The sequence below is a fragment of the Podarcis vaucheri genome, assembly GCF_965113315.1.
Source record: "Podarcis vaucheri genome assembly, chromosome: 2".
Lineage (NCBI taxonomy): Eukaryota > Metazoa > Chordata > Lepidosauria > Squamata > Lacertidae > Podarcis > Podarcis vaucheri.
Genome location: NC_138760.1, coordinates 39,969,366 through 40,216,934, shown reverse-complemented (window position 1 = coordinate 40,216,934; position 247,569 = coordinate 39,969,366). Strand labels below are relative to the sequence as shown.

Below are 247,569 nucleotides of genomic sequence, written 5' to 3'. Positions count from 1 at the left end.
GAAAATGGTACAACGGTTGTTAGATATGTTTCATACAGCTATCTCTAGGTTTCCATTCATTTAATGTATACACTTTATTTTGTTCAGAAACAGGGCCAGTGTCAGCACCTGGAATAGCTGAACTACCATTAAAAAAAAAAAAAATGGCCCAGCATTCAACTGTCCCAAGCTAGTGGGTCTATCCACCATTTACATTTCCCACAAGCCTGACATTTAATTATTTATGCTTATATACCACCCTTCCTTCAAAATGAGCCCAGGATGGTGAACAGCATGGTAATACAGTATACAACACATAGGGTAGGCCAAGGGTGCTGAGAAATTTAAATGTTGGCTACATCCAAGTTCTCAGTGTTATTCGATAAAACTGTTGCCAGGTTAAGCCTGGCCTCATAAAAGCAGAGAGAAAATACAGGCGATACTTTCCACTAGAAATGAAGCTTCCTGAAGCATCTGGCAAGCATTTAATGGACTTGCACAACATGCTACAAAGTAATGGTAACACAAGATATACATACTGGTGAGGCCTTTCGTACAGAAGATACTGGTTATTGACTCTGGATCAAATTATTGGCTGAGCTAGGACAATTTCCTACCTGCAGGTCTTCATGGATGCATTTGATGATGAACAGAATACTGTATTACATAGGCTTTCCAACAGCTCTCGCCATACCCCTGTTGAGATTTGAAGATGGGATAAAATAGCTAAATAGGATTCCTGTGTGCCTAACACTAAAGTGGATTGCTGTCCTGGCGAGCCAACTCATTGCCCTCAATTCCAACATGCTCAGATTAAGGAGACATTATCTGATAACTCTGGGTTATTTTACACACCAAGAAACAGAGTATGCACCAAAAGATTCATTGGGCTAAATTTCAGGACATGTGCCATCAGTAAACAAGTAGCAAGCAGGCAATGAAATGAAATGAATAGTTTGTACTTGATTTCCCAGATGCATCGGACATTTACAACAATAGACATTGTAGTGTTTGATTTTTAAATGCTTTTTATTTGGGGTTAAGTGGAAACATATCAGGTCTGCTTGAAACAATGGTAAAACGTAAGACTTTAGGATGACCTCTGTCCTGCCTATCATGTAGCAGTCAAACATTGTTCTCACTAAGTGAGATCTTGTTGTCTAATTTTGGGAAGGGGAAAATAAATCTGGTGGCTTTCAAGCCAGTTCCCACTATCCCTGTGCTCTTACATTATGGTTTTTTTGTTTTATGGCTGACCCTTTGGGTATTCTTTGTTTGCTAGCTCTTTAAAGCGTTAGATAATGGAATGCTACTTAAGATGTAAATAAATGTTAAAATGCCCCATGTATAAATTATGATTACATGCTGACAAATCTCAGACACTTATGTTTAAATTGCCATTAGCAAAGCAATATTACAAAGATCCCATTATACTAAAACTACACCCATTAATGACCTTATTTGTATTTTTTGTCTAGAAGGAAGCAGCATCTCAATTAAAGTAGCAGTAATCTTATCTAACTTTTGGCTGAATTGCATTGCCCCTTTATAGAATTACTGATTTAGGGCACATACTCATAATCATATATTATTTAGATTGCATCAAATATGCACTAGGCACTGTACAGAAATAATATACAGGACATACAATACCCTATCTTTGCAATTCAGAATAATGGCCTCTGAACTAAAACTGCCTGGTTTTGTCGAGCAATCATTAATGCCATTTCAAGTTACATCCTATTGCTGGGAATGCAATGAAGGCTGGAGCAGCAGTTTATTATGATGGTTACATTGTGTTGAGACACCCAAGCATGGATTAGTTAAGAGTTGACTAAGGTCAATGTAGTCTCCTTTGGAAAGAATAGATTAAGAGTTGCTGTTTGGGTCTTTTATTGAACAGTTGTTATGGTGAGGGCCCTGGGCCCTCCTAGTAGTTAAAAACTACAGGAACGTGGGTGGCACTGTGGTCTAAACCATTGAGTCTCTTGGGCTTGCTGATCAGAGAAGGTCAGCAGTTCGAATCCACGTGACAGAGGGAGCTCCCATTGCTGTTCAGAGCTTCTGCCAACATAGCTGTTCGAAAGCAAAGCAGGGCAAGTAGATAAATAGGTATCACTGCAGCAGGAAGGTAAACGGCATTTCCATGCGCTCTGGCTTGTGTCACGGTGTTCCGTTGCACCAGAAGTGGTTTAGTCAGTCATGCTGTCCACATGACCTGGAAAGCTGTCTGCGGACAAACACTGGCTCCCTCGGCCTGAAAGCGAGATGAGTGCCGCAACCCCATAGTTGCCTTTGAGTGGACTTAATTGTACCTCTTCACCTACCTAGTTAGAGGAAGATAAATGGAGGAAGATAAATAAGTTAAAGCAGAAACAGTGCTAGATCGTTCAACATCAGCCAAACACCACCATGGAGCTGTAATCCCCACTATGAAGCAGAGTTACCGAAGAGGAAGCAAAAGGAACATCTCCACATGGTCCAGCTCAGCAATTTTAGACTCCGGGCTTAATGGTTTTGCAGGAAGGAGGTAGCGGGGCTTCTCCTTAGATTGCAGTACATTCAGTATGTGGTTTGCCCGCCCTGCTCATTCTGTTAACAAGGGCCCTGGACTTCTTCCTCCAAGTATTACTATTATATACTGATTTATACCCCTGACTTTTTCCTCTGATGGGACTCAAGGCGGTTTAGCCGGTATAGCAGACCCTTCCCTTCTTTTTTTTTGTTTTTTTTTTTTTTTTAAAGACTAGCAAATTTATTTATGGCATAGCTTTCAGGTCTCCAGTTCCCTTCATCAGACATGACAAGTTTTATCTTGAGTTACAGGGGTGAACATGGGGGGTGGGGGTGGAGAAGAGGAGAGTTACAGATTGTAAGATCAGAAGGAAATTAATTGTTGAAAAAAGGAGCTTCAAAGGAAGATTACATCATGAAACCATTGAATTACAATGAATCTACCAAAAGATTCATTGCTATCACTTGTGGCCTGAATTTTAAAAAAGAAAATCACACAGCATGAATTAATTAGTTTACCAATGCCAGGATGTCTGTGTTTTTTTGTTTTTTTTAAATGTTTTATTAAGGATTTTCTTGTTTTACAGAAGTGTAGTGCCTCATATATATTTTTTCCCCACAGACCCTTCCCTTCTACAGTGGTACCTTGAGTTACATATGCTTCAGGTTACTGTACACACTCCACTAAGCCAGAAATAGTGCTTCAGGTTAAGAACTTTGCTTCAGGATAAGAACAAAAATCGGGCTCTGGCAGCACGGCGGCAGCAGGAGGCCCCATTAGCTAGAGTGGTGCTTCAGGTTAAGAACAGTTTCAGGTTAAGAACGGACCTCCGGAACGAATTAAGTACTTAACCCAAGGTACCGCTGTATACTCTTTGCCTTTAAGCGAACAACTCCCTCTTGCCTCCAGGTTTCTTATTAAGTTAATTCCCTCTCTCTCTCTCGAAGTCTTATAGCACAATCTATGCATGTACACTATACTCTGGCGTAAGTTCCACCGAGTTCAAGTTCCACGTGGGTCTTCTTATTCCCACGTAAGTAAGCGCAGGACTGCAGCCTCAGAGACTGAAGCGTAACCTTTCTCTGCACTCCTCCTCTGTCGCTTTCTGCTCGCGACCTCTCCGGCCCTACTTGACGATGGCTCCGCCCCCTTCCTTTGAAGCCGAGAGGGAGACTCATTCTAGAACTTCCCACTTGGCCGTTGGTCGGGCTCTCCCCCTCCCTTCAGGAAGCAGCCATCTTTGTTTCGGGAAAACTCTTCACGGTCTTAAGGAAGAGGCGAAGCGCTTCCCAGCTAAGCGGCAGTGGGATTTCTTTTCTTTCCCCCCCTTTTAAGACAGTCAACCGAAACATCCCCGCGGGAGGGAAAGTGGTGAGTATTGAGCACGCTCTTCCCTCCTGCCCTCACTCAACATGTCTGCGTGACACCGGCGAGGACTGCATATCTTTCTTTCAACAGCCGGGCGGGAGAGAGAGAGGGGGGAAGAGGCCTTGCTTGCGCAAAATGGCCGCCGAGAGCAGAAGGTGGCGCTCTAGGGCGGCGTCTCTATGACCGGGCATACTGGTGGAGTTGACTCTTCGCTTGGGTTGGGGGGCTGGAGAGCGAGCGGGCCCGAAAGAGTCCCGACGAGGAAGGGACCAGTAGCTGCAAGAGAGTCGAGCGTGTGGGCTCCTGCCTGGAGCTGCCCTCCTCCTGCATCTTTAACCGCCTCGCAGTTCTGCTAAATCCGCCCTCATCTCACCCCCCCCCATTCTCCACCTTACTCCATTTCCACCCTCAAAGCCCCTCCCCCCTCATTTTTAGACCCCCAACCTTCCCCCCCCCCCGTCCCTTCCAGCTGCCCACCCCAGCCTAGTTTCCTCTGGGTGGCCTGAGAGGGTCTGATCCTTCTGCACCTTCATCGTTTTCCATATTCCAACCAACCGACCCCCCACCCTCTTTCAAAATCCGCTTCTCCTTATTCCGAAAGTTCCCGTCTCGTAGCTCCGCGCCTCTGATTCCCTTTCATTCCTCGGGAAGGCACTCGCCTCCTTTTTTTAATTGCTAATATTAAAGTAAGGTGTTCCCTGCTTCCTCTGCCCCATATCTCCCAGTAAGACTTTGCCCTGCCTACTTCCAGTGCAACTTTTCCTCTGGTGCTGGCCGCGTGTGTGGCCAAGCCCTCTCTCTCCGCCACTACTCCTGTTGTCTTGAGAAACCCTCTTTCCCGAGTCTGCCTACCCCATCTTTCTTCTTGTATGTAAACAAGTTTTGTTGCTGTACTCCTTGTTGCCCTTCCTCTCATTTTTTGCATTGCATACTTACTTTGCTTTTAAATTTCAACCCTCACACCTAAGCTTTCTGCATGCTAGTTCTTAGGGGCTTGACCTGTTTATGCAAATAGTATCTCCTCTTCTATATGTAGTATTTTAAGGGGACATGTAAAGACCAGTAACACTGATCTGACTTGTTGGGCTTCTTTACTTCTTTGAAATACTCCTTTCTGGTGGTTGTAATAATTCTGGTCTGCTGTATTAATTGGGTTGGGGAAGATCTTGCGTAAACTGCTTTCCTCCCCCCCTCTCCAAACCTGCTCTGGTAGTCTTGAGGCTGAAGAGGAGGATGCCAAGGAAATTGCTGTTACCTTATAGATCTGTGTTTTCTCACCCTCGAGCTCCAAGGGGTTTGCATGGTTCCTTGGCAATGAACGCAGCCAGAAGTGGCTACCGGGTCTTCTCGGCAAACTCCACAGCAGCCTGCACAGAGCTGGCGAAGAAAATCACTGAGTGAGTGTCTCACGTTTTTATGCATCTTGTTCTCCTGTATTCATGAGTTGCAATTAAACAGTATATGAACTGGAAAGTAAGCCATATTTCCTAAAATAGGCTTTTTGCCACATGCCTGAGTTTACATATTTCACTTCAGCCTAGTACTTCAAGAATGCGTGACCCACCCAAGTGCTTAGCATTACTTTTGGTGAGCCCAATTTTTAAGACTCTTTATTTTCACTTTAAAACGCTGGGGCTTTAAGCGACAATTTAATCAGATTTAAATATTTTAAATTGAGTTTTACTGAGCCTTTTGTAAAGTAAGCATTCGTGGTGTGTTATAAACAATGTGTGCACATTTGTTGATTCCATTTGTTGCTTTATTAAAGAGAGTTTGTAGTTTTCAACTGTTTTATGTGGTATAGCCATATTTTATTTGGGAATCTTGACAGTTTTTCTTCTTAGTACACTGTTAACTACCTTATCTCCTGTAGGTTGGAGAATTTGAAACTGAAACAAAATAATAATTACCCTTTTGTTCATGGGTCTGCAATATTTGTCTGGTATTGATGGACTGCTGAAATCTGTTCTTGCCTCAACCCTGTCTCTCCCTGACTTGGGAGAGGGGTGTTGCCTTGTGTCTGATGTTGGTCTGAATTTTGCAGACAGTTGGAAGGAGTAAGGAGGGTCTCTGCTTTGGAGTGCCTCTGAAGTTTAGCAGTACAGTACTAACATAATTGATTTACTAGAACAGGCCTGTGGCTCGTCTAGTTCAGCATCCTCTTATCACATTGGCCAACTAGAAGCCCATAAGAAGAACATGAGCACAACAACACACTCTCTCCTTCTGTGGTTTCCAGCAACTGGTATTCAGAAGCATATTGCCTCTGAATGTGGAGGCAAAGTAGTCATTGTGACTACAGGGTTAGGGACTACAGGGGCAAGCCTCTGCTTCTGAAGCCATGCACAAATTGGGAAACAAATATTTGTTGGGCATCACAAATGCCAGAATAAGAAATATACCCATCACTGGAGAAAGCATTTGTGGTCCCGTTTCTGCAGATCAAGCGTTAGTTCAATCCAAAAGATGGTATCCTATGGCAACCCATTTGCACAGCTGACATCTGCTTGTGCATGGAACTTCCCCTTCTCTCCCCCTCCCCAATCCTCCCAAATCTGCTCTGGACGGTTGGGGAACCCTGTGGAGCAGGTGGACACCTGTTAAGATGGGTGTGGCAGGGAGGTGAGGAATAGGAATTCTGTTATATTCACTGGCACAACATTGGAGATCTCCCAAAGTTGGGCAAACCCCTTTGGTTAGTCCAGTTAGCATCTCAAGGGTACTTAGAGTGAAAAAAAGAGACATTCATTCTGTGTTGCTGTTGTCACTTTCAGGATAACTGTGCTCCAAATCTGTGACCTTTTAAACAGCAGTAAAGCATAATTTAGTTAGCCTCTTATTCTATATTTATAATAATAATAATCTCATACTTTTTGAAAATGAAAAACTGGAAAGCTTATGAACCTTAACTTTCTATTTTGGATTTGTCCTAAGCTCAGAAATGTGTGCTCATGCTTTTCCCCATCTCAGAAAGGTTTAGGATCAGTATGTCCCACAAAGGCTATAAAAAAGAAACCGTAAAGCTGATTAAAGGGGTAGCCTTCTAATGTGTTGTGTGAAATATCAAAAACAAATAAGCTAACTGGCTTTTGGTTTGATGTTTATGTTCCAACAAATCTCTGATTATATCTTGAAGCATAAACAGCTTTTCAGTGTAACTTGAAAGAGCCTGTGAAGTTGAAATGTACTATATTAAGTAACTGCTTATCTTGTAAATAATGCACACATGCTTGCTAAAATATTTGCTTAGTGATGACTTCTAATTAATAGCTGGTTCTTTTAAATTTATTTAAGATGTTTATAACTTGTCCTTCATCTCTTCATCCTAGGGAGAGTTACAACATAACAAAAAAAAGTAGGAATAAAAATTCCAGCGCACCAATAGCAGCAACAGAACATCCCATAAATGCCCAAGCAAACAGATGGAACATAACCTAGTTCTGCCCTTGTCAGCAATGTTGGCATTAATAGTACTTCTAGAAGGAAAGCATTCTATAATTGGGATAGCACCACCAATAAGATCCTATCCCATGTCACCATCTGATGAACTTCCCCTGCTAGTGGGACAGCTAGAAGCTAACTGAATACATTTTCTACCTGTATACCTTAGTATCTCTCTTTGTTCCTAGAACGTTTGAGCCACCTGAGGCCTATTTCAGTTTCCCCCAGTTAAATTTCTATTGCCTGAATTATGTAAGATCCAATATCCTAGGAAGAGTTAGACCAGGTGATGCAGACTGAAATGCTTTTCAGTCCCTTCTTTTTAATGGGAAATTTGCTTTAAGAATCCTGCAGCCCTGGCTTTAGTTTTAAAATTCTACTTAAACTAGCTGTAAAACTCAGGGTAGATATCCTAAGCCACTTGGATATGTGTGAGTGTTTGCTCTTACTGTGATGATAGTTGCTTCAGGAGTGTTGTTTTGACCAACAAGCAGGATTGAAACTTTGTTGTGGCAGGCAGCAGTTTGTCAGTAAGCCCTGTCTTTTAGTGCTGAGTTTAGCTTTGCTGTTCTAGAATTGCATGGTGAGGAATCCTATGTTAGTAAGCTATTGTTGAGAATCTCTCTCTATGTGTGTCTCTCTTTCTAGGCGACTTGGGGCTGAGCTCGGAAAATCTGTGGTATATCAGGAAACCAATGGAGGCAAGTCAGGTTTTTCTTTTTCTTCTAGAGCATTTACTGAAGAACAGACTATAGATATTCCAAAATTGAAAAAAATCCCACGGGGGAAGTTATCATTTTTTAAAAGTCTCAAGGCCATTTCCCCAATGATTATTCTCCTATTTTCAGAACCCAGAGATGAGCCCTTTGATTTTCTAGCTGTTTCCACAACACTTAAATAAAATTGCTAAGACTTGTTTGTCAATGGCTGAGTGAGCCTTTGACAAACCTATTCAATATGGGTATTAAAGACTCATTGTGCTTTTTTTTACCCTTGCAAAAACAGCTGTTTTTTAAATTACATTTATACCCCACCTTTCCTCTAACGAGCTCTAGGTGGCAAACATTGTCCCCCACAACACATTTTTTTCATTCCTGGAACCACATTTGTACCACTGTGGAGTGATAATTCTGTTCAGATTCCACCTCTTGTACCTAGTTTTGTGACCTTGGCCAAGTCCCTTGCCCCTATCTTGCCTATTACTGTGTTTCCAGCTTTGGCCAACCAAATGTCTCTGGGAAGCTAATGAGCAGGGCACGAGGACAACAGTGTTTCCCTGTTTGTCCCCAGCACCTGGTTTTCAAAAAAGTATACTGCCTTTCAACATGGATGATTAACTTTGTTCTTTCAGCTGATGAGGAGGGGCATCCATTGGCAGAGCTTAGGTGGAATGGTTTGGAAGAGTTTTGGAAAAGTTGCGCTGATGGACGGTGGGAATGGCTTGGCAGGGTCGGACCTGCAGTCCTCCCACCTGTTTGGATGCACTAGTAATCCCTTCCCATGCTCACCACATCTAAACCGCATGCCCCTGTCCACTGATCACAACACGGATATTCCTCCAGCCAGCTTTAAATTGTGAATGCATTAGAATGCAACTTGAACCCTAGGAAGGCTAAAAGAAAAAAGAAAGTTTAAAAACACAGCAATGCATCAGGCAGGCTCAAGCTATCAGACAGACTCTAAAGATCCATTATCTCAAATACACACTTGGAAGGCATTTTATTACTTTAATTTGGTGAAGTCTTTATGCTGGTCTACAACCATAAGTTGTTGTTGTTAAGTCTTTAAACCCACCCGGCCCATTCCAGCCATGCTACTTATACGTAGGTACTACTAGGATTATTTTCAAATATCTGTGCTTCCTTTACAGAGACAAGGGTTGAAATAAAAGAATCTGTTCGAGGTCAGGATGTGTTCATTATTCAGACAATACCCAGGTAAGGTTTTGTGAGGTTTGTGTGTGTGTGTGTGTGCGCGTGTGCGTGCATATGTACTTTAGGGAAGTTTTTAATATTTAATGCTGTATTGTTTTTAACACTTGATTGGGAACTGCCCAGAGTGGCTGGGGAAACTCAGCCAGATGGGCGGGGTATAAATAATAAATTATTATTATTATGTGTGGATTGAATTCTGAATTTTATAAACCCACATCCTTGGATATGTCGGAACTCTGGTTGAGTGGATTTGTTCTGGAGTCTTTCCTTTCTATTTATATGTGTAAATATACTTCTGCCATCCCTACTACCCATTCACCATCATTAACAAGAGAGCCTATGATGTTATTAATGCTAGTTAATCTTTTACACCAACAGTGTGGACTTTAAATCCGACACCTTAATGTGGCACTTAAAAGTGACAGTAAATGAAACACGATGCAATGCCTCAGTCTGCAAAACTCTCCTGAAGACTCTATTAGTTACTCTTCCATTTACTTGCTATTTTGGGATCTTCTTTTTTTTTAAAAAGGTTCTTGCTCCTTTAACTAGATTAATCTTTATAGCAGAACTCTATAATAAAATGCCTCTTGCCAGTAATGTGTCTGCTTGATAGCTTTTAGTGCTGTTTAGTTACAGCATATCTGCCCAGGAGTTCCCTGCCTATCTGGCTGTGTGCTGTAGCTTCAAAAAATGATCCTATCTTGCCTAGGATTTGGTTTTATCCTTTCCCCATGTGGAGTGTATCAGCTGCCGCTCTCTTTATCTGCTATGCAGACAACCTGCCCTAGTCAACTTTGGGAGAAAGGGCAGGATAGAAATTTAATCAATAATAATATCCAAGGAGCAGCAAGGGCAGTTCATGGGTGTTGTTTAAGTTTGTGGTGTTGGGAAGGTCTGAATCGCAGCAAAGCTGCGACTCAACATCTCTGATGTATATGTATAAGGCACCCTTTCAAATCAATTTATAAAAGCAGTTTTCTTCTTCTTCCTGCCTCCCAGATATGGTGTAGCTTGCTTGCCTGCACATATCTAGGTTAGTGGCTTGGGGTGCAGAAATAGCCTTAAAGAATAAAAAAAGAACTATTCTGTTCTAGTTCGCACAAACCTCTCTGTCTGGTAAGAGCTTAATGCCCCAGATGATGAGGCGCGTTATGGGGCTGGGATGATGGCTCTTGAACCAGCACTGCAGTAGACGTGAATGGTGAGTAAGAATAGATAGGAGTAACATAGTTGGTATCCTACCACGTACCGTATTTACTCAAATGTAATGGGCACCTTTTGGGGCCAAATTACATCACAAAAATTAGGGTGCTCATTAGATTTGATGGCAATTTTACATTTGCCAGCAAATACTGTTTTATTTCAAAGTTTTGAAAATCGAGGCGCGCTTTAGATTCAATGGTGCATTAGATTTGTGTAAGTACTGTATATCTATGATGCTGGAAAGACCTTGTGTTCTTTCTCTCTCCCACTCCCCGTTTTTCCTGCCTTGAGACTTCTGAACAGTTTTAACCTAGGCCTATTTCCTTAACATGTACATGTGCCTGAAGCATTGGGGCTGTTGTTGTTCATACTTGGTCATTATGAATCTTAGTTTAAAATCATAAGCATAAGTTGACAGCTTGTGAAATGCATAATCCTAGGAAACAATGACTGTCCTTCCTTAGCCTCTGCCACCTTAAGCCACAGAAGGGGGAAATTATGCACTGTTAACTTTTTGTCTTAATTGCTTGGGGGATGGAGTGGTTTTATGTAATTCTTGGCTACTTCCTTGATGGTGAACAAAGCTTTTTTGTGTATATAAACAGTGCAGTGTGGTGGAGATAGGAGGCAGAACAAACCAATTTGGAGAACGTTGGCAAATGTGTCAAGATAAATGGGGGTTTAATTTTCCGAGGGAAAGCTTACAGTGGAAGAAATGAGAGCAGCTGGCTAAAACACAGACTTAATCAGTCACATGTCTTTGAGAGCCAAAAGACTCCTAAGGGTATCATCTCAGATGATCAGGAAAGACTGTGGTCCAAATCTGGTGGAACGCCAAGTGCAGATGAAAGAAGGGTTGCAGCATGAATGTTCACTGTGCTTCAGAGAGTGTGCTCCTAGAGTGCTTCCCGGTCCAGAGTTCCCCTAATACCTTCAGCAAGTGATTAGGCATGTTTAGGCCTTTTCACCTTCTGCCAACACTGTTTAGCTCCCTGTTGCAAAAGGCTACTGCTAACATCCCTCCCACATACATTCTTTTTTGAAACTGGTGATCAGTGGGTCTGTCAGGCACTATGTAAAAAGGAAAAGCTATAGCTGGTGCAAAGGAACTTTTGATACATGTTGACATGGTGAACATTAACACTGCCACAGATGCCACAATACCCTGTATTTGGAAGGAATTGATCTTTTAGTGCAGTGGTTTTCAACCAGTGTGCCTTGGCACCATGGTCTGCTTTGAATGATGCTCAGGGGTGCCGCAGGCAACACTGGCCTCTGTCCCTCTTCCTTCCTTCCTTCCTTCCCTCCCACCCTCCCTCCCTCCCACCCTCCCTCCTCTGATGCCCTCTTGCGCCTTTGCCTCCCAAAGGCTTTCACAGCTGTTTGTTGCAGCAGCCCTGGCTACAAGCTCTGCAGGTGACATGAATTTTAATCTGGATTTTAGTTTATCATTGATTTTAATCATTTGGTTAAACGCTAAAATAGTTGTGTTTAACTGAGTTTTTATGGATAATGTCATTTTTGTAAACTGCTTTGAGGTTGTTTGAAAAAAAAATTCAAGCTGTATTTTATGGAATAAAGAAATAAGATTGGTAATGGTGCACAAGCAGTTTACTGGGCAGTGTCTCCACCATTTCTGATATTTGCATTCAGAAACCCCTGGCAAGTTTCTGCAAAACCCCAGAGATTCTGTGAATACTACTTTGAAAACTTTTAGGTTAGGTTTAAAAATTAATTTGTTTGCTGTGGCCTAAGAAATGAAATAAATGCCTTTTAAAAATCTGGTCACATTATTTTGGCTGACATTGCTTTCTTCTTAGAAGATGCTGTTTCTAGAATTTGATTGGCAGATGGATTACTGATTAATATTTTTGAACAATTTCAGAGATGTGAACACTGCGGTGATGGAACTGTTAATCATGGCTTATGCACTGAGGACATCCTGTGCCAAAAATATCATTGGGGTAATTCCCTACTTCCCCTACAGCAAACAAAGCAAGATGAGGAAGAGAGGCTCTATAGTCTGCAAACTCCTTGCTTCCATGTTGGCCAAAGCAGGTGAGTGAGCTGACCAGAAGCAGCAAGATTTTACTTCCCACAATAGATCTGACCCTGAAGAAGTGAGTGGCTGTTTTTGCAGAGAGAGACTTTCCTGCTATAAGAATACATTTCTTTTTTTGCAGAAAGAATAGCCAAAAATAATCCTAAAACAAGCCACATATTTGGGATGGCATTTGTAATACTAACAGTGATTTCTATTCAGAAAAAAACTAGAAATAGCTACCCTCAAACTAATAGTTTGATTTTATATAATAGAACAAGAAACTCTTTTGGTGCCCTTGAAACAGTGGTTGAATTTCACCACACCTTTCTCCCAGGGTGTTTGTTAGGATAAAATAGAGGGTAAAAAACATACATATATGTTTTTTCTTAGACGAAGGGTGAACTAGAAATGGAATCCTTAAAATTCCTGGCTTTGCTCACTGTAGGAAGGAGACCAGGCCTCTTTTTGAGAGACATAAGTTTGCGAAGGCTGAAGCAGCAAAGGTGACCACTAAAGTAACAAAGTTCACAAGAAGGACTGTTGCTGGGGCCGACTGAACCTTGGATGAAACCCTGTCTGGCTCTTTTTAAAAAAAAAAAAAAAGCCCTGTTCTAAATATTGCACAAAAACATTGGCATAAAGCAGTTGGGGGTTTTTAGTCTTGTTCTTGCTCTACGTGTTACTACTGTTTCAGTGCCAAAGTCCGTTGTGAGTCAACATCCGGTACATCCATCTAAGGTTCAACGGTCCCTGTCACCTATAATGCAGAAATGTGTGTAGCAATAATCATGATGGGATACTCAAACCCAAGAGATCAGTTACCTGTTTGGAGTCAAATTTGTGAATGAGATTCTTTAAACCAGTGTTTCTCAAACTATGTGATGTGGTGGACTGGCAAGCCCTGCCCTCCTCACCATGTGCCAGGGACTGGTGCCATATTTAGTTCCTGAAGCATCCTGCTCAACCTTGGCTGTGATGGAGCCACCATGGACTGGCAGCCAATGACTAGTGAACCAGCAGTGGTCTGCAGACTGCCTCTTTGAGCAGAAGTGCTTTAAACCCATGTTACCTGACTGATACCCTACTGCATTTCTTAAGTGAGTTTAATGGACTAACCTTTTTTTTTTTCTTTTCCTGAGGGTCACATTCAACCTTTGCTAAACCCCAGGGTGGAAGTGGCCAAAAGGGAGCTGGTTACCTCGCTTGCACACAGACTTTGCACATGTTCCCTCTTCTCAGCTGATCCATTCATCTGCATTAGGCCACTGGGCAGTGGGGTGGGGAAGGAAAGAAGCTTACACCATTTCACCCACCTCAGCACCATGTCCACTTTACTTTCTTTCCCCCATCAGCTCTTGCTGTCAGATTTAGTGAGGTCTTGCGAGGGTGGGTTGGGTGTGCATCAGGCCCCTAGGCTGGCAGTTAGCACCCTGGTGTAACGTATGTTCTTTCTTTGTTATAGGCTTGACACACATCATCACTATGGATCTTCATCAAAAAGAAATCCAGGGATTTTTCAGCTTTCCTGTTGATAACCTGAGGGCTTCCCCTTTCTTGCTTCAGTATATACAAGAAGAGGTGAAGTTACTTTGATCCATCAATAGTTATAATCTCAGCTTGATTAGAACACTGTTTAGTGCTGGTCTTTTTTAGACTTGTATATTGCTTATGCTTGCTATAGGCAACTAATCTTTGCTGTTAAAGGGGATCCCAGTAATGTATCTTAACAGCCTCCTTGCTAAAAGTGCAAGCTGCTTGGCATGTTGGGAAGCATTTGCTGATAGCTTGGTTAATACTGGCGGAAATTTTCTTCATAGATTTTCTTCTGACTTTGCCTCTACCTGCTTGTGGTGGTTGTTAATGAATTTTCATGTTTCATGTTTTAGTGTGGCCCTGAGCTAAGGCTAGTCAAATATATATATATGGATGGGGTCTAATTACTTAAAACATCCTGCAGCAATGAAAGTAAAAACTGTGTAGAACTATTTAAAAGCCAATTTTAGTTGAATGTCTCCCAGTGTTTTGAGAATGATGATAGCATTGCTCTCAGCTGTCACCCTATGTAATAAAAGAGCAATTTTATTTATGAAAAAAACCTAATTAATTTTGTGTCAGAGTTTTAACTGCTTTAAAGTCTCACCATGGTTTCAATGTGCTCCAGATTCCTGATTACAGAAATGCAGTAATTGTAGCAAAGAGTCCTGATGCTGCTAAGAGGTAAATACAGTTTAATTTTGATGTGAATAGACCCTACAAAATCAGCTTGTACAGGCAATGTTTAAGGATGCCTTAGCGCTAGAGATTAAATGGTTGATATGTGAGGAATTGGGAAAAGAAAATCAAAAGGTGATTGGTTTCTGTTTTCTCTCTTGCTGGAGAAAGTGACAGGCTCTGCTAGGAAACAGTTTATTTTTATCAGAAGTATAGCAAGGAGATGCACCAAGAACATGTGGGAAATGCTGAAATGCTCTTCTTCATATTCTTCTACTGCATACCTTAAAACACCAGCGAGAAACCCTAAAATAGATTTTAAAGATATATGATAAATTCATCCCCCTCTGAGCTGTGAAAAGTTCATCTGTGGAAGGATAGTGTGGGCAAAGATCTTCTTAATATAATTTAATAGGCATGAACCTAGGACAATTTTTAAATATAAGATGGCCACTGGAAAACTGCATCAATGTGGCAGATACAGTGTTTAAAAGATGCATAGCTCAATGCATTTCTGGACCACCACCTATATTTGGAGAGCTTTATTCAGTATCTAGCTCAAGAGCAACTGACATGTCTCCCTTAGTTTTCCTGAATTGAAGTGGTAATTCTCTCTTTATAAAAATCGAAATGGAGTGACAGTTGATGCAACTGCAGCATCTTCAACCTGTTTGGATCTGGTGCATGCACAGTCTTCATCCCTTCCCATATCTGTTTACCGTTCAATAACTTAGCTGTATTACTCTTTATGTGACTATTCTGGTGTGGCCCCATAGACCATCTGAAGGAAACCAAGAATATATGTAAACTGCTTAGGGGTTTTTCTTGATTTTTTTTTTTTAAGGCTTGGGATCAGTCCATCCATGCCAGTAGAAAAATAGTTTGTGTGTACTGATCCTTCTTGTTCAATTACATCAGCTTTCAGTGAATACCAATACAAATATTTTTGAACCTTTGGAGACACTATTTCTGGAATACTTTGAACAGCTGATACTTTGAGACACTTTCCTCTTTTCCCTTTTGAGTGGAATGTAAAGTAATGCTAAGGAGATCACTCCCATCAACACAAGGATTTCTGCCTTCCAGATGGAATGGTCTCCCCTCTCCTCCTGCATGCTGTTCTGGAGGAATTTTCCAACCTTCCAGGGCTGATCTGAGTGTGGGGTGGGGGGAGCCCCGTTGTGTTAGTGGTACTTGTTGCCCTGGCTTCTGCCAGCACAGCTATTTAGATTAAGCCAGACCTAGGTTATATCTTCATTTCAACATTTGAAATTATTACTGAGACAGAGGAAAGGAGCATCATGTTTTGGAAGTGTTTGACACACTTCCAAAATAAAAAGCACCTGCTTTTCATATTAAAGTGGCGGAAGGTGATTGTGCATGGAGTCTATTTTGTTAAAAGGAAATTGAAAAACAATAGTGAAAAGCAACATTCTTAAGCATTAACTACTTACTGTTAGTTGAAAAAGCAAACTCCTATCCCAAGCTGAATCCTGTTTAAATGAAGCAGATGGAAATGAGCTAAAGCAGAGGACTTTTCAAAAGTGAATGTATTTCACCCCACTAATATCTTGTTGCTTTTATGTAGGGCCCAGTCTTATGCAGAGCGGCTACGGCTAGGACTAGCGGTTATCCACGGGGAGGCTCAGTGCACAGAGCAAGACATGGATGATGGACGCCACTCTCCTCCAACAGTAAAAAATACTACTCTGCACACTGGTCTGGAGCTACCCTGTATGTTGTTGCATTTTTCTTTACTTTTATTTTCCTTTGGTTTGATGTGCAAGGCATTTCAACGTAAGAGCAATCTGAATTCTCTGCTGAGGAAACAAACTCTGCACACATAATAAGTTGTAGCTATCTAAAGGGAGATAAGGAACCAAGCAAAATTAAGTTGCTTTTAAATCAGAGGTCATGCACACATCCAGGAATAATCTGCAATCAGTTGTTTAATGGCAACACCAGAAATCTCTCTCCCTGCATTAACTTTCTAAAATGAAAACTGGGTGATTTGTGATTTGAGTGCGAAAGGACTGGTCCTGAAAACCTGGGCTGAGCATGTGCTCAAATAAGGTTGCCATATTTCAAAAAGTAAAACCCTAAATACCAGTAAGTTTCACCACCACAACCACCACCCCTCCTCCCCCCCTCCCCTTTGAGGAGTATTTAAAGATGACCTTTTAAAGGGTGGCTGAAATCAGTGCTGTGAGACATAATTTTTGTGCCTCAACACAGTTCATTCAGAATTGCTTAAATGTGACAAGGTTTGTTTATGTTCAGTAATAATAACAGCTGCTATTTGAACTGTCTTTCATTTAAGTGAAACAAAATGTCCAGTATCAGGTCTCTTTCATACAAAGCATGAAAGATGAATATGCATATTACAATGAAGCTGTGATTCTGATATTGGGTTTTTTATTCCTTAGTTATGATGGCCAAAGAGAAGCCACCAATAACAGTAGTTGGAGATGTTGGAGGTAGAATTGCCATCATTGTGGTAAGGAACTAAAAGGCCATGATGACAAATGGGATTTTTTCCCTAGGTTTCATTACATCTCAAATATTTATGCTTGGATGCAGTTGGGATTTCAGGACTGGGCTAGAAGCCATGCAGGAAAACTAAACAGTCACATTGCATTTTCTGGTTTCACTTTTTTCCCCTACTAATTAAATAAGGAAGCTATCCTCCAGTATTAAATGGCCTTATGAGGCTGTGGTATAAATTCCTGTTAGTTTTCTATCTGGAAAGAAAATCCAACTCTGATAGACAGTGACACCTCACTGAGTGAAGCTTTGGGGTTCATTGCTAACCTCCTGGACAAAAGTCTAGGTACAGTAGCCTTTCCATTTGGAGGGATGATTGTTTTAAGATGCAAGACTAGACATCCTGGCCTATCCAAGCTTGTATCGTGTACATGTTGCCACTGTGTCATAGAACTCCATATGAACAAGCTTTCCAGAACCTCCTACCCAAAGGTCCCTATTCTGGTTTCTCAAACAGTCAACAAAATTGACAGGGCCTTGTGCCAAACCAGTGCACTTTGTGTAGCCTGTGTGACTAGCTTCCTAGTGCCTGCCTTTCCACAAGACACTTCTTGGGTTTGTAACCAGGAGCATGGGCAGCTTGCATTCTGTACCTCTCCTTGAGAGAGAGCTAGCTAAAGCCATTTTTGTATTTTCAAATATATCTTTGCCCAAAGAAGCATTTTCATGTATGTTTTCCAAACAGCACTCCTTTATAAATCTTTGGAAAATTTGTGCCTGTCATGTGCTCATTATAGGAACTTAGCCCTGCCCAGGAAGCAGACTCATACCATGCTGGTATAAATACCTGCTACTGAAATACTTATTGGCAATGTACCAAAAGTTCATATGTAACTTTATGTTAGACACTGAAGCATCTTCAGATTATTCTAGATTTGCCAAAGTGGTTACATACTGCTTGTGGGACAGTGGAGCAGTTTGTGCTTGCTAATAACTTCCAGATTTTAACTGGGATTTGTTTTGCTTCTCAGGATGACATCATTGATGATGTGGAAAGCTTTGTGGCAGCTGCAGAAATCCTGAAAGAGCGTGGTGCTTATAAGATCTTCATCATGGCAACTCATGGGCTTTTGTCTGCTGATGCTCCACGTCTAATTGAAGAGTCATCAATTGATGAGGCAAGTCTTGGTATATTGCTCTACGGGCAAGATTCCCTCTTATTTGTGTATTAGTGTTGTTTTAAATAGCAAATGATGGATTTAGATTGATCAGTAAGTTGACAGATTTGTATATGAAGTACAAGACTGTTGCATATACTGAATATATAAACACACAGCATCAGTTGGCTTCTGCATGAATCTAGCTGTTGCTGGACTAGGATTCCCATCAGCCCCATGCAGAATAATCCATTTTCAGGAATGACAGGAATTGTAGTACAGCATCTTGAGGACTAGCCTCCTGCCCTGCTGCAGCATATTTTTTTCAGTAGATGGTAAACTAACTTGAGTTAAAGAGTTTTGCTGAGATTGAGACCAAATGCTACTGGTTCATTACTCCAAGAAAAAGAATGGCTGGTTTAAACAAGAACCTTACAAACAGGGATTCCCATTCTCCCACTGCTATAGCTCAGCACTTAAATGTTTTCTGACTACAGAAACACAGAGCTGTGCTGTGGTAGCTGCCCTTCTCAGAAATCTCATACTTCAGACCAGAGGAAGGCAACCTAAGGCCTGTGGTCCGGGTGCGGCCCAATCGCCTTCTCAATCCAGCCCGTGAACGGTCCGGGAATCAGCGTGTTTTGACATGAGTAGAATGTGTGCTTTTATTTAAAATGCATCTCTGGGTTATTTATGGGGCATAGGAATTTGTTCATATTTTTTTTTCAAAATATAGTCTGGCCCACCACATGGTCTGAGGGACAGTGGACCAGCCCTGAAAAAGGTTGCTGACCCCTGCTTCAGACCATAACATTTTTCCCACCAAGAGGAATGCTGTGCTGTAGTGCCTCCTTGTCTTACTGCTTAAGAAAGAAGGATGAAGCATTGTGGAAACTTGAAGCTGCAACAATGTGGCTGCATTTTTCCAAGCAGGAAAATGCAGCAGATTGCTACAGTGGCAATACTTGTGGTGCATTTTGTCTTCTGGCCTGGAGGTTTACAGTCAAGAGCCATTAACACAGTGCCCATCTATGCAAAACACTGAGTTGTACTCAGATTACACCTACTGAAATTAATGGACCTAACTTAACCACTCCTTTCAGGGGGTCTACTCTGAGTAAAACTTAGTTGAATACCACTCAATATGCTTTCCCCATGACCAGATATCATGGGAAATTGTAGGTCTAAGTGTCTAGGATTTTAGCACTATTTAAATAAAACTGCAGCTGTACTGCTAGATTTGTCTTAAATCCTAGGTTTTAAATTTAGGCAGACAGGCATTGAACGCCCCAGCCCCCTTTGATCCAGGTGAATTGTTGCTTTTTCAGTGAATGGGTGCTGCTGAGCTTATTACTTGACACTTCATACTAGGACTAGTGTTTCAGCTTGCTTGCTTGCTCGCTCACTCACTCACTCACTCACAACTCTCCTTTCTCTGGCCCATCTGTTTATCTCAAGCAGTTCAGGCAACAGCAGCTGCTTCTGAGGAGCAGAGACACCAGGTGTTGCTTTCAGCTGCCTCTCCTGTGCTCCTTATTACCAGTTGCCCCATTCTCTTGCAGCTTTATAGTTTTCTTTGTGGTTCTTGCAATAATTATATTAATGACACCTCCAACTATTGCGGGGCATCAAATGCAAATACCTTACACAGTCTCAAAACTTTGGCTGCAACCTCTATTTACATTAAGGAATTTAAATGCAAATGCACGCTGTTTGTGTTTGGTGACCCATCAAGGAACTTCTGGTTTGATTTTATTTTTTAAAAGTTAGATTCTTTGAATTATATTTCAGCCACATTTCTAAATTTAATCTTTTTACTTCCCTGTGCACTGCTAGGTGGTGGTCACCAATACAGTTCCTCATGAAGTGCAGAAACTGCAGTGTCCCAAGATAAAGACTGTGGATATCAGTTTGATCCTCTCTGAAGCCATCCGCCGAATCCACAATGGGGAATCCATGGCTTACCTCTTCCGCAACATTACCATGGATGATTAGATTCTCTTTATCATTCCCACATCCTCATTCCTTAAATAGAAGGGAGAAAAGAAATGTGCAAGGAAATATGCATGAATCGGCAGTGCCATAAAGTTGATGCTATTTGGTTGGGGGAAGCATTATTATGGGTCTGGGTGTCAAGAGACTGATGCCGTGAGGCCCAGGTATTTCAATTTCACTGGCCAACAGTCCTCAGAGCCAGCTAGATCAGGGTGCAAATAGGCATTGCAGTCTGTTTTAAAAACTGGTACTAGTGGTGGCCTTCTGTTCTTGTTCAGCAGATCTTGTGTATTCAATTGCTTACAGAGATTTGACTTCATAAATTCTCTAGTCATGCATGTCTTCAAGCTGTTTGGAAGGAGGTGTGATTCTTCTTGCACTGCTGGAATGTGTGATGCCCTCTTACTGCCTTTGGAGCCATTCTTAATATGGGTGCAGCAGAGCTTCCTCTTGTGAAACCATCTACACATAGGTACATTTCATTGCAGTCTAGGTAATTTTATCAGCAATAACATAGCATGATGCTAAGGGGTTCCAAAGTCATGGTAGAAACTAGAATGTGCTACCTCTCCTCCTCTATAGAGCCCTAGGTTCCAGTTCTGCCTAGCTGGCCATGTAACAAGAGTATATAACGTTTTAAGACTCTTGCTACAGTTTGTGAGTAAATTTGTAAGATTAAGTACGGTCTAATGGGATTTGCTTCTGGTGGTATTCTGTGTTCCTTCATGGCCAAAAATTAAAGCACATCGGCCAGAAAGTATAGAAACATCCATGTAATACCTTCCTGTGTGTTTTACACAGCTGTACTCTTGATGCAGAATGGTAAATCTAGAACAGTTTTTTATCTGTTGCGTCCCTAAGAGATAATTCTATAGTGCTATCTATTAACATATAGGGTGATTCTGCCTGCTGCCCAGTGCAGTGTTTCTTAAAACATTTTACTGAGAAGGTATGCAAAATTCAAATCTGTTTGAGACAATCCCATTATATGGCAGCCTCCAGCTAACAGTAAAACTGCCTACCCCTTGTGCTGTGTTCTCCTAGGGTGCTAGTGTTTGACCTGTAAGATTCCTGCAACTGTCTAGCATCACCTTTTCTTTGCACCTTTCGGTTGTTGAGGTCCAATGACTCCCAGCCTCCCTGATCATTGAGCCATGGTGGCTGGGGTTGATGAAGCTGTAGTCCAGTAACACCTGGAGGGCCCTAAGTTCCCCATTCCTGATCTAAGCAATAGAACGCTTGGTCATTAGTAAGAATGAATAGCATACTTATATGACAAATTACCAACTTCTTTAAGGTCTGCTAAGTAACAAAACACTCCCTTCAAGACAGCTCACAAAAGCAGCTAGTGTTAATTGTATTTACTCTGATAACTGTTTGATTGAAAGCAAGAATGTTGCATTTCCCAACTACCGGAGGCCTAAGGCTGTCATTCCACTCTGACTGGGCAATTGGGATGAGAGATGACTAGGTGCAAGCCACAGTCACTGCTTGCCTGCCTGGTGGCTGCTCCTCAAAAGCCCACTCAGTGTTACTAGCTAGCATAGAGATGGAGAAAAGGGAAGCAAGCCTGATGCTGCCCACCATACTAATCTGGCAGTTCCTTTTGAGGGAGCCCCTGAAACATGACCCAGTCCTTTGCTCTGCCGTGGCTACGCCTGGTCCAATCCATTTAGCCCTGCTTCCCCGCTTTGGGCCCAGTTGTCCCCTTACATTTTCTAGGACCAGACCCTATTTCTTTTTAACAGTTCAGCTGAAGGAAGATTTAGATCAAGGTAGCTTTTTCCTTACCACGTGTGATGGTGTAACAGGAGAAAAACTGCACCTGATGAAATATTTATTCCTGAGAGTGGACATAAAGGGATTGAAGGTCTAAGAAACTCTACACCTCTGGCCATAGTTCTTCTCAGCTTCCAAAACCCCCTCTCTTGGCCACCTTGTTATTTTAACAACTCAAATCACCATGTGAGGGGGTTTCCCCAAGTCCCACTTTATCAACTCCACCAGCTCTTTGCTTCAGTCTATGATTGAACCTGTAGTAAACCTTTGTCTCAGTTCACGGCCCCTCAGCTTCCTACTGAGAGTGGCTCTGACCATTACAAATTATACAGGCTCCTCCTACAGTGTAATGACTAAAGCAGTGAGGGGGTGTGTGAATTCCAGATACCCACTGCCACTGTGGACATGAAGCACCAGAAGCTTAGAAAGGATGTGCAACTCATCCTTTTAGCACGCTCTGTAGCAGCCAAACCACTTAGGTCCTTGGCTCATAACAGCTCTTCTTATCTCAGCCTCTTGCAGAGGACCTTTTCCCAGTCAAACTGAAGACAGATACTGTATACTATGTTCTGTTCTGGAAATTTCATGTCTCAAGCTGTTGCCTGGCCTGAGCATTGGGCTTGCTTTCAATAAGTCAGCTTTCATTACCTCAGCAGTTAGAACACTAATTAACACTCCATGGTGTCATAGCTGCTCAGCCAATTGCTGTCAGAAGCTTTACTACCGTGGAGTATTTTTTTGTTTACTGCATTACAATAGAGAATACACAGGGGCAGCCAACATATACCCTTCACATTTTGTTAGAATAGCTGTAATGGGTGGAGGTTGGTGTCTAGCAACTTATTGAGTGCATCCCATTGGCTACACCTGGATTATAGGATCTTGAGAGCGCGTTCAAATACTTGCATTGAAAGATGAGAAAACAAAAACCTGCTATGGGCTAAACAACCCATTTGTTAACTAATTATCAACAGCCACATTCTAAGAGTTGTTGACGCCAAACCATAAATGGTCCCAATAGCCATGGCAACAGGATGCTAAAACAGCAACATTTCACCAGCCATGCAAGCAGATATTCAGGCACACCCAGGCACGGTTTAAGTGCCTTAGGGGTGAAATGGCAATTCTAATTCACACTTGAGGTTGTAAGAACAGAGCCCTAGCATACAGTATCTTCTAGACTGATAAAAATGGAAACAACTTGTAGTGTTGAAACTCTCCCTTAAGAGCCTGAGTTATCAAAAACACAGGCGAGGCTTTCAAAAGTACCATGCAGAGTGTCGTCTTCACTTATCTTTGGGGGGGAGGGTTGTTCTTCACCTTTCCCCAACATATTTTCCCTCCAACTCAAGCACATTTTAAAATGTATATCATTCCATATTAAATTACAGACAAGAAAACTGCAAGTCCAGGACAGGCTTTTAACTGGTCAGCAAGTAAAGTTTCCTCCATTTATGTATGCAAAAATGCACACAACTTAACTACCTTTCTGTCTCATCACAGCTACCTAGGTATGCACATCTTGTTGAGATGCTGTCTTTTAAAAGCCCTCCCAGATGGTTTTAAACATAAGCAATACCTTGGGATAGGTTTACTATGAATGCTGAGCATTAGAGCAAAGTTACTCTCATCCATTGCTGTGATTTTTATGAACTCTGATTCGAATTTGTCTGAGAAACTTCTAATGTTAACAGTTAAAGTATTAGCGGCATTGTGTAAAGTTGTGGGTAAAGTCCCAAACATCGTGAGGTCTCCTTTGCTCTCAAGCAGTTCAAATATTCATGATGGATTACTGTTGCCAGTTTTACAACGATGAAAACCACCTATATTCATGTTGGAGGGTTAAAGTGTTCATCTGTGCATTATCATACTGCTTTGTTTGAACACTATATTGGTCCTTAATGTTCTAAGCAATTTGGCAGGGACAATCGATATGTCAAGACCCTGGACTACAACAAGAGGGATGGTGGATGAGAATTAAAGTGATGTAAAAGTGTTACACATGGCATTTGAATTTTGTTTCTGTCCACACTAATCCTAGAGGGTTTTCTTTACATATTCCAGTTGTTGCAGCATTTTCCCTTTAGACTTGTAGGTTTTAGAAAGAAAGCCCATAACCTCTCCCGTTCCATCACCTCCAGCTCCTGGGGAAGACTTGAAGAGGTTATTTTTGCTAGTTTAAGTTAGAGCTTTTGGAGGGAGCTGGCTTTTGGTTTTAAATGGGAAATCACTTCTTTTTCAGATATTTAGAATATTTTTTTCCAGATGCATAATTTTTTTAACTGCTTTGAGATTTTAACATTTATCCCCCTCATTCTCATTTTGTTCTGTTTTGCTTTTTTTCATGCTTTTTAATTAGGGTGACAGGGTGATGCAACAAACCCACTTACTAGTGCAGACAGTTGCAACCTCCATCTCAAGTAAATTGCCTGCCTCAAGCTGAAGCTATGGGAGAAGGGAGTATATTTTATACCTTAGCTTTCTGAGATTCTAAGACAAAAGAAGTTCTGTCATGCCACATCATGCAACTGGTCACAAAACAGCACACAGAACATGATCCAAGTTTCACAGAGGAGGCAAACCATACAACTGAGAAATGGGCAAATGTCCAGTAGCCTTCTTGCGTGATCAGAAAAAGCATGCTTCCATTGCATATTATCTTTTTCAAATTTGATTATGTTTATAACCATGCAGAGTCTTAATCAGAGCTGTCAAAATAAGAGTGGAATTTTGCCACTTGCTGTGGACATGCAAAACAAACAAAAAAACCCTAGATACTTCAGAAAGAACCTTGGTGTGCTTTTGAGAAACAGGGCTGAAACTGGTCCTGATCTGATGCACTGCCTAATAGATCCTGATCCTTGTTGAACCAGAAGGCAGTTTGATCAGGGCTTATATGCCTTAGCCTGTACACCATGGTAGGATCTCTGGCCTCTGTTTTGAACATTCTAGGTGTACTATTCCTTTGTGCAAGCTGTGAAGATTGCCGTCTGGAGCAGAAATTTTATAATGTATCCAAAGAAGAGGTGATTTATTCAGAATATTCCTGTAGTGTTTAACATCTATGAACCCTTTGTGCATTTCTCAGAGATACTGATGGTGCAGTGGGTAGTATGAAAAGCCTGCTGTCATGCACATGCAGTCAGTTGTTTTTAGCCTTCCAAATCAGGGTGAAGTGGGGAAAAAAATCTAAGCATCTACTTTTTGTCAAGCCTGCTTGCTAGAGCCTGTTCTCAACTGCTATGATTGCTGCTAGGAATCCCAAACAAAAATCCTTTTCAACCATTGGAATGGGAACTTTGTTATCTTAAACCTGCATTTCTTGACTTCCATACTAACCTGAGAAAGGAACTTAGCATGATGGAGCTTTGTGGGTTGGCATAAGGAGGCAGCCACAGTAACGCTTTAAATTAAACTTGCAGTGACTGTCACTTCTTGACAATGGTGTGCTTTGCGCCTTGTTTTTCTTTTCAGTTTTCCTTTCTGTTTGGGATTGATTTTTAATAATGTTTGCTTTGTCATGAGCAAACCTGCAGGCAAAGCCTAGAGGGAGGTGCACAGAAAAATCTATGTGCATGCTCTTGCCTTTGGGTATCTCACAGGACACAGCCTTCCACTTGCATGCATTTTTATGATAACCTGGAAGGCTCTTCCACACTAAGGGCTCATCCAGACTGCCTTTTGTGCTGTGTTTCTAGACACAGGTTGGGGTTTTAAAGCTCTGTGTCCAAGTATTGTTTTTTTGCCAAAGCATTTTCCCCAGGGAAATCTGTTTTACTGCTGAATTGGAGAAAATGGCAATTGGATTCTCTGTAGATTTGCTCAGATTCAGCAATAAACATGGGTTTCCCTGAGGAAAGGGCTGGCACCCAAAACAAAACAAAACCCCACAACACAGAGCTTTAAAGTGTGTGCCCGTGTCTGGAAAGCACAGCTCAAAAGGAAATCAGATGAGCCTTAAGAGACCAAGGTTCCTTTTCAGTGTATGAACAGTGCCAATCAAATGCTAAACATGCCCTGGGAATAATTTCCGATAATAGAAGGCTTAAAGGGGGTTAAGTGAGTATCCTTAAAGAATTATCACATGCAAAATTACACCTTTTAGGTGTAATCTTACACATTTCCCTGCATAAATTTCTCCTGGGAAGAGAGGTGTTTTTGAATATATCATATGATCAGTAGGACTCGTGAGGTTTAAATTTTGCTCCTGAAATGAAGATCCGCCTGAGGTTTTATAGAATATAAATACAGTATAAGGTTTAGAAGGGATTCCTGCATTTTGTAGTGATACAAAATAACTGAATTAGGCTTGTACATCAGTAACAGCTTCAACAAGACATGGGGAATTCCACATGATGCACTATTTTACAGGCGGAAAATCTGTTGCAGAGTTTCAGATCCATACTTATGATAGAATTGGTGCTGCTAGCTAAGGACCTTGTGAAGGATGCAGTGGGTGAATCATTCTGTTAAAACGAAAAGCAAATCAAAGTATCATTCTAGAGGGTCTTTAATTCTTGTAATTTGAAGGTCCTTGTTTAATAACTCAGTATTTGGATTTAGCAATGCCAGGGCTTAATGAGTGCCAGCAACTGAAAGAGAAAGTGACATTTCTTCCCTTACATACCTGGAATTGTTTATACAACCAATGGGGCAAACTGTGATTGGGGTTATGAATGAAGGCTTGTTATAACAATGAGATCAGAGAAAATGGTCACAGATTCCCTTTCCAGCTGTTGTCTTCAAAATATCCCAAGAGCTGCTGGTACTTATCTCTAAACTGGAAACAGCAATTAAGTTGTGCCAGCAATTATGAGGAGTCAATTGCAGATTATGTATAAACAGTGCACACATAGCAGCTGCGGCCCTCTGACTTGTTATATACATCATTAGTGAGCAGAGATCTCCAGTAAGCGAAGCTGACCACCCGCTTTCCTGAGAAGACTGAAGGAACACAAAAAGGATACAGAGGATGAATTAAACAAAGGATGCTGTACTGTAACCCACAGCTTTGGAGCTGTTAACAGTAAATAAGTCGACAGTTGTGCTTCTTCAAAGTATATGCCAAGAACTGTCTGCGTCCAAGTAAGCACTTGAGGAAGCTTATAAACACATGATTTTAAATCTACAGCTATATGTCTTAAGAGTTTCTAGTGTGAGTAAGGTAAAGGGGACCCCTGACCATTAGGTCCAGTCGTGACCAACTCTGGGGTTGCGGCGCTCATCTCGCTTTATTGGCTGAGGGAGCTGGCGTACAGCTTTTGGGTCATGTGGCCAGCATGACTAAGCCGCTTCTGGCGAACCAGAGCAGCGCATGGAAACGCTGGGTGGGCAGCAGCAGGGACCGAGCAACAGGAGCTCACCCCGTTGCGGGGATTCGAACCCCCGACCTTCTGATAGGCAAGTCCTAGGCTCTATGGTTTAACCCACAGTGCCACCCACGTCCCTCTGATGGAAATAGGGACATCCTATTCCATAATAATAAGAAGGACTTTTCTATTTATACCCCACCCATGTGACTGGGTTGACACTCTGCGTGGCTTCTAGCATCTAGATAAACATAGTGAAACATTAAACATTTTTTAAAAAATCCTTCCCAATACAGGAGTTGGATAACTCCATACCCTCCAGCATTTCTCTGATGAAGATAAGAACATCCTACAATATGCTCCAACATTTATCGAATGGAAATAGGAATGTCCTAAGAAAAAGCAGAGGGACGCAAGTGGCGCTGTGGGTAAAACCTCAGTGCCTAGGACTTGCCGATTGTAAGGTCAGTGGTTCGAATCCCCGCGGCGGGGTGAGCTCCCGTCGTTCGGTCCCAGCTCCTGTCAACCTAGCAGTTCGAAAGCACTCCTAAGTGCAAGTAGATAAATAGGGACCACTTTATAGTGGGAAGGTAAACGGCGTTTCCGTGTGCGGTGCTGGCTCGCCAGATGCAGCTTCGTCACGTTGGCCACGTGACCCGGAAGTGTCTTCGGACAGCACCGGCTCCCGGCCTCTTGAGCGAGATGAGCGCGCAACCCTAGAGTCGGTCACGACTGGCCTTCGGGCAGGGGTACCTTTACCTTTACCTTTAAGAAAAAGCAGGGCATTCTTTCAAGGAGTTAAATCACCCCTGGGATGCATTGAGATGAAGGGCGGGTTATAAATATTATAAATATTATTCTTAACAAAATAGAATAAAATATGAGGGGGAAATGTGAAGGATGTATCTGGACAAAATTCAAATTTAAGCAGCAGCAGTGATTGTGATTCTTTAGCTAGACCAGATTTGCTTGTGGTCAAAAGAAAAGGAAAAGAGATCTGATCTGGGTGATACAGGCATACTTGAAGATATGGGTCACATCCACAACACAGAAAGTGTGCAGTGTGTAAGCAGAATATTTTCTCAGTAGACACTCATACAAGGCTTTGTCAATAGCTGCCTACGTCCTATTTCATGTGATATGCTGCCACCTGCAGGAGGCTTGCACACATCTGTCTTATTATTGGTTGTATATTTAAGGGTCAGGGTACGGCCAGAGACTCATGCAGCTTGGTAGTTGCTTCGTGGAATGTCAGCATTTGTTTGCAGGTGAAGCCAGTGCATGTCAGAAGGGTAGAGAAATCATATTGAACTCTGTGGAACTTACATCAGAGTAGACACATATAGGATTCTTCTGCTGTTCTTGCTAGGCTGCCTATTGTTTCCCCACCCCCCTCTCTGCTTCGTTCTTTCACTATTCCCAGCCTATAGGAAACTGGGGATGCACTAGAATGGATTGATAGCTATGAATTCCATGCAAAAATGCCAAGAACAGCTTGGAAATGTAAGATGCTGCCTTATATACTGCAGTGGTTCTCCAGGGTTTCAGGCAGGGGACATTCCCAGCGCTACCTAGAGACACTGGGGATTGAACCTGGGACCTTCTGTATGTAAAACACCACTGAGCTGTGGCCCATAAACTAGATAGACTGGAGGAGGTTTAGGCAGGGAGATGCAGACAAGGGTTTGATGATAAATTATTGTTTAAATGATCGTATAAGTAGTTGCATTGGCTTGTCAATTACACGGAAGAGCTTGTGTAGTTCAAGAACTATGTATTTGTGCAGTTATTTGAACTTAAAACATTTACTGCTATTCTTGTTCTGAGCATTGTATATCAACAAACCAGTCAATTTGTTTCACTTACAATCATGAGTCTGTGATTCTTGTCCTGGATTCAGTTTTATCTACTGGGGTTCACATATGGACCAAAATGAATCCTGATTTGGGACTTCCGGGGTGGCGCCATCGGCAATGGCGGACTCCCTCTGAACTGGAGGGACTAGCTCTGCGTGAAACGGGTCTTTTCCGCTACGGCGAAGCGGGGACCCTGCTAAAAATCACAGGCGGATGAAGCCTGTGACCATGGGACTCGGCGGGCACCCTTAGCACCCCCCCAACCCGCAAAGGAACCCACTGATGGGCTCCGAAGTGAAGAGGGGGAAGTGGCGCGGTGCTGTGAGTCAACTGCTATTTCCGTGGAGCGAAGCCGCACAGCCGTTGCCGGAGAGCGCTGCCTTTTTCCTGGGACAATTTGGCTTTAAAGGAACAAATATTGACAAAATATCTCAAAAAAGATACTTTGTTGCAAGAACAAATAGAAGTTATCCCCCTAGAGGGAGACTGTGAAACTGTAACTAATTCCAGGGAGCTTGCAGCTGTCTCAGATTACAATCGTGGGAATGGACTTGTGACCTTGTAGGACAATGTATTCAGAGGCTCTGTTGTGTGCTCTCTGTAAAACAAGTGCCCTACTGGAACAGTTAAGTGAGAAGATGGATTTGATGACTAATGCGGCCAGAATTTTTGAACAGGCAGTGGGAAACTATGTGGAGCCCACCCAGGAATTAAATCAGGAGTGTGTCCTGACAGAGCAGATGAGAGAAGAGGATGTTGCTGAATCTTGGGCGCCAGAGATGGAGGGAGCTGCGGCCTTGCAGGAACAAGAGCTTTTGGACTTGACAAATGAACTCGGAAAAAGCCAGATTTGGAAAGATAAAGTTTGGATTGGTTTGGAAATGGGGGGGTTGGATAGACCCCCCTATGCAGGGATGTTTGGACTTTCCGAGTCTGGCAATGGGCCGTGAGATGCTTGGAGCTGTGGGGGCTCTCAATTTTGGAGGGATTCTGAAACATCTTCTTAAATACCACATGGAGTTGAGTCTGGACTATGGAAAAGGGGCTGATTTGTTGAAAAGGGTCAAAAACATCACCAAGCTGGAGTTCCCATGAGTGAAAGGAGAATATGAAGAAGAGCTGTGGAAGGGACATGGAAGAGATTTAAGGGCCTCGGATATAAGGTTACCAGGTTAATGCGCTAGATTAATGGGATAAAAAGGACTAACAAAACCCGGGACCAGGAGGAAGGGACGCTGGATGAAGATTGGATTGTTTTTATTTCTCTTTTTATTTATAAAATTGATGAAAGTTAGAAAAATGTTGGAATGAAATTACTTGGCTCTAGCAAAAATGTTTAAAGAATTAGGTAAGAATATTATGGTTGTGAGAAGTCGGTAAAAATAAGATTTAAGTTTTAAGTTTTTAAGGTTTTCTATAAGATAAGATGAAAATAGATCAAGGTAATGTAATGTCAGAATACTATGAAATATGGAAAGGATTTGCTGCGGTAATTATTAACTAGGATACAAAAAAAGGGAAGAGGAGGAGGTCAAAGAAAGAAGGTAATGAGAGTTGAGGATTTGAGAATGATGGATTTATTTTTGTCTGTTTGTGGTGTATTTTTGTTTTTTGAATTCGTATTGTTTGATGTGGTTTGTTTTTTCTTTGTTTTTTCCTTTTCCTTTTTCTGCTTTGTTTTTTCTTTGTAATTTCAAAAATTTTCAATAAATATCATATAAAAAAAACAACAAAATGAATCCTGATTTTTCTATCTAGCTTCACTCACATATACAAAAAAATATATAGCTGCAGCATCCTACCATACCTAATGTAAGGCTCCCCTGATTTCATTGCACAGTAAGTGGGTCTTGAAATTTCCTACTTTGTTTAGAGAAGGGCACTTGGGCACTATCCAGACCACCTCCCTCCCTCCCTCCCTCCCTCCCTCTCTCTCTCACACACATGCACACACACACACACACAACTAACATGGACATACACCCCTTTAACCATATGTTTCTTGTTCTGTTTGCATCTCAGATCTGAGAGCATTACAGTGCCCATCCGTGCAGTGCACCTTTAAAAGTGGTCCCTGGGTATATTACAAACTATATATAGAATATCATTTCACCTCCACTGCAATGCAGTCAGGTCAGAAGTAGAACACCGCTATCTAGCCCAACACTTAGGAGAAGCAGAAAATACTGCAAAGATATATTCTTGATCATGGTTTTAGAGAAGCTGTCCCTGTTGCTGTTGCTGCTACATATTTCTTAATTTTCCTTCAACAGCCAGTCTTAGGATGGGTTGCAATTTGTAAAGACACAATTAAAACAGCAATAAAAATAAACAACCCCATGCATAACCTTAAAACAGTAATTCCATAGTGATCTGTATTAGAATTCAGCCAGGATTCCTTACACTTATGAATCAAATGTTGAGCATTAATTTCATGTGCAGACTGTAAAGCAGGGGTAGCCAATGTGCCCTTCAGATGTTTAGAGGTGCTCATGAGCCCCAGCCATCAAGTCCAAAACTAGAACTGGAGCTGTGGTCACTAATGTGTTGGCTACCCCTGCTCTACAGTAGGTCCCTAAGGGCATTTTCTCATCTGTAAATACAATTGGCTTGGGTGAGAGGAACTGAGCACAGCCACCAGCTCTCATCACATGATCAGGGCATCTAATCATAGATAAGAGACTCTGCAAAGAATCTGCTATTTTTTTTCCAGATTCAGGGTGCTAGTCCTCATGGTAATATGGCCTGCACTCCATAAATGGAGAAGTTGACCTTTCAGTACACACAGAGAGCTGTTCTGAGCTGATGTTACAAATATACATCATTTTATTTGAATTCCGCCTTTCCATAGCTAAAACCATGCTCAAGTTGGCTTAGAACATGAAAAAAAAATCGCATAGTTACAAATATAACCATAGTAGTAAAAAACTACTGTATGAAGGTATTTGTTCACTAGTCAGCATACCATGAAAACATGATTAGGTCCTACAAAGTCAATTCACATTGTTCTAGAGTAGCTGACATGAGTAGACTGATCCTATGCATTTCACTCAGAGATACATCCAACTCTGTTCTGTGGTGGTTTACTCCCAAGTGTCTGCCACAGAAATTTTGGCTCTGCTGATAGGGAAATTGCCAACACTGTTAAGAATATAGAAATTCATCATTCCTGGCCCTCAGCCAAGCTGCCTGGGACTAATGAGAGCCAGAGTTCCCCATCCCGGCCCTACATCTGTTTCACTTTTGCCCCTTTTTTCACTCCATCCCAGTTATGAGAAATCAAGGACCAGTTTCTCTTTTGTGCTACTGTGGAGAAGACAGGAGCAAAGGAGCTCAAACTGCAATTAAACAGCGGAAGTGAGATGTTAAGAAGAGCCTTCCAATTGCGAGAGAGGCAAAACATGGGGATATTTCAGTTGAGATGTGACAGGCAGCTACTGCTTGTTGGAAGTCACTGTTGTAGGTGAATATTTGCTTTGAAATTTGGGAGAGAGCAAGAGAGAGATCAGGGCTGCAGGGATAAGGACCCTGTGGTCCTCCAGATGTTGGACTGCAACTCTCTTCCTGTGCTGTCTTGGCACTGATGGGAGTCCAACTGCACTTAGAAGGCCACAAAGTCTGCTGTACTCAGTGTCGCATGGGAACTTTGTAGTTGCCCATTGTTGGAGGAAACATGCTTTGGAGTAGAGGGCATCACAAATATTTATTTTTTATTTTTTTAAATGATATTTATTGAAACGGGCATCACAAATATTTAAAAGACCTGGGCCACAAGCCCATTGGACATAAATCTGCTTGAAATGTGCATAGGTTTTTATATCTGTATCTATAGCTATATATAAAAATAGAATGACTATATAAATTTAATAAATAATAATAATATTTAGATTTCACAAATCAATGCAAAACTAACCATTAAATAGAGTGTTAGCTGGGCATGTTTAGCCTGGAGAGGAGGAGGTTAAGGGGTGATATGATAGCCATGTTCAAATATATAAAAGGATGTCACATAGAGGAGGGAGAAAGGTTGTTTTCTGCTGCTCCGGAGAAGCGGACACGGAGCAATGGATCCAAACTCCAAGAAAGAAGATTCCACCTAAACATTAGGAAGAACTTCCTGACAGTAAGAGCTGTTCGACAGTGGAATTTGCTGCCAAGGAGTGTGGTGGAGTCTCCTACTTTGGAGGTCTTTAAGCAGAGGCTTGACAACCATATGTCAGGAGTGCTCTGATGGTGTTTCCTGCTTGGCAGGGGGTTGGACTCGATGGCCCTTGTGGTCTCTTCCAACTCTATGATTCTATGATTCTATGATTCTATGAGTTTGGCGAGATGAACCTTGAGATACCTTCCAACTCTACGATTCTATGATACACAGAGCCTGTTTTTCTCACCACTGAGCTATTTCCCCCACTTGCCGCTGTCCACAGTTCATCTGTTTCCAGTATCTTGAACACTGAAAACAAAGCTGGTACAAACTAAGCCGTACCTGAGACTCGTCGCTTTCCACCATCCAAGGCCTTTGGCTGCAAGGAGAGCTTTTGCAGGAGTCTTGCTTCTGGCAAACAGTTGGACCAGATGACCTTAGGGCTAAATCACGCTTACGTGGTTCTGCACAGTATTTCAGCACTTTTTCCTTTATTTCAGGAAAACCTACGAGGTGATTTAAATGTTTAATGTAAACAGATCTACGAATGCCACCAACAGCCCCCCCCCTTTAAAAAAAATCTCTGTGTTTGGCGTCTAAATTTTATTTTATACTTTTTGAATCTGCTGCTCGGAAACTCTTGGGAAAGAAATAGCTTAATTAAACTGGGAATATATTAAACTGGCTAACAAACCTCCCCGATTCCTTCGGCTCCCGCCCATTCCTCTCTGTTTAGCAAGGGCGAGGAGTCATAATTCGCGCGGCGCCGCGAGTCCCGGAACGGCGGAGGGCGGTCGCCCCCGTTGCGTAGCAACCACAAACGCCGGCTCGCAATCAGCCGGCAGCCGGCGAGGTAAACAAAAGCACACGAGCAGTTCTCGAAGCCAATCCGGGAACGAGAAGGTTTGTGAGGCAACCAATGGAACGCAAGGATTCGAACGGGGCCGGATTGTCCGCGGCGGAGGCGGCTTCTTTTCCGAGCTTCGGCGGGGAGCTGCTCGCCAGTCCGTCGCTCGCCCGAGCTGCGAGCTGCGCTGGGGGCGGGTGCTGCTTAGGCTGAGGGGAGCTTTGAAAAAGCCCTTTAAATAGGGGTGGTCGTTTTGAGGGGGGCGGGTAGGAAAAGGATAGGCAAAAAGAGCAAAAAGATAAAGCGAGATAGAGGCGCTGCTCATCCCTTTATGGCGCGAGCCTGCTCACTTTTAGGAATGGGCTTACAATAAATTGGGCTTAAATATATATATATATACTCCAGACAGATATTCCTTGTTTTTAAAAAAGGGAAGAGCTTTTATTTATTGAACTGCCTTCCCACCCCAGCGTTATATTTTCATAGGAGTTAATAAAAGATTGGGACCGGGGTGTGTTTTTTTTGTTTTGTTATTTCTTAAAAGAAGATTTTATTTTATTTTTCTTAAATAAGGCAGCTGGCGGTTGTCGCAAAGCGAAGGGTGGGTCGAAAGGGGTGCAGACATGTCTCTGAAAGTCACCTTGTACGAGTTGGCGGACATCTCCATAGGGACTCCCGAAGTTGGCCATGTCAATTTCAATGCCCTCCACACCCTCCTCCATGCCATCCTCAGGTACCTCAAAATCCAGGATGCCATGACGGAGGTCAAGGTGGATCGGGGCCCGCCACCCAAGCCAGACATGCCGGTGGCTATTGAGACGGGGGTTGGGGAGATACTGTCCGATGAAGAGTTACTGAAGGGCAAGGATGGCAGGGCAGGCAAGGAGGGCCAGGAAGGCAGGGCAGGCAAGGAAGGCAGGGCAGGCAAGGAAGGCAGGGCAGGCAAGGAAGGCTTGAAGGGCAAGGAAGGCCTGGAGGGCAAGGAAGGCCTGGAAGGCAAGGAAGGCCTGGAGGGCAAGGAAGGCAAAGAAGGCCTGGAGGGCAAGGAAGGCAAAGAAGGCAGGCCCAGGAAGGAAAAGGGGGTTTCAGACAAAGACATAGAATCTCGCCTTGACGACTTGGAAAATAAAATGTTTGCGCTGCAGGCTAACCTCCAAGGGATGGCAGATCAGGTGCAAGGGGTGGAAGATCAGGTCCAAGGAGTGCAAGATCAAGTGCAGGGAGTCCAGGGGAAAGTGCAGGGGTTGGGAAAGCGGGTCAAAGGGTTTGAACAGCAAATGTCTGGCCTAGAGAAGCTGCCTTCTGGTACCGACTTGATGGATAAAGCCAGGAGTGGCTCTGTGGCCGATCTATGGCAAGCGATGCAGTTGCAGAAGAAAGTTGAAGCCAACGAAGAGGGCATCAACAAGGTATGTGAACGATTAAAAAACCACACCCAGATTGTAGAAATTTCAGGGGCATGCAAAGGTTACATCGGAATTGAGTTAAGAGTGCCCTTTATAGCGATTGCGAACAATATTAATTTTAGACTAGTTTTTGAAGGAGGCATGATGGGCATGCGGACTGTTTTGGTTTGGTTTTTTTCCTTTAAAGGCCTAGCTCGCTGCAGGGATACGGTACAGCAAGCTGTCAATCATTCCTTTCTGAAAGTTTCACCCCGCTCCAAAGATGTTTAACTGTCAACTTGTGTTGGAGTGAAGAGACAAAGAGAACTATTATGCATTGTTATGTTGTGTTGGCAAACACCATAAACTGCTGCACCGTGATTCTAGATCTGTTGTGCAGATCTCGGCAGTACCTGAAGCTTCACACGTATTCCTCTGTGGAGGTGATGCCTCCTGGAATTATGAACAGAAGCATAAATAAATGTTTCCCCATGGAATCATTTAGTAACCCTTAAGAAAATGCACCAAGTATGCACTTGGTATTTACATCTAGGTACCTTGTCAATACAAGCTTCACCTTCAAATTTCCAGAATTAGTATTAATTCCTGTTTTACGTTTTTGACTTAAGAGTTTGAATACTCTTTCAAGCGACTGATTATTAAAATGTTGGTTCATACATTTCAAAAACTGTGCATGCCAAAGCTTTCGTTACTTGTAGTGCTTCGTAAAGTCATTGGCAACAGAGAAATCATTGTTTTGCTAAAGTTCTGAGAAATCCAGAGGATTTGCTAAGTTACACCAGACAGGCATTGATTTACCTGTCAAAGGAGCACTGGGACTGGCTAAAGTGGAAAGCTGGATGGATGCCAGTAACACTGTGTGCCCCCACCCTCTGCCCTGAACATCTTTCCCTGCATTAGAATTGGTGAACCAAAGGCAGCACAGTTTGTGAACTGTAAGGTATGCTATGCGAAGACTGTCTCCCAGCAGAGCTAAGCTTTGCAACAGACAACTGAAGGAGCAGTTGAAATATCTTGCATTCCTTAAGTTTCCATTAGTTCTAGATGCTCCAGTGAGTTGGACATGTAGAGACTCATCTCTTGCTATTTAGAAGCTGGCTTATTCTGGCTTGTGCTGAGACCCCAGCTGGGTGGGCAGGAGTCCATTCCCTGTATTCCGTGCATAGGAATAACATTAAATAGAGCAGAGACATGGAATATTTTTCAGCCTGAGGGCCACGTTCCTATCTGGGCAGTCTTCCAGGAACCACATGCCACTAGTGGATGGGACCAGTCCAGAACAAAATGTTGGTGGAGCAATTACAGTGGTACCTCAGGTTACATATGCTTCAGGTTACATACGCTTCAGTTTACAGACTCCGCTAACCCAGAAATATTACCTCGGGTTAAGAACTTTGCTTCAGGATGAGAACAGAAATCATGCAGTGGTGGCGCAGTGGGAGGCCCCATAGCTAAAGTAGTGCTTCAGGTTAAAAACAGTTTCAGGTTAACAACAGACCTCCAGAACAAATTAAGTTCTTAACCTGAGGTACCACTGCAATGTAAATCTCATCTTTGTACAGTACACTAGTTTCTACACATGCTCCCACACTCTTCTCTATCCCCTCTATCTAGGCAAGCAAGAGGCATTATCAGAGTTCAAGGACACAGACCAGCAAGGCAAAAACAGTCAAGGAAGGAGCACAGCAGGGGCAGGGAGGGTTGGGGCCTAGGGAGAAAGGGTGTGGCATGGAGAGAGTCCTGAGGACCAGACAGTGAATTCTAGAAGGCCACATTTGGTCCCTGAGACTGAGCTTTTCCACCTCTGTGGCAGAGTGAGGGAGCTTTTGGGGGCAGTAACGGCACACCACCCCAAGTCCTGCCATGCAGTCTGTCCTGTGCCCCCTAAGCTAACCTGCTGCTCTCAGGATGCTGTTGCTGTCTCTGTCAACCAGCACTGGAGTAAGTTTCAGCCGCCAGTTGAATGGCCTTTTGTATGTGGAAAAGGGGAGCACCATCTTCTCCCTCACCTCAGGCAACAAAATGTCTTGGCCTGGCTTTGGCCTGTTAGTTCTAGCCATCTCTTGATGCACACACCAGGATGTTTTAAATCAGGCAGCCTTCCAGTTAGTTAGGTCTGGTTATCGTCTGTATAGTGCTGATAACAAATTAATATGAATGCAGTTTTGGTAGGAGAGGTGGTGTGTGTGTGTGGGGTGTGTGTGTGTGTGTGTGTGTGTGTGTGATGAGCTCCAATCCCCACTGGGATCACTGAAGGCTCCACTTTCCGTTTTCGCCATCTGGGACTGAATTCCAGTCCTTCTGGACACAGACATACACTCATATACAGACATTTGCTAGTGAGTGAGGTGGTTTCCATCTCTACTATCCGCCACTATGGGGCCTTCTGAGGACCATCTTTCCCTGAAGGGAGGAGAGACTAAAGACAAACTGGCCTGGAGAGCTGCCTACATACAACCTGGTTCCCAGTATTGGAGTTGAGGTGACCTCTCCCTCCCTAACCGCCACCCCAGGGCTACTCAAAGAACCTCTTTACCTGTGGGAAGGGGAGATGTAGCTTTCAAAAAATATCCCTCTTGTAGATTATCTTGGCTGGCTTATTCTATAGATTTCATAGAATCATAGAATCATAGAGTTGGAAGAGACCACAAGGGCCATCGAGTCCAACCCCCTGCCAAGCAGGAAACACCATCAGAGCACGATTTAATTGTTTTAAGATTTTAATGTAAACTGCTTTGTGAGAGTCAACTGAAAAGTGGTATATTAAATTGAATTAATAAGCGTATATAATATTTATCAGATTTCTATGTTTCATTAGATAAGCAGAACAGGAGCATTTTGCAGTATAGAGTCCCCCCAGACAACATGCTATAGCAATAAGTACATGCTCATAAGTATTCCAGATTCAGAGTGGATAGTGATGACAGGGCAAGCTCTGTGTGAAACTGCCTATGAGTTAATGAGCAGCAAATTGTTATGTCCAGTCGCATCTGGCAAAGGCCTGGGACAAGTCTATACTTGAATTCTTAGTGAGATAGCTGCTATTCTGATTTTCAACTAACCTCCTGGTGTCTAGTGCATTGAAGAGGGTGGTAGGAAATGTAATCATTTAGTGAATTTGAACTACAGTACTATTTCCTGGTTCCTGTTTGGGGAGGCTTCCACAACAAAGCAAGACAGAGACTTGATTATTTCCTTTAGTAGATGATTCATTGCCTAGGCCTTATCAGATTAGTCAAGACAACCAATACCAGGACATAAAAGCTCCTCACCGTGGACTTGTGTGTGAATGAACTTGAGGGACATTAATGACAGCACATATTGCAAGCACATTTTATGGTTGGTTTGTTTTTGTAGCCAACAGGAGAACTAGAAACTTACTTTGAGAATGTTGCCTTTATTCTGTTCATGTCCTGGTGAGCAAGGTAGCAGACTATTTCCCCCCCCCCCACCATCCACATAATCCTACTGGAATCTTAAGACTGCTCTGTTGGGTTTTCTTCTGGCGCCAAACCAACTTTCTAAGAATCACCATGCATCTCCTGTGGTGCAAGTGAAAGCTATGCTGTTTTCCTTATGCATGGCTTTAAGTACATAGGGAATAGCTACCGTAAATGTGACTCTTCATAACACCAGAATCAAGAGGCGCATACAACTTGAGGCAGGTAAACTATTTAGGGAGGAAGCAGGGTTGAAGAAAACCAGTACAGTGGTACCTCAGGTTAAGAACTTAATTCGTTCCAGAGGTCCGTACTTAACCTGAAACTGTTCTTAACTTGAAGCACCACTTTATAATAACAATAATAACAACAACAACAATAATAATATTTATTATTTAGACCCCGCCCATCTGGCTGAGTTTCCCCAGCCATTCTGGGTGGCTCCCAATTAAGTATTAAAAACAATACAGCGTTAAATATTAAAAACTTCCCTGAACAGGGCTTCCTTCAGATGTCTTTTAAAGATAGGATAGCTACTTATTTCCTTCACATCTGAAGGGAGGGTGTTCCACAGGGTGGGCGCCACTACCGAGAAGGCCCTCTGTCTGGTTCCCTGTAGCCTCACTTCTCGCAATGAGGGAACCGCCAGAAGGCCCTCGGCGCTGGATCTCAGTGTGCGGGCTGAACGATGGGGGTGGAGACGCTCCTTCAGGTATTGAGGACTGAGGCCGTTTAGGGCTTTAAAGGTCAGCACCAACACTTTGAATTGTGCTCGGAACGTACTGGGAGCCAATGCAGATCTCTCAGAACCGGTGTTATGTGGTCCCGGTGGCCACTCCCAGTCACCAGTCTAGCTGCCGCATTCTGGATTAATTGCAGTTTCCGGGTCACCTTCAAAGGTAGCCCCACGTAGAGCACATTGCAGTAGTCCAAGCGGGAGATAACTAGAGCATGCACCACTCTGGTGAGACAGTCTGTGGGCAAGTAGGGTCTTAGCCTGCGTACCAGGTGGAGCTGGTAGACAGCTGCCCTGGACACAGAATTAACCTGCGCCTCCATGGACAGCTGTGAGTCCAAAATGACTCCCAGGCTGCGCACCTGGTCCTTCAGGGGCACAGTTACCCCATTCAGGACCAGGAAATCCCCCACACCTGCCTGTCCTCCCAAAACAGTACTTCTGTCTTGTCAGGATTCAACCTCAATCTTTATCTAATGGGGCCTTCTGCTGCTGTCGCGCCGCCGGAGCATGATTTCTGTTCTCATCCTGAAGCATTATTTCTGGGTTAGCAGAGTCTGTAACCTGAAGCGTATGTAACCTGAAGCGTATGTAACCTGAGGTACCACTGTATCTTTATTCCACAACCACCACATCATTCCTATGAGGCTATTAAGCTATTTAGGGAAAGTGTAGCAGTCCTGCTGGAAAGCTGTCCTGGTTCTAGGTTTCATTTTTGGAAGGGCTTGGGCAAGATCTCTGACGGCACCCACTTCCTTCTTATCACTGCCCATTCACTTGTCTCTTCCTCCAGACCTAATCTGCACCACTTCCCAGAGGGACAAGAGAAAGCTTGTGGAAGTCACTGCTCCTTCTCCTTACTTTACTCACTTGGAGAGCAAGGCTGAATGGGCAGTAGTGGCCAGGACCAGACGGCTCCAGAGTATAGTCAGATGTCTAATGCCAATCCCCTATGTTAATCCTGGAGTACAGATCTAGTCGGGTGTTTGTGTGCAAATCTGAAGGTGCTGGGATAGGATCTGACAAGTATTATAGATAGGGTTGCCCTATTTCAAAAAGTAAGAACCAGGTCCCCCTGAAAGTTGTTTTTCTACAAAAATGCCAAAGAAACACAATCTTTTTTTAATGACTTGCCAGAACAAAGCGCCGCCTTTCAGAAATCCCCCTGGACGTCAATTCTGCCTTTTAAATCCCAGATGTATGGCAGCCCTATTTTAGACGCCTAAGGTGCTCCTGTGCATCAGCACTCTTTCAAAGGCAATAACATCTGAATTTCAAGATAAAGAGTTTGTACCTGCTTGAAGATAGTTGACTTTCTTATACTGAAGTTTAGAAAAATATTGTTGCCTCTGCAGAAAAGCGAATGGTTAAAACATATTGGGCATAAAAAAATTGTTGGAGGACCCCCTTGCCCTTGCTCAATATGTTCTGTCCTACCACCTTGCAGTAGGTAGTGGGCTTTTGGGGAGCTATATTGATGCTGTTCCCTCTTTTCCTCTTTTGGATGTAGTTTATCCTGGGGAAACAGCTCCTCTCCAGCGTAGGCTGCTTAGAGTAAAGTGGGAATGGGCTCTGTAAGACCTGAAAATAGGTTTCCTCCAGCATGTCTTCTGTCTTTGGCAGTCAGAGACATTAGGAAACACATGGTAGCTTCTTGTCAGTTGGAAATTATATTTAGGCTGATATTTAGAGGAGTCCATGCATTCATTCCTTTCACTGATATTGTATCTCTTTTTGTATTCTAGGCCATATCTTTGTTGCAGGATGTCATAGACGAGGCTGGCAAAATGAAGGCAGCCACAGCCAATTTAGAGGATGAAGTACAAAAAATCAAGGATCACTTAGCATTGGTAAACTAGTCCACCCCTTATTTCCTTCTATTTAACCACTTTTCCTGTTGGGTCCACCTAACCCCTCAGAGTTCAGGAGGAAAGCAACACTGAGAGGATGAGAGGTTCAGCAGTCTGACCCACATGTTCAGTATGTTTGTCAAACTGGAACTTCGCTCCCATTTTGATTGGGGAGACCTACTGTTAAAGAGATGGGCTGATTGTCATTGTGTATTATTTGCCCCAGGCCTAGCAATAGGTCTGGAAGTGTTGGAAGAAGCCGTTCTCAGCCTTGGCAATCTAAAACTCAACCTGGCATATTCATAGCAGGCACTGGGATGCTATGCTTAATACTGTGTATTTTTGAGCAATATTGAATACCCAGATACATCCCCAGAGGCTATCCCATGAGAGCAATTCAGGTTTCTGGGCTGTGCTTTTGTTTCTTTGTTCTCTTGGAAACGTGATGTTTGCTTCTGTCCCCAAAGGCTTGTTGGGAGGGAAAATGGCCCCCTGTGCTATGCATTTGCTGTGAACTGGGCATGCATAAAGGTGCTTGAGTTTTATTTTCCCTGCAAGGCTTTTCCCCAGGTGCTCACCTCTTGTATTCTAAAAGTGTGGGGAAAACAAGCTCACTTTTGCAGTGCTCCTTTTACAATATTAGAACATGTTTGCACTCATACATTATTCCTGAGCAGCCTGGGGAAATCCTAAATTATCTTTTCCTTCCTTTCGCAGTTGGACCCCCATGCATTTGACGATCGACTGAAGACTTGCTTAAGTGATCAGATAAGTTTGGATAATGAAGTGGTATGTTCCTACACAGCTCCTCTACAGAACACCAGTCTCCATGCAGATAGCAACCTCTTCCTGCTGTGTGCTAGTTTTGCAGAGGATCAGATGTAAATTCAGTGTCCTATCTGATTGCCATGGTCAATAGGCATTGGCAAATTCCATCCACACTGGTCCCAAGCCTACTTCCCCACCCTGCCTGTTCCAGCACATCTGCAGTGTCAGACTAGCATACAGTGTTCAATTTGTCCATAGAGGGGAACCCAGCCACTCGCTGGCACATGATTTGTTCATTTTCTGTACTCCCAGCTTTATGCTAATGTATCAGATTCATAGCATCAGAAGCCGCCTTGAAGATGTACCCTCACTGGTTAGTTCAAGCAGCACCTGCTAATCCCCATGTGTGTGTCTTGCAACATTCAGCACCTTCCCATCCCTGCCCTGTTGACACTTCTCCAAAAAGGGTTGTCCCATAGTTTGATGTACCCACTAGCTCTTCGCTGGTATGTATCCTAGTCATCTGATACCTCTACACAGCCAGGGTTCCTAATGAAGAATAAATGAAGGTGGCTGCAATGGCCTCTTCCATACTATTCATGGGGAATAAAGTGTGACCTCTTTAATGTTTTTGTTTGTCTGTAGAAAGACTTAGAGAAGAGGCTGAGCCAGTTTCCTTCCCCAGAGGAGATGAGCAATATGGTGCGGTGGGACGTTCTAGAGGACGTCCTTGTGAAAGGGAAGAGGAGCCCATCTCCCGTGAGTATGATTTGTGTAGCAAAATGAAGATTGGAGGATAAAAGGTTTGCACATGAACGTTTTCTTCATGAAAAATACCAAGACAATGCATGCATCCTTTATATGTTGAATTTCATGTCCTATTTATCCCCTTCACTTAGACCTATATTATTGTGTACAAAAAGAGTTTTCTACGTACAATCTGTGCACCATGAAGCACATTTCTTCATCACCACCTTATGGCCAGTTCCAGGGGTGGGAGTAACATTTATTTTGTGCTAATTTTCAGTGGCCTCTGATCAGCCCAATGTGGGGCTTCGTTTTCTGCCTTTTGTATTTAATAAGCATGCAACAAAGTTGATGACGAGCTAGTGTATGGCTCACATAGATTGTTCTGGACCTTTCCATTGACCTCCACTGCTTGCCATCTGTCTGGTCACTATCTTGGCAGATGCTGGATGAAGATACTACAGGGCTTTATTTGTTCTGCCAGGACTCAGCCACAGAATCTGCCAGCAGCTCAGCTACAGTTTCAAGCCCAGAATACAAAAAGTAAAGCTAAATGAAAGTGCCCTTAAGCCAGATGCAGGGTGCATTCCCCTTGCTACTGAATAACTGCAGAGTATTTTCACACATCAGGAATATTGTTGGGCGGGGTACAAGGAAAGCCTTCGGAACAGAAAGTGATGTTTCCAAACAGACTTGAGCCCCAACATCTCTCTTTTTTTAGAAAAAAGAAACGCACTGAATGCATGACATAAAAATGCCACTTTTAAAGTATAAAAATGGGCAGATACAGAGTGCTCTCATGAGGATGGAAATCACAAGTTAATCTAGCTTCAAGTGTTCAAAGATTGGTCTTTCTGGACATTATATGTTTTCCTGTCAGGCATCACTAATCCATCCTGGTGACATCATCTCAGCCTGGCAGCCTATTTGTCCATACATTTGGCCCAGCATTCAGAAAGCTAATCACACTTGCAGAAAAATAGCAGATATTATACCCCAATATGGGTATTTTCTGTGAAGTTGGTAATTGCCTATTGGAAGGTGGCCATGTCATCATTTTCTGGTGCGTCATGGTGAAGCCTGTATCCACGTGGTTTTAAATTGGGGACAGTGTGGGAGGTGGAGGATATCACTGTTTTCCTCATAGGAGGTTGACTTTGCTTATACTCTCCAGTGCTTGAGCACATGCCGCTTATACTTCTAAAACCTCAGAAACCAACCCATCCCCTTGAACAATGCTAGTTCTACCCCCTCCCCTTTGACTGCATCCCATGGCTGACATGAATGTGTGACTGACATGGGTGCTTTATTCTCCCACTGCCACCAAAAGAAGGTAAGTGTTTAGAAAGGGTCCTATGTTAGAAGCACAAAGCTGTTTGCACATTTTTCTGCCTGAGGCAGAACAACAAACAATGCTTTCCCCCACTGGTCAAGGTTAGTATTTATCTTGTGTATGTTTTTAGCCTGGAACCTGGAGCAGACAATGATGGTATCAGGTGTGGGGAGAGCATTCCTCACATGGGGAGCCACCATTCTCATAAGGCCCATTCTCATGTTGCCACCCTCCGCACCTCTCTTTGTTGAAGGCACACAACAAAGTTTTTCTGATGATGGCTGTGTCCGGGTAGGTTCATGTGCGAAGAGGCAGTCCAAGAGGTATTGGAGTCTTTAGTTGCATAAGGCTTCATTAGGTCAAAATCAGCACTCAACAAAATCAGAGTTGAGCCCAGAAACTAATTGGTAGCTAGTGTAGTCATGCCATAATTGGTGTTAAATGCTTAGGTCGTCTTGCTTCATGAAGAGTCTGATGAAGCGAACTCTAGTCTGTAAAAGCTTGTGCCATAATAAATTTGTTAGTTATTAAGGTGTCACAAGGCTCTTTGTTGTTTTTATTTGCACTTGGTTCTCTTGTGCATAGTGCATTTCCTGGATGGGTATCTTGAAGAAAAATCTGTGTCCTGAGCATAACCGTGTTGCAGTGTTATAAAGACTATGCAAGTTTGTATTTCTTTCACTTGAGAGCAAAGGCATGCAGGAGTTTGAGAGAGAAAAATGCAATTTAGCACCTAAGCAATAATGTGAGAACACCTATGGGCTATTGTTTCGGCCCCTGAAGAACATTTAAAACAGTGCAGCTCCAAAGCACTCATTTAGAAATGTCGTAAGCATCATTAATTTCACATTTCCATAGAGTCACAGAGCAGCTAGTGTCCCATAAGGCCAGTTAGGGCAAAACTTGCATGCATGTTAAATGCCTGCATTTGGATATATAGCCCGTTTCCACAAAATAATGAACTGTTTTAAAGTGGCACGATAGATTCATCACTGTAGATCATCTGTGCATGTGCAAAGTACAGATCTAAAAAAGATACCACTTCACTGTAGCAACTTTCCATGGCTTAATGATTGGTTTGAGGCCAGGCTTTGGGCTCTGGACCCAGCCGTTTCTTACCTCCAGACTTAAAAGAATTCAGTGAACAGCAAAATGAAATATTTAGGATTCCTGACAATAGCAGGAATTCTAGAAAATCTACCAAGCTACTTGCTTTCTTACCATTTGGGAAACTCAGCACTTGGTTGGTCTATTCTGAAATGTGCATAGAAATTGTTTCTGGCCAGTGTAATTCTTTGTTCTACATCAGAATCTCAATAGAAGGAAATCACTGCAGTGAAATATTCCCTCTTGGTTTATATGTACTCTGATTCCATGACTGAGTCTTTCCAGTCTCTCAGTCAACATGGTATAATTTAGTGAAGCAGAGTGTTACTTTTCAGGCTGTTTCTATGTCCAAAAGCAAGTCTTCATGATGGAGAATCAGCTGTAATCCATGGGCGCCTGCTTTTTTCCTTTTTCTTATTAAGTGCAGGATCAGGTGTCAGTTTCTGCTTTTTGATCTGAACAGCAATAATATTTCAGGAAAAAAAGTAGTTCTGACTGAGTGTATGATGGCTCTTATGCATTCCTGCATAATTTCCCTGTAGATCTTGGACAGAGGTAGCATAAGCTAACAACTGCAGAACCAGAGGGATACAGGCTAGGGATTCAAGTATTTGAGGAAAAAGGACTGGTTTATGCCATTCAGTTCTGGTCCTTATTTTCAATACCAGCCTAGACCCCTTGAACATGGCAAGTAATAGTAATGAAAGGTTGCCTCTGAGCACATGCAGATTGTCTTCCTCTCATCAGTGAGTTAACCACAGTTAACTCCCAATGTGGACAAAGGAGAAGCTCTGAAGCTTATGAATGAAATTGCCCAGCCGCTGCTCCTATACAAAGGAGGGTTTATGAGCTTTTCAGTAGCGACACTGGATCATTCAAATTTCAGCAGCGCCTTGTGACACTTAGAATGCCATTTCCTATCAAAGGCCTCCTAGATCTGAATCCAGCAATCTTACCTGTTGCACCACACTGTCCTTGGACACTTAGGAAACTTCAAAAGGCCATTTCTTGTGGCCTTACCCAACTAAGGGCAATCCAGTCAACACCTCAGATTGTGCAGCATGTATTGTTAGTTTGAATTAAGGATGATCCAAAACCAGTTGACCTGCTTCCAAAGTGACAACGCCCTTGGATTTGCTGAGGGGTTGTGGCATGGGTGCTGGCCGCCATCTTGGATTTGCTCTGGCGCAGCCCTGCAGTTGAAGGTGGTGGTAGTGTTCCTGATACACAGTGGACATGCGATGTTCTTATGAAGTCAACTGCAAGATGTGAGATGCCTGCGATAATGCCCTGAGCTAAAGCCACCCCTGCTTTTGTCACTCTTCTCTATATGTTTCTAGGTGACAAGTCCAGTCCAACACTCTCCAACTGATTCTGCCACCTCTCCAGAAAGCAGAGCCACTCCTGGATCTCCAGGAACTTTGCCTGGCACTCACAGAAGAGAAGGAACACCAGCTGGTGCACCAGGGGCTCCAAGAAGTGCTCTAGCAGGCATTCCTGGAGCTCAGCCAGGCCAGCCTGGTGTTGCTGGTGCTCCAGGGACCCAGCCAGGAGCTCCTGGGGCCCAGGCACCCTATCCCGGGGCACCTGGGGCCTATCCCGGAGCCCCTGGAGCCCAAGCACCCTATCCTGGGGCACCCGGGGCCTATCCTGGAGCACCCTATCCTGGGGCACCCGGGGCCTATCCCGGAGCACCCTACCCTGGGGCACCTGGGGCCTATCCCGGAGCCCCTGGAGCCCAAGGACCCTATCCTGGAGCACCTGGGGCTTATCCTGGAGCACCTGGGGCTTATCCTGGAGCACCTGGGGCCTATCCTGGGGCTCCTGGAGCCCAGCCTGGTGCTCCTGGAGCCCAAGCACCCTATCCCGGAGCCCCTGGAGCCCAAGCACCCTATCCCGGAGCACCTGGGGCCTATCCCGGAGCCCCTGGAGCCCAAGCACCCTATCCCGGAGCACCCGGGGCCTATCCCGGAGCCCCTGGAGCCCAAGCACCCTATCCCGGAGCACCTGGGGCCTATCCTGGGGCTCCTGGAGCCCAGCCTGGTGCACCTGGAGCCCAAGCTCCATACCCTGGGGCACCTGGAGCCCAGCCTGGAGCACCTGGGGCTCAACCTGGAGCACCTGGGGCCCAGCCTGGCGCACCTGGGGCTCAACCTGGCGCACCTGGAGATGAAACAGCCTACCCTGGAGGCCTGGCACCCTATGCCGGAGCCTATCCCGGAGCCTATCCTGGAGTCCTTGGCGCCCAGCCTGGTGAAGCCTTCCCCGGAGGCGCTGTCATTCCATGGATACAAGCTGGATTTCCCGGACCTCCTCCATTCTATCCTGGTTCTCCTGATGCCCAAGCTGGGTACCTTGGTCAGCCTGGGATTCTTTGGCCCAGTCCTCTTGGTTACCAGCCTGGTGAGGGGGCTGGTGCGCAGCCTGGAATGCAGCTTGTATTGCCCCCTGGGCCTGTCCTTGGAGCTACGCCTCCAGCATCTCCGCTGCTCTCCGCCCCAACCCCCATGCCATTGTCCGAGTCTGGCTCCACTTTGGCTCCAGCCCGCTACTCTGAGACTGTGGATGCCCTGCGGTCTCTCGCTCAACTGACGGACTTGTACTATGCTCTGCGAGATCAGATCAGTCTCCTAGATCAATTCAAGTGTGGCTACGCCGATCTCCGCAGGCTGCAAGACTTCCTCACAGATGCACGTATGTATCGCATGTGTACCGGTTTTCTGGGTTTCTGTTTTAAATGGCAAATATCTGGAACCTGCTTCAGCAAATTTCCAACAGGTTGGGCTACCATTTTTTTTCTGGGAAGGAAAATCTAAAAATGTAAGCCCACCCAAATGTTTGGAGGGTTGATTTGGGGGTTAGAGCTAACCAGGAACATGGAACCTGTTGGACGTTTCCTGGCAGCATTTCTTGGGCAGTATGGCCAGTGATGATGGGCATAATGTCTGGAGGGTCAAAGTCCACCTATCCATATGAGGAATGAGCATGTTCAGTGGGCACATTGCAGGGAGGCTAAATGGAGAAGCATTGAGTAATCTGGAAGGTAGCTTGGCAGGAATAGGAGCCTTCCATGTTTTAATTCCTACTTGTATACAGTCATACCTTGGTTCTCGAACGTGATCCATTCCGGAAGTCCATTTGACTTCCAAAAACATTAGAAAACCAAGGCTCAGCTTCCCATTGGCTGCAGGAGCTTCCTGCACTCAGTCGGAAGCTGTGTCAGACGTTCAGCTTCCAAAAAACATTTGCAAACCAGAACACTTACTTCCGGGTTTGCAGTGTTCGGGAGCCAAAATGGATGAGTACCAAGGCATTCAAGAACAAAGGTACAACTGTATGTACTAACAGCGAACATTCGGTCTGTGAGTGCTGAATCTTATTTAACTAAACTGGCATCATCTACCCACAAGAGGGAGCTGTAGGCTTGTTTGTGGGGAAGGGGGACCCCAAAGTTTGCAACAACAACAACAACAACAAAAACTGAAACCCCAAAACAGTATGCACTGATACTGTTCAATGCAGTTGGAATGGACTGTCCCTAAAGAAGTGGGGAGGGGATGGGATGGACTATACCTACAGAGGGCATGGCTGTTTGGCTGGAGCCCTGAATTGGGCACTACATTGTTTTGTCACCTGATGGCTCACTTGTATATATTTATAATTCTACTGTGTTTTTGCTGGATAGTTTACCGGAACATTGCTCTCATCCCACCTGATCTTCCTGAAAAGCTGGCTGCACTCCAGGCCATGGAAGAAGACATGAAAACTGAGAAAGAGAAGGTAGGGGACTGTCAGGGAGAGAATATGCTGCCTTATTTGCAGCAAGAATGTTTTCAATCAGGTTTTCATATAAGAGGTAATTTGCCCAGTCCCAAGAAGCATCCTGTTCTTAGAAGCCATCAAAACATATCCAAAACATAAAGTTCACTGTATCAGCACTCAACCATTAAAGCGTTATGAATGGAATATATTTTGACCAACATCCTAAACACCAAGGTGGGGGGGGGGACTTTCTTGAAGTTGCACAGTCAATTGGCCACCATTGACAACACCCTACTACAGACATCCCGAAACTCAGCCCTCCAAACGTTTTGGGACTACAACTCCCATCATCCCTAGCTAACAGGACCAGTGGTCAGGGTTGATGGGAATTGTAGTCCCAAAACATCTGGAGAGCCAAGTTTGGGGATGCCCGCCCTACTACTTGAAACAATCTTCTGAGCATCAGAAATCCAAGCCACTTAAACTGAAAGCTGAGATTTTGAGAACTGTAAGCTAGTTTGCATGCTACTTTAATGGCAGAACTTGTAGAAATGATTTTATATTTCTGATTTCCTGCAATTCATCATTTCTGAATTACAGTGATATTTGTTAGCTACAGGAGGTATCAGGTGCTCACAATTCCTACCTGGATGAGATCAGTGAGACGCACTTTAGTTGTTATTTTTCTGTGCTTCTGCAAACTGCAATTTAAAATGTGCACTAGCTGCTTGAAGCTGAGTGGAGTATTTGGGTGGTCCTAGTGTGGTTCCCCTGTTTGTCTGAGTCACAGTGACCACCTAACTTCACCAGGCTTAGTTTGATCCTGCATCCTGCTGTTGTCATTTCCTTGAGTCTCCTGTTGACGCTTGGTCAATTGCTCAGGGTCTAGTTTTGCCTGGTTGTAGCAGTAAACATGAAAATAAATCTGCCTTTAGGATCATTAAAGGGGATTGTTATTTAATTATAATTGCTCCCCCCTTTTTCTTTTTTTCTAAATATGATGACAGTATTCCCAGTGTCAAGCTCAAGTTTTCTCTCCTTTTTTGTAATTAATAATTCTTAGTTCCTTTAACAGGGAAATTCATTGCTCAACTATTTTCCCTTTACAACGTTACTATTGCTCATGATCTTTATTTAATGAACGTATAACCTTTTCAGTATATTCACAATGTAGTCATATAGTTTACTTTTTGTTGCTGTTGTTGAGGTGTCTTTAAGGATCTTTAAAAGACATGCTCTGTTTTATTTGAACTGCTATGGGTGGTGGTTAATCTTCAGCCTGATTTTGTGACTCTAAACTTGAAACACAACCAGTAGAACCCCAACGTTGTGAATCATGATGATGCTCCGTTACCAATGAATCAGTTTAACATTTCTTATAGGAAGCACTTTCTTAATCTCTAGACCTGAACTCTGGTATATGTGGATGTATAAACTATCTATTGTTTACAACATGGGGAGGTAAGGATGTGCCCCTTTCTCCCAGGGACTTTCCATAAAGGAAAATTAGTGTTTCATGACCAAAGTTCTTCAAGGCAAGTATGGCTTTTGATCCCCCTACCCCAATTGTGATTCTAGTTAAACAAGATCCAGAATGTACTTGAAGGAGAGCTGGCAGAAACAGATGACAAACTGGAAGGAGCTGGTCAGATCAACATGCAGATAGGTTTTCTGAGGTAAATAAGTAGCCACTAGACTAGAGGAAGCCACCAAGTAGGCAAGTCCAGTCTCAGTCTTATCAGCCAAAACATTGGCCTGTCATGTTTGGTGTCACCACAACCAACTTAATTGTGGAGTTATGTAATTGTTTGCTGTACAGTGGGAAGCCAGAATGGGATTTTTACCAGTTAATAGTTCCATGGAAGTTGAGGGGTCTTTCTCAAAAGTGCAGCTGAAATAAGATGCCACAAAGAATTTCTCAGTGAAAATTAGAAGTGGTTTGAAATTTCACTGGCTTTCTAGCATATACACGCTTTAAGGGGGGGGGGAGGATTCAATTGAATTTTTTTCAATCATATTTGGAATGTCATCGGTATTCTTTTCCCCTAGGCAGATTAAGTAGAAAACTCTCTGTGTGGAGCAGCTTTCTCTGACCTGGTGCCTTCCAGATGTTTTGGACTATAACTTCCACTAGCCCCAGCTAGAATGGCAAGTGATCAATGCCCAAAAATTGGAGTCGTAGTCCAGCAACATCTGGAAGGCAGAAGGTTAGCAAAGTGGCTCCTTCGCTTTATAGCACCAATGTACACACAGAAGAGATTTCAAACACAACCACCCAAGCGCGTTAATTTGTAACATAGTTAGAAATTACTTAAAACATTTTTATGCTGCCATTATATATATAACAAAATAGTATAAAATGTGAATGTGCAGAAATGAGTTTTGAGAGGTATTGTGACAAGGCCAAACTCTTAAAAGGTGTGAGTACACCATAGAAAGGTCTTGCACCCCCCAAATAAATCATGTGTGGGGAGATAGGGAGGCCTAAGCAGCTGCTTAAGACTGGACCCAGTAGATGGAGCTGAGGCTTGGCAGAGGTCAGCATGGGAGCCCCTTTTCCAGTTCTTGCATCCCTTCTGTAAAAGCACACCATACAGTTAAAGCTCCAGTATACCACTTTAACCGTTGTGGCAGGCTTCTCCCAAGGAATCATGGGAGTTGTAGTTTGCTAAGAGTGCTGTGAGTTTTGAGCATACCCCTCGCACAGCCACAGTTCCAGCACTCTCTTAATAAACGTCAGCGACCAGCGACCAGTATATGAGTGCTTGTGAGAAGATCACGGATGCTACTGGCATGCAGTCCCTCGAGTAGTGTGTCTCTGGGCATGAGGAAGTGTGATGCGATTTCATTGTTTTTGGGGCTTCCTTTGCTTTATTGACTGGCACCTTCTGAGGACAGGAAAAATGATCACCTCACTTCACTCTGCCCCCACATGTAACTAGGATGACCAGTTATTGTTTGGCAGTGTCTGCATCTATCCCTTGGGTGCCAGGAAGGAAGGAAGGACTCAAATGATGGACTTGGTCCATATTGTTCCTCTCGTCAGGGGCTTAATTACAATTGTGTGGGAAATGGCTCCCATGCCTCTAATTGTAAGTGTGAATGTGCTGAGGAGCCCAGCACTCCTGGGTCAGAATCTCTGAAAGAAGGAACACTGTGTAGATATATTGTGAGTCTTATAAATTTTGATGGATTCGCCGTGTTCTGAAATATGGAACATCCTTTATGTTTTATTGTACTCACAGTTTTCTCATGTTAATTTAAAAAAGTATTACAGGTTTTTCACAATGCAGTAAGGTAACAACCACAAAAACTACAAACAGAACAAGTAGAATATGGAGAGTGAACTTGCAGTTTTCTAAGGGACAATTGCTGTAAGAAACACCTGGCATTCCTAGGAGACAGGTGTCATTTGTAAACCTTAGAAAGAGATATTTTAAGCTCCACATCCCCAAACTTAAAGTTCTCTAATTCACAGCCGTGAAGGCCCCTGCAAGTGGTCTGTCTTCCTCAAATTGATTCTACATTTCTGGAAAAAAGTAGCTAGAAGTTGAATTGCCAGGATGATTTCACATATCGTTGGGGCATTTTGCAGTGCAATGTGACTTGATTACAAATAAATATGCCAAAGCAAACCCCCTACCCTTGAAAGCTGGCCAAGAAGGTGCATTTAGGGAGTCTAGTTCAGTGACCCCAGTTTACCCCAGAACTGTGTTGTGAGTGTTTCTGATTTCCTAGAGACCCACACTCCAAAAACTACTTTCTTTTTCCTGTTTGGTAAGTAACTCCTCTCTATTGTTGTTGGCTTTGCGGTACAGAGCAACAGTGCAGGATATAGAGAAAGAGCTAAAGGAGCTCAGAAACAAGCAGGATACGGGGAAAGCCAAGCTGGAGCAGTCAGTGACCGACACTGCCATCTACCTGCAAGAACAGGTCAGCGAGTGGAAATGTGAGGTCTTTCTTCCTGGCTGCCAAGAATCAGTCACATGGTTTCCCCTGGCCATTAGTTTGGTTTCAGGTCCCTTGCCTGTCAGATCTCCTCTTGAAACATATGTGCTCTGCAAAGGCTCTGTGGAGGTGGCTCTTTCACAGTGAGAAGAAAAACATGAGGCTTTCTAAGGCAGGAGCCAGACAGGGCCAAATATGCTTAGAAATTCTAGGAAAGACGATTGGTCCAAGTTCTTCTGCTGACGCCTTAAGCTGACAGCCACCTTGTAGTTAGCCAGGAGGAGTAACAGTAAAGAGGGAGTAAGAATCCCTTGCCAGTGATCAGCTTGCCAGATACGCTTCTTCAGGTTGCCCCGAAGAAGTACACTCCTAAAATTGTAACTTTCTTGTACTGTTGGGTTCAGCTGTGTCATTGGGTTTCCTAATCGGGAGTTTGCAATGTTGCTGTCCTCGATTTAATAAGCATGCCCTGCTGTGATGTGGGGAAGCCCACAACCCTAGGAACAGTTTTGATCTAATTTGGGAGGACTGATTCCACTTTTACAAGTAGATAGGTAGCTGAGAGTTATCTGGGCTGGATTAGGATATATGTCCCTGCAGGATCCCCACAGTTGGTACATGGACAGCTGCCTGTTTTTATTTTTAATGAAAAGCTCCCTTCCTAATCCTCCAGATAAGGGAGGCTGACTCAAGCTCTGGCTGCTTCTGCTCAGTGGGGCAGACTCTGGTTGCCTTGCTTTCCTGCTGCCTTTTGCTCTGGAGTTGCCAGTGTTCTGAACCGGCCCCTGTAGCTTTCTGCTTTTAACAGCTATTTGTTTTGCAGCTATGGGCAGGTGTTAATCTTTGGCTCCATGTCATGTAAAGCATCACCTGCTGTTTCCCTCATACCAAACCTCTTCTAGAGGTATAGAGAAGGAGGCCACACTGCCCTGTTCCTCTCCTCCAATGGTAACCCTGTTTCTTTCCCATGGCCATCCAGCTTAGGCTTCTTGGAATGCTCACTTTCTGCTGTTGTGGATTTGTAAGGGAAGTCCCACCCACCCCTAACCTCTTATTGGCTTCCCACTGACAGTCAGATGAGAAGCGTGACTTTTGACCATTCAGCATCAAAGGTGATTAAATTAGTTCATTTGTCCCCACCACCACCACCAAGCAGCCCCTAAATCATCTATGCAAGCCCAAATGTGGGAATTCCCAAATAAAGTGATGGAGGAACCATGTCATCAACAGGCCAAATCCCAAAGGAGGTTTTTCCCAAAGAGAAATGGGGTTCTCTAAGCCTCTGTCTGCTCCTGCACACTTCCACATTTGAGGAAGCTGTGGGAGCTCAGACCCTGTGGTGCTCCCTACATTTCATGCTGTTGGCTTAAGACAACCTGGGATACTTTTAAAACTGAAGGGCAAGGTGCTAAAATGCCCCAGGTTGCTTCCAATTAGCGATTGCAACAATGAAACTGTAAAGAAGTTACCAAATAATTCCTAAAACATCCACTGCATTAAGCAGATTGAAGAGGCATGGGCTAGTAAAACGGTATTTGCTTGGGGAACAGAAAGGTTCAGCAGGAATAGATCCTTGGTGGAGCAAGCATTCCACAGATGGGGTGCCACCATGAAAAAAGCCCTTTCCCCCAGCCAGCCACCTTCACTTCTAAAGTCAGGAATACCCAGGGAAGGGCTTCAGAAGGAGATCTTTGGGCAGGTTCCTGCCGCACTCCCCAGGAAACCCACTCCTGCCATGCATTCTCAGGGAGCTTCAGAGCAGCTGCAGCAGCCAAGGGCCTCATGTTTCTGACACCTCTACGATACCCATTTGTAAACAGATGCAACTTTGCCATGAGCCACACCCGATGGGAAAGAGTGAAGTGCAGAAGGGTGGCAGTGTAGCCACAGCCTGATCCTGAAGGGGTCCGCGTTAGCTAAAATGGCATCAACAGTGGCACAGATATCCCAGGCAAATGCCCTTGGCAGTAAGAGATATTTGTGAGCAACTGTGTAGAGGCAGGGGGAAAGGGAGGGGACTGTAGAGTGTCCTGTGTTGGGCAGTGAACCGACACATGATGAAATAAGTGCCACTCCTTGGCCACCGAAACCTCCATCCCCTCCCCTTTGGCAGCCTGAGAGCTAAACCAGAGATTGCGCTAAATGCATCTGTTCAAATTGCAAGGGGGCAAGGACCAATTTTCATTGGACTGCAGACTGGTTTAACTCTCCAAACCCCCATAGTCCTAACAAAAATCATTTTCACAAATATTGCTATTAACTCTGTGTGTGGAAGAGCTCCCACTGGCACCAGTGAAAGCTTCCCTTCCAGAATAAATAGAAACTTTGCGGGCAGGCTGGGGTATATGTCATGTCCACATTGGCCCTTGAGAGTTTAGCAGACCTGCTTTCTAAAACTTCCACCCCACCTCTAGTCATGCGCTCTAGAAACTTTATCTCTTAAGTGGCCACTGGGATTCTTGGCATTACGGTTGTGTTGCCAGACCCTGCCTGCTCCTCTTGCCTCTGCCTGAAAATATTGTAATAAATTGTTGGCGTCCATCTTTCTTGAGAGACAATGGAGTGGGCCAATTAGAGCAGCACGATATAGCTGTCGCCACCTGCACTCGGCCCCAGTTCTGTGGAAGATAAGAAAGATCTTGTCGTCTGGCTCCCTTGTCTAAAGCTGGACTCCTCCTTCTCTCCCTTGCCCACAGTTAGACAAGCTTAGAGGTGTCATAGAGAACATGATGGCTTCCTCGTCCACGCTGCTGTCCATGAGCATGCCACCTACCCCGGAGCCTGGAGTGGCTCAGGTCCAGAGCACATGTGCAGCTTGCAGCTTAGATGTCAGTGAGAAGGTTAGCCAGCTGTTCAAGCGCTATGAGCAGCTGCAGGACCTGATTAACAACTTCATGTTAAGGCAGGCAGAAGGCAAACTAGCCAAGAAACCCAAGCACCGCCAGGTAAGGCCGGCGCAAGAACGTGACCTCAGGTTTCCAGGCGGAGGGCAGAGGGAGGACTTCAGGGGGCTCTGTGTGGATGCTGAGGCCTGATCTGAGACTTAGTGGTAAGGCCTGAAGAAGGCTCATTTGGCGAGTTACGTGCTGGGAAGCCGCGGCACACTGAGGCTTGGAAGCAGAAGCTACAGAATCGTAGAAGGGCTCTCCTAATGCATGAGTCAACCTGCTGTCCTCAGACGGCATTATGTGTGCATCTGTATTCATATCATTTATTATCCTGCCCATCCCTAGAGACGGGATCTCTGAATCCCTCTCCCATCCTCCAAAGATTCTTGTCCTAGGTAACATAAGCAAGGAATTAAGAAGGATTGAACAGGCCACCCTATCATAGATAATGGTTATGTCCATGGCTTTTTTGTGATTCTGTTTTCTCATATGGCATCTTTTTGTTCTTTGTGCTCTGTGACAAAGTGCCAGGATTTGTGCTTTCTTTTGTATGCTGAAAGTGCATTAATATCAGCACCTAGGGGCAGAATGGAAGTACAGTGCAACATCAATGATAACCAGGGGCAGGGGTGAGAACAACACACGTGCTTCCATCCAGAGAGGAGACACATGCAAAGGCAGAACCCACAGGTGTCTGCTCCTAAATACAAAGTTTTTGCTTGATGGTGTACTGTCATCTTCAGGCTGTAGTTCTGATCCAATGTAGATAAAATATGCATTGCACCAAAACGAAAGGGAATTGACACACTTGGGGAGGGATTTAATTAAGGAGACCCATGTCAATGTTGGCTTTCATTACTTTGTTGCCTTTGCAATTAGGATGAAGAGATGCTTAACCAGATCCAAAGCACCATCCTGCAAGTTCAGGATGACTGTGAGAAGCTGAACGCCACCGCAGGCACTCTTGTAGAAGATCATCGCCAGAAGCAGAAGGAGATCAGTGTAGGTGATCTTGACGCCAGGTTAGAGGGTCAAATGACATGGGACATTCCCAATGTTGTTGCTTCACAAGGATTCGTGGTGCTTCCTCCAGGGGGAAGCAGCTGACTCTCCTCCCTCTGCTTACTGTCAAGAGACAAAGCAGGTGACTGAGGCCATGAGACTATAGCTGTGGTGGCAGTACTGGATATCCAGCTGGGTTTGTTGGCATTTGGTACAAGCAGCTACAATTCAATCAGCATCAGCAAATCACCTCTTACAGCAGATGTGCCAACATTTGGTATTTGGGCAGGACGGCAGCCTGTTCTCCAGGGGCCATCATGTTCCCTGCCACCCAGACCCCTCATGGGAGAACAAGCTGTATAATAAGCCACCAAGTAGCTGCCAGCCAGATTGTCCAAAGAAAAAGGTGTGATGCTAAGATTTGCAGTATCTTGGCTCCTTGCTGCTGTTGAGAACAACTGTGAGTTTTTCTTACAAGTGGGTAAGAGTTCTACCTGATGTTCACTAAACTTTGGTAGGGTTGCCAGGGGCCCCATCAAATCACCCTGTTGCCCTCCTTGGCAAGTGAGCGTCCTCCCACCCCCACTCTGCCCCCAGTATCGATTCCCAAAATGTTGAGCTAGTTGACCTAAAGCATGCTTTGTCAATACACTAGCCTACAGTCTGTTATCACTCATGAGATAGAAGCACAAGACGGCTCACTTTGGAATGAGAGTTGTGTGCTTTGCAGTATTTGGATGCAATGAGACCTCGCAGAACATGTGCTAGTAAATGAATATATATATATATATAATTTTAAATAAAAGTGTAGTGGGAATGAAGAACTCTGTAGCCTTCCAGATGATGTTGGACTACAAACAACTCCCATCATCTCTGATCATAGGCCATGCTGCCTGGACTGATGGGAGATGAAGTTGGAAACATCTGAAGGGCACCAGATTCCTCTACCCTGCTGAGTAGGAATGTGAGTCTCTGGGGTAACCACCTTTGATTATTTTGCTTTGTGCTCTTTACAGATGTTGTTCAAGTCCCTGGAGAGACTAGAAAATGTAAAAGCGGACAAAGACAGCCTAGTGATGGAAATCGATGTGGTGAGGAGTTGTACTTGATAACACATCACAGTTGTCCCATGGGCATCGAGCCATGGCTAGGTGCTCCTGCATAAGCCCTACCTGCAGAGGGAGCTAGTGTATGAAGTAGATGGGGCCTGGATTCTGCTCCCAGCTCTGCAGCCAACCTGCAGGGCAGTCATTAGCAGTTTGAACGGGGATTCTGGTGCTTGCCATCCTTATAGATTGGAGGGAGATGCTCTCTGGACATGCACACTCAGAGCTACTGATGGGAAGGGCAGGGGTGTTCTTTGCGATGCAGATCTTAGCAATGATATGCCCCCATCTTTCCCCCTACTTTTCCAGAAAGCAGATAAGGCTGCCCTTGCTGCGAAGGTCAGCCGTAGCCAGTTCGATGCCACCACGGAGCAGTTGCATAAGATGATGCAGGAGCTGTTGAACAAGATGGCTGGGCAAGAACAAGATTGGCAGAAGATGCTTGACAAACTCTTGATTGAAATGGACTCCAAGGTGAGCAAGGCTCTTGCCTTGCCCATGATTCACAGCCAGGCCAATGAGGGCATCCCAAAGTGTCGAGAGCTTCCCATGTTTGCGGTTCAGTTCTGTGGTATGTGGCTGGGAGTACCCAGTGACTCATGCAGAAACACATCCCTTTCTGCCCTGTTCCCAACACTTACTGTAAGTGCTTATGCTGGTGTGCCAGCCATGCATGTCTCATTGCTCGTGCCTGTCTCTGACAATCAGGTGAGCCAGGGTAGACTGAAGGGTAGGAATACACATGATTCCTGCCTCTAAATACTGGCTTCCACTTTGTTTCAGGACACGATTTGAAATGCCAGCTTTTACCAGTAAATCTCTGTAAACAGGATGTCTGAAGTAGGGATGGACAGGCCAGTCTAATTGCCAATCAATGTGTGTTTTACACATGTTCACTCATGGGTCCCATTCTATCCCATTTCTGCATCAATCTTTTTAATGCATTTTTTAAAAAAAAAATCTGTTTAATGTGTTTGATCACATAAAATACATATTTGTGTATGAACTTTGTCCTTAAATACACATTTTTGAATGCATTTTAGTATTTTTATTATCTTTTACCTGAGAACTATATTGCAAAAATAATAAGGGTGCAAAAAGTGGGGGGTAATTGTGTTCTAATCTGCTGTCCAGGAATGCAAATCAGACTAGGTCACTTGAAAATGACAGGCCAAGTGAAATAGTTGGGCATCCCTAGGCCGAAGGCTTGCCTTCTCCTATAGAAACCTGCCTGTTCATACCAATTGTCATCTGAGGCTCTTCTCTGCTAACCTGCCTTCAGAACCTGGACCTTTTTCTTCTTTCCCTTTTAAGTTTCTTTTAATTCAAACATACAAAACATATGAACATTTCCAGTCTTTACACACCATACAATTATCTTAAATGTTCTAACTCACTCCCTCTCTAAAACAATGCAGTGTAAGTTAATATGCGTTTTTGTATGCTAATATTGCCATCCAGCCATTAATTATTTAATATAGCTTTTATGGTCTTTCATACTGTTTTCAAAGTATCTGATTTCAGCAGTGAGAAAGCGTTAAATGACCCTCGGTTAAATCTTTGCTTCATTTAATTGGTAAAGGGGGAACAAAATATTTCAATTTGGTCTTCTGTCTCTCCACACCCCCTGCCCATCACAGGGTCTACCTTGTGGTGGCACCTTACCTTTTGAAATGCTCTGCCGGGGTATCTCCTCCATATCTAGGCCTTTACCACTTAGGCACTGATTAATGACGGTGCCATTTTCCCAGCTTGTGTTGAAATGGATGCACGACTTTTCTGCTGCAAGCTGCCTTGAGCACCAGAAAGGTGGGCTGAACAATATTTTGAATGGCAGCGACTCACTCAAAGGGGCGGAGCTTCAGTGCTAGCTTCCCAGCAGTACCGCTTCCAGGATTGGTAGCGTTGCAGCTCTACCCTACCGCGCCAGTGCCTTGAACATGCAGCTCTCTCCAGAACCGTTCTGTCCCTTTCTGTGCAGCTGGACCGCTTGGAACTGGACCCTTTCCGACAGCAGCTGGAGGAGCGCTGGAAGGATATCCGGAAACAGCTGAAGGAGAGGATGCCACAAGAAATAGGAGACGAAGCTGCTGGGATCAGGAGGTAAGAAGGTCTGAAAACAGACAACTCTTATCTTCTGGAAGACGTATGATAACAGCGGGCAGGTGTCAAGCCAAACCTGATGCACGTTGCCACACGTGTCTCCCGTTTGTGGGTGTGGTGTGAAAACGAAAGCCTCCAGCATGCCAATGCACACTGCCTACAACATGCTCCTTGGAACCGTGTGCTGGTTTTATAGTTGAAGGGTCTTAAGTAGAGGAGCAGAATGCTGAGACGCTGTCTGTCAGGATAAGATGTGTCGGATAGACTATGGCCCTTTGGCCTGGCCTGGCCTCAGCGCACTTTGTATATCTAGTATGAGTTCCTGAAAGAAAGGACTTTGGAGTAGCTTGCACCCTAACCTAGCACTTTGAAGAGAATGGTTATTCTCCAGCAAGCTGGGGTCCATATGTCCTACTTCTCTACTGTACTCTTTGGGCTCCGGGTATTTGTTTTTGACACTTACGCTGGGAACAGTGAGCCCTGTTGCAACACCGAAAGCCTTGCCAAAGATGCTTTCTCTACACCGGGTAGGCAACCTAAGGCCTGTGGGCCGGATGCAGCCCAATCGCCTTCTCAATCCAGCCCACGGACGGTCCAGGAATCAGCGTATTTTTACATGAGTAGACTGTGTCCGTTGATTTAAAACTCATCTCTGGGTTACTTGTGGGGCCTGCCTGGTGTTTTTACATGAGTAGAATGTGTGCTTTTATTTAAACTGCATCTCTGGGTTACTTGTGCGGCACAGGAATTCATTCATCCCCCCCTCCCCCCAAAAAATACAATCTGGCCCACCACATGGTCTGAGGGATGGTGGACCGGCCCATGAGCTAAAAAGGTTGCTGGCCCCTGTTCTACACCATCCTTGGCTTTTCTTAGTTCTTTCTGCTCAAACTCTTTTCAGAAGTCAAAATAAAAAAATTCCTTCCTGTAGCACCTTAAAGACCAACTGAGTTAGTTCTTGGTATAAGCTTTCGTGTGCATGCACACTTCTTCAGATACACAGAGTGTCTTTTCAGAAGTGTTTACTGCTTCTAGGCATAGTTAGCAGTTTGTGGAACAATACACCCTTGGCTTGAAGGAGTATACCTTGCCTATCTGCCTATATATCTATTCTCCCATGCCATTAGGTTGCCTAGAAACCTCTGCTTTCAAAGAGTAGAAGTTATGATTGGGGTGCGGTGGGGAGTGCTTAAAAAAAAAACTGCTTTGGAAGACTGGAAGTCTTTCACGTTTACTATTGCAGTATGATTAGAGTAGGCCTGGGGTCAAGTGTGTCCCTCCAAGCCTCTCTGTCTTACTCTCTTTACTCTCCCCATAGGACACCCTCTCTTCTCCCTGGTTCCAGGCAAGTCAAAGGAGTGGTTGAATTGATAGCTCAGTTGGTTAGAGTATGGTGCTAATAACACCAAGGTTGCAGGTTCGACCCCCCCTATGGGACAGTGGCATATTCCTGCATTGCAGGGGGTTGGACTAAATCATGGGTAGGCAAACTAAGGCTCAGGGGCCGGATCCGGCCCAATCGCCTTCCAAATCCGGCTCGCAGACAGTCTGGGAATCAGCGTGTTTTTACATTATTAGAACGTGTGCTTTTATTTAAAATGCATCTCTGGGTTATTTGTGGGGCATAGGCATTCGTTCATTCCCCCCCCCCAAAAAAAAAATATAGTCTGGCTCCCCACAAGGTCTGAGGGACAGTGGACTGGCCCACTGCTGAAAAAGTTTGCTGACCCCTGGACTAAATGATCCTCAGGGTCCCTTCCAACACTACAGTTCTATGATTCAGCCCCCCCCACCCCAAGTCTGCTGATCTTCCTTCAGTGTTTTTGCAATGCATTTCTCCAGTTAAAAAAAAAATACACACAAAATTGTGTATGTTAGAGTACAAAAATGCATTGTGTTATGGAAAATTGCCAGCAGAAATGTGTGTGTTAGGTAAATTTACATATAACGTGCACATCTACAGAGAAATATACACAAAATTGCAAACAATTTTTTGCCTGGACCTTCCCCCCTTCCCCTTTTTTTAATGCAAACTAATGTGGAAAAGGGGCAAACTGAACTTTTAAGACTGGAAAAGTGAGAAACCGAAACTGATAATTTTGTTCAGATGGGGCTCTGAATCTTGGATGTTCCCTTGCCTATGGGCATCTCATTCTACTCTGCTGCATAGCTTTTTTGGGGGTTTTGTTTTTTTTAAGTCTTTTGGAAGGAGTGGCCCAGTTGGCCAGCTGGCACTCTCTCATCCCTCCACCTTGTTGTCAATGGATGCTCTTTCCTTCACTGCTGCAAGCTGCACCACGCATGTGTCACCACCAGAGGGTGGTGGTGTTTGCGTCGCATGGGGACATGGGGCACAGCTCACTCAACTCGAAGAAGGGAGAGCAAATAGCCTCAGCGATGGAAACTGGCAATTACGAATGCATTCTGCTGGGCGGAGGGTGGTGGCACAGTGAGTAGCCCCCATACTGTGTGCCCGTTATGTAAGAAGATAGAGACTGGATCCAACAGCCAGGCAAGCCGCCTCCCAGGCCTTGCTCGTTGCTTCCCTCCACATCCATTGACGGAACGAAACAGTGACTGTACTTGAAAGAGTGGGGGATTAAGGCGCCAGCAAATGCTTTCCGACAAGAAGCATGCTATCCCCAGGCGAAGTTGTGTGTGCGCAGTTAATTCCAGCTCTTCCTCCAGGGCGATCTTCAAGGAACAGAGAGGCTTGAAGCTGCTCAAATCCTGCCCCATGCACCAAGTACTCTTTCCCAGCAGTAGCTGGTGGTGCCAAATCCTGACTCATAACCCCGCTCACCTCTGCTTCCTTAACGTCAGTCAGTGGGATTAGGTAAAGGTGTGTCATGTTTGGGAGGGAAGGATCTCCATAGCTACCTGATCTCCACCGGAGGAATCTGCTTCCCTCGAAGAAGGAAAAGGGGGGTAGGGAATAGAAGTATAGTACAAAGTGCAACTGAAGTGCAGTTTTGAAGAGGGAAGTACAGTGGTACCTCGGGTTAAGTACTTACCGTATTTTTCGCTCTATAACACGCAGATTTTTTCTCCTAAAAAGGAAGGGGAAATGTCTGTGCGTGTTATCCAGCGAATGTTTGGTCCCTGGAGCCGAAAAATAAGGCAAAAATCAAACCGCGCTTCAGGGAGAAGGGAGCTCCGTGAGACAGGAAGTTGCTGCTTTCCTGCATTCTGCCTCAGGGTCTTACTGCCCTCCCTGCTCTGTTTCGTTGCTGTGTTTGCTCAAACGGAACAAAGAGCAGGGAAAGCCCCTCCCCTCCAGGCAAGTAGAGGGGAAAGCAGAGCGTCGCTCTATCCTGTCCCTGCTCCGGAGGGAACAATGTTTGTGAAGGGAAGAGAGATTACAGGTTCGGCTTAAAATTCTGATTTGACTTCCTGCTTTTTGTTTTTGGAGACACACAGCATTCAAATATGCTTTCTTCCATTTAAAAGGATGAAATCCTTAAACAGTGGCTGGCTTGTGTGGGTGGGTGGGGGGAAACTTTTGCCTTCCTTTCCTCACGTTATAGCCCTCTCCTGCATTCTTAGCCTTCTGTGTTTTTCCTTCCCTCCCCACTTAAAATGTGGTTACAAAGCATGGATCCACATGGATCCTCAGGATCTTTGCATTGGGTCACCCCAAATTCACCATCATATCACACAGCATGTCCATGGCTACAGCCTGTCCCCCCCCAAAAAAATCACGCACCCACTGTTGCCTGGGGCTGCAATGGTGCAAAAACGTGGTTACAAAGCATGGATCCACAGGGATTCTCAGGATTTTTGCATTGGGTCACCCCAAATTCACCATCAGATCACATGTCTGTGGCCACAGCATGAAACACAAAAATGATACGTCCACTGTTTCATTCAGAATATTTTTTCCCTTGTTTTCCTCCTCTAAAAACGATGTGCGTGTTATGGTCAGGTGCGTGTTATAGAGCGAAAAATACGGTAATTCGTTCTGGAGGTCCGTTCTTAACTTAACATCCTGAAGCAAAGTTCTTAACCCGAGGTACTATTTCTGGGTTAGTGGAGTCTGTAACCTGAAGCGTCTGTAACCTGAAACGTATGTAACCCGAGGTACCACTGTACTTGTTTTCTAAAGCAGGTTGTTGACATTCTTTTTTAAAAACAACTCCCAACGTTTTCGCATGCAATTTGACATTTAGATTTTGAAAATGTGTTGTTCTAAATTATCAAGAATGATCTCCTGTTGCTCTCTGACAGCTCCCCAGGTGGTCAGTTTTAAATAGGAGGCACCCATGCTGAGTGTTAGGATGCCCAAGTTAATTCCACACTGTTATATTGCTACCCAGGCAATCAGAAACTACATAGGAACGGGGTAAGAAGGCAGCAGGTGAATGTGCCTGGCCTGCTTGTGCTGCAGTGTGCGAAAAGTGCCTTCTGCATCTCCTCCTCATCCACGGAGAGATCTGTGGGTGCCTGGTGTTCCCAAGCACGTAAGGAGCTCCCTAGACACAACTTGTGCTGCTTCTTCCTCTGCTGTTGTGAGCCCACAAACCTTTCAACTCCAGGGCATCTCCCCCTTCATGAAAACGTGTGTACAAACTATCATTTTACTCTCCTTCGCACGGACCGTTCAGGCAAACATTTGCACATCCTGTATCTCCCATCCCCAACCAGCGCTATACTCCCATTGCCGTAATTCCTTTATTTGGCCTAAGCATCTCTTTTTCTACCCAAACAGGAGACTCCTGGCCCATTTCCACTGCATCTCTTGCGATCGACCTTTGGAAATGGTGGTTCCTGGCCCGTAAGTCCATGTTTGGAACTCTTATGGTGCTTTTGTGCTTATGCTGCTGTCCTGGGCTCCTTTGGGAGGAAGGATAGAAAATGAACAATAAATATTTATAGGGGTATGTGGTGGTTTAAAAATTGGTGCAGAACAGGACTTGGAAGCCGGGCGATTTGGATTTGAGTCCTCCTTGCTCATCCATGATGGGGCAACCACAGCCTCCAACTGGTAGCTTGGGAAAAACACATCCCATCAGCAGTGGCGTAGCGTGGGTTGTCAGCACCCGGGGCAAGGCAAGTAATTTGCGCCCCCTAACCCGTGGATTTGCGCCCCCTAACCCTAACCCCCAGATGTTGCGCCCGGTGCGGCCGGCCCCCCCTGCACCCCCCACGCTACACCACTGCCCATCAGCCAGCCCAGGGCCATGCATGGCCTGCCCTTCCGTGACAAGCAGATGTTAGCAGCTGACCCAGGGACGACTTCCTTGTCCTGTAGCTGCTTCGTTCTCCCACCCCTCCCTTTGCTTAACCTGCCTGCTTCTTGTCTTGGCAGACACATCACGACACTCCCTGCTGTGCCAGGTTTACCTGCTCACCAATCCCTCCGGCCATACATGGTTTATGAATTGGAACAAATCAGGCAGCTGAACCGCAGGTACTCAGAGGACAAGGGGCTTTGGAGGGTTTTTTTTCTGGTTCCCAGCTTGTGTGTATTTTAAGAGGCAGGTCAGGTGGGAATTGGACGGGGCACAGATTTGGAAATAGGGGGCCTGCTGGGGAGAATGAAACTGAGAAGAGAGCAGATGCAAAGTGCCTCTGGCCTTGGTGATATTGCTATCGTTCTGTTGGGGGAAGGCAGGAGTGGTAGGAAAATAGCTTGCAGCCCAAATACTCCTGCCTAGCAAAACAAGATTTTTCACTGACAGGTTGGACAGAGGGAGCTCCCCCATTTCCTCTGCCCCATTTGCATGTGACAAGAATGGGGCAATCATTTCAGCAAATTGGCAGGTAGGGGAGCAGGACAGGGAATTAGTCTCTGTTGGTGTGGCGAGGGCTTTCCTGGCAGCTAGTGGATGCCATTGTTTGTTTCCTACAGTTCTCTTGCAAACAATATTCTGTTACCGTGTAGCAAAAAATTACAGTGGCATCTGTTAACCAGAGGCTAGAAGAAAGAGCCCAAGTGCCAAAGTTAGGAAACTGGTGGTGGAAGGGAAACGGGGACATAAGGGGGTAGGTGGGGGTGAATCCCTCCCTTTCCTCCAACCATCCCTCTCAAAAATTGGCTGAAAGTTTCCTTTGGGCAATCTCTGAGATAGAAGTGTCGCTGGATGGGGCAGTAGGCCTCAGCAACCCCTCCATTTGTTACACCCAGAGGATCTTCTGTAGAAAATGTGTCCCATTGAACATGTGTCCTTTGCTTTTTAGATTCTTCATAGCTGTCAGTTTAAGTGAATCTGGTTAGGTCCTCCCGGGTAGCATAGCTCCATGTAAATGTTCTCACTAGTTCCTGCTTTCTCACAAAAGGAGTGTAAAATGCGAGCAAGGCATGCTGGAAGCAACAGCCCCGCTTAACAGTATGATTTCTCTTTTCCGTTCTCTTTCTGTGGCTGTTTGCCGTCTCCTTGCTCTCTGGCTTGTGCTGCTGCACCCCACCTTTCCCCTTCCCATCCTATTGTACCCCACCCTAGTCTGAAGTTAGGACCTGGTGTCCGTTTCGATGCACTGGAGAAGAGTGCGAGTCTCAATAAGCTGCGCCGCATCCATTCCAAGATGCTCATGGATATACAGAAGGTGCAGAGCCATTACAGTGGTGGAGCAGCGAAGGTCAACGCTCAGATGATCAGGGAGATGCTGCAGGCCCAGTGTCTTGGCTCAACCCCGTATGGCAAACGGTAGGAGAAAAGGTCTCGAGCAGTTGAAGTTCATAGCTCCAAAGCAACGAGAAGCAAAGTAGGGCTGGCACTCAGTTTGAAGGCACCTGGGACAGATCAACCTCCACGCCCCACCCAATTGCGGCTTCCTGGCCTCACCCACCGTACCCCACTTCTGCCACCACGCCCCACTTCTTGCCGAACCTGGTGCGAGCCAGGGTGCTCCTCTGAGTGTTGCTCCCCCAGGGGAAAACCAAGCAGCAGCCAGCACACAGGAACACCCTGGCTCTTGCCAAACTTGGCAGGAACCAGGGCACTCCCCCAAATAATGCTGCTTCCTTGGCTTCTCCACTTGGAGGCTGGGAAAACGAGCAGCAACGCTGCACACTGGAATGCCTCCTCCTGGTGGCAGAAGTGGTGGAGAGGGCAGAGTGCTGCCTCTTGCACTTCCACCACCTGAGGCAGGAGCTGTTCTGGGGTTTCTGGGCCCAGACATTTACCCCATCCTTTCAGGTGCTGTTGCTGGGCTTGAAGTAATGCTTCATTACACAGCCATCCTAGGGATTTCAGGGCATGGACACAACAGAACTCCGCCACCTGTTCAGAAATCCCTGAAAGTCAGATTTATAAAACAGTCATTAATACTTAGCTAAATCTCTGGGTCGAGCTCCTAGTTAATTCTTTTTATCCAGGTGGATATTCCAAATAGGGTGTGAACAATATCAGCTTTGCAAGAAATCAGCCACGAGAAGAGTAGGAGCAGCTAACTATTTGCTGAGCCTTCTCACTTACCAATGTGGAACTTCTTCACTTTGTTTCACACATGGGTGGAAATTCCTATACACAGAATCCACTTTTTGGAACAAGTTTCTGTGTGGTAAGAAGCCACAAACTCCTCACATGCTCTTAGTCTTACCACATTGGATACCTGACATGCAGGATTTATGCAGATTCTTATGCAGAACCAACTTCAGTGTAGGAATTTCGTCATGCCTGAAGCAACCCCTTAAGGTGCTTCTCCTTAGCGTACATTTAGCTCTGTGAATGGAAAGAATGCACATATTTAGTGGTCAGACTTGCTGCTGTTGCTGCACGGTAATAAAATCTGGAATTCCAAAGCAAACTCTGAGCTTGAGATGTCTGTTGAACAAGTCGGACCTGACTGTTACAGCTTCACAATTGAACAAGTCGGACCTGACTGTTACAGCTTCACAATATATTTACTGATGTCTGCAGGCCGACTCCTTTACCTGCAGAACCAAAGAAGTAACATGCAAACAAACACTAACCTTGTACTGCAGGTCAGGTACAAGGTTCCCAACAGCAAAGTTCCACCAAGACTTCAGAAACCCCTCCCATCAAGACTGGCAATGTAGCTTGCATTTTTATTTCTGCTTCATTGTTAGCTTGCTAGTTGCTGCTAGTTGCTGCTCCACCTATTGCTTCCATGCCTGAAATTCTACTTTCTGTCTAGGAAGCTCCCTCCTTGTCTACATACTGACTTGTGACAAGATCTACTCTTTCATTCTGTTTTGTGTGTGTGTGTTGCTGCTTGATGAAGTGCAGGCCAGGGAGACAAAGCCAGGAGCAGGTTGTTGTTGTGCACTGAGTATGCACCTAATATTTCAATTTTCCCTTCCACCGTGACCTCTCTGGAGTGGCTTAGTGTTTTCTGCTTTATTTGGGAAATGAATCAGTTTTGACATTCTGAAAATGTTCAGTGTAATTGTGAGTGGTGTTTTGTGGGACAATTAAGGACAGCGGTGCTAAATTGTGACAAAGACACAATTGTGGCAAACCCCCCCCCCCAAAAAAAAGTGCTTTCTGAAGTTAGCATTTCAAAATATCCTTGGGCAGGACTTGACCCTAAACAACCTGGGAGAGGCATTTGGCTGGCTCTCTCATATTTATCTTATTTACTTGTCTGTTCCCACCTTTCTCCCTCCAAAAGGAGACTCAAGGTAGCTGCTAAAGTGTACCATAAAAAATCAAGCACAGCATTACTGTGCCATATAACACATGTACACTCAACGCAAGCCCCACTGAGTTCAATGGGGCTTACTGTGGAGTAAGCAAGTGTACGATTGCAACCTAATATTTTTTTAACATTCGGCACTGAAACCAAATTACTATTGCACCTGGAAAGAAGACCTTTCCTGTTCCTTTTAACCTCTCTGCAGCCACAACAGAAGGTGGTGCCACAGACCTTCCACCTTGCTCATTTCCTGTTCCCTCTTGACCACCTTCTCCCCAGCTATAATGTCCAAAAGGGAAGTCCTGCCTGGTCTAGCTCAAGGGTAGCCTCCAGAAGAAGCTGGACTCCAACTCCCTTCAGCCCCAGCCAACATGGCCATCAGTCTTTAATGGAGCTGCAAGCCAACAGCATCCTGTTGGTTATCACTGGTCTAGCTAGTAAGCCGTGATTGTGGCTGATGGATGGGATCCCCAGTTGGGTAAGAGGACAGGGTGGGTGGGTGCTGTACTTTTATGAGCTGCTTAGAAGACGGGATTTCCACATGCAAGGCTTACTGGCTGAGATTCTCGTCTTCTGCACAGTTTAAAGATGTGGTAGCTCACCCTGGTCCCCCTTTTCACCTGGCCACTGTAGTGAGGTGAGAAAATAAAGAATCAGGCAGGAGGAGTTGTGGCTGTGTGTTGGGACATCTGGTCTGTTAAAGAATTGCTGCAGCATGGAGAAGCAAAGCCAGCACTAGCAGTTGGACGAGTATACAGATTTTGTCACAATCCCCCAGGTACCTATGTATGGTTTGGGGTGTTGTCCTCCAGAAACCAGGTTAGTGTAGTTGGTTCGGCTTCAGACTCACTGGTAGTGGGGAGCCAGGGGAGCAAGAAGACAGAGCACCTGTGCCTTTGACAGTTGTGTAAAGGATGGTGCAGTTTGTGTTACAAGCTATACTTGCTGAAACTCCACCTCCTACAAACTATTCAAGGTTCAAGAGCCTGCTCTTTTGCATTTGGGCCCCTTACACACCGGGTTTCCCCACTTTGACCTGTTGACCCTTGATTCCTAACAGCGACAGGCTTGCTGATATGTCAGACTTCAGCTACATAAGCGTTCCTCGGCACTGCGGAGGCAGCCACACCCTCACTTACCCGTACCGGCGTTACGGACGGCTGCAGCAGTTTGCACAGTCTATGGCACCAGTCCAACCAGACGAAAACGCCATGTTGGCAGTGATGAAGGTATCAAGAACTGGGGGTGGGGAGGAAGACGGAAGGTGGGGCGTGGAAGTCAGGCTGGACTCATAGCTGACCTGTAGGTTTTGGAGCCTACAAGGGATGCACAGGCCTGCACTTACTTTGCATGATCCACTTCACATAAGAGGGAGACATACAGTCTGGATTGCACTGAGTATTTGCTCATCCTCTGTCCATTTGGTTTCTTCACATGTAACTTTGAACCTCATCAAATTTATTTGATTTAAAAAAACAACACCACCACTACTGCACCTTGCATTGGATGATCCTTAGCACCTAGTAATAACACAGAGAAAATTTTCCTTCAATCAGTTTTGGCAATACTATGCCTAATTTTATAAACCTCAGGCATGTTTTTCCTGGTCTGCTCCCTGCCCCCCCCCAAAAAGCTCCAGTGCTTTCTTTTGTTGCAAGGGGAGTGCTGCAGCTCCTTGCAACCTTTTTCACCTCTACAATATCCTTTTGGAGATGTGGCGGCCATACTTCTATATAGCATCTCAACTAGATTGATATGAAGGCCCTGTGATATCTACAGTCTCTTCCCTATTAATCCCTAGTAAGGAATTTGTCTCCTTCGCAGCTGCCACAATCTGGGTTAACACTGAGCTTTTTCTTCCAAGATCCGGAGACCTCTTCCATGTCACCGCCAGTTCAGGCTGATCAAACTATATCTGAAGTTGGGATAATTTTTGCTTTTGCCCCAAGGTGCATCTTTACGTACACTGAGCTTCCACCTCCCATTTTGTTGCCTACCTACCCCATTTGGAAAGATCCTTTTGCCTCAGCCAATAAGGAGGTTGACCCTCTGCCACCTGCACACACAGTACCTGCGTGCATCAGTGCCTGTGGAGAGCCCTTTCCCACACTGAATGTGTGAGGGAGCATTTCCTTCCTGCTTGCTGTCAGCAGCAGACATGACTGTGGTTGTCAATGGAAAGGGCCCCAGAACCCCATTCCCTTGTCATTTTTAACATGGGGGAGAGGGCTTATATGAACTTCCCTACTGAACTTAATAGGCAGGTTCATATAGGAAATTGAAGAGAAACGAATTTTACTGCTCTTGGTCTTAAGAGAAACCACATACTTTCTTTTTCCTGACCATGGTCTAACCCTTCTTTCAGTATTAGAGACTTGACTTTCCTTTATAAATTTGCGCTCGTTAACATAGGCTCTATGCTACTATTTTCTGCTAATTTATTTTAGTAGAAACTGAAACGGGCCAATTTTAGGTTCCCATTTCAAGGCTCTTCTACTCTTGCATGTGGGCGGGGGACACACATTTAAGGTGGTTTTCAGAAACGCAAATGTTATAAAACCCAAGCCCACAATTCTGAGTCCTGTGTAAAGGCTGAGTACTGGAACGGCAACAATAAATGGAAGGCAACACAATTATTGGTCTGGACACACTTGTTGACCTTGAGGAAGTTGCTGTATAGGCTTATTTCAGACCCTGCAAAAAGGGAATAATGTATTATCTAAATGAGAATGAGAACAAGATCACCGTGTGTAGAAAACACTCCTTTCTAGCTGACATTACAATTTTCTCTTAATGGCAGGACTAATGGCTTGGTATTGTTCCTGCGATACACATTCCACCTGCCACCAGCTTATCTCTCTCTGAATTATGTAACATAAAGATAACTGAAAAACAAATTTCCTTTTGACCACACTCTCCTGATTTCTTTTTTTATTATCTTTTGTTAGCAAAAAAGTTAATTTAGATTGCAAAATGTTTTGTTCATCCTTGCTAGCTCAAACCAGTGCTAGTTCTAGGCCAGTATCCCAATTCTCATAGTGCTTGTTGCTAGAAGCCATGCAAGAAATACAATGACTAAAAGGTTTGGAGGCTTCTTGTGCATCAGGATACATGTCCTGATTGTGGGGGCTCAAAAAGCCATATATTTGTTTAGTTCCTTTTTTTATCTCAAATGTTCTTCTCCCCCAGATACCCAATCAGATGCCCACCATCCAAAGTGCAGCCTCTATCTTGGTTTCCGCAGCCTTGGCCTCCTTTACTTCCACATTTCCCTGACGTAAAACATGCACCCCACCTCTCTCCCATGAATGGCACTCAAAATAGTTAACCACAAGAAATTAAAACAACTGGAAAGTAAAAACATTGAACAGTAGAATTCTCCCTTCTCCAGCTTTCAATTATCCCCCCCCCCAAAAAAAAAATATTGCTCAAGCTCCTCCTACTGCTTGGAAATTTAAATGCCACACATAAACAATACAGTATTCAAGTAGTCATTCTGCCTGTAATCCAAACCTGCACGATGGACCTGCTTTTAATTTAAAACATACTTGTTAATCTTTTATTCCCTCTGCTTAGAAAAATGTAAACATATAGCTCTCTTGTTCTGACCTTACCATAGTACAGAGCCCAGTACAGTTGTGGGTTACAGACCATTAGTTCCTGTTCTCCCTTTTCTGAGGGCAAAGTATAGAATTCCTCACCAGTGGGTGCAACTGGGCTCTTTCATTAACTTTTCTAATTCTTGAGGTTTTTAAGACAATATTATATTGTTGCATTTTTAAGTTGACAACCATGGCGTGTTGGATTTACATGAAAGCTGCCAGTCTAGAAGATGAGAGCTTATCTTCCGCTTCGGCTGAAATCTTACACATATATGCACTGGGAGACTACTTCGGATGTCAGAGTTTTAAACCAGTAGATGGAAACCAATGTGATAAAGGGTTGGGACAAATTCATCTTAAAATCCAAGTTGCCTGTTACATCATTGACAGTCTATATCTGTTTACTGCAGAGCAGGGATTCCAGCGTTTCCCACTCTTTCTCAGTCAATGGAACCACCAACAAGTTGCAACCTAGAGATGAAGTTTCTACCTTTGTAAACTCCTTGGTAGAGTAGGGCAGTCTTCTGCAACAATGTATGCCCTCCAGATGTTTTTGGACTCCCATCTCCCATCAGCTGCAGTCAGAATGGCCAGTGGTTAGGGCTGATGGGAGTTGTAGTCCGACAAAAGCTGGAGGTTGGAGGTAACATGCAAACAGGTGTGAGTGGACAACAGTACTAAGGCAGACATGGGCAGGGAAGCTGTCACTGGATCAGGGAATTTAAAAGGCAAAGCAGGGATCACTAGATTCCAGCCTGGCCACCCTACTGTCAAAGTGAGAAAGCTTTTCAAGCTCCACCGTAAGTGTTGAGACTGATGGAGTGAAACTGCAGGACTGGTTTGTAATGGATTTTTAATGTTTGCCCTTGGGGCTAAATTGAAATCTGCCCTGTGCTTGCATTGATTCCTAGCATGAAGAGGTAGATATACTGGGTCTTGATGGTCATATCTACAAAGGACGGATGGACGCACAACTCCCATCAATAACTGGAAAGGACGGTAAGTGTTACATTCCATGTGCAGATGCTTTGGGTACATTTTGTTAACCCTTTCATGAACACTGTTCAGGTTATTAAGTGTTAATATGCAGAGCTGGCTTTACCTTGCATGGAACAATGTGAAACATTTGCCTTCAGCTGCAGAATGCAAAGCCAGCACCGTTTTCCTGCTGCCAGTTTCTATGGATAGGGGTGATTAAGGGGAAAAAAGAGCTCTAGTCTATCTCTTGATTGACCCTTACTCCAGTCTCAGAGCTGGGAGATGTACAGCAATTGCCAAATGGTTTACTGCAGGGATGGGGAACCTGTGACCCTTCAGATGTTCCCGGTCTACCATCTCTATCACCTCTGGCCATTGGCAGGCTGACTTTGGTTGATGGGAGTTGCAGTCGAGCAACATCTTGGCAGATCAGATTGCAGGATCCTTGCCCCTGGTTTACTGAATAAGCACATCTGTAAGAGATCTGATGCATGTAAAAGGATGACTCTTGTTTGGCTTCTTTAAATCACTACATCACTATTTGTATGTGTGTAGCAGAAATACTGAAGTGTCCTTCCACCCTCTGTGCTTTTCCCACCAGGTGTTTTAAAACCGAGAAACAAGCTCATTCGGTCGTCCTCACAAAGGCATCATCCCACGCTCAGTGACATTGCCAATCTTCCAGTTCGTCCCCACACTGCCAAAGTGTCTTTGCGCAGCATGTCAGGTAAGTTCCGAGCCAGGTCAGGATCCAGAAAGGATGAAACCCACTCAGATAAGATAGTGAGGTTTCCTTAATTTATATACTCACTCTGGGATTAATATAGGACAGTCCACACAAGTGGAGCATCTGTGAGACAAACTCTGCTTTTATATTGGTTTTATACTGTAACTAGGGCCCCTGCAGACATCCTTTTTATGCATTCATGATTATTTGTGCTAATGATGACATTGGGACAGTTATATGTGATTTCCGTTATCATTGGCATCTACATTGGACATAGAGTTTTGTTTCCAAACGTTGCATGTCCTATAATCTCCTGCTGAAATCTGGTAACTTTTCATGCCCAGAATGTTTGGGGTGGTGTTGGATGGTCAAGTTTAAATACACTACTAATCCATTGTTAATTGCACCTGCAAAAAAACCCAAAACCCACTAGTCTGGTCGGCCTTAAAACTGTTGTGGCTTTCCCCAAATAATCCTGGGAATTGTAGTATATAGAGGGAATCTTGTTAAGAGAGCTGTAGTTTGCGCACACTCTTTGCAGAACTATGTTTCCCATAATCCCTTGAGCAGGGGAGATTTCAGTTAAGCCAGTTTTAAGGCTTTAGAGTGGGCATTTCCTCTGTACGTTCTATAGGCCAGTTCCATTGTACATCTTTGCAGATTTTGTGCTCAGGGAAGTAGCTTCAAGTCAGAATCATGCAGGTTCTTTAAATTTAAAAAAAGGGGGGGGCAGCAAAGGCTTCTAGTGAGAGGACTGTCACTGGTTCACTGATTCTAGGTCTGCTTGCAATCTCCACGCCTGCCAATCCATCTGTCCATTATAGAGAGCTCCCTTCTGGTAGCACCGTGGTGCTGAACGCTCACATCTGAGATGTAATTGCAAACACAGTCAGTTAGAACAATTGGACTGTGTGCCAGACTGATTGAAGAGCACTGCAGGAAATCATGGGGCTGCTTAGCATAGACCAAGAGCACTGTTTACTTAGCAGCGCACCTAAGTTGTGGAAATGTACAGAACCCGTCGGTGAACTTTGCCTGCCCTGTGCGGCGAAGGTGGGGGAAGAGTGGAAGGAGCAAGGCTGAGGGTGAAAGGGAAAGGAAAGAGCCAGTGGCTGCTGGAGAAATTTTAACCACCTGGATAAAATTCTCTCTCTGCTCAAAGCCGGCCGTCATTTTGCATATAGGAATGACAAGAAGGGCTTGATGCTCAACCCCATTACACCTCGGCTTGAGGGCTGCTTTACATGTTACAAAATTGGCAGTACACTAAATGTACCCGTGAAGTATTCTGTAACACATGAAAGGCAAATATACTTTTTTAAAACTGAATGTGGGAAAACAAGTATACATTGTGAGAAGACTGGACCGATAAAGGCTCTCCACAGCCTTAAAGGTGTAGGGATGTGGGTGTGTGAGAGAGGGGGGAGTGATGTGTTTCCTTGGGTGGAGTACATATGATGCAGCAGGTATATTCTGTTCTGTGCATAACAATAGAAAAGTTGCTAACAGGATCTGGAAGATCATTCCTCTCCTCTTTAGCAGGAGATAGAGAATTGCAAATGCCATATTTCATTTTCCATAGTGACTTCTAGCACTGAAAACTAATCCTGGGGTTAAATGCTTCAGTCAAATTAACCCTGCCTCTATTCAACTACTGACTGTTTGAGATGCTGCTATCTTTTTAAAACCTAGATCTATCGTCACAACCCCATGAGTCTAAAATGTTTGTCACGGTAAATGGGCCAGTGTACATAATATGCCAATTTTGTGCATCACTTTCACTTGCAAAATAATTTTTAAAAATAAAATTGGAAGCCTTCAAACTCCATGCAAGGAGGCATGGGTCTTGAGCCTTCTGTTGGTGAAAATTCATGCCTCTAGCAATCAAAGTCTGGCTAGGTGAAGCATCAGGCTTTCTGCATGGGAGCTACATCTTCACTTTTCTAGCAGAACCAAAGCCATGTAAAAAACTAATAAATTCGTCATAGTGCTGGACCGACCTCTTATCCTCTGCCCTGTTGCTGTCATGTAAGACAACAGGTGGGAGAGTGCTGCTGCACAGAGGCTCCTACTTTTGGGCTTTCCACAGGTATCTGGTTGGTTACTGTGAGAAGAGAATGCTGGATGACATGGGCTACTGGCCTGATCCAGCAGCCTCGTCTTCCATTCTTCACAAGATGATCTGAAGCTCTCAAGGCTACTTCCCACATTATAAAATAAGCCGGCACAACCATATATGCAAGGAATTGTGAACCTGGTGCCTGCTAGATGTTGTTGGAATACAAACCTCATTATCCCCAACCATGTTAGCTGGGGCAGATGGTAGCTGTAGGCCAGGCATAGGCAAACTCAGCCCTCCAGATGTTTTGAGACTACCATTCCCATCATCCCTGACCACTGGTCCTGTTAGCTAGGGATAGTGGGAGTTGTAGTCCCAAAACATATGGAGGGCCAAGTTTGCCTATGCCTGCTGTAGTCCAGTGGATAAAATATTGGTTAATAAGTTTCTTATACTCATAATAATTAGATCTGGGCTCGTAGTCCATTCCAGTTCTACAATTCTATGATTCTGTCTATGGCTGTTGTTCTGTGTTGCAGCTAAGTCTGCAGGGGACAAATCCACAACCCATTTGCGGATCACGGAAGAGCCTGGGATGCAGGACAGAGAAACCATTGAGCTACGAATGACGATTCCCTCAAGACACTCAGATGAGCAGTCAACATAAGCAGAGACCCACCAGCTTTGTGCCCCAATGAAAGCATGGTTCTTACAGATGAAAGCAAGACAATAAAGAGTGAACAAAATATGAAGAAGATCATGCAGACATACTGCTGCCACAGGAACACAGCCTTCTTGCTGTGCTTTGCCTACAGCAGGTGCAGTCTCTGTGGTTCTTCCATACAGTGATGTTCGCAAGGGCTGGGCTGGGCTGGGCTGGTATGGGCTTGGGACCAAATGTGTTTGGGGGGGGGGTAGAAACCAGTTTTACTGGGTCAGCGGCCATTCATTTTATTTGTCCAAGGAAATTGGTTCTTCAATACAAATTCTTCTGTTCAAAACAGTTAAAGAGACAGCTGATTTCAAGTCTCAACATCTTCAACTTCCTCCTTTTCCTCTTGTTGTTTCTTATTCCAGAGCCAGGCACACATTGGCCACTGAAATAAAAAAAGTTGCTGTGACATAAAGGGGCAATCTGGTTTGGGGTTCAGCTAATTGCTGCACCTGTTGACTTTAGGGAAGGTGGGGGGGAAAGATACAAGACTGCAGTGGCTGAGTGGAGCACTGCATGTTGGGCTTTGTATTCTTTAGTTGTTGCAGTTTTATCTTATGAAGTTAATACAGTTGCTTTTGGGTTCAGCGCGTATAACTCATGACAAAATTTATCACTCCTACGTTCATTAATAAATATGGAATTCATAGCTTTCACCAGAGTCAGTAATTCAGATCTGTTTCCAGAGTGGAACTATTTACTGTTCAAAATTTAGATGGCCATTTTTGTTTGTTTTGATGCAATGCACACCAGTAAGGATACCTGTGAGCAAAAAACTAGTTCTCATTAGGGATTGAACATGCTCAGCAGGTTCCTGCTTAAAATGTCTACCTCTTAAACCGACCAGGCCATGCTAATTGGAATGTATGTAGTATGAAAAGATATGTGTTCAGTTATTTGGCAACCAATGTAACATTTAAATGGGTTTATGTTGTTGGCTGGCATGCCGTGGTCATCTTAGTCCTCTGATATGACTGGGCAAGTAAAATAGAAACTTCATACAACCCAAAAATAGCAGAGGAACTGTGGGGAAATACACGTGGGTTTCACGAGGTGAAAATTTATTTTCTTCGTCTCAAGTATGGGTTTGAACTGATCAGTGAGTTGAGCAAGCCGCTAACTAAATTCCACTTCTGTGTGGCCAAAACTTTCACCCCCTTGCAAATCTTAAATCATCACTTTGGAATTCCAAAAGCTTTCCAAACCAAATAAGCTTTGGGTGGAAAACATAACATTTGGTTCCCCAGTATGGCTGCGGATCTTTCAGTGCCTAGTTACATCATGCAGAATGCAAGCAGACTGGGAAAATATCACAGGCTGTCTCATAAGACAACAGAAGGGCGATATCGAACTGTTCACGCGGAGGTGCTAACACGCAGTAGAATGAGAGGGATATTGGCCGAATTGTTCTTGGAGGTCAGCATGGGTAAGTTACCAAGAACTGTGTTTTAGCAACATCTGTGCACCTATTCAGTCTTCGCCCTGATGGCACAGCTGGCACCAGAGACTGACAGTATCAGGCTTTTGCAAGGGCTCAGGGAACAGTAGCAGGGCCACTGCATCCATTGCACCCACGTTCTTGCTGTCTTTTATTTTATGCAGGACATTCAAGAAGCTTAAGTAGCCGTGAGAAAGAAAAAACCTCCGGCCACACTCCTGCCTAAACACACCACACAAAGCAAGAGGCTTTACCTACCCTTCCTCCAGAGTTCTCTGAAGGACCAGAGGAGATAGGATTGATCTCTTGTGTCGCACCAAGGCCTGCAGTGTCACAGTATTTTCTGCCCACTGTAGATCACAGGTGTCTCCCCACTATACATTATTGGGAAATGCTTCATAGGGACTGAGTGCTTGTGGGAGTCACACCTTGGAACTCTTGGTGACCATGGCAGGTGGGTTATCAGCCCATGTGCCAGCTCCCTCAAAATGGGCAGAATATAATAGAAGTAGAATCCTTACAGATGGGAGAATCGTTAATCCAGAGGTGGGGAACTTGGGACCCTCCAGATGTTGCTGGAATACAATTCCCTTCTTCCCTGACCACTTGCCATGCTGACTAGGGATGATGGGAGCTGGAGTCCAGTAACCTCATGGGCTCCCCACCCTACCCCCTGCTTTTTTCCACCATCATGTGGGGGGATTTAACTTAAGAATTTGTGAATAAATGTGACAAAATTACATTAGTTTGTGCAAGAACCACCCATAGGGCTGAAATTAGGACTCATCGAATATAGGCTACACCTGAGGCTGTGGAGTTAAAATACCATGATGCTGTCAACGAACTAAAGAAAGGTGTGTGAGACAAACATTCCTCAATGTCAAGCTGTTTCAAAAGCAATCCATCTAACATACAGCATACTTGGGAGGGGTTTAGTATTCAAGCAACAAGACCTGCACACTGCCTGTACCTGGCTCCATCTTCGTACATCCTCCCCAAACCAGAACGGTCAGTCTTTTGACAAAAGTCTCTCTCAAAAACATTGCCAGTTTATTTTAATTTATTTAATAAAATTTATGTGGCTTGACTGTAGAAAAACCTCTGAACAGTTTATATATTATCAATAAAAAATGTATCAATAAAGTACCTTCCATGTATGTACAGGAGGCATGTCGGAGATGCACACCAAGAAATGTTTGACATAATAGTCCTCAGGCTTTTTTGCTGCAATCCATCCTATTGTGTCTGTGATTCAGGAAATCTTTTACATTTGGTTACAAACAACAGAAAAACATGCTGCTACTCCCCAGACACATTCCTGGACCCAAAGAACTCTGCCCACTTCAACTGCTCCTGCCAATACCATTTGTATTAAGTAGTCAAAGATCCAAAAACCATAGGTATACATGATCCTTCAAGTATGAGACTAGATTTAGTATTTGGTCAAGATAGCCTTCAAAATTCGCTGGGGACTGCACAGTCTACTATGCATTTCCCCCCAGAAGCAAGCATGGGCTGTTGTATTTTATGCATGCTCCTTTTTATTTGTAGCACTTTCTCCATCCCTAGCATGCATTTGGGCAGCACACACTTCCCCTCATCTCTACACCCCCCCATGCCTCCTGTACTTCTCCCTCCCCCCCCCCCAAAAAAACCCCAAACCATAAGGCTTTCTTTCCCTCCCATGCTGCATCCTGCCTGCTTTCGCTATACTCTCTCAAATGGTTCTTCCTTAAGTTAATGTGCTGGTCTCACAAGCATGGGCATGAGGACTCTCTGTTCTGCCCTCCACAGTTTGGGCTCCATCATATTGCAAGTCAAACAGATGCCCACATGCCAATGAAAGGGATCCTTCTAGCATAGCACAACCTAGCTTAAAAACGACACCCTTGTCCAACAGAAATGCAAGGAGGGAGGCAGAATGCCCAGGGCACTTGTGGTCCTCAGCTATTTACACCCCACGGTCACTCCCTTGACACTCAGAACATGTCCCCACTGCAACCCTATCTCCATTTCTTTGTACTGTGGGCAGAACCTAAGCCAGTAGCTTGCATGCTTGGAGTGTTGAAGTGAGGGAACAAACAGCCAAGCTGTGGACAACCATCCACATTTTATATTCCATGTGATGAAAGTGGAGGAGGGAAATGCATTTAATCACCACTTCCTACTGTGCTTGGCTCCTCAAAACGCACTTCCAATGAATTTAGTGGGACCTACCCCCAGGTGTGTGCAGGATTGCAGTCTAAGTGTGACAACGAATGCTGTGACAAAGAAGAGGTGTTAGTGTCCACCATCATACCAGAGGTAATATGATAGTTTAGGGGGACCTGCACAGGCAGAATGGCATACAGAGCTCTGCTTCCAAGAGAGAGGAATGGTCACCCCCACCCAGCAGCTGCTGCCTGAGGCGGTCATCTCCGCCCCGTCTAACAGTAGGGCCAGCCCAGCATGTTAAGCAGCAAGAAATTACAAGCTCTCTTATCCTCCCTCCATACTGTGGCATCTCTAAGCAGAAGCTCCTTTGGTTTCAAAAGTGAGTTATCTTCTCAGAACGACCAGAGCTGTGGCCTACAAAGTCATCTGCCTTTCACAATATGGTATCCTGTCTCCGGAAGCAGAAGCATCATTCATAACCCCTTCCTTGGCCTGTTCTCTGGGACTGGAGATAGAAGAGCAAGAGCCGGAGACACTATCACTTCCGTATACCCTCCTCCTCGCCTCTTATTTGCCCTCACAAGCTGCTTCCCATTCACCAGCAGCCCTTTCCACTCATTTCAAAAGAGCTCCTGAGGGGCTGTTGCAACACTCAAGACTGGAACACCATGTCACTGAGGGGAAACCACAGAGACCTTAGGGCTTTTTATTTGCACATTAAAAAGGAAGTTGCAACAGCAGCTTGTGCTTTCTTTTAGACATTGTGAAGGGAGAAACTCCCTTGTTTGCACCACCCTGCACTGAGAGGCGTAGGGGCTAGGCCCACATCTGGAACTGGGGCGGCGGGGAAGAGACCCACAAATTCCCCCTCTCCGTGTCGTTTTGCAGCCCATCTTTCTTTCAAGGACTTCAGGCCAACATACATAAATATGGGCTACAAATGGAAATGGGATGGGCCATAGGACTTGTTTTCAATTCTGTTGTTTTGTCTAGTCGTGTAAAGAGCCATAATATAAAGTGCAAATGATGCCTGCCCTTGTATCTGCATGGAAAATGTAAGATAGAAGGAAAAGGCTACATGGGCTTTATCTCACTAACCTCACAATATAGCCCTGAATGGAAATTAGGCTAGACTCGAGATGAGAATTACCTAAGGCCAACCCCAGTGAACTTCAACAAAGATTTGAACCTAGGTCTCCCTGGGTCAACTACACTACACAATATAATAAAGCATGTGATGTGGCATCTTTCATCACCTCCTGTAATGTGCAACATGAGTTTGAGGAACATTGTGACGGCAGTTCTCTGTCCAGCCAACTGTCCAGCCTCCTGCAAAACAGAAAGCCGGCGAAGATGCTTTAGCTGTACCTTCTAACATTGGACTAAAGAAAAGCCATGTACAGTGGTACCTCGGGTTAAGAACTTAATTTGTTCTGGGCGCCTGTTCTTAACCTGAAACTGTTCTTAACCTGAAGCACCACTTTAGCTAATGGGGCCTTCCACTGCTGCCACACCGCTGCTGTGCAATTTCTGTTCTCATCCTAAAGCAAAGTTCTTAACCTGAGGTACTATTTCTGGGTTAGCGGAGTCTGTCACCTGAAACGTATGTAACCTGAAGCGTATGTAACCCGAGGTACCACTGTAATCTAAACACACTGGGTACAATGGCGCCCAGATTTTCCCCCTGGACTTTCCACAAAGCATGCAAAGCTGAAGGTGCACAAGTTAAATGTATGTAAGATGTGCGCTTACTATACTGCATACCGCACACAAAAGAACTTCCTAGCATGTAGTGAGCTACTTGGCGTGTTATACAAAGTTTTTCTTTTTAAAGGACTGTAGATTGGATTGAAAGGGGTCTGGTCAATTTCCTGCACTGATCCAGTTTGTATAGAACCCTAAGCCTAAGAAATAGATGAATAACCGAGTGAACACTATTCCCTCCTGCACTTAGCACTCTGACGGTAAATTTTCGAAGGAGAGAGACATCAAGGCGGCATTCTAAAGAGAAAATGTTTTAATAAGTGATTTTAGCTTACTCTCACATCGACTTGAGTGTTCATGTTGAGGAGACAAAATTTCTCGATGTGATAAATTACTGTGACCCAGAGAAGCAGGTCAAACTCACACAGCTAACTAGAGGGGAGGCAACCCCTGACTTAATCACGAAGGCGCTCAGATCTGGGGCATGTTATTTGCTCCTTTATGTGTCATGCGCACAATGAGGAGTTTATGAGAAGGTGAAGCAGGGGTGCACCCTTGTGTGCCTCCCCCTTTCAAGCCCCTAATATCTACACGCAGGTGGCAGGGGGTCATGCAACAACAACTGCAGTGCCAGTGGCAAGGTTTTGCTTCCCTCACAGATACTTATTAATTTGTGTCATGAAGTAGTGATTCTGTGAGCAAGTATTGGTTAGTGGCTTGGAGGGAAGACTCGGGAAATTGACCCCCTCCTTGACAATGTGTACAATGGTAAGGGAGACTTGTGTTACTGAACTGCTTGGGGACAGCCACACATTTATATGAGTGGTAAGATGCTCCAAAAATTCAATACATTTAACAATGAAAAATGAACTCTGTAATAGAAGATTACTTGCAATGGGAGATTCAAAAACGGTCAGATATATTGAAGATGCTCAAAGGTTAGTTAAAACTGTCGTATTAGGAACTCGAAAAGAGAACGTTTATCTTAAAATTGGAAAGTTACAACAATCCAAAGAATGCACCACTGTGGTAGACGAGTTGAGTCAAAGAAACTATAAAAGGAAACACCACGAGACAACTTCCTTTAAAAAGTGGAAGTCCTGCCCAAACGAGATAAAACATGAAATAAGCTGATAAGACAAGCAAAAAGATGTCAAGAAACATAATGCAGCGGAGATGTTGGAAAGCATAATAAAAGCCAGAATGAAGAAGCCTTGCTGAGGAAGTGTCAGCAGAACTTCTGCCAAGTCCTGATTCTCCAAACTTTTAGAATTCTTTTGGTGGGCTCAACATGTTAGGGTTGCCATATTTCAAAAAGTAAAAACCAGGACACCCCAAAAGTTGTTGAGCGTTTTTTAGACAAACCCCAAAGCTTTTGAGGCTGACTTCCCAGGTATGTGGTTGCACTTTGCTAGCAAAGTAGCCCAATAAAACAACCAGCACATAAATGTAACTGATATAATATTGCAAAAAAAAAAAGTCATTTGCACTTAACATATGATCCACACAGACTCTCAAGGAAGGTTTGCAGCATGGTTGTGCACACTGCAAAGCTGGTGCTATCACGGCAAAGAAATGTTTCGGAAACCTTTTAAAAACACAACTTGATCACAGTTGACCAGCTGACTGTTGTACCTGGTACCTAAATCAAAGCAAATTAGCAGAAACGCTCAGGAAGGGAGGCACTTGCTCTTATCAGTCTCTTAGTGCCCAGATATAAAAAGCTGGAAGCTACATATGGTGCTTCATAGCAGTCACTGTTCACAAATGATGAACAAGTCTAACTCTGGTCTCAGACCACCACACTGTTGGTATTTTTTTGTACAACCGATGTGTGTGAGAGGGAAACTGCTTTTTCATCATACTTCTGGCAAGCCTTGAAGTACTTCTCGCAACCGCCTCTTCCTCTCTCTCTCCTGCCCCACGCTTTATGTCTTAAACAACGCAGGAGTGGGGAGGAAATCCAAGTCTGGGTAGAGTGTAGCAGGGCATGCCAGGAGGAAGCACACTCCCCCCAACCCACAGTTCCAGCAAAGGCAGCAAAGCTGGAGAGGTATTTTTATTCCAGAAACCAAGCCACTTGCTTGTCTTGTGGATGAAAGGAGATAAGACGCTTCCTTGAAGCCACTCGCTGCGCAACACGTACGGGAATATGGCATTGGCTCTCCCTATGGCTTCCCTGCCCTTACTTGGCCTCTGTCCAACAACACTGGTCGAGAGTGTTAAAATAAACCTGTTGCAAAAGAATGGTTTTGTATACATACATAGGGGACCTTTAAGGGGAGTTTAGCGGGTGTGGAAGGCCTCAGTCCTGAGTGAAGCAAGAATGTGCTTGCACTCCTAGAACAGGAATTGTTTTGAGCAGCCAGCGGGTACAGTTATCAGTAACAAGGCCAGTCTTTAGCCTTTGTTTTGCAGCCTTGGTTCGCCATGAACCCAGCCTCCTGTTTCACCCGTAAGGAGTGGAAGGGAAAGGAGGCAGAACTGTGAAACGCTACCAGTGCTTTTACTCTAGGGGGGAAAAGCTGCTGGTAAAAAAAAAAACAACTTGTTTGTAGCTCAACAACTTTGGCCAAAAAATAACTTTTGTGTCTGGATTTTCACTTTTTAAAATATGGCAACCCTAGCTAAAAGCGCCTTGTTTTGTGGTTGTGGGTTGTTTTAAATTGTTTCTAATGGTTTAAACCCACCCTGGGACCACAAGGTGAAGGCCGGCTAATAAATTTCACAACAACAACAATATAAAAGAGGCAGTGTTCAAAAACATGTGATACAGATAAAGCTCCTGACTGGCTGAAGGAACCCACAGGAAAGAAGTACAGCTTTTTTCCATATTGGGGGGTGGGCGGGGAGTACAGCTCCTATGCACAACATGAAGAAGCACTTGCGAAACCTGCATCTGGAGTCCCTGAAGTATTTTGTGTTGTTGAGTTTGCGGTGTTTGCTGCGTTTTCCTTGGCCGCAATGCCAGAATGCAGCTTGAACCAGTTGAGAAGTCAGGTGTGCCTCAGGTTCAGGGAGCCACAGAGTGCAGGGCTAGATTGGTTTTCAATTTTTAATGAGGAACTTTCCCCCATACAACTCATTTAAGGCTTTAGAGCTGGACCGCTGACAGAGCAATCAGACAATTTGCCCCGCAGCCAGCTTTAATGCACACCCTGGTTCTGTGACTGAAATATCAACAGACTTAAAAAACTAATTCAGAATTCCTGTCATCCATGAGGAAGCACAAAAACCTGCCAGGGTATGGTGGTGGCAGCAGGGAGATCCAGTTTAACCACCCTGACAGGGTGATTAATGGACAGTTAATTCACAGAATCATAGAATCGTAGAGTTGAAAGGGATCCAAGGGTCATCTAGTTCAACCCTCCTGCAGTGCAGGAATCTCAGCTAAAGCATCCATGACAGGTGGCCATCCAACCTCTGCTTAGAAACCTCCAAGGAAGGAGAGTCCACCACCTATCATGGGAGCCTGTTCCACTGCTGAACAGCTGGTTGCAATTTAAGGACCGCGTAAACTAATTTATTATAGCATAAGCTTTTGTGGTCTAGAGTTCACGTCATGTGTAAGTTGCTTGACTGACCTCAAATACCTGCCAACTGAGGTAACACTTCATGAATCTGATGGCCTCTGGACCATGAAAGTTTTGAGTCATTAAAAAAAAATGCATTCATCTTTAATATACTGTACCAGGACTCTTTTGAGAGACCAGAGGTATAGCAGGTGGGCACCACCTTCCCTTTGCAACACAGTTTATTCAGCTTTCCAGTACTTTAATTTACATTACGGTGTAAACCCTACTGCCCCCTCTGGTGGTCTGAGAGAAGGCATTCTTGGCTTCTTACAGGTATTGCCGTTTCAACTCCCTTTAATACAGGAGTATGCAAACCATAGGCCTACGATATTTGGCCTAACTAAAGAGAAAGCAAGCAACCCAAAGCAAACCAAAGAGAAAGCAAGGAAAGAAAGAAAAAGTCCTGCGTGTGTGTGTGTGTTAGTGCCATAACATGGTCTACATAAAGTACAGTACTTCCATTTCCGACTGGCAGTCGCACGAGAGCCTCAGTCTAACTAAAAGTCTGCACAGGGCAACTTAAAAAATGGTGATACTGTATAAATCAACCCTAATTGAATATAAAAGGGTAAAGCTTCGCTACCCACCGTAGACAGCTTTTATACCCAAGACGACCTGTACTGCACAGCAAGGCCGAAGATATACCTCATTCCTACTCTTAAGGCCTTAATGCTATGAACAAGACAGGCCCAATAAAATGGCCGTTGCGGAGGGGTGGTGTGGAGTCGACTGCATATGGGTTAATCCGTTGTCAACACACACAGCGCTTATGAATGAGCCCAGCGCTCTGGCCCTTCCTGCTGTCAGCCTCCATTTCTCCCTGAACAGAGCAAGCATTCAGTATGTTGCGGGTGGAAAGGGGGCAAAGGAGCCCTGTGAACTAGCCTATTCATTGCAGCTCTCCATATTTCCCACAGTGTCGGTACATTAAATACACGAGCACATTCAGTCCCGAAGCGAGAGAAAAGAATAGGCACCGTAGAGTCAAAACAAATTCTAGCCAATGAAAGGCCAACCAAGCAGGCCTGGAGCTGCTAGGATGAGAGCAGCAAATGCTTTCCATACGTGTGTGTTTGCAAAAATTATTTCTTAGCAAGGTGGATGAATGGCCGCAGTTTATCCACGCTGCTGCTGCTGCTACATGCTACAGGGATCTTAAGTTTATTCTGTGGGCGTATCCAAACTACCAGTGAATACATGCCCCCAAAGAAATTTCAGCATTCATGCAACAGACCTCCTCTATTTAAAGATGAGGACATATTTTGGAGGGGTGGGCGGGCAATTCATTTTACACAATGACCTGAATGTGTGCTGGAGGCGGGGAGGGAGGGAAAACAGTACAGCTTTCGAAAAGACGGAAACACAAACTTAAAAAGCAAAAGTTTGTGAGACGGCAAGGTGTTGATGCATGGGAAGGGGGGTTGCTACTTAGGAATAGGATGAGTCCTTCCAGGCTTGAATGGGTACAGAGAATGGCCTAGTCCGCATGCCGTATTAAACTATAGTTTTTTTTAAAAAAATATATATGGTTGAATGTGAACAAGCAGTGTGCTCACGCATGCTGCTCAAAAGGCTCCTCCCACTCCTTTTGCTCCTACACTGTCAACAAAACAAGCTGGCGTCTACTTTGTTGTGATGTTCGAATCTGGGCTTGTGGGTTTGTTTCCTCTAAACATGCGACAAGCAGTAAGTCAAGAATAAAGCACGGTTACTGCTTGTGGCTGGTTTGAAGAACGATGAACCACAAGCCAGATACCACAATAAGCCAGACTCTACCTAGTTTCCCAGTGGTGCAACAACATCAGGAGCAGCGCTTATGGGTGGGGAGCAAGAACTTGCTGCACATTCACATTAATGTTGTATTTTAATCTTGTTTTTTAAAGCTGTATTTCAATCAGTTGTTTTTGTATTTGGTGTCAGCTGCCCTGAGCCCGGTCTTGGCTGGGGAGGGTGGGGTATAACTAAATTTATTATTATTATTATTATTATTATTATTATTATTATTAAACCATAGTTTGTTTCAAAAATTTGGTTTAATGTGATGTAAGAATACATCCCAGTAGTGATGTATGGAAGTGAGAGCTGGACCATAAAGAAGGCTGATCGCCGAAGAATTGATGCTTTTGAATTATGGTGCTGGAGGAGACTCTTGAGAGTCCCATGGACTGCAAGAAGATCAAACCTATCCATTCTGAAGGAAATCAGCCCTGAGTGCTCACTGGAAGGACAGATCGTGAAGCGGAGGCTCCAATACTTTGGCCACCTCAAGAGAAGAGAAGAATCCCTGGAAAAGACCCTGATGTTGGGAAAGATGGAGGACACAAGAAGGGGACGACAGAGGACGAGATGGTTGGACAGTGTTCTCGAAGCTACCAGCATGAGTTTGACCAAACTGCGGGAGGCAGTGGAAGACAGAAGTGCCTGGCGTGCTCTGGTCATGGGGTCACGAAGAGTCGGACACGACTAAACAACAACAACAAAGAACCAGGGCCAATGCATGTAACTCTGCTTCTACAGTGGGGGGGGGGGGACTTGGGGTGGTATTCATCCAAGCTTTACTCACAGCAATCGCACTCAAATTAAAGATCATGACTAAGTTAGGTCCATTAATTTCAATGGGTCTATTCTGAATAAAACTTAGTTGACCACCACCCTTTATGTCACACACATAAAGAGGAAGAAAGCTGTTAGATGGCACAGGGCCCCCCATAAATGGGGCCATGATTCTTAGCCACATTCTACAGAGCAGTCCCTTGTGCTTGCTCAGATTCATGTGTTAGTTGCAAGTCTCATCCATTATGTGTCCCAGTTTGCTATAGTAATAGCTGATGTGCCTGAAATTTTACAAGTGGGAATTCAGAACAGCATACTAGGCGACTGGATTATTGCACAATTTACATGCCATTTGCCAGAATGCTAAGGCGTTTAATGAGCAAAAAGCTTTGTTGCTGCCATTGCATGAAACTGGAGGTGGGAGGGGTAGGGTCCAACTATGGCAAGTTTTAACTAATGCAAAGTACACAGCAGAACATAGGAAGAAGACCACTGGTTCATCTAACTCAGTACTCAGATAATCTGCCTCTCCAGATTTCAGTTAATCAAAGGAAAGATGTACACTTGATTCACTGATAACTCGCAGCTGAATGTATATGGATTCATTGCCCGGCATAGTGTTTGAGGAGACTCAGGCTCTGTAATGTTTAGTTTCAAATGCCTCATTCAGCACCTGGAAGATGCCAAGTTTCAAACTTGCATGTGTGAACCAATACTAATGAGAGATATTTGATTGGAGGAGGGTCGGGGGGGGGTGCAGGGAGAAGAAGCAACACGTAGTTTAGAGCCTAATGAGTAGTTCCCATAAATGTAGACAGAGGGGGGAAACTGCTGTTTAGAGCTTTGGGCATTCTAAACCTTCAGCGCCACACTGTGCAAAATACAGAATCCGTGGCCAGGTACAAAATGCATCTTCCTTCAGCAGAATGATGGCTTATGGCTACAGCAGAAGCCGTTAGATGCTAAACATTCAGCATGTGGCTTATTCTGTCTCTTAGTGCACTGTATATTGGCATTATCATACCACATGTTCCTGTGGTACACACAATGAGCAGCAGATATATATAATTGCTTCAACCATTATTTAGAAGAACCAGGGCCTATCTAACATAGGACTGGGGAACCTGTGACCATTGGGGCCATGTTAACTGGGGCTGATGGGAGTTGGGAGTCCAGCAACATCTGGAGAGCCATAGGTTGCCCTTACAGCTGTGAAGAAAATAACAAAACAGGCAGGCAGGCTGAATCCCTTTGCAATGCTCAGGAAGGGTAAGATTCTGTACACAGCATAGTCTTTTTGTCCATCTCCATAACTAGAAGCAGCAGGCAAACTAATGCAAAACAGGCATGTACAGTCAAAGCATTAATGATAGCAGCAAGCTTAAAAAGCACAGTAAACGTGCCTGACAAGACTAAGGGTCTGTTTAGTCCTATGTTTTGTTTCTAGCAGTTAGATGCTCCCGGGGAGCTCACAAACAGGGCATGGAATCGTCCTCTTTTGCTTCCCCCCCAGTATACTGCCTCTGGCCAGACAGTCTTCATTTAGTTATCATGGCTGATTCTTATGGGTTCCTTCCTGCATTTGTCCAATCCCCAGCTTTTAAAAGCCATTTCATGGAGGTTTGCTCCTCCTGGAGCTTCACCAGAGCCCTTTCTGCAGAAAAGAAACATTATACAGTGGTACCTCGGGTTACATACGCTTCAGGTTATAGACTCCGCTAACCCAGAAATATTACCTCAGATTAAGAACTTTGCTTCAGGATGAGAACAGAAATCGTGCTTCGGCGGTGTGGCAGCAGCGGGAGGCCCCATTAGCTAAAGTGGTGCTTCAGGTTAAGAACGGACCTCCGGAACGAATTAAGTACTTAACCCGAGGTACCACTGCACACAGAGAAGACATTTTTGATGGTTAATTAGGGGTGGGTGTGGATTTTTTAAAAAACCATTTGCTCTTTTTAATCAGCATTGTTACTGACTTTAAATCTCTGATAGAGGATAAGATATAAACTCACACCACTGAACCCTTTTGCCTGGTGCAAGGAAGCGAATTCATGTGCATTTTCAGGAATCTGCCACGTGTTGCAAGAAGAGCGGAGTACACACAACCCGGTGGGGAGGCTTACGCAAGAGGGCAACTCTCGCTCATAAAAGGGCACAGACAGCAGCACCTGCCAAGCAACTCTCAAGCCGGGATGACACCAGATCCCTAGGCTACCCCAGCCAACTAGGACTGGGTTTCTGAGGTCCTGTGGAAGTGATAGCATTTGGTGACAAGAGTCAACAGTGTCACTGGCTCCATCACTTAAGTCACTGGTTGCTTCACCCTTCTCCAACTTCCCATTGGTTGACATTCTGCAAGGCTATTTTCGGATTTGTTCCCAAAGCACAGCCAAGACATTAGCTTGTTATTGTTCAGCTTCTCTCTCTGCCTTTGTGCAAGATTTAGTAAGTGTAACACAGCCAAGGTTTTTAACAACATTACAGCATTCAAGGCAGCTTCAGTTACTACTGGAAGAAAAACAGCAAAGCTTTTCTCCAAACCACAAAGCTATCAAGCTAACTGCGACTACGGCCAGGCATTCTGGGGGGGGGAACCCCCAATCGCCTACTTCTGAAGCAACCCTTTCACAGTTGTGGCATGCAAAAACCCCACACAAATTGGTGGTCTGTCCCAGTCCCAGGCGATGAAAGCAACAATCGAAACACATGTGTGCTTTGTAGCACTTTAGAAGTCGAAGCACCTCTCTTATCTTCTCAGGAACCCCTATATAAGAATCTTGAAAAAGGTGAGTCAACACCACCATCATCCTTGCACAACAAGGCACCTACTGAGGTCGGGTCAGATAGATTTGAGTAGAGAACTTCCTGGCTCGCTGCTCAGTTGCTTAACCGCTACATGGCACCACCTCTTAGCTTTGGACTATGTTTCTCTGTGCCCAAACAGTGCCCCTCCTACAGCATGAGTCAACAAATCTAGAAGCAGTTTTTGTGTTGCACGATCTAGCTGCCAACAACTTTTACTTCAAATTAACATACAGAATCAATCCTGATTAGGGCACCCAAAGCACTATGTCTGTACACTTTATCCCTGCCAGTCTATAACGTCAGCCAGGTCAAGCTGCATAACGTGCCTGATCCTTATCTGTATTGACAATGCCTGCGACTGTGGCGCCATCAGCAAACTTAATTAAAAACACTCCTACTGCCATTACCCAGGTTACTACCCAAAGTATTTCCTAACATGGGTCCCATGACTCACCCTTGAGGAATGCTACTTGGTACTTATCTCTAGCATGGAAGCGCTTTGTTCTCACCACTAATTCCTTACCCACTGCATGATACCTGCACAAAACGTTAAGTTAAAGGAGGATAACATGAGCTTCCTGTGCCTTATCGTATCAATGGTTTGCTGAACCAGAGAGGCATAGGTTTTATTTGACCAACTGATGTTCACGTTGCTGAACCCGAGTTTTGATTTACTGAAATCTAGAGAATTGGTTCGGACCACATTTCCCTAATTAAGGAAAATCAGCAGCAATTTTTAAAAGATATCATATTAGGGTGCATCGATCAATTCTACATTCCGTTACCTACCAAAAGCGTTTTAACACTCACACAGAATCTACTCCGTCACCTTTAGAAGTCTCGCTTTTACAGTTTGGTCCGGGCCTTGTTTACCTCTGAAATTAAACTAACAGGTCTGCAGTTACCTAGGCAACTTATTCCCTCTTGTTACATATAGGCAACATATATAACCATCAAGTGGCAGCCATCAGGTTCCGTGTCAATCTTCTATTTTACATACCAGCTCCTTTGACACTCTCAGTGGTAGATCAGTATAGGAGTTCACAGAGCGATATATTGAACATAAACTTAACTGGAAATAAGTCTCATTAAATGTGACTTAGCCCAATACTTTTGAATAGGCGTGGTTTAAGACTTTCAAGGTGTGCTTCCAACAAACGGAGCAAATCTTTCTCTATGATCATTATTGGGACTAATAAAAGTATTCACTGTATATTTATACTACACTGTACCTGATCTCTCTCTCACACACAGCAACTGAAGTACAGCAAGAAGACAGGTGTAGCAGCAACACGTTGACACAGCAAATCCTATACATCAATAGCGAACTCATTCTCTTAAGTGTGGTTCCTTCTGAAGCTAGAAAGGACTCCATCCATGCCTAGTAGGGAAGAAACCTCTTGACAGGTTTGCAAAAGTATGAAAAACAAGGGTTAGGAAAAACCTAAAAGGAGATCCCCAGAACAAACCAAAGAAGATTTTAGCATGCTTAAATGAAACATCCCGGAAAAGGGAATGGCCGACTCATATTATGGACAGGAGCATTTCACACTGCAATATTTCGTTGTAGGTCCAATGTTTTCTATACAGTACTTCTTATGTTTACAAAGCTTCAAGTATAGCTACACCATTTGTAATGCTCCTATTAAAATTTAAAAAATACATAAATCTAGATGCCCACATTTTTGCAGCCTAAGACTTGATTGAAGCTGTTCTCCCACTCCCACCCCAGAGTTAAACAAAAGCAGTCTGATGAACAACAAAGGCCAGAAGACTTCCCAAAACAGAACAGCAGACTCCATTCCCCTCCTGAAACCATTTCCCCCACAGCTGCCAAGTTGCTCATTTGCTGCTTTCAGGAAACAGTAAGTAGCGCATCAGCAGCAGCTGCCTGGAGTTTAACCTCTTTTATACGTAATGCTTCACTATAATTTCTCGGCTGAACGTGGACACAGTGTGAGTCAGCCTGACTAAAGCACAGGAGGGAGAAGACTTATTTGAAGAAATGAGACCATCAGTGGCCAAAGCATCCACCCCTTTGAAAGGGCATACTGATCTGTTGGCAGAACAGGACGGGCACTGCATGAGTGTCAATGCCTCTAAGGCAACAGCTGTCACCCATATTATGCACACACAATATCTAAACCACTCTTACTTTTGACTCCATTCATTCTAATAGCAATTTTGGGTCTTTGCACTATTCAAGCTATTGGGTCAATGAGGACTAGAGCCATGACCATTTAAGAGAAAGGAAGCTATGGTTTCCCCTGTAGCCTAAAGCCAGATTCCAGATTTTATATGCCATGTTAGGCATGTGGCACACACAGCAGCTTCGCTGCAAGCCAGACTTCGAACATGCTTTTTTAAAAACAACAGTAGTGATAAAAACCGATCTTTCCAGAGGGAAAAGCACAGAGGGGAAAATCCTCCTGTGTTATATACCCAATTTCTCTCTGCCAAAGCTCAAATCACTTGTAGCACACAGACAGCAGATGCTGCAAAGACATTTTCAGAAGCCAGCCAGGCTGTGTAACTTTCAGCTCCCCTCGCCTCCCATTTCAAGCTCGTTGTTGGTGGGAACTCATCACAGGCAATAGTCAAAAGCCAGAGAGATATATCCCTCAGAAACTTCCAACTGGTTCAAAATGCAGCAGCCGGATTACTGGCTGGGGTTCCATTTAGAATTTATGTAACCCCTTTTTCAAACGGTTGCACTGGCTGACAGTTCATTTCTGGGCCCAGCTCAAGGTGTTTTAACACATTTGTGTGTAAAAAGCCCTGATCACATAGCTGTGTCTTGCATTGAATAGCTTTCCCCATATGCTGAAGACACACCTCTCCCCCGCCCCAACTTTGGCAGTTGCAATATTTTGTTTTATGGGGTCCACGTCTTTTGCTGAATTTACACGGTTATGTTTCATTTGCAATGGAGAGATTGTGCAATGTGGGTTTTTTTTAGTTGTAGATTTCATTGCTGTGATGTGCCCCGGTGGAAGGCAGGATGTAAGAAATCGTATGAACAAACCCTGAAAATGATGAGTTGCAGGTCTCTGCACCTACTCCCACAATTTTCATTGCTTGTGGAAAATGCAATGCCATCGGCATTAAGTTCAGGCCTTACTTAGCCACGTTAAATTTGAGGTGGACCTAGGGGTTTTGAAAACACACACAAAGCAAGTTCTTTAGAATCCGGGCCATCCATCCAGTGTACTTCAAAGAAGCCCAAAATAACACCAGCTTGGTGCTTTTGGCACAAGGAGTCAAAAGAATTGTAGCTTAGCTACGCTGCATGTGAAAAAGTAAGAATCTAATTTCTCAAAGAGGGGTTCTTGGAGAAGGTATTCAAGAGCCTCAAGAGCCAATTCCACAGAAGGGCTAAAACCAGAGAGGGAGATTGTAATTCTCCATGGCAACAAGGGCATGGGAAGTGGCACCCCTAGCAGTTTTTTAAACAGAGAAGCAATCCAGAGGCATTTAGGAAGCAGGGTAAAGCAGCACATGGGCGAGCTGGGGGGGACGGGACAGTGTGGGACCTCTACCCCCTGAATCTCATCACCTGCTGCAAATTGGAGAGCACAGCATCATGCAGAAACCTGAAAAAGTAGGGACAGTGGTTGCATGCTCAACCCCCAACAAAAGCCTGAACAGGGCTTAAGAGTCAAGCATAGATGTTAAGCCTGTAGCCTCTTAAAGGTATGTATAATTCAGGAGTCTTCTACCCAGAATTTTGCTTTCTTTCATGTACGCTGTTATGTTTTGATAGTCAAATTGCTGGGATCTGGGCAGAACAGGGGTGTTGTGGCTCTCCAAACATTGTTAGCCTGGAATTCCTTGTGTGTGTGTAAACCAGGGATGGGAAACCCGTGGCACCGCAGATGTTGCCAGCCTCCAACTTCCACCATCCAGCACACTGACTATACTGGATGGGGCTGATGGGAGTTGGAGGCCAACAAGATTTGGAGGGCCACAGGTTCCCCATCCCTGCTCTACATGGGGTGGGGTGGGGGAATTCTAGGCTGCTTCTGCCATGCTATCATGCTATTAGAAATAAAGCTCAGCTATTACTGACTGTAACAGAATGGTGCATTCTACTCACTAAAGAGTATTTTTGTTTACCTAACACCGAGATGAAAAGATGGAACCAACAGTCTCCAGTCTTGCTAAGGATGGTTGACTCAACTCAGCCTATAGGTTTTGTCTTTCTCAAATGTGTAAACATGGGAGCAAAGAGCCTTCAGTGCTTGGCTGCAAACACAGTACTACCACTCTATACAAACATATGCAAAGCAGGTCCTGCCCACCAATGTATATTTGGGCTGAAGGTGGGGCTTCTGGGTCAGAAAAAGTTGAAGACTACTGGTTTGGAGTGAGCTCAGCGGCTGCTAATATACCTGATCAGGTACGTGGGGGGCCACAGGTGGTGCTGTATTGAATATAAGGAAGATTTTAAAAAATGGTCCATTGGTAGATCACTAGAATGACAGACATTTGGCTGAACAGAAGGCAGTCATACAAGAAGGCCTAAACCGAATTCATCAACACCAATGTGGTCCAATAGCGCAAAGCTGGCCTACAGAAGAACAGTGGCAGTAGCCCACCATTGCCTGCAGGAAAGTCTTTAGCAATGAAGTGTTGATGACAGCCCCACTTTTGTTCTTACACCAAGTTGACAAGGGGGGGGGAGAGAGAGAGATTTGAGCAAGTGTTAAAATTCACACTTATAAAGCTACACTTATTAACAAGGCCAATAGTGTGAAGGAAGGGCTTACAGCAGACTTTAGTCTGGGCTGTAGAAGAAAAGATGGGACTGAGAAGCAAAATGGATCTCCTTCACCAAGTTCTTCTCATTGCAAACAAGATCTCCCGGACTTCTTTTTTATGACAGCAGGCTTTCCCTCTCTCTTCGGAAATATGCATAGCACTGCTCTTTTGGGTTACATTATCCCAACTGAAAGCAATAACGGCAGTGACAAGATTCCACAATGCAGAGATCAACCCCCGACTCATAATTATCCCCCAGGTGATGTTAAATTCTACTTTCCTCGCCCATAATTTTTCACCCACCTTCCGTTATATATTGAGCTGCTGAAGGCACCCCCATAGTAAGAACAAACAAATGTACATTCAAACACCCACCACAATTTGGACTAAAATCCACACCTTTATATACATGTAGATACCTACCTCTGTGTGCCCGAGAGACAGAGAGTTTCACACCCCTTGCATGGAACTGGAACTGAGGGATCTTGTGTTTTTCTGGATGTTGGCCTGGCCCTGATCCTGGTAGGAAATGTGTTCAGCATCCAGATCCTGCATTCAAATCAATGTGTGGCCCCTCTGTTCACTTCTCCATGTAGTGAGGGGAGGGATGGCAGAGGAAGTGTGTAACCCCATCTTTTAGTGACACAACAGTGTGTGTGTGTGTGTGTGTGTGTGTGTGTGTGTGTCTGTTTGCATGCACACTCACACACAATGGAAAAAGATGCCTCAACACCCACTTCAATGTGTTTTTGTTCTGGTCAGAGCCTACTCAAAAACTTCTATTTAAAAAAAACCCACTTCTTCCAAAGCAATAACGCCGACAGCAGAGATAAACTTGAATGCAGCTTGATATAGCGGCTCCACACAGAAGTCAAAGCGGCCAAGTGTTCACTACAAGGCAATTAAGATGAGAACATACAAGCACTCTTCTTCAGGGGTCTAGGGAAGAGGTGGAACTAACATGAGGAGGTGGTGTGGGAACAAGGTCTGCGAAGGCTGCTGTTTATTCCGTTTTCCTGACATCTCCCTAAATGTTATTTTGCACATTATATTTGAGCTTTTGCACAACGCAAAAGCTACTTCGGAAAAACGAATGGAATGGAATATTGTGCAAGTTTAGCACTCATTTTCATGTTATTTGACTCCAGCAAAAACTGTTTGCAGCCCTCTCAACCTGGAAAATCATGGGACCTTTAGTGTGGCATTCCCCCGTTTTCACGCCGCAGCTGCTCACATGACGAGCCGAGAGGCGGCATACCAGCATGCACTGCACTTCCTGCCCATTTTGAGGCTCATGCCCTCCTTTTTTTACCTGGTTAGAAAGCGTGCCGGAATTTCAGCACAGAACGGCACAGTGTCAAGGGACGGCATTTTGACATCTGTGCGAACGACATTTCCCGCACCGTGTTGGTGCAGAGGTAGATATGTGGTGGAACAGGCTTATGCAGCATGCAAGGAAAGTTAGCAAAACCAGGCACTAACCTTATAATAAATGAACGCAATACACCCACCATGCGAATGAAACCGAAGTCTGCCCCCTGCCCCATCATCTCCCTCTGCAAATTAGAGGGCAGCAGCCCAAAGGGGAGGTCCTGGCTCCTAAACAGGCATGTTTCCCATGTGATGTAAATTCTGGTTTTCCAGGGGTCTACACTGCCTGGGGGAGTATACATGAGTAGAAGCTGGCTCCCTGATTCACAAAGACACCTTCCAACCTCTGGAGAGAGAAATGGGAATGGGAGTACAGCTAGCACTCTCGTTCCCATGTTTCTCTCCTCATCTGGCGCTGAAGTGTGTAAGTGCCTTTTCTTTTTTAACCTGAATTAAGAAGCAATTCCAAATGAATGCTAATATTAACACTGACGACCTAGTTTCGTTTTGCTTTTCGCATAAGCCAATGAGTGACGTGCAGCAGGGACAGCAGGGAAGAGCGGAGTAGGTTTCTAGATAATGGAAGGGAGGGTGAGGAAGAGGAGAGCAAGCTGTGTGCCTTTGCAGTGTCGCGTATGTAAAGAGGAAGCATTGGTTTTTGGTTTCCGTTCAGTTCTAACGTCTATCATTCATACCCAGCAGATTTCTTTGAATTAAAGAAGAAGAAGTGTAAGGCAACAGGGTGGGGGACAAAGAGACAAGTGCCACTCTGGTTAAAAAAGTGATTTTTTTTTATTTTTAAATTAATATAAAACCTTCAACCTGTTTAAGCAAGATTCTGATTTTAAAACCTAAAAAACAAAAAAAACAAAAACAAAAAGAGCCTCAGCATCGCCCTTGCCGCCGGATGTCAGGGAGCACTCTCTTGAGTCCTCCTTCGAATAATCCATCTTCTGGGGAGGTTGACGTTTGTGTTTTTATACCTTTGAAAACTTCAGCAACTTCCCTTCCAGCTTATCCTCCCAAATGCTTAAACTTTGTCCTTTTAAAAAGGGAAACAGCTTGAGAGCTGAAGGGGAAAACCATTCCCCCAAAAAACAAGAAGGGGACGGGTGGGGGGTGGGAGAGCAATAAAGAGTCTGTGGTAAGGTACCAAAAAACAAAACCCCCAACCCACTTCTAGTTTCTGCTACTTGGAGCACACCTGCTGCAGCCGTTGAAGAAAAAGGGTTTCAATAGGCCAAAGTTGGGGCAATGGAGAAAGGGTTTAAACCCAAATGACAGCACGGACGCAAGCCCACGAAACCCCACTCTCGCCCATAAATTTGCCAGCCCATGTATAGGCTAGAAGAGCTGGCTGGTTTTGCCAGACTGTACATGTCTCGGCACCTGTCAAAAAAGGACAAGATTTGCCTCCTTGAATGTACAAAATCTTGAGTAGGACTCAACATGGTCTCACAGATTTACAGCCCCGATAACATGACATTTTGCACTATTCCATTTTCCCCCTTTTCTTTTCAGGCTCCTTCTGTGGCCTACAGTAGAGCCCTGTGGAGCGGAGCCCACAGTGGAAAATTACCTCCCCGACCCCTCACGCTCAGTCACAACATGGGGCAGGGGGTAGAAGCTCAATTCCTTTAGCAGGTGACACCCCGCCCAGCCTAGGAGGCTCTCTGAACCGCACGGCCACACAGGCAGCCACAGAATCTGAGGCCTGTGCTTTCCCTTCAAGCAAGGAGGGTTTCTTCCCTCAAGGCCCCTCAACCATCTCAGCTGCTACAGGCAACTCCTGACAACCAGGAGCCAAAGGAAAATCAAGAGGAGGGCAACAAAATTGGGAAAGGGTGGAAAGGAGAGGCAACTTTCTGAGCTCTCCCAGCCACCCCCAATCACATACATACGCGCGCACACACAGGGAGACACCTTGAACCCCCTCCCCGACCCCCCGGATCCAACACAGCCACCCTTCTTTTTTCCAGGCAGCTTTCGCAGAATGCTACCTGGATCTTTGCAATTCCGTTGCTTTCATTCGTGATGTATATACATTAGATATATTTATATATTTATATATTATAGTTATATATATTTTTTTCTTTTAAAAAAGAGAAAAAGATCAGTTATTAACTCTCCTGAAGAGTGGATAAGGGAAGAGAAGGAAGGTGGGTGCGGGGGAAAGGAACATCGGGGTTTGGGCTGATGATGACATCTCATCAGTTTTTTTTCTTTTAAAAAAAACAAAACTATAAAATATTCCAGTGCGATCTTCAGGGGGGAAAAAATACCCCCACCCCATTTCCCTGTGCCCCCTTGGATTTGCCACACCTTCTTTACCGCCCCCGCCACCCTATCAACTTCTTCCCCCCCATTCCAAAAACATTAAGTCTTATCTCTGGCCATCCATTGCCGCCATGGCTTTCTGCTGGGGGGGCCCTTGCTGAGACACAGGAGGCCACATGGGCTGCTGGTGGTGGAGGTGGTGGTGGAGGTTGTGACTGGTGGGCGACGAAGGAGGGATCCAGGCAGGTTGGTGGTTTGGAGGCGATGAAGCCCAGTAGGGGCTGAAGCTACCCGGAGGAGAGCAAGCCATGGATGTGATAGGGCTGTTGCTGCTCTGAAGGTTCTCTGAAGTCCGCAGCTTGGAAAACATGGCAAGGGCGTCTGGGAAGTTGGGAGGCGTGGCTGGAGTATTGCTGGGTGTGCACATCTGGAGGGCAGAGAAAGAGAGAAACAGGGTTATAATTGCGGCTCCCTTCGCCTGGTCAGTGCAAGGGTTCACCTAATGACTTCCCAAGTCTACTTTAAAAAAAATAATAATAGAAGGATATCCAGCTTCCACATGCAACACAAGGAAATAGCCCCAACAAGAGCACATGGCTTCCTCTCCTTCCCCCAACTAAGCAGTACAATGTAGAGTCTGGGAAAATAGATAAAAGAGTTTAGGTCGTTTCCAAAGCATGTGCCACACCCTTGAGCTCCCTCCTTAAAAATTAACTACCCCACTCTGATAAATATTGGCAGAGCAGGGTCCCATATTCACAGCTAAAACCAGTGGCTGGATCGGCATTTTCACCAGCCTGACTGAATGCACCAAATGGAAGGTCTGAGAGGAAGGGGAACTCCATTTTCCGCATGGATTAATCAACTGGATGTGCAGCGGCTCAATAGGAGCTTGGTGTAAACTATTTTGAGCTCATGGTAGAATGAAATAGAATACAACAAAATGTATAAATAAAACCAAGTGATGTTCAAGAAAGGGTTTACAGCTGGTTAAACAGATTTGATGACCTTGACTATTCAACCTATAGACTGGCTACATTGCCCCTACACCCATACCTGCTGGCAAGCTTCTTCCTCAATAAATTCCCACCTTCCCACACAATAAATTATTGAAGGAGGAAGGGGCAGATTGCTGCTTGGTGAGCTCCTCCTACCCAGAAGTGGACAACCTTTTGCTGACAGTAATTACAAAATGTTGCTGAAGGAAACCAATGGCAGGAACTGTTGTCAAGATTCTGGCCAAATCTGACTTCAGAGAATGCCCTGCTTTAGGCAGGGGGAGGAAAGAGAGAAAGGGGTAAAGTGATGGAGGGGGGGGGGAGAGGAGACAACACTGGTTTACAAGCTGCTTCACAGAAGGATAACAACTAAGGTCTACACCAGTGCTATTCAGATGTTGTTCAACTACCCATCCTCCCTCACCACTGGATATCTGGCTTGGAGTGATGGGAGTTGTAGCTCCAACAACTGGGGGACCCAAAGTTGAAGAACACTGGTCTACACCATCCTCCATGTTTATCCAGCCCCCAAGCAACTTTTTCTGCCCTTCCCTCCAAAGATGGGGGGCAGAGAGATCTGTGTGTATGTGTGGCCTAAAAATGTTTGCTCCAAAATCTTCCACAACAATATCTAGTTGCTGATCAAGGTATTAAAACCTTCCCACACAATAATAGTAGGAAACTAAGTGATTTCCCTTTGCACAAACCTGCAGGAAGCAGACTTTGGGCTGGCACCAATCTGTTGGCTGGTAGTTGGAAAACACACATAACCCCCTTTTTGGTTTTTGGTGACAATATAAAACCGAAGCAGGAGGGTTTAAAGGCCCAGACCATGTATGATCCAGAATGCATGATCTACATGCCAGGAAAATAGCTGGTCCTACAATTCAGAGAAATGGATGCAAAATCTAAAAGCCTCCAAACACTGGTACACACTGACCAAAGAAAGGCAGGGTGTGTAACTGATGCCTGTTTGTCATGTAGTTTGCAAAGTTATGTTTCATTTTGCTTACACAAAGACAGAGATGGATTGCACAATCCCAAAATGTATAAAAAGCTTTCTGTGTTATGCCATCAAAATGAAGCAGGTGAACAAACAGAACTGAGTGTGTTTTGCATAATTCCAGCACATTTCAGAACGGGGAACCTTTTTGGTTCATGGGAGGCCCCATTGCCAGTGAGCAATGTTGCCTCATCCCCGACAACTGCATTTTCCACTGTGCAGGGCTGCCTCTTTCGGGGTCTTGACATGCGATGTTTGACTTGCATCATTAATCAAGCGCCAACCTCAATCTTCTGGGGAACTCTAAGACTCAGGGCTGGCCCTTTATCTCAGCAGCATCTCACAAACCACCCCCTCACAATAAGCACACTTCCTTATTAAACATCTTCTCCCTCCTAAAGCCTGAGAAGGAAGCATGGCAGCTTGAGAGTTGAGAACCCGGCAGAAATTAGCTGCACCAATAGAGGCCAATTTGCAGAACGTGCCATCTATGATGAAACAATGCATATTAATTGCCCCAAGCAAGTTGTCTGTCTATACCTTTTGTCTGGCTCCGTCACCATGTAAATCGACTGCTCTCTAAAGCGGTTCCCTCATCTGCAAGATGACCTCTTTTATCAGATCAAACACGGCCAGGTACGCAAGTTCCAGTTTAAGTGAGCAGCTGTGCCAGCTTCAATCTTCTGCAGCCATCCAACTTTCCTATGGGTCCACCCTGCAGTCAAATTCTACTCATGTGCTCCAACAGTCCATGCTGGCCTGGTCTGACACTCCACTTAAATGGGGGCAAGGGACTGCGTTTGGGAAGCCCATCCACAGAAAGGCACGCAAGAAAACGAAAACGCACGCACAAAAGAAACTAGTTACACTTTAACTGACCTTTTCCTCACACGTGGCTCGTCATATAAAGCAGGGGTGGCTAAGCTTTTTCTGGCCAGAGGGTCGTGCTCACCCTTGGCCAACCTTCTGGGACCTGTACGACAGTGGTGAGTGTGGCCAGTTCACATGGGGACATAGAAAGGTGGTTATACAGAGTCATGCCATCTACCTCAGTGCTGTCTGTACTGAAAGGCAGCGACTGGCAGTCTCTCACAGACCCCATGGAGGTGCCAGGAGCCGAACCTTTCACAAGCAAAGCAGATGGTCTGCCACTGAGCATCTTCCCCACATGTGCCACACAAGCCCATAAAACAGAGGATCATGCGCAGCCTTCCCTCCCAAGATGATCTATGCAGATCACCTGAGGGAAAGGGGTTATCCTCATCTCTCTGCATGTCAAAGGCCTGATCAGATGACTGGGGAAGGGGTGATTTGCATTCCAATTGGGGAGCTGGGTTCTGCGTCCCAGCACTGTCTCTACTTTCTTTTAATTTTGCCAGAGCCAAAATCAATAGGGACTTTGAGGGGTGGGCAGAAAAAAATTGCTGGGGGGGGGGCAAAACTAGAGTTGCAATTTTGTCACCTCAATATAAAGAGTAGGGACTTTCCTGTCTTTCCAAATGTTATATATAGGTAAATCAGATCTAATTTGCATTAATACCTGGCCATTCCCCAGCTAATTACCCTACAATAAACACACACACACTGCAAAATTTGTATTTGCAAATGAAAGAGTTGAGCACAGTAACAGGCAATATCCCCATGTTATGGAACCACAAGTTTCAATCTGTGTTAATGCTTGAAAACAGAAGTTGAGGGTTCTATGCTTTTTTCTGGCTCATACATTTCCAAATGAGAGCACGTGATGAATATTTCCTGTCTCTGCTTCCCATGCATCAGGAAGTTTCATCCAAAATGCCCCCATCTCAGATATTAGGTACTTGATACTGGACAGCTTTAATAGAGGGAGTTGGGGGGGGGGTTCCTCATTCTTCAGGTAATCCTAATAGGGTAGTTTCAAATTGCTTGGAGAAAAATTGGTTCATTCCAGCACAGTCTGGGCCCCACCCTGCAAATAAGTATACTCCTTTTTGTCGGGTCCCTCTAAAAGCTACAGTGGTACCTCGCAAGACGAATGCCTCGCAAGACAAAAAACTCGCTAGACGAAAGGTTTTTCCGTTTTCTATTTGCCTCGCAAGACGAATTTCACCTATGGGCTTGCTTCGCAAGACAAAAACGTCTTGCGACTTTGTTTCCTTTGTCTAAAAACAAAGACATGTTTTGTTTATAAAGTTAATTTATTTTCCCTTCAATTTTTGAACTGCTCTTTACAGTATGTGTGACTTTAAAGAGCAGTTAATAAACTGTTGTTGTACCAAATTTGGCTTTGTTTGGACTTTTTTTGACCATAGGAACGCATTAATTGATTTTCAATGCATTCCTATGGGATTTCGTGATTCGCAAGACGAAAAATTCGCTAGACGACAAAACTTGCGGAACGAATTAATTTCGTCTTGCGGGGCACCACTGTACATTCAAAGTCGTCTGAAAAGAGGAGCAGCTACCTCAGTCACCAAGCACTGCGTCCATCCTACACACCTACATGTAATGTAAAGCCCTGAAGTACTCTCCACATTTGCATACAACTTTCCCTCGGGGTGGAATTCGAACACGCCACCCTTCCGCTCAACCTACTAGCATGTTTGTTTTGACGACTGAGCTCCTTTTTTATTATGTGTACGCAGACTCTCCTGCCTTCCATTTCCCCAGTTCTAAGACTCTGTTTTGTATCTATCTCAAGGTGCTCTTTTAAAAAAAGGAAAGAAGAATGAAGATAAAACACCAAAAGCTAATCAATTTGTCTAGGCTTAAAAAAAAAAAAGGTACCGTGTCTAGCTCAGACACCAGGTTAATAAAAACAAGTTTCCTTGTGTGCAGTCAACTGTGTGAAGGTGCATCTGAAGGGTTGAGTGGGAACAGCAGCAATTTAGCTAGCGCACTACAGTTAACACTACTCTAAAATAAGAGAAGTTTAAAAGGTTTGCTAGACATCTAGTAAGCATGTATATCCAGTGGGGCAGAGGTTGCAGGTATGTTCACGATCCTCTCCCTTGTGTGCCACAGCGTAGGGTTGATCTCCCGAACCACCCCCTCATAAAAAGGTGCCTGGAAGATTGCCTATATTAACGTATGCCTTGCATCACCCATCTGCACAGTGAGGTGCCCAAATCATGTATGTAAATAAGCCGGGCTGACAGCATTTCTCAACCCATCAAGATGTCAGCCAGCCCTAACACCCTGATGCCAAATACATTGTGTGGAACTAGTTGAAACAATGGGATTTGGCTGCCAAGTAAAGAGTGTCTCAACCTACATAATTTATTCAAATTTAATTTTTTACACAACTGCTTGCATGTAGGGAAAAACCCATGAACGTCATCAGACATGTGCCTATATCACATCGCATCCAAGTGATGAGGATTAAGATTCCCACTGTATGGAAACGTGACAAGAGAAGACACACAACAGCCTACTTACTGTTTTACCTTCAAGGAAGTGATCTGTCTGTAGGAAACTCAAGCCAAGCGACCCTTACCAGAGGCAACTTAGGCACAAGAAGTTGTCGGAAATAAAAGCCACTGATTTATGGTGCTCACTTGCATCTTGTATATTTAAAACATCAGAAGCAATAGTATTTCTTTACTACAAGTGTACCTCCCCCTTTCCTCCAAAGAGCTCAACGGGCAGCATACGTTGTTCCACCCCACCCTTTATTTTCACAACCACCCTGTGAGGAAAGTTAGACAGAGAGATGAAGACTGGACAAAGGTCACCAGTGAGCTTAATGGCCAAGTGAGGATTGGAACCTGCATGTCCCCAGTCGCAGTCCAACAGCCTAACCACTGTGCCACACCAGCTCTCTTGTTACCCTGATATATTTTGCTTCTTTACTTAGAAAATTTATAAACCACTTGCTCAAAAAGTACAGTCATACCTCGGGATAAATGTGCTTCAAGTTAAGTATTTTCGGGTTGTGCTCCACGGCGACCTGGAAGTAATGGAGCGCATTACTTCTGGGTTTTGCCGCGCGTGCATGCGCAGACGGTCAAAATGATATCACACGCATGCGCAGAAGCAGCGAAACGGATCCCGTGGTACCACTGTACTTCAAATGGTGTACAGGTTCACACATACACGACAAAAAAAAATGCACCATAGAAAAGTACACAGTTACCAGTCTTCATCCAACTCCTGGAATGGAAGATTAGAACCCCAGTAGAAATATGCCATAAGCAGATGAACACAACTAGTTTCTTCTATTTTGCAGCCTACGTAACATCAAGCACAGCTTTTCCTTTGATGGCCTTACTCTAGAAGCACCGTATTTTTCGCTCTATAAGACGCACCAGACCACAAGACGCACCTAGTTTTTGGAGGAGGAAAACACGGGGAAAAAATTCTGAATCTCAGAAGCCAGAACAGCAAGAGGGATCGCTGCACAGTGAAAGCAGCAATCCCTCTTGCTGTTCTGGCTTCTGGGATAGCTGTGCAGCCTGCATTCGCTCCATAAGACGCACACACATTTCCCCTTACTTTTTAGGAGGGAAAAAGTGAGTCTTATAGAGCAAAAAATACAGTACTCTCAAATGAGAAAAACGGGTCATTATTCAAAAGTTGCTAAGTAAAACCTGCCACAAAGTTTTGAAGTGTGGAGAGGCTCCTATTTACGTTTCTAGCCTGTCCCCCATTTTCAACTCTGGTTTTCCCTCTCTCCCACCTGTGTTGAACTAAAGGTGAACTTGTTCCAGAAGCTTTGCTAACACCATCTTGGTAGTCAAGATTAACCCCACAACTAATTGGTAGTAGTTGTAGCAATGAGCTTTGATATACGTGAATTGGCTTGCTTTGATGTTACCCTTATCTGTGGGGCTTGGGGTGCTGGGCTCTGAGCCCAGAAAAGGGGAGCTATCCAAAAGGTTTGGATATTTGCCACCTATGTCCTTGTCTGGCCAGGTGGAGTGATGGGAAGTCCTGGCCAAAGTTACATATGCTACAATTTTCTTAGGCAATGTTTATAGTATGTACAGTGGTGCCCCGCAAGACGGAAAACTCACTAGACGAAAGGGTTTTCCATTTTTGAGCTGCTTCGCAAGACGAATTTCCCTATGGGCTTGCTTCGCAAGACGAAAACGTCTTGCAAGTTTGTTTCCTTTTTCTTAACACCGTTAATACAGTTGCGACTTGACTTCGAGGAGCAACTCATAGAACGCAGTGTACATAGTAGCCTTTTTTGAGGTTTTTAAAGACTTTCGTGATTTTTGAAGCTTTTCCAAAACTTCTTTTGCAGACATTTGGTAAGTGAAGCTTTTAAAACTTTTTTTGGGGGGGTTGGATTTTGGGTTGGGGTGTTTGGAATTCAAGGACTTGGTGTTGGGAAGGGGTTTGTAAGAATCTGGAAGCTTGTGTGGTTTTTTCTGCATTTTTATGATTTTCTGTGACCATTGGGCCACTCTGCTGTTTTTTTTTAAAAAAATCTGGATTTGAATTTCTGTGTGCTGGGTGGCTGGGGGAACAGTTGGGGAGGGGTTTGCAAGAATCTGGAAGCTTGTGGGTTTTTTCTGCATTTTTTATGATTTTCTGTGACCATTGGGCCACTCTGCTGTTTTTTTAAAAAAATTCTGGGTTTGAATTTTGAAATGCTCTTTACAGTATGTGTGACTTTAAAGAGCACTTAATAAACTCTTGTTGTACCAAATTTGGCTTTGTTTGGACTTTTTTTGACCATAGGAACGCATTAATTGATTTTCAATGCATTCCTATGGGAAACCGTGCTTCGCAAGACGAAAAATTCGCTAGACGAAAAAATTCGTGGAATGAATTAATTTCGTCTTGCGAGGCACCACTGTATAATATAATCCAGGGTAGGGGAACTGAGTTTATGTAGCTTAATGCATCAAAAAGTTAGCCAGAATATCTCACCTCAGGCAATGAAGGTGCAGTCGGCCTCTACAGTTATCATGCATGCCCACCTTAGGCAATGTTGTGAAGATGCCTCACACCGTATAAACACTGGCCTATAGGGCTATTTTGTGATATTGTGCATGTTTTTAAAAAGCAAGCTTCTAGTCCTCATACGTAGAAGGAAAACATCTGCAAGCGTCATGTGCTAAAGTTTCAAACAGCAGGGGCTTGCTGCAGTCAAGGGGCCTTCCTTGCCCCTACCTGCTCCCCACACCTACTTCATCCTTTTGAAGCCTGTTTCTTTCCGCCATTTCAATCCTTTAAAATATTCTGAATTCTGAGGGGAGAAAACCCACCCGACTAGAGTCAAAATGGTCTAACAATGCAATGTCAAAAATCAAGCCTGAAGGAAAAGTCATGTCCAACTCTGAAGCCTCTGCAAAATACTAGCTAGACCCCACCCACTTTTGGCCTCTGGCCCTGAGCAAACTACTTCTGAGGGAATGTGGCCCTCGCCTGGGAGTGGAGGTTCCCTAGCCCCTTTAATCCTGCAGTCTCCTCACTTCTTCATTTCTAATTCTTTTTTAAACAAAACCCATCTCTGCATTAATTCTGAGGAGATCCAGAACATTTTTGGCACGAAGCATCGTTGTGGCATGTTGCTTTGCTTTGTTTCTCCAACGCCAACAGAATAGGCGTCATGTGAGTCCAATAAGTCACTGTAAAAACACACACACAGAAACTACCAGAGCCTTGCTTTGTTGGAAGGTGTGTTCTGGGGGTCATGTTTACTAGAGGGCACGTTTCCTGTGTCACAAACAAGCCGAATCAAAAGAACTATAGTCCACAACATATATGGCAAAAACATTGCCAGTGAACACCATTGTCCTGAGGAGAAATGAACATTTCCCTCCAAGTAGCGCGTGCCAGATTAAACAATCCCAGAATAGACCAAAGGGGTGGGGGAAGAGAGAGAGAAAGAAAGAAACCCCACATCAGTTTTAGTCTATTTAGACACCGTGAACATGGCTGCCCTCTCTAAAAGGCAGGGAGGGCCCCATGTTAGCAGCCTCACAGTGATCAGCAGCGTTACCACAACAAACAGAGAAGTTACAAAACTAGCAAGGAGGGGGCTTCTTGCTCGGGTTACAAGAGACCTCCAATTCCCCACCACACACACACACACACACACACACCTGCAGGGACATCCATGCTAGGGTCACATAACACAACTTGGTGAAATCCAATACCAACCTAAAATCCAATGGATCTTTCAAGAGGAGAAAAATAGGTGTGAAACATAACTTACAATTGACAACACCTCTTATAATATAACAAGGGTAGGGGGACTACATATGTGTGTGTACACACACACAGAGAGAGAGAGAGAGAGAGAGAGGTGTTTTTTCTTTAACTCAAAGTAGTTTTCAAGATTAGGAATAATGGGGAGCTGCCTGGCACTGTCAATCTATTGGTCCATGTGGCTCAGTTCCTAGACCAGTGTTTCTCAAACTTGAGTCCCCAGCTGCTGTTGGACTACAGCTTCCATTATCACTGACCACTGGACTTGCTCAATAGGGATGATGGGAGCTGTAGTCCAACAACAGCTGGAGACCCAAGCTTGAGAAACACCGTCCCAGATATTGCTGAACTACAACTCCCAAGCTGCTTGGTCAGGGATTATGGGAGTTGTAGCCCAGAAACATCTAGAGCACTAAGTCTACAGTGCTGACAGTGGCTCTCTAGGGTTGAAGACAAGAGTCTTCCAACCCATCTTGAGATGATAGGGATTGGACTCGAGACCTTTTACATGCAAACCACACATTCTGCGTTGAAGCAAAAGCCCTTCCCTGTGTTTTGGGTTGGAACAATAAAATACACAGTCATGTCAAGTAATATGCTTTGCTGATACTGAATGACGGGCAATTTTTATACAGGTTTTTTTTAAAGGCACACAAATGGAAAGTTCAGGGTTAATTTGCAATCCAGAGCAAAGACACAGAACAGCCATTCACAAACAAAGGTAGTTCCTGGTCTCTAGGAGAACCAGCCAATATACAGTGGTGCCCCGCAAGATGAACGCCTCGCGAGACGAAAAACTCGCAAAACGAAAGTTTTTTTCGTTTTCGAGTTGCCTCGCAAGATGAATTTCCCTATGGGCTTGCTTCGCAAAACGAAGCTTGCCCCGCAAGCTCCGGGGACAGCGGGTCTTCCCTGCTGTCCCCGGACCTCTTTTGAAGCAAGGGGCGGTGGGGAGAAGCGATCTTCTCCCCGCAGCCCCAGATCCAGGGACAGCGGGAAGCGCAGCGCGTCTTCCCCGCTGTCCCCGGACCTCTTTTGAAGCAAGGGGCGGCGGGGAGAAGCTATGTTCTCCCCGCCGCCCCTTACTTCAAAAGAGGGGACAGAGCGGCGCTTCCCCTCTGTCCCCGGACGGTCTCCATAGGAACGCATTGATTGATTTTCAATGCATTCCTATGGGAAACCGTGCTTCGCAAGACGAAAAACTCGCAAGAAGAAAAAACTTGCGGAACGAATTAATTTCGTCTTGCGAGGCACCACTGTAGTTCAAAGATGAGCATATGCATAAGCGCTGCATCCAGCTAAATCGGTGTGCGTGGGGAATAATTTCTGCGAAGGCCATAATGGAACGTTTGTGAACACCCCGCCAAACCAGCTCAGGGGATTCCCCCGGAGCAGATTTGGGGTGATGTACCCAAGGAGCAGCAGTTCCACTGTGCTTGAGCAAGTTGTTCCACGCAGACATTTTTTAAAAAATTGGATTCAATCCAAAGACTCAAAAGCCAGGAGAGGCCTGCTGGTCATAGAAACAACTCAGGACACTGTGAGACCTGAAAAATTCAAGTACTGTAGAGAAATGAAATCTAAAGAACACATACACATCTTCAGAAGAAGCAAGTGGCCAGAGATTGTAACTTCCTTTACTTTTCTGAATGATGTGCAGCAGCAAAGGGTTTGTTCCATCCATGCAACAAATCAAAGCTACGTGGGCTATGAAAAATGTGGACAGGCCCAAGCACAAAGTTCTTTTTACACCTCAGTCTCAGTTCTACTATGTCTACTTTATAAATGGCAAATTGCCTGTGGCAAGCAAACTTGAGGAATTTGTTGTGGGTGGAGTTAGGGCAGAATATAACCTCCATTATAGTAACTCGATGTTAAAAGGGTGGATTTTGCAACCAGGGTGAAAAAAAAACCAAGGAACAGGTTCGACTTTGCTATGTAGATGTATCCCTATCAGCAAGAGCCAGGCTGCTTTTCCTTCTCATCTACAGACTAATTTAGCTAGCAGCTTGCGACATCCTAGAAACCTCTGGAGAGGTCCAACACAAAAGAGAAAAGCATCTCCGTCACCAGCTTCTCCTCACTTCCTGGTAAGTCCTCACAATTTTGTGTAATCATTCTAATTTTAGCATCTTAAAACACACAAACACACACAACCCTCCTGTGAGGTCTCTCCCCCCTCCCCCAGTCGTCACCCCAAATGCCTGCTGTCAACACCCATTTTGCAGCTGAAGGTGGGGGGAAACTTAAAATGGTGAGGGCCAGCCCACAGAAGGAAGAATTAGATCACTGTGTTCGGTGTGTACAAAAAAAAAGAAAGGAAAAAAAAGCCTGCCGAACTTCAGAAAGGAAGAGGAGAACATGACTAACAGAAAAATGGGTGTGTGTTATGAAACAGCTGCCTGGGAAAAAGTGTGCAGCAGCCCAAAGAAAGGAGTGGGGAGGAGGAGAAAGAAACAGCAGCAGGGAAGGGTTCCTTTACCAATGCCCCAGTTTTAAAGGAGCAACAGGCCATTACTCCTTAAAGCATAAGGTATAGAAATACTACTGGACCACACAGCCTAGACACCACTTTGTAAATGAAGGCACCGTATTTTTCGCTCTATAAGACGCACCAGACCACAAGACGCACCTAGTTTTTGGAGGAGGAAAGCAAGAAAAAAAATATTCTGAATCTCAGAAGCCAGAACAGCAAGAGGGATCGCTGCGCAGTGAAAGCAGTGATCCCTCTTGCTGTTCTGGCTTCTGCGATAGCTGCGCAGCCTGCATTTGCTCCATAAGACGCACACACATTTCCCCTTACTTTTTAGGAGGGAAAAAGTGAGTCGTATAGAGCAAAAAATACGGTAACTCAACGGAACAATAACACCCAAACATACTGCCCAGAAAATCCGTTCTCCCTCTTGTTGCATTTGCTATTGGATGCAGCAGAGGGACGGTGTTATCTATCGTAGCTGCAGGTGTGTTACCTCACCATCAAGCAGCACAGCCTGGCAGGAGCAAGCCCAGAACAGGCAGAAAGCAGGACCTATATAATTATAAACAGGGTTCAGCAGGGAGGAAACCATTGCATAATGCTCCCTTATACATGACTCAACCTTCCTGCCTGTCAAATTAAAAACAAACAAACGCAGCAGCAACAAAATCCTAACAGAAGCTTTGCAAACTAAGGATTGGCAAGCGGAAGCACAGAAGGTAACCTTGACCTTCCTGGCATAAAACAAGCCCAGCTCGCCACGTGGGGCAAACACTCTTTTGCAATCCCAAGCAATTCAACCTTAACGCTCAATGCAGCCTAATAAGGAGGGGAATAGACATTTCTGAGCTTTGTATGCTGATTTATAGAAAACTCTACTACCTCGGCTACCACAAAGATCTCATCCTGTCCCTCTGTCATTAGCCTTGCACTGGAAGCTCCACTGTATGTTTCATATGGCCACAGTTCAGTGTGGGGTGGTTGTGCAAGCATGTTTTTAAAACAGAGAAGGCATTCACATGTGCCACAACAGGAGCATTAATTCCAACTGATTCGCTGCAAGTCGGAATCACGCTATCAGCTGCTATGTGTGTGGGAAAACGGCACCATTTGTGCCTGCAGCAAGCTGTGCAAAGTTAATATAATTAAAACAGTTAAGCTGTCACAGATCTCTTTTATTAAAGGCAAAGTCAATGCAGTGGTGTGAACTGACCCCAAATGGCATCATTGAACGCATCCATTGGCAAAGTAAGCAGCCTGGGTCATCGTCTATTTAGGGGCGAAGGCGTCAGTTAAACAGGGTGCCCACCCCCAGGATAAAGCAAAATGGTTTGCGATAAGCAATACACTGACAGCCAAATCAACAGTGTTGCTAAACGGAAACCCACCAACAGCCAAAGCTGGAGTGTTGTGAGAAGGAAGTCTTAGGAAAGAGCCAGTTCATGCGCTGGGCACATGACTGTGAGTTTGTCAGTTGTCCACTTTGTGCCTCCTGGTGAACTCCTGTAATGTTTGAAGATTCAAGTCTATAAACACATGGGGGCAAACCATCCGTTTGTGACACAAGTCCATCAAGCACCTTTAAAGACATGCATTTACCTTTCAAACTCTCTAGCAACTACTCAAGTGTACCTGAGAGGCAAATTTGTCTGCTGTGTAGGAGAAATGAGAACTTTCCATGCTGAGAAAACACACAGGCACAGCGGTATCTTCACTGTCAAGCTACATTCATAAATATCACAGGCCGCATCCACAGCATACATTTAAAGCACCACTATACCATGTCAACAGCCATAGCTTCCCCCAAAGAATTATGGGAACTGTAGTTTAAGGGTGCTGAGAAGAGAGCCCTATTCCCATCGCTGAGCTACAATTCCCAGAGTTCTCTGGGAAGAAGGATTGGTTGTTTAAGCGCTCTGAGAATTGTAGCACAGGTCTCCTAACTCTCAGCTCCCCTTAAATGACAGTTCCCAGGATTCTTTGGGGGAAGCCAAAGCTGTTCAAAGTGCTGTAACAGTGCTTTAAATATATGGTGTATTGGCAGTCTTTGAATCACAGAGATCTGCTTTGCAGTGCAAGACATTGCCGCTAAACACAAGGCCAAAGTTAGAGCATATCCAACAGCCAGTTGCCTGGGACAACTGCAATTCTTAGAAAGTATTATCAATGCCATTTTGTCTTGAGATGATCCTATACAAATATGCCAGTTTCAAACCAGGTTTACTGTGTTGAACAATTTATTTTGCTTTTGCCAGTCATGGGAAGGGACAACTAGCTAAGCAGGGTCCCAAAGCCTCGCCGCTGGCTATTACTTTTGCTCTCACCCCCAACTTAAGATTTTATGTAGGTCCATGGGGTGCTCAGTGCTCTGTCAAGCACCAGGTTCTGGCCTTTTGCTTTGTGGAATCTCAGAATAGACATAGCTGTGTAAAAACAATAGAAATTCCAATGTTGCTGAACACATCTCAACAGCACTCCTACATATTAAATTCAATTATTCCTCGTAGCCTAAACCACTTTCCATTTATCATTCCAATGGCCTCTGGCCACAATCCCTGAACCTCTGAAGCTGCTTCAGCCCTTCAGACATCACAAGGCGCTACTATTTTCTACGTGATTTGTGAGTCGCCCTGAAGGAGAGTAAGTAACTGCAACTCCACTGCATGGTTAACAATCAAAGCCTGCTATACCTGCAACACAGAATGAGAGCTCATTTTTTTAAATAAAAAAAACACACCTTTAAAATGGCATTTATTTGGGAAATGGAGCATTTGTCCATATTTGCTTCTATTAGCCTAGAAACCGAGCTTTTCTGGGGTGTCAAGGCTGCAGCTGGACAAAGAAAAAAAGGAGGAAGGATGGATGCATGCCTGTGTGTGTGTAAGACAATCATTTTATTTTTTTAGTTTCCATTTGTTCCTTAATATAAAAATGTTTATCCTACCCTGTTGCTGCTCATGCAGCATTCAGGGCAGTTCCCAACAATGTAAAATCGCATTACACTAGCACATAGTCAAACAGAAAAATAAAACAATAGGAGAGACAAAATAAACTACATTAACATCCATTTGAAAGCAGCAACAGCAGAGATCACAGGTAAAACTGACCATATGTATTTTAAGTCTTTTGAAGTGTTTAGGCTACTTGCATTCTAACACATTTTTGTTCCTTCATATGCTCACCACCTGACCAAAGACTTTCGGCTGATCTTGGGAGAAGGAAAGTGACATCAAGTCTGGTTTCAATAGCTCTGAAATAGCTCCATTTACAGCACACCAAATGTAGCAGAAATAGCGCTGATTTACACATTATGAATGAGTGTTCATGCAAGCATTGACTAGAGCATATACGGCCACATGACCAGTACAGTGCAAAGAACTTATGACACCATGTATATCGTCTCACATAACACCTTGCTGTTCACCTGAGCATGCAGAAGCATGCACGTGTGTGTGTGTGCATGTGTGCGTGCAAAGAACTTTGAACCACAAATGAACACTGCATGATCCTGATGTATTAAAACAATGCTCAGTGGGCGGGGGTGGCTTCTAGGAGGAAGTCTGGACCTTTCATTACACGCTGGCTGTGGCCAATGCTACAAGCGCTACGATAACGCACATGGTTACACAGAATGCTATGAAAAGGCTCTGATTTCAGCTGGTCATTTATATAGCACTGACAATGTGCATAGTACAGAGCAGAGAAAAGCAAGCAACACACCCGCAGGTTCCTGCCCCAAGGAGATTACAATGTACAGTTCAACACTGGGGAGATGAAGGCAGGGGGAGAAGAAAAGGGTGAGGCAAGAACAAAAGAAAGCAATCAAGATGCAAACTTAGGAACATGTTGCAGCACTGACACAGCCAGGGGAAAAAATCTTATATTGTCCCAGCACAAAGAAAGCACACACAAAGCAGTCATGGCATCTTCACAATAGACAAAACTAAAGTGCCTAGAAACGTACAAAGCCACAAGCAAGCATCTTACGCCAGTGCTCCGTAAACATCCAGCGCACTTGATAACCTTAAATATTTTATAGTAAGCTGTAGTAGGAAGGAGAAGATGCCCAAGCCACCCTTACAATCAAACGCGCACGCGCACACACCAATTTCTTTTGTCCACATCCAATTACGCAGTTGGCCTTGACATATATTCAAATGGAGCTTGGCTGTGTTTTTCAGAACTCAATAAACTAAGCAAATAGACAATCATCCTGGGTGCTGGAGGAACTACAGAAAACACAGAATACTTTGATGTAGCTACTTGCTTGCCTTTACTCAATTCTGCGTTGCTCATTCACTTTAGTAGCCCAACTATTCTCCAACAGACAAGGCTGCTCATGTTACCTCTACTACCTCTTGCCTACAAATATGTACCCTGCTTATCAATAAAACCATGCCCTAGGTAGGCTTACAAAGGTATAACAAAAAAATAGAAATAAAGCTATAACCCAACAATGAGAGGTAGAGGAACATATAAGGAGAGGAATAAAACAACAACAACAAAACTGCTGCTAAATATATTTGTTAAATTTGCACCTTGCCCTTTCCACCCCATAGTGGCTCACAGTGAAATAAAGTCTGGGTAAAACGCACACACAAACATTTTTTTGCCAAGAGTCAAAAACACAAACCGTTAGGTGCCAAGCATACGGAGCTGCAGGGGAAACAATTCTGGAGTCAAGGTAGCACTAGACAGAAGAACCCAAAGTCTCAACTGCCAACCAGCCAATCTTGGCTGGTTAGGTCATCTGAAGGAAGAACTCCTCAGATGACCTCAAGGAATGGGCAAGTTTGTACAGGAATAGGCAGCCTTTGAGATACCATAAGCAAGGGCAGGGATACTATGGCCATCTAGAACTTGCTGGTCTACAACTCCCTTCTTCCCTGAGCACTTCAACCTCTGGAGGGCCACAGGCTCCCCATTCCTTCCCTATACAGGGTGGGTTCATGTCTCATAGGTTACCAGCAGCACGTTGACTAAAGCCTCAGGACACACAACATAACGCTCTTGAAACTGGCAAGCTGTGCTCCAAATGGCCTGGTCATGTTGTGCGGATGCCTGATTATCGTCTTCCAAAGCAACTACTCTCTTCGAAACTTAAAAATGAAAAGCATACTGCTGGTGGTCAATGAAAGAGGTTTAAAGACTGTCTCAAGGCAAATCTAGAAAAATGTAGTATAAACACTGACAATTGGGAACACTGGACTGCAAGCGCTCCAGTTGGAGAACAGCCTTTACCAAAGGTGTCATGGGCTTTGAAGACACTCGAACTCAGGATGCAAGGGAGAAACGTGCTAAGTGGAAGGCACGCTTGGCAAATCCACACCATGATCAACTCCCACCCAGAAAGCATGTGTGAATCCAGAATTGGCCTCCACAGTCACTTATGGACTCATTTTTAAAACCGTGTTTATGGAAGACAATCTTACTCGGCTAAGAGTGATCGCCAAAGAATAATAATAATAATGAGATCCCAGTTAGAACCACAACCAAAGCTGGTGAAAAGAACTTTTAGCCATTTGGGTGTCCAAAAAGCAGGAGTATAATCTCAGATGAAACTCCAACCCTTGGATCAGACCATTAGCAGCACCTCCATCTTGTGTAGGCAAAATCTCAGTTTACCCCTTGTCCAGTTTATTACCGACCCCAAGACATAAGATCGCCACTTTACTACCATTGTTTTCGCTGGTGGAAAACAGCAGCAGAGAGGCACTAACTGAACTCAAGCCAGGAGGAACACCCAATTCTCCTCAATACAGAAAAATTGGTAAATACATCTGCAGACAAGGTGTCAGATATCCTTTACTGCACAGGTTATTTTCTTCTTTTCAGCAAGTTAATAAACCCAGTCTGTATCATTTCCACTTCTTCTAAATTATCTGCCTTTGAGGGCGGAAGTGGGTGGGTTTTTTGTTTTTTTTAACTATTCATGACAAGTATATTTCATTCAAAATACTCTAGGCCAGCACTGGGCTGCCTCTTTTAGCAAAACGTGCTGCAGTGTTGCACATTAAAATTGTCACACGTACATCAGCATGCAGATTAAGTGCAATTAAAGAATTCTGCTTGTTATTTTCAAAACTCTGGCAGACACAAAGATGTGATTTAAATGCATGTTGTTACACCGTGGCAATAACACAGAATCAGTTATTTTGGGCAGAATTTAGGACTCGGACCCTCATATTTATTTCAAGCAAGTTGCTAAATAGGTATGCTTGAAATTGTTTGTAGACAATGCCTGACAGTGGTTCAGAAACTGGTGAAATGGGAGAGGGCAGTTGTCACCGAGCCGAACTTCCAGAGATGAGGAAGAAGAGCTCAATGCCTCCCTTCCTGGGGCTACAAAAACAGTACGAAATAAATATAATCAAATGGGCTTCGTTACACAGGTCACAGAATACAGGTTTTCTTGTGGCTGTGTTTTAAAACAGAGATTGTGAGGAAAGACGTGCACCAGGCTTCAGGAATATGTTTTGTCAGAGCAGAAGACACCTAGAAGCCAGTGGGATAATTACTGTATTGCTACAAACAACTGCTTGTATAAAGCTGCCCTGAATCCCCTCAAACACACCCCTACTATCCTCTTGCTGCAGCCAGGAGGAAAAACCAGAAGTGATTACCAACTGAGTGACTGCAGGACTACACACCTACTTTTAACACTCTCCCCAGCTGCATTGGAAAACCTGCCTCCATGGCCCATGAGTCTAGGAAAGTGGACAGAACTATGCATTTCTTTTTGGAGGCTGTCAAGATGCTGTTGGATTCCCCAGTGCCATGATTTGGAGGGCCACACATTCCCAGTCCCCATTTTAAAGGAAAACAAGAGTGCCTCTTGTTGCCTACCAACATTGTAGAATTCTACAGTGGTACCTCGGGTTAAGTACTTAATTCGTTCCAGAGGTCCGTACTTAACCTGAAACTGTTCTTAACCTGAAGCACCACTTTAGCTAATGGGGCCTCCTGCTGCTGCCGCGTCGCCGGAGCACAATTTCTGTTCTCATCCTGAAGCAAAGTTCTTAACCTGAAGCACTATTTCTGGGTTAGCGGAGTCTGTAACCTGAAGCGTATGTAACCTGAAGTGTATGTAACCGGAGGTACCACTGTATTTCCCAAGGTACTCCCAAACCTCAAAGAGGTGGTGAATGTAAGTGAGAAGTCTGCCAGGCGAGGGGAGCACAAAGCCAAGAACTATTTCAAGCCGCCCTGATTATCGTAATTTCAGCCTCAACATGCTTACTTGCTTTGAAGTACTCCCTCTCTTTTTTTAAAAAAAAATCCTTTATATAAGAAAATCACAAGCATCAAAAATATACAAAAACAGAAGTGTCCATCCATTCTTACCACAACATTGAAAACACTTGAATTTCCAGCTTTTAAAATTATTGATCCTAACTGTTATAGGATCATAGAATTGTAGAGTTGAAAGGGATCGTGAGGGTCATCTAGGCCAACCCCCTGAAATGCAGGAATCTTTTTGCCCAACGAGCCCTATATTTTTATATTTAATAAATTGCATGACTTTTACAGTGGTAAATAAAACACAATCAATTTTCAGTGAATTCATCCCATCTTTGATTTTCTTCTTTCCTTATAATGTATCATTATTTAAGGGTTTGATGAACAAAGAGGATGGGGGGGGTTAAATCTCTGCAATGACAGCTAAGTACCTCCCCAAATAATTGTCCATGTAGACTAAAGCAAGTGTTATATCCATGTGGTGCTCTAAGGAGTGTTCACTGGGGAGGGGGTGCCAGGAAGTGTAGACAAGTGTGCAAAAAAGGAAGAAGAGAAGTGGAGCAGATGACTTGCAACAATGCTTGCTTGTGACACAACAGGGGGACAGTCCCTGCAGATTCTAGAAACAGACTGAAGAACAGCCCAGGAAGAAGTCAAATTTGCTTCCAGGTACTGCCTCATCTACATGTTAGGGCCCTGTCCTCTTAGGCTGCGCATACAGCAATACAGCATACATTTAAAACACAATGAAAGCACATGGCTTCCGCCAAATAATCCTGGGAAATGGTAGTTTGTTAAAAGCGTTGGAAACTGAAGCTCTGAGAAGGATAAGCTACAGTTCGCAGGGTTATGCAGCCTTCGGGTCACTTTCTGCTACCCTTGATTTCCAAGTACAGTGATACCTCGGGTTACATACGCTTCAGGTTACAGACTCCTCTAACTCAGAAATAGTACCTCGGGTTAAGAAATTTGCTTCAGGATGAGAACAGAAATCGTGTTCTGGCGGCACAACGGCAGCAGGAGGCCCCATTAGCTAAAGTGGTGGTTCAGGTTAAGAACAGTTTCAGGTTAAGAACGGACCTCCAGAACGAATTAAGTACTTAACCCGAGGTACCACTGTAGCTGAAAAATGGTAGGACTGAAGAGGGCAGGATGGGGAGAGCCCTGAATAGCATTCACTAAAAGGTCAAAAGGCAGTGGCCTTCGCTGCAGGAAAGTGGGGAGTGCAGATTTTATTGTAGTTTTCGGACTAGAGTTTGCCTTTTCAGGCCATCTTAAAATAATTCCTCCTTTCTCCTGCAACTCTCTGTGTCACTACAGCACTACACTGTTCTGGAAAGTCTGATACTTTGGGATAGGTTCTTGGGATCAAAGAAGGCTTCAGGTGTTGGGGGTGGGGGTGAAATGGGTTAAAGATTACCTTCCCTCCTTTCCCCAGCTGGAGATCTTCCAGGATCAAAGTTCCTCTGATGGGAACAAGTTAGTCATGCCCACTAATTTCAATGGGTCAATTCGGAGAATGACTAACCCTAGATACAGCCCTCTAGATCCAGGCAGTAACATCTTAACACTGATATTGGGTCACTGAATCACACACACACACACACCATGTTAAATGCTCTCCTCTGGTCTAAAGGACTGGCTAGGTCTATACATGGTTAGTTTTAAGTTATGCAGCATCACCCTAGAGACCATTCACTGCAATGGGAAAAACCTTTAAATACTCACAACCAAGCAATTACTTCCTTCTCTTCAGATGAAGTACCTAAACTAAAATTAGGAGATTTAATTCAATGTCTTTTCTTGGGAGTTTCCAAATTGCTAGCAGTTCAAAGGCAATGAAAGCACGCCCCAAGGCAGCTATCTGCCTCCAACACATGCAAGCACACATGGAATTTTGCCTCTGTAACCCCCACATACATGACCTGGAACACTGGTTGGATCAAGGGAACAGCTGTGCTGTTTTTTTACTTCATTTATTGCCTATCTACAATGTCATATCCGTACAGCCTAAAGGCAGAGTCAGAAGGTCTCTACCCCACATGCCAGCTTACAGCTCTTACATCTGTAACACAAAAACCTTGCACAAATACTATGCAAAGATTGAAAGATCATTAACCCCCCCCCCATCTCTCTCCCCTCTTTCCCCCCCAAGTGCATAATGTCTATGACAACATTGTCTCATACGAAATGTAAACAAACTGTGAAAATGACTATGAATTGACTCTATGAATTGAAAGTAGAGACACTGTATGTACTTTTTGGTTACACAAGTAAATTTTTAATAAAAATTCTTCTTCATCATCATCTCTTAGATCCTTAACCACTGGCAATGCTATCTGCAGCTAACGGGAGCACATCTGGAGGGCCAACACCTGGGTCTAGAGATCAGAAAGTAGTCACATCACTGAAGCTAAGCAGAGCTGGTTCTGGATGCAACTTGGGATGGGAGGGCAGCGGGCTTTAAAGATGCCCCCCCCCCGAATAAGTGGGGCCTGAGTACCATTAAGTCAGTAACTGGCCCAGGCAAGCAACCACCGAATTCAAGCCAAGTACTGTCACTAACTGCAAAGAGAGGTGTGTGTGTGTATTGCAGGAACTTTTTCCCCCTTTTCACTAGAACCCTAAGGTTTACCAGTTGATTCTAAGTACAAAACCATGGGATGGGAAGCAGGCAAGCATTTGGAATTAAAAGAAGAGACTACTGCCAAGTTCCTGTTCAGGACAGGAATTTGTGTTTGGTACTAGAACGCAAGCTTGCAATCCTTCCACCCAAAATACCACCCCTGCTTTTCCTGAGCTTTCTTCAATTTGGCGGCCTAATGTAAAGTGGGTTGGGAGATCCGGACCTACGTACTTTTTGCTCATCTAAAGAAAGTAAAAAAAGTAGTTGTGATGGCCTATTAAAAATAAATAAATCCAACAACCACAGCAGGGAAAGGCCTTTATTAGGACCAACCCAAAGTGCACAAAACAATGAGCAAGCTTTTGAGTTCCCCAAAGCTCTTCGTTGAGCAAAAGCAGTGGCCTGGGGAAGAGGAGAAAAGTTTGCATTGGCCTCAGTCTTAAGAGAGAATGTGGGAAGAGACAGCAGACTTAATTGGATTAGCCTATCACAGGTGCTATGAAAGGTTTCAGATAACACCCAAGAGTGCTAAGATAAAGGAACACACAATTTCTTATTTTTTAGAAGATAAAATCCAGCACCCGGGTCCCTGCCCATTCTGCTGATCTTTCTAAAACAGGGGTGGGTAAGCTTTTTTTTGCCTTTCCTTGTGGGCTTGGATACCTGCGGTGGGCAGAGCAGTGGATGTTACTTTTAGCAATACAAAAGGCAGAGAGGGTTTTTTTTTTTTAACATATTCACACCTTTGTCCTCCTTCCAAGCAAGCAAGAGGCATTATGATCACAGATCAAAGACACATTCCAGACAGGCGAAAGTATTCCCAGGAACGGATCTATGGCCTCAGGGACTGGGTGCAGCTAGGGGAGACTTCCTGGTCAAACAGAGAGGTCCTTGAAGGCTGCATGAGGCTTGAGGTTCTCTGATCTCCAAGGCAGAGGTCAGCAAACTTACCGCACCTTGGGCCGGTGTCTCCAGTGCCGATCGCATGGCGGGCTGGAGGAGTGCGTGCCCATACGCATGCGCACACGCTATTTCCAGCGCACTTGCGGGTTTGAGGAGCACTGGAAATAGCTTGTGCGCATGTGCATGGGCCTCCTCTGACCCGGATGTGCACCAGAAATAACGCTTCTGCATGCGCAAATAACGTGTGTGCATGCCTACAAGCTATTTCCGGTGCTCCTTTGGCCTGGAAGTGGGCAGCTGTGCAGTGCAGCACCGGTAAGAGTGGGCGGTGGCAGCAGGCCGGATAAACAAGTCCCTCGGGCCTTATCCAGCCGGCGGACCTTAGTTTGGGGACCCCTGCTCTAAGGAGAGAGGAAGTGAAACAGCAGACTAGCATGGTGGCAGCACAGCAGTTGGGAAGACATGGATAGGGACAATTTTTGTTTCGGTGGCAGGGTAGTGCTGGTGTCAAGCAAACCAAGGACTTGGGCTTGTAGACCACAATGAGGAGGGAGGTGATGTCAGCAACCCAAGACTCTTTAAGCAGAACTAGATGCCCCTTAACGGAACTGCCACAAGAACAAAATAAAAATACACCAAGTTTCTCTCCACTCCACCCCCGAATTTTTGTTTTCTCTAGGGAGCCAGGGATTTTCCATTGGGCTTAAGCAGAAACATTGCTTCATATGCCCCACATGCTAGTGTTTCAACCAGAGAGAGGGGCTAGAAGCAAAGCAAAACACCCTCTAAAACCCAACATTTAAGATCCTGAAATGCCTCTGGGGAACGTAGATTACAAAAGGGGTTTCTGGGAGGGAATAGTCACACAGAACATCATGACTTGAGCACTAGTTTCCTGATTAATGTGTCACCGGTTATAGAGATGGGGGGGGGCGGGGAATTGAAGATAGCCTTCCAAAGGAGACAGGATATCCTTTGTTTGCAATCTCTATTAAACTGCCCCTAGCGAATGCAGGAACTGTAAACTCCTTAATGCTTGGCAGTTGGGAGAAACATTCCAGGCCATGTAAAAATGGGCCCAGCTCGTGTCTCTTTAACGCAGCTATGTTACGGCGATGCCTTGGCTTAAATCTACATCTCAGAAACAGTTTTTATGAATAAATGGAGCCCCGGCAAATCTGCAGTCTGCATGCTAATGAGATAAATAAGGAATTTCAGAATGCCAGACAAGGAGAGCAGGAAGGAGGTTTTCCTCAGACTGCTGAATCTGTTTACTTCTATTGTTTTGGTTTGGTGCTGCTTTTCAAAGTGGCGTCTACCTGTCAGCGAGCGCTGGTGACTTGCTTTAAACACACACACACACAAACATACAAATATAAGGATCAAAGAAAGGAGGGCAGAAGTGGATTTGCTGGCAATATGTGCAGAAGGGCACACAGCACCAAGAACTGGATATAAAACAGATTAAACAGGCTAAGCTCCCTGTAGCAGTCAGGCACTGAACTAGGCTCCCCCGCTGTGTGCTAAGCATTTCAAACACCTTGAATCAAATCTGAAATCCTACTTGCTTCTTTCAGACGGCTAGCTGAGCTGCAGAAGGGACTGCACAAGATGAAAGGGGTCCGTCAAGATTCCAGCTTGGCTCCGGGTATGGACATGATTAGCCGAGACTCCTGGTGATCCCTGGAATGTTGTCTAGCTCCATGATGCAAAAAGGGCATCATCACCTTTCCCTTACTTACCCTTAGCAATGTCTCACACACCCAAATGACAAACCCTCAATGCTGCCTGGCTCCATTTGATGTGCTGCAAACCCCAGCTGCCAATCACAGGTAAGCTGCCTTCTCCCCAAGTCAGACCTTGGAGTCCTGTCTAATCCAGTATTGTCTGTGTGCTAGCTGGCAATAGTTCTCCAGGATTTCAGAATGGAGCCTCTCTCAGATGTACTTGGAGATGGCAGCACTTGAAACATGAGAACTCTTGAATGCAACGCACATACCAGGGTTTGTCGTTTCCTATATGTATCATACCTACTCACCCGGCATGAAACCTCACAATAAGATGACATCATGCAGATTAAGGTAATCAGGAGCCAGATTTCTGGCGGCAGACATATAATGCCTTCCAGCAAAGCTGGACTTTTTAAAGCCATATATTGGGACAGATGCATGGGGGAAGTGTGGGCTGTGCCCATGTGAAACATCCTACCTATATAATAAAAGGGCTGCTACTACTGGACCCAATAAAGGATCAAGATGGCATCTCCAGTGACTCTAATCCAGATGTGAGGCATCTTTGACCCTCCAAATGTTGCAGAACTACATCTCCCATCATGCCTGGCAATGCTTACCTAGGTTATTGGGAGCTGTAGTTCAACAAGATCTGGACAAATAAATAAAAAAATTGTCCAGTAGCACCTTAGAGACCAACTAAGTTTGTTCTGGGTATAAGCTTTCATGTGCATGCACACTTCTTCAGATACACACGAAAGCTTATACCCAAAACAAACTTAGTTGGTCTCTAAGGTGTAACTGAATAATTTATTAATTTTTTTCGACTGCATCAGACCAACACGGCTACCTACCTGAATCTACATCTGGACAGTGTTAGCTCAAATATATAAGCTAGGTGCCAAATGGCACCTTAAATCTGGGTTACAGTTGCCACAACAGAATGTCTATTTGCCAGGAGGTTGGGCTGTGATCTCAACTACATTGCTTGACTGTAGCTTGCTCTTACAACAATTCACTTGTCCCAGCATGCAAGAAGGAGAACCACGCTCAGTGGAAGTGGAAATAACTGTGGACTAAGGCAGAGGTTTTTAAACTGTGGGCGCCAACTCGGTGCCCAGAAATCTCCACGTAGTCACAGTTGGACCCACACCAGTAGGAAAACATGCCTGGCTAATTTCTAACACTGCAACTGGAGGGCCAAAAGTCCCCCATACTTGCTTAACCAAAGGGTCAAGAATCCTGTTTTATTTCCCCTTTTCCTGGAGAACTCGGCAGACTTTTTGTACACATTTTAACACTGCAACATAGGACCCCATTCCGCAGCCTCAAGTGCAGAATATCTAGGGTTAGCTGATTTATGATTTAGAGGTTTAATGTTACCAGGAGACAGGAAAGTCAACGAGGTCTCAGAGAACTTAGTAGGCCTCACCACTTGGGATGGGCTTGAATTCCTTGTAAGTCACATGTGAAGCGACTCAAGGACACTGCATCCAAGTTTTCAAGCAAACCTCTAAACACAAGAGATCTACTTTCACATTCGGGATTAAAAGAGCAAGCTTAAATTAGCTCACCGGCCACAGGGAACGTGTTCCAACAAACCTGGCAGTGGAATATGAATCAGGATTCCAGCTCTTGCCACCTCATACAGGCCATTCCTCTTATACCACAGTTTATTTCCCAACATCTTGAATTTACTTGTCTATACTGTATTGCACAGCAAACCCCTGACAAAAAGAGGGAGGACTCTGCTGAAGGGGAAGAAAGAACCTAACACATGAACTTTGATAAGGCATTCATAAAATACTAGTGATAAGGCAAAACCAGAGCAATGATAAACAAAACCAGAGAGACGAGGACATTGTGAAGCCATATGGAGAGGGTGTGAGAGAAAAGATCCTTTAAACAGACTAAAGATACTTTAGAGCAGGGAGCTGTTAAATTGCATTTCAAAGAGAAGATGCTGATTCAATATTTTAATAAAATCTTGAATTATTCCAGGAATCAAAACAAGAGAGATATTTAACCCCAAAGTTATAACCTTGGCATGACAAACGGAAATTATCTTCTAAAAGCACGACAATTCTCCATCTTTGAGAACTCAGCTTTCCTTTGCTAAACTAATACAGACATTTCCTGATTATCATTATACTTCTGTTAAACTGTGAAAGGGCTTTACACCCCCAAAGCCTTGTTTATTCCCGAAAACATTATTTGCATGCAAACTTCGGCTTCACTACCTGAAGAATCATGGAGCAGATGAGGTGACAGACTCTTCTCTGCCTGATATACTAAAGTCAGAGGAGACTATATGTGGGGGTAGATGAACAAATAATCCAATCTGCTGCAAGACAGCTTCCTATGCTTCTGAAGTGCATTGTAAACCAGGTCATGCCCATTACACAAAAAAGACAAATGGAAAGGAACATTTGCTAAAGTTAACCTATCTCCAAGAAAACTGGGTCACACTGCTCATTGCAAAATATATACAGTACAGAAGTAGATTAACAGAGTTTTCTTAATTTTTTTTGTCATCTGGAGAATAGCAAACAGTGTCCACAAATTTCAGTCACTTATCATTTACAATTTTGTTTTGTACACAAAATACACCTGGGACAAAAAAAAAATAGCCCCCCCCCCAATCTACAGTCATACTTCGGGTTACGAACACTACGGGTTGTGGACAGCGCCGAACCCGGAAGTACCAGAATGGGTTACTTCCAGGTTTCGTCTCTCGCGCATACGTGCAAAATGACGTCGGGCGCACGCACAGAAGCGCCAAATCGTTTCACGCGCATGCACAGATGCAGCACTTCAGGCTGCGAATGGTGCGGGTTGTGAACATGCCTCCTGCATGGATCACATTCGCAACCCAAGGTATGACTGTACAGTGGTACCTCGGGTTAAGAATTTAATTCGTTCTGGAGGTCTGTTCTTAACCTGAAGCACCACTTTAGCTAATGGGGCCTCCTGCTGCTGCGCCGCCAGAGCACGATTTCTGTTCTCATCCTGAAGCAAAGTTCTTAACCCGAGGTACTATTTCTGGGTTAGCGGAGTCTGTAACCTGAAGTGCAGGTAACCAGAGGTACCACTGTACTGATTTTTGACACTGGGATGTGTTTCCCCCACCCAGGCCAATGTTAATCTATTGTGGTAAAATAAAAATACTATCCAATTTTTTTCAAAGAAAAATTAACCCCCCTTCCCCAAAAAGCAGTTAGGTGCCCTTCCTCTGATAACACACACATCATGGCTTTTATTCTAGGACATTTTACCATCCCAAGTCACACTTTAATCAGCTTGGAGTAAAAAAACTACCCCATAAAACTTTCAATGTCCAATTATTAGTTTTCTTAACTCAACAAGCTGGTGGGGGCCATTGTGCATGTGATATTCCTTTCCAATATCAATAAAAGGAGTAAATGTGTGCAGTTGCATACATATGCAGTCATGTTCAAAACTTTCGTATTTTGGTATGTGCAATTGGGACAAAACATACATTTTCATGGGTTTCACAAGTGAAAGTGTGCACGTTTCCCCAACTCTTACACTCACATTGGAAAGGTACATAAAACAACCTTAATTCTGTGACCAGAATGAATCATGGTTTAAAAGTCTCTCTTCCCAAGATTAACCAGGGGTGACAGGCTCAGAATCTGTTCTACATGAAAACTTAAGGTTTAAGTACAGGGCTTATTTGGCAGTGGCCCCAAAGTTGCTAAACATCCTCTCCAGCTATGTCTAACCCTGTAGAACCTGAAAATGCACAAGAGTCTTTAACTGAGATTGTAAATATCCTAATTTACTTTTTTTTAAAGGAATGTTGTAATTATTTTCCATAAATCACTTTGTTAGGTTCTCCTGAGAAGCAGTACAAAAATGCCTTAAAAGGAGTAAGGCATGCACACAAATATCCATTTCAGGAAATTTTATGATACAGACCATTCTAATGTTCCCAGCTGGATGTTTCCTATTAATTTTGTTGTTTTTACATTCTCATAACTTTATCATATGATTCACTTTAATCTATTTTAAGGCCAGCCTGAGGAACATAACTAAGAATCTAATGAGCATATCTAAAGGTAGAACACTACATAACTAAATTTGTGACCATTTGAATAAGCAGGATCGCTCTTACATAGCTACACATTCTTACTGCAGCTAAAGCTTTACAGATATGGGCATGCAATAGCAAAAACAAAACAAAACGCTTTGAAAATGTTCCCTAAATTCAAATGGAAAACTAGTAGGTTCTCGGGGTAATAAAATCTACGTTGCCCAAGTAGCAAGCAAACAGCATTAAAATTCCATGAGATATTTCTTCCCCAGTCTTTCCCCCCCACTTCTAAGGCTAGACATCGGTTTTAACAATGGCCAAGTACGGGGGGGGGGGGGGAGGGAGCTGCAGCTTAAGTCTCTATCTTCTATTATCCTAGCACACAGCACTGGTTTAGTTTCCTTTAAAAAAAACCCCACTTCCTTTGCTTGCCAAAGAAACTTGCCCTCAGTCAAGGTCATGTAAAGTTTTGCTCAAGTTTAGACGAAACGTGCAGAGGCAGGGGGAATAAAAACCCAAACTTTGTCTGAATTTGCTCCTTCCCTCCAACCCTGAAGGTTTTCCAGTTATTCAAGAGCATAAACATAAGTAAGGTAGATTTATGTGAGCACAAAGGTTGGGGGCGGAGGGAGGAGAAGAGAGAAACAGAAGTCCATGTTTCCTGGCAGACATTTTGGCTCTTGTTTACATTTGCAGTCTGTGTGTTTCTCTTGTTGCAGAGCAATATGGCTGTCTGAAGAGCTGACAGCTTTGAATGCACAACCACTGCTGGCTGCAGGCTCGTGTTCCCCTCCCAGTATCAAAGGTTGTGTAAAATTATGCAGACGTTGCACATACAAGGCAAAGAGTTCCTCCTCCTCATATTTACACGGTTTGACAAGTCAACTGCTGTTAAGGAAGGGGGGTGGTCTTTGATTTGTCATTTAGAAGGTGCTTTCTAAGCTTATGGGGAAAGGGCTAAGGCAGTTTTGTTCTGGGTTTATTTGTCCACAGAAGCAAGGGATATGCAAAGTGTTTCTCTTTTAAAAAAATAAATGGCACGCACTCACACACAAACACATACTCCAATTGCAAAATTTCACTTCAGCCCACAAGAAAGAAAGATACTGTGAAGAACAGCGTGAACCTGAGAAGTTTGAGCTACTTACCATTTGATGGTGGTGGTGGGTGTTAGGAATGTTGGTTTCTTGAAAAAAAGCACTCAAAGCAGTCTATGTTTAAAAAAAAAACACAAGCCTACAATTAGAACAAGGGGCTACAGCCTGAACAAAATAAGTGAAGTTGGAGGGCACGGATTAGCAGCAAGATTTTTGCAGCAATAAAAAGAAAAGGAGAAGACCTCCTGACATGCTTCTTTCCCCCCTCCCCAAATACTTCAAGTGTCAGCAAATAATCTAAGTTGACAAACACAGGCCCGGTTTGGGCCCTTACATTCTTCAGCATTTGCTTGGGACACCTTTGAAATGTTAATTTGTCTTCCCTCTCCCTTTTGGGAGGGGAGAACAGGAACAACAACAACAAAAGAGACAGAAGAAAACCCAAAACAAACATAGCTTCCCCTGCCTTCAGTTTTCACAAGACAAGAGGTGTTCACACACACACCAAAAGGCAGGAGCCTAGAAGAAGAGACTGAGGAATGTAAGGGAACATACACACACACCCCAATTGCAATTGGGGGTGGTTTCCTCTTTTTAAAAAAAAATAATGACAATCAAGTCAGAAATACAAGTGTTTGTTTAGATTTAGAACAAGAGGGGCAGGAAGAAGTATTGGCATAAGGGGGCAGAAGGGACGAAAATTATAGTATAATTTATAGTATAGTATAGTATAAACACTATATCTAGTGAAAGTGAACAAAGAGCCTTATTGCATCTGTGGTCAAGATGCTGGCTCTAACCAACCTTTTCCTGCTCTCCAGCCTTATTAACCAAAACAAAGAGCACACCTTTAAAGCAGTTCGGCTAGGCTGGGCAGAATTTGACCACGTTCCTCTTTAAAACAACGATGTTGCTATGTTTCACCATGCAAACCGCTTGTGTGTGTGTGTGTGTGTGTGTGTGTGTTAGGGTGCGAGAGATTACTAAACACAGGCCAAGCTTCGAAACTGATCCCACACCCCCTTCCCCGGTCGAGGGGAAAAAATGCCGTCGTCTCCTTGACACTTCTTTTCCGCAAGGGCCTGGTGGCCTAGTCAAGAAATAAATTACTATTAGGGGGATGGGGGCTAGATAAGCAGAAACAAACCGGTCGTCTTTCTCTTCCCCCACCCCCCTAACTACCGCATGGCCTACTGGAGGTTTCAATTCTTAGAGCGATTCCGAGTTTCCCTTCAACTCGAAGCTTCATGGCTTTTGGAAATAGTTATTCCAACAATTGTTCCGACCATGCAGCAGCCGTTCTCTCCCGGCCTAACAATTACAATAATATAAATGTGCGTCCAACCCCCCCTTTTTTTTTCTCTCTCCCACGACCAGCTGCAACAAGAGATTAGTCAACACGCAAAAAGGCCCAGCGCATTCCCAGCCCCGGAAGGCACTTACTACTCCGGGAGGAGGCAGTCGTTCTTTAAATGCCTTTGATGGGTTGTTTATTTATCTGTTGCCAGCAGAAATCCGCCGTCCCCCACCCCCCACCCCCGCGTTACACAAAAGGGTGCAGGATCTTTTTGTACGTCTGTGTGGTGCGGGGGAGGGGGGTATTGCTGAAAGCGAATCCACCACCACGGGCAACTGTTTCCGCCACCCGCCACCCTACTAAGAATTGGAGGTGGGGGGTTCGCGTTAATTTCCACCACCTTTCGCTCGTCGGCATTGCGGGTGGGGGGGAGGGGTGCCGCGTGGGTAAAAAAGAAGGGGTCTCAACGCACCTCGAACTGCCAGTGTGCCGCCTGCAGCAGCTGCTTTGCTTGATCCGCCGCACAGCCCGCAGCCAGCACGAACTGGTTGATCATGACCTGATGCCGAAGCTCCTCCATATTCACCGACATGGCGAGAGAAACGAAACCACAACAAGGGAGGGAGGGAGGAGGAGAGCCAAACACGGCGCCGGCGGTATGCGTGAGTGTTCCGGGGAGGGGAAAATCCACAAAGGATCCCTTCTTTTCCTCTTCCTCCCCAAAACTCCCAAGCCGCTTCTGTGTATCCGAAGCTTCAGAGCCGATGAATAGCCCCCTCGGCCTCCCCCTCCTGCTTTCAATCGGCACGAACAAGGGTATGTTGATGTCCCCCTCCCGCCCCTCTCGTAGCTCCTCGGCAGCTAAAACACCACAAACAACAGCATCCAGGGGAGGAGCATGTGGAGAAAATCGGGGTGGGCAGCGGGGGAAGCCGGCGGTGTCTCAACGTTCTATTCCACGCTTCCCGAGGCCGCTGATTGGCCGCTGCAGTGTTCTCTGCGTGTATGAACGTTCGGTGCGAATCTTCCAGGCGCTGGATGTTTCTCTTTCTTTGTCCCGCCCCCTTCAACCCCATTTCTTGCATTTGATTGGAGGAAAGGAGCCACTAGGCTCCTTGCTTATTGGTTGGATGCTATGTTTTGGCTGAGAGAGATGCTGTTATTGGTTAGGGTTTTTATCGTAAGGGGGAGGGTAAAACTATGCTCTTGTTTGAACTGAACTGGAAATTCTACTCCTTTTGTTGATTGGCTGCTCTGCTCCCCCTCCCGTTCTTTTTTCCACTGTTGTAAAATAGAAGAAGAAAAAGAAGGAAGAAGAAGAAAAAAAGTGTAGTTTGTAAAAGCCAAGTTCATTGACGAGCTTCACTGTAACCAGCATGCTCAGCTGGAAAAACAAGAAAGCACAGCAGTGATTCATTTCCTTTGAAAAGGCTGGTCATCCTGAAAACTAAAGTTATCACACAATAGGAAAAGATATAGATAAGATGCATAGCCACTGTTGGAAACACAGTTTAGAACTTCCGGAGCAAAAATTGGAAATGTTACTTCTTGTAATTTTATGCTAGCCCTGCTTTTACTAATTCATGCCAGAGCAAAATGCTGGCGACAACTTCCCCTTGAAAAAAAAACATGATTTTGAAGAAATCTGAAATGCAGTTTTTTTCCTGTCTGCCTTCTTTTTATGAATCAACTTCTCTAGGGCCTTGAATGAAAGGGTGGAAATTCTCTTGGGGGTTCCGGACCCCCCTGGGCTAAAGGGAAACGCAGGTCAATCCTGGTTACCTTTAGCCAGGGGTCAGCAAACGTTTTTAGCCGGGGGCCAGTTCACTGTCCCTCAGACCTTGTGGGGGGCCGGACTATATTTTGAAAAAAAATAATGAACGAATTCCTATGCCCCACAAATAACCCAGAGATGCATTTTAAATAAAAGGACACATTCTACTCATGTAAAAACACGCTGATTCCTGGACCGTCTGTGGACCGGATTTAGAAGGCGATTGGGCCGGATCTGGTCCCCGGGCCTTAGTTTGCCTACCCATGACTTTAGCTCTACTGTGCTGACTGCTGAACAGAGCCATTCCTACGTGATGCAGTAGAGACAGCAGATTTGGAGTTGCCATTAGAAGACAACACGTTGGCAACTATTGTTTGATTGCCATATTTTTTGTTACCACCAAGGGAGTGGTCCTTTAGGCATATTGCTTCCATTTGTCCTGGGCCATCTGTGCTGCTGAAACTGTTGTGGGCATGTTGTCAAACGTAAACCTGCTTGGGTTTATTCACACACACCTCCCGCTCTCTATGAAGTCCTGCAAAAGGCTATTCTCACGCTGGTATTCCAAAATGCAGTCCCCAGGGAGTACTGACATGCAGGCTATCACCTCAGTACAGTGGTACCTCGGGTTAAGAACTTAATTCGTTCTGGAGATCCGTTCTTAACCTGAAACTGTTCTTAACCTGAGGTACCACTTTAGCTAATGGGGCCTCCCACTGCCGTCGTGCCGCTAGAGCACGGTTTCTGTTCTCATCCTGAAGCAAAGTTCTTAACCCAAGGTGCTATTTCTGGGTTAGAGGAGTCTGTAACCTGAAGCATCTGTAACCTGAAACTTTTGTAACCCGAGGTACTACTGTACATGGTAGGTGCATCTGGAAATCTGTGTGGCTTGACTGAAACTACAACTTGCTGTGGGATAAGAGCTCTTGGAGAATCACAATTGTGACATTGGTGGGTTCATGGTGGGTTTCAGAACCATCTGAGGGTGTTATATGTGCATCTTACAGAGCAACCCCACTGAGTTCACTCCTAGGTAAGCTGTGTATAGGACTGCAGCCTTCAATACATTGTGAACCTCTCTTTCCCCAATGTTGTCAAAAACATAAGAATTGCTCTGTCTCCATCAAACTGATCAGCTATAGCCAGCCAGGTGCTATTGAGTTTGCATTTTCATTGCTGAAGCACACTAGAATATTTACAGGGAACTTTCCACTCAACCAGGGACGCGGGTGGCGCTGTGGGCTAGACCTAGGAGCCTAGGATTGCCGATCAGAAGGTTAATGGTTCAAATCCTCGCGACAGGGTGAGCTCCCGTTGCCCGGTCCCTGCTCCTGCCAACCTAGCAGTTCAAAAGCACGTCGAAGTGCAAGTAGATAAATAGGTACCGCTCCAGCGGGAAGGTAAACGGCATTTCCGTGCGCTGCTCTGGTTCGCCAGAAGCGGCTTAGTCATGCTGGCCACATGACCTGAAAGCTGTACGCCAGCTCCCTCAGCCAATAAAGCGAGATGAGTGCCGCAATTCCAGAGTCGGCCACAACTGGACTTAATGGTCAGGGGTCCCTTTACCTTTACTTTCCATACAACCACAAGATATCTTTTCTGGTTCAGGCCCCATCACGGTAATGCAAAGTGTTTTTGTGTGTATGTCACCTCCCCCCTCCCACCCCCCAACAGTGGATCACTTTGCACTGGCTTAGACTTACACTGAACATCATCTACTGCTTTTGTTCCCATGATCACTCAGTTATAGGAGCTCTTCACAATTTGTCTTTGTTTTCACCATCCTGAATAGCCCAGTATCATTCACCACACTCTGGGCTAATGTTATTCCTGCCTCCAAATCACAAATGACTTAATTAAAGGGAATGGGGAAGAGAAATCAGATGTATATTATAGCTAATAAATACGGACAGATTTGTGCCAGAGTTGATTTAAGCCTCATGTGTCAAAATGCCCCTCTTTACTGAAGCATTTTAGCTGCAAGGATCCAGTTGCCAGAAACGGTGTTAATCTCTGAAATCAAGGCATCTGGGATGGCTGGTCCTTTGAAAGTGCTCGTGTACAGTACAGTAGTACCTCAGGTTAAGTACTTAATTCGTTCCGGAGGTCCGTTCTTAACCTGAAACTGTTCTTAACCTGAAGCACCACTTTAGCTAATGGGGCCTCTTGCTGCTGCTGCGCCGCCAGAGCCCAATTTCTGTTCTTATCCTGAAGCACTATTTCTGGGTTAGCAGAGTGTGTAACCTGAAGCGTATGTAACCCGAGGTACCACTGTACTCTGCAGCCTGATTTTAGGCATGCTTATTGAGAGGGAAGTCCCACCAAGTCTCATTTAACAGCCTGATCCAATAGCCCAGGTATAGCCAATATGGTTCCCTCCATAACTGGGGATGATGGGTGTTGCAGCACAACTTTGGCTAACTGCAGTAGCACATCATAGTTGCAATACTATATCCAACCAGCAGCAGAGACAACAATACAGCAATAGCCGTAGAAACAAATGCTATTAGAGCAACGTTGACAGACACTTCTGCAGAGTTCCTGGAAATTCTTATCCCGCCCACTAATCGCAGTGTCACTCGTTGACAACACTCTCTCGTGTTGGTCATATATGGGAAGCGCCAATTAACACAGAGTGTCTGGAGGAATGCGACAGCTTGTCATGCTACCTAATGCCTCCTCTTTTCATTGGCTTGCTGTGGACTGACAGCTGGGTGGCATGCATGCAGGATTCCCAGGAGAAGGGTTTGAGTCCCACTGGAGCACCAGTGATTACAAAAATAAAATGCTAGCAACAACACAACCGATTCGTGTTGCTATCATCAGTAGGAAGGGAACAAGCATTTTGCAAGGGAGAAGAATGGAATATGTAAGAGCATGCTTGCAGGAAATAGAACCATGAATTGGATGTTAACTCAGTGGGAAAGAGTAATGCAATGGGAAATGGGAAACAGAGGTTCAAAGTTCTACCTTGAGGAAATACAAACATGGCTGCCACTCCCAGAAGGCAAAGTTCCCTTTTGGCAGCTTTTGACAGCAACAATAATTGCAAGTGTTGAAGGGATGAGGCAACAGAACTAGAGGCAGGGCCTCTCATTCTGGAGAAGAACACCCCATCAGATCAGGCAGAAATAAGATCCACAATGAGTTATTGCTGTAGTTATTTCCTGTGATTCTAGCCCATTAACATTTCTCTTCATTATGTATCAGACTCGGATCCTGGCTCTGCAGGGGCTGTACCTCTTTCTTAACTTCACTACACATCACTTAGAAACTATGGGGTTAACAGACCCTCCAAGTGTCCCTATTGTCCAGACTGCATGAATTCCTGCTCCAGTCTCTCCGTTTCCCAACTGGTTTCACTCTAATTACACTGAACTCTAGGAAATGGAGAGAGTGTCTCACACACAACTGAAAGAACAGTGCTGAACCCCATCAGAGTGACTTGCAGAGGTGAAGGAGCCTCAGGGGGTCAAATCTGCCCCCCCCCCAAGACTCCCTATATGGCCCTCATGACACTTCCTCCCCAAACCACACCCCTCGCTGCCCCTGCTAAACCCCCTCCTATAGTTTTGTTTTGGCCTGGATAGAATGTGCTCCTGATGATAACCTCACCCAGGTAACTTTCTGCCTTGGGGAGTCCTAGCATTTCATCAGACCCCCTTCATACTATTAAAGAACACTCACTCACAGTATGTTCATTATGATTTATTTGCCAAGCTAAGGAGGCTAATGGCTTATGTGTCTGGAGACCTGAGAAAGGGCACCTGCGAAGGTTCTGAGAAGACAAGTCTTATCCATCTGCCCTTCTTTGTGTTCTCCCTAGCTTCCTTTGTGCAAAGTGCCCTGTCAATAAAGTCCCTGATTCCATGCTCCTTGTTCTCTAGACGTGGCAGGAGGGGAAAAGATGTGGAAGTCAAGGCCCCGTGTTTTCATATATATGTGAACTGGGGTTCCCTGGCCACATGCAAAGGCAGATATAAGGCAGTGCGACCAGATTTGCTGCACCTGGTGTCAAGCCTAGGGGGCACCGCAGGGCATCGCAACTCTGACGTAATGAGTTAAGCATAACGGAAGGTGGGAGCTGAATTTTGACTTTGCTGAAATATGAAAAAACAGTTTGTTGTCACAGTGCTGTTAGGCAAGGAACGTCCAGAGTGAGGAATTAACTACAGTATTGTCAAAAGTATACTCCTACATTTCTCAAGCTACTCCAAGGTGTGCACCCAATGAGGCAGTTTCAGCAACAAGGGAGGTCATGCCCCAGACCTCAGACCCTCCAAGTGTTCCTATTTTTCAGGGATGTCCCTGATTTGGAGAAACCATCCCCGTTTCTGATTTGATCCCGGAATGTCCCGCTTTTCCTTAGGGCATCCCTATTTTCATTGGAGTAATATTGGCGCCAACGGAGTTACAGAGGTACCTCAGGTTACATACGCTTCAGGTTACAGACTCTGCTAAAGCAGAAATAGTACCTCGGGTTAAGAACTTTGTTTCAGGATGAGAACAGAAATCGTGCTCCGGCGGCGCAGCAGCAGGAGGCCCCATTAGCTAAAGTGGTGCTTCAGGTTAAGAACAGTTTCAGGTTAAGTACGGACCTATGGAACAAATTAAGTACTTAACCTGAGGTATCACTGTATCAGACCCCTGAGCTGTCTGAAGGCAATCTGGTAGTGGGAAGGTGTTTTTTTAATGTTTAATGTTTTATTTTGTTTTTATATATATTGGAAGCCACCTAGAGTGGCTGGGGCAACCCAGTAAGATGTGTAGGGTATAAATAGTAAAGATATCATTATGGAATGGGATATCCCTATTTTCATTGGAGAAATGGTGGAGGGTATGCGACATTGGCTCATGTATCTCCCCCACTGGAGCTGTGAACAAGCAGGCAAAGACTACACCTGCGTGTAACCTTCTGTTCCTCCCACCTCAGTCCTCTTCTGGTCCTGGGAGACAGTGGAGCAGGAGAGGTGGGGGCAGGAGGAGGAGGTATGGAAGCCCTTGACTCTAAACCAGCCTGACCTCTCTCTCCCTCCCCCTGCACCTGTTCTCCACTCTCCAATCCTGCAGCTTCTCCTGCCTCTGACTCTCATCTCGTAGCCCTTACAGGCTCCCCCAGATCCTTTCTTCCAAGTCAGTCTCCAGCCCCTACCCTTCTCCCGGTGCCCACACCAGTATCCAGCCACTCCCTCTGCCCTGCCACATGTGACTTATTTATCCCTCAGAGATGAGGTGGTGAGGGGGGTCCTTCCATTGTGGGAGGAGCTATGGCGAGAATGGCAACAGGAAGATTTACATATGCAAATATGTGAAAATTGTCGGGCCTTTGGAAGTGCAGGAATTTTCCCACTTGCTTTACTGAATTGGACTTTTGTTGTTGTCTTTTGTACTGTTATAATTATATATCTACTGGACCGCCTCTCCTGGTATGCCCCGCAGAGGACCTTATGGTCCCTGAATAACCATCGTTTAGAGGTCCCCGGCCCTAAGGAAGTCAGACTATTCTCCACCAGGGCCAGGGCCTTTTCAGTGATGGCTCTGACCTGGTGGAATGCTCTGTCCCATGAGACTAGGGCCCTTCAGGATTTAACCTCCTTCCGCCGGGCCTGTAAGACAGAGCTATTCCGCCTGGCCTTTAATTTGAATTCAGCCTGATCTTTTATTTCCCTTCTCTTCCCTCCCCCTCCCCATTTATGAAGGTCACCCGCTCTGAGACCCCACAGCTAATTCTCCCCTGGCCTCCTCGCTGGCCCAAGTAGGACCAATTCAGCCAGCTAGCCCTGGGGATTATCTAATGCTTATTTCCCCTAAATTGATTTTTGAATTTTATTGTTATTCATGTTTTTATACTGTATTTTATGCTGCTTTTATAATTAAGTGTTTTAAATTTGTTGTTAGCTGTCCTGAGCCCGGTTTTTGAACCAGGAAGGGCGGGGTATAAATAAAAAAATGTTGTTGTTGTTGTTGTTGTTATATTTGTGCAGCACTACTGTTTGATGCCTTGTTTTTCAAACCAGCTTCACAGCAACTAGCGTTATTCCGCCTTTCCTAATTTGTCACCAGGCAAGGTGCGGACAACTTTGCCTGGGGGGGAAAGGCATCCCCACCCCATCGATGTCCCCTGGTGTGTATGCAAACATAAATAAATCTGACAGTAATGAAGCCGTGTTGGTGTGAACAGCTGGGAGGAAAGTACTGTGAAACCCATGGTGGGGGGGGGGGACCAAACAGTTCACTGCACTCTAAGATGGCAATGTGGTGACTGGGAAGCTCAATAGCCCAGTTGGTTAGAGTGCGGTGCCGACAACACCAAGGTTGCAAGTTCGATCCCCATAAGAGACAGCTGCATATTCCTGCATTGCAGGGGATTAAACTACAGTCATACCTCGGGTTGCACGATTTCAGGTTGCACACTATGCCGAACCCGGAAGTACCGGAACAGTTTACTTCCGGGTTTCGGCGCTTGCACATGTGCAGAAGCACCGAATCGCAACCCGTGTGTGCGCATACGCGGCGCTGTGGGTTGCGAACGTGCTTCCTGCACGGATCACATTCACAAGCTGAGTGTCCACTGTGGATGGTTCTCAGGGTCCCTTCCAACTCTGTGAGATATCCTGTTCTATGAGCCAGCTACTGGATTGGGAAACTGAGCAGCTATTGTACTTTAACCTGGGTTTCCCAAATCATAATCTGACACCCTAATCACAAATCGTGCATCATAAGCACAAGAAGAATCCTGTTCTGAGTAGTGAATACATCATTCTGGGGTGCAGCCATATGACATCTATGGTCTGAGTGTGGGTGCAGTCCCTGCACTTTACCTGGCAGGCTGTGCAACTGTGTGCCTAGGCTACAGGCTACCCCGGTAACAGGTAGGTGGTGCTAACATATCACAGACTCCTCATTCTTGTTGGTGCGGACAACCTAGGACGTTGGTCACATCCATACCATAACTCAGAGCACCTTTACAGTACCTGGTTTCTCCCAAAGAACCCTGGGAACTGTAGTTTACCCCCTTGCAGAGCTACAGTCCCCAGCAACCTTAACACACTACATTTCCCAGGATTCATTGGGGAATAGCCATGGTGTGTACACAGCCTGAAAGCTGTTTTCCACTTCTTCAAACCCATCTCTCTGATTACAGAGGCCCTCCCAATCTCTGATGTATTTACTCAACAATCCTTGCTTTCGACTGACCTGACTCGAGTAACTATGGACTGCTTCAAAATCTCATTATGCTGTATTCAGCCACACTACATAAAATTGTTTTTCAGGACAACACAGATATATTTTATCCAGAGATTCAGTTAATCTCATGAACAGACTTTGGTTTGGAATAGGTTTGCTGCCTCCAAGACTGGAGTGTACCTGCCTCAGCCATTAACTTGCTGGAAGCCTTCAGAAACTGCCCTTGCCCTTGGATAAAGATCATTCAGTTTCTAGGAGAAAGGAGATCACTTTTTGCCCTCTTTGCTCTCAGCAAGTGAGCTGGTGTTTGTGGACTGGTGGTTAGTGTCAAACTAGGACCTGTGAGACCAGAGTTCAAATCCCCAATCTGTCATGAAGCCTACAGGGCTACCTCCCTCCCTCACAGGGTTGTTGTGAGAACAAACTGGGGAATAATCATGTATGCCTCTTTGAGCTCCTTGTGGAATGCTGAGATATAAATGTACAATGAAATATACCGTATTTTTCGCTCTATAAGACACACTTTTGCCCTCCTAAAATTTAAGGGGAAATGTGTGTGTGTCTTATGGAGCGAATGCAGGCTGCGCAGCTATCCCAGAAGCCAGAACAGCAAGAGGGATCGCTGCTTTCTCTGCGCAGCGATCCTTCTTCCTGTTCAGGCTATTGGGATAGCCGTGCGAAGCCTCCTCAGGGCAGCGGGAGGAACGTTCCCCGTGCCCTGAAGAGGCTTTGCGTTGCTTTTGCAGAAGCCAGAACAGCAAGAGGGATCGCTGCGCAGCAAAAGCAGCGATCCCTCTTGCTGTTCTGGCTTCTGGGATTCAGAATTTTTTTTCTTGTTTTCTTCCTCCAAAAACTAGGTGCGTCTTATGGTCTGGTGCATCTTATAGAGCAAAAAATACAGTAAATATAAACACATTTCTTACAAAGCACTACTGCTGCCTCTAAGCGTAACTTGCCAAGGGCCTTACTATAATAATATAATAAGTTACAGTCTAAATTAGAATATATCTCATAATAAAGTTTAACCCCCATGACAGAGTTAATAATGTATTGTTCTTTTGCTCCACCATTCTTGTCCTGTATCTCGTGGGGGAAATGTAGTGTACCTACCTGGTGCCACTAATATAGGTCTAATCTGCCTGCTTTCATCCCTAATTCTCCAAGTGATGTCACAATCCAATTTGTGACATTGTGCATGCTTACCATGAAACCAGGTCAGCAAAGCCGTGAAGCCAAAAGAAAAGAAAGGTCCTGTATATTGAATAATATTATGGTGGTGATGGCGGCAGAACAAGCTTGTTTATGAAGGATGTTGCCTATGCTCATGTGGCCAGGCTCCATTTTGCTTTTTGAGGGGGGGGGAAACGACACGTTTTGAATCCAATTGATTTGCTGTCCTAAAATCAGCAAGAAACAGAAACGACCCACTTTCCCTCGCCCAGTCCTTTCCCTCTGCTCTCATTCTACAGTCACAGGCTGTCTTGGCTGCCGCTTTACGTCTTTTAAAACCACATGAAAAGAGAAACCAGCCCTATATTAAGACTTACACGGCGTTTGCAAACAGTGTAAAGATAATTGATTTAGAGGAACCCCAAGGCACTCAGATTCTGCAAAGATGAAAGCCATGCAAGGATCTAGGCAGACAGATACAGATTTTGTTATTATGTGGCGTGAGCTTCATCTCAGAAGCGAACTTCAAATGCAGTGAATTCCACAAATTTGTCAGATACAGGCTCAAATCTCAGGCATCCTTCAAACAGGCAGGACTTGTGTCTTAAAATCTATAGGAAGCTGCCGCTGAGCGAATTCATTATGCCATTTGTTTAAATCATATTTCTCCCCACCCCACCCTGCCCAAACTTGCCCTGGTTCATTAAAACAACTTCCTAGGCAGTTAAAAGAAAACACTTGGAAAAAATCTGTTTAAAATAAAGACATCCCTTAAAACAACTAAGAATGCAATCTTCCCCATGTCTACTTAGAAGTAAGGTAAAGGTAAAGGGACCCCTGACCAATAGGTCCAGTCGTGACCGACTCTGGAGTTGCGGCGCTCATCTTGCTTTACTGGCCAAGGGAGACAGTGTACAGCTTCCGGGTCAAGTGGCCGGCATGACTAAGCCACTTCTGGCGAACCAGAGCAGCACACGGAAACGCCGATTACTTTCCCGCCGGAGCGGTACCTATTTATCTACTTGCACTTTGACGTGTTTTCGAACTGCTAAGTTGGCAGGAGCAGGGTCCGAGCAACGGGAGCTCACCCCATCACAGGGATTCGAACTGCCAACCTTCTGATCGGCAAGTCCTAGGCTCTGTGGTTTAACCCACAGCGCCACCCGCGTCCCACTACTTAGAAGTAAGCCCTGTTAAATTCCATGGGACTTAGTCGCAGGTAAGTGAGGCTAGGATTGCAGCCTATAATAGATTAAGAGAAGGGCGATGATCAAAAACAATCTGTACCAAAAATCAATAAAATGGTTAAAACAGCATCCAGATAGTTGGGGGCTTCCAAAAAGGGCCGTTGACAAAGCTCTTAACAAAGAGGTGGGTTGAAGGATGGGTCATAGCTCAGTGGCAGGAGCTGCTCCAGGCTGAATCACCAAACAGGGCTTGGAAAGACTCCTTGCCTGTACTCAGGAGGGCTGCTGCCGGTCAGTGTAAGCAATGTTGAATTAAAAGGACCAACAGTCTCTCTTGGTACAAGGCAGGCTCCTTTGTTCCTATATGAGAACAGGCGGCACTACCCAGGTGGGTGGACTTTGGCATTTCAAATGTCAACGGCGCCCTGCACAAGGCCAAAATTCGCGCCTCCAAGCTTTCTGTTCTTGCACATGCACTACATCATAGTTGTGATGCCCTGCAGCAGCACCCCTTGGCTTGGAGCCCAGTGGAGGGGATGGAATCGGTTGCGCTGTCCTATTCTGTGAACCGCACTGGGATCTTATGGTCAGTTTATAAATCAAATCAATCAATCAATCAAACCTGCCTCTGGCACCACCTGAATTAGAGGGAGAGCCTCCTTTGCTGTTGTTTTTAGAAGGGTACAGGGAGCTGTGGCTGAAATGTGTGTGTGTGTGTGTGTATGTCAGGGGCTTGTGGATAAAGGCCTCCCATACCCATCTGAGCAGTGGTTTCAAACTGCATGCTTTGATCTTCATAACACGTTATCTTCTTCATGACCTCAACATGGAACTAGGGCTTTGCAATGATAGTAATTAACTGTGAGTTGTTGTTTTCCTAATTGCATGTGTTTTTGTGTAAATGTGTTTTTATCATATTTTTACCTATGCTTATGTTACGTTATAAGCCTCTTGGAGACCTTTTGGGGGTGGTATAATAATAACAACAACAACAATAATAATAATTTCAATTATACCCTGCCCATTTGGCTGGGTTGCCCCAGCCACTCTGGGCAGCTTCCAACACATATAGAAACACAATAACACATCAAACATTAATAGTAACAATCTGGTCCAATGCAAAAAAAAAATCACAATAACTTTTAAAATAAACAACCTATATAAAATAAAGCAATATTCAATAATCCCTTAAGGGCGAGCAACAAATTATTGTTGGATGAAAAGGCCTTCTTGCAAAATTTGAAAATGCAATGTTGATAATAAATATTGTGGAAGAAAATAATAATAATAAGAGCAGTTCTTTCTCGTTTGTTCAGACCTCTCTTGCCCAAGTATACCAGTTTCTCTCACCCATTCTGCCCCCCTCCCCCAGGGGGTCCCATGTCAGTATCATATTTAATGGCCTGGATGTAACTCTTGCCATCCTGATGGCTGAAATCAGAGCTGCCAGCATTCTTTTCTGCCAGAGCTCCTGTGTGTATCCTCTGACGGAAGAAAACCAACAAGTGTCATCTGTTCCCGCAAGGAGGCACAGCGACAGAAATATGCAGCACTGCGTAAGAGTACTGCCAAGAAAACTGACAGCAGCAATCACAACCATCACTTGTCTTCATGGTTTTTTGAGTGGGTGGGGTGGATAGAAGTGAAACATTACACATGTCTCTCTTTCAGTGCAAGGGAACATCCACTGCTTTCTAACCCACTAAAATTCAGGGAATGATTTACAAAGCTCCCCAAGCCCTTCCGTAGTGGCCATCCCCTCTCAACTGAAATTAGCAAGGGGCTGATAACAATTCGGATTGGACTTCTCTTTGCCTTTTAAATTCCCCACCATCTGGCTCCCCCTGCTGGCAAAACGTTTAAATGCAACGAATAGCTCTTCGCAGCGCTGTATGTATTCTGCAATTGGCAACAGGAGACTGTGGAAATAAATAAGGCTTCTGGGAAATTGTCCACTTCTGGGCCTTGTGAGCACAATGAGGTACACACCCCAGGCAGCTGGTTTTACATGTCAGAAAGGGCAGCAAATTATTAGCTATTTAAGTTGTTATTATTGTGCCTTTCCTCTCCCAAGGAGAGGCAATTGTTGGATTTCCTGCCAAAATAATGCGGCCAGTCTTAAGTGTTTTGTTTTTTTCCATTTTTATTCAGCCAGGGCAGGATGGCCTTTACTGTTCTGCCTCAGGCAGCAAGTGTCTCAGGTAGGTCATAATGCTAACAGCTGCCTGTATTTCAAAACACGGATGGCAAGAAGAAGAAGAAGAAGAAGAAGAAGAAGAAGAAGAAGAAGAGTAGTAGTAGTAGTAGTAGTTTGGATTTGATATCCCACTTTATCACTACCGAAGGAGTCTCAAAGCAGCTAACATTCTCCTTTCCCTTCCTCCCCCACAACAAACACTCTGTGAGGTGAGTGGGGCTGAGAGACTTCAGAGAAGTGTGACTGGCCCAAGGTCACCCAGCAGCTGCATGTGGAGGAGCAGAGATGCGAACCCGGTTCCCCAGATTACGAGACTACCGCTCTTAACTACTACACCACACTGGCTCTCAATGCAGCTTAGCCAGCAGGGAATGGAATTATCAGTATGTTCGTTGTGTAGCTCTTTCTGCCCCCATACACCCACTTGGCAACTGCCTTAAAGCAAGTCTGGTCACACCAGGGACTGAACCTTCTGCGTGCTCTACCATGATGCTACTGACCCATCCTCAATGAAAATGTCTGAAAGCGTTGCCTTGAAGTTAGCTTCTACTTCCCAGTTTGAACTAGGAGCACAGCAAGCTGTCTCACACCAAGTCAAAGCACTGCCAGTTACCATGCAATATGTGTGTGTGTGTGTGTGTGTAAACAGAGTAAGTGCTAAATAAACCTGGAGGCTTGAAGCTCTGTGACTGATAGCACTGGCACAAGGTGAGCGGAAAGGGATACTGACTTGCCTGTGCCAACAGATGTTACCCGAGTGCCACTCAGTTACTTCCCTGGTCTTTTGTTTGTTTTTGTAAAATGGATGTTGCCGCAGCGGACTTGTTACTGTTAGAAAAGTGGCATCGTTTGCAGGCAAGGTGCTTTGCAAAGCAGAAGAGTCCAGGTCCCTTCCCTGACTCCTGTTCAATGCAGGGAAAACAACTAAGGGAGGGGAGGCAGGGATAAAACAGGGAAGCAATATGGGGTTCTTTCAAGTGCACATGCTTACAGGACGGCAGAGCTTGAAGATTGGAGGAGTTGAGCTGAAAGATGAATGGGGAAAGTGGACTTGAAGGAAGAGGGATCATCACACAGGTGACCTGGAAAGCAGTGGAGTGATTTGGCGTTTGGGGCTCAGTCGCTTCCTCCTCCCTTGTATTCAGATTGCAGTCTTGGGCAGACCATTCGTATCCACCTAGCCCAGCACAGCTGCTTCCAAAAGTGGTCAGTCAAGTGCTTCTGGGAAGCTTGGAGGCAGGACATAATGAAGGCAACAGCCATCTCATCAACAGCAGCTGGTATTCAGCGGGGTTGCTTAATAGGAAGGCTTGCGGGTAGATGGAGATGATCTAGTAGGCTTAGCCTGGTAGGTGTGATCTGTAAAATTCCCACTTCTTGGGGGTGCTAGCTTCCTCTGGAAAATTTTGAGGTGGAGCTGGCACAATAATTTTTTTAAAAAATAATTTTATTATTTATACCCTGCCCATATGGCTGGGTTTCTCCAGCGTCTTTACTACTTCCAAATTCAAATAATCCAGTCTACAAAATCCTGTGCATGGCCTGTATTTGAGTAGAATTGCAGAGCTATGAAAATTATGCTGTGCTATGGCTTTGTTTGACCTAAGAGAGAAAACAGCAATTGGGCTCCTGATTTTGCATTTATTGTAAAAACAAAAAAAAAACAAAAACAAAAAAACAAACCTGGTAGGATCTTCTCTTGCAGTATTATTGTCATTTTGCACCACTCCACTGCAGTATGGCAGCATAAAATACTCTGCTGCAGCTGCAGCAACAGCAAGTGCACCGTAAAACACTGGCGCTGTACATAATGGCTTGCGCTTTATGGATATTTGCAAGCATAACATTGAATTATTGCCTGCTCCAGAAGGGTTCTGCAGCCTGTTTCATGATGTTATAACAGACTCTAACCAAAGTGACTGGCTTTGTTACTCCCTCAATTCACCATTTTGCATTTAGCTGGGGATTTTATCAACTAGCCGTGTTCCCAGATGATACGACGAGATATATTCTGCCCACCTCAGTGTTTCAGAATAAATTATGCAGAATGTTGTATTCGATTTGCGTAATTTATTCTGATTGCGGTTTGCAAAATTTGCAAGCACAACCGGGAGCGGTGGTAGGAGGGAGTGTGAAAGGCACAGCCTGCAGTTAAAGAACTAAGATTTACCAGGAGAAAATCTCTGCATAGGCTGCACTCCTACACAGTTAGGTACACTGATGCCTATTGATTTGCAGTAGTCTGAGACACACCAACAGAGCAGTCCTTGCCTGTCTGCTCAGAAGGAACTCCACTGAGCTCAGTGGGACCTACACCCAGGAAAATGTGTATGGGATTGGAGGCTAAGGCTGCACAGGATTCAGGTACTCAAGAGAATTACTAGATTTTTGGCACACCCACTTTTTATTTCTAAAGTACACCGCTTGTACTTTTCCACATTTTCACCCTATGCGAACTAGAAAATTGGTTTCGAAAACTGACTGAACACTGCCATAGTTAAACCCTACCCTGCCCTGACTGAACACTGCCATTGTTAAACCCTATCTGGAGTCACTGGATGCCACAGAAAACAGAACCAGTGTACCTACAATAATTGCACAGAAGGAGGATGTTGACAGGTGCAGGTTGCCGTGTCGGAAAGCCGTATGTTTGCATGTGTACTGAAATGTTCTCTTTTGCCATTTTAGTGTGCAGTTACATTGCATCATTTCACCTTACTCTGAGACTATAGCAGACTCTAGGCTATAAATGCAGCAGCTGCGACCTCTTGAGCGGCCATTTAATACTTATAAGGCTGCCTGGAAAAGGATGTAATTTTGTTTTCTCTTGTGGGGAAACTCCCTGCCCTTCCTCTCCCCCAAGCTGTTTGAAGTTCCATGTGCACAGTCCTCCACACCAGGTAATATAAGGATGGGAAGTTCTGAGATGCTCAAAATTCACCAGACATTTCTGTTGCAAAATGCAAGGAAATAGTACTGTGTGCCTTGAGGCTGAGCAGCTCAGCCGTCAGCCAGCCCCTAAGCTTTGTATATCCAAACAGGCCCATGGAGCTTTCTGCATAGATATCAGGTTTCCCACTGAATGTTTAGCACTGCCCAAAGAGTAAGTGTGTGTTTATATCACTGAATTTCTTATTTAGGCTTGCAGGGGAGGATTGGCGAGGAGGGAGGAGCTGGGTTGGGCGGGGAGGAAGAAATACACATCAGTAATGCTGTCAGCATAAATCTATATATGTCTATTCAAAAGTAAGTCCCACTGAGTTCAATAGGGGTCTCTCTCAGGCCACTGTGTATAAGACTGCACCCTGAATAAATAAATGCAGGAATAAAAATGATCAGCTGGTATTATTATCAGGAAGCCTGTTCCCTGCCTGTGTTTTTTCCTTCTTCATAGCCCCGACTTCTGATTATCTTTTAAAAAAACCAACCAAGTTGTATTTATTGTTTTCTTCAAAATATTTTTTCTTGTCTCCTTAGGTGATCTTTCGTTGCTTAGAATCCTACTGCCTCTGTTAGCAAAATGAATTAGAGTATCTACATCTTTTTTGACATACTGCAAAGGTGTTACTAAGGCTGCAGTCCTAAGACCATTTACCTGGAAGTAAGCCCCATTAATTCAGCCCGACTTACTCCAAGTAGACGTGTTTACAACTGCGCTGTAAGGCCCAGTATGAATCTAGCAGGCATGGGGTAGAGAGATTGCTGCCCCCTTTACAACCCTTGATATGAAGACAAGCAGAATTTAACCTCACACTAATGAAGCAGTGCTGATGTGAAGAGCTGGGGTGTGTGTGTGTGTGTGTGTGTGTTTGTGTGTAAGTGCTGTGAAATGCACTGGAAAACACACAACTCTGCAAGCTTAGGTGGTAACATCAACACACCCTTAAACTGTCAATTAAAGAATACAATGCAACTCAAAAGGCTTGCATGCCTAACCTTTATCAAAGATGTTGAACTAATAAAATATATCATGCTGAATATTTTGTGTTTCTGTGAGCTTTGCCAGTGCACCTTACAGCACCATTCTTTGCATGTTTATAACTTGGAGGCAAGTCCCACTGAATTACTCCCAGGTAAACGTGCTTAGCATTCTAGCCTCAAGCTAGTATAGCTGAGATATTCAAATTGTGCTACAAGCTTGTCTCTAAACTACATTACAACTGATTCTCTGTTTAAGCCAACTCTGCAAGGCTTGGGCATCATCTGTTCCCAGCTTGGCAGCACAGGATGCAACAGACACAAATTCTTAAATGTTTTTAATGTGCAATTCCTGTTTCTTTTAGGCAGCATCTGTTGCTTGCTGAGCGCTCACAGCAAGGAAAATGAGAAAAAAATGGTTGCTGAAGGATTTGATATATTTCAAACATTTGAATCCCATTTTGTTCCAGAGCTGTTTGAGTAACTTTTGTTGTGTGCTTGAATCCATGTAGACAGATTAATTTTTTTTAAAGGGAGCATCATTAATTGTATAGCTTTGGGTGCTAGTTTAAGAAACCTTTGTGGAGCTGCTGGATATAATTGCATTTAGCACTAGTATGAAGTGTTCCAGTGCTGCCTGGGAAATAGAAGGGGGGAAAGAGAAAATTGTACTTTTTAAATGGATAATGTAATTTGTGAGTTGTAGGGCCCTCCAAACATTGATGAAGACTGCTGCCTCCATACTGGGAGACTTTATGCCAAGTTTGGCTATGGTATCTTGAGCAACAGCCGGACCAATGCCAAATAACAGCCAGTCTTTTGGTTTGCCATCTTGATTCAAAATGGCTGGTGGTCAAATGTTGATGAAGAGCAATTATATCACAAGAGGCAGCTGTACCTATACAGAACAGACAAAACAAACAAACCTTTCCAAACTATATAGTAGATCCTACTTGGAACGTGCTTTACTACCTCATACAGGTATACGATGTGTGTACATTACCATTTTGAAATGTAGCTATATTGTACCTTTTCTCAATCTGAATTGAAACTAGTTTGGGGTGGGAATGCATCAATATGCAGTATTGATTTTGGGAATTATGGGACTAGAGTTACCTAAGCAATACAAAAATTTATTTATGTATGCGACCGCTGCAGCTCAAGTGATTTTCGCACAAAGATGGAAAGAAGAAAACGTCCCGACCAAAGAAGAATGGCAACAGAAATCATTAGAATACTCAGAAATGGCAAATCTTACTGGAAGAATAAGAAGCCAAGACGATAAACTTTTAAATACAGAATGGAAACCAGTTATTTGCAACATTATTGTAAACAAGTTAAGACATTAACAGGATTGCAGCAAAAACATGCAGTAACAGAAAACCTATAATGACTATTTGGGATACATAACAAATAGGGTTAACTTGGAAATGCAGTAAAAAGTAGAATAGATATAAGAAACGGTAGAAAGGGGGGGAATGAAAATATGATGTGTGGAATAATTTAAATTTATGCTTTGTGTTTGTTGTAAACTGAAACGTATAATTTTTTTAATGCACTATTTCATTAAAAATGACAGGACACAATATAGATATGGATTGTGGCAAATATGTGTACACTGTTTCCCAAACCAGAGGACAGTGCATGCAGAGTAAACAGGAATGTGCATACAGCCTTCGAATTCAGGGGGTGTTTCAGACCACATGCGGCGATTCCTCAGATGCACCCATGTTTGGTCAACTCAATGGCTTTGGACTGTTTATTTATTTGAGCCGCTCTTTGCCTGCTCTTCATTAACATAAAACCAGAACAGGTTCCAACATGGAGAACACATAATACCTACTCAACCATGAAAACAATCTAAAATCTCATTTTAAAATATCACAACAAATCAAAAAGTGCCAGAAGTGCTTAAATTGGTATACATCCTCAGGCTGTGTGAAAATTTGCCCACCAAATTGTCCATCATAACTGTGGGTGGTGAAATTGAAAAAATTACTGAATATTCTCTGGTGTGCAAGTGAAATTCTCCAACAGCTTGGGGATGGCTAAAAAATATCTGTCGGTTTCTCTCTCTCTCTCTCTCTCTCTCTCTCTCTCTCTCTCTCTCTCTCTCTCTGTGTGTGTGTGTGTGTGTGTGATTCTCAAAATGGTATGGCTCAGTTAATACAGAATAAAATTATCTTATAAATTCATACTAGTGGACCAAGGAAGGAATAGGCTAGGAGTAGAAGACTAGAAGTAGGGACCAAACCCCTTCCTCCTTTCAACAATATTAACATATTGTTATGTAGTAATTTAAAACTACACTGTAGTATGTACAGTGCTTTTTTCTGGGTAGACACAGGGGTATGTATACCCCTAAACATTTTGTGAATCTAAGTTTGGCCTCATTGAGGGGCAGTATTTCAATACGAGTAGGAAAATGAGAGTAGCTAAACATTTTTTAAATATAGGAAAAAAGCACTGAGTATGTAGTAATTTAGGTTACTGTTATGTAGTAATTTAAAACTGGCTCCACAGCTGCACCACTTTGTTAGGGGGGGGAGAATGAGGGAAGGAATTTCACTTACTTTTAAAGAGCGGATTAGTTTGAAATTCTCCAACAGTTTGGCAAGAGCCTGAAAAAGAAAAAGAATTTAGTAACTTGCCAGAAATTTATGTTCTGAGGTTTTTCAACCCATCCCTTGGTGATAAAGGTTCAAATTGTTTTACTCAAAAAAAGATAATACTGTTTGGCCTGTACTGATAAAATTACTATAGTAGCTATGAGGTATAAATAAATGATAATGTCACCATTTGGCACACTTGGACGGCTGTCAGGAACACATTGCTCTGACAGAGCCCACTATTTTCCTAACCTGATGCTTTGGGTAGTTGGGTCTAGTTACGATTAAAATTCCCCACAGTGCATTCAATGCAGTATTATTCTGGGTTATAGTAATGAATTTAAATGGCAGTTCTCAAGCACCTGCTGCCAACCTATTTGCCCACTTGAGAGGAAGGTGCCAGCCAGAGGAGTAATTTCATGAAGACATCAGACCTAGGGCTTGAGGTCAATGAGGCTTGCTCTCAGCCAGGTATATTGAACTGCAGCCTGGATCCAGTGGCATAGCGTGGGTTGTCAGCACCCGGGGCAAGGCAAGTAATTTGCGCCCCCTAACCCGTGGATTTGCGCCCCCTAACCCTAACCCCCAGATGTTGCGCCCGGTGCGGCCGGGCCCCCCCCCCTGCACCCCCCACGCTACGCCACTGCCTGGATCTACCTTATTATAGGCTCGCTTCTGAAACAAATAATCTCATATACATTGGTTTCAGTAGGATTATACCTGCTAGTAAAGTTCAGGAACTGCATAAGACTGTTAGCGTTGTTAAGAGACCGATTTCTTCAAAGAATGACAAAAGCTCAACCTTCTTCCACGGATATTTTAAGGTGGTGAGGGAGAGACTATTGTAGTTCTTTCAATGAGGCCTCACTAACTGGCAAAACGATGTGAAAACCGAAACAGCTAGCTCCATTTTTAGAAAAAGATCAGAGAAGCTAAAACATCTCTCTTTGTTCCCATTTTTCCTTTGAACGTGCTAGGTATATGGCTGAATTCTACCTTTGGTTTAAAGTGTGAACATAATCCAGCCACCACCCTGAACTGCACTTGCTCCTTTAAAGTTAAGCTACATTGATGATGATGATAATGATGATGATGATGATAATTTATTTGTACCCCACCCATCTGGCTGGGTTTCCCCAGCCACTCTGGCCGGCTACCAACAAAGATTAAAAATACATTAAAATGTCACACATTAAAAACTTCCCTAGGGTTTTACTTTGGAGTAAAGATCAGCTGCAAAGCAAATCTGTATCCACAAATCATTTCCATTCAGGGATAGCTTTACTTCCAGATTTAAAAATCAGCTTAAAAATCAACCAGAGAGAAATTACTTTGATTCATTGTGAAAGCTAAGCAAGTCTCAGCAGGGTGAGGATAGGGGGCTGGGAGACCTGCTACCTAGCAGCTCCCACCGTACACTGCTCTGAACTTCCTGAACAAAGGACAGGATTGAAGTATAATAATAAAAAATGAACACCTTATGATGATGTTACCCCTGAGAATGCTGCACTTGCTGTGACAAGTAGAGTCTATCTACCCTTCCTGGCATTATGCTGCTCTAGTCTGTCTGCTAGGCTTCCTAAATGGCCAGATTAAAAACAAACAAACCTCAAACCCAGCTTGTCCTGTCTTGTCCCTTGTGGTTTAGTTAGCAGCAGCTTAAATGGGTAGCAGTTGTGAGACATGGCTAGAGAAGTCGCACAGTTAAGGCTGCCATTTTTTTTCTTCCTTTCAAGGTTATTGGGCTTCTCCAAAAGCAGGAATGTTTTATATTTGTTATGTACAGTGGTGCCTCGCAAGACAAAAAGAATCCATTCCGCGAGTCTCTTCGTCTTGCGGTTTTTTCGTCTTGCGAAGCAAACCCATTAGCGGCTTAGCGCTATTAGCGCTTAGCGGGCTTAGCGGATCAGCTGATAAGCGGTTTAGCGGCTTAGCGGATCAGCTGATAAGCGGCTTAGCGGATCAGCTGATAAGCGGCTTAGCGGCTTGGGAAAAAGGGGGGGAAGGAAAAAAACCCGCAGGAACTCGCAAGACATTTTTTTAAAATAAATTTTTTATTGGTTTTTCAAAGTTTTTATACAAACAAACAAACAAACAAACAAACACACACACACACACAAACAAACATGTATAATTTCATATCCCTTTTTCTTAAACCTTACTTCGCCGACTTCCCCATACCTCCCCTTTCTACATCCCAATTTCCAAAATTATTTCGGCAAATCCTAACACTTAGTTTAGTCAAATTTCCCCATTATTCTTTTCTTTTACTTAATCTTTAACAGCTGTAGTCACCTTTTTCCCATTAAAACCTCGACATTTTAGCATTCATTAATTTTACAATGTTTCTTAAGATAAACTTTAAATTTCTTCCAATCTTCTTCCACCGTCTCTTTCCCCTGATCACGGATTCTGCCAGTCATTTCAGCCAGTCCCATATAGTCTATCACCTTCATCTGCCATTCTTCCAAAGTGGGTAGATCTTGGGTCTTCCAATGCTTTGCAATCGGAACTCGCAAGACATTTTCGTCTTGCGAAGCAAGCCTATAGGAAATTCGTTTTGCGAAGCACCTCCAAAACGGAAAACCCTTTCGTCTAGCGGGTTTTCTGTCTTGCGAGGCATTTGTCTTGCGGGGCACCACTGTACAGTGGTGCCTCGCAAGACGAAAAGAATCCGTTCTGTGATTCTCTTCGTCTAGCGGTTTTTTCGTCTTGCGAAGCAAGCCCATTGACGGATTAGCGGATTAGTGCTATTAGCGGCTTATCGGATCAGCTGATAAGCGGTTTAGCGGCTTAGAAAAAGGGGGGAGGGGAAAAACCCGCAGGAACTCGCAAGACATTTTCGTCTTGCGAAGCAAGCCCATAGGAGATTCGTTTTGCGAAGCACCTCCAAAACGGAAAACTCTTTCGTCTAGCGAGTTTTCCGTCTTGCGAGGCATTCGTCTTGCGGGGCACCACTGTACTAAGCTTGGATCCTAATACAATAGGCAAGTAGGGTCCTAGAACGCAACAACTGATTGGCTTGCAGGAGAAGACCAATCAGGCTCCAGGAGGAAGTTAATCAGCCTATTAGGCTGGTAGGATTGCAGAATGCAACAACTGATTGGCCTGCAGGAAAAGACCAATCAGGCTCCAGGAGGGAAGCAGAATCAGCCAATCAGACGGGACTCATTGTGTAAATAATGTATATAAAAGCCTGAGGTTTGGGGGGGGGGGCAACTCAATCACTGTTTTATAAGCTGCAATAAAGAGCATGAAATCACTACAGGACTCCCGAGTATATTTCAGTATTCAGCTATACTCATACCAAGTAGTTCCAAATTATTTATCAAATGACATTGAAATCTGATGGATTATCATTGCTGAGTTGCCCAGAGGATGGGTGTTAAATAGAGTGACTAAAATGTTACTTATTAATCTTTTTATGGTGTGTGGTGCAGGGGAGGGACTTATTGGCACACAACTGTAGAAGCTATTAAGGAAGGGCTGCTAACAGTGTTTGAACTGGCACAAAGGTAGAAATTTTATTCATTTCTTTTTAACAATTTATGTACTGTTTAACACCATAGTTATGAACGCAAGAGCCTGCTGGATCAGGCCAATAGCCCATCTAGTCCAGCATCCTGGTCTCATAGCGGCCAGCCAGATGCCACCCGGCTCCAGTTCATTCTCAACCAAACCTTGATATAGATATGAACTGTGGAAAGGCTTTCTGCCTCCACTTCAGTGTTTCTTTGTGGTTACACACCATTCTAAGCATTCCTGTTGATGGAATATTTATTTGACTTCTATTCATTCGTGACATCTTTTTTTGTTTGTGAATTAAGAAACAATTGATAGTGTTTCATAAATATTGCCAGTACATTATTAGCCCAAGTGTTGCCTTTTGTTGATCAGTCAATATCAGAAAAGGCACCCACTCATGGTATAATGGAATCAGCATGGTGGCACGAAAGGTTTGTTATCGCTGCGGTTTATGAAATACAGTGTTTGTCATACGAATGCAACTTTACAGCAGGCAGAAATTCAACAGGTGAATGGTTTGAGACATAGTAATATAAATAAAGCACACAAAGTGTATACGAATGTCATGCATACATTTAAAGGCACAGGAAGCCTTTCTTTGAAAGAAGGTAACAACTCTAAGGCAACAGAAGAGTCCTGATTGCCCATCTTAGCCTTCTAATTCCAGCACGTTCTTATCCCAATCGAGATATGGGCATGCTCTTTTATTTGTGTGCTGATTCGGGCACACTGACTTTGTGCAGGCTCAAGGGGAAAGGGAGCAATCCCAGGGTGTCCCCATTTCTTGAGTCTGGCTTGCCACCCTGCTGATAAAAAGTCTGGCCAGATTACGGTAAATGTTGGCCACCTTACACCGCACTCTTAAGTACACATAAAAGGATGTGGGTGGCACTGTGGTCTAAACCACTGAGCCTCTTAGGCTTGCTGATCAGAAAGTTGGCGGTTCAGGGTGAGCTCCCGTTGCTCTGTCCCAGCTTTTGCCAACCTAGCTGTTCGAAAGCAAAGCAGGGCAAGTAGATAAATAGGTACCTCTGTGGCAGGAAGGTAAACGGTGTTTCCGTGCGCTCTGGCACTCGTCATAGTCCTCCAGCGGTTTAGTCATGCTGGCCACATGACCCATAAAGCTGTCTGCAGACAAACGCCGGCTCCCTCGGCCTGAAAGCGAGATGAGCGCAGCAGCCAGCCCCATAGTCACCTTTGACTGGACTTAATTGTCCAGGGGTCCTCTACCTTTTACCTTTACCTTAAGAATACATACTAGAAAGCAAGTCCAAATGAAATAAAGTGTGCCTTTCTGGGCGAGTATGCGTTGGCGTCTGCGGCTTAGAGTGAAACAACCACCCAATCCCAAGCAAGCTTGCTTAAAATGCAAGCCCCATTGGACCAAGTCTAGGATTTCCCCTCAACAGGACGACGAGGAAGTCCCCAAAATTCAGCAGGGCTAGCTTACCCTTCTGCAGTAAGCATATTATTATCATAATTCAATTTATTACCCCGCTTTCAACAGCAGGTCCCAGGGTGGGTTACGATTTAAACCTCAAATTTAAAAGCAGTTAAAAACATATTGGACTCACAGGAATAGGGAGGGGCCCTGAAAACATGCATCCCAGGTGTCAAAGGTATAAAGAGGTGCATCTTCTGCATTCTTTGAAAGCTGAAGCAGACAGATGCCCCTCTGTGGGGAGGGAATTCCACAACTTAGGGGGCTGCCACAGAAAAGGCCCTCACCTGTGCCACCCTCCCCCAGTGTTTCTGAGGGACGTGGAGCTACCAACTCCCCTCCTCCCATGCTGAGCTTAGCACTGGGGAGGGTCTGTAGGGAAGGAGATGGTCTTTCAGAAATAGGGTGGAGTGTGGGGTGCGCTTAATGTCATTTGGGCCTTTACAGACCCTCCATGTGTCTCAGTTTCCTAGAGACAGTCCTGGATTTACAGAAGCCATCCCGATTTCTTATTTGATCCCAGAATGCCCCGCTTTTCCACCAGAGAAATGTTGGAGGGTCTGGAATTATGCGGCCTCCTCACCCAAGGAGATAAGTTAACTATACAACCTTTAGAAGACATTTGAAGGCAGCAGTTTTTTAGTGTTTAATGTTTTATTATGCTTTTATATATGCTGGAAGCTGCCCAGAATGGCTGGGGCAACTCAGTCAGTTGGGTGTGGGGCATAGGTGTCAACCTTCCCTTTTTTTGCGGGAAATTCCCTTATTCCAGCACCGTTTCCTGCTGCATTCCCAGATTGTTAGATAGCCCGTAGACTCTTCCCGGGACAGGTGAGGCCGCTGATCCCTTATTTTCAAATCTGAAAGTTGACAGCTATGGTGTGGGGTATAAAACAACAACAACAACAACAACAACAGAATAGGATGCTGCTGTTTTCATTGAGGAAATGTTAGAGGACAACTTGAATTGGGCCCAGAAACGAGCTGGCAGCCTATGATTCGGAAATAGTGTATGTATGTAAGACATTTAAGTAAATTTTCTCACAGCGCCACCGCCGGACTTCTTTTAAGAGTAAACAAGGCTAGATGGGCTCCAGCTGTAGGCTGGAGGGGCCCGGGCCTGCAGCCTCGCGGCCCACCGCTCCTAGGCAAGAGTGGCGCATCTTGGAAAACAAATTTGCAAAGTTGAAGCAGAAAAAGATGGGAGGCAGGCAAGCAGGCGGGTGTTCGCACCCTCGCGAAACTTTTCCCTTCCCTTGCAGCAGGCCGGCCTGTGGTGACTCTAGGAAGCACCGCCTTTTATTCCAGCGAATCGTCCCCCAGCTCCTACCAAGGTGAACTTGGGCAGCTGGCCGGCGGCGGAGTCCACACGGCCACCAGCACCGCGGTCGCTGCTGCTGCTGCTGCTGCCGCTGCCGCCGCCGCCCTCGCCCTCCCTTCCCTTCCCTCCATCGGGCCATGTGCCAGGGAGCTGCTGGGGCCGCGAGAGGAGGCGCCCCTGGCTGCTTAGCAGGCGGCCTCCATTGGCTGGAGAGCAGGGCTGCCGCTCACGTTAAGGCGGCGCCCAGCTCCTTTGCAAAGCTGCCTCCGCCGCTGCTGCTGCAATTGCAGGGAGAGGAGAGATGAGATGCTGCTGCTGCCGCCGAGGTTGCCTTCTGCACTCGCAGCAGCGGCCGCAGCCCAGAGCTTGAGCTATGTGCATGATGATGCATGCAGCGCCGGCTTCTTCCCGCCCCATCCCAGCTGCACTGCTCTATAAGGGATTCCCGTTAGCCCAGCTCGCCTAAACGGTCCCCAGGTTGATTCACTCCTTTCGCTGGAGGGGAAGGGCGACGGAGGAGGAGAGGGGGCGGCAAGGAGGGAATGGGGGTGGAAAAGATGGGGGGAATGGCTGCCTCTGTCCCCTGCTCGGTAGCAGCAGCAGCAGCAGCAGGCACCGCCACCCCCCTGGGGGCAGCAGCAGGCAAGTCAATGCGGCAGCTTCTCCAGTGAGGGACCAGCAGCGCAGTTGCAGGAGGCAGCGGCTGACCTGAGTGCTTGCGCGCGTGTCTCCTTGCTGCCTTTCCGCGCCTCTCGTCTCGCTGTGCAAAGGTGCGAGCTCGGGAGGCGTCTCTCTCCAGCCCCCAACCCCCCACCGCCTCCTCCCCGGATGCCCTCTAATACTGTACTACGTCTCAAGCATGGGAGCGCTAACCAGCCGGCAGAACGCAGGAGTGGAAGAGGTGGACATCCCGTCTAATTCCATCTACAGATATCCTCCTAAATCCGGTAAGGCTTAGCCGGGATGGGAGGAGGAGCAGCAGCAGCGGGGAGAGGCGAGGAGGGGAAGAGATCGGGGAACTAGCAGTGTGACGAAGCAAGGGCTGGACAGTTGAACTCCGGGGGGAGGTCGCTGGATTTCGGCTTTGCACAAGCTGCCTGGGACGGGGGTGAAAAGCAGGGCTTACCTTTTACCGCACTGAAGCTGCTTCTTGGGGGGGGGGGGGCGGCGCAGCCAACGAGTTTTCGGAGAGTTTTGGTGTCAGTCGAAGAAGGTCTCCCCTGCAAGTAGCTCGAGAAGGTTTGGCGGCCGAGAATGCGGGTTTCTTTCGCCTGGGTCGACCTCCTCTAAAGCGCTCCCAGTGGCATCTGAATTGAGATAGCAACATTCATGGCATCATGCTTGTTGGTAAAGAACCTTTTAAAAATACTAAGAATTCTGTGGTGTTGTTGTTTTTTAAAAAAGCCGAGCCCAAATCCAATGAAGGATTGCAATTCCTTTTGGCTAGCTGTTCTATCTGCCTTTACTTGAGCAAAAAATCCTTATTCTGGTCCTGAATCGAGTTTTTTCAGCAGAGGAAAGTATTCCCCCTAAAATATCTGTGCCCTATGCCACCCCTTGGAATGTGGTTTTCGTACTTGGTACCTGTATTGACATTTTCACATGCTTGTTTATATTCTAATTGCTGTTTGGAAATATCCCATCCATCCTGCTGTTTTTACGCTGTTGCTCATGATGGAATGTTTTCCAGTATTGATGGGACAGGGATACTGGGTTACCGAAGCCACACATGTAGCATTAGGTGGGATGAAATCAAAGTACGCTACTGTACTTTTCTCACTCTCCTACATATAGGTGTAGAACTTCATATTCTGCTTGTAAGTTTCCTCCCTTTTTTAAAAAAGGAAGCTAGAGGTAATGGTAGCTAGGAGAGACAGGATAAAATTTATCTTGCATGGAATGTGTAGGGTAGCTGCTTTTTTCTTGACACTGTTCCTGTGCCTTTAACAGTAGTCTGGCATGCAGAAATTATGACAGGTTAATTTCCATTTTTTTAAAAAAAGGTTTTCCTGCTCCATTTTTTGTCAGGCAGCTATGCAAAGGAAGGTAAAGGTAAAGGTAAAGGTACCCCTGCCCTTACGGGCCAGTCTTGACAGACTCTGGGGTTTGTGCGCCCATCTCACATTTATTGGCCGGGGGCCAGCGCTGTCCGGAGACACTTCCGGGTCACGTGGCCAGCGTGACAACGCTGCTCTGGCGAGCCAGAGCCGCACACGGAACGCCGTTTACCTTCCCGCTGGTAAGCGGTACCTATTTATCTACTTGCCCCCGGGGGTGCTTTCGAACTGCTAGGTTGGCAGGCGCTGGGACCGAGCAGCGGGAGCGCACCCCGCCGCGGGGATTCGAACTGCCGACCTTTCGATCGGCAAGCCCTAGGCGCTGAGGCTTTAGCCCACAGCGCCACCCGCGTCCCCCGCAAAGGAAGGTACTTAGGAGCTATTGTGCATAAGAGAGGATTTGAGCAGGTACAGTGGTGCCTCGCAAGACAAATGCCTTGCAAGACGAAAGAGTTTTTCATTTTTTTAGTTGCTTCGCAAGACGAATATCCCTATGGGCTTGCTTCGCAAGACGAAAACGTCTTGCAAGTTTGTTTCCTTTTTCTTAAAACCGTTAATACCCAGGGTGCCCAGGGAAACCGTGCTTCGCAAGACGAAAAAACTCGCAGAACGAATTAATTTCATCTTGCGAGGCACCACTGTAGTATTAGCCACACAGGAGTTGGGAAAACATGTAAGTGCCAAATATTCTTCATCCTGCCTTTTAAAGGTGTATACTCTTTGCGTCTGATCATTCTGGTTCTGGGGTCCCCAGTGTACGCGCCAAGGCTCCTCTGCCCTCTCTTCCTGTTGGCTTTTTTGTTGCATTGGGTTGGGTGGAGGGGCTTGCCTGTTTGAATGGGTGCTGCCTTCTTTCTTCTAGCTCATTTGTTTTGGGGTGAGTGTAAATACCTTGCCTGCTCAGGGGCGTTCTGAGCATCACCAGCTCTTCCTTGTGTTAAATGGGTATATATTTTTTTAAAAAGCCTGTGAGCCTCAAAAGGTTGTGGACCCTTACTGTAGTTAATTACACAGGAGAATGCTTTGCAAAAATGGGAGCAAAACTGTACTGGCATCCTGATAACTTGTAGTAGTTGCATTGAGACACTACGCTACACAAACTGATAGTTTCATTTCTTATTCAGTTATCAGCATTCTGAATGCAATCCTGTGCACACTTAGAAACCCATCCCGTGGACCTCAGTGGGACCTAACATTTGAGTAAAACTTGCATAGGGTAGCCTTTGCTTGATTACTTAAGATTAACTCCAGTTTCAGTCATTGGGGCCTGCATCTGAATACAGTGGTACCTCAGGTTACATATGCTTCAGGTTACAGACTCCACTAACCCAGAAATAGTACCTCGGGTTAAGAACTTTGCTTCAGGGTGAGAACAGAAATCGAGCTCCGGCGGCACAGCAGCAGCGGGAGGCCCCATTAGCTAAAGTGGTACCTCAGGTTATGAACAGTTTCAGGTTAAGAACGGACCTCCGGAACGAATTAAATATTTAACCCGAGGTACCACTGTACATGTGCTTTAGAATGAAGGTGCCAGGATATCTTACTAATTATAAATGAAGGGTGTGGTCTTTTTTAGCTGCTTTGCCTATTTATTGCTGGAATTTTTAGAAAGGGAGCTGTGTATTTTTACTAATATTAGTGTAGCACATCAGGTTCCCTTGAAGTCATGTTTCTATTAATTATTTTTAATTGTGTGTTTTGAAGATTTAACTCCCATTGGGACAGTGCAATTCAAAACAAAAGGGGTTTGGTGCCCTCAGATACTCAGAAGGGCGCCTATCTAACCCTTTTGTTTCTAGTCCCTAGTGAGCAATCTTTGGAGTCTAGGTGATTCCAGAGTTCTTGTTGAAGCTCTGCACTAAGTATATTGTTAGGAACGAGTAGTGACTGTGTATGACAGTACCAGGGGGCTGGGACTGGTGCAGAGGCCAGGGGACATGCCTAAAGAAGATGCGATCTATTGAGGTCTCATCATAACTGCTTCTTGCTTAAGCCCCACATTGTCTTACTTTCTTGAGTTCACTTGTCAAGGTCTGGGTAATAGTTGCTTTCATTTATCATTTCTCAGTTTAGCTGACATCCAAGACCTCATATGGAGTGCATGTTTACAGAAGTTGTGACCTTAGCTTTCACAATAGTTTCTCTTGGTGCTACAAACATGCCTGACTTACTTTTGAGTAAACATTCATAGTAGGGTTGTGTTGTGAGGCCTACTATGTTAAATAGGGCTTACTCCCATGTAAGCTTCTACAGAATTGCAGGTTTAGTTTGAATTTGTATGCACACTTAACCGGAAGTAAGCTACATTCATTGTGGCAGGATTTACTTCCAAGTCAACATGTCTAGGATTGGGTTGTATGACCTGAGCTTTCTGTCTGTTTCCTTGATCCTAGCTGTCATTTAATAGCTGCTGAAAATATCAAAAGCTGCCTTATATTGAGTCAGACCATTGGTCCAGCTAACTCAGTACAGTGGTACCTTGGGTTACAAACACTTCGGGTTACAGACTCCGCTAACCTGGAAGTAGTACCTCGGGTTAAGAACTTTACCTCAGGATGAGAACAGAAATTGTGCGGTGGCAGCAGTAGGCCCCATTAGCTACAGTGGTTTTTCATGAAGGGTTTTTAACCACTGCTCACTTCAGGGTTTATCAGGACCATTTATCTTCCGTTCGAGTAACACAGAAGTTTGAAGTCCTTTGTTTTATTTAATTTTCAAATCACAACTTTATGACCTTTTAAAAAGAGGGGGGGGCGTAAGGTTGTGTTTACGCTTGAAAATGATTTGTTTGGCAGTGGAGATTGTTAACAATAGGTGGTAATTTTGTTAAGCAGCTAGTTATCAAGTTAAGGTAAAAGAAAATGGGTCCTTAATGATGTCTCCATTGCCCAAATTACTTGCTGATTACCAGCAAGGACCTTTGCAGAGTCATTGTTAATATAAACTCGGTTTCTGTATTGAGAATACATGCCTGGCTTTTTCAGTAGGCAGAGCAGCTGGATTCGGTTTGCTAAAACATCTGCCTGGCTGTTGGCATTTAGCAACTTTTCTTCCACCAATTGGGACAGAAGGTGTTTTCTGAAAGATTCATAAGCATAAACAGATGATGCCTGCCTTTCCTTTAAGAATTTTTTTTAAAAAAATGGCCACACATTGGTATGGTGCCCTTTCTGTGGAGTTATGCCTTGTCCTTGATGGGCTGAGTGCGGTGGGAATGGCCTTTCCGTTTGGGCCATCAGTCTCTTTAACGGCTGCTGGTCGTTTTCTTATTTGTGACTAGTTTATTTTTTTATAACAGAAAGCTTTTCAGCAGCAGCTACCTCTTGAAAGAAAGAGCCTTTGGTGTGGGGAGAGTCATTCGGACGCATGAATAAGCATGCCAAGTGAACAGATCAGCAGTGTGCTTGGTGCTGTATAAAACACAGGTTGCACACAGTTCCTGCCCAGAAGCTGTGTCTGCGATAGGTTAATAACACATCAACCAAGAACACATGAGCCTTTACACCAGGGGAGTGTGGCTCTCCAGGCCTGCTTACCTGGCCCTTGGGACACTCCTGGGACTACACCCCCTCCAACCTGCGTCCTTCTCTGGCCCTGATCCACACCCTCCTAGAATGTTTTTGGATGCTGGAAGGCACCCTTGAATTGTGATAGTGCCTCATGCTTGTCTGGATGAAGGATGGAGAGGTATGTATGTATTGTGGTGATAGTGGTGGGTATCACAGAATCGTAGAGTTGGAAAGGACCACAAGGGTCATCTAGTCCAACCCCCTGCAATGCAGGAATCTTTTGCCCAACATGGGGCTCGAACCCGCGACCTTGAAATTAAGAGTCTCATGCTCTGTCGACTGAGCTAGGTAGAAACCTTTGCATTCTGCATGTCTGCAATGTAGCCTACTGTGCAAAGATCTCAGCCTTGGCCCCTGTCCACTTCTTTTGCCTATGGCCCTGCCCACTTTTTCCTCTAGCACCACCCCTCACCCCCATCAAGGCTGCCCTCTAGGTAACGCAGCCCTCAAGCTAAAAAAGGTTTCACACCTCTGCCCAGGCTGTGCGCTAAATCAAGTAAGATGCTTCGGGTGCCAAAGGGAGAGTGGGGATGGACTGCTACCTACCATTACCCACAGTCCTCTCCCGTCTAGTCTGACTGTGAAGCCACAAGGGTGAGGTTTATTTAGGGAGCATTGTTTTAAAGGAAGATGTTTTTAATTTACTCTACAGGGTGGGACACTGCCAGTGAGGTGCTGAGCATGGGGTGCGCTGATGGCTGGCTGTGCCTAACTCCCCACAGGATGTGGGCTTGTTGGCAGAGGAGGGTTTAATCTCCCTAGGTGAGAGGTGGGGAGAAGGCGTCTGTATTGCCTCAGGTGGGAATGAGTGGTGTTTTTCTCCCTGCTTCCGTTTTATTGCGTGGACCTATTTTTCTCTGCATGATTATAGGTTGGTTAAACATTTGGGTGTTTTATTGAGGTCAGAATTGAGCGGCTGAAGTGATGTGTGTATAAGGAAAGTGTGCTCGTTGGGGGGCGGTTCTGTTTTTTAGAATGTGTATGTGAATGATTTTGGTGATTACGTGTGCGTTTGTAATATTTATGATACTTTCATGATACATAATGAAATTATTTTTGTAACTATTTATTTTGATTTGTGTATGTTTTGCTTTGGTGGCTCTTTTACTTCTTTTGTACATCGTTCAGAGAGCTATTGATTGATTGTGTTCCTTAAAGTGTGGATTTGTTTATTAGTAGTACAGTATTGGTTTATATTTAAATGTGGAGTTTGCCTTACATTTCCCCCCCTATTGATTCATTTTTGCTGGGAAACATTTTGTTGAAATATGCTACGGCAAACTAAGAGGACGCACTGCATATTTCTTACCTCAGAGCAGAATAATGTTATGAGGTACCATAAAGTAATTTGTGCTAGTAAATGAAGATCAAGAGAAAGAAGTAGAAGCATCTAAGGTTAAAAACTTTGTTCATACTTGACTCTTACCTTATATGCCTTTTTGGTTTTTTTACTTTAAACATTTTAAACATGGCAACCTCCAGTATTTAATTGAGAAATTCTGACCCAGGGTTCTAAGCACACTTCTCTGCACTTCCCAAAATCCACCAAGATTGGTGGTGGTGTCAAAAAGAGAAAGTGAATAGATAGAGCATTGGGGTATATCAGCTAGGCATCTTCCAGATCTCATCTATCAGCAAGGAAGGGTACAGATTGGCTGAGAAGGTGGTCATGCATGCAAATGAAAGAGAACAGGGTGGCAACAGTTACTTTTGCCCTCCCCTTTGTGGCATACAGTCTCCCTCCACCCCCCAGTGTCCACCAAGGGTCATTTAGTCCAACCCCCTGCAATGCAGGAATCTCAACTAAATAGTACATAGCAGATGGTCATTCAACCTCTGCCTAAAAACCTCCAAGGAAGGAGAGTCCACCACCTCTTGTGGGAGTCTGTTCCACTGTAGAAAAGCTCCTACTGTCAGAAAGTTCTTCCTGATGTTTAGTCAGAATTTCCTTTCTTGTAACTTGAATCCATTGGTTTGGGTCCTAGCTTCTAGAGCAGGAGAAAACAAGCTTGATCCATCCTCCATGTGACATCCCTTTAGATATTTGAAGATGGCTATCATATCTTATAACAGTTTCCTCTTTACTTTACTATACTAGGCGCAAAAATACTCAAATCCCTCAACTGTTCATCTTAAGTCTTGGTTTCCAGACCACTGATCATCTTTGGTTGCCCTCCTCTGCACACATTCCAGCTTGTCAATATCCTTCTTAAATTGTGGTGCCCAGAACTTGATGCAGTACTCCAGGTGTGGTCTGACCAAGGCAGAATAGAGTAGTACTGTTACTTCCCTTGATCAGGACACTAGACTTCTGTTGATGCAGCTTAGGTGGTGAGAGGGAGGGGTTCTTAACTCCTTTCCACATTTGCTGTTTCCACTGCTGTAAATCGACCAAAGTGCTTTCTCGTTTAGGAGAGACTTGTCTCTCCTGCGTCACCTCTTTGCTTCCACTGGAAATGTTTCCCCTTCATTTAAAGGAGCTGTTAGGCTGCCATGACGCTCACACTGCCTCTAAATATGAAAATTCAGTTAGCTATCATGGTGCAATGGTCGGTATCTGTCTGTAGGGGAACTGCTGTTTTTAAGTAGTTGTTGCTAAATATGGTCAACTATGTTAAGTGGGGGGACGCGGGTGGTGCAGTGGGTTAAACCACAGAGCCTAGGCCTTGCCAATCAGAAGGTTGGTGGTTCGAATCCCCGTGATGGGGTGAGCTCCCGTTGCTCAGTTCCTGCTCCTGCCAACCTAGCAGTTCGAAAGCACGTCAAAGTGCAAGTAGATAAATATGGTAGGTACCGCTCTGGCAGGAAGGTAAACGGTGTTTCCGTGTCTGCTCTGGTTTGCCAGAAGCGGCTTAGTCATGCTGGCCACATGACCCGGAAGCTGTACGCCGGCTCCCTCGGCCAGTAAAGCGAGATGAGCGCTGCAACCCCAGAGTCTGTTCCCTTTACCTATGTTAAGTGGGAAGAAATTAAAGGAAGAAATAGACTGCAATTTATTGGTGGCACTTGTTAGGGTGGCAGACAGGATGGCATCAGAGTAAGGAGAGTCTAGTGAATATTATAATTTTATTTGGCTGCTTGGACAGCAGCGCTTTCTGTCACGGCACTAGAACATTGAGCATCTCTGTTCAGTCAGTGGCCTCCTGCTTAACCATGTCCTCTCTGCCAGAGCAACAGTGGACATTGTCATTCATACTCGTAGGGAGGGCACACACAGGGGAGAGAAGAGTGTGACAAAGGGTGGGGGAACCCCCAAGAGAGCCTGTCCAACTGTAACACAACAGCCCTGCAGTGCTGTCAGTGGGTCCTGTTCTCTGGTAGTTGCTGCCACCACCCTCTCACTTATTCTTGCAGCCTAGATGGAAGAGGACCTGGGATGCACCAAAGCAGTAACTTTTTTTAAAGGCTCCAAACCATTGCACCCAGCACTCCTCAGTCCAACCTGCTCACAAACTGCTGGGGGAAAGCAGGGCTAGATTCCAGCTGCCTTATCCTAGTCCAAGACCAAAGCAACTAGCTTGTTTCCCTGGCCAAAAATATGGTCATCTTGTGGCAAGTGATTACTGGCTGTAATGAGTGCTATATGGATCTGCGCGACCACAATATGAGTCTCCTTGCTACTATTCCATGTTTTTGATAGTTGCTGGCAAGGCTAATGGAGATACACAAACTACTCCTGGGACGGTGGTGATTTTACATTTCTTTCCTGCCCTTGCTCCAAAAGGTAGCAAATAACAAAGCAGCAAAACAATGCATCTGCAAATAAAATATAAGCACTTGAACTTCAGGAATATCTAAAAAGATTAAAATCATCTGAGAATTGTCGCGTATCCTCACAGCTTATAATGTCAAGGCTGCAAGGAATACGGTCTTTCAGCCATCAAATGCCTTGGTGAACAGAGATGTTTTAAAATTCCTCCTGAATGTTAATGATGGGGACAGAAGCAGCTCACCCGGGGGGAGGGGAGCATTCCACATATGGGGTGCCACCCCTGAAAAGGCCCTATCGTGCCAACTGTTCTGCCTTCAGCTGTATATAGCAGTGTTGCATAGGCATAATGCCAACGTTTTGGAAGTTAGACTTTTTGTATAGTTGGAGGGGGACAGTCCTGACGACCCGAGTCAGCCCTGTGTAGTAAAGTGACTGGCGGGGTCTTTCTTGAATATATTTTTTTAAAAAAAGAAGGATCCAGAGTTCTAGCAGCACCACACAAAATCTGATCAGAGGGAAATTTTAAAGACTATCGATTTCAACCTTGCTGCTCTGTTGCAGCTTCAGTTCACTGACTGAGGTTTGGATATGGGTAGTTCTTGACAGATGGCGTGCTCTATAGATACCTGGTCAGTTCTTTCAACATGAAATAGGGTTGTATATTTTCTGCAGAGTAGGTTTGGGTAAAAATGGCAGAAATTTTACGAGTGAGAAGAAAAAGTGGTAGGTGGACTTGACGGTAATTAAATCTCAGCCCAGGACTGAAAATGACTTGTGTGGAATACCTATTGGCTGTATGCGTTCAGAAATTGTAAACGGGCTTGAATTTATAGTAATGCAATAGATTTCTCAAGAGATACGTTTTTCCCCTACTCCATTTTGCAGTGGCGCCCATGGAAGGAGGCAGTCAGCTACTTCTGGTAAATGCATAGGCTTATTCTGTCGCAGCAGATGAGCTGTTTACTGTGGAGAAAAGGAAGTGCTGCTTTGATTTAGTGACCATTCATACTAAATACTTCTTCAAATAAGCCTCCAGATACATGGAGCTTCCTGCTGTGATTTTCCTGTGCTGCGGTTTTTTTCCTGGAAATTCCCAAACCACACTCCTGGCCTTGCTGGTTCCTTTATGAAACGTAGGAGCCCTTTTTTGGCCCCATGTGCAGGAAAATAGGGAGGGGGGATACTGATAATCTGATCAGGAGGTGGAACAGTTTGAAGGTATGGCAGGATTCAGGTGGGAAAAGACACTTTGACTCTCTGTTTAAATATGATTATATTGCCCACTTCTGTGTGTCAGTGTGGCAGAGGAGAAAGTGTGAGGATTAAGAGAAACACACCCTTCCATAAGGTTCCTTATAATAATCTAGCCTTGAGTGCTGTACAGTACTTACTGTTCAATGGAAGCCTAACCCCTCAACCTGAAAACGTTTCAGTGGTTCCCAAACCTTTTCCATTTGAAAATTGTTGAGGGTCTAGGAGGTGGACCATTTAATGATATTTCTTTAGCGATCGTAGTGTGCAGTGCTAGATGCTGCGTGGTTTTAAACTTCATTTAGGGTGAGTCCTTTAAAAGAGGCCCCGTGGATACAGAGTACACATGTTCCATGGGGCCTCTTTTAAAAGACTCGCCCTGTATATTGCAGTTTATTGTACTGAAATTTTAATTCCATAGAATTCAAGCTATAATACAATAAAATGCAATATAATAAAAGAACACAATAAAAGCTCGTATGAATATTTAATGCAATGAATGTGCCATCTTCATACAGATCCACACACACACACACACACACACACACACTGCAGACTACCTGAATGTGGCCTGCAGACCAGATTTTGGAACCCCTTGGCGTGAATGATTCACAAGCCTGTGTGCAGCTTTTTATTTCTAACCAATTTAATACAATTGACATAACCAAGTGGTAAAACTCTTCCTGGATTAGGCCATTTCAGGCTCTAGTGGTTTGGACCTGGGTGGGGTTTTGTATGTTTAAATGTGCCCTTACGGGAGGAAACCCACTTGTAAACTAGAGTATTGGAGAGACGGTTTAGAGGAGGTGTTTAAAAGAAAGAAAGCATTTAAGCATGCATCGAAATAGAAAAATATACATAGTAAGAATTATGCCGACCAATCAAACCATTACAATATAATGCTCACTGTATTGTGAACACATAAGATGAAGAGTAGGGAACCTTTGGTCTGCCAGATATTGCTGAACTACGATTCCCATCAAGCCTGGCAGCAAGCATGGCCAATGGGCCAGGGATGGTGGGAGCTGTAGTCCAGCAACATCTGGAGAGCCAGCGGTTTCCCACACCTGCATTAGGCGCATCATTGCTTTACACTATTTAGCACATTTCATTTCCCCCTTTCCAATGTGAGGCTCCAGATTTGGGCTGGCTTAGCTTCAGTAAAACGGCTGTATCACTTCTCCCTTAGAATAAGGGAATGTGCATGATCTGGTACTCTTTTATGTGGCTATAAATCATGAATATGAATGGAAACTCGCTTGTGTTAAACCGAGACCTGGCTTATTAGAACCTCAAGCATATTGTGAAATACCTATTAATTTCCTTACAATAACGCTTGAGGAATATTTTAGTTAAAACACCTATTACAATATATCATAAACTAATTCCGGCTGAAGCAGAAATTGCTGACCTTGTCTAGGCCTTCCAGGTTTTTCATTAAATCTGGTTAGTTAACTAGATCATGTCCAGCAGAGGTTTCACATTAGATGGACCATTGGGCCTGGCTGACCAGGGCTGTTCTGTTCCATGCACAGGTAAACAAATCTCCAAACTGAGAAACAGACAAGACATTTCCCCCCTAACCCCACCCCCAAAGTTGCATCATACGTGTCTTCTTCAGCTTCTCTAGATATTATCCAGTAAGACCGGTCAAGAGCAGTAAGGGGCTCATGGGAAAGGAGGATTTCTGCACTTAAGTGGATTATCTGAACTGCAAGCAGCACAAGGGCTGTCTGTTTCCCTTGCTGATGTACAAATGGCTCCAGGATAAATCTTGCCTACTGCTCACAAGCCCTTCCCTTTCTGTAAGCATCTGTATAAAACGTTTCTATCTTAAATTAAAAACAAAACAAAACAATAAACCAGGGCAAAAGTAGGCAGCTAATTAGCCTGCTGTTCTATCCAGGGCACAGCTGAGATTTTTTTCCTAGGCTTTCCACCTTCTGGGCCTTCAACACGATGTTAAACCCACAAAACAAGCGTCATTGGGACATAGCTGTCAACTTACAGATTTGAAAATAAGGGACCAGCAGCCTTGAAAATAAAGGACCAGCAGCCAAAATAAGGGATTTTAGTCAACCAGCTGAAATACGAAGTTAAAAGGGACCAGATAATTTTGGAGAGCAGCGCCGGTTTTTAGCCCTTCGTTTCCAGAGGTTTCTGTTCAAGACACCAGCCGATGAAACACTGCAATTAAATAAGTACAAGCAGCAACCACTTTTCGCGCAAAGCAAAGTCCAAGCTACAAAGATGCTGCTGCAGTTCTGTATCTTTTCTCTCGTGCTCCATCTGCAGCTCTCAATTCCATCAGGTGGGGCGGGAGGAAGGGGGGGATAGCGCCCGAAGTAAACCGACAGATCAGACCATCTATGCTAGTCTACCACTAGAAATCTATGGGAGAAGCGCTTGCGGTCCTTCCCTTGTAGCCCTTGGAACACCTGCCCACGCCGCCTCCTCCTCTCTCTGAAATGCTTTCTCTATGGTTGCCCTCACTCTCCTCTCAAGGCTCCTCAGCAATTCATAGGCCGTGCCAGGCTGCCCATCTCATTCGGGTCCTTCGGTGGCACAGCCGCAGTACAGCCTAGCAGGAGTGGCGGTGAAGGGCAGAGGGGAGGCCCCAGGCAGAGACGCTCAGTTTGGCGGCGCGAGGCGGATGGTGGCAGAAGGGCCCGAGGCTCCCGCCAGTCCCGGGGGAAGGGGCTCTCGGGGACTGAGGCTGGTGAGAGGAGGCCGGAGGGGGGGGCGGGGCGGGCAGCCAAGAAACACAGTTGGAGCCTCCCTCCTCCCTGGCCGGCAGGGAGGGAGGGAGAGGAGCTGCTTCCTTTGAAACCCGGGAAATTTAAGGGACATCCATCAATAAGGGACAGCAGCGGGACATGGCGCTGGGATAAGGGACTGTCCCTCCAAATAAGGGATGCTTGACAGCTATGCATTGGGAGCATAATTAGGACTGAACGGTGTGCAAGCTTATATATTTCTCCTTCACCCCCGGTTGCTCTGGGTTTGGCTTCTCTCACACACATTGGACAGCTTCATGCTTGTATTTGCAGGTGTTGGCATCTACGTTATAGAAACCTTGGTCATGTTCCGTGTAAACCGCTTAGAGAGGTTATGGATGATTAAGCAGTAGTTAAACCTTGTTAAATAAACTAACTAACTAACTTACTAATTAACTAACCAACCTTGACCTCATTTTCTTTGTGACCTTGGAAGTTGCAGATTTCTTGAGGAGGACTGCATTTCCTACAATAATTTAACTCTCTTTAATGAGGTTTTAGTCCTCTTGGGGCAGGTGTCTGTTAAACAGCTGTAATTTGGTTCTTATTTCTTGAGGTAGAGGTTTCCCTCGCCTTCAAGCCTTTCTATAATATAATATAATATAATATAATATAATATAATATAATATAATATAATATAATAATATTATTAGAAATAATATGTATGTCTTTTAGGACCAAGACCTTTGGAAGTGGAGACGGGGGGAAATGCTGTTTTAGTAGTGGCATTTCACATAGGTTGGGTGACAAAGAGAAATGCTAAACATCTCTTACTACTCTAATCAAAATCTGATTAGACCAAAAGCCTTGCTTTTAATCAGCGATTAATGTATTAAGACTTCCATCCATACTTTCACAGATGGGCAGTGATGGGTGGGTGGGCAGCTAATGTTGGCTTCGGAGTATAGCTACTAGGGCACGCAAATTGTCTTCCTCTATCTTTTATGTAAGCCTGAAGAGGGGAGGGAACTCTCAAATGCACACATTGATCCAGAGCTTTATCTGTGTTTAGTTGCTGGTGTCCAAATGATTATGTAGCAAGTGAAGTAGAAGGCGCTATATGCCTCAAAGAGATTTCCTCTCTCCAGTCAGTGAATATCTAGTCAGTTTTATAGATCCTTCACTGACTACGAGCCAGACAAAGAAACAAGTCTCAGCAATACCCTTTTCATTTTTAGAATGAGGTTTTTCCAGCTTATCTGTTCTGCTGTGCTATTTTTAAAAAAATCTTTGAGGAAGAACTGTGATGATTATAGAGCCACAATTGCATATCTGAGGTTTGAAGGCTGAGTGTACTTTGAATTTTCTGCCGTTACAAAGCATGCACATTTTGTTCCTTATAAAATTGATATGGAGGATCTCTCTGTATAAGCAAATAAAATTGTTTCAGAAATGTTAGTTTAAAAAATGGGTGGGTTTGCAGCAAGTTAAAAATTTTGGCTTGAAGAGTAGGTGGTTTTTGTTGCTAACATCTCCCCCCCCCCCTTACCAAACACATACCTTAAAAGTTGCCATGTTGGAGGCTGAAATTGTTGTCAGATATCCCAATAGAGGATCCATTTCATTGGTCTGGTGCCAATCCATTGTGTGGTTTTTAAAATCAGCTTTAAAAGTGGCCATTTTAGTTGATGGGCAGCTTAATGCAGCTATGCATGCCAGTGAAGGAAAATGAGGACTTGGAGAAGACCTGGAAACGATGTGTGACTTCTCCCACACAATTTAAAATGGTGAATATGCCACTACCTGACAAGCAAGTAGAAGGTTAGTTAAAAGTAGTGGTGGTAGCTGCCACCATATCTGGAAGGGGTGTGTGTGTGTGTGTGTGTGTGTGTGTGTGTGTGTGTAGATCATTATCTGTGTATATGTATATATTGTTGGTGTCCATAGAGTGAAGGTGAATGGGGACTGTGGTATCTTTAGGATATACAGTTTAATTTACAGACATATACAACCTGAGCATAGGATGGAAGGGCTCACAGCATTCTGACATGAACACTCCCATTAGCTTTCTGGGTTTCCCCAAAGCCATAGCTTTGGATTCAGCACAGAGCAAGACTCATCCGGCCAAGTAAGGTGGGAAAAGGCCCACTCTCCTCTTCCTGGAAGCATCTCCACTTAGTGTTGCTATGGCAACATGGCTCACTCTTGAAGATGCTGATGACAATACTTAACTGGCCAGCTAAGACCATTAGTTTACAGAGAGACTGGTTTGGCCAGTTCAGCACATTTCCTCTTGTAGGTTCTAATCCAGGCATTGGCAAAACTCTGGCCCTCCAGATGGTTGGGACTACAATTCCCATCACCCCTGACCACTGGTCCTCTTAGCTAGGAGTGATGGGAATTGTAGTCCCAAACATCTGGATGGCCGGAATTAACCTGTGCCTGTAATTTCATGGTTACAGAATCACATTCATGGAAGTTAACCCACCAGTATTTTCCATAGCAACCCTTCAAGCCTCTAACAATATACTGTATGTATAAGGGTGCAAGGCAATGTTTTTGAGTTTGGTTGAGTAGCAGTCAGTGATGGTGTGCAATTCCTTGACATTAAGGATGCATATTGTGGCTTCAGTTGTATTCTGTGGCTTGGCTTACTTCCCTGAGTGATCCGCTCGCTTGTGTTTTGATATCTTTGTTATAGACTGAGGTTAAGAGCTTCTAAAATCATAATCATAAATACCACCCCAAGGGCAGTTTTTCCTAATCTGTAACATGAGTAAATGCTTTTTTGTAATGCATGTTAAGTGTTCTATCAGCTACATATACGTGATCTGATATGTATTCTGCAGCTTGGCTCACCTGTTTGAGTTATAGGATCTGCAAGTGATTCCAGCTTTCCCCCTATGCTTCTGACACAGTTATATTGCATTAGGTTGATCTGTGGTTTCCTGATGAGGTGTGCGGATGGCTTTGCCAGGTGGTGGGGGGCTTAGAAGTATATGAAGTGGCTGTACACCTTTGATGAATAGAGTGTTTTCTGCATATATAGCAAGTCATTAGGAAAGGTGCATCTGTTATTAATCTGGACACTTGCTATGCTTGTTGCTGTGGTGATCGAGTATGCATGCAACCAGCGGAAATTTATTAGCTTTGTATGTAACAAGTGATTTTTAATCCTTACAGTGGTACCTCGGGTTAAGTACTTAATTTGTTCCGGAGATCCATACTTAACCTGAAACTGTTCTTAACCTGAAGCACCACTTTAGCTAATGGGGCCTCCTGCTGCTGCTGCCACGCCGCCGGAGCACAGTTTCTGTTCTTATCCTGAAGCAAAGTTCTTAACCTGAAGCACTATTTCTGGATTAGCGGAGTATGTAACCTGAAGCGTATGTAACCTGAAGCGTATGTAACCCGAGGTACCACTGTATTTATTGAACTTCTGGTTGGTCTGTATGGGAGTAATGGTAAACACATTCCAACTAGCAGGTTTGATATAGGAAGTAGTGAGATACTATAGGAAGCATTTTGAACCCGTTAAAGTGCAGTACACTTTCTCATCCTCATCTCACAAAAATCAGAAAGATCTGTTTTAAGCGACAAGTCTTTTAAATATGCTCATGTACCCAAAGTATGAAAGCTCTACTAAAACTTAAGGATTCTTCTTCTATTTATTTAGAGTGGAATTTAATGTAGCTCTGAGCTTCTTGTTCCATCAGCACAAGGATTTATCCTTGTGAAACAGAATGTTCTCCCCTAACCTCCTCCCAGTGCCTCCATTAAATTGGTTCTAAAGGTCCCCCCAACCACCTGGAGCAGCTTTGCAAAGGGTACAAAGGGTGGAAAGTCCCAGAGCACAAGCAGAAATCCTTGCACTGGCAGAATGTGATGGTTCATTTATTTATTCAAATATTTATAAATCTGCGCTTTCATAAGGGCATAATGCAGCAGTATGTAGCAATACAGGATTACAATAGAATCAGTAAAGGCATCAGGAAAAACACAAATAAAACATCCGTAAATACTGGTTGATTTGAAAGGAAACAAATACGTATTGCAAAGGCCTGGATAAACAATGGTAATTTTCAGAAGACATCTAAAACTGGGATCTCAGGGTCATGAGTTTAAGCTTAATGTTGGGCAAAAATATTCCTGCATTGCAAGGGGTTGGACTAGATGGCCCTTGTGGTCCCTTCCAACTCTAATTCCGAGACAAGGACGATTCCTGCTTACCCTCCAAAGTGAACCTAACACCAGGATTCCCCACCCACCAAAGCTGCAGAGAAAGTAGAGTGATGTCGAAAGGGAAAGGGTGGATATGTGCAGCTTAGGCTCTAATCACAACAGGTTGGACTGTAGAATATCTTTACTGCTTACACAGAAGTGATATTAGCCAAAAACTGGAAATCGCAAGAGATACCAACAATAGAAGAATGGCAGATGAAGATGTTGGACTTTTTGGAGCTGGCCGACCTGACTGGAAGAATCCGCAACCAGAAGGAAGAGGAGATACAAGAGGATTGGCAGAAATTTAAATAATATTTAGCTAAATATTGTAATGTAAGATAAATAGAAAATTCTGGGAATTAACAAATAGGCCTAGGGGTAGAATAAGAATATGTGGTACTAAATATTAATGATTAGAATAATAATAAAGGAGAAGAGGTTAGTTAATGAAAGGAGTTAATATTATTAGAAATATGAAATTGGAGATCTGTTATACAGGTGATATAATGAAATTCAGATAGGGGGGATTTGAGGAAGTCAGTTACCAATGTTAAGAGATTTAGGTGTTTGAAGTAATAATTTTCTTATGTGTTTAGTTTATTTTCTTTGATATGCTTTTTTCTTTTTTCTGTGTGAAAAATCTGGAAAATCAATTTTAAAAAATTAGAAGAAGAAAAAAGAGAAATTAGAATGATGCTGAAAGGGAAAGGATGGATATGTGCAGCTTAGGCTCTAATCACAATAGGTTGGACTGTAGAATATCTTTACTTATCACAGAAGTGATATTAAGGTGCTATGCCATGTTCTCTCCAGGCTTGTCCACCTTGATTCTAGGATGATGCAAACTTTGGTGGGTTCTGTCTTGCTAATAACTACCTGTACACCAGGGTAATGAAGAGTAGTCTCTCTGGAGAGGTCTTTGTAATTAAAGCAGCCAGTTGTGACACCTGAGGTTAATTTTGGGAAGATAAAGCTATGGCTCACTATCTGTAAGGCACACAGCTGTGTGGGGGTCTGACCAGTTGTTTTCTAAAAGCGTAGTTCTGCTGTTCCTGCCTGACACTTGGTTGTTGCTGTGCGTTTTTGTCACTGGGAAACGACAAGTAGCTTGCTAGGCTGTCAGGGAGCATAGGTGAATTTCGTTCTTCTGGTGGTTGTGTTCACATAACAGATAGGCAGCTGAGGGGAGGCTCAAACTGGGGACTGCGTACTTCACAGCTGAGTCTCTTAGCCTCGGTTATGGGAGTGTGTGCTACACTCTCTTGCATATTCAGCACTGAAAAGCAAACTTGAACTCAGAGCCACTTGGCCATTATGCTCCCTCCCACAGACCTTTTTTGTGGATGGGTTGCTTTGCTGCAAAATATCAAATAAGATCTCTTTAGCACTTCATAATGGATTCTTTGGAGACCAGGATCTAAAGCCACATGTGCAGGGTGAGGTAATATGTGTAGACAAGGTGAACTGGAAGCTCACAGAGGGGCAAGAGGAGGGATTTTTGATAAGTACTGTACAGGTCTAAGGTTGTGCATGGAATTCCCAGGCATACCCAGAATACTGCAGTTGGAAGCAGTGTCTGGGTGGAAATTGGCAAAAAAATGTATGGCAAAAACTCTCAACAACATTTGTGTCTGGATTTTCACTTTCTGGAATATGGCAACCTTATATGCACAGCCCTGCAGCCCTTGCCAGGCTCAGCTTTCTTGTGCACAACTGAATCCTGACCTCCCATTGCATCTGGTCACCTAAATGTGTGGCTTGCTGTGATTCTGCATCTGTTTTTCGAAGGTTTTAACTATGCTCACTTTTAAATGAGGTCCTGCATCTCTCAGCTTCTTCTATGTTTCATTAGAAGGCTAGATTAACTCTCTGGTCAAACTGCATTCCTTTTCTCTTGCCCCTCAGTCATGTGCCTGCATTGGTTTTGGTGAGCTGCAGGGTTCTTTCAAATGTCTGTCTGTCTGTCTCTCTCCCCCCCAACTCTTGTTTCCCTATAAATTATGTACATGGAAAAAATGGGGCCAGAAAGCAGCAGGCATCAATAATTGATTGCAGAACCTTCCTAAATGATGAGCTGCATCTTGGCGTCTGTAGAGGTGCCTGGTGTTCTTCTTGTTTGGAAACAATTGTATGGGGGGGGTTTGCTGACAAATATACAGTATTGATGTTTGCAAGGGGATGCTGCAGGTTTTTCAGTAGATGTTTTATAAAAGAGAGCTTTGTTTCATTTTGAACTGTTGCCTTTAAATTTTTATTTCTTTTAAAACATTCTGCACTGCCTTTCATACACCATGAAAAAGCAGTGTACACACAAAAAGGGAGTGTGTTAAACTTAAAATTCAGAATGAAATGGCAGCTACTAGGTCAATGGCAAATAAGTTCAAGCCTCCTAAGTGGAGATTTTATTTTTATCTGCTCGGTATCTCTATTAGTTTTGAAATTGTTGTTATACGTGCAGTTGTTTTAACTGGACCCATTTCAGTCTGGATTCAGGCTTGGCATGGAATTGGCCTTGATTTCCCTAACAAATGACCTCCTTCAAGGGAGAGGTGGCAGAGTTCAACCCTACTGCTGCTGGATCTCTTAGCGACTAGGGGGCTGCACGTCTAGGTTTTGGCAATTAACCGTGACACTCTTCTTATCCCAATTCTACTTAACTATATGAATCTGTTTGGAGCAAACCAATAGCAGGTTTGAGGTACAGTGTCAGTATCCTGATGACACTACACTAGGCTTTGCTTTGCTATCAGATCTGAGTCAGGAGAGACACTGCATAGATTGAACCAGTGCCTGGATGCAGTTGTCGAGTGGATGATGGTCAACAGATTTGAAGCAGAGTCCTGCCAAGATAGGGACAGTGTTCACACTTCCATTTACTGTGCAATCACTGGGTTTCCAGGGTAGAGTTTTAAAGACATTTACACCCGGCAGCGTCATCCAAATTGCATTTATATTCTGTACTTGGTTGTGAGATACTACTGCTTGATGCTGCTGTTTCTTATCACAAGACCATTCCTAATTTGTCTCTAGCCAAGGTGTCAATGTATTTGCATGGGGTAAACACCCCCCACCCCATCAGTGCCCCCCACAAAGAATCTGTCACTAATGAAGCCTTGTTGATGTGAACAGATAGAAGAAAAGCGCTGTGAAATGGATTGTTTGTTTGTTTAAAAATGTTTATATAGCCTTTCTGTAGCAGGTAATACCTCGGGCAGCTTACATACACACAAAAAGGATAAAACACACAGTGATACCTCGGGTTATATACGCTTCAGGTTACAGATTCCTCTAACTCAGAAATAGTACCTTGGGTTAAGAACTTTGCTGCAGGATGAGGACAGAAATCGTGCTCCGGCGGCACGGCGGCAGCAGGAGGCCCCATTAGCTAAAGTGGTGCTTCAGGTTAAGAACAGTTTCAGGTTAAGAATGGACCTCCGGAATGAATTAAGTACTTAACCCGAGGTACCACTGTATTGTAAATGTTGAGGTTCTGTCTGGAAAATAGAAGTAGATGAAGATAAATCATGCTAGCTAGAGCATTCATCAGACTGGTTCAATATGTGCAAAGCCATGTACAAAATATTATGAGAACTGAAAAGAAAGTTTGGTTTTCTAGAGTCTCTGACCTGGTTTAAGATCCATCTTTGTGATATTGACTCATTGTGCAGGCTTGTTACCCAAGCTGAAGTTTCTTTATATAAGCCATAGTAACCCACCAAAAAGAGTCATTGCGAGGCCAAACATAATAATCTATAAAGTCACCTTGAAAGTTTTACGGGTGAAAGGGTGGGCTATCAATATTTTTAAAATAAAATAATGTCCCTCACCAGATTAAAATGTGCTACGGAAGCAATCACTAGAGTAATTGTCGTTACACATTTCTGTAACCTATGGAGTGATGATTCAGCTGACTTTTGTATACCTTCCACCAATCTTCACCTCAAGGTGAGGACAGCAGAGGAGTGAAGAGAGCACGTTTTGAATTAACTGTTGCAGCGTGCGGCTTTTAATAACGGCCCTCAACCCATCCAACTGGAAAATAGCTTGTGAAATAGAAATGTTTATATACTCCTTAAAGATGAGTGTGTAGTTCTTACTTCTATGGCCTGTTCTATAAAAGCATTACTATGGCAGTAGCGGTGATGTGGCTTTGCTCGTTTGGATCAGAGGACGGGCAAAACTTGAATAATTTGCAGTTTCAGGAGAGTAGCCATGTAAAAGTTTGTAATGGCAAGGTATGCTCTGTGTAATACCTTCAAGGTTAACCAAGCTGTTGTGGAAAGGACAACAAATGAAACCCCTATGCCAGGGAAAGCTCTTATCCTCGTTTTCTTTAAAAGCAAAGGCCTATCTATTACCACTAGCATGGTAATACTAGATTGTTAAAAGTGCATTTGACCTTTTTGCTAAATCCCGTAGTTGGGATAAAAGTGCATTAGAGGGGGCATGGGTAGTGTATGTACACACATTGCAAGCCTGCTGTGAGTGGCTCTATTCTAAGATGTTCAAACAAACAGTCAATAAAAGATATGTGAAGGAAGCTGTATGTGAGCTGTAAAGAGAGAAGTTTTTTACCCTTTTGTTTAAATTCCAGACAGAGTTTTCCAAGTGTTGCCATATCCTATTATTTTTATGTGGCAGGGTAGTCTCAAATTCCACCGCCGTGGAAGTTGATCACAATCTGAGGAGGCTTTCAGAGCAATTGCAAGATTTCCATTTTTGCTCAAATGTTCTTTTTTTTGTGGTACCTCAAACTGTTTTTTTTTTTAAAAAAAAATGCACTGAGTGATACACAGAGTTTGTCATATTCCTAAGTCCATTGATTTCAGTGGGTGTGCTCGTGACTGTGACTAACTTTGGATGTGATGCATAAAGCTACTTTTTCAATATGGAACATAGTGCCTCAGTGCAGATGACCTCAAGGCTTTCTTTAACACGGGCTGGAAAATTTCCCATGGCTATATTTCTCTGCAGAAAACTTCAAACTTCTAGAAATGAATCATTGATGCATTTACTAACTTGTTTATATACCCTGCCCTCTATCACGTTGCGGGGTTCACAATTTGTGCAGGCGACACGACATCAGCAAAACCAAGAACGAGTAAAATGTTCTATAAAATATTCATCTTAAAGCTGTAACATTAGGCTGCAGGATTAACAGTTCATACATGCTTGAGGAACCAAGTACTAATGTAGTACCAGAACAGAGCCGAAGTTGGAGTGGTCATACCACAGACATGGTGCCACAACAGAGAAGGCCCTTCCTCTTCCATTGCTACATAATCTGAGGTGTACCTAGGCTCCCTTGCACCCTTGGCAAGGAGCTATATTGGTGCCCCACAATCCCTTGCACCCTTGACAAGGAGATACTGGCTGCCCAGAGGAGCAGCCCGGGATGTGTGCACATGGGTGGGCTGGTTCCTAGCCAGTCTGAGTCAGTGGATAGGAGTGATTTTGCATCCCCCATCCCGGGTATGCACCATTTGCAGGAGCCAACCTGACCAACCCCTAGGTATGCCCCTGCAAGTAATGTTCCGAATTTAAAAATGGAAAGCGTAATGCTGGTGGTCAACAAAAGAGGTAAAAGACTGTCTCAAGGCAAATCTTTAAAAATGTAGTATAAACACCAACAGTTGGGAAACACTTGCCTGTGAGTGCTCCAATTGGAGAACAGCCTTTACCAAAGGTGTAACGGGCTTTGAAGACACTCGAACTCAGGACGCAAGGGAAAAATGTGCTAAGAGGAAGGCACGCTTGGCAAATCCACACCGTGATCAACTCCTACCCGGAAAGCAATGTCTCCACTGTGGAAGGACGTGTGGATCCAGAATTGGCCTCCACGGTCACTTATGGACTCATTGTTAAAACCGTGTGTATGGAAGACAATCTATGAGTGATCATCAAAGAAGAAGAAGCACGTAGTGTACGACTCTCAAAGGTGAGATGCAGAGAAGGGCCTCTCCAGAAGAATTTAATGCTTAGGCAAGACAACAGAGGGAGAGGTACCTCCTTCAAACGTCTCTGTCTGCGGCTGTCTAGGGCTTTTAAAAGTTATTGCAGACATCTTGGAATTTGGACGGGAAATATATTGGCAGTCGGTGCGGTTCCTTTCGCAACCAGAGTCACGTAGCTCAAGCTAGCTGCTCCACTTGGCAAACTAGGAGCTGGTACTAGCTTCAGCATCTAAGTCATCTTGAAATGGCAGGCACTCAGAGTGCATTATAGCAATCCAGGTTTATCAGAGCATGGGTTACCATGGCAAGCCTACTTGTATACGGGAATGGCTGTAGCTGGTGAACCTACTGTCCAAAGACCAGCTGGGACTTCCAGGTATCTAAGAGTACTCCCATACATATTTGCTCCTTGGGTGGCTGGGGGAGTGTATCTGGTAGAGATGTCAAATAAATTCAGCACAGGTCTGTCTGTTTTGAATCCTATAAGAGAGAATAAAACCGATCACAGAGGTTTCCCTTTTGAATATGTACAGCTAACCTGAACAACGCTGCTAAACCCTACTGCGGGGAAATGTATGTGTTACTCTGGCAACAGACCTTGTATTGTCCCTGCAAGTGTTGCAGTCTCCTTAAGTGATAGCCTTTGGACTGTTTCTCAGCATCATTCTTATTCATGGTTTAGAATTGTGGGAGAGACTTAAGTGCACACCTGTGAAAAATGCTGTACTGAGATGGCAGAGTTAAGCAATACTGTAAAAATATGGTGTGGAATAGATAACTGCGCGTGTGCCAACCAATGACTTATAAAATGTAGTTATTAACAAATAATGTAAATTTAAGCCTAGTGGCTAAGTGGCTGAGCTACAAATCAGGAAGTCGACTTATTTATGTGAAGTTCAATACACACAACAATTAAAAGCACTATAAAAGTGCCAGCTACCCCGTTTTTCCTTTTCTTTTTCAGTTTGCAAATTTGGAAACTCTGCCAGGAAAAGTGGGTGTTGGAAGAGAAACATCATATGGCTTGGAGGCAGGCATACTGTACATTTGTAGGGGTAGCAGGCTGTAAGGAGGGACGGGGAAATAAAATGTTTGCTACTGACTCACCTCTTCTGGTTTCGGAGTTTTGAATGAAACCAATAAATATCTCTACAACCATGAGGGATAGGAGCTTACTGATATTTTAAAACTGAAGCATTCATTTCCACGAGTTATTCCACGATGCATTGTACTGATTGTGTCCATGTTGATAATTAGAACCTCTGTGGTAGTTCCCTTCCTTCATAGTATATTGAACTCCTAATTCTTACCAGCCTCTTTGTTTCCCTCTCTTTTTCAGGAAGCTACTTTGCCAGTCACTTCATCATGGGAGGTGAGAAGTTTGATTCTACACATCCTGAGGGCTACCTTTTTGGAGAAAACAGTGATCTCAACTTCCTTGGGAACAGGCCTGTAGCGGTAAGGAGGGGGGGGGGAAATCCCATTTTAATAAAGTTGGATTTGTAGCTGTGGGGGGTATGAGTGGACATGGAACAAATATTCCTTTTTAGGAGTTTTTGTTCCATTTTGCATGCATCCTCACTCTACCTACCTCGCAGGGTTGCTGTACGTATAAAATGGGAGGACTGTGTACACCACTTTGAACTCTTCGGAGGAAAGGTGGGATATAAATAATAAGTAAGATGTTATTTGCACTTAGTCTGATGGGAAGGCATTTTATGTTAGATCTGTTTCAGAATCCAATTCAAGATCCCTAAAAACACAGTAGGGTTCTTAACATGCCTAGGTAGCTCTTAAATCTAGCTGTGAATGTTCATTGGTTCTGAAGTGGTGTCCATTGGGTGACATGGGCAACCCAGATGCAAACTGGTGACTACTCAGAAATGCATGGTTTGCAATGATTCACATAATCAAGCGCTTCTCTGAGGGTACCAGGAGGCAGTATTGGGTGCTTTATCTAGAAGGCTGTCTCAAACATCCCTCAGCCACATGTTATCCTTTGTACAATATTCCCCTGAGTCTCAGTTCAAAAGCAAATGTGGAATATCTAGTTAGCATGAAGTGTGTAGGAGGGATGGGATGGCTGCAGGAAATGTTAATGCATTTTGTATCTTTCGAATTGTAATGTTTTTGTGGCGAATCTGCCTGAGATCTATAGATGAAGGGCAGTTACACATTTAGTAAATAAAAAGAATAAGAATAAGATTGCTTGTTGATGTGCGAGGGTTTGAGAGGATGTGTTTTTTCCCTATGATAAGGAGACGTGTGTCCTTCTTAGCACTGTAATGTGCCCTTCCGTAAACAAACAACTCTTAAACAGAGAGCAAGTCCATGTTAGAATTTGCAGGAATCCAGTGTGTGCAATACTGAATAAACATTGCAAATAATAATAAAAAGTGTATAGACTTTGTGTGTTTATATATGGCACGAAGTGCTTTTACAGATAATTGAGGAGCAAGTGCCATTATTTGGTTTAATTATCTTTGTGATTCGTGTGTCTATGAACGGTGTGTCTGAGGAGTGTACAAGCATCTCTTGTGGATTAGAATTGCTGGATGATCCGCCTATATCTCGTCACCTAAGGGTGTTCTTTACACACTTGAGGTTCCAGGCAGTTCAACATTTCGTATATGCTCCTTTGTCTTAAGTAGTTAATTCTTAGCTTCCCTTCCACTATTTACAAGAGAAGCCTGACATTTTGATGCAGAGTATTCTGGACAAGCTTTTGCTCTTTTTCCACCCCCACCCTTCATGCCTCCGCTTGGGTCTGTGTGTCTTGATGTGTTTGTTCTAAAGAGCAGCCACAAACTGTCCCTGATCCTATTTCTCAGGCTGAAGCAGCCTTGCTTTATTGCCTGCTAGCTCAGCAAAGCGTTAAATGTCAGACCGTGTTTCAGACCTCCAGGATGTGCAAGACATTAATTATGGACAGAGGGTCTTCTATCCTTCTTCCCTGTCACATTCAGAACATTGTCCTTTGTGTGAAACGATAAGATGGGGAGGTGAATTTCTACAGCGTCCAGGAGTGGTGTTCTATGAGATGGATGGACGAAGCAGAACAGCTTTTCAGTTTAACAGAACTTTCTGCTGTGCTCACACCCTGACTTGCCTGTAGGGTTGCTCATGTGTAGGGAGAGGGCTGTGGTTCTAGGCATGTCCATGATGTTGCACTATCTTGTCGCTGCACTCGCACAAAGGGCTCTCATGTCAGGCCTCCATCCTTTGACACACATAGCTGAGGAGATGCTTCAGAGACAGGGACACAACATTGAGGCAAGGCTAGAAGTGTGCCCTTGCTCCTGTTGTTGCATATGAATGCCCTGTAACGAATAAATACATGAGTAGGGCTTTTACCTAGGAGTGGCAGGGCGCGAGAGTAAGGGTGGCACAGCTGCAGTGGAACACTTTTATTGCTCAGTTCTTTCTTGTTTTGGAGAACAAAGATTCGTTAGCTGGAATTTCCAAAATAGTGCACCTATCCTAGGGGAGTAAAGGGCATCTTGCAGGAGGGTATCCAAAGACTAGCAGGGTGATTTAAATCCCTGTTCTTTATTAGTACTCTGCTTACAGTGTGAGAGGTGGGGTCATCCACTTTAAGTATGGCTGCTACTGGAAACCCAGCCAGATTGCCTGAGGTATAAATAATAAAATTATTATTATTATTATTATTATTATTATTATTATTAGCTGTGCTTAATGTTTGTTTAGAACTACTCATGTGTTCAAAGACCTTCACGTGGCACCATCCAATTGTAATACTATAACAGCCCTGTAAGGTAAGTTGGTGTTATTGTGCTCCATCTTGCATCTGGGGTACTGAGGCTGGGAAAGAGTGGCCTTCCTAAGATCACCTTGTGAGTTTATGGCAGAGATATGCGGGTGACGCTGTGGGTTAAACCACAGAGCCTAGGACTTGCCGATCAGAAGGTTGGCGGTTCGAATCCCCGCGACGGGGTGAGCTCCCGTTGCTCAGTCCCAGCACCTGCCAACCTAGCAGTTCGAAAGCACATCAGAGTGCAAGTAGATAAATAGGTACCGCTTTGGAGGGAAGGTAAACGGCATTTCCATGCACTGCTCTGGTTTGCCAGAAGCGGCTTAGTCATGCTGGCCACATGACCCGAAAGCTGTACGCTGGCTCCCTTGGCCAATAAAGCGAGATGAGCGCCGCAACCCCAGAGTCGGTCACGACTGGACCTAATGGTCAGGGGCCCCTTTACCTTTAAGATTTGAACCATGGGACTTTTTGCTTCCTCATGGGTGAATTTGACAGGTGGTTGTGGCCATTTACCAGTCAATCACTTGATGTCACAGGGACATCAGATGGGGTCAGTGAAACCCCTATGATCATTGAGACTTCAGAGTAGAAGCAGAGAGCCCTGCATTGCTCTTTGAAGTGCTGCCTATTGCCAGCTATTCAAGTTGCCATGCAGGGCTCTTTGCAAGCTCCTTCAAGGACTGACTGACTGACTGGCTACAGACTTCCTCACGAGGCATAGCTCACTAGAGCACGAGACTCTTAATCACAGGGCCATGGGTTTGAGCCCCACACAGGGTGACTGATTCCTGCATTGCAGAGAGTTGGACTAGCTGATCCTCATAGATTACAATTCTGTAATCTATAGTCTTAGACATCAAGTGTGGGGCAGGTGGGCGTGGTGTGGGGAAAACAGCTTTGCAGGCCAAAACTGGAACCCATACTAGGGCAAATTAGGTCTGTGAGGTGGAGGTCGCCTGTCCCTGCACTAGACCTTCGCACAAGACACCAGCAGGTGACGCTTCTCTGCTGGTGCAAATACAAAGGGGGTTCAAAGGTAGTAGTGTTGAGCCAGTAAACTCCAGGTCATCGTTTGGGGAATATCTGAATCTTTAAATTGAGAAAGTAGCTGAAAACAAGGAACAAGCAGCCCAATTTGTCCTTGTTTTTCAGCAGCACTATAACCTTGTCTGAGGCATTTTCCCTGGGCCAATTTGGTCACGTGCATTAGTAAACATCCTGGAGGATTTCTCTCCAAGATACAGCTTCCTCTCTACCTCTCTCACAATCTCCCTGTGTTTGTTTGTTTGCCTTTTGGCTATAGAGCTTTTGCATGTAAATGTGACGCTTTGCCACTTTCAGCTTCTTCAAAACAGGCAACCTGTTTCTTACAATGTACATTGAATAATAACTGAAAGAAGACGAAGGCAAGCTATTGATTTGCTACTAGCTTTGATACACCTGCCCCCACTCTCTTTTGCCCTACCCAGTTAACCATCTAGCCACATGATCTGCAAATACTCCTGGCCTAAAGCTGCTTCCAAAAAAGCCTTATGTTGAGTCCTGCCCAGCTATGGGGATATTCACTAGATTCACTGTAATTTATTACTTGATCTAAGTGCCCACCCCAGTCCCAATAGTGCTATAAAGGGAGAGGACAGTTCTTTCCCCCCTCTGTTGGAGATCCAGGTTTACAGTGCTTGTGCCCATGACATTTCCTGCGTCTATGCATTGTTTATGCACATAACCTGTTCTGTATTGTGTAATATCTTATTATCTGGAATTCAAAATTCTGCCATGTATTCTCAGCCCCAATCACATCAACCTTGAACCTGGAAGCCTCAGCAGTGGAACTTAGTTTTGATTTGTGATGCAATTATATTTCACTTCTCATTTTGTTTAAAATAATGCTCAATGTAGTTTCACAGCAGAAAGACTAGTAGCATAGCTAAAAGTAGCAGCACGTTAAAAAAACTTGTGTTACTACCTGCAGCTTTACCAAAGAACTAAAAAGCTGAAGAAAGGAAATCTTCATCCAATTGTACTTCCCACCCACCCAGTAACTACTGAGAGCAGCTTCTCTGCAGGGTCCCTCTAATAGAGTGCAACGTCTATTTAAAACAAAATTGCTGTTCTGAGACATTCCTGAACTTTCAGGGCCAGGAAACGGAAAATTGAGCTGGTGTCTCTGTTTTAGGACACATATTGGAGCAAGTGAGCATTAAGAAATGGAGCTGGCAAATAATATCATAGCATTCTTTGTTCCCTTAACTTCCTGACCATGCTGTGTGCTGTTTATTCATGCTTTCTTCCTCCCCTCCCCCTGTTCCCTTTTCGTTATGCTTGACCCATTGATTGTTCTGATCCAGTGGAATACAGAGGGCTTCTTTCTGTGGCAGGGAAAGGGGCATCAGAAGCTATACATGCGCCGCTTCTCAGTCAAGACAGAGAGCCACACTTTTTCTGCAGAGATGCCTATTCCCTCCGTCCTCTGTCAGGCACCACTTCCTTGTTTTGTATTCTAAATGGCCCCCATTTACTCAGTAATGGGGCATTTCCTCCTAGCAAAGCATTTGGCCTAGATAATGTTTTCGCTTGCCTGTGAAGAAGCCCGCTCTTGCTGAGCATCGCTTGCTGAGCACATTGTAGTGATTAGTCTCGTCACAGCCCAGGGCTGGATTCGAAATGATTTTCTCTGGCTTGGAAGGGCCAACATAAACTGTGTTAAAGTTACAAGTGCATACTGTCTGTCCACTTTTTTTAATCCACTCATGGAAATCTTTCGTGATGTGAGTGGATTGGTATCGATTTCTGCCTACCAGTCCCACAAATTGTTTATTTATTAAAATGTTTAAATAGATACCATCTGTTATGTGGGCATCCCAAGGAATAGCTCAGTTGGAAAAACAGGAAACTCTTCATCTCAAGGCTGTGGGTTCAAGTCCAATGTTGGGTGAAGATTCCTGCATTGAAGAGGGTTGGACTAGATGATTGGGCAGCTAATGAAAAGGCATGCCTGCACCATTTTGTGTTCCTATCTCCTCTTCTGCTCTTTTGGATGTGGCAATCATGATCCCATGTCCATATTGCAGCCATTTTGTGTTATGCCATACGCCCACAGCAGCCATTTTGTGACTGGCACCCACAGGCTCTCTCAAAATTCCAAATGTGCCCATTGGCCCAAAAAGGTTTGCAACACCTATTATAGGACACCAACGATTTTATAAAAGGTAGAGTTGAATTAAACAGGCTAGATATCAGCCACACCAGCCACCAAACCCCATTAATCAGGGTAGATGGATTAATTGGCATTTGTTAAATTGCCAAGAAAAGTAGAATGATTTGAAATCAGCTGTTCTACTTAGGAATTCATTCCAAAGCACTAATTGCTTGCTACAGTCGTTAGCACATGACTTCTGTCAATATTATCCTGAGTGTATTAACATTTCTAAATATATTTTAGAAGCCTGTTTTATGCACTCTTGTGGTTCATGTAAACATGAGAGAATGCAATAGTAATTGAACACTCAGTCTGTTAGAGATGTAATCATAGAACTGCAGAGTTGGAAGGGACCGTGAGAGCCATCTAGTCCAATCCCCTGCATTGCAGGAATATTTTGTCCAATGTGGGGCACAAACCCACAACCCTGAGATCCAGAGTCTTGTGCTCTACTGGCTGAGTCAATGGCTAATGTTTGGTTTCACCACAGTTTCATGCAAGGTGAAACTATACACCGCAGAAAGAAAAATAAACTTTGCCACTTTGTGCTCTGTTCTAAAGGCATTGATCAAAAGAGTTTGAAGGATTTATTTGTGGTAGGAACAAAGCCATCAGCTGGAGAAGGTGGATGACGTCAGGAGTCAAATCTAATGGACTTGTTTGGTATCTGTGTGGTTATAGGAAGCTGAAATGTACAAACATACGGGGTCCTCCAGATTTCTATCTCCAATACAGCTTCATTTAATCTTTACATGGCAGATAATAATAATAATAATAATAATAATAATAATAATAATAATAATAATAATAATAATAATTTATTATTTGTACCCCGCCCATCTGGCTGGGTTTCCCCAGCCACTCTGGGCGGCTTCCATAGAAACCAAAAATACAGTAAAATATCACAGATTAAAAACTTCCCTGAACAGGGCTGCCTTAAGATGTCTTCTAAATGTCTGGTAGTTATTTATCGCTTTGACATCTGATGAGCGGGCGCCACTACCGAGAAGGCCCTCTGCCTGGTTCCCTGTAGCTTTGCTTCTCGCAATGAGGGAACCGGCAGAAGGCCCTCGGTGCTGGACCTCAGCGTCCGGGCAAAACGATGGGGGTGGAGACGCTCCTTCAGGTATACTGGGCCGAGGCCGTTTAGGGCTTTAAAGGTCAACACCAGCACTTTGAATTGTGCTCGGAAACGTACTGGGAGCCAATGTAAGTCTTTCAAGACTGGTGTTATGTGGTCTCGGCGGCCGCCCCCAGTCACCAGTCTAGCTGCCACATTCTGGATTCATTGTAGTTTCCGAGTCACCTTCAAAGGTAGCCCCACGTAGAGCACATTGCAGTAGTCCAAGCGGGAGATAACTAGAGCATGCACCACTCTGGCGAGACAGTCCGCGGGCAGGTAGGGTCTCAGCCTGCGTACCAAGTGGAGTTGGTAGACAGCTGCCCTGGATACAGAATTGACCTGCGCCTCCATGGACAGCTGTGAGTCCAAAATGACTCCCAGGCTGCGCACCTGGTCCTTCAGGGGCACAGTTACCCTATTCAGGACCAGGGAGTCCTCCACACCAGCCCGCACCCTGTCCCCCCAAAACAGTACTTCTGTCTTGTCAGGATTCAAGTTCAATCCATTAGCCGCCATCCATCCTCCAACCGCCTCCAGGCACTCACACAGGACCTTCACCGCCTTCACTGGTTCTGATTTGAAAGAGAGGTAGAGCTGGGTATCATCTGCATATTGATGGACACCCAGTCCAAACCCCCTGATGATCTCTCCCAGCGCCTTCATATAGATGTTAAATAGCATGGGGGAGAGGACGGAACCCTGAGGCACCCCACAAGTGAGGGCCCAAGGGTCTAAACACTCATCCCCCACCACCACTTGTTGTTTAGTCGTTTAGTCGTGTCCGACTCTTCGTGACCCCATGGACCAGAGCACGCCAGGCACTCCTGTCTTCCACTGCCTCCTGCAGTTTAGTCAGACTCATGCCTGTAGCCTCGAGAACACTGTCCAGTTTACTAGTAGAACAGTAAACGTTGCTTCCCCTCCAGGCAGAGACAGTATCCGTATTCTAGTTCCCTAAGGGAGATTGCTTATGCCTGGACCATGTATCTGCTAATTTGTTTTTGCGCTTTTTCAAGAGCAATAGACTCAGTGCAGAGGTTTCCAAAGGACATAGTGAGCCCCTTGGGCATACATGAACAATGCCCTGTTTCCTGCTAGGCATCCCACTAATATATGGAGTTCCCAGCCACGGTTCAGATTGGCACATCTTGAAAATCCCTGGTAGTATGGTTAGAAGCAGTGCTGCACTGCTTTGAATAAATAAAGCAGTTTGAGGGTTCTTTCCCAAGTCTATGCGCACCTAAGTGCATATTTGTGGTAACGGCATTCAGCATTCACATCCTTTTTTTTCTTTTCTTGCGTCAAAGCCATTTGGCCAAGGAGTGACTTGATATCCTCCCCCCTTTTGCCCTTGCTGTTGAATTATTTTTGGCAGCACTTGAGGATCAATGCATTTTTCCAGTGTTCTGCCGACGCAGCAGATTGTAAGGTAGAATCCATCCAGCCACACTGGAGGCAGAGATAGATGAATCACTATAGAACTTAGGCTGAAATCCATCTAAGCGTGGGCATGCACCTATAGCGAAATTTCTAGGAAGTCAGATTGTGCTTGCTTGACATTCAACTGTTTTAGAATATTATCTGCTGCAAGTGTCTTGATAGTGTGTGCCATCGGCGACAACAATGCATTTCCTGCCTTGTATACCCTAGACCCCATGGTCTAGAAAATAGATGGTGATGGATCTGGAACCCACAGAGCCATGAGAAAAGTCAATGTGCATGCATTTATTTACCTGTTTTGCACAATTTCTTTATTATTCAAAAAGCCCAGGTTTTTGGAGACATGTATTTTGTTTTGTCAAGGGAGAAGGTTAAGGGGTGGCAAAATACAAAATGCCACAGAGGTTGTGAGAATCATAGAATCTTAGAATTGTAGAGTTGGAAGAGACACTGAGGCTCATCTAGTCCAATGCCCTGCAATGCAGGAATATGCAGTTGTCCCACACAGGGATCGAACCTGCAATCTTGGTATTATCAGCACCACACTCTAACCCACTGAGCTATCCAGCTGTAGGATTAGAAAACTCCCTGCAGTGAGGCCAAGTCCCCTGTTGGGTAATCCTAGATGGGCTTGCCCATTCTATCCAGATTATACTTTAAGGATCAGCATAGACATTGGATGTCATTTAATATAGTTATTAAAATTAAGGATTTTTGTTTTGCAGCAGAACTCAGAATTGACCATGTTCATTGCTTTAATTTCTTTAAGCAGCATTCCCACTAATAATTGGTTTAAATTAGTTTAGCATTGATTTATGCACACATTGTGGCTTTAAGAACGCATATTTGTGTGGTGCTTCCAGACATAGATGAGTCTAGATTACTTTTGGTAGCTATGCGAGATTTGGGGCATCCCATGGAAATAAACCATGGTCCCAGGTTTGGATGTATCATCAAGCCCCAAACCATGACTTGGCTCCCAGTAGAGTGGTAGCGGTGGAGGAGGAGCAAAGTGGCCATGAGTTTCTCACTATGCACCAGCATGCTTGCCCAATCATGCAAAGTCCTAGTTTGTCTTAGTGTTATATGAGAACCAGGCCAATGACTGGCTCTCTGGATAAACGTATCAGAAGAACTATTACTTTTACACATAAGGATGGTGAACCATGCCCTGTGGACATGGCTGGACTCTCAACTCAATGTGGCCCATGGTTAGGGATGGTAGGAGTATAGCAGCTTATGGAGGAAGTTTTCCCTGCAGGAAGCTGGGAAGATTTCAGCTATTTATTTGTCTACACATACAAGATTTGGTACAAGTCTCCTCACTGCCTGCAGTGAGAGCACTTGGTTCTTTGGCCTAATTTTAATTGGCATCACCCATCCCTATCCTAAAGGAGTACGACAAGGCTATATATTGTCTCCCTGCTTATATAACTTATATGCAGAATTCATCATGCGAAAGGCTGGACTGGATAAATCGCAAGCCAGAATTAAGATTGCCAGAAGAAATATCCACAACCTCAGATATGCAGATGACACAACTTTGATGGCAGAAAGTGAGGAGGAATTAAAGAACCTCTTAATGAGGGTTATAGAGGAGAGCGCAAAATATGGTCTGAAGCTCAACATAAAAAAACCCCTAAGATAATGGCCACTGGTCCCATCACCTCCCTGCAAATAGAAAGGGAAGAAATGGAGATAGTGAGAGATTTTACTTTCTTGGGCTCCATGATCACTGCAGACGGTGACAGCAGTCACGAAATTAAAAGACGCCTGGTTCTTGGGAGAAAAGCGATGACAAACAAGCATCTTAAAAAGCAGAGACATCACCTTGCTGACAAAGGTCCGTATAGCTAAAGCTATGGTTTTCCCAGTAGTGATGTATGGAGTTGAGAGCTGGACCATAAAGAAGACTGATCGCCGAAGAATTGATGCTTTTGAATTACAGTGCTGGAGGAGACTCTTGAGAGTTCCATGAAGATCAAACCCATCCATTCTTAAGGAAATCAGCCCTGAGTTCTCACTGGAAGGACAGATCCTGAAGCTGAGGCTCCAATACTTTAGCCACCTCATGAGAAGAGAAGACACCCTGGAAAATACCCTGATGTTGGGAAAGATTGAGGACACAAGGAGAAGGGGATGACAGAGGACGAGATGGTTGGACAGTGTTCTCGAAGCTACCAGCATGAGTTTGACCAAACTGCGGGAGGCAGTGGAAGACAGGAGGGCCTGGCGTGCTCTGGTCCATGGGGTCACGAAGTCGGTCTAAACGACTAAACAACAACAATCCTATCCTATTTCCTCTTCCTGTGTGCATCTGCTAAAGTAACAACAAAACATTACCACTTGGTGGCACCAAAAGGCTTGACATAAGGCTCCTTGTTTGCATTGCAGCTGTAGCAGTGCAGCCAGCTAGGTTTCCTTTCTTTGTGAATTGGGGGTTGATATATCAGCAATCTGAGTATACTATTCTATGGTTTATAGTGTTCCTAACATCTTGGAACAAAGCAGAGCTGGTATTGTGTGCTCTACGAGGTAAGTTGGTGTTCTGCAGTGCAGAGCATTGTTTGGCTCCAGCCAATAAACTTTCACATGAACTTGTGTGGCTTGACATCAGTGGCCCTTCTGGGACTGGACCCTGCCATCGTTTGATTGGCTACAAAACCTACATTTCTGTGTCAACGGTATTGGGATTGTCATGATGCCTGTGTTCCACATCTGGTAGAGCTAGGCTGAATGCTTTTAACAGTTCATTCTTTCTGGGCGTTCTTTATGCTGTGTTGTAGTTGCTTATGTCAGCCAGAAGCTGTTGACTCAAAAGGAAAGGATTTGTCGTGAAGCAATGTAGCATCCATAAGCTATAGATGAGTATATCGCAGCTGTGACAAGTCCAAATGGGAGCTCAGTGAGGTTTCATTCCTCAAACACAAATCCCTTGAGGCTTATCCTCTGGCATGATCCTGCCCCCATACCTGGCTTTTCTGATAGGCTGTTAGTATCTTTTTGTTTTTGAGGACTTAGGTAATGGGTACGGTGCACACTGATATTTTATCAGCGGGGTTTGAGTCGTGATTGATGTTGGTTTTTAATCCTCAGTTTTTTCTATGATTTGTATCTGATTTTGTTAATTTAAATTTTCTGTTAGACAGTGTTCAATTTTGAACAGCACAGTATAAATGTTTCAGATTTTTTTAAAAGGTATTTAAATTCATTATTCAGCTCTTGATTAGAAATTCTGCAGGATTAAGCAGGTACTTAATGAAACAGGCACAAGACAGATTGGTCTACATAGCTGCCAGGGTCTGCTGCTTCACTGAACAAAAGGAAAGTTTTTACATGCAACATTACCTTTAGTAAACAACAAAACAATATCAACTTGGTATGAAAAGGCAACATTCATCCAAATTAGGACCCACGGGTCTATTGTATTATGTGTTGTATACTGTAATTATATCAATAGATCTAGCAATATTGACAAATTGGTTAACACAGTGCATGTTCAAACAGGAAAATGTCACAATGAAAAACAGGGGTTCTTCAAAGGAAAGAGAGAGAGAGGACAAGCAAACACTCAACCAAATGTGAAAATAGGCAAGAATGAAGCATATAGTTCATTTGTTACAAGCATTCCAACATGCTAGGGTTTGAAACACTATACAGTGGTAGCCGCGCACGCCTTCCCCTCTCTCCCCGGACCCCTTTTGAACCAAGGGGCGGCAACGGGGAGAAGCGATTCTCCCTGCTGCCCCTTCCCTTGCTTTAAAACAGGTCCGGGGACAGAGGGGAAGGTGTGTGCACCTTCCCCTCTGTCCCCGGAGATTGCGGGGCAGGCAACGGAGAGAAGCAATCTTCTCCCTGCCGCCCCTTGCTTTAAACGGGTCCGGGGACAGAGGGGAAGGCACACGGCGCTTCCCCTCTGTCCCCGGACGGTCTCCATAGGAACGCATTGATTGATTTTCAATGCATTCCTATGGGAAACCGTGCTTCGCAAGACGAAAAACTCGCAAGAAGAAAAAACTTGCGGAACGAATTAATTTCGTCTTGCGAGGCACCACTGTATATATATTCTCAACACTGGAGCCACATCAGACGGAAGACTGAGGGCTTCTCCACGCTTACCCTTTTGCCCAGCTCTCTCCAGGCAATGGTCCACGCTTTAACACTCTTTAAAGTTGATTCGGAGCAAATGTCAATTCGGGGTTTTCACAGAGAAAGCTCTGGAGAAAAAAAAAAGTTGCTCTGACACAGAGCTTTATAAAGCGTAGACCATGCCTAAAAAGAGCGGAGGAAAGGGAACACTGGATAAGCCCTTGGGAGTGGCCATGTGTGTGATGGAGCTCTTCTTCAGATAGCACCAAACCCTTTTGAAATGAATCCTAATTCTGCCTTGATACCTGTTCTTTAAAGTTGAAATATTCTTTGTCAAGAGCGCTTCAGTGAACTAAGGGCTTGTCCACATCAGCAGAAGGTGGATTTGCACGGGCCTGTGTCCCCATTAATGCTGGGGCATCAACATGACACCCTCCCCATCCCAGTGTTGTCATGAACTGCTCCCCTTTGAAATGTGGGTTTGCTTGCTTGCTTGCTTGCTTGCTTTTAATCTTTGGAAAGTCTAAAGCCATTAGGATTTAAAACCGCCACATTTGAAATTAGAAAGGTCTCAAATAACGCTGGGTTGAGGGTCCACATTTTGCTCTGGTGTGGACAAACCCCAACACTAATAACTAAGAGTACATCTATGTTAGCTGCTTTCCTGGGCCGTGTTCAGAAAGTGGTGGTGGGGGATGAGTGTTCAGACCCCTGGGCTCTCACTTGTGGGGTGCCTCAGGGTTCTGTCCTCTCCCCCATGCTTTTCAACATCTACATGCGGCCGCTGGGAGAGATCATCAGGAGGTTTGGGCTGGGTGTTCATCAGTATGCAGATGATACCCAGCTCTACCTCTCTTTTAAATCAGAACCAGTGAAGGCGGTGAAGGTCCTGTGTGAGTGTCTGGAGGCGGTTGGAGGATGGATGGCGGCTAACAGATTGAGGTTGAATCCTGACAAGACAGAAGTACTGTCAACTAATCCAGAATGCGGCAGCTAGACTGGTGACTGGGAGCGGCCGCCGAGACCATATAACACCGGTCTTGAAAGACCTGCATTGGCTCCCAGTACGTTTCCGAGCACAATTCAAAGTGTTGGTGCTGACCTTTAAAGCCCTAAATGGCCTCGGTCCAGTATACCTGAAGGAGCGTCTCCACCCCCATCATTCTGCCCGAACGCTGAGGTCCAGTGCCGAGGGCCTTCTGGCGGTTCCCTCATTGCGAGAAGCAAAGCTACAGGGAACCAGGCAGAGGGCCTTCTCGGTAGTGGCGCCCAGCCTGTGGAACACCCTTCCAGCAGATGTCAAGGCGATAAACAACTACCTGACATTCAGGAGACATCTTAAGGCAGCCCTGTTCAGGGAAGTTTTTAACGTGTGATATTTTATTGTATTTTTTGTTTTTATGGAAGCCGCCCAGAGTGGCTGGGGAGGCCCAGCCAGATGAGCGGGGTATAAATGATAAATTATTATTATTATTATTATTATTATTATTATTATTATTATTATTATTTCTTCCCAGCATTGATACCCCCTGCATGGGTTGCACAATGCTGTGCTAACTGCCTGTCCTGCTTATTTCGTTTCCTTCTAGGGAAACTGTCTTGCTTAACTCTCTTTCTCTTCCTTCTTTTTTATATGCTTTGCTTGACTAATATCAAGCAGGCGTAAATAATCCCTTTTCTGCTTCTGGAGCACAGTTGGTTAAATAGGCAAATCTGTAGTCATTCCGTGACAGGCAGGCAGAGAATAATCTCTGCACCCACCTCCAGATACTGATCTAAATCGGCATTTTGCTGCATCAGCAGGCTAAAAATATCCCCTCTGTTTACTGCACTGGGCATGGTAGACTTCTACGAGAGCAATAGGAAAACAGGGAGGAGGCAAGCAAAGCATGAAAGGGGCTGCAGAAGTAGTGCCAAAGCAGCTTTCACCTTCTCACCTGTATATGTGTATATATACTGAATTTCGGTGCAGGTAATGGCTTGTGTTGCTGTCTGTTTTAAGACTGTGATGGAAACATCCTGCTTGCTCTAAATAAATGAATAACTTGGAACAAAGGTTCCCAAGGCAGCTGTAATGTGTCCATAGTGCATGCATGGGATGTATTCTGCTGCTTGGGAGGTTTTCACTGTCTCAGCAGGCACAGAGGAAAAATGTACTGTATTCCGATCTTTCAAAGAGACCACTCTTCCAGCAAGGGAGGGATAAACCACAGCTGTACCAGTCTGGGGTCTCATCCATGCCATACATTTAGAGCATGTGGCTCCCCCCCCCCCGCCCAAGTGTTATAAGAATGTTAATGTCTTAGATATGTACCGTATTTTTTGCTCTATAAGACTCACTTTTTCCCTCCTGAGAAATAAGGGGAAATGTGTGTGCGTCTTATGGAGCAAATGCAGGCTGCGCAGCTATCCCAGAAGCCAGAACAGCAAGAGGGATTGCTGCTTTCACAGCGCGGCGATCCCTCTTGCTGTTCTGGCTTCTGAGATTCAGAATATTTTTTTTCTTGTTTTCCTCCTCAAAAAATTAGGTGCGTCTTGTGGTCTGGTGCGTCTTATAGAGCGAAAAATATGGTCATAAATGTTCATAAATGTACCAAGCAAACACTTACATAAATATATAAACCACATGTCTGAAGCAGCACAGGAAGACAGCCCTGAAACCATTTTGACTCCCAAGCTGACCAAATGTTTCTCTGCAAGGAGGGAGGAGGTGAAAAAAAACCTTCCTTGTTACAGGAATTGGGTAATCACCATTTCAAAGGAATGGGCAGACTACCAGGAAAGGCAGTCAGATAAGGCATTATCAGATAACCCGACAGACAGGAAAAAAAAACAACATTCAAATTTCTGTGGTAGACTGCCTTTTCTGTGATATAGGTATGATATTGCTGGGGGGGGGGTGGTCTTGGGTTACACCCCTTCTGTGATGTATGTATGATGTATGGAGGGGTGGTCTTGAGCTCCAGGGCAGGGAATTTAAAATGTCTATATCAGGGCAGGCACACCTTTGTTCTGGGTCCTCCTCCGCCCTCCTGCATGTGAGGGGAGCACCCTGTTGCAACAGCTTTAATAAAGATCAGGCTTACTAGCTGCTTTGCTTCTCAATATTCTCTGGTTGGCCTCTGTTATTTTCTCCTCCCAGTAGGGAACCTACGTAAGGCCTCTATGTGGGCTCTTGGATAGCCCCTAAGAGGAAAAGGGCAGATTTTGTTTACAACTCAAGAATCCTGGAAACTGTAGTTGACCCCTCCCAGAGCTACAATTTCCAGCCCCCAGTACAGTTCCCACGATTCTTTGGTGGAAGCCATGTGCTTTAAAATCTCTCTGGGATAGCTCAGTCGGATAAGGATGAGACTCTTAATCTTGGGGACATGGGTTCAAGCCCCACTTTGGGCAAAAGATTCCTGCACTGCAGGGGATTGGACTAGATGACTCTTGTGGTCCCTTCCAACTCTACAATTCTATGTAAATGTATGATGTGACACAGAGCAGAATTTTTACCAAGCCGTTTTTAGAAAACACCCCACCCCCACCCAAAAGAGAGAGAGACAAGCTTGGCTGTGCCCTTCACAGGAAGTAAATGTCCATTCACTAACTTACTGGGCCTACTAGTTGCTGGAGCCCAAGGAAGGGAGCTCAGTCTTCAGATGCCAAGCTGTTGCCCTGCTTTTGCCTGCCACCTCCACTTTCTCCTTCTCCATCTCAGTTGTTGCAGGGAACTACAGAGTCTCCCTTGTGCCCCGAGGGGTCATGTGCCTTAAGAGCTGTCCCCCGCCCCCATGGCATCCCTTGAGATGCTCAATATGCACGTGTGGAGCCACTCATAATTTGCCATGCAGGTTTAGCTGCTGTTTCATGATTCTTAGCAGCAGCAGCAGCAAAGACGAAGACGAAGAAGAAGAAGAAGAAGAAGAAGAAGAAGAAGAAGAAAGGGTGCAGCCATTTACTGGTGCCTCCTTCCAGTGTTCTAGGCCAGGGAGATCATCTGCATATGAAGCATTACATCCCTGGGCTCCTAAAATGCAACTCCTGGCTTCAAGTCAAGAGGCTGCTGCTGTTCACAGACCTGGAGGTGCTTTTTTGGCTGTAGCATCCTTTACATTACCAGATAGGCCTGAACATGTCATGTTGAGAACAAACAAACAAACAAACAAACAAACAAACAAACAGGCTCATCTATACTTGTCCCAAGGCTAAAAAGCATGGGGCTGAATGGTTTTCCACTTGTCCTCTGCTTTTTAAGCATGCACCTTAATGGTTTTGCATTTGCCCTGCAACATTCCTATGGAAAACACATTTTTTACTGCTGATTTGGAACAAGCAGCAATCCGCAGAAAATCCAATTGCTGTTTGGTCCTCAGCGGTAACCTCTGGGTTTCCCCAGGGGGGAGTAATGGGGCAAGCAGAGGCATGGACGAGCCCAGAGAGGCGGCTTCCAAAGGTTCAGGAACAATCGTTTACCGTATTTTTCACTCTATAGGACACACTTTTTCCCCTCCAAAAATGAAGGGGAAATGTGTGTGCGTCCTATGGAGCAAATGCAGGCTTTCACTGAAGCCTGGAGAGCGAGAGGGGTTGGTGCGCACCAACCCCTCTCGCGCTCCAGTCTTCAGGCAGCTATCCGCAAGCCTTCTGAGCGAGGCGGGAGTTTCCCCCCTAAAAACTAGGTGCGCCCTATGGAGCGAAAAATACGGTAAGTTCCATTGCATTTCCAGTTGTGGGACTCTTTGCGTTGTCATGATTCAAAATGGATCCGGCTTGTTTCTAGTGATTGTTTCTAGTGATTCTTATAAAAGTCTCTGCTTCCATTCATTTTCAAGGGCAAGCAGCGTGTCTGTCAGGATCCTATTGCCCATGCAGTACTGTACTGAGTGAACATAGAAGTTCGGCTTGTGCCAGTCACAGCAGATGGGGCCTTAGAGACCGAGTGACATCTTAAAATGTCAAATTCTCTTTCTTTCCTCTCTGTCTAGTTTCCGTATGCTGCCCCACCGCCCCAGGAGCCAGTGAAGACACTGCGAAGCCTGATCAACGTCCGAAAGGACACATTGCGCCTAGTCAAGTAAGTCACTGTTGCTTCACAACAGGGGTTTGTAGCACTCTGATGTTAAACCATAATTTATTTTAAACTGGTTTAACTCAAGGAGCTGACCTTATAACTTCCCAATCCCAATTCCTTTGGTTGTGGGGACAAACAATGAGCTCTGGTTTGCATGTAACGTGAAGCCAACCTCTGGTTTCTTTCCCTCCTGTCATGTCCCAGGCAGAAGTGGGGAAGGAGCAACCTGGGAACTTTTGAGCAGTGTGCATTAACACACTGCCCGTTGTTTTAAACTACGGTTTAACGTGATGTGTAAACTAGGCAGCTGCTGTCAACCTTGGTGAGCCCAAAGATTCTGCAAGGATTGGGTCTTTTTCAGCCTTGCTAGCAGAAATCATTTTGAGTGGCTATGTGATGAAATTAATCTGGGATCTTCTGCATGGAGAGCATGCATGTTCTGCCTATAAGCTATTCCCCTTCCCTTCCCCACTTCATCAGATAACTCTGTAAAAGCATCTTCAGCCATAAATGATTTTTTTAAGGTGCCAAACATACCTTGGCCTTCCTAAATGAAAAATATCTCTGCAGTGTTTTCAAATATATTCCTGGACCATGAGCACTTGTCTAATAGGATAGATGGGGTGTTATACACAGTGAGTTCTGTGTGCCTTTGCAGCTATTCATTCTGACAAAGGGTGCCCTCTGCTAGGTGCCTGAGAGCTGGTTTTTCTTAATTTCCCGGGCACAAAATTACTGCGTTTAAGTGGCAGAATGCATGCATGGTGTGCCAGTTATGAATGCTGCATATGTGTGTAAATGAGCTGGTTTCCCTTCAATTGAAGAAACAGAGGCTTGGTCCTTTTCCCAGTTTCGGTCAGTGCTTTTAAATGCTCAGGTCTTTGCTGCTCATTAAACATGAAAGGACCATCCTTCCCCCAGCCTCCCGCATACTTGGGCAAACTCAGCTGCTCAGAACACACATGCCATCCACAGATGAGAGTGTCATGCATTGTTTTGCTCCTTTAAACCCCCCCCCCCAATTTGAACTTGACTTCAAAAAGCAACGCTTGAATTTAGGTAAGTCTGTTGGCTCCGTTTTGATAATGGTCTGCTGGAAGCAATCCCATCAGCTGCAGTACAGCAGGGGAGATCCGTTTGTAGCTCCTCAAGATTAGTGCAGAGATTATCTGGCTGTTTTGGAGGAGGAGTTACACAGATGCCCTGTAAGACAACGAGACAGGCTGTTTGCGCCTTTATATCTCTATCTTCTCCACTTGGCTTTCAGGGTCACTGCAGGTGACAACAGGATTAGAAGGAGTTGAATTCACTCCTGTTGCTGGGCTAAAATCAGAGCCAAATAAAATCCAGCAGTTTAGAGCTCAGGACCGGAGGGGTTGCTGTGTGTGTGTGTGTGTGTGTGTGTGTGTGTGTGGAGAGGGACTGACCTAGCAAAGACTGTGGGCAGTATAGCGGCAGTAATGAAACAGGCCTGGGTGAAGGGATGTTCTCTACCAGTTTAACATGCCGTGAATTTGGTTACTGAGATTGCCCCTTCCTTACTTGCATTCTGGATTCAATTTGCATTTGTGTTTTCAGTTATTTTCAGAGGGATGTTGCCAAGGCCTGGGAAGTCAGGCATGCAGAAAAGGCAGTGGAAAGAAAGGGGGGAAGCCTTTTTGTAGCCCTTCCTCCCCCCCCCCCCGCTGCTGCCAGTGGCTGTGTGCATGGGTGTCCAGAGGGGGTTCCCTCCCCGACAGAGGGTGGGTGTGAAGTAAATACCCCAAATACATAAGCAAGGATACATAATTTAGCACCACGGAATTGGTCTGCCATTTCTGGTAGATCTGGTAACCATGTAGGGCCTGGTTAGGCCTGATGTCTGAGAGACTAGTACTCAAGAGCCACATCCGTACTACAGTGGTACCTCTGGTTACGTACTTAATTCGTTCTGGAGGTCTGTTCTTAACCTGAAACTGTTCTTAACCTGAAGCACCACTTTAGCTAATGGGGCCTCCCGCTGCTGCTGCTGCACCACCGGCGCACGATTTCTGTTCTCATCCTGAAGCAAAAACTCTCAGTTCTTTATCTGACTCCCACCCACCTTTTTAACTCATTGCACTGCTTGCTACAATCAATTTCACACACCCAGCAACTTCATTTCCAATAATATTGACTCACACCATAGTAATCCGTTTTAAACAAAATAATAATAATAGAACAGCAGGAACACTGGGTTTCTCTTGCCACACTTACTGACTCTGCAAACATAGCACGGGGCACCAAAACCCAACAGAAACACAGGATTTCATTTCCAAAATGGTTACCTTCAGAGTCCAGCTCAGCCCCTTGCCCCAGAGGGGTGTGGCCAGAAGTATCAGTTTTGCGTAGAGGTTTGTTTCGACACACTTGATGTAGCAGGGATGAAAAGGGGATGGCATCACATTCTGTTGTCTTACTGGGGCAGGTGGGTGCAGACGTCCGACCAGGCTTAGCAAATGGGATGCTTCAGGGTTAACTAACTGAGGACCTGGAGTTTGTGTCAATGCTAGATGGGCTGCATGCATACAGTTGCCTCCAGGGGTTAAATGTTTTTAAAGTTCTGCTGCAGGTGTGCTTGCAGCACAAGCCATTTACTTTCTTAATGTTTAAGTGGTAGCCAATGTAGCACCATGCACTTGTTGTTGAACTCACCGTCCTTGAACGCTGGCCATGCCTGCTGGGGCTGACGGGTATTGTATTCCAACAACATCTGGAGGGCTACACCTGTTTTAGCAGAAGAGAGGTCAAATCACTTCTTGGGCATTTTGAGTTGCGTCCTTTCTGTTTGTTGCAAGGTCTAGAGCAGGAATAGGCAAACTCGGCCTTCCAGGTGTTTTGGGACTACAACTCCCATCATCCCTAGCTAACAGGACCAGTGGTCAGGGATGATGGGAGTTGTAGTCCCAAAACACCTGGAGGGCTGAGTTTGCCTATGCCTGGTCTAGAGCTAGACTAATTTCTTTGCCTGCGTCTTTATCTACCAGGTGTGCGGAGGAAGTGAAGACTCCAGGGGAAGAAGTCAGCAAAGCCAAAGTCCATTACAATGTGGAATTCACATTCGACACTGATGCCCGGGTGGCTATAACAATTTATTACCAGGCTACTGAAGAATTCCAAAATGGAGTAGTGAGGTAAATATACTGAAAGTTGGGTTGGGGAATGTTTGCTTCCCACAGAATCAGACGGCTTAATAATAGTATTTCTTAAATTTTTCTTGCACACTCAGACAGGGTGTCTGAATTTTTTTGCACCACCAGTGAATGGAGGGAGGAGGGGGACTGCACCTCCAGGCTCTGCCAATAGCATCCATATGTTCAGCGCAAAGGAGAGCCTATTCACGTGTGCATAGAAAAGCACATGGGCTTTCCGTACAGTTGGGAAGCCTGCAGCATTTCTCCCAGCCCCAACTTGGTGTTAGATGTATGTTTAAACATAAGAATAGCCTGCTGGGTCAGGCCAATGCCCTGTCTAGTCCAGCATCCTGTGCTCACAGTGGCCAACCAGATGCCTGTGGAAAACTCTCAAGCAGGACCCAAGCACAAAAGTCCTCTTCCCTTCCTTTGGTTTCTAGCAACTGGTATTCAGAAGCATGAACTGCTGGGAAACAGCTGCACATAGTGCAAAATGAATTAATTTGCCAATGGCTAGAATGCAGAGCAGTTTAAAAAAATACCTGCTTTAGAATTAATAGAACTCTGGGTATTTTGAGTGGCACCTTAAGACGAACACAGTGTACTCTTTTGTGGGCCAGGGTCTTATTTCATCGGATCCTTAGTTGATGAGTGTTTTTGTATATATATATATGGGTGGAAAGGGAGAGGAAATGTTAGCAGTGAGGCCATAAGGAAACAAAATACAAGAAAATAAGGAAACTGGAATTGCTTTACAGCATAAACATGTAAAATAAGGGCAGTGACCATTCGCAAAGCAGTGTGAATGATAACACAAACATCCTGACATTGCTAAGTTTATTGAAACATCCATTCTGGGACAGAGCAAACACTAGTATAAAATGCATGTAGTTTGCAGTTCTCTTGTATGCTGCTGAAAAGCTAAGTTGGCAGAGTCCTCAAGGGACGAGGCTGCAAATCACTGTAGGTTCAGGCAGGGAGCCAATCATTCTGGAAGAGCAAGGGCAGGTGACCAGAGAAATGGCCACACACATTGGGCCCAGAAGCAGAATAGATTAAAAGCACCTAAACAGCAACAAAAAGCCAAGTGAGTTGTTGTAAGGGCCTTGTGTTGAGCTTGCTATATGTGCAGGGGGAAGAAATCAACTAGACACAAGTTAATGGATGGGCAGAAAGATTACCTGCAAGGGTCTGTGTAGCAATTTGAGCTGTGGAATCTTTGAATCAGTGTCAGCCTGTAGCAAGGGAGAATTCATCCTAGAACAGCATTTGACAGCATGCACAGAATCAAGAGTAATATGGCATCTGATAACATCTCTGCGCATTTGCAGAAAAGGCAATGTTGCAGTGGCATACCAAAGCCAATCTGAGTTGAATTATGTAGATGCTATCAGGATGTAGATGAGTGACTCACCATGGATCAATGTTAGCGTGGGCTTCCACATGCTGGGGTTGTTCTGGAAATCGGCCTTGAGGATACCATTAGAGAGTCTTGATTGGAGGCTTGATATTCTGGATAATAAGGAAGTGGCTGTCGGGGGATATTAATATAATGCAGACCTGAAATCCCTTTGAACTAGTAAGAGCCTGTTAGAGATAAAGCTGGTTTGTTGCATGGAGGAAGATCTTCGTCTTGGAGTGCATTTGGGGAATGCTACATGTTGGGATTCGAGAATAATTAGCACACGTTCTTTGTTGTCTTCCCTTTCCATGGTAGTTACATCCCCAAAGACAATAGTTTGCAATCGGAGACTGTCCACTACAAGCGAGGGGTGTGCCAGCAGTTCTGCCTCCCCTCCCACACTGTTGATCCCTCAGAATGGACTGAAGAGGAGGTAAGGCAAAGTGGGTTTGCAAATGTGGGAAGGGAGTTTAAGGGATATTTTCAGCACTGGAGGGGAGGCATAATAATTAAGGAGTCCTTAGTACGTTGTAAGGACCCATCCTGATAATACCAATGCAGCAGGATACTGCCCTATGGGAATTTACAAACAGAAAAGATGCAAGCAGACTATATTGTAGTATAGAGGGAACTTGAGTCCATTCATCTCTTTTAAAAATGCAGTATTGATACAGAAGCACTTAGCAACTCTAGGTGTTACTAGGGGTCGATGCCCTTGCTCACTTTGCTCACCACTGTATATATTCCTTTCTTCCTTCTTGTTCTTTGCAGCTGGCCTTTGATCTGGACCGTGAAGTCTACCCCATGGTGGTTCTTGCAGTGGTAGATGAGGGAGACGGTAAGCGATGCTCTTAAGGTTTGGATTCATTTTGGCACTGAGTTAACATGGATGCTCAAATGATTTTTGCCTGGCAAGCTGTAACTGTACTTTTTGCAACCCAGCTTCTATTTAGATAACCACATTCCAGCTATCTATCAGATGCCCTGCTGAGTGACATTTTCAAACAAATACACTCTGAAAACTGCCTATAATGAGCTATTTGTACACATTTAATTGATCTGTTTATAGGTTTTACCAACTTGAATTGTGTTCGTCCTTTGACACTTGCAATTGCAGAAAACCTGTACCAGGTGTGACAAACCTGTCACCCTCCATATATTGGCAAACTGCAGCTGGCATCACCCCTGGCCATTGGCCTTTCTGGCTGGAGGTGATGAGAACTGAAGTGCAACTGTATCTGTGTATTCCGTGAGAAACCCAGCCAGATGGGCAGGGTATAAATAATAAAATATTAATTGATTGATTGATTGATTGATTGATTGATTATGGAAGGCCATCCCTGACCTCTATCATCTATATACAGGCTTCCGCATGTGTGTGTCAATCACTCTCATTCTTGTCTGTTGCCTTGCAGAGCATATGGGCCACTGCCATGTACTCCTGGCAACGTTTGAGAAGGTGAGTGTGGTCTTTCTCTTGACTTCTTGTCCAAACTAGCTTTTATGCCCAGAAATCTGGCCTCCCAAATGTGGGTAAAGAGTTTGCTCTGAAAGCATGTCCGTGGTCAAAGGGTTAGGAAGACTGCTGAGCCGCTTGGGTAAATTGGCAAGGGGCGAGCTCTGTAGACTTCTCCAGCCTCTGCTTCCCACCACATTCTCCAAGTTACATGACTTTGTATCATGAGGAATGGCTTGGAGAGCTGCCCAAGCTTCCAAGAAGCAGCCAGGATCTCTGAACAATGTTGGCCTTCTTGGTAGAAGAAGAGAAGTTCTGGGCCCTCTTCTATATAACAGGATTTCATGGAATCGGAGGGGATCTGAGGATGGTGATCCTACTGAGCACCTGAGGTTGCAGGCTTTGCACACTGCTTGTTTGACGCTCTGCTACACAGTGATATTGGTAGCACTGTCTATTTGCCGTATGCCCAAACACCAAAGAAGCGGGGCGTTAATGTTCAGCAGGGATATAATCAGAAGACATGCCTGTGGAACCAACCCAAACTCGCTTATACCAAAACAAATCAAGCCCCCGCCCCCCAATTCCTTCAGTTAATTAAATTTAACACACGCTCACCCCCTTGTACGCAGGCTGAGTGAATGTAAAAAATATTTATGTGACTACACAGCGAAATAAATATAAAGGATTAGAGGCTGCTTTTGAACTGTAGCAATCTTTTGTGAGCGTTTGAATAGTAAAGAAGAGTGCTAGGAGAGTTGAAAGGGGAGTGATTCTTAGAAGATTCCTGGAGCACAAGGCACAACATGAATAGGATGCATTCCTTTTGCATTCTGCTACAAGGCGGACGCGTTCTTTTTTAAAGCGGATGCTCTTCAGTAGGCGAATTCTGTTTCATCGCAAATGTATTCTGTGAAGCCTCTTTTGACAGACTAAAGCCCTATCTGATCGCTTGTGTTTTTCTCCCAGCATGCCGACGGCAGCTTTTGTGTGAAGCCCCTCAAACAGAAGCAAGTGGTGAGTGTGTGGCTGGTGTTTGGTGGTGGCTGCCTGCTGCTTTAGTTCAGGTGTGTCCCTGGTTACCACTTTTCTGGGAAAGCTGCCTAGAATCACTGAAGACCCCGAGACACAAGTATATTTGGGTGATAGCCAACATTAGTCATACTCATATTAGATCCATTTTAAGTCCATCCATTTCAGTGGGCTACCTCTAAGTTGGATATTGCCCAATTGGGGGGGGGGGTTTGAGTTGGGGTCAGATTTGTTTGGGATCTCCATCCCAGTCTAGTCTCAACCATCCATGCCTATTGCTGAGAGCATTTAGATAAAAGGCATTGGGAAGCCATGGATTAGGGAAAATTAAAGAACAGTTTGATGTCATTTTAGGGATGAAACTTAATTTTTGCAAGTTTCTTCCATGGGGGGTCATAAAAATACGTGTTTGGAAGCCTACGTCTAATGAAGAAGCACACAATCAGCTTTCAGGGGGAAAAATGAAGAATTCTAATTTTACCTTCCAAAAATGTCAAGCAATGCTAAATATTATATATATATATATATATATATATATATATATATATATATATATATATATATGCTTTCGTAGATTTTCGTAGATTTTATATATATGCAGGTTTTGGTGTCTTCGGGTGTCTTCCCGTGTAAGAGTCGGGGTGTCTGTGCGACGTTTCGACGAGGTCTCACTCGTCATCTTCAGGCTGGTGCTTTCGGCTTCTTGTTACTGGAACAGAGCAGAATCTGGTGTTTGAGTTCCTATAAATACTGTTGAGGGGTGTGGTGTATAGCCTCCAACGTTCTGGGCAGAGAGGAAGTTCCTAGATTAGTGTGCCTTTTCTTCTTTTGTTCCTTAATTACTTGAGGGATATCTTGAGTGATTTCATGAGTGATATTCTGAATACCACTGGGTGGGTCATTAAGTGTAGATTAGTTGCTAAAGCTTTCGTGTCTTGACCTCTTGAGCTTGTGAAGAGTTTTTCTGAGAAGATGGCTGTGCTGCATTTAGTTGTGCTCTGGCTTGGCTTCGTGTATAGGGGCGAGCTGTGGTTTTGTGCCTTGTGCCAGCCAGATCTGTGTAGGGATTGCAGGGGGGTGCAGCATCCGGAGGTGCCACTATAGTTTGGCTACTGGATGGAGTCTGTAATATGTCTGTGGAGAGGGTCTGGGTTTGGGTCTGGTGTGGTTGATTGGTGACGGCGTTCTGTGTGCCTCTGGTTCTGGTGTCGGTTTTTGTGGGGAGGGCTAATTTCCAGATGTCTGGCAGGCGGGACGTGTCGTCACGCTTGTTCATGTTGTGAGGGTGTTTCTCTATCTCGATGGCTTCCATGATTATTCTCTTGTGGTGATGTTCCATGTTAAAGAGCAATTTGGAATCTGCAAAATTAATTTCGTGTCCTGTTTCTTTCATGTGTTGGAAAAGAGAGGAAGTTTTTTCTTCTTTTTTGACGGCATTCTTGTGTTCTGCGATACGTGCATTTATTCGTCTGTTTGTTTGTCCAATGTACGGGGCTGGGCAGACTTTGCAGGGTATTTCATAGACCCCTTGGTTTTCCAGCTGGATTTTGTCTTTTGGGTTTCTGAGGATATTGGCTATTTTTTGGTTGGTGCAGAAGGCTGTTTTGATATTGTGTTTATGGAGGATTTTGCTAATTTTGTCTGTAGTGCCCTTGATATAAAGAAGGAGGGCCATGCCATTGTTTTCTTCTGTGTCTTGGTTTTTGGGGGGTGTTTCTTTTTGGATTAGCTTCCAAATATTACAGACTCCATCCAGTAGCCAAACTATAGTGGCACCTCCGGATGCTGCACCCCCCTGCAATCCCTACACAGATCTGGCTGGCACAAGGCACAAAACCACAGCTCGCCCCTATACACGAAGCCAAGCCAGAGCACAACTAAATGCAGCACAGCCATCTTCTCAGAAAAACTCTTCACAAGCTCAAGAGGTCAAGACACAAAAGCTTTAGCAACTAATCTACACTTAATGACCCACCCAGTGGTATTCAGAATATCACTCATGAAATCACTCAAGATATCCCTCAAGTAATTAAGGAACAAAAGAAGAAAAGGCACACTAATCTAGGAACTTCCTCTCTGCCCAGAACGTTGGAGGCTATACACCACACCCCTCAACAGTATTTATAGGAACTCAAACACCAGATTCTGCTCTGTTCCAGTAACAAGAAGCCGAAAGCACCAGCCTGAAGATGACGAGTGAGACCTCGTCGAAACGTCGCACAGACACCCCGACTCTTACACGGGAAGACACCCGAAGACACCAAAACCTGCATTCCTGTACCCGTGAAAATCTACGAAAGCATATATATATATATATATATATATATATATATATATATATATATATATATATATATATATATACATACACACACACACACACACACACACACACCACAAGTATTTGGCAATTTAAAAAAAAAAACTTCTATGCAATTTCACACATATTTTACTTACCAAACAAAACTAAATTATATGAATTTAACCAAAATATCTTTTGATTTCCCAAGTCATGTTACAACTTTTTAGCACCCCTCCTTTTGGGAATTTGAAAGTTGAAAAATTCAACATGCCATAGTCACCCATAGCATTTAAGTATTGCAGAGAAGCATGGAGTTTACTTCCCCACAATATGGGCTAGTGTGTGTGTGTGTTTAGGTGGGCCGAAGCAGACTGGTATCTTTGGATTAGAGAAGTTCTTGTTTCTCGCAGAAGCTGTCTGTAGTCCTCCCCCTCCTCCCGAAGGAGCCCATTTTTTTTTACTCTACTTACCTCCAATTACTTATGTGTTGATTCTCTCTCCCTGCCCATGTAGGTGGATGGAGTGAGCTACCTCCTTCAAGAGATCTATGGGATAGAAAACAAATATAATACACAGGACTCCAAGGTGAGTACTGAAGCAGAGGATGCAGGGCAAGTTCACATGATGTAAAAATACACATGAAACAGACTCAAGAAGGATTTGTTTTCGTACGAGAGAATTTGCCTTGGAAAGCTGCTGTGGCAGAAATTTTAAAATTTAAAAGGGGAGGACCTCTTAACATTTAGTTATTGCTCAATTTTTATAGTTCTCTTCTCCCCCACCTCTAATACATCTGTGTAAACACAGCAAAACAGCATTCCCATTTATTCAAGCTCATTAAGGAAATATTTGAACGTCATATTTCACCTACCTCTTTTGTATTTTGCTTTCCTTTTCTTTCCAGGTGGCAGAAGATGAGGTGAGCGACAATAGTGCAGAATGTGTGGTCTGCCTCTCTGATGTCCGGGACACCTTGATCTTACCTTGCCGCCACCTTTGCCTCTGCAATACCTGCGCCGACACCTTGCGTTACCAAGCCAACAACTGCCCCATCTGCAGGCTGCGTAAGTCCGCGAGCTTCTTTACACCTTGATGTTTGTCCAAATTAGAGGTAGCCATATCCTGGAAAAATCAGTGGCTTATCCTATTTGATCCTCTGACTTTGGAAAGTTAACATTCAGTTTTCATTGTTGACAAAAATCCTGTCTGATTTTGCATGCAGTATCTTATTTGTAATTATTTTTATTTTTTTGTCACCATGTGCAAATTATAGCGTATGTTGTTATATTGCACCTGTCTCCTGAGGGAGCTTCCAAGCAGGGGCTTATTATTGCAAAGAGTCATTTGGGGTTTCCAAATCAGATTTCACCCAGTAAGGGTAAACCTGGATTAAATTTATGGGATTGCGTTTTGGTGTTTTGTGGAAGCCACACAAAATTGTGTGCGTGAGGAGTTCCTGCCTGACAGTGAGCATCCTTAATATTTGTTGTTGGAAGCTGTTTTTATTCCTCCTACCCTTCATCTCTTGCCCTGCAGCATTTCGGGCTTTGCTACAGATCCGAGCCATGAGAAAAAAGCTGGGACCCCTTTCCCCAACCAACTTCAACCCTATCATCGCCTCCCAGACATCTGACTCAGAGGAGCACTCGGTTAGTATAGGTGTGCTGGTGGTCCCAGTGTTGACACTGCCCTGCTGTCTTTGCTGAGCAGGTCTTGCGGGCTGTAAAATACGGTAGTTTGCTGAAGAGGAGTCGGGCACAGGGAAGGCGTCTTTAAAATCCTTCCCTATAGTAGCGTATGCACAGAGCCTGTTACGGGACTGCTGTACAGCCAGTGGCTTTGGGGGTCCAAAGAAAAGGTGCCGCTGATGACATGGGCAACTAGCTTTCCTCACAATGATTCAGGTAGCGTGGCAGGAAATTCCATGCAAAATCAAGCGAATCAGCCTTGAGCCAGAAGCCATGGGTTGAAGACAGAGGAGCTAGGGATATGGAAGCTTACTTGGCAAATGAGGCCCTTGTGCCTTACAGCAATTTACTCTGCCCCAGCAGCACCCACATAGAGTGAGTTGTTCACCTCCTGCCAGTCTGCATGTCCAGAATTTAGTGCAGATCTGGTATCTATCTAGGGAAGAGCTGGGATTCATTCTAGGTCCACATGCAGAGTAGATTTAAGGTTTCTAGATAATAGTTGTTCAGACTGCAAGTGGAAGGTAATAATATCAAATTCTCTTCCTTTTTCGCTGGTTTATTTTTTAAACAGCTTTGCATTTAGAAAACTAGATACTGGGGAGAAGAGCAAAATTCTAGTCTTCTCCCCTCAATACTTTAGTTTTGAGTGCATGTGGACTTCCACCACCACCAAATGGATAAATAATTTTAACAACGTGACTTTTTCCACACGGTGGGCAGTCTGAAGAGATCTGAGCCCAGAACTAATTTACCACCACATCTGCAACGTCAGGGAACTAGGCTTGAAATGTCAACCTTAGAACAGAAAAGCGTGCACCATATCCTCTTGACTATGGAAGTTTGTTAGAATAGCTTCTGTGCCCTGCACGGCTCCAGCACCCAAGGGTGTTCCTCTTCCCATTTTACAGTCACACAGTCGCAACTTCTTCCAGCTAAAAGATTTCAGGCTAAGAAATCCAAGCGATCTGGTCCAGAATAAAGCATGAAAATATCAGCAACTTTATGTGAAATAAGAAAGTCTCCTATCGGTGATCTCAGCCTGTCTGTCTCTCTCTCTTGCTCCTTTTACGTATGAGTCAGATTCCTTTGGAGGGCGGTGGGGCTTACTCCTCTGTGCTGAGCTCTCTTGTAAAAAGCTATGTTTGATACAGAGGGAGAGTGTTCTTCTCACACCCATCTCCCCCGTTCCTCTAGTCTTCAGAGAACATCCCTCCGGGCTACGAGGTGGTCTCTCTTCTGGAAGCCCTTAATGGGCCTCTCACTCCATCCCCAGCAGCTCTTCCGCTCCACGTACTTGGGGACAGCCACGTGTCAGGCATGCTGCCCTCATATGGCAGTGATGGCCACCTGCCTCCCGTCCGGACCCTGTCTCCCCTTGACCGCTTGTCGGATTGCGGCAGCCAAGGACTCAAGCTGAAGAAGAGCCTGTCCAAGTAAGTAGCTTGTTGATGTCTCCTGCACTGCAGTGGCTGTTCCCCAAACTGCCATGGCTAAGCTACAATTGCTGGCACCTGTCTGCTGTCTCTTGATGTAGCTGCTACCTTCCAGTTGTATCTAGCTGCTTGTGGATGTGTCTTCTGTTGTCAGCTTGTAGCTCTTTAGAGCTCCCCCTTCCCTTTGGTTTCTAGTAGAAAGAAGTGGTTTGTTTTCCACCAGGTCAATATCCCAGAATTCCTCAGTACTACATGAAGAAGAGGATGAGAAGACCGGCAGTGAATCTGAAATCAGGATTTCCAGGAGGAAGTCTCCTCGTCCTCATGAAGAGGTGATTGTTTGTTTGAAAGGTCTTGGGTTTATATTAAAAAACCACCTCTGCTTCCTGGGAACAGGAGGGTTAAAGAGTTTTCCTGCAAGAGATCCCAGGAGTTAAACCCAATGTCTTTGTTGCTCATGCTAAGGAAGCGTGCAGGCAGAGCTCTCCTGAACCTGGTTTAGGAAAGAATTTCAGAGGCTTGGAAAAGCCCACCTCAAAGAGGAAGTGTGCTTTGCTAACTCAGGAATTCGTCTCTGGCTCAGATTGAAATCCAAAGCCAGGGAAGAATCATTGGCTTCCCTTGTTGCTAAATGCTTTGCCAGGCCAGGAGAGATTGAGGAAAGCCTTTCTTGACCAGAGATTGTTGGAGCACTGCCAAGGAACTAGATCACTTCCTGTTTTAAGGGGCTAATTTTTTTCGAACTTTGATTGCCTTGGTAAAATGATCTGAGAGCTTTCTCATTTGTTTTCAGAAGACCTCAACTCTTATGTCCATTAATCTGAAGCAGGTTTGGGGGAGTTTGCCTATCTGTAATGGCAAGGCTAAGCACACAATTTATGGCAGTAGTTCCATCACTGGAAATTATTTTTCCCTCTTAACATCTGATGCATTTTTTTCAGGAATGTGGTGTGACGCCAGAAAGTGAAAACCTTACCTTATCCTCCTCAGGAGCAATAGACCAGTCTTCATGTACAGGGACACCTCTCTCTTCTACCATCTCTTCTCCAGAAGGTATAGAAGAAAAGCTGACTTGCTTTGATTCTGGGGGCACATCTTCAAAAGACCCCTCAGCAAGCATATTAGTGGTTTTCCTCAATCTCACACTTCTTCCCCTATACCACCTTTTTGTATGCCTTGGCAGAGGACATAGGCTGAACACCAGTGCACAGGGATAGACCATAAGATGCACAGTCTTGGCTTTAAAATAAAAAAAAAAGGTTTTGCAGATGTTCCACCTTTTGGCCTCCTTGCTTTTATGGATATCGTGTTGATTAACTAATGGGTTGATTAACCCATGCTGCTGCTATACAGTTGGAAAGCAGGCAGATCATTGAGTAGCTTTATCGTAGGATTTGCTAGAAAAATGCAACCTGTTCTGTTGATAGAAGTAATACGACTCATGCAACACGTTGGCAACTAATATACACACAGTAATTACCAAAATGATTATACATTCTTTATCAATCTTCTGAGAAAAATACAGAACCTTATGCAAAGCCACAGAGACATTATAACAGAAATCAGACATTATAAGTTCATCTTAGGTTGGGTAGTTCACAAGTCTCTGTGGCTTTGCATAAGGTTCTGCATTTTTCTCAGAAGATTGATAAAGAATGTATAATCATTTTGGTAATAATTGTGTGTATATTAGTCATTATCGTAGGATTTGAGCTAGAAGAGACAGCTCATGAAAGACACGTGATCAAGAGCCAGATGCAGTAAGGAAAACGTGTGATGTACCGACTGAGTTAAGAGCACAGCAGAGTGGACCTTTTCCTTGCATAGGACTAAGGCTCTGGTTGGATCTTGGAAGCTCTTAAAAAGCTTGTTTTTTAATTTTTTTTGCTAAACTTGTATCTCAGCTAGTTTATTGTGTGTCCCTTTATAACCAGCCTCCCTGGCAATGTCTTGCCTGCGCCCTCCTCTCTTTCCTTAGATCCTGTTAGCAGCAGCCTGGCCCAGTCGGTCATGTCCATGGCTTCCTCTCAAAGCCAGCACTCTGAGATCAGCACTGACACCATGTCTTCCATGTCAGGCTCCTACGTAGCTCCTGGCACTGAGGAAGAGGGGGACATGATCCCATCGCCTGCTGTTGCCAGTGGGGTACCTTCAGAAGGAGATGTAAGTATGGCAAGCCTATTCAGATGACCAAGCAGCAGAAACTGCGATGCGGGCTAGTTCATTTCTGTGATGACAGCCACCCTTATTAAAGCAGGGGTGGGAAACCTGTGGCCTTCCGGATGTGGTGGAACTTAAACGCTCATCACTCCCAGCCAGGAGGGAAAGTAGTCAGAGATGATGGGGGTCGTGTTCCAACAATAACTGGAGAGTTACATGTTCCCCATCCCTACTCTAAGGGATGTGTTCACCATTGGGGCAGGCAAAGCACTTCATATAATGCAAGACCTTTTAAAATTCTCAAACCGAGAGAGATATTCAACTGTTTTAATCAGAGTAGATCCATTGAAATTAATGGACATGGTTAAGTCATGTTCATTAATTATTTCTTCTTCTTTTTATATACCGCCCTATACCCAGGGGGTTTCAGAGCAGTTCACAGAATAAAATAAAAGTTCTACTCTGGGTAAAACTTAGTTGAATACCACCTAGTTTTTTTAAAAAAGTTATTCAAGCCATTTCAGCTATTGGGTGGAACCCAGTGATTATATGGCACACTTAACATCCAAGATGGCAGCAGACACACAGCATTGTAGGTTGTGGCTAAGCAGCCATTGCCTGGGTGTGGCAGAAATGGACCAATATGGTGGCCAGGTGCAGTGCTTTTTTTCTGGGGGGATGCAGACCCCTAAATATTTTGTGAATCTTCCTACTTTTGTCCATTTACAGTATTTATTTTTCCCGATTTGTACTATAAAATGGTGGTTTTCTTGAGTCAAAATGAGAGTACCCCTAAACATTTTTTAGGGGGAAAAAAGCACTGGCCAGGTGTACCTTGTTGCAAAAACTCATTTGAGAAGAGGTGGGAAGCCAGCGAGACTTTTAAAAATTCAGAACATGTGTTGGGGTTGATACCACTGATGCAATTTGCCAGTGATTGTAACCTGCCTCTACAGGAAATGCACCAGTAAGTCCAAGTCCTGCCCTTTCCCCTTTCTCTTCCCTTAGTCAACCCCCGTTGAATCTCCAGATGAAAATTTTGTCAGTATGTCAGCAGAGGAACGAGACGCAGAGGTAAAGTTCCACATTTGAAAGCCTATTTAACACAGGGGGGTTGAAGGGGAGGGATGATTGGATGTAAAAGCCAGTGGCTGAAGTTTTCTTGTGAAAACTTTTTGCTTTGGCAACCTGAAAGCCTAGGCATCAATTAGGGAGAGAAAGGCAGGTGGGAGCCAATGAGTAAAGTGAAATACTCTAGGTGGAAAATGCTGTAAATTGTGTAGTTGTGTAGGTGGAAAATGTAAATTGTGTAGTTGATAAAGGGGAAGCTGAGAGCTGCTCAGTGATGAAGTTTGTAGCTCAGCACAAAGTGACATACAACTTTTTTGGCAAAGGGTGTTTAAGGAGATAACAGAAATCACTGGGTTAAAGCTGACTGAAAGTCCAGAGGTAGCATTATTATCAATTTACAGTGGGGTGGAAGTTTCACAGGATATGAAGGACTTGCTCACAAATTTATTGACAGCTGAACAAGTTATTATAGCTAGGAAGTGGAAGGGGCAAGGTGACTATAAAATGGAGGAATGGTATAAAGAGGTGTGTGATGTAGCTATTAATGATAAATTAACATGTGCTATTATGGTGGTACTGTGGGTTAAACCACAGAGCCTAGGACTCAGAAGGTTGCGGTTCGAATCCCCGCGATGGGGTGAGCTCCCGTTGCTCGGTCCCAGCTCCTGTCAACCTAGCAGTTCGAAAGCATGTCAGAGTTCAAGTAGATAAATAGGTACCGCTCCGGCGGGAAGGTAAACGGCGTTTCCGTGTGCTGCTCTGGTTCGCCAGAAGCGGCTTAGTCATGCTGGCCACATGACCCGGAAGCTGTACGCTGGCTCCCTCAGCCAACAAAGTGAGATGAGCGCCGCAACCCCAGAGTCAGCCATGACTGGACCTAATGGTCAGGGGTCCCTTTACCTTTACTAACATGTGCTATTAAGGTAAGACAGGGAATGTGCAGGAGAAATAATTTTGAGGAGATATGGAAGGTATTTGTAGAATTTGTAGTGTTTAAATGGAAAGGGGTCAAACCATCACAAGAGGTGTTGAAATTTTTGGAGGTTGGATAGTTACAATGGAATGGTCTCGGGCGTGGGGTGCACATTTTAATTCTTAATTATTTATTACTACTACGTCAAAATTAAAAAAAAGTTATAAAAAAGGGAGGGGGAGGAAATACTCTGGATTGGTGCCAGGTTCTTCTGGCTAATCTGAGTCTTCATAGATTGCTGTTAGCTAAACATATTCTCTATGTTGCTATTTCCTGCTGCCCAGCCAAAGCAGCTGCTCAGCCAGAGGCTCCCTGTGAAACCTAGTGCGCCCATATGACTGGGACTCCAGTTCTAGGAACAAGCACACTAAACTTCATATCCATGGCTTTCCAATCGGTCAAAGCACCACTGCACTAGGTTTCACAAGGAGCCTCTGACTGAGTTCATTTGATCAAGCCAATTTCAGGTTTCCTCTGTGGAGAAAATACATAGGAGAATGCTTCTCTTGACACCCTTTTAAGGAGGGAACCAAGCTCTGAGAACTGAGCTTTTGTGTCATCCTCTGTGTATTGCAAGTCCTTCACTTTTAACATTTGCACCTTGTCATCTTTTGTGGCAGGGGAATGACGTCGTGGAGGAAGAGGCTGGCTCCCCCACACAAGAAGATGGTAACAGAGAACAGACCATTACTCCTTTCCCCATATTTTTTGGCTATGTTCCATCACATCCAGCTGGCAGTGTTCACAGTGGCGGATAAGGAAAAGCAAGGCTGAGCGGGGGTGGGACTTCTGGACAAGCTCAGCCTTGTTTATCTTGTAGTAGCAGATGGATGGTCTAAAGAGTTTGGAGGTGTTGGGGGGGTAGTTGTAATATAAAGCTACTTGATGGCTTTCCCTGTATATTGTGGGTTTATGTGTTTCTGAGGTCTAGTTTTTGCAAAGTAGTGTAAAACAGCTTTCAGAAGTTTCAGTAATGTCGCTTACAAGTGAAATTACAAAAATGTTGCAAGGTAGAGACATAAATGAAAAGTCTTCAATTTCAAAATGCCAGCGTCCCTTACTAAAGCAATAGCAATTCCAAACACTTCTCTGGAAAACGGAGCGGGGAGGGAAGGATGAAACCGAGAGCAATCTTCAGATAGCTGGAGCATCTTTGGCAATGCCCATAGCAGTGGATGTTCTGGTTCAAAATTGCAAAACTGAGGGGGGAAATCTTCACTGTTGCAGATAATGACCTACTAGGTTCAGTCTTTAGCTACTTAAGAGGGCCATAGACACCAGAACTTTGCAGCAGCAAAGCATAGGTCAATACAAATCATCACGTTTTGGAAGCTAGGTCATGGGCCACTGACATAGGGACCCTGGTGGAAAACTGCTCCCCCAAAAGTAAGGGATCTGTGACACTCCCATAACCCCAGATGACGACATACCTCTTTAATACTTTTGGAAGATGCTGAGACAAGCTCTCACTGTGATGGGAAGAGAAGCCAGGTAAAATGGGCTTCCTCTCCTTATTCGATGTGTTTGGCTGATTAAAAATCAACCCGCTTTGTAAAACTTCATAATGAACATTCTTAAGTGTTTCCATACACAACCCCCCCCCCCCCAAGTAAAATAGCTTTTAGTTGACTCGTGGACTTTCCTTGTGAACTCTGAGCATCTCATTTTTAAAAGGCAAGTTTCAGGTGCTCATGGTCAGCAGCAAGGAGACGAGCTCGAAAATGCCGCAACCGCATGCTTAATAATTGGAAGGTTAAAGCAAAACTTAAACCCACATGCGTGTTATGATTCTGGAAGTTGACATCCAGAAAGCATATGCATAGTGAACATGCAATTTCAATGGAACATGCCAATTAGCCTCAGGTTTCTGCCTCCTGGTATGCTTGCAGAATGTTTCATGCTGCTGTGTTTTTGCTAACATTTGAGGGTTAACTTAAAAGCTGCAGCAGGAGCTGGGCCAAGTTTACCCATAACTGGAGCAAATTGTAACTACGTTAAACTCTGTGGCATGCCACTGGTTCTGGGTGATGGGGAGGGTGACAGATCGTGTGATCTTTTTCTCTTCCATGTGTGACACTTCTCACACCCTCAGTAAGCACCAACAAGGCAGAGAACCCATTCTTAAATAGCAGTATAATGGCAGTGTTCACCAAAACCTGGTGGCTTTTCCGTGGGTCAGCAGGTGCCATTCCCTTTTCCCCCTCCAATGGCTGGGGCTTCTGCTTTAGTGCCAGCTGCGCTTCTGGGATTCCAGTGGGGTTGCATGCTTGCCTCGTACAGCAGCCGTGCAGCACAATACTTCAACACATGCCCAGCAGCCCACTCCATAAACCAGCCATGCTGGAGTACTTGGCTGTGCATCAGTTTTGCTTCTTAGCATGTCAACCAAAGCGGCTTTGAGGGATTCTGTCACCATAAAGACTTACTTTATTTTGAAGCTTGAAATAGCAGAAGGCCTTCTAAATAGCACTCTTATTTAGACGTCCAGGAATGCTCTTCTGGTGTTCTTAGGACTTGCGAGTTTTTGCACACTTGCGCGTCCAACCAGCAGGGAGTCCAGAGTAGGATGGATAGTCTGTGTGGTTGATTAAGTAAAGAACAACCCACATTATTGTGTGGAATACTTTTCTTTCAGGGCTTCAGAGAGTTGTCACAGAAAGATTTTTTTAAACATAGTCTTCTGCTCCAGCCCCCAAAACCACTTGTCCAGAAAACAATTGAAAAGGTTTCCTCTTGCAAGGTCTTTTGCTTTTTTAAAAAACCAAATGGCAAAATTTCTATTAACTTTTCCAGAATTAATATATGGAAGTTCTGTAAATTTCTTCCTTTACCACATAGATATTTCTGTCTCTTTTAAAAACAAAACAAAAAATGAAATAGTATCCACACAGTCTAAATTTAATCTGGAATATTGCAAGGAAAAATAATGAATAAGCCTAAGGGCTTTTGTAGGGTAGGGAGAGGGGTATAGCCAGATATTGTTAAAACAGATGTCATTGTTGGTTAGGTTGGGGCATTTTCAGAAGTAATGCATCACTCAATGTCCTGAGAGCTTCAGGTAAAAGAAGATGTCCCCATTTAAACAGACATTTGACTCAGTTTAGTCTTCTCATTCAACTGTTAAAAATGAAAACTCACTGCAGTAATTATGATATGTGTGAGCACCTCTTAGAATATTACTTGAGAAACCTGAAAAAGGTAGCCTAAGGCAATCACAGTTTTTGCTTTCCAACATTAAGCTGTGTCAAAGCAAACAAATCTGTGCTACAGACCTTTCTGTATCTGTTTTATACCAGTGCAAGGCATCATTCAAGGAATCCTGGGAACTGTCGTTCTTGTGAAGAGGCTAGGAATTCTGTTAGAAATCCCTAGCACTCACTCAACAGAACAGGAAACGGGAAGTCATTGAGCTCCAGGTGACATTGTTGAACTCTAACTCCCATCAGCCCCAGTCAGCATGGCCAGTGGTCTGGGACTATGAGAGATGCGAGTCCAGGAACATCGGGAGGCCATCAATTTCCCCACCCCTGTCACAAAGAACTACCATTCCCAGAGCTACCCGAAGAGAAGGTTATGTCCAATGGTGCTTATTTGCGATACAAAATTAATAGTGCTTAATTTTTGCAACCAACTGAGGTTCCTGTTGTGTTGCGTTTGCTGGAGAGGTAACAAGTTGGGGGAACGTTTTGGTTTTTGAAGCATTCATATAGCTTCCTCCACAAGGCTTCAGACACCAGCCAGAGACCTGCAAAAGCATGAGCTGGTGATCTTCCTTTCTGTGCCTGTTTATGTATTGCCTTTGCAGAAAAGGTTAAATATCCTCCTGTGCCTGTACCCTTTTTCACTGGCAATATTTTTCCCCCCTTGGAAACCAGGATAGAAATGGAAGTGGTTGAGGAAACCTGCCAAGATGGCTTAGTGCAGATGCAACCCAGTCGAATGCCTTATTGTTCACTCTCTATGCCCCCATGGGCTGCCGTTGAGGTTTTCTTCCCCAACTCCTGATACGAACTGTTTGTGCCTTCCGATATTTTAAGGAGAAAGAATACGTATGTCAAAGCGCAGCCCCATCCCCTCTCTAACTACATTAACTCCCTTACAGGCCAAAGGACAGGCGCATACCTAGGTATGGAGTGTGACAATAACAATGACATTGGCAACGCAAGCGTGAAAGCACTGGACAATAAGCTGTGCTCTGAGGCCTGCTTACCTGGTGAGTGGCAGTCTGCTGAACATGAACTTTTGTGGGTGTGTGGAGGTGGGAGGGGAGCCTCTTACATACCCCCCACCCCACCCTGTCACCAGCAGCCAGAACGTAACACTTGCATGTACATATAGCTATACTTCACGTTGAAACAGGCAAAAATAAAGGTGCTCAGCTATGGCATCTTCCAGATGTTTTAAACCATGCCCACTTACCTCCCCTGACCAGCCCTGCGTTGCACCACAATATAGAGATCTTTTTTAGGTTTCCTAACTTAAGGCAAGTTTTAAATATGGCTTTCTCCACTGACCCCTGGGAACCAAAACTCCCTGAGGGTGTGGAAACATCTTTGTCGGAGTTCCTCATAAGACACGGGAGCCACATTTAATTCCATGTGTAGCGTGGTGCCCACTCTTATTTCTTACTGAATATTTCCATCCCCTTCTTTCTCCTTCTGTGTCCTACTCTCTCCGCCTCCACATTTTTTCCTCATCTTTAAACCTTTTTGAAGCCAAAGGGGGGAAAGGAAATGTCAGCACTGCTGGTGCAGCCCACTTTTGGTTGGGTTGTAACCCACCTGGGTGTCCTCATCCACCTGTTGAGAACCAGTGCCCAAGATCCTTCAGCCATGGCAGTGAAAGCCATTTTAGGTGTACAGTTTAGATATTTTCACATACACCTGGCATAAGAAATAGGGTTAAGTTTTAAAGTTGAGCCCAAGACTCAGCGTGCAGAGTTCTTCTTGACAAGATTAATAGTGGCAGGATAAATTGTCAGCCCCTAGATAGGCTTATAGAAGTCAAAGCATTGGTTAGATCTGTTGGGTACAGAAGGAACCACACTTGTTCCATGGTATCTAATTTAGTGACTCCATGGAAAAGATGCTCTATTGGGGGACTTCTTCCTGCACTAAAATAAGATCCAGCCATTGCCCCTAATCTCATTCTATTTCTAACCAATATGTAAAAGTCCTTCAGATTTAATTATTTTCTTTACACATAGCTAGCCTGGTTAGTAACATAACGAAAAAGCATGTTAGAGACATGTTTAATAATTCCTTGGCTTAGCCCTGGTATCACATTCCCCACCTTACTTTTTGTTACTAACCCCGGGTATGCCTTGTGTGTCTCTTTGCTGTTTCATTGATCTTTTTGCCCCACTGGGTTTCATCAGTGTGAAAGTTCATGTTCACTCTACGCCAGCAAATTTCTTGTTTTTCTTTTCTTAGCCCATGCTTCCACCCTTTCCATTTCTCTGGGTTGCTGAAATGGCTGTAAATTTTACTGACTGACCTTTAAGGGTCTGGACAAAACTGAATAGGGGGGAATAGAATCATGCATTATAGTTGAGCAAATTGGCCTTGCCTGGTCCAGGATTAATGAAAATTAAAGATTTGTTGGTTTTTATTTCCAATGATTGGAAACCATGGGCACAATTCTGTGCCGGTTCATTGAAATATAAGGGTCTTGTGCACCTCTGCCCTGGATGGATTGCATTCGTGTGTCCCACCCAGAGAGGACTTGGAACACTTACCTAGTGTGTGTTTTAATTTCTGTTTATTTTAATAGGATTTAAGTGTTCCTAACCTCTTCTGGCTTATGCCCCAAATCTTTAAAATGCAGGTGCATCAGACTCGTCCTCCCATGTCAGTAAATTTGTTGTCATTTGTAACACCATAGCAACCCATCTCTTGCTTATTTTGCCTTTCGCTAAAGCTTTCAAGGCTGTAAACTTGAGATACCTGAAAGAATCTTTCTTGGTTGGTCTAATTCACTGCTTCGGAGAGGGAGAGCTTTCTCACATAGCTGCTAGCAAGCTAGCTCTCTTCCTCTGTTGTGCTGTCCCTCTGTGTAATTTATTTCACTTGGGAAATTCTGCAGTTAATCCAAGCTTTGCTCTGCAAAAGCATATGTGCCCGCAGATAAGAGACCCTCTAACAATAGTGGCAAATGCCATCTTTCTTCTGGGGCAGGAATTGTTTGAACACAGCCACATGCAAGGTCATTTATAGTTCCGAGGTTAAAATATTGCACCATATTATGTCCTTGCAGTGTTGGTACCTTCAAGCAATCATGGCTCTGTGTATAAGCCCAGACCCGAGCAAAATCTTAACCAAATGCCTTGCTAAGTACAATTTAGTGCATATCCATAACCCTTCAAATTGTGATCTTTTAAACTGGGAAATCCTGCTTCAATCAAGCAAGCTATTAGAGGGCAGTAAAATAAATCACTGGAACATTTTTTTTCAGGGGTCTTAAAATGGCTATTGGGCAGTGAGGAACCAGAGAACAGAGGCTGACACATGCAACCCATCTTATTCAATAAAGTCACCAGTATGGATATAATTAATGTCCTTGAATTTCTTGAAAACTGCATACCTGGTGTAGTGGATAAGTGTTCCAAATATAGCATCAGGTATCAGAACAGTGGTTGCAGTTCTATCAGAAGAACAAGAAGTGGGGAGGAGGAATGACATGTTGCACAACATATTTCACAGCTGAGCTATTTAAAGCTGCCTAGACCCCGTGAAATAGCAGGCTTGTCAATGAGTTTTTGAATAAGGAAAGAAAAAAACAGTAGCTTAATATACTGTGCAATATGGTGCAAATTGGTAAAAAAAAAGCTTTGTAATGCATCTCTGTGCTTTTAAAGTGAACAACAGTGTGCATTAATGACAGCATGTGAACTATCATGCAAAATATTACTTTTAGCAAATCCTCCCTCTTCCCGCCCCCAAAAAAGTCCATCATTGCAGATAAATCTCCATAACATTTGATGTCAGGTTTTTTTTTTGTTTGTTTTTTTTGTTGTTTTACTTTTAGGAAAGCAAAACTTTCCTCATATTTAAAGGCCTATATTATGGCAGTTAGGGGACACGGGTGGCGCTGTGGGTTAAACCACAGAGCCTAGGACCTGCCGATCGAAAGGTTGGTGGTTCGAATCCCCACGGCGGGGTGAGCTCCCGTCGTTTGGTCCCAGCTCCTGCCTACCTAGCAGTTCGAAAGCACCCCTAAGTGCAAGTAGATAAATAGGGACCGCTTTCTAGCGGGAAGGTAAACGGCGTTTCTGTGTGCGGCGCTGGTGCTGGCTCGCCAGATGCAGCTTAGTCATGCTGGCCACGTGACCCGGAAGTGTCTTTGGACAGCGCCGGCTCCCGGCCTCTTGAGCGAGATGAGCGCGCAACCCTAGAGTCGGTCACGACTGGCCCTGATGGGCAGGGGTACCTTTACCTTTTACCTTTTTACTATGGCAGTAGTTAATGAGTTACCTACCGACCAACTTAATGTAGCAGTGTCTCTTATTCTTCCTGTCTCTTATTTCATCACATAACTGCAGCAGTGGGAGAGCATTATGAGATATTTCTCTAAATGTGTTGTAGTGGAACTTACTCCCTAGCATACTTGGTTGTAGAAAAGCTTCCAAACCCAGAACCTTGGCTAAATTCAAGAATTGCTTTAGATGAAAGATCACATCTTTATCACATCCCAGCTGATATCTGCATAGACATAGGAAGTATTCCCTAGCATTGCCTGCAGTGCTTCTTGAACTGTAGGAATGGAAGCTGGGCATCAGGAGACCTGTGGAATAAATTACTATACAGTCACCAGAGGTGTCATCGCCTCCTCTGGCTTGCATACCCTTTGCTGCTTGCAGGAATCTTTTGCAGATCCCCCACCCTTCACTCTATGCAACAGACGAAGCCAAGTCCTCTTTTTTCCCCTAGCTGCAGTGTGTTATTGTGCAAACCCATGCTTTGCTTTGCAGCCAGTCAGGAAGCAGCATGTACCTGCTTCCATGGTGCACAAGCTATATATGTAAAGCAGAATGGGGAATGAGACTTCTTGAGTTGCCTATTCGCAGATGCTGTGCCCTTGAGCTTTTTGGTATATGGCTGGAGTAATGCTGTGCCTGGCTGATCTAATGGCAGGGGTGCATTTCTGAAGTTGTCCTCTTGTTTCCCTCACACTCCATTTCCTTTACCCCAAAGTTTGAACTCCTAAAAACAAAACAAAAAAGCACTTCTAGGTACTCCACTTCAGTTAATCTGAGGAGGGCAATCCCGCCCCAGCTCAGTCTCTTTGTTTTAAGGATTTTTAGTCTCTGGGTTCTCTCCCCCTTTTTAAAGAGTGAATAGGTACAAAGGTAAGTACGGGAGATGGAAAAGCAAAGTATTAATGTTGAATCTGCGATAGTTGGCTTAGGGCTTGTCCGCACTGGGTTTTAATGTGGGTTTGTAGCTGTTTGTGTTCCCAATTGATTTGCATATAGTGGCACATGACATTGCCCTCACACAACACCAGTCTTGATGCTTTTTCCCTTATAAATTTTGGCTTATTCGATACGGGGATAAATCCAGTAAGTTGGGGGAAATCAGGTTCCAAGCCACTCAATTTGGGGTCATGGACAATTTGTTTCTGTGTTGTCACTTTCTGCTACTCTCCTTCCTATGTACACTACTTCCTTAGTGCTTTCATTTCTCTTCTGGCCTTGCTTGTAACCATTTCTGGAGATATTTTTGTTAATTTTTTCAGATTTGCACAAAACCTACACCAGATTTATTGGGCAACAATTTGAAAAGTGTGTGCTTGAGAATTTACATTTGTCTTCATTTCTTGTCTAGCATGCCAATAACGGTGTGTCAGGAACTTAGCCATCTATGTATATATGTATTCTTTAGATCACTCAAGATTTGCACAAACCAAAAAACTGCACAAGCAAATTTACTATTGTTTAAGTACTTTTGCACACTTCTTGGGCGGGGAATACATATATAACAAAGTGGACACACAGCTATCTGTGCACATGCTCTGTCAGCACTTAATTCGCATGATAGAACCAACAAATTAGAAGGCAGGGACAAACGCAAAAGGGAATGCCTACTGATGTGGTTAATAGCCAGATGTAGTGGCCCAGTTGTGGGACTAAATAATTCTCAGATGTTGATAAAAACAACATAAGAGATGCAGAAGAGAATAAAGACCACTTCTTTCAGGTGTACATGCCAGAGAGCAAAATACAGAAATGGTGTCAAATACTGTTGTATGTTTCCCTTCTAAATATCATGTGTATATGGGAGGTGGAAGGCAGCAAACCAGTCCATGCATGTATTATTTGTTATTCAAAAATCTCTGTTTTGTGTTTCCCAAGTAGCAAAAAAAAATGGTACAAACAGGGCCTTTAAGTAAATTGGCAACTGGGCAAGTGGTAATTCACTCAAACAGCTTGATGAGCATGGCTAGCTGGCAATGATCATGTTGGCCCATCTCAAGGGATTGTGCTGCAGCTATCACAGGGCCAAATAGTGTTCCTTTGGCACCCAGTAATAGGTAAATGTTTATAGTTTGTTGTGCATCTCCAGCTACGCATTTTGCTCTGCTGAGATAGTCTCCCAGCTACAAGCAGAATACTCAGGGGGAATTGTTTATTGAGCTCTTAACATGGATACCCCTGAGCCATTGTTAACAGGGTATATGCACATCTGGTGTATTCTAGAGGCTACACTACACAACTGTGCTTTCCAGTTATGACCAGACAGACCTTAGCTGTTGCTTCTTTCTGTGTTAATACATAATGCTAATTGAAACTGCCCTATGTTTAAACATGAAGGTCCAAGAATGTGGGGCACAGGATAGCTTACACTTCTTGCTTCTTTTTAGGTTCCGTGCAAAAGTCAAAGTGTAGCGACCTTAAATCTTGGATGGCAACACTTTGGTCTTGCAATTTGTTTTCCCAACATTAATGTAAGCTGCTTTGGGAATCCCTTTTGAACATAGGGCATAGATTTTACTACTAAATGAATAATGCTGGGGTCTCATGGACAGCTAAGAGTAGGTCTTCCATTCATCAACCGTACCACCTAACATTTAGGCCAGAGAAAAGTTAGCTTGGCCCATTCAAAATGCTATGTCCCATGTCTGCCTTTGGGGGCTATGTCTGATGGATTGTGCCCCCCCCCCGCAATCTGCTGCCAATTCTGTGCTATAGAATGTATAACAATGTTATATTGTGACATCATTGGCCATGCAAGAGGCAGTGAATCTCTGTGGAATTGTTGGCTCTCCTCTTAGCATGCTTTACAGGTTTAATGGCCTAGCTTGCCACCAAACTGTGGTCTGGACCAACAATATCTATGATGGATGTGAGCTGTTTTACAGGGGTAGAGCTCAAATTGAGTTGGGCTGCAAGGATTAGCTTGCTGCAGCACCGTTCTAGAGCGTCCAGCCCTCTCTTGAACATCCATTAATCAAGGGCCCCTGCTTCCCATCCCATCTGCTTTAGAAATGTTTCTGTGGAATAAAACAGCCTTTGGATTAAACCTATGCTCTGTCCCATGCTTCTTGTAGACACCTTGGGTTGGGTTCCATCCCTTTGTGATAGGCTACTCACAGTAACCAAGACTTGCTTAGAAATTGCCGCTGGCTTGGAACACAATTCCTAAGAGTTTTTAGCACACAGGCTTCTATGTGAAATCTCCCAGACTGGCATTAGGGATTACAACGTAGAAGATAGTTTTTGTTTTGTCCCTTTTCTGTGCTCTCTCTCTTTCTCTTTCTCTCTCTCTCTCCGTTGCATGCATTTGCATTTGTGTTGTCTGTCCTTTCTCTTGTTCACCATTTGCTTCTGGTCTTTCCTACTAAACAGCTGCAGTTCCGGAATCCTGCCCCATAAGCATTGAGGAATAGGTATGAGATTTGCGAAGTCCTCTGCTGCTCACTTCGTCTGAATAAACCTAGATTTCATTTTGCAGTATAATCTTTCTCTCTAAGGCTTTGTTTGATCAAACAGTCCCCACCCCCTACACACTTTTTTTGAAAAAAGGAAGGATTGCCTCTTGCGCATGAAATATTGGCAGGGGCAAGTGATACTTAATCACTTCTTGAACCAAAACACAAGTGCAGAATGGGCTTTCTTAACTCATTGGTGTAAATGACTTTTAAAAGCCAAGCTACAGAATCTGAGGCTGCAATCTTACACATGCTTACCTAGAAGTAATTGCCATTGAACCCCGTGAAACTGACTTTTGAGCAGACATGCACAAGATTACACTGTAAGGCAAACCATGTGCATCTATTCATGACCAATAGAACTGTGCCCGGGTGCATTTTTCTGTTTCTAGCCATGTACTGGTTACCCAGGCTATTTCATGTTCAGGGACTAAGTCCACAAATGTTACAAAGGGTGTAGTGGGGTGGATTTTAGTTCACATGTACTGGGGCAATTATTACCCACCACAACTCTTGACTCTCTTTTGCCATAGGATAGGCTGCTAAAAAATACAGGTTCCAGTACCAATCCTTGGGAGATTCCACCTTCTACATCCCTCCATCACTGCTCTCTACCTCTTGTTTCTTGATCCACAACAGGACCTCTCTGATTGCATGACAGCTAAGCTTACTCAGGAGCTTTTGGTGAAGTAGCTTGTCTAAAGCTGCTTGAAAGTCCAAGTGCACAATATCAACCAGATTACCTCTCTGTTATATCTATCTATTAATCTGTCTGACTACAGAAATATATTCACTGTTTTTGTCTTGGGCGCTCAACCACTTTGATTAGCAAATGCCCATAAAATGTTTCCTTCGCAAGAGTGCAAAAAGACTAACGCTGCTGAATTGACTAAATTTGACTATTCAAAAGGTTGCTGTGAACAATGAACTTTCATTCCTTGTGCTATCACATCACAATTAACTTTACATTTCAGCAAGGGCCCATTCCCGAATGAAGGGGGAGTTCTCATACTTCAAAGATTAAGTCCAGGAGGGAGGGAGATAACCGTTGCTGGATATTTGATTTCTGTATAATAGTTGCACTTTCTCTCTGCGCAGCAATGATTTCCTAATGAAATCCCTGCAAAGTGTATGAGATTTAGAGCTGTTTTGCAGGAGTTAATTGCCTCATTTAGCATATAACTATGCTGTAGGCTGGCAAGTGTTTTCTTTCTTTTTTTTGTTTAGTACAAATATAATGCCTTGGGGTCAAATTAAAGCACATGAAAGATGTACTTAGTTGCTTCCTGTAGTAAATGAAAATCCCAGCTTATAACTTATGGCATTTCTTGGCTGTAGGCTCCATAGATGCCAAATAATTAAAATGTCTACTTTTTATTCACTGCATCAAAGATGAGAATATAAATAGCTGTGCTGTGCCCAGGGCGGCTATTTTCATACTTGGGCTATAGCTAAACTAAGATAAGTTAGAGTTATAGGGAATGATGTAAAGCACTCTGTTAAAATGGTCCTGTTATGTTATCACCTTCCTAAGCCTGTCCGTCTGTGATCACAGAACACAGGCCTGGGCCAATAGGGCTGTTCTTACGGAATGGAAGGTATCAGAATGTTCTTAGAATGAAGAGCCTCACGGGCAATTCCTTTTACTAAATCCAGCAACCATTTGAAGATCTTCTCACAGTGTGAGGCTGCTAAGTTTAGGAAGGGACCTAAGATACTTCCAGACACCATCTGCCTGTGCTTATATGGAAGACATTTGTAGGCATGCTTTGTGTACTTAGAGAAACTTTCATTTTGTTTGAAACCACAGCAGCAGCTTCCATATTCACACTTGTATGGGTAACCTGTCAAACCTGCAGTGAAGATACTATAAACAGCTAGTTATGTTGGCTGGCTTGTCCAATTTTTCATGATCACCTGGAGGACCTAAGAGCATGATAAGTTTCCTTTTCTTTAAATGGATGGTTAAAGTGGTAGAAAAAATTATGACAAACCTCCATTAATATATTTTAAGTGCAGGTAGGAAAAGGTAAATGTTTCTTAAAAATAAAATAAAAATTAGTTTTACCGAAATTCAGATATACCTTGTAACAAATGTCAGTGTTACAGAATGAACCCAGGGCTCGATGAAGACCTAAAATGAGTTCTGTAAAAACTGCCACCCCTAGTTATTGACCGTTATGAAGAACCAGTCTTTCAGTACTCTTGCCAGAGTCTGTAGACCACTACATCTATTACTTGCCTAAATTTTAAAGCATAAACCTCTTGTTTTTCCATTCTTTGGCGCTGGTATTCTGCTTCCTATTATCCCGCTAAGCTCTCGCCAATAGTATTATCCATTACTTTTCTTCTCATAGGTATCCAGGCGTCAGCTGACAATCTTCTGAATCACAGCCAGACCCTGAGGCGCCACTTTTCTGCCAGCAGCATCAACCTGGAGTACGATGAAGATTTGCAATGCATGCTGGGACTTCTGTGCCCTCGATGATGTTGCATTGTGTGGAGAGGAAAATCACAGCACTGAACATGTTTCCCTAAAACACTTAAAGCAGCAAAGCTGTGGGCATTACCCCTGTCAAACCCTGCAGATGATGTGACATTGTTTTAAACACCACACATGGTAGCCAAGAATCCACATTGCCCTTGTAATCATTCTGTGTTAAAACGAACACACAGTAGGACTGGCTGAATGGCTTGAGTTGGGTTCAAATGATGGTTGCCTCCATAAACATTGATGCTTTGTCTCCTGTTATCATCTTGTCAACTCACCGTTCCCTGTTCTCTGCTAATCTTTGTCTTTATGGTGTAACCAAATAATTGTTTGGTAATTGCCATAACACCTGTTTCCCTTTTTTAAAAAAAATCAAGGAATTAATGCTGCTTCACCTATTTATAATTCTTGACAGGTGCATGTAGAATGTGTACCTGTAAAAATGTAATGTACACAGAGGACAAATTCATACTTGCAAACTAATGCATTGGCACAGCTCCCTATCACATCCACGCAGTGTGGAAGACATGTATTTGATGCCACCTAATACATGCAGCAGACCTGATAGCAGAAGAAATGAGTTTATAGTTCCTTCACCCATTCTACACTCACCCTGAAGACTTTTGAGCTGCCAGATAATGATTCCAGGTCACAACTAAGCAATCAATATGGGGGATATGTAGTATCCATTATTCTTCAAGATTTGGGCTGAATTCTATGCTGCATAGAAGTGGCAAGATCTAGTACAAAGGGTCCCCCCCCCCCTTTAAAATATGGAACATCTATCAGCTGTATCTTAGAATGGGGGAGAGAAATGGTAAGCAGACAGCCAGTCAAGAGAAAATAACAAAAGAGATTCATTGTGTGAAAACACAACACCGCCCTAGTGGCTGTTTTCTGCTAATTTTGGACCCCATGAGAGGTGACAGAACAGGTGAAGTTAGGCATGTGGACTTGTGGTTGAGAAAAGATTAACTGGCACCAAGTTAGAGGAGCGTTAGTAAGTGCACTTGTAAAGTGATATTATTAAGGCAGACTGTCCCTTAAACTTCATGCATGGCATTACTTAAAAGTGCAGTCTTCCCCCTATGTGATAAAGGCCTTTTAAAGGCATCATTAGCTATGCATTTGTTCACTGTTAATGGTCTTGGTTTCCTTGGTGATGAGTGTACACAAGTCCTGCTGAAGCCAGCAGTTCCCCAGTCATTTTAACAAGCTGTCCATCCCAGCAGTCGAATTTGGTCTTTGGTTGGGACCCACCTGTTGAGTCGAAATTCTCATCCTTCCTTGTGCTGCATTGTCAAGCCTCCCCCTACTGTGCAGAGGCTAGTTGCCAGCAGTCTGGTGAATCACCAACACAGTCGTTTTAGAACCTGCTGTTTGAGAATATTTGCACTAAAACCATTGGAAGTTTTGCTGTTCTTGAATTGAGGGTGTGATTTCTAGTACACACTGGCAAAAAAAAGAAGGAGTGAACATGAAGTGGCATTTGAGCAATTGCAACTGTGGGGGATGGAGTGGGGATGAGTGAAGCCTTCTCTTGGTCAGGTAAGGTTAGATTGGTGGTGGGTTTTTTGAGCTGGGCTTGACTACTCTCTCCTCCTACCACTCTCATTCCTTTAGCTCTTTCCTACTGTAGAACAAAATTAATGGTGTAGCACAAAGATGGCTTCACAAGTCTTTCTGGGCAGGCTCCTTTGATCCTCCAGAAGGACGAGAGCAGGTTACATCTTTAGCTTTGTGTTAACCGGCCCCCATCATCAAAGACAAAGACTTTTTGTCTCAGGCCTTTCTGTTGCATCTTCCTGTGTATGGTCAAGCAAGAAAACATTTGTGTTGCATTGTCTTCACCAGCAACACACCCTTCAATATTCCATTTCCCTGTCTACTTTTTGTTTCTCCTTGAAGGAGGGGAATGAGAGGATTAAGAAGAATGCTGGACACTTTTCAGTTTTTCTGGAGAACATCAGTTGTGTCTTTAGAAACAACAAAGAGGTATTGCGTCCCAAGTGTGCACATAGTTATTTTGTCCACCCTACCCCAGCTGGTCAGTCAGGTTTTTCTGTATAATCTGTTTACAAGAGACAAAGGGGTAAATATACACACCTTCCACTGTGAAATGCCTGTCACGTGGCTCTGGCCTTTACTGTAATTGACTGGTGGTCATGACAAAACTCTACAACCGGAGACCTTGGATACAGCCTTTAACCTGCTAATTACCCACACGGAGGACCTTTCAGTATGGGAGTCTTGGGGAAATGGTTGTGTGGTCTTGGGAGTCTTCACAAGGGGTAGTGGGGCTGGTGAACACCAGAAATGCTTGCTTTAGTTAAATTAGTCAAGCTCTCCTCCCACTGCTCCACCAGTAAGCCTGTTGTAGGATAAAGTGCATTTTCTCAAGATTTACCTCAGCATTCAAAACGCTGTATGAAGCAAGACCTGAAGACTGGGAAAAGCAATAACAAGAAAAATAGGACTGGCATAGACAGCATGGTTGTGTGTTTTTCCTCAGTTCCCTCACATACCCCTCTGAAGCAAACTCTTGTTTATGTTCCAGAGATTTCTCAGAAAATTGTAATAGTGGCAATGTGGATGGAAGGTGGGGTAGGGTGGGGTTACTGAGGAGAAATGTATTTTCTTTTTGTTCGTTCCCCCCTTTACAGGGGTGGGGGGAAGTCAAAGGCAACAGAAATTGCAGGTGCAAGATGGTGTCCATCTGAATTTGTTACTGTGAAGCAGGCACATGCAGCAGGGAAGCAAGTTGTGCCCCATGTAAGAGTACAGTCAGACTGTTCTTAATGGGTGCACATGCCACAACATGGGACTATGGAACCTTCTAGACACGCTTGTGTGCACCTCAGTGGCAGCAATGCAATATGTATTTATGACTGCATGACTCTTTAAAAGAGTGAATAAAGCTGTTTACAAGGGATGGACAGCTGTTGCCTGGAATTGTTTGTGTGTGTCATTGTCTGAGGTAAAAGATGTGTTACCACCACGCTATTATGGGCAGCGGTTTAAGTCATAGGGGCAGGGTGCTGCTTGCCTGTCAATGTAAAGAGGCTCTTTTGTTTAAAAATGAATTTTGAGGGGGGGGGTGTTCTAACATTCCATAGGACATATTGTCCTATCTGCTTCCTCTTATGACAGCTACATCTCAGCAACACAAAAGCCATTTTCAAAATGTCAGGATTCATCTTTTTATTGATGTGCCTGGAACTGAGTAACAGATCTATGGAAGCTGGAACGATTATTTGCGTCACTTAAAACAACAGCCTAGGGCCACAGTGAGTTATATGGGAGGTGTAGTGAGTCTTTGAAATCAGAAGGTGGCATGCAAGAGCCAAACACTCTCTTATTGCCCCAGAGAAAGGGATTTGCAATTACACAAGAGGTAGAAATTACATGAGCGAGAAGCTTTTTGAGAAGAAATGGGTGGGAGAGATCTACCAGTACTAAATTATAGTCTGGTCACAAACAAGGTCTGACTAGCAGAACATCTCTACCACCCAAATTTGAATTGTACTACCAGAACGTCCGTTACTACACATCCAAATATTGCAGAATGTTGAATTTCAGCCTTGTGATTTTGCAAGTTGGATTTTGTGAGTTAAATACAGGTTTCAGTTGTAGAATTGGAGCGCCACCTGTCCCTGCAAGAACTGTGACTGTTGGGGTAGCTCTTTTGTAGGGTGATGAACATCTCCCCTATTTCTTTATCAAAACTTTTCCTTAAAAAATAGCAAACGCTTTTAATGTTTCCAAAATGTATAGTATCTCACTGCTGGCAAAATATTGGGATGGTGGATTCTAGGGCTCAAGTTTAGGCAGGACGCTAATCATTGTGTTACTATACAGACTGGGGGACAGAGAGGTTCTGGAGGGCAAGAAAGAAAAAAAGGTGCCCCTGTTACTTTCCTACCTCCTAAAATCCCCCGATATAGCACAGGAAAAGGGAGGTTTGGGGTTGCTGGGTTTTTTTACCTCATGAGTCACACCTGCCGGACCCTAACCCCTGAATAGTGGTTCAAGGGCTCAAGGAAGACAACTTCTAGCATCTTCTGTACCCCTTGCCTTTATAAGCAAGCATAGTCATGATGAAACAGGACAGTTTTTGTTCTACAAAAACAAGCTACATGGATGCAACAATTATTTATTCTTACAGATAGTTAAATTAACTTCACTGTGAATTAGAACTAAGTTTGTCCTTTCAGATTGCAACTGTCCTTTACCCTTCCACATTCTCCCATATACCAGCTTTTTATTTGCTACCGAAAATTAATGCTCACCATGCAATTCTAACTTTGCCAGCAAATAGAACTGTGCCCTATTAACTAGTTGCCAGGAAGAGTGGGGGGGGGGGGCTAATGTGTGTGTGTTTCGGTTTCACAGCGGTAAGGCTAACTGCCTGAACATTTAACAGGGCGGTTGATAACTCAGGGATTGGAGACAGTCCGTAATGGGTGGTGCACTGGAGACAATGTGCTTTAAAATCATTAGAGGAGGAACTGTGCCAATATAATTTCCATTCTGAGATTGGCAGAGCAGAAGTGTAAACGGCAGAGAGCACCCTTTAACTCAAGATGTGCGCCGTTCTTTGTGAGTGAGCAACTGGTATGTTGCAACCTCTGCCGTTGGCGCTGGGCCTGCTTCCAAAGTGGGTAAACTGTCTTAGCGGGGCATTGTCTGATGCTTTTGTGAGGGCAATGGAATGTAAATGTCAGATAAACAATATGAGAGAGAGAGAAAAGATCTTTAAGGGCAAGAGATTGGCTTTATGTGTGTAGGAGTGATACTGGTCTCATAACATTTGTATCCTGCTTTTCCTCCAAGGAGCCCAAGGCAGTGTACTTGATTTCCACACAAGCACACGGCTTCATTTAATCCACATGACAACGCTGTGAGGTAGTTTAGGCTAACGGATACTGACTGGCCAATCCAAGATCTACCCAGTCGTAGTCTGAGACTAGCCGGTCCACCACTCTGGTTCAGTTGAAAGCAGCCATGGTAGAAGACTCATTTGTGGGCAAAATCAAAACAAGGTTTCGAGAACTGTTCCACATCTCTGCTGTCCTTTTGACGTGGGGAGGGTTTCTGTCCATTTCTCCCCTACCTTACTGCAGCCTGTTTTAATTTTTCAAAGACTGTAGGGGAAGTGACTGATTAACAGAAATATTTGGACACTACTAGCCAGGTGTGTTGATGTCACCACAGTTCAACTCTGCCCAGCAAAACTCTGCTGAAGCTCTCCAGAATAAAACACACCTCAGAGCATCAGCTGAGCTGGACGAGGTAGGCTCACCTTCCATTTCTAAGACAGATTTCCATGTGGGAAATGTACTTGATTTCAGTGTGTGTGTGTGTGTGTGTGTGAGAGAGAGAGAGAGAGAGAGAGAGAGAGAGAGAATATTGTAGGCAGAATGGTAAAATGGCACTTCAGCCATAAAGCTCCCCTTGAGTTCATTAGTACTTCTCAGCCTTGCCCACCTCACAGGCCTGTAAGAATAAAGAGACATGGACTCTTTGGAGGAAGAACAGCATGAACATGTAATAAATACCTAATATCCATTTCAACCATCCCTTTTTTCTGAAAGAAGGGAGGGGGCATCCTATTATATAGGGCGGCGGCTGTAGCCTCTTAATTAAAGAGGGGGGCACATCCAGCAACCTTTTTGATGCAGGGTCTGCAGTTCTCCGACACACACAATATTTTCCCCCCTATCCCCTTTCATCTAATTACTTCGGGTTACACAAAGGTCAAGGGGAGAAGGTAAACTTCTCAGAACTGAAGCAGGTAAGCAGAGGGGAAATGCCATGCCGGCTGCCTTCTCTGGGCCCAAACTGCACGTGGGGTCAATTTGGCCCCCGGAATTTCTTAGCATCATGAAAGGCTAACTATTAATTCAGCCATGGCCAAGGTTCAAGGAGAGCCAAGACCTTTGCACATGAATGCCCTCTCCTCCTCCGCACCCCTGCAACTGCAAGCAATGACTCTTCATCGTTTTCTATCAAATATAACTTCAAAGCAGAAGTAATGCCTGGTCGATTGGGGGGTTGAAGGGGGGGGGGAGAGTCAGCAACTGCCCTGCCCTGCTGATCAGAGTGGACAAAAGCAACGCCAAGCTAAAGAGATGAAGGGGGGAAATTGCCCCAGTGAAAGGAAGGAGCAGGCGGTTGAAATCGTTCCCTTTCTTTCCAAGGCCTGGAATCTTTCTGGTTGCTGGGTTGTTTGTTCTTGGCAGAGGGGATCTCTCTCTCTCTCTCTCTCTCTCCCCCTACACCTCCAGCTTTCCTTTAGTATCCCGAAGAATAATGGGCATCTGGGAGCTGTTTCAAGTGGACTTTAATTTCTCTTAATGAAACTCACAGCAAATAATTCCCAAGCGCCCACCCCTCTGTGTGCGCAGTGGCCACATACCAACCGAGCCACCCTTAACAAGCAAAGCAGCCGACGGGGGGCTCGCGCACACACAAGCACGCGCTTTTGAAAAGGAAACCCCCCACCCCCTCGCCGGGTCGTTTATTTTTTATTTAAAAATAAATAAATGCGTGCGATCGCGCTTCGTCAGATATTTAAAAGCATTTTAAAGGTTTCATAAGCTTCTCTTTCCCCACCACGGCAGCCAGGATCCGTGACTAAAAATTAACTGGTGGCAAATGAAGCAGGTGGGAGGGGGGCGCGATGTGGAGGGGAGAGAGATGGATGGGGGGCAAAACAAAGTTTGTGCAAAGTAGCAGAACCGCAGAGAGAGAAACCCTGTCAAGTGATTGCGCTCTCCATGGAGACCCGAGGACCAATGAGAGGGGCAGAAGCTGTTTATAGGGGCGGAGCGTCTCCATAGCATCCAGAGAAGCCTTTCGGAGCAGCTACTTATTGACAGTCATTCTGTTGCTTACAAATCACAGCGGCTCCGGAATAAAAGGGCTCTGGCAGCGAGGGGCGTAATAATTCATCCAACGGGAGAGCAGCAGAAATCTACCCTATTTCCCTACCCGGCCCCCACCGCCACACACTTCACCCCACTGAATATTCGGCGCTTAGTAGTAAACACTTGGCGGTAGTGGGATTCCTTCGTAGGAACAGGTAAGATAAACGGAATTATTTGTTTCTTAACAAGGCGGGGAGGGCAGGCCAGCTTTATTTCTCCGCCACGTTATCCTGGGGAGGCTGGAATCCCCCCAGCACACAATTTTTTTATTTTATGGTTCTGGCCAGACGTGAATGCAGAGGGACCCTCTCATGAATCCATCAACGCAAATGTAACAACACTTTCATTTAAAAGGGGAAGAAATAATCCATGGTAAGAGCCTTCTGTATAATACATTTGGGGGCTTGGTTGAATTCTGTGTTTTTCATGTGAAGATGGTTGGCATGAATCTTCATGTACTAGTTCAGAGGGAGTAAAGCTTAAATACAGGTACTCAGCCACTCTTCTTCTGTTTCTCCAACCTAAATGCCGTCTTGTTATGCTTACATATGCGGCATACAAGATTCATAGGATTTCAAAGCAGCCCAGTCCTATGAATAATATACTGGGCATTAAGCCCCATTGAGGTAAATGGGGCTTGCTCTCTGGGTACAGGATTATAGCCTTGAGCAGCCTAAGTGTGATTTTACCCTCTGCTCTATGAACCAGCTGAGCTGAAGAAGTCAGGTTTAAACTGATTTAGCTCCCTGCCGAATCAATGGGAGCAATTTGCAACCCTAAGCCCATTACCTGAAGGTAGGTTCCATTGAAATCAATGGGATATACATCACATAATGTGTTTGGCACTGGGGTGCCACTTGCCTTAATGAAAGTGCTTCAACTTATGGATTGTGTTGCTGGAAGTAAATGTTCCTTTTTTAAAAAAATTGAATCACTTTTATCCCCAAGATAGCCTTGGAAATTCTAGGCATTATGGAATGGCATGAAACTCCCACCATCTTAACCATTTTTATGGCAGTATTCATACCTCTAATGTTGAAGAAAACAAAAACAAAAACTGATGGGTTTTGTGCATTGAGTGAGGAATCAATGATAGATTTAAAACAGAGGCTACTTCAAATCACTAAGATGGAATGTGTAAAAGGGTTAGGGACTGTCAGGTTTGTAAGCTGAAGCATTTATGAAGCTGAAGAAATTGTTATTTACCTAGAAGGAGATACTATCATGTTCATTTCAGTTGCTTGTTTCTAGCTGGGTTTTAAGTGTTTCAATAGGAACAAATGCTACTTAGATTCTTGGCAGTTTTGTGAAAAATCTTGCCACCAAAGAAAAAAGGGGGCATTTGGGTGAATTCCACCCATCTTAGGCTGTGGTCTGCATAAAGCAGGCTAGTTAAGTAGACTGGTTTGAGAAGGGGATCCTACACCCAGGGATGGCTCAATTCTCTGGGATTACCTCAAGGGTATATTTGGCTCCAGTGCTTTTAGAGTGTCTGGCTAGAAAACAACCTGCTCAAGTGTTTGTTTGTGAGCCGCCTATTTGTTAGGGGCTTTGAACTTCTTCGTGTTATTGTTGCAGGATTGTCACCCCCCCCTGCCCTTCCCCCTTCTTCCCCCTTCCTGCTCTCCCACAATTCCTGAATGTTGGACTTGCCTGTTTTGGCTTCCCCTGACATGACTGACAGCTGGCTGAACGTGCAGTCTGAAGAAGAGAAAGGCCAGGAAAGCAGCATGGCGGATTCAAGCAACCTGGACGACAGCTTGACCAGCCTACAGTGGCTTCAAGAATTCTCCATCATCAACGCCAACATGGGCAAGGCAAGCTCTTCCCCTTGCAGCACAGATCCTCACGGCTATCACAAGATCCCTGGCTCTGCTGCACCGTGTTCCCCTCTAGCTGGTGACCCGGCTTGCATGGGGATGCCCCATACCCCTGGCAAGCCAATCTCCTCTTCCACATCCAGGACTGCACACCTGCAAGGCCAGCCATTGGAAGACATAGATTACAAGACTAATCCCCATGTAAAGCCGCCTTACTCCTATGCCACGCTCATCTGCATGGCGATGGAAGCGAGCAAGAAAACCAAAATCACCCTCTCAGACATCTATAAATGGATTACAGATAATTTCTGCTATTTCCGCCATGCAGACCCCACATGGCAGGTAAGTGCCTAGGATGGGACAGCCCATACCTCTCTGCATTTTGGCTACCCAGTCATGTGGGTGAGGTTATAGCGCACTTGCTACTGTCTCCATGTTTTCTGTTGGCTATCCACTGCGGTTCATGACCAGCCATCCTCCCAAATCAGCCTTGATGCTTCTATGACTTGCATTATGGGACAGTGAAACTGTTTCACCACTATTTAAATTCTCATGATTTCCATGTGAGCCAAGTGTTGTGTACACCTAATATGCTGATGAAGGAAATCTAAACTACTTGACCAGAATCCTTAAAAATGGCCATGCTTAGAGCAGCAAACAGCTCCCTACATTCTTAACACACAACACAGTCCTAATCATGTCCATATAGAATTTGATGGGACTTGTTGTTGTTTAGTCATTTAGTCATGTCCGACTCTTCGTGACCCCCTGGACCAGAGCACACCAGGGACTTACCTGATGGGACTTACTCCCAGCTAAGTAGAGTTAGGTTTGGAACCCGGGGCTGGACCCACACCATACCTTTTGAGCACATTCAAAGCATTTGCAAACCAAATAAATCCTGGGAACTGTAGCTTACCCCAACAGAACTGCAATCCCCAGCAGCTATAACAAACTGCAGTTCCCAAGATTATAAGGGGTGGTGGTGGTTATGTGCTTTAAATGTATGGTGGGTGTGCAAATTTAGACACTAGCACCCTTTTTCCTGGATCATCTTTCATCATACATACATAATGTAAGGTTCCATCACTGTCAGCTGTGCCACCTTACAGGAGAACCAGCTATGTCTGTGGTCAGGTGGCTGTAAGACCCTCTTGCCACAAGATGAGGAACAGATCTCCTGTCAACCTCCTATGACAATAGAAAGCGACCAAGTGTTTGTAGTATTCATGCTGCAGCTCCTTTCTGTGCTTCCTTCTCCCTAGAGTGCAATTACTGTTGCTTGGTATGTTTCCTATCAAGGTGTTTTGCCTGGAATAAGCACTTAGTAGCACACAGAAGTTGTGGTAAATGAGAAAGCAGAGCAATGTAAACAGGCATTTTCTCCTTTTGAAGGTAGCAATTATCTAACAAATACTGTGGATGATTGAGAGAATGTCCTTTTTTCTTTTTTTTGAGGCTCCAACAAGCGTAAAGGAAGTGCCATAGAAAGTACAGAAAAACAACAGAGGGGCAGTGAAGGGGAAGAGAGAAGGAAACAGGTGGAGGGCGAAAGAAAAATAAAGATGGCAAGAGTAGGAGCCAAGAGGCGGGTTGCGTTGCCTAGAGGTGATTCTCCTCCAATCTTTCATTGGATGCTTAATGCTGCTAATCCAATCAGTCATAAATGGGCATTTGGAGTCAATTAAATGCACAACTGGGAGGCAGGGGAACCATTTAGAGAGGGCAGGGGGCAGTCAACCCCACTCCATCCTTCATTGCAGATAACATGTGATTATTCCCCACAAGTGTTTATATTTCTGGTTACAACGAGGTAGAAAAAATAGCCACAACAAATGCTCTCAGGATACCTGGGTTTTTAAAATAAATTTTATTTTGAATATACCCAAGAAGAAGCCTTGCACTTTGCTGTAAGTCTTAATGCTCCACCCTGAAATGTCTGTTTTCCCCCCAGATTTCAGTGGAAACAATCTTGTTAGGAGGGCTTTGGAAACCAGCTCTTTGAATATGGAACTATATTCCATATTCAATATCTGGAAGCTTAACTTCTCGTATCCAAAATTTAGTTGGCCACACAAGTAGGAGATACTTGGCCGATTTGCGTCATGCCTGGAGAGCATTTAAAACAAGCAACTGCTTCACACACTTCTAGGGAGAAAGAGGAGAAAAAGTCAGGGGTATAAATTTCTTTCCCCCCAATCCCACCCTTTGATCCATTGAGGAGGAAACCAAAGAAATTGATGTGTCTTTTCCACGTGACCTGATGCTTTCCAATATTGACTGTGGAGAAGCATTTGAAAGAAGGAAAAATAAAGATTTGAGAGAGGTTATTAGGAAAGAGGTGCATCTAAGTGTAGAATGGCTGGGATATTGGATCAGAAGTATACAGTGTCTCAAATGGTCAAAGACAGAAATATTATAACTTTTCACTAAGCTCTTGGAGAGGTGTAAGTAACCTGCAAGATGTTGCTAGACTACAATTCTCATCATCCTTGATCAGTGGCCATGCTGGCTGAGGGTAATGAGAGTTGAAATCCAATAACAGCATATGAAGAGCCAAAGTCTCATGACCACCAGCTGAACAGCCTTGGACATAAGACATCAGCCTGCAATGAAGGCTGTGGCCTGTAATGAGAATAAATTCACTTTTGTTACCATGTTAACAACAATATTGAAATATTGCATGTTGAGGCTCTCTCCCTCCCCTAGCAAGCACCACAGTGTAAGGAAGAATGTCTGTTCTTGAGCACCACCTCTTTCAATTCCCAATGTCTGTGATACGTGGTAGACTCATTTGTGTCTTTGGCTCTTTGAGGTTTAAAAATATTAGGCTGGACAAGTAAAAGTTTGGGTAGGAAAAAAGAGGGAAAGTTTTGCCTTTCAGAAAATCCAAATAAAATTCATTCACCAGGTCTTTATAAGGTACTTACTGGACTCTATTACTGTTGCATCTATATGGCTTGTAATTTTTTTATGTCCTTCAAATAGTCCTGGTAAGCAGTGAATCTGTAACTCCACACCAATAGACAGAGACCCAAAAGTCAGCATATTTCAAGCATCCACTCTTAATTCTATACCTTGGACTTTCCCTTCTGCCCTCGAAGCACTGTTTTCTAAAAATAATAACAAGCATCATCATCTCAGTCAAAGGAAAATGATGAGTACATGTCATTCATTTCTGACAATTGATGTGACAGTTTGATATTCATGGGTAGTTTTAGTGTTGAATCCTTGAGGGAAACCCTCTTGAGATGTTCCTTGCCACATCGTTCTTAAGATCATAAGAGCTAACTCCTAGGGGCTGAAGGGAATTCACACACACCCAAAATTGAGGGGACCATCCCCCCACTAAGTTGATGGGCATTGCTATTCAAATGGTGTGCGTGCACCGTGTCATGTGATCAATTACGAGGGGTGGGGCTTATCTGGGCCCTCCAGTATTTTATTGAAGTTGGCACCCCTGCTTAAGGTGAAACAAAGGGTTTCCTCTCCATCCTAAGTGATTAGTGAATGAGTTAGATTCTAGGTGTTTGGATATGGTGGTGATGACATAACATAGTACAGTGTTATTGTCATTCCATCACCTGTCAAAAGGCTGCCACTACACACTGCTAAGCTTGTTTCCAATCCTCCTAGTAGACTGTATCACAACCAGGTCTCTTGATGTGCCAAAACACTATTGCTTGCAGTCACCACAATAACGCTGCTCAGTGTAGTGGATGTTTCTGATTCCTACCATGGTCACAATGCATAAAACAAGTAGTAACATCTAGCCTGATGAAGACTTCTGGAGAACTCAAAAGCTTGCTCACTATTTTCTGACATTCTAGTGGTCCTAAATCCTAATAAAGGTATTGACCAAAACTAAATCCATTAGGTTTCCTATGAGATTGGGACATTTTATGTTTTACAGAATTAACAACAACATGGGCATTAATAAGTACAAACAGAAAGAAAGAAAAACCCTTGCATATTGATGTGGTTGATGCAAACTTTCCTGTTCTTTCTTTCCCCCTTTAAAAAAAACAAAACCCCAGTATTCACTCCCTCTTTGTCGTGATGCAGGTGGTTTGATGGATCCTTGCAGGGAAGAATGATAAATATGCTAACTAGCTGGGTAATAATCAGCTTGTAGGCAAGCCCAGCAGATTTAAACTGACTCTAGCAGGGGAGAGGGTTATTCTCTGACCCTTGTAAAATTTCATTAAACAGTAAATTCTGACTCATCGGAGACCAGCGCGTTCACAGGAATTTCTTTCTTTCTTTCTTTCTTTCTTTCTTTCTTTCTTTCTTTCTTTCTTTCTTTCTTTCCCCTTTCTCCCATCGTGCCCATGTTCTCACCCGCCTCGTCAACCCCAGTTCCTGTAAGTGCAGACACAAAGTCAAAATGTCATGCCACCCATAAGCAGGGGGGTGGGGGGATGGGGAGAGATTCCTGTGGGAGCTGTGTGCTTTGGAAAGGAGCCAAGATGCCCAGGGAGTTTCAGCCTAGAGGAATAGCTTCTTATTATTATTTAGCCCTCCAGGCATTCAAGCCTTGCTTTTGCTCTTTGGCAATACGGATTATGGATGAATAAGCATAAAGATATCCAGGCAACATTTTTTTTAAAAGAAAAAAAAAGAATGAAAAACTCTTGCACACAATCCTTTACCATATCCAATCTCTTAACACCCTCCTGGCTTTGTGCTCTATAAGAGGGTGTTATTTACCCAATAACAGAGTTTCCTTTCTGATTGTGCACATCACTCCAGACACGCACATTCATTCTTCTGAGGAGTAGCTCTATGGGAACAGTAAATGTCCCTTCTTTTTATTTATCTCTTTGTTGCTATTTTTTTCTAGAGCTTTTCTGATTTTTCTTTTCCTTTTTATGATGATTCAGAGGGTGATTTCATATGAAGTCCATTCCAACCAAAGGATGTTCCATGGGTGCGCAAATGTGTTTCTCACATGGGTGTGTATAAATATAAGCAATCCATACCAAGGAGGCCAGTGAGTGTGCAGAGCAAGGGGGGGGGGGAGTTATGTTGTGTCCCCTTTTCCATTTCTGTCAAATGAAGTGGTTCTTTCACAGTGTCGTCATATTTAGCACCGTAGTGTACCATGGTAGCTGTGGTTTATGGGATAATCCTTGAGCATCATACATGTTGGTTCACACATCATTTGAAGCTTAGCTGTGCTTTAAAAGGTGAACCTGCAATGTGCTGGTGCACAGAGCAAAAACCGCCACTGCTTCATTCCTCCCCTACTCCTGCCAGGAATGAAACCATGGTTTGGATTAGTGACACTTAAGAACCTGAGCTCACTGCTTGTTTTGTGCAAGCAAGCCAGAAGCCAAGAACAAACTTGGGTAATTTACAGTTTATGGTTTGTTTGGAGGGAGAGAAAAAATGAGCCCAGGTTTAGACATAATCCTAGCAGCCTGGCATGAACAGAGGAAGAGCAAAGCAGCTGAGATGTTAACAGTGCCTCAAGTACCTTGCATGTTCATTTTTAAACTCTAGGTTTTTAAAGTGACACATCAGCCAGGCCAAAATCAGTTTTCTGGCTAGCATGGGTTTTAAAAAACAACCCAACTATGAGGGTCATAAAATGTCTGGCTTACCTTTCTGGTCTCCTGAACATTGAGGGAGGAGGTTCTCATCTGATTTTGAGGGTGTGAGATGGTGATCTTCATCTCACTGTTCAGAAAGTTGCTGTGAACACTTCTGACCATAACCAGTGAAACAGAAACTGTCTCTTCTAGCACCATGGAAGGGGGAAAGGCGCTATTTCTACTACACTATTTCACTGCATTACAGTCTGTTCTGGTTCAGACCTAATATGCAGTCTTTTAGATTGAAAGAAACTATTCATTGTAACTGGGGCTGGGGAAACCCAGCCAGATGGGCAGGGTGTTGTTGTTGTTGTTGTTGGCATATTAAAGGAGACACTTGATCTTATGATGACTGACACTCAGGATAAATGGAGGGCATCTGCATTAGCTTTTTCTTATATTAAGGTGTTCTCCCCCTCCAGTAATTCTGAATGAGCTGGAGCTTGGGGGAATATAAATGTCTTTCCTTAAACATCACTAAAGGACAGCAAGGCTGGGCATGTGGTTGCTTAAAAATTACTTCTCTTTCTTTGCCCTCCACCTGCAGAGATTGTTGAGGTGCCTTATTTCCAGAGGTCTATTTTCCTCTTAATCTTCCACATATGCCTCCATCAAAACTCTCTTTGCACTTTCTCTTCCACCACCCATATTTTTTTCTCGTGCCAGCACTGGACTGGATCTTGTATATCCATCCATATCTGTCTTCAGGCTACTCCACCATGGTTTTCTGGTTTTCTTTTCCAGCTGAAACTATTTTTTTTTTTGTGGTTACTGAGTATCATCTCTCTTTTTTAGCCACATCAGTTGTTTTTAAGGATGTTTTGTACTTCTGTAAATTTTGGGATTTCCCCTAATTACTCTAGTTTCTCGGTGGCTCAGTCTTGGCTCCACTTCTGCTGGCATGTTTGTTATTTAAAGGAGTGACGGAAGGAGGGCAGCAGACTAGAAAAGGTGTGTCAATAAGAGAACAAGTGTCTGTGTACTATGAGGGAGATGAAAGACCCTTTTCACGTTTTAAGTATTATTATTTATGAAAAGTTTTAAGTACAGATTTAAACAGATTTAATCTCATTTAGCTCTCTTCTTGACTTCCTTGACAACACCTTGGAAATTGAAGCTTTGCAAGAGTGCTGAGAATTATTTCTTAGAGACTTCTGCACAGAACAGCAATTTGAAAGTCAGGGTGTGCTTTGAAAGTCGTTTAAACTTGTAATATAGACACATAAGATCTTTTCCTGAAAGCTCAGGGCAACTTAGAACATTTTAACAGAATCAAACCTTGAAACTAAGGGCAGATCCATACCCTACATTTAAAGTACATCTAACACACGGCTTCCCCAAAAGTCCCAGGAACTGTAGTTTCCCCCTTACAGAGCTACAATTCCCAGCACCCTTAACTGCAGTTCCCAGGATTCTTCCTGGGAAGTTATGTGTGTTGAATGTGCCCTAACACTATGCAATGCATGCACTAGAAAAAGCAGACAGGGTACTAACACCCCTCATCTCCCCACACTTGCCATTGGCATCCATAGGCCATCTCAAATGAAGGTTCGTACAAAATACTTCCAGTAAATATTCTGGTTCATGTCACTCTTGTATGAATTTAATGTGACATGATCTGACGTTCTTGGTTGATCACGATGGTTAAAATATCGTGATGGGAGTTGAGGCATGAATCCATATATTTCAAAGTTGTATAGGAACGAGGATGGTCATTTATCGGTAGAAATATGCCTGGCCATGTGGCTCATTTAAGCATCACTCTATTCCAGATTCAGTTTCACCGTGGCAAGCCGCTTCAGCCTTCTTCCTTGCTGAAAAGACCTTCACACTTACAGCTGATTCAGCCGCCTTCATTGTATTCACTTCAGTGTGGGTTTATGTTTGCAGTTGCTTATATTAAAACTCCGTTTTGTTTAATTCTGGTTTCAGAACTCCATTAGGCACAACCTGTCCTTGAACAAGTGCTTCATCAAGGTGCCACGAGAGAAGGACGAACCAGGGAAAGGTGGGTTCTGGAAGATCGACCCCCAGTATGCAGACAGGCTGATGAACGGAGCGTTCAAGAAGCGCAGGATGCCCCCCGTGCAAATCCACCCAGCTTTCACCGGAAGACTCCAGCAGGAAGCTGGCTCCAGTTCATTGGCTCACCAGGCGGTGGCATCTTGGAAAAACAACAGCATCCTGAAAATCAACATGGAGTCTCAGCAGCTGCTCAAAGAGTTTGAAGAAGCCACCGGCGACCAGAACTGGAACCCGGCAGATGGGAAAATGAGCCATAAACGCAAGCAGCCACTCCCCAAGCGAATGTGCAAGACAGCCCGTCTCTCCAGCTCCCCCCTGCTTACTCAGGAAGAGCAGACAGAGCTTGGGTCTCTGAAAGGTGACTTTGACTGGGAAGCTATCTTCGACACCACCTTAAATGGTGACTTCTCCACCTTCGAGGATCTGGAGATCACTCCTCCTATCAGCCCAATAACCAGGGATGTAGACTTGACTGTGCATGGAAGACATATTGACTGCCCACAGGAGTGGTGCCCTGCCAGGCAGGATTACATCCTAACCGAATCCAACCAGAACAGCTTGGACTTTGACGAGACCTTCATTGCCACTTCTTTCCTCCAGCATCCCTGGGATGAAGGGAGAAACGATTACCTCTCGAGTTCTGTCAACATAGACCCGCTCTTTGAACTCAACGATCCTTCATTGCAGACGGAAATGAATGACTGGAGCAATGCTGGGTGTCTTTAATGAGTGACAAGAGCCCTGGCTGGAAGGCTCAAGATCATCCCAGGTTGACCTGCTGTATGAACAAGATTGGCCCAGTGCTGCAGGACTTTACACTAACAGTAGAATCCTCTAGCAAACAAGACATCTTCATTCTTGGGACCACGTGGATCACAGAGGTGTCGGGGGTGGGGAGGGAAAGATCTGGAGAATTTGGCAGGATGTATCTGAAAGCAACACACGGGGAACTCTGTACCCCAAAAGACAACAAAATAATAATAATACAGTACTTATTTTTGTGTTCTTTTAAAGAAATATGGAATTTTTCTACTTTGGGGGTGGAGGGAATTGAAAAGGGCATATCTTCCTTGCAGGGGAGGGCATGACATTTGAATATAATGGAATAGGATGGAAGAGCTGGCCTTTTCTGGTTACTAAGAACATGTTAGATCTGTGATTTCTGTAACTTCCTCTTCCTTCTTTTGTCCATTTGCTTCTCCCTCCATCCCTCTCTTTCATGTGAGTGTGTTTGCATTGTTTCTACCCAGGGAAAATTTCTTATAGGTAAAACATGGGACAATTAAGTAGCAGGCAAATACAATTCCCATCTGTATTCTAGGAATTTCAGCCACCAGTCTATCTAGGACTAGTTTAGATGTCGACATCTGTATTTTCAGAAATGAATCAACAAGGCAAAATCTTTCAGGCTTATAAAATAGAGAGCCTACTATATATCTATATATCTATTACAAAACCTATATTTTTAGCTACAGGGCACAATCAGTAGAGTATTTACAGCGGGGGTGGGGAATGAGGATTGTTTGTAATAATGTTAATTAAGATTGAAGTGTATCAAGCATTTGTTATACAGAGGGGAAATGTAATAAAATATGCAAGTGGGAATTCCTGCCAGTAGAGGATTTTTAAAAATCCACAAATGGGGACCTGGCATTCTCTAGACGGTCCTTTTTACTTATTTTTGTATCTTAAATTCTTTACATTTTTGCAATCTTGACTGTGTATACTGTAAAGCCTAGACATTTGAAGTCATGGCAGGCAAGCCCTCTAAAGTCTTGAACAACTAACAAAGTGCCGTACCCTTTCCTAGCCAGAAGCTATGAAGGAATCTGTGTGATTAAAAGACAGACTCTGACAAATCAGTTGCCAACACAACTGATCAGTAATGAAGCGCTATTATTTTCCTCTCCTTTTGGCCAAGCGATCCCGGGTGGGTACTTCTAAAATATTCCTCTGCTTTAGTTAATGTCTCCATATATTTGAGTCTCTAGCCAGAGAGAGTTTAAAACAAAACTCCAAATGGGCATGTTAATCAGTGGCTCTAGACTCATGGTAGGTACACACTGTGTGATAATTTGTATTCAGTGCTGAATGAAAGTGCACTTTTGAGGTGCCGTACATACCGACAACATCCCGCTGCATATTTTAAAAATGCACATTTTTTTCAAGGTGAGGAAGGAACTACACATGTGCAAGTGCGGTGAGGTGTTGCACCATTTATTCCAGCGCTTAGGGGGTGTGACTAGACTACATGAA

General features: G+C 44.3%; 5 protein-coding genes and 4 long non-coding RNA genes across 19 annotated transcripts in view; 4 read left to right on the top strand and 5 right to left on the bottom strand.

Moving 5' to 3' along the window:
• Nucleotides 1-4,029: 4,029 nt before the first annotated feature.
• PRPSAP1 (phosphoribosyl pyrophosphate synthetase associated protein 1) lies at nucleotides 4,030-24,112 on the top strand. Of its 2 annotated transcripts, XM_082204321.1 has the most exons (11): nucleotides 4,031-4,729; nucleotides 5,148-5,259; nucleotides 7,952-8,004; nucleotides 9,174-9,240; nucleotides 12,329-12,501; nucleotides 13,950-14,065; nucleotides 14,649-14,704; nucleotides 16,287-16,432; nucleotides 17,125-17,195; nucleotides 18,214-18,360; nucleotides 20,176-24,112. In XM_082204321.1, exons 2-11 carry the CDS (start codon nucleotides 5,177-5,179, stop codon nucleotides 20,332-20,334), a joined length of 1,071 nt encoding a protein of 356 aa, XP_082060447.1. In that variant the 5' UTR covers nucleotides 4,031-4,729; nucleotides 5,148-5,176; the 3' UTR covers nucleotides 20,335-24,112. The 2 variants fall into 2 exon arrangements, with proteins under 2 accessions (XP_082060446.1, XP_082060447.1); XM_082204320.1 differs by having other exon boundaries at nucleotides 4,030-5,259.
• On the bottom strand, nucleotides 5,296-34,269 carry LOC309521921. Of its 6 annotated transcripts, none has more exons than XR_014214789.1 (5): nucleotides 34,117-34,269; nucleotides 33,765-33,928; nucleotides 16,153-16,191; nucleotides 8,812-8,915; nucleotides 5,296-7,873 (listed from the first exon to the last, which is right to left on the bottom strand). It is a non-coding gene; the product is annotated as an uncharacterized lncRNA (long non-coding RNA). The 6 variants fall into 6 exon arrangements; XR_014214790.1 differs by having other exon boundaries at nucleotides 5,296-5,751; nucleotides 34,117-34,240; XR_014214791.1 differs by lacking the exons at nucleotides 5,296-7,873; nucleotides 8,812-8,915; nucleotides 16,153-16,191 and adding exons at nucleotides 20,277-20,364; nucleotides 25,453-25,656; nucleotides 26,741-27,048 and having other exon boundaries at nucleotides 34,117-34,240.
• Nucleotides 34,270-34,575: 306 nt separating this feature from the next.
• On the top strand, nucleotides 34,576-77,798 carry QRICH2 (glutamine rich 2). Of its 2 annotated transcripts, XM_082203248.1 has the most exons (20): nucleotides 34,578-35,678; nucleotides 41,597-41,701; nucleotides 42,419-42,490; nucleotides 43,115-43,228; nucleotides 46,997-48,350; nucleotides 49,342-49,436; nucleotides 50,997-51,094; nucleotides 53,237-53,351; nucleotides 56,063-56,311; nucleotides 57,134-57,256; nucleotides 58,273-58,347; nucleotides 58,672-58,836; nucleotides 60,344-60,465; nucleotides 65,174-65,239; nucleotides 65,774-65,875; nucleotides 66,909-67,112; nucleotides 70,127-70,295; nucleotides 73,580-73,667; nucleotides 74,248-74,373; nucleotides 76,972-77,798. In XM_082203248.1, the coding sequence occupies exons 1-20, from the start codon at nucleotides 34,893-34,895 to the stop codon at nucleotides 77,097-77,099; spliced, it is 4,356 nt and encodes a 1,451-aa protein (XP_082059374.1). In that variant the 5' UTR covers nucleotides 34,578-34,892; the 3' UTR covers nucleotides 77,100-77,798. The 2 variants fall into 2 exon arrangements, with proteins under 2 accessions (XP_082059375.1, XP_082059374.1); XM_082203249.1 differs by lacking the exon at nucleotides 66,909-67,112 and having other exon boundaries at nucleotides 34,576-35,678.
• LOC309521978 lies at nucleotides 67,692-68,400 on the bottom strand. The gene is made up of 2 exons (XR_014214803.1): nucleotides 68,286-68,400; nucleotides 67,692-68,249 (listed from the first exon to the last, which is right to left on the bottom strand). It is a non-coding gene; the product is annotated as an uncharacterized lncRNA (long non-coding RNA).
• A 21,215-nt stretch (nucleotides 77,799-99,013) lies between the features above and the next one.
• Nucleotides 99,014-131,510, bottom strand: UBALD2 (UBA like domain containing 2). The gene is made up of 3 exons (XM_082205006.1): nucleotides 130,824-131,510; nucleotides 129,106-129,168; nucleotides 99,014-100,209 (listed from the first exon to the last, which is right to left on the bottom strand). The coding sequence occupies exons 1-3, from the start codon at nucleotides 130,941-130,943 to the stop codon at nucleotides 99,889-99,891; spliced, it is 504 nt and encodes a 167-aa protein (XP_082061132.1). The 5' UTR covers nucleotides 130,944-131,510; the 3' UTR covers nucleotides 99,014-99,888.
• A 16,214-nt stretch (nucleotides 131,511-147,724) lies between these two features.
• Nucleotides 147,725-152,172, bottom strand: LOC309522033. The gene is made up of 3 exons (XR_014214815.1): nucleotides 152,003-152,172; nucleotides 150,359-150,406; nucleotides 147,725-148,683 (listed from the first exon to the last, which is right to left on the bottom strand). It is a non-coding gene; the product is annotated as an uncharacterized lncRNA (long non-coding RNA).
• Nucleotides 152,173-156,282: 4,110 nt separating this feature from the next.
• Nucleotides 156,283-231,874, top strand: RNF157 (ring finger protein 157). Of its 4 annotated transcripts, XM_082203839.1 has the most exons (20): nucleotides 156,283-157,628; nucleotides 181,505-181,623; nucleotides 198,765-198,853; nucleotides 201,856-202,002; nucleotides 203,720-203,837; nucleotides 204,176-204,242; nucleotides 204,820-204,863; nucleotides 205,830-205,877; nucleotides 208,708-208,779; nucleotides 209,099-209,258; nucleotides 209,731-209,843; nucleotides 211,080-211,318; nucleotides 211,542-211,650; nucleotides 212,260-212,371; nucleotides 213,297-213,481; nucleotides 214,487-214,552; nucleotides 216,143-216,191; nucleotides 219,625-219,735; nucleotides 226,369-226,409; nucleotides 228,809-228,945. In XM_082203839.1, the coding sequence occupies exons 1-19, from the start codon at nucleotides 157,541-157,543 to the stop codon at nucleotides 226,407-226,409; spliced, it is 1,977 nt and encodes a 658-aa protein (XP_082059965.1). In that variant the 5' UTR covers nucleotides 156,283-157,540; the 3' UTR covers nucleotides 228,809-228,945. The 4 variants fall into 4 exon arrangements, with proteins under 4 accessions (XP_082059965.1, XP_082059966.1, XP_082059963.1 ...); XM_082203840.1 differs by lacking the exon at nucleotides 219,625-219,735; XM_082203837.1 differs by lacking the exon at nucleotides 226,369-226,409 and having other exon boundaries at nucleotides 156,284-157,628; nucleotides 228,809-231,874.
• On the bottom strand, nucleotides 182,563-187,226 carry LOC309527471. Its single transcript, XR_014217251.1, has 2 exons — nucleotides 186,783-187,226; nucleotides 182,563-183,485 (listed from the first exon to the last, which is right to left on the bottom strand). It is a non-coding gene; the product is annotated as an uncharacterized lncRNA (long non-coding RNA).
• A 3,068-nt stretch (nucleotides 231,875-234,942) lies between the features above and the next one.
• The window catches only part of FOXJ1 (forkhead box J1), a 14,818-nt gene continuing 2,191 nt past the window's right edge, over nucleotides 234,943-247,569 (top strand). The window contains exons 1-4 of the mRNA XM_082213310.1: nucleotides 234,943-234,973; nucleotides 235,849-236,026; nucleotides 237,450-238,033; nucleotides 245,221-247,569. The exon at nucleotides 245,221-247,569 is cut by the window's right edge and continues 2,191 nt beyond it. Of these exons, the coding sequence (XP_082069436.1) occupies nucleotides 237,512-238,033; nucleotides 245,221-246,039 (1,341 nt within the window). The 5' untranslated portion in view covers nucleotides 234,943-234,973; nucleotides 235,849-236,026; nucleotides 237,450-237,511 and the 3' untranslated portion in view covers nucleotides 246,040-247,569. The remainder of the gene's footprint in view (nucleotides 234,974-235,848; nucleotides 236,027-237,449; nucleotides 238,034-245,220) is intronic.

Bases quoted from the DNA above. Each gene is read 5' to 3' on its own strand.
- PRPSAP1 (XM_082204320.1), top strand. From the start codon at position 5,096: ATGCCAAGGAAATTGCTGTTACCTTATAGATCTGTGTTTTCTCACCCT. The intron at 14,066-14,648 runs GTGAAGTTACTT...AATGTGCTCCAG, and splicing joins TTCAGTATATACAAGAAGAG to ATTCCTGATTACAGAAATGC. The intron at 18,361-20,175 runs GCAAGTCTTGGT...GTGCACTGCTAG, and splicing joins AAGAGTCATCAATTGATGAG to GTGGTGGTCACCAATACAGT.
- QRICH2 (XM_082203248.1), top strand. From the start codon at position 34,893: ATGTCTCTGAAAGTCACCTTGTACGAGTTGGCGGACATCTCCATAGGG. The intron at 48,351-49,341 runs GTATGTATCGCA...TTTGCTGGATAG, and splicing joins AGACTTCCTCACAGATGCAC to TTTACCGGAACATTGCTCTC. The intron at 58,348-58,671 runs GTGAGGAGTTGT...CTACTTTTCCAG, and splicing joins TAGTGATGGAAATCGATGTG to AAAGCAGATAAGGCTGCCCT.
- UBALD2 (XM_082205006.1), bottom strand. From the start codon at position 130,943: ATGTCGGTGAATATGGAGGAGCTTCGGCATCAGGTCATGATCAACCAG. The intron at 129,169-130,823 runs GTGCGTTGAGAC...TTTTAAACATAG, and splicing joins CGGCACACTGGCAGTTCGAG to ACTGCTTTGAGTGCTTTTTT. The intron at 100,210-129,105 runs GTAAGTAGCTCA...TCTGCCCTCCAG, and splicing joins CCCACCACCACCATCAAATG to ATGTGCACACCCAGCAATAC.
- RNF157 (XM_082203837.1), top strand. From the start codon at position 157,541: ATGGGAGCGCTAACCAGCCGGCAGAACGCAGGAGTGGAAGAGGTGGAC. The intron at 204,864-205,829 runs GTGAGTGTGGTC...TTTTTCTCCCAG, and splicing joins TCCTGGCAACGTTTGAGAAG to CATGCCGACGGCAGCTTTTG. The intron at 205,878-208,707 runs GTGAGTGTGTGG...CTGCCCATGTAG, and splicing joins CCCTCAAACAGAAGCAAGTG to GTGGATGGAGTGAGCTACCT.